Genomic DNA, 239,628 nt, shown 5'->3' on the forward strand with positions numbered 1-239,628 from the left:
CAGCAGCTAACAGCATACCTCAGGCTTATGAGGGGCAGTTAAAGATATCTTAAAACCCCCAAAAAACAACAACAAGAAAAAAACACTCGTTGCCTTCAAGTCAATACCAACTCATAGTTCAATACCAACTCATAGCGACCCATAGGGTTTCCAAGGAGTGGCTGGTGGATTCGACCTGCCGACCTTTTGGTTAGCAGCCTGAGCTCTTAATTACTAGGCCACCAGGGCTGCAAAGATATCTTAGGTTACTAAAAATAAAGAAACCATTACCTAATAGATGAAAATCAAGCCCCTTTAAGGATAAGAGAAAATGATAAAAGGGACTTTTGAGGGTACTAAAAAAAAAAAAAATAAGGTTTGGAAGCACTGATTTTAAGCCAAAGAAAACTTTGTATCCAAGGACTCTTCCAAAAAAACGATCTCTGAGAAACCCCCTCCCCTCCCCCACCTCTCCCCTGGCCTTGGGCTAGGAACTCACAGGGCAGGGCAGGGAGGTTTTCCTGTAACCAGCAGCTTGTGATCGGTGGCGTTCCCGGAGTCGGAGTCTTCTCTCATCCTCCTCCGTCCAGCTGTGACCCCAGAAGCTGCTCATCCATTTGGCAAAAGATTCATCATCATCATCATCATCATCTTTGTGCTCCATGTCAAGGTGATTCAAAATGCTGAAGGCCTGTCCCTAAACCTGGCAGGGAGAGATAGCATCCAACAGGGCTGACTTGATAAAACCCAGGATCTCCTCCAGAAGACAAAATAAAAGTGGTATTTTCAAACGGTCTCTGATAATGGGATCCCTAAAGGAGAAAGATTTACTAAACAATCACTTCTCCATCAGGCAGCCTCGGGCAATGTCTATTTATAAATTGTGCAGCCCACATTCCCCTCCCTCTTGTCTCTTTAAATTGAGAGGCTTTTTAATCTCTCCGTTGCCGGGGCTTGTGCCTCGCAGCCTAAGGGTGGGAAGCACAGTCCACTGCCTCGTTTTCTCAGTGCTTTGCTGCTGTGCCATCTCCAGCTGTCAATGTCAATGAGGATGGAGCATGACCCTCACAATCTGCCTGTCAGCTCGAGGCCAACTCTGAAGCGGGGTGGCATACCAGGGTCAGACTGACTGTGTGGCCTGTAAGGTGGACAGCTATTGGCACATTCTATGCACAGGAAAGGGTATACAAATTAGAAACCTCCCTAACATATAAAATTGACATTGTTGCTGCTGTGTGTCGAGTTGATTCCTATTCATAGTGACCCTATAGGACAGAGTAGAACCGCCTCATAGGGTTTCCTAGGCTATAAGCTTTACGGGAGCAGATCACCAGGTCTTTTCTCTCTCGGAGGTGCAACTGCTCACCATTTGGTTAGCAGCCAAGCACTTAACCATCCTGCCACCAGGCCTCCTAATTAAATTGATGGCTATGTAAAATCCAGCTCCTAAAGCAAAGAAAGCAGTTTTTCTTTTTTTATTGAAAGAAATTTTTTTTTTTTTATTAGTTACATAAAACTGTTGTAGGGTCGCAAACATCATAAAGTTTAGCAAAGCAAAAAGAAAGTTTTGTTCAGCATATATTCAAAAAGGTAAAAGTGGGAAGCGGACAAGCACGCTGCCACTGCCTTGTCTGCCTGAGTCCAAGGAACATTACAGAGTCATCAGTATATATTACCATTACGAATGTACAAAACCATTGAAAGCTTTACCTTTTCACAGATTGGCCAGAAACTGTAATCCTGCATTTTGAATTACCTTTCTTAAAAATCATTGGTACAGGTTTCAGTAACATAGACAGGAGGTCTTCACTGGCCCAACAAATTTTTTATTTTTATTCACTAAATGTTAATAGAAAAAGATAAAAGTGGGAAGTCTTTTGTGTTCTCTTTGATAATCTGCTTATGTGAAAGCTTCCCTGAAAGATATTTTCCAGGATTGTCTTAGCTACTGTCTTTACACCTCAGGGCCCAGTTGATGTGTCCTTGTGAGTCCTTGTGAGCCCAGCTCCAGCTGGGTCACGTCCACTATCTTCACGGACACAGGATAATGATTCCAATATTATTTCCCAAATCCAAGCAAAACGTATACGTTGATGAATTTTTATCTGTGTATATCCCTGGGTGGGAAACTGTGGTGGCATGGTGGTTAAAAGTTGTGGCTGCTAACCAAAAGGTCAGCAGTTTGAATCCACCAAGCACTCCTCGGAAACTCTATGGGGCAGTTGTATTCTGTCTTATAGGGTCATTATGAGTTGGAATAGAGTCAACGGCAAAGGGTATATTCCTGTGTAACCACCACCCAGATGAAGGTATAGAACATTTCAGCATCCCAGGAGAAACCCTCTTTCCCCTTCCAGTCCACATTCCCTCCAAAAGATAGCCCTTTCTGACTTCCATCACCACAGATTAGTTTTCCCTGTTTTAAAGTTTCCTATTAATAGAACTCTATAATACATATTATTTTCTGTTACTCAACATTATGCCGTTGAGATTTATCCTTGTCTTTGTAGCTGCAGTTGTTCATGCTATGTGAACATACCATGATTTCTTTTTTAATTCAGTCTACTACTGATGGTCATTTTGGCCTGTCTTTTGTTGCTTCCAGTAGGGGCTATTGTAAATAAAGCTTCCATAACTATTACAGTCCCTGTCTTTTAGTGAGCATGTTTCTCAAGGTAAAGGAGAATATTACCTTTATTCAGTGCCTACTTTGTGAATTTTATACATGACTTTTTTCATTTAATCCTTATAGCAACCCTGTAACTGACAGATTTATATCAGTAATTGTTGTTGTTGGATGATGTCAAGTTGATTTTGACCCATGGTGAACCCATGTGACAGAGTAGATCTTCCCTATAGGGTTTTCTTGGAAATGCTGGTGGCATACTGGTTAAGTGCTATAGCTGCTAACCAAAAGGTCAGCAGTTCAAATCCACCAGGCACTCCTTGGAAACCCTATGGGCCAGTTCTACTCTGTCCTATAGGGTCACTATGAGTAGGAATGGACTCAATGATAATGGGTTTTTGTTGTTGGGTTTTTGGGGGGTTTTTTTTGGTTATAGGGTTTTCTTAGCTGTAATCTTTACAGAAGCAGATTGTCAGGTCTTTCTCCTGCAGAGCTGCTGGGTGGCTTCAGTTTGCCAATGTTTTGATTTGCTGCTGAGCGCTTAACAATTTGTGCCACCAGGGATTCTACCAACATTTTAGACATGAGAAAATTCGGATTCAAATAGACTGTCCCCTGCCCAAGGTGAAATGACTACTAAACAGCACAACCGAGTTTGAAGCAAAGAGCAGAATAACAAAGTCCAGTCTCTTTCCATCTTTCTACCAGTAGTCCAAAAGGCTTTTGACAAATTCTGCATTTTTAAACAGAGGGATTCCTGGCCATTTGCCATATGAAAATTCTTCCTTCAGCTGCAAAAAGATGGGCTTGGTGCCTGTGACCATTGTTCCTCAAGCATGATACCATAACTCACATGTTACTAAAAAAAATGTAACCAAAGCATAAACTAACTTGCAACATTTTTATTTCTTGCTTTACATCATGAAAAAATGCATGCTTGCTACTTTGTAATATTTCTGTTGAGAGAACGGAGGAAGCTTGCTTGTCAATGACCCAGATGAGAAAGGAGAAGTTATAACTGGATGTCATCACTGTCAGTTTCCTCTGTTATTAAAGAAAGAAATCAGATAACTTCTCTTGATGGAGAAGGACCAGGTCCTGCCCATGAAACTTGATTATGGATGAATTTCTTTTCTATTCCCCCAAACAGGAGCATCCTTTCTTCCAACATCTGAAACAAAACAAAACAGACAACCAAACAGAAAAAAAAAGAAAGCAATTTTATGGGCAGGGTGGAGAAAATAGCAGATAATATCTAATATTACTGCTAAAAAATTTGAGGAAAATAAAAGAAACTTTATAAACTATTCGAGTGATATCTGTCTTCTAGAATTCTGAACTCTTCCCTTAATGCCTAATAGACAGACCAATTAATCAATTTAAGTACTGGCAAATGTACAAAAACGAGGTAACATAGAAGGCCTGAGGTTGCCTATCCTTAGAAAGTCCAACCACCTCACCTCTCCCCTACAACAAAAAATTGCTATTGTCATGCTCACCTCCAACATACTCCAGGGTTTCTTAGGAGTTCTCTCCCCTCACCATTTCAACTTTTTTGGAATTCTCACTCCTGCATGAATACCCCTTACTCCTCCTTCCCCTGCCAGTTCCGTGGTGATAGTTACCAGCTTTCCCGAGTAGGCTCCTGGCCCCTTCCTTTACTCTCAGCCTCACCTCACCTCTGGTCTGCTTTTACGCCATTTTGCTCCTTTTTTGCTGAACAGTCACCGTCCTTGCAAAGTTTTTTAAATCAATAAAGTCGGTGCCCTTCAAAAAAAAAAAAAAAAGATTACAGCCAAGAAAACCCTAGGGAGCCATTCTACTTTGTAACACATAGAGTCACATGAAACTCAACAGCTACGGCTTGGTTTTGTTTGTTTGCTGTTTGGTTTTCTGTGGGGCCATAAACTATGAAAACATCATGAATGTTACCTGGATTCTATGGAACACTTGCAGATGCCCATGTGTAAGTCTTGTTCTCTCCATGCCTCACACCATACACAAAAACAAATTCGAAATGGAATAAAGACCTAAATGTGCAAACTAAAACAATAAAATTCTTAGAAGAAAATACTGGGGCAATGCTGTCAGGCCTAGCTTTGGATTACCTAATATAATAACAAAAGCACAAACAGCAAAAGACAAACTAAACAAGTGGGACTGCATAAAAATTAAAAACTTTTGTTCATCAAAAGACTTTACCAAAAAAGTGAAAGGACAAGCTACCAACTGGGAGAATATCTTCAGAAACCACATATCTGATAAAAATCTAATAACCAAAATATATATAAAACTTCGACAACTCAACGACAAAAAGACAACCCAAACATAGAATAGGCAAAGGACTTAAATGACATTTCACCAAAAAGAGCATTCAAAAGGCCATGAAATACATGAAAAGATGCTCAATGTCATTAGAGATGCAAATCAAAACCTTAATGAGCTACCATTTCACTCCCACAACAATAGCTAGGAAACACTGGTGGCATAGTGGTTAAGAGCTACAGGTGCTAACCAAAAGGTCGGCAGTTCGAATCCACCAGGCTCTCCCTGGAAACCCCATGAGGTAGTTCTACTCCGTCCTATAGGGTTGCTATGAGTCTGAATCAACTCGACAGCAACAGGTAGGTACAATGGCTAAGATTTAAAACAAACAAACAAACAAAACCCAGGAAATAACACATGTTGATAAGGATATTGGGGAACTGGAACCCTTATCCACTGCTGGTATGAAAGCAAAATGGTAAAGCCATTACAGAAAACAATGTGGCAGTTCTCAAAAACACTAAAAACCACAGAACAAAAACCAAGCCCATTGCTATTGAGTCAATTCCAACTCAAAGCAACCCCACACGACATAGTAGAACTGCCCCCATAGGGCTTCGAAGGAGCAACTGGTACATTTGAGCTGCTGACCTTTTGGTTAGCAGCCTAAACTCTTAACCACTGTGCCACCAGAGTTCCAGAACCACCATATGAGCCAGAAATTCCACTCCTAGGAATATATCCAAAAGACTTGGAAGCAGAGACTCAGACAGATACTTGTACAACAATGTTCACTACAGCACTAGTCACAATAGCCAAAAGGTGGAAACTGCCTAAATGCCCAGCAACAGATGAATGAATAAACAAAATGCGGCACATGCAATGGAATACTACCGAATGAAACACTGCCTGGTCCTGCGCCATCCTCACAACTGTTGCTATGCTTGAGCCCATTGTTACAGCCACTGCGTCAGTCCATCTCATTGAGGGTCTTCCTCTTTCTCACTGACCCTATACTTCACCAAGCATGATGTCCTTCTCCAGGAACTGATCCCTCCTGACAACATGTCCAAAATATGTGAAACGCAATCTCACCATCCTTGCTTCCAAGGAGCATCCTGGTTGTACTTCTTCCAAGACAGATTTGTTCATTCTTTTGGCAGTCCGTGGCATATTCAATATTCTTCACCAACACCACAATTCCAAGATGTCTATTCTTCTTTGGTCTTCCTTATTCATTGTCCACCTTTCACATGCATAGGAGGCGATTGAAAACACCGTGGCTTGGGTCAGGTGCACTGTAGTCTTCAAGGTGACATCTTTGCTTTTCAACACTTTAAAGAGGTCTTTTGCAGCAGATTTGTACAGTGCAATGTGTCTTTTGATTTCTTGACTGCTGCTTCCATGAGTGCTGATTGTGGATTCAAGTAAAATGAAATCCTTGACAACTTCAATCTTTTCTCTGTTTATCATGACACTGCTTATTGGTCCAGTTGTGAGGATTTTTGTTTTCTTTATGTTGAGGTGTAACCCATAATGAAGGCTGTGTCTTTTAATCTTCCTCAGTAAATGCTTCATCAGCAAGTCCTCTTGAAGGTTTAGTGTCATGGTTTCACGGGACATTCCAGTTAATTGGCCTAATAACCTGTTTAGTGATTCTGTCCTACATCCTAGTTTGTTGTGTAGTGCTTGGGGTCTTAAAAGCTTGCAAGTGGACTCCAAGGAGGGCACGTCACAGGGAGTGGGACCTTTCTACCCACTCAGGACAGATGGGTCTCTTGACCTCCTCTCAGGGACGTCTCATTGCTACTGATTTGTATTCGGCTTTCCAGATTAGTTGAAATTTTTAACAATGGACTGATACAGCCTGAGTCTACTTCCCTTGCCCTTCTCCTGGTACATACATGCCTTAGTAAGGCAATTTGATAATTAAATGAAGCTGTCATACAGGAATTTATCTTTTCTAGTCTGCTCACTGGAAAAAAAAATGATAAGAATGAAAGAACTGAGGAGTTATGTAAACTCGTTCTGAAATTTTTTTAAAACTTAAGATTTTATTCTAACAAATTACTGAACATAATGTGTGTTTCTGGTTAAGTTATATAAAGAACACTTATGTGTAAAAATGCTTCCATCAGGAGCTCCGTCTGGCTCCATGCAGTGGGAGAAAACCTTCAAGCAGCGAAGCACATTGAAACAAAGAGTGGAAGAGGTCTCACTTCTCCAAGAACTCCCTCTACCAAAATTACAGTGATAATAGAGAGATGCAAGGCTGAGAAACAGCTCCCTGTACTGGATAAAACCAAGTTCCATGTGCTAGATCATGCACTGGTCAAAATAATTGGAAGGCACTTACAAGTGAATGCTAACCAAGCCTCCTTCCTATTGGGGAACCAACGCAGCATAATGAGCATCTCCATGCCAATTTCTGACGTTCATGAAAGTGAGAAGGACGAACATGGATTCCCGTATATGGTCTATGCCTCTCAGGAGACGTTGGGAATGAAATCACCCATGTAACACTAGCAAAACGCATCTAATCTAGAATTTTTTTAACTCTTACCAAGGGGGAAAGAAAAGGGATGTTACCAACTAAGACTGACCACTTCATCTAATCACAGTTCATCACAACAGCAGTGTTCCCACCTAGGAGTTTTACGAAGTTATTTTTGTATTTCGAGCAGCAAACTTGAGCTCCAAATGAGTACATTCAGCTTTGGAAAACTATATTACTTAAGCTAGGCTATCTTGTTTTCAAGTTTAAAAATAAAATGCTTTGCATTTTAAGTTGCCGATAAAATAGACCTTGGAGTTAATTTTTTTTTTTTTAAGCCTCTTGCACCAAATTCTTCCAGGTGAAATGTTGATGACGTGAGAATAAAAAATGACTGGAGGAAACAACTGTAAATTCATGATTGCCGAATAAGACACACTGAAATTGTAACAACTGAGAAAAACCAAAACTCTAGCCCTGGGGAAATGCAGAAGGAGAAGGGCATTAACATCTTTGTTTTCAGAACTGCTCCTGAAAGCTCTCCCCTCCTCCCTAAGAAAAACCTCAGCGCTGCCTTTCCTAGGTGCTGTGAGCAATCTGAGTTCAGGCTGCTGAGTCCCTGCTCATACTGACAGCTTTGACAATGAGACAGCAGGAGGTGGCCCAGCTCCTGCACTTTCCACGCAGAACACCTCCGGATGTCGGTCCTTGTGACGCAAATGAACTGATGTCATAGACAAGCAAAACAGATTGAAACTGACTGACTGTGCTCGGCCTCTAAAACCAAGGACTAAACTGAGTTATTTGGACTGGACTGGGAACCTTAGGGCAGAAGGTCTCACGGTAGGAAGTCACTGGGGACCCTGGTAACCTGTACTCCCTGAGTAATGTAGGTTCTAATTGGGGTGACTTAGCAATTAGAAACTCTTTGTTTCCAGGGGTACCCTCTGGGATTGAACTTCCAGTGTGTGTATACACCCGATTATCGTGGACTGCCTCAGCCCTGGAAGACATTCAGCTCAGCTTCACATTACTGGACAGAGTTGTTACTGTCCCTGAATTGCTTGGGCTGGGTAAAAAAAGTTAATATAAAAACTTAAAGAGAAAGCCACTTGGGCTTTCTAAAAGTAAATTTTGTTGTGATTTGCTAACTCCAGGAACCCCAGAAGGCATAACTGAAGTCAATACTGCAGGTTGGTTTCAACCTGTCGCAAGGAGCACTCATGATAATAATTTTGCTATAAATATGTCTTGGCCAGGGGCTAAGGGGGTGGGCTGTGCAGAAAAGAGTCAACGTAGTAGGCCTGAGACTGCCTGTCCTTAGAAAGTCCTGCTTGCAAGGTTGGCTGTTGGCTGGCACTGGGCACTTGGCTGATAAACAGTTCCCTACACTAACATAAAACTTTCCTAAATGGTAAAAGTGGTCTAAACTGTTTGTACACATGATGTAGTTTATGCTGAGCAGCTGCTTTCCTTCTGAGAGTCTGGAATTTTGGTAAGTGCGAGGCAGGGTGTGCATACATGACCATCACCCAGCAAGAGCCTTGAGTACTGAGTGTCCAGTGAGCTTCCCTGGACATGACGCTTCACGTGTGTTGTGACAACTTGCTGCTGGGGGAATTCAGCATAGACTGTGCAATTCCACAGGGAGAGGAGCCTGGGAAGCACTCCATGTGCCTTTTCTCTTCACTAATTTTACTTTGTATCCTTTCACCATAATAAATCTTAACCTCAAGTACAACTACATGCTGAGCCTGATGAGTCCTTCTAGTGAATCACCCAACCTGGGGATGGATTTAGAGACTCCCAATAATACATCAGGAAAAGAGAACTCTTCAAACCTTTGGCCAAACATTCTTCCCAAGCAACAAGTTACAAATTTATTCCAAAAAGAAAAACAATTTGTTCTACATTTTAGAAAATTAAACTCTCAACTTTCTGCTTAAACTCATTTCTACTACCTCAAAAAATATGAGGAGAAGATGTGTTTTTGGAGATATCTGCCTACAGAAATGTTGGTTATGTAAGTATCCAGTTACCTTGGTACTAAGCATCTTTAAATTCTGCAGGATTTTGGCTAATGGTGGGCTTCATGATAGTCATAGTTGTTAGATGTTAAAATAGGTTATTGTGACAATGTATAATCTCATTCACAGGAGACCTTCAAATAGCATTGATTTTCATCTGCCAGAGATGGAATCTGTTCAACTTTGCCTCCGGGAATGTTATGAATTGGATGACCTCTCAAGGTCTCTTCCATCCTTATAGCCTCTGATTCTATAACAGATTGAAGTACTCTTTGTTAAAATCTACTACTATGCAAAAAAATGAAAACATTATCAGTCCAGTTCATTACTGTGTTATTATAGTTCAGGATTTCTCCCAGTTATTAACAATCAGCAAATTCACAGACTCTAGTTTTTAGAGGTAATGTCCTAGCACTTTCTTTTTCTTTGAGTCCATATGACTCTCTATAATTTTCTGTATACTCCAGAGAAAAACTGAAGGAATCAGGGTCCTGTGAGTCTTACCTAGTATTGGAGCAAAAGGTCGCAATTCACAATAAAGGAGTGGATCGCTAAGAATTTAAAGGAAACTATGACAAAAATATTTATGATATTTAGGAAAAGAATTAAAAAGATCAAAATTTGAGTCAATAAGCAATGGAAAGTCTTCGGACTATTTTTAAAATATTTAAATGAAGTTCCGGAATAATCTTTTTAAAGTATCAAATGTCATATACTATTAGTGGAAATATAGTTTTTCTGGAGAGATATGTGGCAATATTATGAAAATTAAAAAATATATATCTATAGTCTTTTTGACCCAGAAGCTCCTCTTCTGAATATTTTTCAAAGTAGATAATCAGAGGTACACACAAAGAATACTTGTTCATTATAGTATTATTTAAAATAGCAAAAATGTGAAGAAATCTTAAAAGTTCAAAAATTGGAGATCAAGCTAACATATTATGAGACATTCATTCAATGGAATTCTATGCAGTCATCAAAAAATCATGGAATTTAATGACACAGGGAACTTCTGAAAATAAAATACTAGGTGACAAAAATGAAACTATAAAATAGTTTATACAGTATGATTCCAAATGTCAATCACGAATGGTGGAATTTCAGACAATTTTATTTTCTTCTTTATATTTTTCCCTAAATTCTATAAATGATCATGTATCACATCTGTAATCATGAAAATGTTTTTTAAAAATGACTAGCATATGTCTCCCCCACGCATCTGTTAGTTAGTCGTATTGTGGGGGCTTGTGTGTTGCTGTGATGCTGGAAGCTATGTCACCAGTATGCAAATACCAGCAGGGCCACCCATGGTGGACAGGTTTCAGCTGAGCTTCCAGACTAAGACAGGCTAGAGAAAAGAACACAGCAGTCAAGTTCTGAAAAGAATAAGAAAGTGAAAACCTTATGAGTAGCAGAGGAATGTTGTCTGATATAGTGCCAGAAGATGAGTTGGAAGGTGCTCAAAATATGACTGGGGAAGAGCTGCCTTCTCAAAGTAGAGTTGGCCTCAATGACATGGTTGGAGTCAAGCTTTCAGGGCCTTTATTTGCTGATACAGCACGACTCAAAATGATGTGGCATGACTCAAAAGAAACAGCTGCAAACATCCATTAATAATTGGAACATGGAAGGTGCAAAGTGTGAATCTAGGAAAATTGGAAATCATCAAAAATGAAATGGAATGCGTAAGCATCAACATCCTAGGCATTAGTGAGCTGAAACAGACTGGTACTGGCCATTTTGAATCAGACAATCATATGGTCAACTATGCCGGAAATGACAACTTGAAGAGGAATGGTGTTGCATTCATCATCAAAAAGAACATTTCAAGACCTATCCTGAAGTACAATGCTGTCAGTGATAAGATAATATCCATACACCTATGAGGAAGATCAGTTAATACGACTATTATTCAAATTTATGCACCAACCACTAAGGCCAAAGGTGAAGAAATTGAAGATTTTTACCAACTTCTGCAGTCTGAAATTGATCAAACATGCAATCAGGATGCATTGATAATTACTGGTGATTGGAATTTGAAAGTTGCAAACAAAGGATAAGGATCAGTATTTGGAAAATACAGCCTTGGTGGTAGAAATGATGAGGGAGATCGAATGATAGAATTTTGCAAAACCAAAGATTTCTTCATTGCAAACACTTTTTTTCACCTACATAAATGGTGACTATACGTGTGGACCTCGCCAGATGGAATGCACAGGAATCAAATCGACTACATGTGTGGAAACAAGACGATGGAAAAGGTCAATATCATCAATCAGAACAAGGCTAGGGGCCAACTGTGGAACAGACCATCAATTGCTCCTATGCAAGTTCAAGTTGAAACAAAGAAAATTAGAGCAAGTCTATGAAAGCCAAAGTATGACCTTGGGTATATCCCACCTGAATTTAGAGACCATCTCAAGAATAGATTTGACACGTTGAACACTAGTGGCCGAAGACCAGACAAGTTGTGAAATGACATCAAGGACATCATACATGAAGAAAGCAAGAGGTCATTAAAAAGATAGGAAAGAAAGAAAAGACCAAAACGGATGTCAGAAGAGACTCTGAAACTTGCTCTTAAACGTTGAGTAGTAGCTAAGGTGAATGAAAGAAATGATAAAGTAAAAGAGCTGAACGAAGATTTCAAAGGGTGGCTCGAGAAGACAAACTAAAGTATTACAATGACATGTGCAAAGACCTGGAGATAGAAAACCAGAAGAGAAGAACACGCTCTGAATTTCTCAAGCTGAAAGAACTGAAGAAAAAAGTTCAAGCCTCGAGCTGTAATACTGAAAAATTTACAGACAAAATATTGAATGACGCAGGAAGCGTCAGAAGCAGATGGAGGGAATGCACAGAGTTATTATACCAAAAAGAATTGGTGGACGTTCAACCGCCTCAAAAGGCAGCATGTGATCAGGAGCCAACGGTACTGAAGAAAGAAGTACCAGCTGCACTGAAAGCACTGGTGAAAAACAAGGCTCCAGGAATTGACGGAATACCAATTTAGACGTTTCAACAATCGGATGCAGCACTGGGAGTGCTCACTCATCTACGGCAAGAAATTTGGAATACTGCTACCTGGCCAAATGACTGAAGGAGATCCGTATTTATAACTATTCCCAAGAAAGGTGATCCAACAGAATACACGAATTATCAAACAATAGCATTAATATCATACGCCAGTAGAATTTTGCTAAAGATCATACAAAAACAGCTGCAGCAGTACATCGACAGGGACTTGCCAGAAATTCAAGCCAGACTGAGAAGAGGACGTGGAACCAGGGATATCATTGCTGGTGTCAGATGGATCCTGGCCAAAAGTGGAGAATACCAGAAAGATGTTTACCTGTGTTTTATTGACAATCTAAAGTCATTCAATTGTGCGGATCATAATAAATTATGGATAACATTGTGAAGAATGGAAATTCTAGAACTCTTAATTGTGTTCATGAGGAACCTGTACATAGATCAAGAGGCAGTCCTTCCAACAGAACAAGGGGATATTGCATGGTTTAAAGTCAGGAAAGGTGTGCATCAGGGCTGTATCCTTTCACCATACCTATTCAATCTGTATGCTAATCCGAGAAGCTGGACTATATGAAGAAGAAAGAGGCATCTGGGTTGAAGGAAGACTCATTAACAACCTGCAACATGCAGATGACACAACCTTGCTTGCTGAAAGTGAAGAGGACTTGAAGCACTTACTGATGAAGATCAAAGACCACAGCCTTCAGTATGGATTATACCTCAACATAAAGAAAACAAAAATCCTCACAACTGGACCAATGAGCAACATTGTGATAAATGAAAAAAAGATTGATGTTGTCAAGGATTTCATTTTACTTGGATCCATGATCAACACCCATGCAAGCAGCAGCCAAGAAATCAAAAGACGCATGCATTGGACAAATCCCATGCAAAAGACCACCTTAAAGTGTTAAAAAGCAAAGATGTCACCTTGAAGACTAAGGTGGGCCTGGCCCAAGCAAAGGTGTTTTCAGTTGTCTCATACACATGCAAAAGCTGGACAATGAATAAGGAAGACTGAAGAAGAATTGATGCCTTCGAATTGTGTGTTGGTGAAGAATACTGGACTGCCAAAAGAATGAACAAATCTGTCTTTGAAGAAGTACAACCAGAATGTTCCTTAGAAGCAATAATGGTGAGGCTACATCTCACATACTTTGGACATGTTACCAGGAGGGATCAGTTTCCGGAGAAGAACATCATGCTTGGTAAAGTGGAGGGTACACAAAGAAGAGCAAGACTCTCAATGAGACAGATTGACATAGTGGCTGCAACAATGGGCTCAAGCATAACAATGATTGTGAAGATGGTGGAGGACCATGAGGTATTTTTTTTTCTGTTGTACAAAGGGTCACTATGAGTTGGAACTGACCCAGTGGCACATAACAACAACAGTGTATGCCTTACTTAATGGTGAAAGACTGAAAGCTTTGCCTCTAAGATCAGAAACAAGACAAGGATGTCTGTTCTCAGCACTCTTATTCAATGTACTCCTCAAAGTTCTATCCTGTGCAATCAGGGAAGAAAGAAAGAAAGAAAAAACATACAGATTGGAAATAAATAAAACTGTCTCTATTTGCAGATGGCATGATAATCTATGTATAAAACCCCAAGGGAACCCCAGACAAACACACCTAGAACCTGTCAGAGAGTTCAGCAAGATTACAGGATACAAGATCGAGACAAAAAAAATATTAATTGCATTTCTGTATACTAACAGTGAACACCTAGAAAATAGAATTAAAAGCACAATACCATTTGCAATTCCTCCAAAGAAAATAAATACTTAGGTATGAAACCAGTAGAACGTATGCAGGATTTGAATGCTGAAAATGACAAAGTGCTGATGAAAGAAATTTGTTTAGAGAACACTCAATATGGAAAGGCTTATCATGTTCGTGAATCAGAAGACCCAGCAGAATAAAGATGTCAGTTCTCCCCGTATTGATCTATAGGCTTAGGACAATTAATGTAATAGCTCAGCAAGGTTTTTTGTAGACATAAACAAATTTATTCCAAAATTTATGGATGGAATGTGTGTCTAATTGCCTCCATGAACAATTGCTTTTTTTGCCATGAGACCAGAAGAACTGGATGGTGCCTGGCTACCATTACTAAACATTTTGATCAAAGATTCCATAGAAGAATCCTGATCAAAAGGGGAAAAATGCACAACAGAATTTAAAATTCTTATGGATCCTAGACTTTTCGGAGCCATGGAGGGTGCATGTAGGCTATTAGCTTTGTAGACTAACTTCATTTGATTTTAATTATAAGTCTTTGATAAGAAAAAGAAACACCTCCCATATGTCTGTTTACCAACTAGACTATATTATTATTTTGTATATATAGCAAAGGTATATTTTTAGACTCTATTATAAGCTGCTTAAAAACTTTCTTTCCTAATTGATCAAGGTCTTCAAAGCTATCTATACTTTGTAACAAACTATGTCTTTATTTACTATCCTATTTTTTTTTACTGTCTTAGTTACCTAGTGCTGCTGTAACAGAAATACTACAAGTGGATGGCTTTAACAAAAAAAATTTGTTTTTCCACAGTCTATTTTTTTTTATTAGACTAAAAGTCCAAATTCAGGGTATTACCTCCAGAGGAAGGCTTTCTCTGTTGACTCTGGAGAAAGTCCTCGTCATCAGTCTTCTCTTGGACTAGGAACTTCTCCACACAGCAACCCCAGATCCAAAGGATGTGCTCTACTCCCAGAGCTGTTTTCTTAGTGGTATGAGGTCCCCCTGTCTCTCTGCTTGCTTCTCTCTTTTCTATCTCAAAAGAGATTGCTTCAAGACACAATCTAATCTTGTAGATCTCATCAACATAGTAACTGCCACTAATCCATCTCATTAACATCATAGCCATAGGATTTACAACACAGGAAAATCACACTGAATGACAAAATGGTAGACAATGACACAACACTGAGAATCGTGGCATAGCCAAATTGATGCACGTATTTTTAGGGGACACAATTCAATCCATGACATCTATTCTTTTTAACTGAATTAAAACAATTTATAACAAAGCATTTGCTATGTCAACATTTTTTACATGTACAATTAGTTACATTTATGTTCATCGTGTTGTGCAACCATCACCAATATCTGTTTCCAAATTTTTCCATCCCTATTAACAGAAAGTCAGTGCCCCTTAGGTAATAACTCACCCTTTTCCCTTTCCTCCTGCCCCTGGTAACCACTAGTAAACTTTGGTCTCTATACATTTCCTTATTCTAGATACTACATGTAAATGGGGTCATAAAATATTTGTCTTTTTGGGACTGACTTATCTCACTTGGAGTGCTGGCGGCACAGTGATTAAGAGCTAGGACTGCTAACCAAAAGGTCAGCAGTTCAAATCCACCAGCCCCTCCCTGGAAGCCCTATAGGGCAGTTCTACTCTGTCCTGTAGGGGCACTATGAATCCGAATTGGCTCAATGGCAATGGGTTTGGTTTGGTTTGGTTTTTATTTCTCTCAGCATATTTTCAAGGCTCATCCATGTTGTACCATGTATCTGAACTTCATTTCTCTTATGGCTGAGTAATAGTCCATTGTATGTATATACTGCATTTTGTATCCATTCTCTGTTGATGGACATTTAACTTGTTTTCACATTTTGGCTGTTGTGAAAAGTGCTACAATGAACATTGGTGTACAAGTATTTGTTTGGAGTATATACCTAGGAGTGCTGTCACTATTTTTTCTTCCATGATCTTTATCATTTTAGATTTTATATTTGGGTCCATTTTGAGTTAGTTTTTCGTATGATGTGAGATATGGGTCCTGTTTCATTTTTTTACAGATGGATATCCTGTTATGCCAGCACCATTTGTTAAAGAGATGGTCTTTTCCCCATTTAATGGACTTTGGGCCTTTGTCAAATATCAGCTGCTCATAGGTGGCCAAGGCTGTAAATCATCACAGAAGCAAACTGCCACATCTTCCTCCCATGGAGAGGCTGGTGGGGTCGAACCACCAATCTTTTGGTTAGTAGCTGAGCACATTGACCACTATACCACCAGGGCTCCTTCATTAGCCATTAAAAAAAAATTTTTTTTAATGCAAATTAAAACCACAAATGAGGGCGGAGCCAAGATGGCGGACTAGGCAGACGTTACCTCGGATCCCTCTTACAACAAAGACACGGAAAAACAAGTGAATCGATCACATACATAACAATCTACGAACCCTGAACAACAAACACGGATTTAGAGACGGAGAACGAACTAATACGGGGAAGCAGCGATAGTTTCCAGAGCCTGGAGCCAGCGTACCAGTCAGGTACGGCACAAGCACAGAGACCTGCTCCACCCCCCTGAACTAACCCCGGGAGGGGGACCAGCCGGTTCCACGGGCGGCGTGGGACTCAGCCGGTAGGAGAAGTCCCCGGGAGGCAGTGACTGATCTTGGAGCAGAAAGAGCAGCATCCGAGCCGGGGAACCGTCCCGCAGGGATTTGGACTGCTCGCAGGTACGCCATAAACACGGAGAGTTGCTCCACCCCCTGAACTAACCCCGGGAAGGGGACCAGCCGGGTCGCGCGGGCGACGTGGGACGCAGCTGGTAGGAGAAGTCCCCGGGAGGCAGCGACTGGTATTGGAGTGGGGAGAACAGCGTTCCAGCCGGGACACTTGGTCGCGGCACAAGCACGGGGAGCTACTCCACCCATCTGAACTAACCCCGGGAGGGGGCCTACCTGGTTCACGGGGGCGGCACGGCCACGCGGCTGGAGGGACGAGAAGTCCCCGGGAGGCAGCGACTGATTTTGGAGTTGAGAGTGCACCGTCCCAGTAGGGGAGCCTTGACGCTGGGCGTGGGGCTGGAAGCGGAGGATCTGACCGTGACTCCAGCGGGCCAGACCCCCTGGGGGCAATCTCCACACAGCCAGCACACATAGGCGACGCGCCCGCGGGAATCTCAGATATAACAGTCATTCCAAGCAAGACAAGCAACTCTGGCTATATTCTGAGGTGCTACTCTCCTATCTCTCTGTTCCCTCCCCCACCCTCCCCAGGCGGCTTCATTAACATCTGAATAGCCTGAGCCAGAGGGAGAACTCTGATAGGGATCTGACTGCAGTTTTTTTTTAGCGGATTTTCTGGAAAAACTAGTTTCCCAGTGATGGCTCGGAGACAACAATCCATATCAAACCACTTAAAGAAGCAGACCGTGACAGCTTCTCCAACCCCCCAAACAAAAGAATCAAAATCTTTCCCAAATGAAGATACAATTTTGGAATTATCAGATACAGAATATAAAAAACTAATTTACAGAATGCTTAATGATATCACAAATGAAATTAGGATATCTGCAGAAAAAGCCAAGGAACACACTGATAAAACTGTTGAAGAACTCAAAAAGATTATTCAAGAACATACTGGAAAAATTAATAAGTTGCAAGAATCCATAGAGAGACAACATGTAGAAATCCAAAAGATTAACAATAAAATAACAGAATTAGACAACACACTAGGAAGTCAGAGGAGCAGACTCGAGCAATTAGAATGCAGACTGGGACATCTGGAGGACCAGGGAATCAACACCAACAGAGCTGAAAAAAAATCAGATAAAAGAATTTAAAAAAATGAAGAAACCCTAAGAATTATGTGGGACTCTATCAAGAAGGATAACCTGCGGGTGATTGGAGTCCCAGAACAGGGAGGGGGGACAGAAAACACAGAGAAAATAGTTGAAGAACTTCTGACAGAAAACTTCCCTGACATCATGAAAGACGAAAGGATATCTATCCAAGATGCTCATCGAACCCCATTTAAGATTGATACAAAAAGAAAAACACCAAGACATATTATCATCAAACTCACCAAAACCAAAGATAAACAGAAAATTTTAAAAGCAGCCAGGGAGAAAAGAAAGGTTTCCTTCAAGGGAGAATCAATAAGAATATGTTCTGACTACTCAGCAGAAACCATGCAGGCAAGAAGGGAATGGGACGACATATACAGAACACTGAAGGAGAAAAACTGCCAACCAAGGATCATATATCCAGCAAAACTCTCTCTGAAATATGAAGGCGAAATTAAGATATTTACAGACAAACACAAGTTTAGAGAATTTGCAAAAACCAAACCAAAGCTACAAGAAATACTAAAGGATATTGTTGGGTCACAGAACCAATAATATCAGATATCAGCACAACACAAGGTCACAAAACAGAACGTCCTGATATCAACTCAAATAGGGAAATCACAAAAACAAACAAATTAAGATTAATTAAAAAAAAAAAATACACATAACAGGGAATTATGGAAGTCAATAGGTAAAAGATCACAATAATCAAAAAGAGGGACTAAATACAGGAGGCATTGAACTGCCATATGGAGAGTGATACAAGGCGATATAGAACAATACAAGTTAGGTTCTTACTTAGAAAAATAGGGGTATATAATGAGGTAACCACAAAAAGGCATAACAACTCTATAACTCAAGACAAAAACCAAGAAAAACGTAACGACTCAACTAACATAAAGTCAAACACTATGAAAATGAGGATCTCACAATTTACTAAGAAAAACGCCTCAGCACAAAAAAGTGTGTGGAAAAATGAAATTGTCAACAACACACATAAAAAGGCATCAAAATGACAGCACTAAAAACTTATTTATCTATAATTACCCTGAATGTAAATGGACTAAATGCACCAATAAAGAGACAGAGAGTCACAGACTGGATAAAGAAACACGATCCATCTATATGCTGCCTACAAGAGACACACCTTAGACTTAGAGACACAAACAAACTAAAACTCAAAGGATGGAAAAAAGTATATCAAGCAAACAATAAGCAAAAAAGAAGAGGAGTAGCAATATTAATTTCTGACAAAATAGACTTTAGACTTAAATCCACCACAAAAGATAAAGAAGGACACTATATAATGATAAAAGGGACAATTGATCAGGAAGACATAACCATATTAAATATTTACGCACCCAATGACAGGGCTGCAAGATACATAAATCAAATTTTAACAGAACTGAAAAGCGAGATAGATACCTCCACAATTATAGTAGGAGACTTCAACACACCACTTTCGGAGAAGGACAGGACATCCAGTAAGAAGCTAAACAGAGACACGGAAGATCTAATTACAACAATCAACCAACTTGACCTCATTGACTTATACAGAACTCTCCACCCAACTGCTGCAAAATATACTTTTTTTTCCAGTGCACATGGGACATTCTCTAGAATAGACCACATATTAGGTCATAAAACAAACCTTTGCAGAGTCCAAAACATCGAAATATTACAAAGCATCTTCTCAGACCACAAGGCAATAAAACTAGAGATCAATAACAGAAAAACGAGGGAAAAGAAATCAAATACTTGGAAAATGAACAATACCCTCCTGAAAAAAGACTGGGTTATAGAAGACATCAAGGAGGGAATAAGGAAATTCATAGAAAGCAACGAGAATGAAAATACTTCCTATCAAAACCTCTGGGACACAGCAAAAGCAGTGCTCAGAGGCCAATTTATATCAATAAATGCACACATACAAAAAGAAGAAAGAGCCAAAATCAGAGAACTGTCCCTACAACTTGAACAAATAGAAAGTGAGCAACAAAAGAATCCATCAGGCTCCAGAAGAAAACAAATAATAAAAATTAGAGCTGAACTAAATGAATTAGAGAACAGAAAAACAATCGAAAGAATTAACAAAGCCAAAAGCTGGTTCTTTGAAAAAATTAACAAAATTGATAAACCATTGGCTAGACTGACTAAAGAAATACAGGAAAGGAAACAAATAACCCGAATAAGAAATGAGAAGGACCACATCACAACAGAACCAAATGAAATTAAAAGAATCATTTCAGATTATTATGAAAAATTGTACTCTAACAAATTTGAAAACCTAGAAGAAATGGATGAATTCCTGGAAAAACACTACCTACCTAAACTAACACATTCAGAAGTAGAACAACTAAATAGACCCATAACAAAAAAAGAGATTGAAACGGTAATCAAAAAACTCCCAACAAAAAAAAAGTCCTGGCCCGGACGGCTTCACTGCAGAGTTCTACCAAATTTTTAGAGAAGAGTTAACACCACTACTACTAAAGGTATTCCAAAGCATAGAAAATGACGGAATACTACCCAACTCATTCTATGAAGCCACCATCTCCCTGATACCAAAACCAGGTAAAGACATTACAAAAAAAGAAAATTATAGACCTATATCCCTCATGAACATTGATGCAAAAATCCTCAACAAAATTCTAGCCAATAGAATCCAACAACACATCAAAAAAATAATTCACCCTGATCAAGTGGGATTTATACCAGGTATGCAAGGCTGGTTTAATATCAGAAAAACCATTAATGTAATCCATCACATAAATAAAACAAAAGACAAAAACCACATGATCTTATCAATTGATGCAGAAAAGGCATTTGACAAAGTCCAACACCCATTCATGATAAAAACTCTTACCAAAATAGGAATTGAAGGAAAATTCCTCAACATAATAAAGGGCATCTATGCAAAGCCAACAGCCAATATCACTCTAAATGGAGAGAACCTGAAAGCATTTCCCTTGAGAACGGGAACCAGACAAGGATGCCCTTTATCACCACTCTTATTCAACATCGTGTTGGAAGTCTTAGCCAGGGCAATCAGGCTAGACAAAGAAATAAAAGGTATCCGGATTGGCAAGGAAGAAGTAAAGTTATCACTATTTGCAGATGACATGATTATATACACAGAAAACCCTAAGGAATCCTCCAGAAAACTACTGAAACTAATAGAAGAGTTTGGCAGAGTCTCAGGTTATAAAATAAACATACAAAAATCACTTGGATTCCTCTACATCAACCAAAAGAACACCGAAGAGGAAATAACCAAATCAATACCATTCACAGTAGCCCCCAAGAAGATAAGATACTTAGGAATAAATCTTACCAAGGATGTAAAAGACCTATACAAAGAAAACTACAAAGCTCTACTACAAGAAATTCAAAAGGACATACTTAAGTGGAAAAACATACCTTGCTCATGGATAGGAAGACTTAACATAGTAAAAATGTCTATTCTACCAAAAGCCATCTATACATTTAACGCACTTCCGATCCAAATTCCAATGTCATATTTTAAGGGGATAGAGAAACAAATCACCAATTTCATATGGAAGGGAAAGAAGCCCCGGATAAGCAAAGCACTACTGAAAAAGAAGAAGAAAGTGGGAGGCCTCACCTTACCTGACTTCAGAACCTATTATACAGCCACAGTAGTCAAAACAGCCTGGTATTGGTACAACAACAGACACATAGACCAATGGAACAGAATTGAGAACCCAGACATAGATCCATCCACGTATGAGCAGCTGATATTTGACAAAGGACCAGTGTCAATTAACTGGGGAAAAGACAGCCTTTTTAACAAATGGTGCTGGCATAATTGGATATCCATTTGCAAAAAAATGAAACAGGACCCATACCTCACACCATGCACAAAAACTAACTCCAAGTGGATCAAAGACCTAAACATAAAGACTAAAACGATAAAGATCATGGAAGAAAAAATTGGGACAACCCTAGGAGCCCTAATGCAAGGTATAAACAGAATACAAAACATTACCAAAAATGATGAAGAGAAACCCGATAACTGGGAGCTCCTAAAAATCAAACACCTATGCTCATCTAAAGACTTCACCAAAAGAGTAAAAAGACCACCTACAGATTGGGAAAGAATTTTCAGCTATGACATCTCCGACCAGCGCCTGATCTCTAAAATCTACATGATTCTGTCAAAACTCAACCACAAAAAGACAAACAACCCAATCAAGAAGTGGGCAAAGGATATGAACACACATTTCTCTAAAGAAGATATTCAGGCAGCCAACAGATACATGAGAAAATGCTCTCGATCATTAGCCATTAGAGAAATGCAAATTAAAACTACGATGAGATTCCATCTCACACCAGCAAGGCTGGCATTAATCCAAAAAACACAAAATAATAAATGTTGGAGAGGCTGCGGAGAGATTGGAACTCTCGTACACTGCTGGTGGGAATGTAAAATGGTACAACCACTTTGGAAATCTATCTGGCGTTATCTTAAACAGTTAGAAATAGAACTACCATACAACCCAGAAATCCCACTCCTAGGAATATACCCTAGAGATACAAGAGCCTTCATACAAACAGATATATGCACACCCATGTTTATTGCAGCTCTGTTTACAATAGCAAAAAGTTGGAAGCAACCAAGGTGTCCATCAACGGATGAATGGTTAAATAAATTGTGGTATATTCACACAATGGAATACTACGCATCGATAAAGAACAGTGACGAATCTCTGAAACATTTCATAACATGGAGGAACCTGGAAGGCATTATGCTGAGCGAAATTAGTCAGAGGCAAAAGGACAAATATTGTATACGACCACTATTATAAGATCTTGAGAAACAGTAAACCTGAGAAGAACACATACTTTTGTGGTTACGAGGGGGGGAGGGAGGGAGGGTGGGAGAGAGTTTTTTTATTGATTAATCAGTAGATAAGAACTGCTTTAGGTGAAGGGAAAGACAACACTCAATACATGGAAGGTCAGCTCAATTGGACTGGACCAAAAGCAAAGAAGTTTCCGGGATAAAATGAATGCTTCAAAGGTCAGCGGAGCAAGCGCGGGGGTCTGGGGAGCATGGTTTGCGGGGACTTCTAAGTCAATTGGCAAAATAATTCTATTATGAAATCATTCTGCATCCCACTTTGAAATGTGGCGTCTGGGGTCTTAAATGCTAATAAGCAGCCATCTAAGATGCAGCAATTGGTCTCAACCCACCTGGAGCAAAGAAAAATGAAGAACACCAAGCCCACATGACAACTAAGAGCCCAAGAGACAGAAAGGGCCGCATGAACCAGAGACCTACATCATCCTGAGACCAGAAGAACTAGTTGGTGCCCGGCCACAATTGATGACTGCCCTGACAGGGAGCTCAGCAGAGGACCCCTGAGGGAGCAGGAGATCAGTGGGATGCAGACCCCAAATTCTCATAAGAAGACCAAACTTAATGGTCTGACTGAGACTGGAGGAATCCCGGCGGCCATGCTCCCCAGACCTTCAGTTGACACAGCACAGGAACCATCCCCGAAGACAACTCATCAGAAATGAAAGGGACTGGTCAGCGGGTGGGAGAGAGATGCTGATGAAGAGTGAGCTAATTATATCAGGTGGACACTTGAGATTGTGTTGGCAACTCTTGTCTGGAGGGGGGATGGGAGGATAGAGAGAGAGGGAAGCCGGCAAAATTGTCAAGAAAGGAGAGACTGAAAGGGCTGACTCAAGACGGGGAGAGTAAGTGGGAGTAGGGAGTGTGATGTATGTAAACTTATATGTGACAGACTGATTGGATTTGTAAACGTTCACTTGAAGCTTAATAAAAGTTATTATAAAAAAAAAAAAAAAAACCACAATGAGATATCACTATACACCTGTCAGAATGGCTCAATTAAAAAAAAAATAATGCTACCACCAAATGCCGGAGAGGAAGCAGACAAGCTGGATCACTCATACATTGATGGTGGGAATGAAAAATGGGAGAATCACTTTGGGAATTAGTTTGGTGATTTCTAAAACTAAAAATGTAACTACTATATGACCCAGCAATTGCACTCCTGGGCATTTATTCCAGAGAAATGAAAACCTACGTTCATGCAGAAAGCTGTACAGGAATATACGGGTTTGAAACACACAACCGTTTGGATGGACCTCAAGAGAATTATGCTGAGTGAAAAAAATCCAGTCTCAAAAGGCCACATACCGCATGATTTCATTTATATAACATTCTTAAAATAGCACAGTCATAGAACTGAAGAACAGATTAGTGCTCGGCAGGGGTTATAGACTGCGAAGGTGTGTGTGTGTGATTATAAAATGTTAGCATAACAGAGTTTTGCAATGATGGAATAGCTTTGTATTTTGATTTGGTGGTAGTTAAAGCTACACATATGATAAAAGTGCACAAAAGTATATACCATACACAAATGAGTAAATGTATAACTGATGAAATCTGATTAAGTTCTGTGGATTGCACTAACATCAATTTCTTAATTTTGATACTGTACTATAGTTATGTAAGTTGTCAACATTGGGAGAGGTGGGGTGAAGGGTGCATGGGATCTCCCTATACATTTATTTGCAACTTTCTGTGCATCTATAAAGATTCTGTAAAAAGAAACATGACTGGTGCCAAGAAAACGAAAATTCCCTAAATAGGCAACTGCAGGATCAAAATAGTATTGTGCTACATAGAGGTAGTCTGGGAAGATAGCAATGACAACATATAGGGTTTCAATCTCTCTGAATCCCCACATAAAAACCAACAGAGCAATTGTAGAGAAAAATAAAAACATATGGTTATTAGTGGTAGGAGAGAGAAGGAGGAGTCATTCCTTGGAGGGCACTAAGTTTCTTTTAAGGGCATGGAAAAATTTGGAAACGAATAGTGGTAATGGTTGCACAACATAATGAAGGTAATTAACGCCACTCAACTGTATATATAAAAAATGCTGAACTGGCAAATGTTTTTTATATATACATATTTTATCACAATAAAAAATGGGAGGAAAAATTATGGACAACTCTTACAATAAAACTAAGTGACAAGCTGTCTCCATAAAACCCAGCATGTAAGTGGAGAGTATGAGGCTCAGCCAACAACGGCTGAAGACCTGGTATAGTCCACGCAGGAGAAAGAAGGAAGCAACACGGCATCTCACAGACCTGAGAGCAGGGCAACCACAGGACAGCTAATAGGCTGGGAAGCACAGGGAAACGGGGAAGGGTTAATTCTCCCTAACACTGGGCCTGTGGTAAGGACTAAAAGGCTGCAACTGCCCAGCACAAACTCTCAGAACTGACCTGCAGGAGTTCCTCTAGGAGAAGACCCCACACGGAAGAGGAACTGCTGGGAGTGAGATCAAAACTGAAGTGAACAGGCACGACAGAGGTAAGACAAGGGGAGGTCTAGACAGCAGCACAGCAGAGGAACAGGGCCAACAAGTCTTAAAATGCAAGCTGCCATATTTTTAAACAATACACCGGTAACAAAAGAGGGAGCTTTGTGAAATTAAAAAAAAAAAAAAAAATTCCTGAACTTAGCCTCATTCTATAAGTTCAAATTTTTTGCATGAAAATGTTAAGGTAAAATTTTGCACAATGTTTGCTTTAGTTACCTACCGCTGCTGGAAGAGAAATACCACAAGTGGACGGCTTTAACGAACAGAAATGTATTTCCTCACAGTTTAGGAGGCTAGAAGTTTGAATTCAGGGCGCTGGCTCTAGGGGAAGGCTTTCTCTCTCAGGTCTGGGGGCAAGGTCCTTGGCTCTTCAACTTCAGTTTCCTGGTTCCTTGGATATCTCCATGTGTCTTGCCATCTATAATCCCCCATCGTGTTTCTCTCCCTTGCTTATTCAATCTCTTTTATGTCTCAAAAGAGATTGACTTAAGACACCCCTACCCTGATCCTGTCTCATTAATATAGTGAATAAAATCCATTCCGAAATGAAATTGTCTTTGTTGCGTGCTATTGAGTCGATTCTGACTCACAGTGACACTATAGGACAGAGTAGCACTACCCCATAGGGTTTCCGAGGAGCACCTGATGGATTCGAACTGCTGACCTTTTTGGTTAGCAGCCTGAGCTCTTAACCGCTTTGCTACCAGGGCTCTCAAATGGGGTTATAACCACAGATACAGGGGTTAGGATTTACAACACATAATTTTGAGGAAACACAATTCAATCCAAAACAAAGCTTTTATAAGAAAAATGAGAATATGGAATTAATAAGATTCCTTCAGACAATGAAAGCGTGCCAGAATGATGTGCCCACACAACAGACCAGTGTTGTTACCTACAGTTTTAAAACTAAACAATCTTAACAGTGATACAAGATATGAAAGAACATAAAAAAATTATTTAAAAAAACTCAGAAATGATGTGACAAAACTGAGGAATAAAGAAAAAAGATTCTCTTCAGGAATGAAGATTAAACTTAAAGGAGCACAACAGTAAGTAAGCCCAACTGAAAACGCCTTAAGGAAAATAAAAAACAGGTAACAAAAAAGAAGAATTTTGTTTTTATAAAAAAGAAATGAGGAAAGAGATAAAAAGAACTCAACACAAACTGACAAACACTGAAGGTAGGCAAAGAGGATTCAGATCACTGACTCCCTGATTGAAAAATAAATAAATAAAATAAAAGCAAGGGAACAGACCAAATACTTAAAACTATAAGAAAACTTTCCTAAAAAAAATATTTAAAACTAGTATCAAAAAAGCATACCATGTACTTGAGAATTCAACCCAAAACAATCAAAACCAGAATGTATTTCTAGTATATTTACTGGATTTTAAAGAAAAAGAAAACTTCCTTCGAAGAATCTGGCTGGGGCGGGGGGGAGGGGAGGGATCATAAATCACAAAAGAAAGAGAATTAGATTATCATCAGACTTTTCAGCAGCAATGCTTTATGTCAGAAGAAAATGGACTAACTTATTTCAGATAGGAAAGGAAAGAAAGTGTGAGAAAAGAATTTTCTATTCAGCAAATCCGACTGTGGCAGACATGGAGACACGTGACTCAGATATCCCCTTCAAGAAAGGACTTGGTTTTTTTTCCTAATAATAATAGTTGTTTTTCTAATAATAGTCATCCTAGTGGGGGTGAAGTAGTACCTTATTGTGGTCTTGATTTGCATTTCCCTGATGATTAATGATGTCGAGCGCATCTTTTCACGTGCTTATTGGACATTTGTATATCTTCTTTGATAGAATGTCCATTCAGGCCTTTTGTCCATTTTTTTTTTTTTAAATTAGGTTGTTTGGTTTTTGGTTGTTGAGTTGTAGGAGTTCCTTATATATTCTGAGTATTAAACCTTTTTCAGATATATGGCCCCCAAATATTTGTCCCATTCTGTAGTCTCTTTACTTTGTTGATAAAATCTTTGGATACACAAGTTTTAAATTTTGGTGAAGTCTAATTTATCGATTTTGTCTTTTGTTGCTTGTGCTTTTAGTTCCGTATCTAAGAATCCATTGTCAAAACCTAGGTCCCAAAGCATTCCCCCGTTTTGTTCTTTGGTCCTTCACTTTTAAAGATGAAATTTAGGATTAACCCAGTGAACCCAGTGCTGTCGAGTCGATTCTGACTCACAGCGACCCTATAGCTTGTCAAATTTTTTGGAAAACCATGTTGGGGTTTGACTGAAATTCTATTGAATTTATAGATTAATTTAAGGAATTGATGTATTTAGAATATTGAACCCATCCATGAATACAATGAGTTGTTCTTTCATATCCTTCATTTTCTCAATATAAGTCTTTAACTTTTACTAAGTATAGCTCTTTGTGAATGAAAACTCATTACGGTTTTACTTTAGTGTTTGATGGTATATAGGAACACTACTTATTTTATGTTAATCTATTATCCAGATACATGGCTGAACTATTTTAGAGGTTCTAATAGATTATATATATATAAAAAAATATATATAATATAAAATAGATTGTGGATTTTCTGTAGAGCAACCATATTTTCCATAAATAATGAAAAGCTATTTTTCTCTCCAGTCTTCTTTAACTTTGTTTTTGTCTCATCATTTTTGCTAATATATTCAACACTATATAAATAGAAGTGGTGTTATCTGGCATCCATGACTTATTTCTGACTTGAAAGAGAAAATTATTAACATTTCACCACTAGGTGGTGTTGTCTTAGTCATCTAGTGCTGCTATAACAGAAATACCCCAAGTGGATGGCTTTAACGAACAGAAGTTTGTTATCTCATAGCCTGTTGTCGTTGTATGCCGTCGAGTTGATTACAACTCCTAGCGACCGAGTTGAACTGCTCCATAGGGTTTCCATGGAGCAGCTGGTAGATTTGAACTGCCGACCTTTTGGTTAGCAGTCTGAGCTCTTTACCACTCCACCACCAGGGCTCCTCAACTGCAGTCTAGTTTCATTGACATAACTGCCGCTCATCCCACCCGTTTATGTTTCTGTTTGTCTTAGCCACCGTGTGCTGCTATACTAGAAATACCACAAGTGGATGGCTTTAACAAAGAGAAGTTTATTCTCTCATAGTCCAGTAGGCTAGAAGTCTGAATTCAGAGTGCTGGCTCCAGGGGAAGGCTCTCTCTCTCTGTTGGCTCTGAAGGAAGGTCCTTGTCATCAGTGTTCCCTTGGTCCGGGAGCAACTCAGCGCAGGAACCTCAGGTCCGAAGGATACGCTCTGCTTCTGGCACTACTTTCTTGGTGGTATGAGGTCCCCATGTCTTTTATATCTCAAAAGAGATTGGCTAAATTACCTACAGATTACCTAATCCTATAGTTGTTTTTTTTTTATTAACCCATCTTATGACATCATAGTGATAGGATTTACAACACATAGGGAAATCACATCAGAAGATAAAATGGTAGACAATCATACAATCATGCAAGGGAATCATGACCTAGCCAAGTTGACAGGTATTTTGGGGGGACACAGTTGAATCCATGACACTGTTATAGCACCACTAGATGACTAAGACAGTTGGTAAATATTTTCTCCAATTTTTTAGGTTGTCTCTTCATTTTATTGATAAAGTCCTTTGATGCACAAAAGTTTTTAATGCTGATGAACACAAGTTTGCCCATGGAAAGCAACGTGTATTACTTAAAATAAGAAGTAGACAGTATACAACAGGCAAGCAGCCCCCTCGCCCACTCAAGGGCTGTCCAAGCAGAGATGACGACTCTTCTATAGCCCCCATTTTGTGTTGTGGGTGAGTAACTCAAATGGGACAGTCACAGGACTCACCAATTCCCCTTGGCTTCTACAGACTGTCCCAGCTGATATAGATTCGTCCACCACTGTCCTCTACCTGGCATCACGGCTGACACAATGGGAGTCTACCTTCTGCTGGTCTTCCGCTGGCCAGGTAGGTGCACTTAGGTGGGCTATAAGCATAATGCTATGAGTGCTGCCCATTAGCACCATAGCTGAGGAGACCAGGAGGTCCCCCAGTTGGCCATTTTTGTACTCCAAAGTCCACGGTGCTGCATGGCCAAGACTCAGGCCTCAGACGATGGGGCAGTGGAGGCTTTCATCATGCCCCTCCCCTTCTGAGGCTTGTTGCCAAGATGACTGGGTGACTCCCAACTTATTTATATATTTAAATTTCACATGGTTAAACACTTAGCTGCTAACCAAAAGGTTGGTGGTTGGAATCCACCAGCCGCTGTTCTGGAGAAAGATGTGCCAATCCACTTCCGTAAAGATTACAGCCTTGGACACTCTATAGGACCGTTCTACTCTGTCATATGGGGTCACTTTGAATCAAAAATGACTGGAGGGCATCTAATAACAACAAGAAGTGTGGCCTGGCTATTTCAGAAAGACAAAAATTTACCTTAATTGTTCAGGCTATTTTCAAGAACCAGTTACAAAAAGCCAGACTTAAATCTTTGCCCCACAATTTGCAAATGACACAGCCTCCTGTGGGTGGCAATGCACTAAGTTGATGAGGATGGAAAGATCTTATAAACCTGTATGAGTGGGCAGAAAAATGGTAAGTGCATAAAGTATACCTATGAGCTATCAGTCACAGCTAAGAGGGAGCTAGGATTGCTGTAGATTGTTCCCTGAAGACAAATGCAGAGGCCCCTCTGACAGAAAAAGCAGCGAATTGATTGAATCAAAGAAGTAAACAAGTACCACCCACTCAATTGATGCTTTGATGGCAGTTGAATATGGAAAAAAAAAAAAATCAGGAGAAAGGTTGGAGAAGTTAACAGCATGAAGGCTCAGAGGAAACCGGCTTCTGTATATTATAAGTGAGGTACAAAGCACAAACCAAGTAGCGCCCACTGGAAGCAGCCACAGTGGTGGAGGTGGTAGCAGTGACCACAGCTTGCTTGAGACTGGGAACCAGCAGCTATGATGGTGGTGGTTACCGAAGCAGACTGTTTCTGGTGGCAGCGGCAGCACCAATAACATTTGGATTGGTTTTCCAGCTGATACTGGTGGTGTTGGACAGTCATACCCATACCTTACCTGTTGCCATTGAGTCGATTCTGACCCATAGTGACCCCACAGGGCAAAGCAGAACTGTCCCATAGAGTTTCCAAGGAGCACCTGGAGGATTCGAACTGCTGACCCTTTGGTTAGCAGCCATATAGCACTTAGCCACTATGCCATCAGGGACAGCCATAGTGGCACACGGTACCAAACTATGAATGTTGGCAACAGTAATGGAAATGAAGCAGCAGTCAGGAACTTATTCAACAAACACTTCATCAACTCTTTATTGAGCACTGTTTCAGGTATTACGTTGGGTGAATAAATAAGACTTTTAACAAGAACCATCCTATGCCCAGCACCATAATAGATGCAGGAATACAAAGATGACTAGTCCCACTCTTTGGGACATGAGAACAAATAATTATGAGACATGGTAACTGCGAGGAGGAAGTATAAACTGCTGTATGGTGCAATGCAAAAAGAGCAAACATTACTTTTCTCTGACATACAGGGTTAGAGGAGACATTGTATGTTAGGTACTGTAACAATACACAGTAAAACCTGTGAAAGCCAGAACCTGTGTAAGATGGAAATCTCTTAGAAACTGAAAGCTCGAATATTTTCCACTAAAACAAATAATAGAAAAGTGGTAAGACTGTCCCCTGTCAGAGGCCAAAAACTTGGAAGACTCGGAAAAACAAGGCAGCCTTGTAGAGCTCCGGCTTTCACAGGTTTCACTGTAAAGATAAATCAGAGATAGCTCCTGATCCTGAGGAGCTTACATTCTACTACATGAGTTAGAAAAAGTGTAATTCTATAAAACCAGATAGGAAAGTGATATATTTTTAGGAAGTTACAGAAAAGGTATTTTGGGAGTTCACAAGAAGGCCAGTATACACTAGGCATTAAATAAATATTTTTTGTCAATATTGTACCCAGTCCATCTTGAATGCTATTTTTCCTATATAGTGGGCACTCAATAAATATTTTTAAGTAAACGAATTTTGTACCTAACCCATCTTGAATGGCATTTTTTTTCCTATATGGAGAGCACACAATAAATATTTTTATGTAAATCAATATTCTACCTATGCCATCTTCAATGCCAGTTTTTCCTTTGATACCTTCAGTAGAATATTTAATTACTTAAAAATATATTTATTGAGTGCCTCCTGTATCCCAGCCATCTTCTGGGCTCTAGGGTACAAGATGAACAAAGTTTCTGTCTTCACAGACTTATGTCCTATTTAAGGGCCACATAAATCATTTAATCACTCTAAGCGCTAAGAATGTGGAGCAGGGAGATAGAGGAAAGGCGTGTGGGGAGGTGAGGGTGGGCAGTGACGCTTAATCTTATAAGAAGTGGAGAGAGGTCTACAGTCTCTGAGCTCAAGATTAAAATTGGAGTTACGCATTAGAAAGGGTAACCTGGTATCGAGGTACAGGATGACACACTGAAGAGAGCTGCTAGCGACAGAGCGTTATCTGAGGGGCTAATACAGGTTTCCAGAAAGATGAAGGAAAAGGAGAAAGAGAGAAAAGAAGGGAAGAAACGACTATTTATTGATCACTTTTTGAGTGTCAGACATACTTTTGGATGTTGTCACATGTCTAAACCAGGGAAGTTGGCAAGGACATGAAAAGGAAAAAAATATACAAAAGATATTATAAATAATAAGACTGAACACCTGATTTTGTGAGTGTTTATGTACGTATCTCTCAGGACAGTCATTGGTGCGTGGGTAGGCAGGAGTGGAAGAAAGGTCTGAAGGAACTAAGGTTTCAAATATTAGTAACCAGTAAGGTGACAGTGGTATTATGAGGCGGGGAAAAAAGGATTACATAAAGAGATGAAAATAGGGAAGATGATGAACTATATTTTTGACAAAATGAGGCATCGAAGCAAAGTTGCTCGGCAGGTAGATGGAAATATAGGGCTGGAGGCCAAGAGAGAGGTCATGCCAAGAGATACGTAAATAGAGATTATCTGCAGAGAACTGTACTTAAAGCAATGAGATTTACTTTGGTTGCTAATGGAGAGAATGTAGACAAAGAAGACAGGTTCCTATGAATTCTTGTACTTGAGAAAGATCTAGAGCTGTACTGTCCAATATGGTAGCCTAAGCCACATGATTTAGTTATCAACTGCTCTAGTTACATTTCAAGTGCCCAGGAGCCACATGTGGCTACTGGCTACCATATTAGGTAGCGCAGATATAGAACATATCCAACATCACAGAAAGTTCTATTGAACAGCACTGATTGTTCAGAGCGTAGAGGAATCAGAAAATCTAGTCTCCTGAAAGTCAGGGAAAACAACATTTCAAAGAGGGAATGACCAACGGTATCAAGAACTTTCATAAAAGAGTATTACAGTCAAAACAAACCATGAATTTAATGACTTCTGAAGCAGTTTCAGACTAACAAAAAATAGAAAGTAGACTACAAGAGATTTTGGATGAAATAGGTGATAAACAGAAGCAACTGGAGTAGACTCTTTCTTTCCAGTAATTTCTCAATGAAGAAAAGCAAAGAGGATGGAAACCTAAGGGGCAATTTAAAGAGAATGGAGTTTAAAGAGTGTGTTTGTGTTTAATAGAAGCATGTGTGTGGACTCATGGAAGCTTTGGACACCACTTTTCAGGAACTCAGAATTGAGCATGGTAGCACACAGGAGAACAAATAATTGTGGCAACATGGTAACTGTGAGGAGGAAGTATAAATTGCTTATGGTGCAATGCAAAAACAGCAAACATTACTCTTCTCTGACATACAGGGTTAGATGAGACATTGTATGTTAGGTACTGTACATTACATAGTAAAATCTGCAAAAGCCAGAACCTGTGAAAGGTGGAAATGTGTCAGAGAATGCCAGCTATCTGCCAACCCTAACTTTCGTCTGAGAGCCCCAAAATTGAGTCACTTGACTCTATCAAGGGACTGGCCTGAGTCTGAGCCCCACTTCTTCTTAAGACTGTGCCTGCTTCCTCAGCAACCATTGAACTTTTGTGCAGACTTAATCCTGTAACTAAGAAGAATGTCCCTGAGGGGGAGGGTCTCAAAGTGAGCCCCTTATCAGAAACCTCCTTTGTAAATAATTCTCAGGGAATGTTTGCTAAAGATGTTATCTTAACAGGATGGTCTTGGAAAGAATGTCTTGTGATTCCGTTGTGACCACTCTGTAAACCCTCTTTCCTCACAACTTCTGTAATTTAGAAGATTAACTAATCTAAAAAGCCCACATATACACTTTAAACCAATCATTTTAAAGTTCCACCCACTTCAACTTGTCACACCTCCTGCTTCCCTGACATCGTAACTTCCAATCAAAATACTGTACCTTTAGTTCCTGCTTTTGCCCTATAAATACGCCTCCAAAACCTCCCCACCACTGGGCATTTGGTTTCACTTTATGAGATCACAGGTACCCTGGTTCAAATTGTTTTGAACCTTCACTTTTACTTTAAAAGAGCATGCTTTCTTACTTTTTGACAAAGCCTTCCATGTAGCAATGACAATTGAGGGAATAAAATCATACAATTTTAAAGCTAAAAGGAGCCTTAGAAATCATCTAATCCACCCCTCACATCATATAGAAAGCACAAATGCCCACAGTCACACACACAGCTCAGTGGTATTAAAATCTAGAATAAGAGCTTAGGTCTTCCACAGCTAAGTCCATTAGGCTTTCTATCTGATTCAACTACCTCCTAAAATATGAAGATGAGGTAGAGAAAGCTTCTTCTATTGAGTTCCATCCATCTACTAAGAAAAAAAAGTCTGTATTCACATAATAAAACTTTTTTTTGAAAGAAAAGTCTTTCTCTCCTTGAAAATTTAGAAAAAAACAGGAAACAAAGCATTGTCTATTTTGTAACAAACATCACGATAAAAGGACTTTAAATAAAGAAGTATTAATTTAAAAAAATGTTTCACAAAATTCTAAGAATGATTGCCTTTAGAGTGGGGGCCTGGGTAGCTTGGGACAGGGGTTGGAGGGAGACTCTCCAAAGTAAACCTTGTGTAGCCTTTGGATTTTAACCATAACAATCTATTACCTATTCCAACAATTTCATAAAAGTTAAAAGACTTTAAAAATACATGGAAGCTTCATAGACACATCCAAACTTCCTGAGGTACCAAATTACTGGGCTGAGGGCCGGGGATGAGGGTTTCAGGGGGCGATCAAGCTCAGTTGGCATAACATAGTTTATAAATAAAATGTTCTAGATCTTACTTTGGTGAGTAGCATCTGGGGTCTTAAAAGCTTGTGAGCAGCCATCTAAGATACTCCACTGGTCCCACCCCATCTGGAGCAAGCGAGAACAAAGAAAACCAAAAACACAAGGGAAAGATTAGTCCAAAGGACTAATGGACTACAACTACCACAGCCTCCACCACACTAAGACCAGCACAACTAGATGGTACCCAGCTACCACCGCTGACTGCTACCACAGGGATTACAACAGAGGGTCCAGGACAGAGCTGGAGATAAATGGAGAACAAAATTCTAACTCACAAAAACAGACCAGGTTCACCAGTTTGACAGCGACTGGAGAAACCTGGAGAGTAGGGCCTCAGGATACCGTTTTAACTCAGTAATGAAGTCTCTCCTGAGGTTCATTCTTCAGGCAAAGATTAGACAGGCCCATAAAATGGGTCTAAACGGGCACAGCAGCCTAGGGGCAAGGACTAGAAGGCAGGAAGGGGCAGGAAAGCTGGTGATGGGGAACCCAAGGTCGAGAAGGGGAGAGTGTTGAAATGTTGTGGGATTGGAAGTCAATGTCACAAAACAATATGTGTAGTAATTGTTTAATGAGAAACTAATTTGCTCTGTGAAATTTCAACTGAAGTACAATTTAAAAAAATATAAAAACTTGAAAAATATGTATATTGTAGCTCCTAACAATAGTTTGGAATTACTAACATATTACCATCCTTCAAGAGTCTCAAGAAAAACTGTAATTTCAGGAAAGGAAAATTCTTTTTCTCCTGAAAAGATTAGGCAGACACGTTAGGGGGCATAAGATGTGGCTTTTGGGATTGGGGTATCAGGCCCATTGCCTGCAAAATCAATATTTGATGAACTCAATTCCATTGCTATTATTTTTAGCGTGGTTGCTAAAGGATCCTATCTCCTGAAAGCAATGTATTAAAAGAAACCTACAGCCCTGGTGGCACAGTGGTTAAGCTTTGGCTGCTAACCAAAAAGGCTGGCAGTTCGAATTCACCAGTTGCTCCTTGGAAACTCTATGGGGCAGTTCTATTCTATCCTATAGTCACTATGAGTCGGAAATCAACCCTACAGCAACGGGTTTACATGCAATGATGCTGAAACTCTTTCAAATTGGGCCATTCTAACTTAATCAATTTTGATGCCTTAGTTAAGTATTTCCTCTCAATCTTTATGAAGTGCTACTGTGATACTGAAAATCGTGTTGTACACAAAAGTAGCCCGATAAAACATTTTAACGTAATGGTATGCAATCCAAGATACCTGAAATGAACCATAAGTTCTGCATTCTGACTCCCTTATTAATACTGGTTTTCTTGAAAATACTGTGAATTCTAAACAATGCCTTGTAAGGCAAACTTGTTAAATTAAGAAGTACAGAACAAGAGGGATGTTTCTACTTAGTTGCCTTTAAAACTATCTGTGTGGGGTTTTTTTTGGGGGGGTGGGGTGCATTTTTTTATTGTTGTAAATAGGTATGTAACAAAGCATTTGCCATTTCAACATTCTCTACCTGTACAATTCAGCGACATTCTGTTTTTCATGATCTCCAACTATCACCATTATCCACTTCCAAAATTTTCCATCACCCTTAACAGAATCCTACGTTCAACTTTAATTGGCAGTAACCATCTGAGACTCTTCCCCTGGCTTATCCTCAAACCCCTGGATTTAACATCACCACCTTTAATCCAAGTTTCCACTACCACCAATTGCTATGTAGTTAATATAACTCATGGCAACCCCATGTGGGTCAGAGAACTATGTTCCACAGGGTTTTCAATGGCTGACTTTTTTGGATATAGATCCCTAGGCCTTTCTTCTGAGGCCCCTCTGGGTGGACTGGCACCCCCAACCTTTCGGTAGGGGACTGGCACCCCCAACCTTTCGGTTAGCAGCCCAGCGCATTAACTATTTACATCATCCAGGAGACAAAAATTTAAGTTCACAGCTGTGAATTAGTAGTTAGGCATGAGAACAATGTAACCAAAGTGGCAATTTTAATTCTTAAATAAATCTAAAAGTGGGATTTAAAAGATGTGTAACCCTATACTTGACAAAGCGATTAGATATCTGAAAGCTATGAATTGAAATTACGATTAGAGAGCGAGAAGAGGTCAGAGAGGACTAACGCAAAACAAGCAAGCGGGAGAGCACTAGGGAGGGCGCGGTGCTCCGGGCTGGTGTGTCTGGCGGGACCCAGCTGAAGACAAAGGCGCACCCGAAGGCTACGAAGTGTCAGCGGGGACCTAAGGCAGCTAGGCGCTGCACAGCTCTGCATCTGCACCCACTCAGCTCCAGACCCTGACAGCACACACACGTCACTGCTTTCGTAACTGGCGCAGACAGTGAACGCAGACACCGTTGATTGAAGCCGTTTGGACTGGGGTCAACCTAGATTTGCCCGTCTCCACCCAGTCGGTTTTCTGGCCTCTCCTTTAACCTCAAATAACTTCGGAGTCATCCCACATAAACACTGACTATGGTGGAGATAGGATCGGCGATACAGCAGGCTGTCTTCCGCTCTGGGCTCCTGCCTCGCACGTTTCAACGTTCTTCCTTTCCGTTAGTTTCCCCGACGCGCGCACGAACAGAACCAACTGCCGCCGGGATCAAAGCGGCGCCAGCGTGTCGGGAACAGTAAGCGCAGCGTGGGAAACCCACCAATAAGCTGCGCGGCTCGGCCTACGCCCCGCCCACGATGCCTGCCAGCCAATAAGCTCCAAAGTCTAACGGCGCTCCGGCCGTTCACCGGGCTGCTGCCAGGCTTCCTCTGCCCGAATCGCCTGCGCGCGTCAAGCATTCCGTATCTGCTCTCCTTCTCTGCTCGGGTAGGCAGGAGGGCTTTCTGCCCTCTCCTGAAGGCGGAGAAGTAGACGGCGGCTACCACTGGAGGTCTAAAACCCCAGAAGTAATTCTGATCCTCCCAAGCGGCAGCGAGGCGAAAGGAAAGAAGAAGGGGTCCTCACAACGACCTCCTCAAAGCCGGTGGTTTCCATTAACCCGGAAGTAATTCTCGCCTCCCCCTCCGCCTTTGCCGCTGGGCAGGGAGAAGGAGGGCCAGGTCCGGCCCGGCATGCCCTGGGCTTCCGGTGACCTCTGGCCCTTTTCTGTCGTCCGCTTTCGCAGCCTAGCGTGCTCGTTCGCACACTGTCTTCCACCCCGTCATCTTCGCACCCTGCCTGGTGACTCTGGCGCCCGCGAGTAGCAGGGAGGCGGTGGCGGAGGACACTCGTCATGGCCGCCTCTAAGCCTGTGGAGGCGGCGGTGGCCGCAGCAGCTGCGCCGGGGTCCGGGAGCGGGGTGGGCGGCGGCGGTGGAACCGCAGGCCCGGGCACCGGGGGCCTACCGCGATGGCAGCTGGCGCTGGCGGTCGGGGCGCCCCTGTTGCTGGGTGCCGGTGCCATGTACCTGTGGAGCCGGCAGCGGCGGCGCCGGGACACCGGGGGCCGGGGTGATGCCAGTGGCCTGAAGCGCAACAGTGAACGGAAGACCCCAGAGGGCAGGGCCAGTCCGGCCCCGGGCAGCGGACACCCGGAAGGCCCCGGTGCTCACCTGGAAATGGTGAGAAGCAGTCTTGGGCCGTGGAGGTGAAACCTGGCGGGTGCAGCCTTTCGGTGACGGCTTATGCTGGTGACGGGGCTTCGCACAGTCGGAAGCCGTCGGGCAGCAGCACATGGGTTTGGGGGTACTCACGTCTGGCTGCCTTTATGGAGAGTGGGATAGCCCGAGGACATAGGTTAGCGGCGTTCTTTGACAGCCTTGTTTTGGTTTCAGAAAAATCTTTGCTTCTCCGTGACACAGCATTTATCCCCAATGTTGTAGGTACGGGGACATTGACATGAGATAATTGTGTTAACTAGTGAAGGAAACCTTAACGATTGGTACGTTGTGATATGAATTACTTTGGTTATTTCCAAGGCTTAAAACTTAATCGGTAAGAACCTTGTAATAACGAAGCATTCCACATTTTAAAGAGTTTTTTTGTGTGTGTGGGGGGGGGGATATAGACAGATACAGTGACCGTTGGTTGACAGAAGCCAAAGTACTGATTGGATGGCTTTCTGTATACAAAAAAAAAGGTTCTAAAGGGGAAAACGACATTTATTTATCACTTATGGAAGTGAGTCCTTAAACCTTTTTTTAGCTGAAAGCATCTTAAATTTATTTTTATTTTACCTGGAAATATACATGACCAGGCCTGATATGCGTTATTTGGAATGTCTGATATTAGGCCAGCTACACGTGACTTTTTTGCAGGGTTTCTTGCAGTATGTGGTGAGTTGCTTTGTATGCTTTTGTTGAACTGCCTTTGAAATGATGCTATTAAACCCTTTTGGTATTTGACAGCTGTGTGGGGGAGTATCTGACAGCTGTGCCGGGGGGGTATCTGACAGCTGTGCAGGGGGGCATCTGACAGCTGTGGGGGGCATCTGTCAGCTGTGCGGGGGGCATCTGACAGCTGTGCGGGGGCCATCTGACAGCTGTGCGGGGGCCATCTGACAGCTGTGCGGGGGGCATCTGACAGCTGCGTGGGGGCATCTGACAGCTGCGTGGGGGCATCTGACAGCTGCGTGGGGGTATCTGACAGCTGTGGGGGTATCTGACAGCTGTGGGGGGTATCTGACAGCTGTGGGGGATATCTGACAGCTGTGGGGGATATCTGACAGCTGTGGGGGATATCTGACAGCTGTGGGGGATATCTGACAGCTGTGGGGGAGTATCTCGCAGCTGTGTGGGGGTATCCCGCAGCTGTGCGGGGTATGGCCTGGTTGCATTTAACAATCCTGGTGTTGGATGGGGGATTTTGTGCCTGGGATTGTGCAGAGTACAGTGTTCCAGAGTAAATCAAAGTTCAGAGGAACCTTCGATCAAATAAGTGCCAGTTTCAGAGTCACTCGTTTATATACATACACAAGTCATTTCCACTTTACACCATTCAGGTTGAAGACATGTCATTACTAAGTTATCACATTAGCTTTAAAGGAAGTTTTGATGTGGTAGGGAACTAACATAGTTTAGCACCTACAGTGTGTCAGGCATCATGCTGGCCGGTGAGATCCTGGTAACCTTTCGTATGGAAGAGTAAAACATTGCCATTTTTTTAAGTGCAGCAGAAAAGATGCGTTACAGTCTGGCACAAAGACCTATAGACTGTGCAGACTAGAAGATGTGTAATTTAGGTTGGACTCTCCAGCATCCTTACTTTGGGAAAGTCAGTTTATCTTCCTGATCTTAATATCATCCCTGTAGAATAAGAGGATTAAAATATTAGATCTCTCATATTTCTTCAGCCCTAAAAGGGCCGAAACCTGGCTTTGAATTACTAGGTGATTCTTCAGTAAAGCAAGAATAAGAATGCTTTTTTTTAAATGAAAATTTACATCTTAATTGTTGGTGGCCAATAATTACTTAAAGACTGTCTCTTTTTTAATAGTCTAGAGTTATTAAAAGACTAAATATGTAAATACAACTGATCACTAATTGTAATATGGTATCTGTGGTCGGAGAAACTCCTTTGTATTGAATAACCCTTTGCTGAGTCATCTCTGACTCATAGCAACAGTATAGGACAGAGTAGAACTGCCCCGTATGGTTTTTAAGGCTGTTTAATTTTACGGAAGCAGACTGCCACATTTTTCTCACAGAGCATCTGGTGGATTTGAACAGTGACCTTTCAGTGAGTAGCCGAGTGCATAACCACTGTACCACCAGGGCTCCTATAAATTGGCAATCCCAGTGGGTTTAGTAAGTAGGGAAGCATCTGTTTCAACTGATGGCAAAATTGGCAGAGAGTCCTGATGCTATAACTGTTCTTTCTTCATTTGAACAGTAGTTGTAAGTTTTAAGGCAATGAGGAATGGAGAGATGTTTTCTGTTCAGGGTTTAATATCAGAATACAATGAAAATTCGGTCGCTTTTTTCTGTTGGTTCATGTTTGCCTTAATGTCAAATAAATTAGTAGTACTGGACTTTTGTCTGGTTTGAGATTGTCATGTGCAGTGTAAATTATATCCAGATACCTTCTGGGATAGCAGAAACTCTTAAAGCAAAAGCAAGGATATTCAGTTTTGTTTTTAATTAATGGAGATTTTAGGATATTAGTAAAGAAAAGCATCTAATCACAGTTGATAGCTTCTGAGATTGAGGTGCTTAGAGTATTAAACCATATTCCATTTTGAGTCATTGTAAAGTCTACCATGATATGCCATTTTGCTTCAGTAATTTTTTTTTTAAACTTAAAGAATTATACGTTTTTAAAGTTGGAAGGATTCTTCGAAGATAATCTTATCCACAGGGCTTTTTCATCTCTGAGCCTGAGTTATCCCAAGGGACAGCTACACCCGTATACACACCAAGCCTGAACTGCAGGCTGTACAAACGTCTTAGATATTTCTGTTTTTTAGACCACCTGTGCTTTTTAAAGGAAATGCTGGTGGCACAATGGTTAAGAGCTATTGCTGTTAACCAAAAGGTCAGCAGTTTGAATCCCCCAGGCACTCCTTGGAAACTCTATGGGGCAGTTCTACTCTGTCTTATAGGGTCAGTATGAGTTGGAATTGACTCTGGCAGTGCGTTCCAGGTGCTTTTTGAAAAATATGTGTATTTATTTGAAAGTATTATTGACTTCATAGTAATTCTTTAATTTTTTAAAATCTGATGATAAAAAAAGTAGTTTTTCTAGTGTTAAAGTTTTCTAATGTTCCACAGGGTTCATCCTACATGAAATGGTTAGAAGCCACTAATCTAAGCTAGCCCTCTACAATGGGAAGGGGAAAATACCTCAAGATTTTACAGAGGGACCAAAGACTGAGTAACTTGCTGTTCTTAGTCATTTTATTTGAAGCGCAATCATTCTTTTCTCCAAGTGATCTGTATCTAATCATTTTAAAAATCAGTCAGGGTTACCAATGACATTTCTGTATAACAGGAACACGGCAAACACCTTTCAATCTTTATCTTACTTGATTCTTGCCAATATTTCACATTGTCCTCTCTTAATACAGTGGTTTCTGGGATACCACATTCTCGTTTTTTGTTTCTTTTTTTTTTTAACTTCCTGATTACCTCTCTCTCTGATTCTTCTCGGTCTCATTTCTAGGCTTTTCCTCTGCCTCTTCCATAAATTTTGGTAACCCTCACTTCTCTGTCATAGGCACTGTTCTCTTATGCCACATATACTCCCTGGGTGCTTGCCTGCCGTCCAGCAGTAATTTCTTGTCTCCAACCCAGACCTCAGATGTGTCCCAAACTTAAGGGGAATCTTCATTACCTCATAAGTATTTCACACTCAGGCTCTGTTTTTTCCTGAGAATACCCCTCGTTGGTTAATGTTGATCAACATTAACTAGTGGGAAACAGAACTATTTTCCCTTGCCAGAAGCTTCTTACTCTTCTCATATTTTCCACACGTAATCTATAAACACATCCAGAAAATTCTACATTGTAAATATATTTTAAATACACGACTGTTACTGCATTCCTGGGGGCAGAGAATTCTTCGCTTCCATGCAGGAGACCTGGATTCAGTTCTTCACCAGTGAGCAGCCACCACCCATCTGTCACGGGGGGCTTGTGTGTCGTTATGATGCTGATCAGGTTTCAGCAGAGCTTCCAGACCAAGGTGGGCTAGGAAGAAAGGCCTGGCAATCTACTTCCAAAAAATCAGCCAGTGAAAACCCTGTGGATCACAACCAGTCGATCAGCAGTTGATCCTGGGCATGGTTCAGTGGATCACAACCAGTCGATCAGCAGTTGATCCTGGGCATGGTTCAGTGGATCACAACCAGTCGATCAGCAGTTGATCCTGGGCATGGTTCAGTGGATCACAACCAGTTGATCAGCAGTTGATCCTGGGGATGGTTCAGGACTGGGCAGCATTTAGTTCCATTGTGCATGGGGTTGCTGTGAGCTGGGGGCTGACCCCACAGCAGCTACCAAGAACAACTCCATTCCCACTGCCACTACCCCAGTGCCGAAACCAAAACCAAAGCCGTTGCCGTCTAGTCGATCCGACTCGTAGTGACCCTATAGGACGGAGTAGAACTGCTTCATAGAGTTTCCAAGGAGCACCTGGTGAGTTCGAACCGCTGACCTTTTGGTTAGCAGCCGTAGCACATAACCGCTGCACCACCAGGGTTTCCCAGTGCAGGATACTGTTATTTCTTGACTGAATAACTGCTGCTGTCTTCTAAGTATTGCCTGCCTCCAATCCACTTTGTGCGCTGCCAGAGAAAATCTCATCGGTATCATGTTTAAAACCGTTAAGTGGTTTTCCATTTCATTGCCTCCAAGGAAAAGTTCAAACTTCTTATCAAGATTTAAGACCCTTCATGATCTTGATCCTGCCTACCTCTTCATCTCTTGCCACTTGCTCTTGATTCTGGCCTTTGGATGTTCTGTGAACACTGCCGTTCCTCCTACCGTCTCATCTTTGCTGAAACTCCTCTTCACGTAAGCACACCACTCTGTGATTCCATAACACCTTGGATTTTCCTTTCCATAACATGTATCACATGGTACTGGAGTTGCTTACTTAGATGTCTTTCCTACTATATGTGTTATCTGGGAAGGCTCTATCTTACAGTTGTATTCTCAGAACTTAATACAGTGCCTGGCACATAGCAGGTGTTGAATGAATGCATGAATGAAGCATTGTTCTTTGAGTAATAATTAATGGCTCCTTTGACATCTGTAAGTTTATATACGTATATTAAAAAAAAAAAAACCCAAACCTGTTGCCATCAAGTCGATACCAACTCATAATGACTCTATAGGACAGAGTAGGACTGTCCCACAGGGTTTCCCAGGAGCAGCTGGTGGATTCAGACTGCCACTTTTGGTTAGCAGCCTGAGCTCTTAACCACTGCACCACCAGGGCTCCACATGTGTATATATTTAATTTCACAAATTGCATATTTTTCAAATTTTCCAGCTCCTCATTATTATTCTACCAATCAATCCTGGAAATTTAAAAGTATTAAACAGCATTTAGGCATTCTTACAAATCACTTGACTTTGTTTAACCTACAACCATGATCCCACAGAAGCAGCGTTCTTAAAAACTGGTTCTTCTTAGGTAAAGGATGTTCTCTATTCTGGTTTAGGAAGTGGAGTTCGTTGTAGATTTTTAAAATTTCAGGACAAAGATGGAAAGGGACTTTCTTATTGGGTATTTTCTTATTAGGTTTGATTCTTATAAAAGTAACAATTCATCAATAAGTTATTGAAAGATTGTTTTTCATACAGTAAATGTTCCAGAGTTGATTGCTACTTTACTGCTACTTCTGTAAAGCCAGATTCATATTTAATAAATATGCTCTTGGAATTTGGTAAATTAAGGGAATAAAACCATTTAAGAGAAAAATTGCAGAACCACCTCTTATATTTTAACTGTATGTAAATGTGTAATTATGGTGACAAGTTAATACCCATTTTATTTTCTCACACTTAGATTAATGTCTCCAAATTCTAGCTTATTTTCTTTTACAGCGATTGTATGTGATAATCAGTATAACATTTTATAATCACTTGCTAAGAATTTATAGTGGTTCCTTATTACCAAATGTGTAACACTGCAAGCTTTTTGTAATGGAATCTTGTTACCATTGCATGGCTTGTTTTTAGAGGCTGGTCCCTTTCTTGACTGCTGAATTTTTATGTGTGTCCTAATATTTTTAGAGTTATTTTTCCTCCCTGGAGCACCTTCCTTACTGTCCTTTTTCAGTCATTTTCTTTTCAGTGCAAATTCTTGTAACCCGTGTCTTAAGCAAACCCTGATTGTTTTCTTTTGTTTGACTAAGTTTATCTGGGTTACTGGTATATCTTAATATCTGTAGCTTTGATTTTTAATGTTCAGAATAGATTTGCCTCTTCAAGAGATGGAGTCAGGTTCTTTGGTTTTGCCTCGTGTTTGACAAATTTTAGTACACTTCGTGTTTGTTGAAGAGGGATGTGAAGTATCTAATGTGTTTCTCATTTTCTTTTTAGATTTATTACCTGAGTTATTTGCTTTTAATCCTTGTATTTTAGCCATATAGCTTTGGATATGTGTGTGTGTGTATGTAGTTGCTACTCCTCAGACTTATAATTTTATGATTGCTGACTGTACAGTTTACTAATCATCTAATATGTATTTTCTTCATATGGATTAGAGTTTCAGTGTTTTGATCAGTGGTAATTCTTTTGAGAGGCTGCCAGTGTACTTGTTTGTTTCCTGCATTGGCCTCTAGTATGTTCCTTCAGGGTAAATACTGTCACATTGGTTGTTGTACATGGAGCCACATCAAATGTGCTTTTAACTAAAATGAATTAAATTATACATGCTTGAAGCCCTGTGGTGCAGTGGTTAAGAGCTCAGGCTGCTAACGAAAAGATTGGCAGTTTGAATCTACCAGCCGCTCCTTGGAAACCCTATAGGGCAGTTCTGCTCTGTCCTATAGAGTCGCTCTGAGTTAGAATTGACTCGATGGCAGTGGGTTTGGTTTTGGCAAAAAGAAAGACAAATATCTAATTATGCTGATGATTCTGTCTTTTCACTTAAGGATTTTATGCCCTGGAGTCAGTAATTTCCAAAATACAATGCGAACCCTGACTCTTTTTCCTTTGTTTCAGTCCTAGAGTGTGAATCTCTGTGTGAGTCTAGTGATAAAGATTCACATTCTTCATAAAACATGGTTCTTAAATATAAGCCAACTATGTCATCCATGCAGGATAGAAGTAAAGCCTTAGGCAGTTTATAATCAGAATACTTGGGTTTGAATCCTGCCTTGGGGAAGTTTCTCAATCTCTCTGGGCTTCAGTTACTTTATGGAGATAATAGCACCTCCCTCATATTGTCAGTATGGTGTTTTTCTAAACAATTTTCAGAAGTAATTTGGACTGGTAATGATTTCTGCCTTATGCATTAATTTCAGGACCCGTAAGATTTGACTTCAAATATTTGTTGAATTCATTTAGCGGAATCACACTTAACAGAGCCATGGAGTTGACTTTGCTAGACAATCATTCTTTATGAAGAGATGGAACCTATTCAGATCTTGAATGGAAAAAGCTGAGTTTTGTAGAAGATTATTTTAAATAACTCTTTGTGTGGTATCATAGACATCTTTTTCATAATTCATCTATATCCTTACCAGTGTTAACAAAGTTTAAATTTATGCCCATGTATTACCTTGCTCACGGAAATTGAATGCATTGTACCTAATCTTTTTAAACTGTTTTCTTTCTTTTTTTGAGATCAAACTTTATTAGTGGTTACCAGGAGTGGGTGGAAGGGAGGGGGAAAGGAAGAAACAGTGCTTAGGGGACACTGAGCTTCTGTTAAGGGTGATGGAAAAATTGAGGAACAGTTAACGGTGATGGTTGAATAAAATGATGAACATAATTACTGAACTGTACATGTGATGATTATAGAAATGGTCAAAGTGCTTTTAGGAAGATAATATTTTTTAAACTTGCTAAAGTTGTATCTGGGAGGTGGAATTGGAGTATCGGGAGTATAGTCTTATATCTAAGCTATCATAATGAAAAGTTACTGGAGCTGTGGGACGTCTTAGTCAAAGCTCTACATCCTAGTTTGATGAGTACTGTCTGGGGTCTTAAAAGCTTACAAGTGGCCGTCAAAGATACAGCTATTGGTCTGTATTCGTCAGGAGCAAAAGAGAAAGATGGAAACCAAAGGTTCAAAGAAGAAGCTAGTCTGTAGGACAAATAGTCTCCATGAACCACGGCCTCATCTACCTGAGACCAGAATAATTAAATGGTGCCCGGCTACCACTTCCAGCCGTTCTAATCTGAGCCACAATAGATGCATTCTGATAGAATGGGAGAAAAATATGAAACAGAACCTCACATTCCTTAAAAAAAAAAAAAAACCAGATCTACTGGACTGGTCGAGGCTGTAAGACTCCCTAAGACTATTGCCCTTGATATAGACTCTTGAAACCTTGGAGCAGTACTAACCTCTGAGGTCTTCTTAAAGCTAAATAACAAATTGGCTCAAAAATAATGAATATCACCCATAAGTTCTGTGCTGTTTTACACATCACCTATATGAGACTGAACGGTCAACAGCTACCTTAAAACAAAGTTGAGAATGTAAGGGGCAGACTAATGGGAACAGAAGAACCTGAATGGAAATAGTGAGAATGGCTAGGCGTTGTGAAGAATGTAACCAATGTCACTGAACAACTTGGGTAGAAATTGCTGGATGGGAACCTAAACTGCTGTGTGAACTGTAAACAAAAACAATAAAATTTAGAAAATTTTTATTGGAGGATTTTGAGCAGGGGAATGACATTGTACACAGCCTTTTAAAAAGATCTGCCATACCAATTAGAAACTAATTTATTGGTAAGAGATGCAGGGGAAAATCCATTTTCACTATTAGAATTTTAGTGTGAAGTGTTAAAAAATGTTTGGAATGTTGGAAAGACTACCAAAACCAAAAGTGATCTGTAGTCTTCTAAATCTTCTTAGTAGCTTTTGGAGGTGCAGAACGATCACATGAAAAGATACCAGTATTTCAGGTTGTTTGTGTTACGTTTTAGATCTATACGTCTTCGTTTCTCATTTATAAAAATACATTTTCAAAATTGTCACTGAGTTTATTTTCCACCCTCACCCTTTAATTCTGAAAATTTGTAGAATAGCTTGACAAGGTAAACTGAGGGGGGAAGGCGACTTGAAGGTAGTATGAAGGATTTCTGTAGGATGCAATGAAAATCTCTTCTGTTATAAAGAATTGGTAGTTGTGTGTTATCTAATTCAGACCTTTGCCTCCAGTACGTTTACTTCTGCAGGTTTGGGCCCCAGTACTTGTAAAAACAGTGTCTAGTTCCTGAACAGCAGAAGACTGATGTTGATTGATAAACTGGCATTGTACTAACCAGCTTTTTGTCCTAAGTTCCATCTATGGGCTGAATTAATTACGTTTTTGTGTTGTTGTTTCTGTCGCTGTTGTGTTGCTGTTCTTTCTCTGCATTTTTATTAATGAAGGGGAATAGCTGGACAGAAAGTAATGGGGAGAAGTGTGAGCAGAAAGTGATAGGTAATCTTAGTTCCCTGTCCCAGGTTGTGCTACCTGCCAAATGTAGTTTGCTTACTTTCTGTAGTGGCAGTGAGGAGGAAGAAAACTTGCAATTTGGTGCTTTGTCTACGTAATTTGACCTTTTTCTGACTCAGGATCCTTTAGAGCACCATTTTTCTACAGTATAAGGGAAGGAAATTAAGCAAGCTCTGCATTTGGCTTTAAGGTTAATGAATTTGTGATAAAGGCACATTTCTTGAAAGGAAGCTGTTATCATAAAACCTACCAAATGGAGAGGAATAGCTAATTGAGTGATCCAGTTGGTCGACTTTAGGTTGATTTAGACTTTGCTGAATACAAATAGGGAATATCTGTCTTTCTAAGGAGAGCCTTGGTGTACCTGTCTTTCTGGATTTCTTTTTTTTTTTTAACTTGGCAATCGATATAAGTTGACTGCCTCTCCTTGTGTTCTGTACTGCCTGTTTGTGCTAATTAAGCAAGGTTATTTATTCTGCCCAGAGAATGCTGTTTTTATTTAATTTGTTAATCTTTAGTAAATATACTAAATCTTCAGTATATTTATAGGCAGACACTTCTCACAGACATTTCATATGCTACCTTATTGTCTACATAAAAAAATAGTTTCTAATGTTTTATAAATCTTTCAGGTGGTTCTTAATGGTTTAATAACATCATAAATTTATTGGAAAAAACTGAAACCATATTTTCATTTTCTTTAATGTCACAGTTGAGTTTTTTTTAAACTTTGTTTTATACATAAAGGTTTGTCTTGGTTATCTAGTGCTGCTATAACAGAACTACCACAAGTGGATGGCTTTGAAAAGGAAAATATATTCTTTAACAGTCTAGGAGGCTAAAAGCCTGAATTCAGGGTGCCAGCTCTGGGGGAAGTCTCCTACCACCAAGGATGAAGAACCAGGAGAAGAGTGCGTCTTTTGGACCTGGGGTCCCTGCACTGAGAAGCTCCTAGACCAGGGGAAGATTGATGCCAAGGACCTTCCCTGAGAGCCTTCCCCTGTAGCTGGCACCCTGAATTTGAACTTTTAGTCCCCTAGGCTGTGAGAGAATAAATTTCTCTTTGTTAAAGCCATCTACTTGTGGTACTTCTGTTATAGCAGCACTAGATGCCTAAGACAGGTATGATTTGTATGTCATCTTGGCAGATTGTACTTTTTATCAAAGAATAAGCTATCCTTCTTTGCTCCATCTAATGCTTTTGAACAAAATTTTGTTTGATACTGCCTTTGTTGTTGTTGTATTTGCCTTCTGTAACTTTTTAAAAATTTTTTATTGTGCTTTAAATGAAAGTTTACAAATCAAGTCAGTCTCTCACACAAAAACTTATGTACACCTTGCTACATACTCCCAATTGCTCTCCCCCTAATGAGACAGCCCGCTCCCTCCCTCCATTCTCTCTTTTCGTGTCCATTTTTCCAGCTTCTAACCCCCTCTATCCTCTTATCTCCCCTCTAGACAGGAGCCACCCACATAGTCTCATGTGTCTACTTGATCCAAGAAGCTCACTCTTCACCAGTATCATTTTCTATCCCATAGTCCAGTCCAATCCCTATCTGAAGAGTTGGCTTTGGGAATGGTTCCTGTCTTGGGCTAACAGAAGGTCTGCAGACCATGACCTCTGGGGTCCTTCTAGTCTCAGTCAGACCATTAAGTCTGGTCTTTTTACGAGAATTTGAGGTCTGCATCCCACTGCTCTCCTCCTCCCGCAGGGGTTCTCTGTTGTGTTCCCTGTCAGGGCAGTCATTGATAGTAGCCGGGCACCATCTAGTTCTTCTGGTTTCAGGCTGATGCAGTCTCTGGTTTTTGTGGTCCCTTCTGTCTCTTGGGCTCATAATTACCTTGTCTTTGGTGTTCTTCATTCGCCTTTGCTCCAGGTGGGTTGAGACCAATTGATGGATCTTAGATGGCTGCTTGGAAATGCTGGTGGCATAGTGGTTAAGTGCTACAGCTGCTAACCAAAGGGTCGGCAGTTCAGATCCGCCAGGCGCTCCTTGGAAACTCTATGGGGCAGTTCTACTCTGTCCTATAGGGTTGCTGTGAGTCAGAATCGACTCGATGGCACAGGGTTTGGTTTTTTTGGTTTTAGATGGCTGCTTGCTAGCGTTTAAGACCCCAGACGCCACTCTCCAAAATGGGATGCAGAATGTTTTCTTAATAGATTTTATTACGCCAGTTGACTTAGATGTCCCCTGAAACTATGGTCCCCAAACCCCTGCCCCTGCTACACCAGCCTTCGAAGCCTTCAGTTTATTATTTTGTTCAGCTTTAAATGCTGGTTTGGGTAGGTATAAATTTTTAAGATGATTTTTCTTCAGAACTTTCAAGTTGTTACTCTGTTTGGTTCCTTTTTTCCTTTGTAATTAATCTGTTTTTTTACTTCAAAACCTCCAGGATTTTTTTGTGAAATTTTATCATAATGTACATAAAAAAGTGTGTTACTTTTCTTCAACTTCAGGAATAGTTCCTTATGGCATCTTTTCTATGCTTTTCCTTCTAGAACTCCAGTTAGATAGTGTTGGAACTTCTGAATTTGTGCTCCATACCATTTAACTTTTTCCTCAAACTTCCCACCTCTCTTTCCTCCATTTTCATTGCATTCTGGGAGAATTCCTTGGCTCCACTTTATACTTGTTAATTTGCTCCTCACCTGAGCCCATTCTAATATACATCCATTGGTTAATTTTAATAATCTTTTTTTCAAGATCTCTAATTGATGCTCTTTAAGCATAGCCTATTCTCTTTTTCATGACTGTGATAACCTCTTATCCCTCTGATATTAAATCTTGGTTGCTTTGTTTACCCTGCTTTCTTAGATATTAATTTTCTGTTTATTTTGGGTGCCTCTCTTACGGTATTGATTTTCGTTTAGTGTTAACAGTTCTTAATGTTTGCACTCTTGGAAGATAGAGGCAAGGTACGTCTGTCACTGTTCTCTTGGGTGTAGAGGAACCTCACTTCTGGATGACACTGCCTGTTTGAAATCACAGGAGTTTGAGAGCAGACATGCCTGCAGACTCTGGCTTCTCTCTCTCTAGTGGAATGGGAAGACCATTGTTTCAAATGCAGTTTTCTAGTAGTTACGTGTTGCTCCCCAGAGCCCACAGCTGTATAAGGGCTTCCAGTTGTCTTATAGGGGTTTTCTTCCAAGGTTTTTGTCAATTTAGTCCTGACTGACTTTATCCTTAAAATATGTTTCAAAGTTGCAATTTAGTTTATATTTCAGAATTTTGGAGGAAGATTAAAGCTGTTGACAAGTGGAAGATTTTACATTCCTCCAGGACTTATTCTTTTCTCGATTCCTTTCATCCTCCCACATCCCAGTTTTAAAATGTACATGTCCCTTGTTGACACTGGCCATCCCAGGCTAACTGTAATGTTCTGAACTTGATCATAGAGAGTGTCCTACAAATCTCTCTTTTGTACACTATACATTTAAAAATTAACTGTAGCTGTAGTTAGATTAGAAGAGGAAGTAAGCAAAAAGTAAATGGAGAAAAAAAAGCAGGAAAGAAAAATGAAGCAGGAGTAGGGAAGAAAAGAGCAGATGCAAGAAAGGGTTGGTATCTTTCTCTTTGTGCCTAAGAGATACCCTGTGCCCTGAGCCACTTGGGCTTAGCACACAGCCCCTTTGAATTATTTGTAGGGGCAGCTACTTCTTTTGCCTTGTTAATACTTACCTGCTGGAGATATGTAAATTCTTCCTTATTCATATGTTTGTTAAAGTTGGATGATGTTGACAAGCAATAATCAAGTTTGGGCAGACATGCCACAGAACTTTTGGACCTAGTGGCTAGAGCCTGAGTAACTGGATTTTTCTGCAAAAATGCTTCCCAAATGTTGATTGAAGCATTCATTACTGTCTTTAATGGGATTCACATCTAGTGTGTAAGCTGGGTCTTCAGGAACCAGACCCTGAGAGGGAGGTAGGAGTATAAGAGGCTAAGAGGCTTGTTTGGAAAGTAACAGCCGTGGCCCTAAGAGGGATGGCTACAGGATTGGGGAGGAAGGCCTTTACTCTGGTGCCCTCCCCAGTAGGCTCTCCCCAACGAGGCAGCTCTAGAGCAAAGATTACCCGTTAGAGGAGCCTTGGGGGCTGCCTGGGAGAAATACGGCCTCAGCCTGAAAGCTGAGGTAGAACCTAAGGGTGCCAATAGCTGATGGTTGTCAGTTATTGCGCTCCATACAGCTGAATGGAGGATTTTTTCTTGAAGGGGAATTGAGGGATTAAGTCACTAAATTCGGTGTTTTGGGTCCGGTTCTTGAGACTTGACATAGTCTTTTTCACCTGTTCCTTTGGGAATTTGTCACTAAGAATTTAAAATAGAACTTTATTGTACCGTTTGTACATTTTGCCAAGTCTTAGAATTTATCCATATGTTACATTATAATAAATTTTATCTGCATATCTTGGCTTCTTGGCAGCGAAATTTTTCGCTTCGATAAAACTTTATCTGAATGCAGCATTTATTGAACATACTCTCTTGGCCAATGATGTTGGATAATATACCATATTGCACTCCTCGATTATAAGAAACAGTAGTTTATGTACCTGTAAGAAAGAAAAATGCCATTGGTTACAATTTTAAGACCATCAATTATAAGGCCCATCACAATTTTAAAGATATTAAAATGTGAAAAACATGTCTTATTAAAAGGGAGTAGTTCTTGTCCTCAAGGGATTGGCTGACTGATTGATGGGAGGTTGCCATCCTCACATCTTCAGTTTTTACTACTAGTTCTTTTAAGTAGTGTTTAAAGTATTAACTTTTTTTTTTTCCCCCTCTCATGGTCATTACTTGACCTAATTCTAGATGCTTGTGTATATAAGAGAATAATTTCGTGTTCTTAATGAATATCAACATTAAGGCATAACTAATTGAAACTTATCTGTAAAACAGTAATTTATAGGCTGATTTGTGAAATGTGCTGAAAGCTGTGAAGTGTATGGTTCCTTAAACTTTTTTTCCCCAATGCACATGGCTTGCATGTTTTTAAAAATGTTTTGTTTTTGGTGAAAATATATACAGCAAAACCTGTTTTGATTCAATAGCTTCTAGACGTAATGATCTGTGAAAGTGATATTGGTTTACATTCTTCACGTTGTATTAACATTCTCATTATTTTTGTTCTAGTTTCACTCCCATTGACTTTAACTCCCTGTCCCCTAACCTTCTCGTCCATGCTTTTAGAATAGCTATTTTTCACTTGGTCTTATATAGATAATTGTTTAAAAGAGTGCACTAAACTACTTCATTTAAAAGCGACATTACGGGATAGTTTCAGTTCAGGGATTAAAGAGCAACTCAGGGCAATAGTCTCAGGGACTCTTCCACCTTCAAGAATCTGAAGCTCTGTTCCACATTTTTCTCCCTTTCTATTTGTTGTTGTTTGGTGCAATTGGGTTGGTTCCAATTCACAGTGACCCTGTGTACAATAGAATTAAACATCGCCTGGTTCTTTGCCATCCCCACAATTGTTGCTATGCTTGAGCCCATTGTTGCAGCCGCTGTCAGTCCGTCTTGTTGAGAGTTTTCCTCTTTTGCTGACCTACTTTACCAAGCGTAATGTCTTTCTCTAAGGACTAGTCCTTCCTGATAGCATGTCCAGAGTACATGAGACAAAGTCTTGCCATCCTTGATTTAAGGAGCATTCTGTCTGTACTTCTTCTAAGACAGATTTGTTGTTCTTGCAGTCTATGATATATTCAATATTTTTCACCAACACCATAATTGACAGGCATCAATTCTTCAGTCTTCCTTATTCATTTTCAGCTTTCACATGCACATGAGGCAATTGAAGATACCATGGCTTAGGTCAGGTGTACCTAAGTCCTCAAAGTGACATCTTTGCTTTTAGATTCTTTAAAGAGGTCTTTTGCAGCAGATTTGCCCAGTGAATGTGCCTTTTGATTTCTTGACTCTTTTCCATGGGCATTGATCGTGGATCCAAGTAAAATGAAATCCCTGACAACTTCAATATTTTTACCATTTATGATGATGTTGTTTATTGGTCTAGTTGTGAAGATTTTTGTTTTCTTTATTTTGAGGGGTAATCCATACTGAATGGTATAGTCTTTGACCTTCATCAGTAAGTGCTTCAAAGATCCATGTATTGTGTCCCTGATCACAATGTTTGCTGTGGTAGCCGGGCACCATCTAGTTCTTCCAGTCTCAGGGTAGAGGAGGCAGTGGCTCATGGAGACAGTTAGTCCGGTCATCTGGTTCCTTCTCTGATTATTATATTTTCTTCTTTCTCTTTTGTTCCAGATGAATAGAGAGCAATAGTTGTATCTTAGATGACCAACTACAGGTGTTTAAAGATCCCAGATGCTATTCACCATACTGGGAGGTAGAACATACACTGTGAAAGAACTATATGGCTTGCGTATTGAGTCAGTTCACCAATTTAACCTCTTAATTGGAATCCTTAAGTATCTTATTGGAATAATTTTCACATCAATAGTTGGCAGCAAACATGGGATCACGTGGTAAGTTATTTTATATAGGAAAAGGAGAAAAAGAAATGATGCTGCTTTCCTTCAAATATTTTCACAACTTTTAAAGCCAAGTAATGAGCATCACCAGCACTCTTGCTGGTCGCCATTTTTCAGCAAAATTCATGCTTAAGAATGCCTAATGAGTGCTGAGCAACATTTTTATAAGTCTAACCACATAGTTATGTAAATCCTGAACTCTGAGGACAAAGAAAGAACCCTAAAAGCACCTGGAGAGTAATCATGCTCAGTTCACCTACAAAGGGATAAAAAATCAGCCTTCTAATCAGCAACATGGCTTTCTCCATTTTGTGATTCAGACTTTAAGAATTTTTAAAAATTTTATCTTGGCAGTTATTTTTAATCTTTAAGAACTTTTCCTTGTTTGCTTCTCTTCTGTCATTCCCTGTTCTTTTATTATGGATATAATATCCTTTTGTCTCTCTTGTAGGATACTAGTAATATTTTATTTTTGTATTTTTTACTGTGTTTTAAGTGAAGGCTTATCGCTCAATTTCTCATACAAAAGTTTATACACATATTGTTTTGTGACATTAGTTGCAGTCCCTACAGTGTGACAGCATATTCCCCCTTCCTAGCCCAGGTTCCCTGTGTCCATTCAACCAGTTCCTGTCCCTTCCTGCCTTCTCATCCTGCCTCAGGGCAGGAGCCACCCATTTGGTCCCATGTATCTGACTGAACTAAGAAGCGTCCTCCTCACATGTACTGTTTTTTGTTTTATAGGCCTGTTTAATCTTTGTCTGAGGAGTTGCCTTCAGAATGGTTTTAGTTCTAGGATAACAGTGTTCGGGGGCCATAGTTTCAGGGGTTCTTCCAGTCTCTGTCAGACCATTAAGTCTGGTCTTTTTAGTAGTAATTTTTAAAATAATCCCGTCTTTTTCTTTTATTGCTGGTATTGCTGATGAATATATTTCTGAATATTCCAGATTCCATGTAGTCCCTGACTTACAGCAGGGTTCTGTTGTGACCACTCCATTGTAGGTTGGTTCTGGCATAAGTCGAATGCCTCTTTTTTTTTTTTTTTAAGTTTTCATTATTACTGCCTTCTTTTATCAGTATCTTTATAAATCCAACCTTTATTTGTCTTTAGGGGCTGGAAACATTACATGTAAACTTACAGATATGATGACATCAGCAAATTACACACTGAAGCGTTATATGTAGTGTATATTACTAACGATAAGATTGTTTTTAAAAAAAGATAGTCGTTAAGTGCGGTTGGTCGTAACTAGAAGATGTTGTCATTTGAGGACTACCTGTAGATGTATATTCATCTTGATCCTTGAAGACAGAATGGTTTGTGAAAGGTGATACCTAATTGATGCCTTAGAATGAGAAGAAGGTGCCAAACAAGAGAAGTTAACTAAGCTCCAACAGGAGTAAGAGATCAAGAATATTTTCTAATGGTCTTTTCCTCTGGCAGAGATGAGCTGCTCTGTTCTGAGCAGCTTGAGGTGGCACACTTACATAACGATCTTTTTGTAATAGGTACTATTCTGGGGCATTGTTATAAAAGACCTCAAACATAATGAAAGGTATTTCACAGTAATTTCCTTTTTTCATGGACTACTGATTTAATGTTCAGGAAAGCATATCCATTTCTATTTTCCCCAAGTTTTCATTAGTTTTGAGAGTTTAGTTTTATACTGGCTTCTATAACTACAAAACTTCTGGTTTTGTGTTCTATGGAAATCCTAGAAGTTTTCTAGAAGTTATTTAAAGAGTCATAAAACAAGATAATTTTATATATAAAATGGATATTGCCTATTCTTGATTGACTTAGTATGAAAATATTAGTTCTCCTTATAATGAGTACATACATTTAGTTCATTTCCTGTTAGACTCCCAAACAGATTTTATTTTGCATTTTGGTTGAATAAACTGAACTTGAAGTTTATGTGGAAGCACAGAAAACAACATCGGGGAGCTTGCTTTTTCAGATCCTAAGGCATATTATGTCACTACTAATCAGATTTATAGCTTCTTGTTGTAGAAACAGATAAATAAGACAATGGATCTTTCAGGAATATATACCAGCATATATGTTGTGTGCTGTCAAATCAATTCCAACTCATAGTGACCCTGTATGACAGAGTAGAACTGCTCCACAGGGCTTCCAAGGCTGTAATCTTTACAGGAGCAGATCACCAGGTGTTTTCTCCCATACAGCTACTGGTGGGTTCAAACCACTTACCTTTCAGTTAGCATCTAGGCATTTAACCACTGTGCCACCAGGGATCCTTACCAGCATATCCAGGGCTTGTAATACATGACAAAAAGTAGGCAGAGAATAGATTTTTAAAGGAATTGCAACTGACTGTAAGGAAAAAAATATACTTCTGCCTTATCTCATATACTGAATTAGTTTTTTTTTTTTTTAAATTACAACATTTCAGAAAATCTAGGAAGTCACGTGTATAATTTAGGGATAAGGATAACTTAAGACTAGTTTCTAAAAAATTAAAACTTACATGGCGAATAATATCATAAATGAAGTTAATGGGCAACGGTAGATTTGGGATAAAAATTGTAGTGAAGATGGCAAGGTGTTTCTGTATCTATTCCAGGGTTTCTCAACCTTGGCTTTTGATATTTTGGATCTAGTAATTCTTTATCATGCTGGGCCACCCTACGCTTTGTAGGATGTTTAGCAGCATCCCTGGCCTCTACCCAGTAGATGACAGTAGCACCTCCCTTCCAGTGTGACCATCAAAAATGTCTCCAGACATTGTTGAATGTGCCCTGGGGGGTAAAATCACCCCTTGTTGAGAATCACTGCTTTATACCCATTGTTGTTAGGTGCCCTCCAGTTGATTTTAACTCAGCAGCCCCTTGTTAACGGGGTTTTCTAGGTGGTAATCTTTTATGGGAGCAGATCACCAGGTCTTTATACTGTGGGGCCACTGGGTGGGTTGGAAATGCCAATCTTTAACAGCAAAGCACAACTCCTAATGTTGGCAGGAATGGGGAAAATGGTACTTTTAAGCATTCCAGCCTTTTGGAAAAGTCTGAGTATTGTTAGAAATACATGAACCTTTTGACTGAGCAATCCTGCTCTTGAGAATCTATCTTATGAAGATACTTACATGAAACAGCTTGTACTGTAAACAGCCATTGTACAGAACCTCCCTTTTCTTTCTAGCAGCTGACCATTTAATTGCTGATTTGAGCCTGTTCCTGAGTATCGGTAACTATTTAATAACTGTTTCATCTCTTTTTAGAACTCCCTTGATAGAGCACAAGCAGCCAAGAACAAAGGCAACAAGTATTTTAAAGCGGGAAAATATGAACAAGCTATTCAGTGCTATACTGAGGCGATCAGTTTGTGTCCTACAGAGAAGAATGTCGACCTTTCCACGTTTTATCAGAACAGAGCTGCGGCCTTTGAACAGCTGGTATGCAGCCTAGATTGTTTTATTCTGTTCCTTTTGTTTCTGTTTTTTGAAGTTGTTTGGAAATTACAGGATTTTTGTTTTTGTTTCCTTACATAACTTTTTTAAGAACAAATTTTCATTTTGCTGGTTACAAATTTAATTCAAAGTTATATAGTTTTCAGATTCTACAGAATTAAAAATACACAGAAAATGAAAATTTCTGGTGACTACATCCTCTCAACAGTTTGAGGCTGTTTCTTACTTTTTGTTTCCCTATATGATAGTTGCATATGCCGGGAAAAAAAAAACAGCAACGATGAAATCTTACTATACATATTATTTGTGGTGTATTTTCCATTTGCTAGTATGTCTTATAAAATTTCCCTATCAGCACATGGAGATCTGTTTAATTCTTTTTATAAGCTGTATGTAGTAACCATTTTATGGTTGTGTAGTAGAAAACACCACCCTATTGATAGACATTTGAATTGCTTCCAGTTTTCTCTGTTGCATTCAGTGTTGCAGTAAATATTTTTGTAGGGTTTTTTTTTGGAGTATAGGGGTAAGGGAGGGAGCATACTTTTGGGATTATAACTATAGGGTAAAATTCTAGAAATAGAAATATAAAGAGAGCACACCAACACCTACGTCCAACAGTAATATATGAGCACGCCTCTTTTCCTATATTCTTACTGACTTTGTGATCAGTCTTAATAATTTTTGCCACTCTCGTAGGAGAAAAATACTATCTCATCATTTTAATTTTTACTTTTTGCAGTGTTGAAGTTGAGCATTCTTTTCTATGTTTATTGGGCTTTTGTATTTGCTGCATTTACTTGTTCAATCAAATTTTATTGACAGTCTCTGTTGCCTGTCTCATATACAGGAGGTTACCATGATAGGAGCTGAGTGTATAAAACTGGTCACTATGAGCATAAAACTCAAGGTTAGCTAAGCAATGAACTATTAAATGACAAATTTTGATAAATGCTTTGAAGAAACACAGGTTCTGCAGTGCTGGGGGGTGGGACTGATACACCAGGGAGAGCAGAGAAGAGAGTGTTACAAATAGAGGGGACAGCGTGTGTAATTCCACCAAGACATTACAGAGTTTGGTATATTTAAAGAAGTGTAAAAGTTCCTGGAGTGTAGACAGGTGAAATTGGAGGTAGCTGGGGGCCAGATCTGGCAAGGCCTTGTAAGCAGTGCTAAGGAGTTTGGACTTGATTCTGAATATGATGGGAAATACTTAAAGATTTTAAGTGGGGCAGGAGCATCATCTAAGGTTGCTCTCACTGCTCTGTTAAGAACATATTGGAAGGGTGCACGAGGGCAAACAGGGGGACCCAAGTAATGATGTTGCAGTAGCCTGGTGAGGCGTGCAGGAAAGCTGAAGACCAATAACTTCGGATGTGAAGAGTGAAAGAGAAGAAGTAATTTTAATAACAGTGGGAGTCAAGGTGACAAGCGGTAAAGGAGATAGCTAAGTACAGCTGTCTGGTAGGCAATTGAACTGATGAACATCTATATTTTAAGGGAATGGCCTGGTCTAAAGAGATAAATTTGGGAGTTGGTGCCTGATTAGGTTCTGTGCCCCAGAGCAGTCAAGCCAATGAAGCGTACTCCAACTCAGAAAGTTTACTAGGAGGTGACACCAACAGGCAGTCCGGCAGCAACGCAGGCTGTCTTTATGGAGTCCTGAAAAGTAATTTCTGCATCAGAGCTTATATATCATTTTTGCAAGGTATAGTGTCTTCAAGCACATAGCCCACAGGTGGTCGGATGAGTAAACATCACACAACAACTAGAAGAAACTTTATTATGCTAAAAGTATGCATGCTGGATTTCTGGACACAGCTAGCGGGACTGGCCTGCCAAGTTTATTCTAACAGAGATAAGGAGCAAGAAGAAAGTTACAGATCAAAAGCACCAGGCAGCCTTCCTAGCTGCTGCCTTGCAGGTTGAAGGCCATCTCCCAAGAGAACAAAGAGGAGGGAGACCAAGGCCGCAAGAGCCGAGAAGGCCCCGCACCCCTTTGGAAAGAGACCAGTGCAGTTGGTGTAATAGAAAAAGGACATTGAAAGTGAGAGTGTACAAAATGCCAAGAAAAAAAAAACTCATAGGTTACTTAGAGTATCACTATCCCGTTAGTGATGTCAAGCTCTCTGTCACCCTTTTTGAAAGGGAGAAAACGGTGCAAGGTATTAGGGTCACAGAGTTGTCTAATTTTAGATGTTTATAAAACCAAGACAGTAGATGTGATCACCTAGGGAGAGAGATGAAGCCTTGAGGAATCCAGCATGTAGAGATCAGGTAGAAGGGAGAATTTAGCAAAGGAAATTGAGGAGTAGGCATTGAGGTAGATGGAAAACAAGTAGAGTGGCAACTCTTTGAAGTTTGGCAATAAAGAGGAGCTGAGAAATGGGACAATAACTGTAGGGAATAGAATCAAGGGAGGGTTTTTAAAAGATGAAAACTACTAAAGCAAGTGTTTTTATGCTCCTGGGAATGATTCAGTAGAGAAGCCTATTAGTGCAGAGAAGGGATACAGGAAAGCACGAAGCCCTTGAAGAGAGTCCACATCACAGTGGAGGGCTGGCCTTTGATGAAGAGGGCACTTCCTCAGTCATAGCAGGAGGGAAGAAAGTGGTGACGTGAGCACATAGATCCATGTAGGTTCATGGTGGGCAGGTGGCCTGTGTACGTCCTTTGCCTGATCGTAAAACTCAGGTTGATTGTCTTGTTATGGATATTTATATGAGCTTTCATAATTTTAGATATTAGATATTGACTCTGTATGTGTTGCGAATATTTTTTTTCTACTGCAGGACTCAATTCTCAGCCTGTCAAGCTTGGAAACATGGTTTCTGTCAAACAGCTCTTCCTTTAGTATGACTTTTTTTTTTTTTTTTAAATACTTTCAATTACAGCAAAAATGGAAAGAAGTGGCACAAGATTGTACAAAAGCTGTTGAACTTAATCCCAAATATGTGAAGGCACTCTTCAGACGTGCAAAAGCCCACGAGAAGCTAGACAATAAGAAGGAATGTTTAGAAGGTGAGGGTATTTTTATGTTTACATATAAAAATTACCAAAGGCTTTGTAGTGATTGGTAAATTTATATGAATCTCTGCCTTGTGAGTAATCGATTATATTTAAGTGTTAGACTCTTCTCCAATGGAGACTTTGTTTTCCGGTTTAAATTGAGATTGCTGATATTTAAGTATTGTCTTTGTTCCTTCTGTGGAATTAATATTCCAATTAATATTTGGAATTTATATACCACACATTTTAAACTTGGAATTTAATGAGCATTAGTGTAATTCCATGAATAAGAAAATCCAAAAAGAACTTTTAGCCAGTGATGTTTCTTAGATTCTACATTATTATCAGTTAATATCCTGTATAAATACAAAGTAACTTTAAGATGTATCATTAAGGAAAACATGTGTTTTTTCACCCTGGGTATTCTCAAACATAGTTTTATATGGTACAAGCATCAAAGTGAATTTGTCATTCTCGGTAAGTGCTATAAACATTCTGCAGCTTCTGATTGGCCATATCTGCTGCGAAAACTGTAGTTAGTATATAAGCCACTGACTTTTAAGTACCTTACTGTAGGTTAATGTACTTAACGATGTGAAGCTAAACCAGAATGTAATTTCTACAGTCTAAAAGTGCTTCCACTACAAATTTAAATTTGAGCATCAATAAACGTAAGATGTAACCATAATTACTGCTTTCAAAAATAACATTTTTTTAAAGGAAAAAGCTCCTTTAAAAAAAGATCTGTGTTGCAAAATGAGTATGACTTAAAGACCACTTCAGAAAAATTGAGGTTTTGTGGTGTCACCTACTTGGTAGTGGGTAGAAGGGGTGATTTGGAAAAGGAAATCCTGAATTTTGAGCCAGGTTTCGAAGTTACTGACAGATAATAATTTGTAGAAAGGAAGTTGAATGGAATTTTTGATAGGAGAAATGGGATGGGAAAAGACATTGATGTTGTTTGAGTACTTTGAATGAAAGGTGGAGAGGTTAAGGGACCGCTAATCTTTGAAATTTCAAACCACTATATTTTGAGCTGTGGCGTAACCAGATGAAAATGGCATTTTAAGGCAGATTTATTTGAGAGGGCTGTAGGACGATGGTTTAGATGGCTTTGGAGGCAAGGAATAGCTCTGGGGCCTGTAGAAAAGACCAGACATGAGAGAGCCACACTGTGTTCATCAGCCTGCACTCACTGCATATTCCTGGATTCCTTATTTGTTTGCCATTTGGAGACTATTAGAGCAGTGAGGAGCATCAGAAGTCATCAAGTATAGCCCTTCATTGCACAGACGAGGAAAGTGAATTCCAGAGAAGTGGAGTAACTGTCTAAGCTTTGAGCTTGGTTGCAGAGTATATGAAATCAAGGTACTAAGGAATCAGTTTATTGGCAGTGAAGTTGTTTGCCACATTAGGCCATGAATTTAATACCAGGGGCTTTCTGTGGTCACATTGTGCCCATTTGATGCTACGAATAATCTTTACAATAATTTCCTATTACTCCTGTTTTTTTCCATCATTTCTAGATGTGACTGCTGTCTGTATATTAGAAGGGTTCCAAAACCAACAAAGCATGCTGTTAGCTGATAAAGTTCTTAAACTTCTCGGCAAAGAGAAAGCCAAAGAGAAATACAAGGTAAATTAATCTGAGTTGGATAATGGAATGTACATTTTAAAGGGTCATTTCATTTCTAAATTATACCGCATAAACCTGGCCATAGTGGTGACAGTAAGAACTGAAATTAGAACTGGATTATATTTCTTTGTCCTCTAATAATGGGCTTTTGTGACTTGCCTTTTTTCCATAAGAGTGTAGGCTGTGTCCAGTGCTGTATCTGGAGAATATTGGAAGAATTTATTGACATTAGGTGTCACCAAAGTATGGTCCATGGGCCAAATGCACCTGCTACCTGTTTTTATGAATAAAGTTTTAGGGGAAGTCAGCCACACGGTCTTCATATGGTCCTCAAAGCCTGAAATATTTACCACCTGGCCCTTAAGAGAAAAAATTTGTTGGCCCCTGTTCTATATCATAAGGTTTTTAAAGATACACTATATAAATAGGAATTGGTTCTGTTGTTAGGTGCTGTCGAGTCAATTCCGACTCACAGCGACCCTGTGTACAACAGAACAAAACACTTGCTTCTAAGGAGCACTCTGGCTGTACTTCTTCCAAGACAGATGTGCACTTTCTCCTGGCAGCCTATGGTATGTTCAGCATTCTTCGCCAGCACCCTAATTCAGAGGCGTCAATTCTTCTCTGGTCTTCCGTTTTCATTGTCCAGCTTTCACATGCATTTGAGATGACTGAAAACACCTTGACTTGTGTCAGGCACACCTAGTGACATCTTGCTTTTGAGCACTTTTAAAGAGTTCTTTTGCAGCAGATTTGCCCAATGCAATGCGTCATTTGATTTCTTGACTGCTCTTTCCTTGGGCGTTGATTGTGGATCCAAGTAAAATGAAATCCTTGGCAACTTTTGTCTTTTCTTCGTTTATCACAATGTTGCTTATTGGTCCAGTTGTGAAGATTTTTGTTTTTTTTTATATTGAGGTTTAAGGAGTTAGTTCCAATAGATGGTTTAATTCAACATTTATTGAACAAGGTTCCGTGGTATGCATTTTAGGGGAGCAGGTACACAGACATGGTCCTTGCCCTTAGAGAGTTAGAATTTAGTGAGAGAGATAGTTAATAACTACAAATAACTTACAGTTAATAACTGTAAAAAGTGTGATACAATTAAGTGTCCAAGGAGAGATATAAGTAGCATGTTACGGGAGTAGGCTAGGCATCACTGGAAGGAACCCTGATGGTATAACAGTTAAGTTCTCAGCTGCTAACCGAAAGTTTGGAGGTTCAAACCCCCCCAGTGGCTCCACAGGAGAAAGGCCTGGCAATCTGCTTCTATAAAGATAACAGCCTAGAAAACCCTATGGAGCAAGTCTGCTCTGTCACATGGGATCGCCGTGAGTCAGGATGGACTCAGTGGCACACAACAACAACAGATGTCGCTGGAGATTCTCTGCTAAGTTTCAGTAATATCAAGGCAATTGTTTTTTTCTTTAACTTTTAAATTCATTTTAATGAGTGGGCTGTAGTTTTTATTTTACATCTGTGAGTATTAGCTGAGTTAAACAGGTTTCTTTACTGCAGGACTTCAATGGACTAAGATGTGTTGTTGACCAAACCTCCAGGAGGTATACAGCTATAGCGGTTCCTTTTTTGGAGCCCTTTTTTTTAAATTCCCATGAGCATCTCATATGATTGGTGATCCCTAAAAACACTTTGTTAAACATAGTGCTAGACTCAAAAATTGAACTTCAGAAGGGCCTAGTTTTCTTGTGTATTTATGTAATGTTATGGGTGGTGCAGACAGTTAACATACCAGCTGCTAGTTGAAAGACTGGAGATTCACATCCACACAGAGGCACCTTAGAAGAAAGGTCTAGTGGTCTACTTTCAGAAAATCGGCTATGGAGCACAGTTCTCTTTTGACACACACCGGGTTGCCCTGAGTTAGAATGAACTTGATGGTAGCTGATTTATTGTTGAGTCATTAGACTGACGAGTTTGCAAAGTGGTAAGAAAATATAAGACCATATATGTTTACGAAGGTCCCAAATCATAGTCACCATGTATTTTATAATTTTTTCTACATGCCTTTGTATATCACAGAATACTTTTCACGTTATCATTTTGTTATTTACATCAACCCTGTAAGGTAAGTATGGTTAACATTTTTACTACCATTTAGAAATGGGGAAACTGAGAGTAGAGGGGTAATGATGTTATGCATAAAGTTACATAGCTAATGAGTGGCAGAGCTAGAATTTGTATCCGACTGCTCCGGTAGTTAAGTCTGCTACTTGTAACATTTTGTTTTCATTTTAAATTTGTATCCCTGTGTGGAAGGCAGGGAGGCGATGGCTTCATTTCTAAGCTGAAATGGGAAACGAAAAGACATTAATGATTTACCCAGCTTCAAGTGAGTGCTGTTTAAATTTCTAGTTTATGCTTTTTCCTAAAGTGGTAAATAATCACCAACATACATTCCTATTTATTATCTTTAGTGAAATACTAAAGTTGAGCATATTTGTCACTTATGGGTGGCCTTTTTTTTTTTTTTGGAAACAGAAAATGATTTTTAATACAATGCCAGTCATGAAAATTAAAAACACAGAAAATCATACTTTATGTTTTACGAGGTTTCCCACATATTTACTAACATACATCAAATACATTAGAGAAGGAACCTGTGGAGAGGGAAGGCAGTGAGAGGGGAAGAAGGGGAAAAATATAAAACAGAATAAAATGAGAGGAACCTTGCACAGTCTAAGGATTCAGTGGTCAGTGTGCCAGGAAGTGAGGAATAGGATTAACTTAGTGCCCTGCACCCCAGATGTAACTTTTTAAACAAAACAAAGGTTACGAAGGGATTAAATTGTATATGGAGGTGGGGAAAATTTATTGTGATACTCCTTACAGATATCAGAAAACTAGCAAAGTGAGAAAAAGAAATACTTGATTTGGTTTGATAAATACAGATTCTGACTGCTTGCTTTTTACGCCTAATTACCACATAGCATAACAATACTCATGCGGTGCTAAAATGTATGACTGATTTATTTGATTATGGAAGCTTAGACTTCATGTAGTTGTCTGCTCATGAAGCTTGGTGCTTAACTCTCAGCTGTCAGTTCTTGTCCTGCCCTGTCTGGTTCTGCTCTTTGGAGTAAGCACCCAATTGTGTGTAGGCTGTCCCATCTCTTTCCAGGAGCCAGAGAGAGAGCAGAAGCATGGTGTATCAGAAGCCCTCACACTGTATACGAGTTGCATTAGAAACTGTCCAGATGATACCTGAGAACAGCCATCCATACTGTCGAAAGTACCCCAAAGAGGAAGCCAGGCCCTTGCCCACGTAGCTTGTATAGGGGGTGGCCATTTGATTTAAAATATTTATTTGTATAATCTTAAAATTAGGAGTAACTAAGTCTCTCTCCAGAGAGAGCACTAAGATAAGTATGGGGTTTTCCCTTAGATTTCTTCTTCAGTTTTCTGTCCCACTCTTAGATTAAATCATTTACTCAGAGAAGGAACCAAAATGTAGGCTTCACTGTCTCCATGAACCAGCCTCATCTACCTTGAGACCAGAAGAACTGGATGGTACCCTGCTACCAGTACCAAACGTTCTGATCACAGTCACAATAGGTGGGTCCTGATAGAAAGGGATAAAAACGTGGAACAGAACCTCAAATTCTTAAAAATTTACACTTACTGAACCCATTGACACTGGAGGAATCTCCAAGACAACTGCCCTGAGATAGTCTTTAAACTGGGAACCGAATCTATCCCCTGAAGCCACCTTTTAACTGAAAAGCAAGTTAGCTTATAAAATAATAAATATCACGTTTGTGTACTGCTCACCTTTAAGAAATCATCTATATGAGACCAAATGGTTAACAATTACTGTAAAGCATAAACGAGAATGTCAGGGGCAGCGGGAATGGAACAACTAGAATGAAAATAATGAGAATGTTGACACAATGTGAAGAATGCTGTCAATGTCACTGAACAATATGTCTAGAAAGTATTGAATGGGAACTTGTTTTGCTCTCTACACTTTCACCAAAAATACAATAAAACATTAAATCATTTACTTACCAAGCTAGATTCCTTTTTTTCCTCCGTCAAATATGGAAACATTAAATCTACCAAAGTCACGGTAAGGACATTTGTTATATATACAATTTTATTTTTTCAGTTTTATTGTGTTTAGGTGAAAGGTCACAGCACAAATCAGTTTCTTATTCAAAAATTTACACACAAATTATTTTGTGATGTTGGTTGCAATACCTGCAATGTGTCAGCAATCTCCCCTAGTCCCTTTACACCCTGGGTTCTTCCTGTCCATTCATCCAATTTTCCTCTCCCTTCTTGACCTCTTGTCTTTGCTTTTGGGTAGGTGTTGCTCATTTAGTCTCATATACTTGATTGAACTAAGAAGCACATTCCTCACATATGTTACTCATTTATAGGCCTGTCTAATCTTTGGCTGCAAGGTGGACTTAGGGAGTGGCTTCAGTTCTGAGTTAGCAGGGTGTTGGGGGCCATAGTTTCAAGGGCTCCTCAAGTTTGTGTCAGAGCAGTAAGTCTGGTCTTTTTCTGTGTGAATTTGAATTTTGTTCTACATTTTCCTCCTGCTATGGCAGAAACCCTGTGTTGTGATCCCTGTTGAGTGGTTGGTGGTGGTAGCTGGGTGCCATCTAGTTCTTCCAGGCTCAGGCTGGTGGAGGCTGTGGCTCATGTGCTCCATTAGTCCTTTGGACTAATATTTTCTTGGAGTCTTTGGTTTTCTTCCTTCTCCTTTGCTCCTAGCATAATGGGACCAATAAATGTATCTTAGATGGCCACTCGTAGGCTTTTAAGACCCCAGACACTACTCACCCAAGTAGGAGGCAGAATGTTTTCTTTATAAACTAGGAACTAGGCCAGTTGACCCAGATGTCCCCTGAGACCATGATCCCTAGCCCTCAGCCCCAGTAACTCAGTTCTTCAAGGTGTTTGGATGTGTCTAGGAAGCTTCTATGACTGCCTTGGTCAAGTTGTACAGACTTCCCCTGTATTGTGTGTGGTCTTTCCCTTCACCAAAGTTAACGCTTGTCTATTATCTAGTTAGTAATTTCCCCTTCCCACCCCTTCTCTCCCTCTTAACCATCAAAGAGTGTTTTTTTCCTGCGTGTAAACCTTTACTTGATTTTTTTTAATAGTGATCTCATACAATATTTATCCTTTTGTGATTGACTTATTTCTGTCAGTATGATGCCCTCTAGATCCATCCTTGTGGTGAGGTATTTTGCAGGTTCATCACTGTTCTTTATCCTTGCGTAGTATTCCATATTTGTTTATCTGTTGATGGGCACTTAGGTTGTTTCCATCTTTTTTGCTATTGTGAATAATGCTGCAGTGAACATGGGTGTGCATATGTCTATTTATGTGACAGCTGTTATTTGTCTAGAATATATTCCTAGGAGTGGGATTTCTGGATCGTGTAGTATTTCTATTTCTACTTTTTAAAGGAAGCGCCATATCATTTTCCATAGTGGTTTTACCATTTTACATTCCCATCAACAGTGCATAAGAGTTGCAGTCTCCCCATAACCTCTCCAGCATTTTTTATTTTCTGCTTTTTTGATTAGTGCCAGTAATGTTGGGGTGAGATGATATTATTTATCTTTTGTTATTGAGGTGTTGAAGTATTCTGTAAATTATAGAGATTGGACTCTTGTTGGATATGTCATAGCAAAAAAATTTTTTCCAGTCTGTAGGTTCTCTTTTTATTCTTTTGGTGAAGTCTTTTGATGAGCCCAGGTGTTTAAATTTTAGGAGCTCCCAGTTATCTAGTTTATCTTCTGGTGTTTGTGCATTGTTAGTTATGGTTTGTATTCCCTTTATGCCATGTATTAGAGCCTCTAGTGTTGTCTCTACCTTTTCTTCCATGATTTTTATAGTTTTAGGTTTTATGTTTAGGTCTTTGATGCATTTTGAGTTAGTTTTTGTGTATGGTGTGAAGTATGGGTCCTGGTTCATTTTTTAATAGATGGACATTCAGTTTTTCCAGCACCATTTGTTAAAAAGTCTGTCCTTTCCCCATTTAATGGACTTCGGTACTTTGTCAAAAATCAGCTCATCATAGGTAAATGGATTTACATCTCGGTTCTCGACTCTGTTCCATTGGTCAATGTGTCTGTCGTTGTACCAATACTAGGCTGTTTTGACTACTGTGGCTGTACAGTAAGTTCTGAGATCAAATAGTGTGAAGCCTCCTACTTGTTCCTTTTCTTCAATAATGTTTTGCTTAATTGGGGCCTCTTTCCTTTCCATTTAAAGCTGGTAAGTACTTTTTCCATCTCATTGAAGAATGCTGTTGGTATTTGGATCAGGATTGCATTACATCTGTAGTTTGCTTTGGGTAGAACTGACATTTTCACAACGTTGGATCTTCCTATCCATAAGCATGGTATGTTTTTCCATTTATGTAGGTCACCTTTGGTTTCTTGCAATAATGTTTTGTAGTTTTCATTGTATAAGTCTTTTACGCCCCTGGTTATATTTATTCCTAATTATTTTATCTTTTTAAGGCTACTGGGTTATAAATGGTATTATCTTCCTGATTTTCTTTTCGAAGTTCTCTTTGTTGGTGTATAGGACTCCAGCTGATTTTTGTATGTTGATCTTGCATCCTGCTACTCTGCTGAATCTGTTAGTTCCAGCAGTTTTGTTGTGGAATCTTTGGGGCCCTCTAGGTATGGGATCATACCATCTGTGAGTACAGGTAGTTTTACTTCTTCCTTTCCAATTTAGATGTCCTATGTTTATGTTTCTCAAAATGAGAAGAAACACCTACAAACATCCATTAGTAATCAGAACCTGGAATGTATGAAGCATGAATCTAGGGAAATTGGAAATCAACAAAAATGAAATGGAACGCATAAACATCGATATCCTAGGCATTAGTGAGCTGAAATGGGCTGGTATTGGTCATTTTGAATTGGACAGTCGTATGGCCTACTGTGCTGGGAACGACAGCTTGAGAAGAATGGCCTTGCGTTCATCATCAAAAAGACTATTTCAAGATCTGTCCTGAAGTACAGCACTGTCAGTGATAGGATAATATCCATATGCCCATAAGGAATACCGGTTAATACGACTTAATCAAACTTACGTACCAACCACTAAGGCTAAAGATTTCTACCAGTTTCTCCCCTCTGAAATTGATCATACATGCAATCAGGATGCACTGATAATTACTGGTAATTGGCATGCAAAAGTTGGAAATAAAGAAGGATTACTAGTTGGAAAATACGGCCTTGGTAACAGAAACAATGTCAGAGATCGCATGATTGAATTTTTCAAGACCAGTGACTTCTTCATTGCATATACCTTTTTTCACCAACATAAATGGCAACTATACACATGGACCTTGCCAGAAGGAATACACAGGAATCAAATCGACTACCCTGTGGAAAGAGATGTTGCAAAAGCTCAATATTATCAGTTAGAACAAGACCAGGGGCTGACTGCAGATCAGACCATCAATTACTCATATGCAAGTTCAAGTTGAAACTGAAGAAAATTAGAACAAGTCCACAAGAGTCAAAGTATGGCCTTGAGTATATCCCACCTGAATTTTGAGACCATCTATAGAATAGATTTGAGGTGGGGCCAAGATGGCAGAAAAGACAGATGCTTCTGGCGATCCCTCTTACAACAAAGACCCGAAAAATCAAATGAAATGATTATATTTATGACAAGCTAGGAGCCCTGAACATCAAAGGCAAAGTTAGAAAATGGACTGAGTGGCCGGGGGAGAGAGAGACCGTTCAGAAGTGGAGAGGAGTTGCTGGGCCTGAATCGCTGGGATCCCTCAGGCACCATTCCCAGAAGCGGCTGTGACGGGCTGGTGGTAGCATTTAGCCATAGTTTTCTCAGGGAGAAGCAGCCAGCCACACAGCCTACTCATACCTCCAGAGCCAGAGAAGAATGGCGCTCTCGGCAAAAGCTAAGTACTTGGCATATGTTTTACCACGCTGCCCGCCTCCAAGTCGGCTTCAGTGGCTGTTCATTTCCCTGGGCCTGAGATAGGCCCTGTTGAGGACCTGGAGCCATCCTCCCAGCCTTGGAGAAGGAATAAATTCACAACAGGGGGAAGAGATAATTTGTCAGCTCCACTAACCTGGGGAGATCAGAACAGAAGTGGCCCCTGTCCAGGCATAAATGGTGTGTGGACTTTGAATACCTTTCTCCCCTGCATGGACCTGTGTAGGTCTATTTCAGGAGAATAGGCCCTTGCTGGCAGACTGCGACCGTTTAAGCTGTGCTGTGGAGAGGTGGGTGTTTGATATTTGACATGGCTTGGCCTATTAATTAGGGTCCTCACCTGCCCACATCAGGGGCCTAAGGACTGGTGGTTCCACTCAGGTCACGCAGCCATCCGCGACAGGGGTCCAAGGGTAACTGGTACCTCCCAGTCCTTACAACCAAAAGCATCGGATGCCCATAGTCCATCTGCAGAACCCACCCGCCTGTACACTCTAGGGAACAGGGACGCGCTTTCCTCAGAGATAACTTGGGGGATGATTCTTAGCCCCTTGCCCTTGCTCATAGCTTGACCCCCTGCTGCAACCAGATACCGGTACCTACACCAAACACCCCTGTCCATCTAAGACTGTAGGACAGAGCCTGTACCACACACTTGATGACCAGCTACCTAGACACCTGAGCTGAATCCACACAAGAAAAGTGAATGGACTCATAAGCTCACATACCTGATAACAGCTCTAGCCATCTGGTGACAGGGCGTCAGAACCCCAAAGGTGAAAATAATCAAGCTAGATCACTCAAGCAATCCATTTGGGCATATCAAAACAAAACAAAGCAAGAAACTAGGATACGGTAAGCAAAGATAAAATAAACTTATACAATAACTTACAGATGGGTCGGAGACAACAGTCAATATCAAATAACGTAAAGACACAGACCATGATCACTTCAACAAGCTCTCAAAACAGAGAATCAAAGGATCTTCTGGATGAAGGTGCCACCTTGGAATTACTGGATGCAGAATTCAAAAAATTAATATACAGAACTCTTCAAGACGTAAGGAAGGAGATCAGGCAATACGTAGAACAAGCCAAGGAACACACAGATAAAACAGTTGAAGTTAAAAATGTTCTTCAAGAACATAATGAAAAATTTAATAAGCTGCAAGAATCCATAGAGAGACAGCAATCAGAAATTCAGGAGATTAACAATAAAGAATAGATTTGACGTGTTGAACACAATGACCGAAGACCAGATGAATTGTAGAATGGCATCAAGGACATCATACATGAAGAAAACAAGAGGCCATTAAAAAGACAAGAGAGAAAGAAAAGACCTAAATGAATGTCTGAAACTTGCTCTTAAACGTTGAGTAGCTAAAGCAAAAGGTAAAAATGATGAAGTAAAAGAGCTGAACAGAAGATTTCAAAGGGTGGCTTGAGAAGACAAAGTATTATGATGATATATGCAAAACCAAAAGGGAAGAACATGCTCAGTATTTCTCAGGCTGAAAGAACTGAAAAAAATTTCGAACCTCTAGTTCAAATACTGAAGGATTCTACAGGAAAAAATATTAAACAACCCAGGAAGCATCCAAAGAAGATGGAAGGCATACATAGTCACTGTACCAAAAAGAATTGGTCAATGTACAACCATTTCAGGAGGTCACATATGATCAGGAATTGATGGTGCTGAAGGAAGAAATCCAAGCTACACTGAAGGTATTGGTGAAAAACAAGGCTCTGGAAATTGACGGAATACCAACTGAGATGTTTCAACAAACAGATGCAGTGCTGGAAGTGCTCGCTGACCTTTGCCAAGAAATTTGGAAGACAGCTATCTGTCCAACCGACTGAAAGAGATCCATATTTATGCCTATTCCCAAGAAAGACGATCCAACCGAATGTGGAAATTATCAAACAATATCAATATCACATGCAAGCAAAATTTTGCTGAAGATCATTCAAAAGCCGACGCAGCAGTGTATCAATAGGGAACTGCCAAAAATTCAAGCTGGATTTAGGCAGAGGGTACAGAACCAGGGAGATCTATCATTGCTGATGTCAGATGGATACTGGCTGAAAGAACATACCAGAACGATGTTTCCCTGTGTTTTATTGACTCTGCTAATACATTTGACTGTGTGGATCATAACAAATTATGGACAACATTGTGGAGAATGGGAATTCTGGAACACTTAATTGTGTTCATGAGGAATCTGTACTTGGATCAAGAGGCAGTTTTTCGGACAGAACAAGGGGATACTGTATGGCTTAAAGTCAGGAAAGGTGTATGTCAGAGTTGTATCCTTTCACCATATGTATTCACTGTGTATGCTGAGCAAATAATCTGAGAAGCTGGACCGTATGAAGAGGAACGGGGCATTAGGACTGGAGGAAGAGTTATTAACAACCCACGTTATGCAGATGACACAACCTTGCTTGCTGCAAGTAAAGACTTGAAGCACTTACTGATGAAGATCAAAGACTACAGCCTTTTGAATGGATTACACCTCAACATAAAGACAACAAAAATCCTTACAACTGGACCAATAAGCAACATCATGATGAAGGGAGAAAAAATTGAAGTTGTCAAGGATTTCATTTTACTTGGATCCACAATCAACACCCATGGAGGCAGCAACCAAAAAATCAAAAGATGCATTGCATTGGGCAAATCTGCTGCAAAAGACCTCTTTAAAGTGTTGAAAAGCAAGGATGTCGCCTTGAAGACTAAGGTGCACCTGACCCAAGCCATGGTGTTTTCTTTCGCTTCATATGCATGTGAAAGCTGGACAATGAATAAAGAAGACTGAAGAACAGTTGACGCCTTTGAGTTGTGTTGGTGAAGAATATACCATGGACTGCCAAAAGAACGAACAAATCTGTCTTGGAAGAAGTACAACCAGAATGCTCCCTAAAAGCAAGGATTGTGGGACTGCGTCTTACATACTTTGGACATGTTGTCAGGAGGGATCAGTCTCTGGAGAAGGACATCATACTTGGTAAAGTACAGGATCAGCAGAAAAGAGGAAGACCTTCAACGAGGTGGACTGATGCAGTGGCTGCAACAGTGGCTCAAGCATAGCAAGCGTAAGGGTGGTGCAGGAGCGGGCAGTGTTTCGTTCTGTGGTACATAGGGTCACTGTGAGGTGGAAGCCACTCGATGGCTAAGGGTGGTGCAGGAGCGGGCAGTGTTTCGTTCTGTGGTACATAGGGTCACTGTGAGGTGGAAGAGGTGGAAGCCAGTCGATGGCTAAGGGTGGTGCAGGAGCGGGCAGTGTTTCGTTCTGTGGTACGTAGGGTCACTGCGAGGTGGAAGCCACTCGATGACTAAGGGTGGTGCAGGAGCGGGCAGTGTTTCTTTCTGTGGTACGTAGGGTCACTGCGAGGTGGAAGCCACTCGATGGCTAAGGGTGGTGCAGGAGTGGGCAGTGTTTCGTTCTGTGGTACATAGGGTCACTGTGAGGTGGAAGCCAGTCGATGGCTAAGGGTGGTGCAGGAGCGGGCAGTGTTTCGTTCTGTGGTACGTAGGGTCACTGTGAGGTGGAAGCCAGTCGATGGCTAAGGGTGGTGCAGGAGCGGGCAGTGTTTCGTTCTGTGGTACGTAGGGCCACTACGAGTTGGAAGCCACTCAATGGCACCTAACAACAATAACCTTTCTCTTTCTTGGGTTATTGCTGTAGCTGGGTCTTCCAGCACAATGTTAAATAGGAGTGGTGATGAGGGGCATCCTTTCTTATTCCATTCTCATTGTTGTTATGTCAGTTCCAACTCTTAGCGATCCTAGAGGACAGAGTAGAACTGCCCCACAGTGTTTCCAAGAAGTAGCTGTGGTGGATTCGAACTGCCGACTTTTTGGTTAGCAGCTGAGCTCTTAACCAGTGTACCAGCAGGGCTCCTTGCTTTTATAGAGATGTTCTTTATTGTGTTGAGGAATTTCCCTTCTATTCCTGTTTCATGGAGATTTTTTTTTATCAGGAATGGATGTTGGAGTTTTTATCGAATGCCTTTTCTGTGTCAATTGAGATGACCATGTGATTATTTTGTGGATTGCATTGATATTCTCATGTTGAACCGTCCTTGCATATCTGGTGTGAATTTCACTTGATTCTGGTGGTGGTTTTTTTTTTTGTGATCCTGAATTCTGTTGCCTAGAATTTTGTTGAGAATTTTTGCATCTGTATTCATGAGAAATAATGGCCTGTAGTTTTCTTTTTTTGTGGTGTCTTTGCCTGGCTTTGGTATCAGGGTTATGCTGTATACATACAATTTTATATGCCATATTTTTATTAACTCTTTGGGTTGAACTTTGTAGTAAAGGATCCAAAATGTATCATGAGAGCCCTATGGCTGTTATTCCCTCTTCCTTTAAAACTCTTATCATCCTAATTGTGCTACTTAAGGAGAAACAAAATACTACGAGTCAGGTCACCATGCCAAAAAGAAATAATTAAAACAGGAAATGTAATTTCAGTCTGATATTCAATGGTGCTTACCTGTAATGGGTATCTTCAAATGCAGTCTTCTCAGTAAGACTGGAGGACAGATTTAAGTCTGTGGTAATGGCCTTAGCACTTTCAGCATCTCTTTAAGACGTGATCTTGAGTGGTAAATTGAGATGCTAATCCTCTAGGATAGACCAGGAGAAGGAGATAGTTCAATGATGTAGTTATTTGCCTCCTGCATTGCAGATTTTGCCTTATTTTACTTTTGATAGTGATTCTAAGAGTTCTTGGTATTTTATATCTTCGGAGAGAAGAAAGGTTCTCATTTAAAACCTGCTTGGAACAGCTAAGACTGGCAGCTTCACCATTTCCACTATCTCTTGTCCTATGGCTTGGAGTTTAATAGTCTTCACTTACTTCAAAATGAGATTTCAGGTTTTATAGCAATAGTTATTTTAAGTGTTGTACAAATGTACCTGTTGCTTTGGTTAGTGTTTTCTCGTTTTCACATTGTTACGTGGGATTAAATTTCAGAATCGTGAACCTCTGATGCCATCTCCACAGTTTATCAAATCTTACTTCAGTTCTTTCACGGATGACATCATTTCTCAGCCCACACTTAAAGGAGAGAAGTCTGATGAAGATAAAGACAAAGAAGGGGAGGCTCTGGAAGTGAAAGAAAAGTAAGTATGTCAAGCATGATGTCAGCTTAATGTTCTGTTTTTTTGCTACCATGAAATTCCCCTAGAGCCCAAGTGGCCTCTGAATCATCTCTAAAAAAAAAAAAAGAAAAAGAAAGGTTGCGCACTGGGCTGCTAACGGAAAGGCTGCCGGTTTGAACCCATCCAGTGGCTCCACAGGAGAAAGACCAGGCGATCTGCTGCTCTAAAGAAAGAAAACCTTGTGATGGGGCAGCTCTGCTCTGTCACGTGGGCTTGCTGAGTCCGAGGCGATGGTACCTAGCAACAGCAAACCCGGAGTATACGAAAAAAACAAAAACCAAACCCATTGCCACTGAGTCGATTCGGACTCACAACAACCCTATATGTATGATATTAATAAAAATACTTTCTAGCATGTGTCTGTTAGAACTTCAGAGTTACTTCTTTGCTGGCTTTAAGCTTTACAGCCAAGCCTGCCCTGCTTTAATAGTCCTACATTGCTGTTTTCAAGAGGACTCCTTCCTAGCGAGTCAAGTTGTTAACTGCATTTGAATAAGTGGCATTGAGTTGAAAATTATTGTGTAGCTTAACGTCCCAGTGTTTTAGTGGAGGGAAGTTTTAATTTATAAACTGTCAGATGTGCTTAGGCATGCTCAAAAGAGTGAATTTCTTCAAGGTTTTTTCCGTTTGCCTTGAAAAATGATAGTCTTTGGGCTTCTTGTGTTTGGTCCTGTAGAGAGCTGAAACCAAAGTACAGATGCTGTGTTTATAGCTGCAGTGATCAAGTGATGTAATGTAATATAAACCATCCAGCCCGCTTACCCATTTATATGTAGCCATACTTGTGCTTGGCTGTTAAAGTTAGCTCTGTTTAAAAGATGGTACAATATTATTACCAACATGACTATTTTTCATGAATTTGGAAGATAGGACAATATTGTTCCTATAGCAAAGCGTAACTGGTTTTGCATCCGTAGCTTATTGGAGGATTTGGGGAAATGAATTGCTTTTGATTGCTCTATCTCCCAACTTTCTTCCATCATTGGCCATCTTTTAGTTAAGGATGCTATGTGTAATTGTGCCAAGATGCTAAAATATACTCAGTTGATACATAATCTTTCAGAACATTGTAGTTGGGAAGTAAATATTTAAGATGTCATAGCTTTTGTGACAGTAATGTCAGTAATTTCCTCTTCTGGTTAGGAAATAAATAGTCCTCATCCCAGAAAAACTGTAACATAGTTAATACCATTATTCTAAAAGGGATCACCATGAGTCTAAAAATCTATTTGAAGGCAACGAACAACAACAACATACTGAGAAGTGGCACGACATAGCTACCTCTCACCAGAATACTAACTGGATTGGACCAAAGTTTTTTAATTCCATTTTTGTCTGAGCCTTAGTGTCATCATCTTTAAAATAGGGGTAACAATACTTACCTTACAGGGTATTGTGAGGTTAGAGAATATGTATGCAAATACCCAGCACTTATGCTCTCGATTCGACTCAACGGCACTGGCTTTTCTTTTTTATGCTCTCGATAGCTAGGAACTATGATTACCTCCAGTCTGATTTAATAACTGCTTTTATTTTCTCATCCTGCGACCTCAGGAACAAAACTAGGGTGCAGGGAACGTCAGAATGTAATTATAGGAAAGGCTGGTGCAGGGTATAAGATTTTGACCAACATAACTTTTCCCTTAAGTTACTTGCCAGTTTTTTCCACTCAGGGTATAACAACTGAAGTGAGACAGTGTGCTTTAAATTATAATGCCTTATATTTAGAAGACCACTTAAAGGTCATCTAGTCTAAATTTCTATCCATCATAAACATATCCCTTCTACAAGTATCCCAATAAAAGTCATCATCCTGGAAGAATAAGATGTGATAATGTGCTCATAATTATGTAAAAAATAGAGAAGAGTGTTTTTTAAAGTCCTATTTGATGGAAGAGACTTCCTTTAAATTTGCTTGTTTGGTGCATCCTAGGTCTGTTCTTTTAGGTGAGACAAGAACTGATAAACCTTCCTTATGAGAGCCGTGGAGACACTTCCCCCTTCCATTCGTGGTCCCTTATAGGCCATGCTCCACAACAGAGCCCGAGGGATCTTTACAAGGCGCGGCTGGGTCGCACCTCCTCCCTTGTTTCTGTGACCCTACCGCCTGATTGTTTCCTGCTTCTTTGTTCTGCTGTTAGTCGTTGAACAATCCTACAATTGTTGAGGGCCGCTGGTGTGCCACAGACGCGAAGGTGGATCAGGCAGGGTTCTTACTCCTGGAGCAGATCAGTCTGTTGGTTTGAGGGGCTCCTCTTCTCACGCAGCTGAACACCTGAGCCTAGATGTGAACCCCAGTTTCCATCACTGACTCTGCTGTTCCCTTGTTAAAACTTTCTCCCCAAGGCATCGAGGAAACCTCGGTCTGCAGCAGAGGTCTTCACCTGCCCCAGACTCCGCTCCACCCAGGCCGGTAACCGGGGAGGGAGAGTGGGCAGCTACGTATATCAGGCGCACTCCGGTTTTAGAGTTTAAAACTGGAGAATTTAGAGTTCAGTCCTCTTAGAAGTAGCTCCCTGTGTTTGTTTTTATTTCCAGTTCTGGGTATTTAAAGGCCAAACAGTACATGGAGGAAGAAAACTATGATAAAATCATAAGTGAATGTTCAAAAGAAATAGATGCCGAAGGCGGCAGACACAGGGCGGAAGCGTTGCTGCTGCGGGCCACCTTCTACCTGCTCGTCGGCAACGCCAGCGCGGCCAAGCCGGACCTGGACCAGGTCATCAGCCTGAAGGGGGCGGACGTCAAGGTACCTTTCAAGATGGCGTCAACGAGTATGAGTGAGTGTGGGTGTGTGCGTGAACGTGTATGAGTGAGTGTGGGTGTGTGCGTGAACGTGTATGAGTGAGTGTGGGTGTGTGCGTGAACGTGTATGAGTGAGTGTGGGTGTGTGCGTGAACGTGTATGAGTGAGTGTGGGTGTGTGCGTGAACGTGTATGAGTGAGTGTGGGTGTGTGCGTGAACGTGTATGAGTGAGTGTGGGTGTGTGCGTGAACGTGTATGAGTGAGTGTGGGTGTGTGCGTGAACGTGTATGAGTGTGGGTGTGTGCGTGAACGTGTACGAGTGAGTGTGGCTGTGAAAATGAGTACATAAAAACGTTTTTGGATGTGGTTTGCAAAAATGTTCAGCATTCAGTTGTCATTCTCCAAAAGGCTGTGGGTGCAGTGAAACTGAAACATAAATATCACTGATATTTGTGTTTTGCTAGGAAATGAAAACAGATTTTTTTTTCTATGGCACCTGATAGCACCAGCTTCTTTTCCTAGCCACTGCCTGCTGTATTTGGTATTGGGCTATATTTGGGTAATGGTAAATGTGATACAGCAGTGCTACAAGTAATGCAAAGAGATGGAAGTTGTCAAGGCGTTGATTTTATTTGGGACAACACCCATGGAAGCAGTAGTCAAGAAATCAAACGACACATTGCATCGGGCAAATCTGCTGCAAAAGACCTCTTTCAGTTGTTAAAAAGCAAAGATGTCATCTTGAAGACTAAGGTGCACCTGACCCAAGCCATGGTATTTTCAATCACGTCACACGCATGCGAGAGCTGGACCATGAATAAGGAAGACTAAAGAAGAATTGAAGCCTTTGAATTGTGGTGTCGGCGAAGAATATTGAATATACCACGGACTGCCAAAGGAACGAACAAATCTGTCTTGGAAGAAATACAACCAAATGCTCCATAGAAGCAAGGATGGCAAGACCACATCTCACATACTTCGGACATGTTATCAGGAGGGATCAGTCCCTGGAGAAGGACATCATGCGTGGTAAAGTAGAGGGTCAGCAAAAAAGAGGAAGACCTTCAAGGAGATGGATTGACACAGTGGCTGCAACAGTGGGTTCAGGCATAACAGCGATCGTGAGGGTGGCACAGGACCAGGCACTGTTTCGTTCTTTGGGCACAGGGTCGCCCTAAGTTGGAACCAACTGGATGGCACCTAACAACAACATAGGTAAGGCTGTAAGTAGCCTGCAATATGTAGTACCAGCTTATAAAAACTTTAATAAGAATAGAAATGTTTATAATATATTCTGAAAGATTTTATATTACACGAAGGAAAAAAGCCCAGGTTCTAGAGATATCTGAAATGTATATACGAAAAGGTTTTGCAGTTGTCGTGGTTAGAACAGCTTTCTGTTTTCCAAGTGTTCTTAATGTATATGTAGTTATTTTTCTAATGAAGATTTAGGCAGTCTGTTGAATTATGTGAGCTTAACCACTCAGTTATATTCCTTACTAGTTTGTTAGCATTTCTGTGGCCTGTTTCCTCATTGAATTAAGTGAACTCTGTAGCCTCTTCCATCTCCAAATGAATCATTCAGATATTTTGGTGAATGTACAGGTTGTCTTCAAAGCCTAAGTATTTGTTAACAAATTATTTTAGCATCTTGTAAACAAATGTAATTTGAACCTGGGTATTTGTTAAAAGTTCCTTTCAAAATAATATTGTCAGATTGAAGATACTCTAGTAATATATTTAATGTTTTATGCTGATTTTCCAGATGACTACAAACACCATACTCTGTTCTTGTGTGTTTTTGTTCTAACTGTGGGGAGCATTCTTGTTTGTTTTATTAAGGAAGACATTTATATGTAGTATTGCTATGAACAAAATTTTGGAGACGAAGCACATTTTTTGTTGTGTGATCATGAGTTTTATTTTACTTTTTTCATGTTTCAACAAATGTACTTTATTATATAGTATAATGTGAGGTACCACTTTACTCAAGTGACATTCAAACACATGAAAAATGGTTGCATGTACCACGCCCATTAATGAAATCATTCCATACAAATGGTTACACTTTACCAAGTGGTTCATAAAAAGTAAATTAATGAGGGAAACAGTATTAAAATATTTCACAATCATTACTAGGTCCAGCCTAACCAATTTTTATAAATATTCATCTACAAAAAAATGTGCCTCAAGAAGGAGTTTTATTTTTAACGGGAAGTTAGTAATGTGCCTATCATACACCATGTACAAAAATTAACTCAAAATGTATCAGAGACCTAAATGTAAAAGCTGAAACTTAAAAACTCTGAGAAGAAAACATAGGAGGAAATCTTTATGGCCTTGCTTGCGTTGGGTTCCTTAGGTATGACACCAAAAGTTGAAACAACAACAAAAAACAATAGATAAATTGGACTTCAAAATTAAAAATGTGCTTCAAAGGACACCAGCAAGAAAGTGAAAAAACAACCCACAGAAGTGGAGAGACTGTTTGCAAACCACATATACACCCAGAATATATAAAGAGCTCTTACGGCTCAATAATAAAAAGACAAATGACCCAAGTAAAAAATGAACAAAGAACCTGAATAGACATTTCTCCAAAGAAGGTATACAAATGGTTGGCGAGAACATGGAAAGATGTTCAATGTTAGGTGTTGGTGAGGATGTGGGGAAACTGGAACACTCATACGTTGCTGATGAGAACGTAAAATGGTGAAGCCCTTTTGGAAAACAATTTGGCAGCTCCTTGAAGAGTTATACATAGAGTTAACATATGACCCAAGAATTGCACCTAGGTATATACTCAAGAGAATTCAGTATATACGTGTCAGCACAGAAATGTATAATGAATGTTCACAGCAGCATTACTCATAATAGCCAAAAAGTGGAAGCATCCTAAATGTCAACATCAAATGATAGATAAATGGATAAATAAAATGTGATATATCTATACAGTGGGATATTATTTGGCCAGAAAGAATGAAGCTCTGATATATGTAACATCATGAATGAACGTAGAAAATATTAAGTTAAAGAAAGCAGACACAAAAGGTCATATACGATTCTGCTTGCATAAAAGGTCCAAAATAGACAAATTCATAGACTGAAAGTAGGATGTGGTTTCCAGGGCCAGGAGTCGGCGAGAGAGGGCATGCAAGGTAATTGCTAATGTCTATGGGGTTTCTTTTTGGAATGGGGAGAATGTTCTGGAATTAGTGGTGATCAGTGCACAATTTTGTGAGTATACTAAAAACCACTTGTTTATTTTAAAAGTTTGAGCTTTATGGTATGTAAATTGTATCTCAATAAAGCTGTTATTCAAAAAAAACTAAATTGGAAAAAAGAAGTAATGAGGGGTCTTTTCTCATTCTGGGTGTGTAGCTTCGAGCAAATGCTCTCATCAAAAGAGGCAGCATGTACATGCAGCAGCAGGAGCCTTTGCTGTCCACTCAGGATTTTAACATGGCTGCCGACATTGATCCTCAGAACGCTGATGTTTACCATCACCGAGGACAGGTGAGCCCGCTCTCTTAGCTGGAGCTCTGGCCTCTGGGTCCAGGAATTTGATACCACTTTAGGGCAGGTGAGCCCCTTCTCTTAGCTGCAGCTCTGGCCTCTGGGTCCAGGAATTTGATACCACTTTAGGACAGGTGAACCCATTCTCTTAGCTGGAGCTCTGGCCTCTGGGTCCGGGAATTTGATGCCATTTTAGGACAGGTGAGCTCGTTCTCTTAGCTGGAGCTCTGGCCTCTGGGTTTGGGAATTTGGTACCATTATAGGACAGGTGAACCCATTCTCTTAGCTGGAGCTCTGGCCTCTGGGTCTGGGAATTTGGTACCATTATAGGACAGTGAACCCGTTCTCTTAGCTGGAGCTCTGGCCTCTGGGTCCGGGAATTTGATACCATTTTAGGACAGGTGAACCCCTTCTCTTAGCTGAAGCTGTGAGCTCTGGGTCTGGGAATTTGATACCGCTTTTAGGGCAGGTGAACCCCTTCTCTTAGCTGGAGCTCTGGCCTCTGGGTCCAGGAATTTGATACCATTTTTGAGAATTTCTTGCAGTTGCCTTGTATCACTTCTGGTATCTGTACATGAAGTGTCACAGTGGTTTACAGTCTGGGTTGGCCTTTATTTAGTCCCATCTTGAACATTTTACCTTACAATTTTGGTATTTACTTATAAAGAAAGAGAAAAGAAGGCTAAAAATGTTGGCTTTCCATTCAAGTTTTTTTTCAGGTGTTTTTAACTCAGGTTTTTAATGAGTAAAACATAAGTAACATCTACTGAGCATTTTATGTGAATGCTAGAATCAATAGCAGGATATGTATGAGCGTCTTGCTAAAGAAATATTACCCTGGACTGTCCAAACAGAACTCCCAAAAAATCTTCTCAGTCCTAGGAATGGAGTTTTGTAACAAACATACTCGTTTTTTTTTAGTAAAAATATATCATGAAGAACAGTTCCCAATTACAGCCTTACCTGGGGAAGCCTGACTTTATAACCTGCCTGATTATCATGGCTTCTTGGAATGCATTATGGTGGGATACATGGGCGGTCTGTCTACTCAGAAAAGCTGAGGTTCTTTTTAATGGGAAATTTTACTGAATATATTTGTCTGAAGGATAATTAAGAAGTATCGGTATAATATCTTAAAATTCTTGACATTTGGATCCTTAGTGGTAATGTCTTAAGTAAGATAACTATCTCATGTCTAATAGGCTTTGAAACTAGAAAAGTACAGAAATGTTTAGTTTTCTAGAAGGAGTTTCTTGCTTATAGAAAAAATAAAATGAAACCTACTGCCACTGAGTTGATTCCAACTCATAACGACCCTAAGGATGGAGTAGAGCTGCCCCATAGTGATCAGAATTGCAGTGCAAAGATGGTGGGTTTATTGTACTTTTTAAAAAATTGGATACCAGTTTTAAGTTTTAGAATCTTTCCTTTCAAATTACAGGATATTCAAGCTCACTGTTTCTAGAAAGTAACTCTATACTGAATAATTACTACATGCCTAGCATTGTGCTAAGCTATGGGAATAGAGAAGAGCACAATGAGTGCTTACTTGGTGCACGTATTATTTGGAATTACATTAATTTATATATATTTTTTTATTCTTAGCTGAAAATACTTCTTGATCAAGTTGAAGAAGCAGTGGCAGATTTTGATGAATGTATCAGGTTAAGACCTGAGTCTGCTCTGGCACAAGCTCAGAAGTGTTTCGCATTGGTAGGTAATACTTTCTTCTCTGTTTTCTAAATATCATTTTTATGTCTCCGTGTTAACAAAAATGAGAATTCATTGTCTACGAAATCATTCCCTTTTTTCCCTAAAGGATGACTACAGCGGGAGGTACATGTTAGTTTAGGGGAAAAGTGTGTATGTTGATTGAGATACAGCTCCTTTAGTTCTCTGGATGTTTTCTGTGAGTTAATCTGAATGGGTGTTTGTCCCTGATTTTACACCCCCTACCCAGCACCAGCACAGCTCTCCTGCTTCTCACCATAAACCAGTACAAAGACAAAAGCTTGTTGAGGAAACACTCTGCAGTCCTGACACCACATGCCTGCCCTCCCATCTCTCCTTTAGAATGCCACTTCTTAACAATATTCAGAAACACAAAGCTGAAAAGGAAAAGACAAGTCCATTTCTAATGAAATGAGATACTTCCAGTTAGCCCCATAGCCTTGAGTACTGTAAGAATTTTGCTTTTAAAGAAAGAAATTGGGTCACAAACAGTTAAGAATTATATTAGAAATGAAAAAAAGTTATTAGATAAGTGTGGTTTGTAGCACTATTCGTAAAGTGATAGTAAATTATATCAGATTTAAATCCCCCTATTTGCTGTTTTCACTCAAAGTTGAGGGTTTAACTTCTTACAAGTTAATAGGCCCTCTAGAGCATCTTGAATCTGTACAGTGGAAGTGAAGTCCTAATTGTATATAACCTTTTGCCCCCTGCTCTTGAGATATTTCTTCATAACCCTTTGAGATGCAGCAAATTATATTAGCAAATCACCTGATTTTCTGGAAATATTTATGTAATATTGTGTGATTAAAATAAAATGAAACCTACTGCCACTGAGTTGATTCCAACTCATAACGACCCTAAGGATGGAGTAGAGCTGCCCCACAGTGATCAGAATTGCAGTGCAAAGATGGTGGGTTTATTGTATATTGATCTGCGATTCTGATCATTATTCCCGTAACGTGTTAACGTTCCACGAGTTTTGAGTTCTTGATTTGACAGGCCTGTTTCGATTTTTTGAATAGTATCGCCAGGCATATACAGGAAACAATTCTTCACAAATCCAAGCGGCTATGAAAGGTTTTGAAGAAGTCATAAAGAAATTTCCAAGGTGTGCCGAAGGCTACGCACTGTATGCCCAGGTAATTGTGATTTTTCAAAATTTTTTCAGTTGCAGGTCCTTTTTTAAAGAAACGCGTTCACACGCCAGATCCTGATGTGAGGACACTGCTTCCCTGCTTGCAGCTACAGTGGAAGCAGGTGGCTTTGTTCCTGCGTTGATTCTCCTGGCTCTAGGGTGGTCCTCAGTTACCCCATGAGGTCTTATGTTACACAGTTTGAAAACTATGACCTAAATTCATAATTTGAGAAAGCTTAAACAAAGCATTTCCATCATGACTGCTTTTGGATTGGTTTGCAAAAAAAAAAAAAAAACCATTACTTTAAGAAAACTTCCTGTATGTAATTGGCAGTGGAAATGTCCACGGAAAGGGTTTTTGTCCCCTGCTTTATCACTGTTCTTTTAAGTGGTGAATAGGCTGTGTAACAGCCTGTTTTATTTTTTCTTTGGTCTTTTAAAATAGTTAAAATTATTCTGGAAGTATTCCTTGGTTTAGAATTGAAGCTGTGGGAAATAGGATTTAAGTTTGAATTATTTTAACTTTTTAATTGTAGTCTGAAGTCCTTGAAAAGTTATTAATTTTAAATCATCCATTTAAATGAAACTGATTAGCTTCTTAGAGCCACAGTTACATTTTTTTCCCTTAAAATAAATTATGTCTGAATGATTCTGTTTTCTCCCTTAGCTTTTAAAGTTGAAAGTTGCTTTTGGTGTCTACATAAATCAGCCACGTCAGTACTTTATAGTATATCTTATATCTCATTTTTTTATTACAAAAGAAATGGGTTTTTTTCCCCTCACAAACCTCTCCCTAAACCACTGTTAAGCTTGTTTGGATTTTAATTTCCTTTATGCTGTCTTTAGACATCAGAAAACTTTTGCAAAGACTTTGAAGGTTTACTATGAGAAGACTGATTTGTGTTCAATCTGTTATTTTTAGGTTTACACATCAGTGCATTAGGGTTTGAAATCTGGGGTATGAAATAACCTAGAAGGTCTTTAACCTTAGTTTGAAATAATCTTATCTATTCAGTCTTTGTTCTTACAATTCCTAGACAAGGTGGTGATAATAAAAAACTACGTGTTGGTTGGTGACTACATGCTCTATTGAATTATTTATTAAAAGCATGTACTGTATAGTAATTTTATAGAATGTATGGAAGTTAGGACACATGCACATTATAGTCATGACATTTGTATTAAATAGGGGATACTCTTGGCTTTGTGCCTTGCACTAATTAGTAACAAACCAGAAGGTGACGGCACAGCCCTTATCATTGTCATGGAATTCAGAAAGACGTTTTTGGTGCAGATTTTTATGAGGAACCAAGAGTGAACGTCACCTAATAGCTTTTGAAGAAGCCAAGCAGGAACAGCTGTTCTGTGGAACTTTCCTGATTGCACCTGTCCCTGTCACTGTGCTTCCTTAAACCTGGTCTGGGCTGGCTTGAGCTGTCTTCCAGTCAGCACTAGCCTTAGTATAGTCTCTTTGCACTACAATTTCTCTCCTTTGATCCCGCTTCTAATTTTTTCTACATTGTATATATATTGTTACATATAATGTAACTTTATACATATATACACATATATAGAGATTTATAACGATGCCACCTTAAAACCCCAATAAAATAACTAAGATGTAGCATTTTATACCAGTTTGTATCTCCCAAACATAGTAATTTGGTAATGAATGGATAAACGAAGTAAATTTTAATAAGCAGTATACTGTAACTGCTTAGGTTGACAATTACCTTAATATAACTGAAGTATCTCCTCACATAGGCATTAACAGATCAACAGCAGTTTGGTAAAGCTGATGAAATGTATGATAAATGTATTGATTTGGAGCCAGATAATGCCACAACATATGTTCATAAAGGGTATGTATTTTTGTGACTGTTTGATCCAATAAGAAATTAAATAGTAATAAAATGGATTGTCTTTGGCCATTGAGGAAGCGAACTGTGGCAGAGAAGCTATCACTGAAATTAATTGATAGATTCCTTAATGCTTGTGGAAGTTTCACTGTTCTTTTACTTGTGTTTCATTCTTATACAGATATTGGTAAATGTACTATTTTCCCTTTAGGTAAAGGGTTTTAATTTCAACTTTGAACATCCTGTCAGATGTTACTTGTATCAAAAATAGGAAACGTGTATAATTTTTCCCTGTCCAATGGACTGGAATTATGAGAAAATTCACTGAAATTTATACAAAGTAAAGTATTCAGTGATTGCTAGGTGAGTTAGTAATAATGTCTAGACTGCTGGACGTTTTTTTTTTTTTTTCCTATTAAGGATCTAATACTGCAGAGCCACTATAAATTGAGAAGAAAACACCATTTTATGCTAATTATATATACACTCAGGCGCTGCATGACATCCATCCAGGCGATTTCTGACCACTTACACATCGAGGGCCCCATGAGGTTATATATTGTACCTTTCTATGCACGAAAAACACTTCCAGATACACTAAAACATTTTGGACATCACAGTACAGTAGTAATGTTTTGATGCGCATTGCAAAGTAGCGCCCGTTTGCTACCATGAGCCACTGTATGTACTACAAATTTTTCATATAATAGGCTTTACTGGTGTTGATTCATAACTAGAGTTGTACAACAGTTGGATTTGCGTAGCCTAGGGACTGCTTGTATACGATATGGTGTTCACGCAGCATCCAAATCATAGAACGTCCTGTTTTACAAAGTGTAGTGTGGACAGTCAGCAACAAATGAGTGTGCTGTTTTTTTCCCCCTTGTAAGTTAGATTATAAATTGATTAGGGGCAGAAATTGAATCACACACTTGTATTCCTACTGATACGGGGCCATGAAAAGTCACATCTAACTGCCTTTTTGCATTTGCAGTTTACTTCAGCTTCAGTGGAAGCAAGATCTGGATAAAGGTTTGGAGCTTATCAGCAAGGCGATTGAAATTGACAACAAATGTGACTTTGCATATGAGACCATGGGAACTATTGAAGTGCAAAGGTAACTTCTAGAGTCTGTCCCTGGGAAATTTTTGACAGCTCCGTAGACTTTTCTTTCTTCTCATTACAGACATGTTCGTGTCAATAGCCATTAAAATTTTAAGATCTTGATACAGTGTGCCTTTTGAGGCAAGCTTCGAGAAGCTATATTACATTGATTTTTCTAGTTTTATTTTCCAGTGGAGAAGTCACACTCATAAAAGTTGTTGCAGCCAAGCAGATGAATTAGAGTAGAAGGCTAGCCAGGCTGATGGAAGATCTGTCTCCTGGTCCAAAGAAGCATCCAGCCAGGTTACTTTGGGCAAGTTGCAACATCTTCTCTGACACCTGTTCATTTTCCTTAACATCGGGGTTCAATAAGATGATTGTTTTGTAACTCTGAGTTCTATAATTTCTTGTTTAGTATAAATATGATTCAGAGTTGCACTTGAGATCACCATTAAACAGGTGAAAACTGTTTACACCATGGAATTTATTATCATATACCAACTTAATATTATTGTTGCCATTCATTTGTGTACCTGCTCTAGGCCAGGTACTAAACCTTTTAGGCGCTTTCCAAATATTTCAATTAGGCTTTACCCCTCATCTTCATAAAGATAGAGGTTATATGGTTCCCAGTTTAATCGAAGAGTGCAGACCCTGATACCCAGATTGGCTAAGCTAACAAGGTTACACAGCAGGCCAGCAGTGGAAATAGGATTTGAGCCCCTGTCTCACTGATGTCAAATTACTGTTCTTGCCACTGTCACTTCTCAGGAACTGGCATGAGTTAATTCTCTCTTTCAGTCTTTCCTGTGTCCTATCCCTGGTATGGAGTAGGCAGGATATATGTAGGGTTATGAAAATTACTGTGGTTCTTTACTGACATTTCCATGTAAATTATTTCTTAGTTGCTGATTTGTTAATTTGAAAAAAATATTTTCATACTAGACTAAGATAGGGTAGTTCTTAATCTTTTTTAAGCAAAGCTGTGGACTTTTCTTAGAATAATGCACATAAAAACACTACATTTAATTCAAGGTGTTCAAATATCCTTGGTTATGGACCCAGATTTAGGGAATTGGATGGAATTTTATGTGTTAATTGTACTTTAAAGAATTCATTCTAAACCATACCAGATAGATAAGGACCCCTGGTGGTGCAGTGGTTAAGTGCTCGGCTGCCAACTGAAATGTCCTAAGTTTGAACCCACCAGCTGCCTCATGGGAGAAAGATAAAAGATGTGGCGTGGTAGTCTGCTTGCATAAAGATTACAGCCTTGAAACCTATGGGGCAGTTTTGCTCTGTCCTATAGGTTCGCTAAGAGTGGGAATGGACTCGCTGGCAGAGGGTTGGTGTGGTTTGGATAGATGGTTGGATGAATAGATGGATGTTTGTTCACGTGTTAATTGTACTTTAAGGAATCCATTCCAAATCTCACTTTACAAGTGGGTGGGTGGATGAATGGATGGAAAGACAGAACTCCTGATTGTCCTAGGATTTAGCAGATCCGCTACCTGTCTGCCCATATATTCTTTAAAAAGTTACAGTTTTTTAAATGTCTAGCATGTAGCCATACATTACAGTAGGAGATCAAAGAAAGTCACTCCAGAGGCACCTCTTATGTCTTAGAATCTAACTGGAATATAAGGTAGACACTTAAATATTTGTTGTATGGTCACATAAATACATGTATATATGGTTACTTTAAAAAGCTTTTGGTTCTTGGCAGAGGTATAAAGCCTAACCAGATATAGACCATAAGAGATAGATTGTATCTTACTGACCAAACATATATATAAATAAATAAATAGAAAAATAAAACAGATGCTTATCACCAGGCATTGCGCCAGGTTCTGGGAATTGAGAGGTGTTCACCACGGAGCTAGTAAGACTGTGCTGGAGACAAATGTGTATCTCTCTGACCATGCATAGAATGACAGTAGAACTATGGGAACACTGGACAGGGAGCAGCTAATTCTGCCCAGTATAGCAAAGGGGAAAGTATAATTTCATGAGATTACATTTGAACTGAGCTTTAGAATGGTGAAGATTTGACCAGGCCATGCAGAAGGGTACTAAGTATGTGCAGGTGTGGGCGTACAGCACAGTCAAGGAACTACAGATAGACAGACATGGGGTGAGGAGACGGTGGTAAGAGATGAGACTGAAAAGAAGGTGAACTGGCACAGATCTGTGCGTAAGGTCCTTGAGTGCTCCTTGGTTCTCTGATGTTACGTCATTGTTCGCTAAGAAGCCTCTTGATACAGCAGAAAGAAGCAAAACTTTGGAACCAAATAGAATTATGATGTTAAATAAATCATTTCTCTAAACTTGTTGGTATCTATAAACAAAGAATATAAAAGGAGATATAAGTACGCACATAGTAGTAGTAATAGTAGCTAGCATTCAGTGAGTGCTTTGTGTGTGCTAGGCCCTATTTTGTTGATTATAAAGGAGCATTAGAATCATAGGGGAAACTTAGTGGTCAGACTCCTTGTAGCATCACTGACAGCATCACTGGATACTGTGAAGTGTTTGTTGAATCTGAGACTGGAATGTTGTTCTTTTAGAGGAAACATGGAGAAAGCCATTGACATGTTCAACAAAGCTATCAACCTGGCCAAATCGGAAATGGAGATGGCTCATCTGTATTCCCTTTGTGATGCCGCCCATGCCCAGACAGAAGTTGCAAAGAAATATGGATTAAAGCCACCAACATTATAAAACGGTGGGGAGGAAAATGACCCTCTTTTTAGAAGACATTTACCCCCTCTTCAACTGAACCCTACAGACACTGTCCTGAACTGTGTTGAATGGTGGAACTTAGTAACTCCAATTGTGGTGTTGTCATTTGTTACATCCGTTTCATGTGTAGGTGTTGTGGGAGTGGCTGTCGAAGGGAGTTTGCAGTGCTGCAGCTTTGAGTCCCTGTGCAGTTAAAGCTTAAAGCCTGGGAAAGGGTATTAAAGTTGCAGAGCACCAGCGATAACTGGCCATGCAAATAAAAACTTTGATTTGTCGATCTGGGTTTTTTTTTCCCCTCCCCCAAGGGAAGGGGTGGGGGGTGATTATGTTCTAGATGATTTTGTCTGTGTGTACATGTATGTGTGAATAATATGTGAGAATTTTACAGTATGTTCGTGTTTAAATTAACATAGTAAGTGCTGGAAAATAGATTTCTTATGTTCAATTAATCCCTTTTAGTAGATTTTGTTTTTTGAAGGAAACAAAGTTTAAATGGGGATTTTGTTTCAAAGACAGCAAAATTGAGAGGTCTTTTCAAACACTGTCAGCATGCACACTTCCTCTGACTCTGCAGGACTTTAGACTCAGTGACAACTGTTAACCCTTTGATCCCCCTTCAGCCCTAATGGATAATGTACATTGTTCTTAAAAGTCCACAGTAGCCAGTTTTTATACAGTAAATTATGCAGAAGCAAAGTACTCCGATTGACGTGTGTGGCGGAAACCTGAGGATCAACGGGAGAGCGGGCCAGGCGAGAGTGAATGGGGGTGTGTTTATAACTGTCTGTCGCTGTGTCTACTGCATGTGATAATAGTGTACTTTGTAAAGAAAATGCAGGTCGGTTGTGCGTATAACCTAAATAAAGATGGTGTGTGACAGATGGAAGTATTTAATTAGCCTAAAATTTCTAATGAAGAAAATTTGGTTAAAGGTTCACATCTAAAAAGGATGTAAGTAAATCTTAGGGCCAAAAGCATAGTATTTCCTGAAATTACAAGCTTAGTGCTTCAGCTGTGGCTGCATGTGCTTAAGGAACTTGAGCCAGTACTTCCAAAGCTGTTGAGGATGTGTGGAGTGCTTTTCAGTCTGGAGGTAAGCTTGATCTCTAAGGCCTAATTGCCATCTCCAGGTCTTCACTAGGGATACAGGCAGCAGGTTTTTTGGGTTTTTTTGTTTGTTTGTTTTTTGCTTTCATTTTATCTTTACCCCACCCCCTTACTTAGAAATCACTTTCTGATTTATTTCCAGTTGTCACTTTTATAGGCCATCCTTTTGCTTGTATGCTGGTTTTTTTTTGACGGGTGCAATTGTGTTCTGGGAGGGGGGGCGGTGTTTTAGGATATTCCAGATTAGGGTGGGAGTATTTGAGTGTGAGTATAATTTTTTAAAAAAGCAAACTTTCAGTTACATTTTTCTGGAAATGAAATCTAATTATAGGTTACAGTGCTGGGTGTAAAGGAGCATTTTACTTCTCTTTAAAAGAGTGCTTTATCCTATCGAAACCAAAAAGATTTTATCTACAAATAGACTATCTTTTTAGAAACTATTAGAAATGACTCCCTTCCAAAGTCAGAGTCTTTGGGAAGGGAGCCTCTGACTAGTTGGTGGGGGACGTTAACATAATTTAAGATGATCTGAGTAATGGAAAGTTGGAGAGCTTTGCATTTTAGTTCGTAAATTACATACCGACTGTGGTAAGCCCTGAATACAGAAATGTTCTACATCTCCAAATGACCTCTGACTTAAAAAAAAAAGTTTTTATTTGCATGGCTGTATTTACATTAACACTGACATTTTCTTCTACTCTTCTCCCTTCTGACTTCTTGGAGTTGGGTAGAAAAAAAACACCCAAAGGAAACTGAAGCATGTGCCATTCAATGCTATCATTCCAAATCCTCATGGACTTTACTGCTTATTCTGAAAAATTTTGAAACTGCACTGAAAGCCGCATCTGTCTGTATCTTTTCTTTTGTAAATGACATCATATGTAAATTCATCAAATAAATATTACATTCAAGGTTTTCTATTTTTTTTTTTTTAATGGAGGTAGGTAGTGTTGGGTAAAGGTAGAATTGGATAAATTTACAATTATTCTCTTGGCTCAAACTAACATTGAAAATATTTTATGTATCGACTCCACAGCAACAGGTATATATGAAGCAAAGAGAATGTGCTGGTGTGAATGGTCGGGTTTGCCTGGAACTACTGCTCTTGAGTAGGAGTCCCTGGGTGGTGCACACAGTTAACGTGCTTGGCTGCTAGCTGAAAGACAGGAGGTTCAAGTCTGCCCAGAGATGCCTCAGAAGAAAGGGTTGGTGATCTACTTCTAAAGATCAGCCATTAAAAATCCTACAGAGCACAGTTCTGCTGAAACACATGAGTTGGAATCAACTGGACAACTGGTCTTGGTTTTTACCCTTGAGTAACTGTGGTATGATAGGGTTAGGTCCCAAAACAATGGTAAGAAGTTTTGGTTTTAAAACACAATTCAGAGGGAACTTTCTGGCCTCTGGGGACTCAAATTGTTGCTTAAAAGGCACTTTGTCCCTGTGGAACTCAACCAAGTATTGTATTTTTTAAGGGTTTTTATAAACAGGAGATCCATATACTTTAACTTTTGAATATAAAATTAAAAAAAAAAAGCTTTTGCATATAAAAGTAATACCGTAATTACCCAAGGCAGTGCTGGGTAAACTGCATTGTACGGCCTTTGTATTCATAAGGAAATAGGTTAAGGGTGGTGGTGGAGGGGTAATAATATATTTAAGTCCTATCATCAGTCCTCTGTTAAATTGATTTGGGAACAAAGTGATAACTTGAATTATTTTTGCCAGGCCTTAACACTGTGATAGGACAAATAATGCCCCCCCCCCCCCCGCCAAGATACTCCCATCCTGGTCTGGGGACCATGGTTTCAGGGGACATCTAGGTCAATTGGTGGTCAATTGGCATAACAAAATTCGTTAAGAAAATGTTCTCCATTTTGGTGAGTGGTGTCTGGGGTCTTACAAGCTAGTAACAGCCATCTAACATACATCAATTGGTCCCAAACCACCTGAAGCAAAGGAGAAGAACACAAAAGACAAAAGGAAAATATCAGCCCAGGCGACAGAAAGGGCGACATAAACCAGAGACTCCAATCAGCCTGAGACCAGAACTAGATAGTACCCGACTACCACCAATGACTGCCCTGACAGGGAAAACAGAGAGTCCCTGATGGAGCAGGAGAAAAGTAGGGTGCAGAACTCAAATTCTAGTAAAAAGACCAGACTTAATGGTCTGAGACTGGAGGAACCCTGGGAGACATGGCTGCCGGTCTGTTAGCCCAAAATCGAAACCATTCCCGAAGCCAACTCTTCAGGCAAAGACTGGACTATAAGACATAAAATGATACTCGTGAACAGAATGATGCTTAGCTCAGGTAGATATATGAGACTGGGCAGCTCCTGTCCGGAAGTGAGATGAGAAGGCAAAAAGGGACAGGAGCTGGCTGAATGGACACGGGAAATCTAGAGTGGAAAGGAGGAGTGTTCTGTCACATAGGGAGAGCAACTAGGGTAACGACAATTGTGTGTGTAAATTTTTGTATGGAAAATTAACTTGAACTGTAAACTTTCTCTTAAAGCACAATAAAAATAAATATATCCCCATCTGATCTCTGGAATCTGAGTGTTAACCTTACATGGCATAAACAGACTGTACAGGTGTGATTATATCTTGAGATGGGGAGATCATCCTGGATTATCTGGGTAGGCCCTAAATACAATCACAAGCGTCCTTCCTTAAAAGGGAGGCAGAGGAGCATTTCAGAAGAGACAGTGTGACTGAAGGCAGAAATTGGAGTAATGTAGCTGCAAGCTAAGAAATGCTGGGAGTCTCCAGAAGCTGGAAGAGGCAAGGGATGTATTCTGTGCTTGAGCCTCAAGAAGGGAGCGTGTCCCTGCTGATACCCTGAATTTGGCCTGGTTAAGTGGATTTTGGGCTTCTGGCTTCACAACTGTGATAGAATACATTTGTTATTTTAAGCCACTGTCAAGGATTAAATTGTGTCTCCCAAAATATGTGTCGACTCGGTTAGGCCATAATTCCCAGTATTATGTGGTGGTTCTCCATTTGATGATTGTAATTTTATGTTAAAGGAGATTAGGGTGGGATTTTAACACCCTCACTCAGGTCACATTCCTGATCCAATACAAAGGCACCTTCCCTGGGGTGTGGCCTGCACCACCTTTTATCTTACAAGAGATGAAAGGGAAGCCAACAGAGAGTAGATGGACCTCATACCACCAAGAAAGCAGTGCTGGGAGCAGAGCCTGTCCTTTGGACCTGGGGTCCCTGCATGAAGAGGTTCTAGTCTGGGGAAAGACTGCTGACTAGGACCTTCCACCAGAGCCGACAGAAGAGAAAGTCTTCCCCTGGAGCTGACACCCTGAATTTGTACTTCCAGCCAACTTGACTGTGAGAAAATAAATTTCTCTCTGTTAAAGCCATGCACTTAATGGTATTTCTCTTACAGCTGCACTAGATAATCAAGACAGCCACTGAGCTTGTAATTTGTTACACCAGCCATAGCAAAGTAATATATACTCCACTCGCTATTGTGTACAAGCAGGCTTACGGTTTAAAGGAATTGTTTTGAGTGTCTCAAATGTTCACTGAAATTTTGGTGAAAGGTAGTTTAGATAGTGAATGGAGATTTAACCAATAGCTCTGCAGTATTTGATATAAAATACATGTGATCATGGTGTAATCACCAGACTGAAAGGCTACCCTTCAGCTTTGAGATCAAGTTGAGATCCCTTCTGCCAGTACCCTAGAAGAGGCATCAAAAGAACAGGTTATTTTCAAATGTTTTCAAACACTTAAAATTAGGCAGCATGAAAGTAACTACAGCCTGACTTAAGATAGTAAAACCCATATTGGGGTTTATGACTTGTACTCTTAGACTCTTCTAGATAGTCTTCATGCTAAGGGGACTCAACACCCTGCTGATCACTGGAATAGTGGCAGCTGTGATACCTGGCCCCAACTAAAGAAGGGAGGGGAGTTGATGGTGGGGATAGACTAAGGGCTGACATGACTGCTGCCTTTCCAAGCTCTGGGACACATGGCCCACTGTCTCCAGTTTATTTGTTAGCATTTGAAGATACCTAACTGCAGGTATACTAGAGGCTATGGGAGGGTTTAGCAGCTAGATAGAACTTATAGAGCAAAGATAGGAAGACCATGACTAAAACTGACTTCTGGTCATCATTTTGCAGGGTGGAGTTTAAAGCAAGGGGGACTAGAGTGGAGCCTGGTGGGATTCTCAGCAGAGATGACCCATGGCCTAAGTATCTGTGAATTGCTGCTTTTACCCAATTTCATATCTCAGAATATCTGATCTGTGTCAAGAACTGTGAAAGGTCTGAGATTTTACCTTTCTTGCAACTTAACATGCTGGTAAAGACATGAGACTCTTGGGTCAGAGACAGTGGACGTAATTAGAGCACAGCATGCCACATGAAGTCATGTTCACCTTAGTTCCCCTTGCCCCGCAGGTCTCACAGGGGTGACATGGAGCTTAGGAAACAAATCTTAATGAGCAGTGTCTTAGTTATCTAGTGCTGCTGTAACAGAAATGCCACAAATGGGTGGCTTTAACAAAGAGAAATTTATTTTCTCTCAGCCTAGTAGGTTACAAGTCCAAATTCAGGGTGTCAGCTCCGGGGAAGGCTTTCTCTCTGTCAGCTCTGGAGGAAGGTCCTTGTCTTCAATCTTCCCCTGGCTGAGGAGCTTCTCAGGCGCAGAGACCCTGTGTCCAAAGGATGCACTCTGCTCCTGGTGCTGCCTTCTTGGTGGTATGAGGTCCCCAACTTTCCGCTTGCTTCCATTTTATCTCTTACGAGATAAAGGGTGGTGCAGGCCACACCCCAGGGGAACTCCCTTTACATTGGATCAGGGAGGTGACCTGAGTATGGGTGGTGTTACAATCCCACCCTCATCCTCAGCATAAATTACAATCACAAAATGGAGGACAACGACAGAATACTGGGAATCATGGCCTAATGAAGTTGATACGCACATTTTTGGGGGGACATAATTCAACATAATTCAATCCATGACAGGCAGCAAGCAAACCTACCTGACATTTGCATCAGAGGGAGACATTTTTATTATACTGGACGATAAAGCTGTCTTTTGCCCCAGTGGGAGACACTAGCTCTGTCTTCGAAAGCTGTTCACTATACAGAGATCATTTCCTCAGAGACATGCAGAAATGCAAGAGACCATTGGAGAATTGACTCCCCATGCTCTACCTGGTCTTGCCTTTTAAAAATTCACCTCGAGCTTAATCTTTCACCAGTTTAGAGGATTATAGCAACTATTTTTGGACAACACCGTAGTTCAGGGAAAAGTATTACTGGCCTGAGCATCAGGTGACCATAGTTCTAACTACACACTGATTTCCACTGGGTGTGTGATCTTAGGTACATGAAGGGCCCATCCAGCTCTAAAGCCACACCATGTCCTGAGATCTTAGATGGGTAAGAAAATTATTCCAGAATGTGTAGAAGTTATTTAGGTTAGAAAACTCAAAATGTAAAATAAAAAGGAACTAAATAAAACTCTGGGCAACAACAATAAAGATGGCAATGAAAAAGTGGTCAGGGTGTTAATGACTGAGAAAGGTCAAAGGGAGATATTTGCAAATACATAATTAGTAATCTGCCAGAGCAAGGTCACTGGAGTGGTGAGGGTAGAATCTGGCTGCAAGGGCCTGAAAAGTAACCCAAAGACAAGCATTAACTAGTGAGCAGAATGACTTCTTTAAATAATTTGCTTATAAAAAGAGAGAAAGCAGTTAAAGTAGTTTACAAGATGACGTGCCTTTTTTTTTAGGGAGAAACTTTGAGAATCAATCTATCAACACAAAGTTAAAAAGACATGCATTTGGTGAACTGAAATATTTCAAGAATGGCTAGGACCACACCACTTAGAATATTACTGCACTTTGCCCACCATGGAACTCTGGTGGTGCAGTGGTTAAGAGCTTTGCTGCTAACCAAAAAGTCAGCAGTTTGAATCCACCAGCTGCTCCTTGGAAACTTGTTGGGGCAGTTCTGCTGTGTCCTATAGGGTCACTAGGAGTTGCAGTCGACTCAACGGCAATGGGTTTGTTTTTTTGCCCACCATGCTGTATTCTTGCAGACTCTTGTTCACTTGGCAAACCAACTACAAAGTAATCATTGAATAAGAAGTGGTGTCCTTGTATGTGTTTTAGTTATTTGACTGCAGATTTAGGGCATAACTTGTTAATTCCTGATTTTAATAAGATCGTTTATTCTGAAATGCATTCTATTTGGACAATTTTTACTTATCCTCCAACCTTCACTCAAGAAGAACTAGAGATGAATGAAGATGTTAATTTGATAAGAAATATAAAATTACAACACATAGCAACTCCCTTACAAGACATAAGGCAGAAGCCCTTATTAACCCTGCTGCACCGACAATATGTTTGGTGAGTGTAGACATCACAGAACACATCTGTTTCCATCGCCTGGCTTCAGTGTACCCATTCACTACCAAAACCTACCCAGCAATGCTTAAAAAGTAGTGTAAAAGAAAATCTTAAAACTAGTGTCAATAGAGCAGAACATTCCTCTTGAAAAACAAACTCTTGTCTGAATATTTTTTCAGGTGGTGTACTATGCACAGACCAAACTTTTGGTAACAACAAGCCCTTCCCCCTAAACCCACTTGATGTCATAATCTAATTAGTATCTAGCTATTTAAAACCCTGTAAGGAGGGCGGGGCCAAGACGGTGGTCCCTCGTGCAACAAAAACCCCCCCAAAACAAGAGAATTATATATGACAAGCTGTGAACCCTGAGCATCAAAGGCAAAGTTAAGAAATTGGACTGAGTGACGGGGAGGGAGAGACGGTGCAGAAGCAGCAAGGAGCTGCTGAGTCAGCAGCAGCACCTCAACCCCTATCCCCCTGCGGGGAGGCTGGCAGTAGTGTTCCAGGATGCCACTGCTTCAGCAAAAGAAGGAAAGCGAAGTGGCGCAACCCGACTCCCTGGTGTGACTGCTGTGGGGCTGGCGGTGGCATTTAGGATGCGCCTACTTCAGCGAAAGAAGGCAAGTGAGTTGCCACAGCCCCACCCCCTGGTGCAACCGCAGAGGCAACACACACCTCCGGAATCTGAGATAAAACAACGCTCTCGGCACAAGATAAGTGATTTTGTCTAATTTACCATGTGGCTGTAATAGCTCATCCTTTTGAAAGAACTCTCTCCTATCTGATCCCTCCTCCCTCTGCCCACAGTTGATTTCCCTGGGCCTCAGGTAGGTCCCACTGCGTTCCCTGAGCCATTCCCCTGGCCTTGGAGAAGGAACAAATTAACAAACGGGGAAAAATACTCTGCTGACTCCCCTAATCTGGAAACTCAGAGCAGAAGCAGCTCCAGTCCAGGCACAAGCTGTCCACAGACTTTGTCTTCACCCCTACATAGATCCAGGTAGCCCCGTTACAGCAGATAGGATCTGGCAGTTATATTGCAAGGGCAAATCTGTTTGAAGTCTGACTGTAACTGTTTCACCTGTGTGGTGGAGAGGCAGGTTTCTGACATTTGATACTGCTCTGCCTATTAAACAGGGCCCTCACCTACCCACAGCTGGGGCCTGAGGACTGGAGGCTCCACCCATACCACCTAGCCACCTGCAACAGGGCTCTAAGTAGTGCCTACCAGTCCTTATAGTTAAAAGCATTGGATGCCTATGGTACGGCTGCAGAGCCCACCCACCAGAGCGCTCTAGAGAACAGGGACATGCCTTCCTCAGACATTCGGGGGAAGGTCATCAGCCTCCTACCTTCCTCAGAGTGTGACCCCCTGCTGCTACAAGAAACCTGTGCATACACCAATCACCACTGCTCCTCTAGGACTGTAGGTGAGAGCCTATGCCACACACTAGGTTACTGACTACTGGGATGCCTGAGCTGAATCTATACAAGAATAGTGAATGGACGCCTAGGCTCATATACCTGGTAACTTCCCTAGCCATCTGGTAAGAGGACATCAGTGCTTCAACAGCTCCAACAATCGTTAGCTCGCTCTAGTAGCCTGTTTGGATATATCAGAACAAAGCAAGAAGCTAGAACATAGTGAGCAAACATAAAATAAATTAATACAATAACTTATAGGTGGCTCAGAGACAACAGTCCATATCAAATCACATAAAGCAGACCATGATTGCTTCAACAAACTCTAAAAACAATGAATCAAGGACTCTTCTGGATGAAGAAGTATTCCTGGAATTGCAAGATACAGAATACAAAAGATTAATATACAGAACTCTTCAAGACATCAGGAAGGAGATCAGGCAAAACGCAGAACAAGCCAAGGAGCACACAGATAAAGCAGTTGAGGAAATTAAGACGATCATTCAAGAACATAATGAAAAATTTAATAGGTTGCAAGAATCCAAAGAGAGACAGCAATCAAAAATTCAGAAGATTAACAATAAAATTTCAGAATTAGACAACACACTAGAAAGTCAGAGGAACAGAACTGAGGATCTGGAAGTCAGAATTAGTGAGATGGAAGATAAAATACTTGGCAACAATATATTTGAAGAAAAATCAGATAAAAGAATTAAAAAAAAAATGAATCATGTGGGACTCTATCAAGAAGAATAACCTATGATTGATTGGAGTACCAGAACAGGGAGGGATAACAGAAAATACAGAGAGAATTGTTGAAGATTTGTTGGCAGAAAATCTCCCTGACATCATGAAAAATGAAAGGATATCTATCCAAGATGCTTATTGAACCCCATACAAGGTAGATCCCAAAAGAAAGTCACCAAGACATATTATAATCAAACGTGCCAAAACCAAAGATAAAGAGAAAATTTTAGGAGTGGCCAGGGATAAGCAAAAAGTTACCTAAAAAGAAGAATCAATAAGAATAAGCTTGGACTACTTAGCAGAAACCATGCAGGCAAGAAGACAATGGAATGACAGACATAAAGCACTGAAGGAGAAAAATTGCTAGCCAAGAATCACATATCCAGCAAAACTGTCTCTCAAATATGAAGGCGAAATTAGGACATTTCCAGATAAACAGAAGCTTAGGGAATTTGCAAAAACCAAAACAAAACTACAAGAAATACTAAAGGGAACTTCCTGGTTAGAAAATCAGTAGTATCAGATATCAACCCAACACTAGAACTCAGGACAGAGCAACCACATATCAACCTAGATACAGAAATCACAAAAATAAATCAGGATATAAAAACTCTCAAAACAGGCAATTAGCGATGTCATTATATAAAAGATGATGGCATTAAATCAATAAAGAGGGACGAAATAAAGTAGTCATTGATCGTCCATATGGAGAGGAAATCCAGGCGATATACAGAGATACAAGTTAGGTTTAAATTTAGAAATACAGGGGTAAATATTAAGGTAACCATAAAGAAGACTAACAATCCTGCACATCAAAATAAAATACAAGAAAAATATAAAGATTCAGCAACAACAAAATCAACAATGAAGAAGCAGAAACACACAATTTACAAAGAAAAACTACTCAGCACAAAGAAGTGGAAAAAATGAAACCATCAAAAACACACAAAAAAAGACATCAAAATGACAGCACTGAACATGCCTATCTATAATCACACTTAATTTAAATGGACTAAATGCATCAATAAAGAGACAGAGTTGCAGAATGGATTAAAAAAACATGGTCCATCTACATGCTGCCTACAAGAGACATGCCTTAAAGACACAGACAAACTCACAGGATGGAAAAAAAATATATCAAGCAAACAACAATCAAAAAACAGCAGGAATGGCTACACTAATTTCTGACAAAACAGACTTGAAACTTAAATCCACCACAAAGGATAAAGAAAGACACTATATAAATGATTAAAGGGACAATATACCAGGAGGATATTACCATATTAAATATTTATGCACCCAATGACAGTGCTTCAAGATACGTAAAACAAACTCTAACAGCATTGAAAAGTGAGATAGACAGCTCCACAGTAACAGTAGGAGACTTCAACACACCACTTTCGGTGAAAAACAGAACATCCAGAAAGTTCAATAAAGACATAAAGACATGGAAGAGCTAAATTCCACAGTCAACCAACTCGACCTCATAGACATATACAGAACACTCCACCTGACAGCATCCAAGTATACTTTCTCTTCCAAGGCACATGGAACAGGCTCTAGAATAGACCACATACTAGGCCATAAAGCAAGCCTTAACAGAATCCAAAACACTGAAATATTACCAAGCATCTTCTCAGACCATAAAGCCATAAAACTAGAAGTCAATAACAGAAAAATCAGGGAAAAGAAAAGCATGAACAGTTTGCTCAAAAACAACTGGGTTACAGAACAAATTATGGATGGGATAAAGAAATTCATAGAATACAATGAGAATGAAAACACTTCCAATCAGAACCTTTGGGACACAGCTAAAGTAGTGCCCAGAGGTCAATTTATATCAATAAACGCACACATTCAAAAAGAAGAAAGGGCCCAAATCAAAGAATTATCACTACAACTTGAACAAATAGAAAGCAACAAAAGAAACCCTCAGGCACCAGAAGAAAGCAAATAATAAAAATTAGGGCAGAATTAAATGAAATGGAGAACAAAACAATTGAAAGACTTAACAAGACCAAAAGCTGGTTCTTTGAAAAGATCAACAAAATCAATAAACCACTGGCCAAAGTGACAAAAGAGAAACAGGAGACGAAGCAAATAACCCGAATAAGAAATGACATGGGTGGTATCACAACAGACCCAACTGAAATTAAAAGAGTCATAACAGAATACTATGAAAAATTGTACTCTAACACATTTGAAAACCTAGAGGAGGAAATGGACAAATTTCTAGAAACATATTACCTACCTAAACTAACACAGAGAAAGAACAGCTAAATAAATGTATAACAAAAAAAGAGATTGAAAAAATTAAAACTCCCAATAAAGAAAAATCCCTGGCCCTGACGGCTTCACTGGAGAATTCTATCAAACTTTCAGAGAAGAGTTAACACCACTACTACTAAACATATTTCAGAGCATAGAAACGCTAAAGGAAATTCTTCAAACACAAAGAAAATGGATCTACACAAAATGAAGAGCACTGGAAATGGAAAATATACTAGTAAATATAAAAGACTTTTTTTTTTTTTAAAGATTACTGGCTGTTTAAAACAAAAATAATTTAAATCTTGTTGTTGTTGGCTGCCTTTGCATTGCCCCCCAACTCATGGCAACCCTATGCACCATGCGATCAAACCATTGTGATCAATAGAGTTTTCAGTGATTGATTTTTGGGACGTAGATTGCCAGGCCTTTCTTCCTCGTCTTAGTCTGGAAGCGCCACTGAAACCTGTCTAACATCATAGCAACATGGAATCCTCCAATTACAGATGGGTGGTGGCTGTGCTTGAGGTGCAATGGCCAGGTATCAAACCCGGAACTCCCACCAGAAAGCAAGAATTCCACCACTGAGCCACCACTGTATCATGGAGTTTATAAAAAAGGTTTTTACATATGTTAAAATGTATGAAAGTAATAGCACGAAGGCAGGGATATAAGATTGTTATTTGTGAAGTGGTACATTACTTGAAGGTATACTGTGATATGTTAAGGTTGATACTATAAACCCTAAAGCAATGATTAAAATAACACAACAAAAAATTACAGTTTACAACCCAACAAACAGATAAAGTGAAATCATAAGACAATATTCAATCCAAAAGAAGGGAGAAGAGGAGGAAAAGGGGAACAAGGAACTGATGTGAAAATAGACAGCAGACTGAAACCCAACCATTTCAATCACATTAAATGTGAACAGTCTAAACACTCTAATTTAAAAAACAGACAGTGTCAGATTGGATCAAAATGCATGACCCAAATGTATGTACCCTAGAAGAAACTAAATAGAAAGATACAAATATGTGAAAATTAAAAGGATGGAAACTGATATACCATGAGAATACTAATCAAAAGAAAGCTGGATTAGGATTATTATCATAGCAGAGATAAAGAGGGCTATTTCATAAGGAAAAAGGTATCAATTCATCAAGATGACATAACAATCCTAAGTGCTTATGCGCCTAATAACTGAGCTTCAAAATACACGAAGCAAATCCTGATAGAACTACAATGAGAAATAGACAAATCCAGAGTCAGGTTTCAATACTCCTCTGTTAATAATAGAAAAATAAACAGAAAATCAATACAGATACAGAAGCCTTAAGAACACCATCAACCAGCATGACTTAATTGCTATTTATAGAACATTCCAGTTAATAACAGACTACACATTAGCAAAAACTGCACACAGAACATTTACTAAGATAGACTACATTCTGAACCTTAAGTCTCAATAAATGTAAAAGTATTCAGATAATAGAAGGTAAATTATCTGACTAAAATGGAATCAAATAAGAAAATCAATAACAGAAAAATATGGGAAATCCTCAAATATTTATTCAGAAACTAACAGATTTATTTTAAAAACTCTTAGAACAAAGAAAAAAAAGATGCATTTTAAACTGAACAAAAATGAAAACAAGGTATCAAAGCTGGGGCTGCAACTAAACCAAGTAGCTAGAGGGAAACGTATAGCACTAAACACCTGTATTTTAAAAGAAAGGTCTCCAATCAATGACCTCAGTGTTCACTTTATGAACTAGAAAAAGAAGAGCAAATGAAGCCCCAAAATAAGCAGAAAAAAAAAAAATAAAAGCAGAAATCAATTAAATAAAAATCTGCAAAACAATACAGAAAATCTATGGAACCAAAGGCAATAAAAAGATTAATAAAACTGATCTCTAGCCAGAAAGGACAAGATTAAAAAAGAGACAACCTGCCAAGCTCCCACACAATTCTTTCGGGCCACTGAAGAGGGAATACTTCTCAAGCCATTTTATGAGGCCAGCAGACCTGGATGCCTAAACCGGATAGGCATTACAAGAAATGAATACTACACACCAATATCCTTAAAATGTCAGCAAATCAAGTCCAATAGCATATATAAGAGGGCCTTGCTACATTCTGGTCAAGTGAGGTTTATCCCAGGAGTGCAAGCTTGCTTTACCACTCAAAGATCAATCAATGTAAAATCAATCAAACTAAAGAAGAAAAAATACATGATCATCTTAATAATTACAGAAAAGCCATTTGACAAAATCCAGCATTTGCTCCTGATAAAAACTCTCATAACACTAGGAATAGAAGGTAATTTACTAAACCTGATAAGGGCATTTATGAAAAGCCTACCTAAGACCATACTAAATGGTGGAAGACTGCTTTCTCGAAAATCAGGACCAAGGCAAATATGTCCAACACTACCTCTATTCAAGCATTATACTGGAGGTTCTATCCAATGGGACTGGCCAGAAAAAAATAAAAGGGAACCAGGCTGGAAAGGAAGAAACTTTATTTTATAAATTGTCTTTATTTTCATACATAATCATATCAGAAAAACCATGTAAAATAGACAAAAAAGAAATTGTTAGACTGAGTTTGGCAAGGTTTCAGGATGCAAGAACATTATACAAAAATAAATTGTATTCTATATACTAAAAAAAAAGAACAATCGGAAATTGACATTTAGAAACAATATCATAGCATCAAAAAAAAAAAACTGTATTCCTTAGGATAAAACTGAAAAATAAGATTAGCAATACCTTTATACTAAAACTACCAAACATTGCTCAGAGAAATTAAAGGCCTAAATAACTTAAGAGAGAGCTCATGCTCATGAATCAGAAGGTTTGATATCGTTAAGATGTCCGTTTTCTGCCAAACTGCTCTATAGATTCAACGCAATCCCAATGAAAATTTCAACAGACTTTTTTGGGTAGAAATTTATTTTACAGCTGATTCTGAAATTCACATGGAAATACAAAGGACTTAGAATAGTCAAACAATTTTGGAAAAAAGGTTGGAGGACTAACACTACCTGATTTCAAGACTTATTATAAAGCTACAGTAATAAACATAGTAAGTTACTGATGTAAAGGCAGACAAACAGATCAATGAAAAGAGGGTACAGAAGCAGACCCACATATATACAGGTAGACCCTCACAACGTATTCAAGTTATGACGAACTGCTTACAATCGTCCATCTTTTGTTTTTGTTTTCTTTGTACACCTTGTCATTAGTGATATGTGCCACACAGTGTTGTCCTGCATAATTTGTTGATGTTATCACTCTCAGACTTCACTCGCAAACGTTCGATTTTATGATTTACTGTTTAAAACTGCTGTAGAGCAGAGGAAAGAAATGCTGAAGAAGAAATAATAAGGAACAGGAAGAAGTTGTCAAAATTTTTTATGGTGAAAGGACTGGCTGAATTTTTTTCTAAACTAAGTCAGTGGCTTCAGTTGCTTGAAAACATGGATCCAAACCCTGATTGTTTTGCTAAAGGCAATAGGTCGATTCAAGAAGCAGTGACATGTTACTGTGAAATACATGAAGAAAAAAAGAAAAGGCAATTCTCAGTAATTTTCTGCCTAGAAACGCCATCCCCATTCCCAGGGATAACCCAGATGATCCAGAACTTTCCACAAGTGGAATTATTACCACAACTGACAAAATGCCAATCTTGTCCAACCCTTCATCGTTGGAGTAAATTTTTATGGTTGTGTATTTTTTATGTATGTACTAAAATATATCTAAGTTTATTTGTCACGTTTCCAACCCTTAAAGACAAAGCTCAGATCTGTAAAGATACTGATAATAAAAGAGAATAATAACGAAAATTAGCTATTCAACTTACGTCAGAACTGACAAGAGCTGCTGGAACAGAACGCCTCTGTAAGTCGCGGACTATTTACATGGCCAACTCATTTCTTATAAAAGCATCAGGGCAATTCAATGGGGATACCAAAACAAAAAACTAAGCTCGTTGCTGTCAATTCTGACTCATGGAACCCCTACAAGTTACGGAGTAGGACCTCTCCATAGGGTTTTCTTGGCTGCAAGTTTCTCTGAAGCAGACAGCCAGTCCTTTCTTCCAAGACATCCCTGGTGGGTTCGAGCTGCCAACCTTTAGGTTGGTAGTTGAGCACAAACTGTTTGTGCCACTTAGGGTCAATGGGGACAGGATCATCTTTCCAACAACTGGTGCTGGAACAATTGGATGGCCAAATGCCAGAAAAAAGGGCGGCGGGGGGGGGGGGAATCTTGACTCTTACGGCATATACAAAAAATTAACAACTCAAAATGGATCACAGGCCTAAACGTAAGAGCTAAAACTATAAAACTTCTAAAAGAAAATACAGAATAAAGTCTTATTTATTGTATGTTTAAACATAGGTTTGAAGTTTTGTAAACCTTCGGTTTAGAAATGATTACAGGTAGTTCCAGGTTTATGATGGCGTTCTGTTCCAATGACTCTGTCATAAGTCAGTTCTGAAGTAAGTCAACACCTTTGCTTTTTAGTTTGCATTATTACTACTTTTTTATCAGTATCTTTAAAAATTCAATTTTTGAACATCTGTGAGTGAACATCTGAGAATAACATCAGCAAATTACATACTGTAACACTGTATGTAGTACATATTACGAATGATAACATGTACCAAAAAATAAAAAACAGATGATCCTAAGTACAGTTTGCCGTAACATAAATACATCTTAAGTTGGGACTACCTATACTTGAATGTAACATAAAAGTGCAAAATTCAGAAGAAAAAAAATAAATATGTCTTCACCAAAATTAAAACTTTTGCTCTTCCAACAATACCTTTAAGAAAATGAAATGGCAATATTTCTCAGGCTAGAATATTTGCAAAACATATACCTGACAGAGATTTATATAACTAAAATATATAAAGAACTCTTACTACTCATAAGAGGATAAATACCCCAATAAAAATGTGGGCAAAAGGTATGAACAGGCACTTTACCAAAGATGCACATGAAAAGATGTTCAACATCATTAGTCATTAGGGAAATACAAATTAAAGCCACAATGAAATAACATTACATTCCCATTAAAATGGCTAACATTAAAAAGACTATACCAAATGTTGCTGAGCAACTTGGACTCTGGTAGACAGCTGGTAGCCATGGAAAATAGCACAACAGCCTCGGGAAACAGTTTGGCAGTTAAACCTGCACATACCATATGACCCCATCATTTCGCCTAGATATTTACTCAAGAGAAATGAAAGACTTGTACACAATTGTTTCTAGTAGCTTTATTTGTAATAGCCAAAAAGCCAAAAAGTGGAAACAACTCAAATGTGAACTGCTAAACAGACCGTGGTATGTTCATATGATGGAATACTACTTAGTAATAAAAAAGGCATGAATTACCAATGCACACCCAAAAAAAAACCCCAAAACAAACCCACTGCTGTCACGTAGATTCCGACTCATAGTGATCCTATAGCATAGAGTAGAACTGCCCCATAGGGTTTCCAAAGTGTGCCTGGATTCAAACTGCCAACCTTTTGGTTAGCAGCCGAATGCTTAACCATTATGCCACCAGGGCTCCAATGCACACAACATGGATGAATTTCCAAGTTATTATGCTAAAAGACGACAAAAAAGTATACATACTGTACGATTCCATGTACATATAATTCTAGAAAATGCGGACTAATCTATAGTGACAAAACAGATCAGTGGTTGCCTGGGATGAAGGAGTGGCTCCAGGGATTACAAAAAAACACAACCACCTTTCGGGGGTAGTGGATATGTTCATTATCTTGACTGTACTGGATTCATGGGTATATACGTATGTCAAGCTTTACCAAACTGTACATTTAACTAAAAGAAAGGAAAAATTCATTTGCCTTTTTTTACTCATTCTCTTAGAGCACACAGTGCTGTTCTCCAGAGATTAATGACATACAGTGTTATCGTCAGTCTTAAAGCTAATAGGATGCATGCTCATACATTCTTTTCTTTTAAAATTCTGTTTTATTTTCCAATATGGCAAATATCTATAAAGATAACCAGTGGTGTTCTAGCAGAGCAGGACTGCACCAGCACAAAAGGGCTGCCTGTGTGCATCTGTTCCTATCTCCGTGTTTGGAGATGCATGTTGATAACTTGAACTTGGCCATACTGCGCATTAATTAAACCATGGAAATTGGCAAATGTTACTATAAATCAGGATATTTTCTTGGATAGCTGGCTGTAAAACATTTACCAGTCCACCGCTAGCTATAACCTGCATAAACAAAAGCTCACTGAAGTCCCTACCTGGCTGTGAAACATTTACCAGTTCACCGCTAGCTATAACCTGCGTAAACAAAAGCTCACTGAAGTCCTTACCTGGCTGTGAAACATTTACCAGTTCACCGCTAGCTATAACCTGCGTAAACAAAAGCTCACTGAAGTCCTTACCTGGCTGTGAAACATTTACCAGTTCACCGCTAGCTATAACCTGCGTAAACAAAAGCTCACTGAAGTCCTTACCTGGCTGTGAAACATTTACCAGTTCACCGCTAGCTATAACCTGCGTAAACAAAAGCTCACTGAAGTCCTTACCTGGCTGTGAAACATTTACCAGTTCACCGCTAGCTATAACCTGCGTAAACAAAAGCTCACTGAAGTCCTTACCTGGCTGTGAAACATTTACCAGTTCACCGCTAGCTATAACCTGCGTAAACAAAAGCTCACTGAAGTCCTTACTTTTTAACAGCACAAAAGCATCCTCAAACTAAAAAGTTTCTAAGAACTGCTGAAGTATGGAATTGATAATAAGGCAGAAAAGGTGCCTTTATCTATGCAGCTAGAAAATGTTACCAGGGAGAAAAGCAGAAAGAAAAAGATTGTCAGACCCTCAGCGCTATCCAGAAAACCTTTTGCAGGGATTCATACTTTAGTTGCCATCCCCAAATGCCACTACTGCCATTCTCCCACGGGCTCATCGTTGACAGTCTCTCCCTCAAGACCAGGAGGGCCTGGGACTGAATCATCAGCTCCTTCTTCAATCTGCGATCGCCAGGGGCTGCTAGGAAGAGTGGGGCTGCCACTTCCTCTGGCCAGCACCAAGGACCTGCCATCTTGGTTCCCATAGTTAACTCACAGACAGAAATGCAACTTTGAAGGTGCCACTTGGAGAAGGGTAGCATCAGACCAAGTTTTCCAGAAAATGGGTTCCAACTCCAGCAAGTGAGGGGAGAGATTCATGACACAAAGATATCTGTATTAGGTGAATCGAACACCAGGATACCACGATCTGATACTTTTACCAAATGCTTTGAGGCAACTTAAGTCTGCAAACTTTAGAGGCAGGCCCCCTCCTTTGGCTCTTCAGTGCCAGCCTGACTCTTCGTAAGTGACCCACATAATTTTAACTATTTAATGTGTTGATACTCTAACAACGGAGCCCTGGTGACACAGTGGTTAAGCGCTCAGCTGCTAACCGAAAGGTCATTGGTTCAAACCCACTGGCCATTCTGCGGGGGAAAGATGCGGCAGTATGCTCCCTGAAAGATTACAGCCTTGGAAACCCTACGGGGCGGTTCTACTCCGTCCTGTAGGGTGGTAATGAGTCGGAGCTGACTTGACGGCAATGGGTTTTGGGTTTGATACTCTATCAGCTCAACAGAAAGTTCCCAGCGAGGAAAGGGTGAAAACTAAAAATAAAAAAGCAGTGGCGGGGGGTCTCCATTAAAAAATTCAGTAGGGAGTTATGTTGCAGAATCGTATCTTCTTGTGCCGTGACATGTTGGAAACTAAACTTTAGAGCTTTTTCGCCTCCACTGCATAGAGGTCTGATCGTTTCTGGCTAAAAATGGGGATTTGCTGGCGTATCTCAGCCCACTTCTTCAGATCTGCAAAAGCAGGCAAATGCACTGTTAGTAAGACGCGACTCTGCACTAACTAGGGAGGCTTCCTCCTACACACCGCACTAACGACCAGGGTCTGGCCGAGTGACTCAGGGACACAGGCCTTGTCTGTAAGCACAGAGAGCCTAGCACTGGCTCTGGAGTCATTTCAACTCAAAGCAAGAAAACTCAAGCTGAGCTACAGCCCCCAGGGCTTGGCCAGAGGACCAGGGTCTCCAGTGCCCTGGAGGATGAATGAGGAGGGACCTGAGGGAGCCCCACTACATGACAGGAGCTTTGTAGCCACAGATACTGGCCTCAGCGCAATGGGACACCAAAGGCCTGAATTGTGCTGGGGCGCACCTTACCTATGTCTGAATACACAATTGTTTCTTCGGTGCCGGCTTTGGCTAGGACCTCCCCCCTAAAAAAAAATCAGGGAAGAATGAGGGACTCACTGGTGTTTGTTGATATTCACAATCTCGCTGTTTTTCCTCCCCATCTCACAGGGCAAAGGGGAAAAAATCTGAGATTTAAAACTATAAGGTAGAGGTATAAATCCCTGTTCTACCACTTAACTAGCCGGTGACCTTGTTGCAAGTCGTTTGGAGTCTCCATTTCCTAATCCATAAACTGGACAGAAGAGCTCTGTGAGAATTAGTGAAAAAATTAAGGAGTTCATTTCGCAAGCTGTAAACTGCTAGGAGTCACACTGTATGATTATAAGTATCTGGGAAGAGAGCTACCCTATGACCGAAAGGAACTCCATCCTGTTCCCACTGGAGTGCATCTCAGGGAAATCCTTTTAACAGGGCAGTCTGGACCTCCTTCTTGCCTCCAGGGCTGCTCCCCGCCCTGGGAATGGTGAGGCTGGGCCTGGACAGGGCTCAGATCTGCTGGGATCTCTGGCTTTGTGCCTGTAATCCCAGGATTCCTGTGTCAACTGGTTTCTGTTTAAGATTTGAGGGAATGCATCTAATGTCACAAAACATCAGGTATATAAATTTGTGTAGGAGAAATTAACCTGAGCTATAAACTTTCACCTAAAGCACAGTTAAAGAAAAAGATTTGAGGGGAAGATTTCAACCTGGGGGTCTGGGTCGAAGTGGTGAGGAACCGGACCCCGGCAGGAGCCCCACATCAGGAAACTCTCCTTCGTAAGCCCAAGGAAAGGCTGGTCTGCAAAGCCACTGAGCGGGTTTCACTGTCAGTCAGACTTGGATCACACAGGGGAAACAGCGACAGACCAACAAGGCCCAGAGCAGGGGTCCAAATACAGATATGGTAAAACGAAATTTCTCCAAAGCACAAAACAAAGTAATCTGACGTAACAAACCATCTGACATAATAACTGGTTCAGTTTACCAGACAGCCACGAGCAGGTATTTGGCACATATGAGCTACAAACACTATCATTAACGCCATTTAACACACTCCTTTCTGATTATTTTCTATTTCTTTCCTGGCATTCAAAGACCAATTTATCAACCCCAGGCACCCACTCCAACATCAATATAGGCCATGGGGCCTCAAAATCCTAAAGATGGAGTTCTGAAAAGGAATAAATGAAGGTGAATCTGATACAGCTACCGCGTGTGAGAAGCAGCCAGTGTGGTCACTAACAGAATTCGTTGGGGAAATGAGCATGGCGGCCCCAGAGGCAGAGGCCTGGAAGCCTAACACTGACGTCTGGACAGAGAGACTTGGATCAAGTTTAAGAAAATTTTCAAGCCAACTTGATCCTCCCACTCCTCCAAAACCCCTAATGCCTGATGTGCAGGGGGTCACCAAGACTCCTCCCCAGTCATACCCTCCAAGGTCTTCCCGTCACACACATAAAGCCAGACAAGAGGGCCTTCAGGGACCCCACCGTGAGATCCTGAAACTGTAAAAATACGTATCAATCTGTGTGTGTTCACGCAGACGTATGAGAAGTTAAAATATGCCAGTTGCCGTCAAGATGATCCCGACTCGTGGCAACCCTATGGGTGTCAGAGTAAAACTGTGCTCCTTAGGGTTTTCAATGGCTGGTTTTTCAGACACAGATGTCCAGGCCTTTCTTCCAAGGCACCTCTGAGTGGATCTGAACCTTCAACCTTTTGGTCAGCAGCCAAGCATGTGAACCGACTGCACCCTGAGGGACTCTTCTTTGTCGGGTATACAAGGGCAGACCGTAATGTATGTCTGTAACTGTACACCAATCTCAGCAGACTTACGTGCTGGTCTCACTGAGTAGTAAGATGCTTTACCTTTCACAGGGGACAGGTTCATGGTTTCATGGTTTCCCTGAATTGAACTCCCTTTTCCAATCATCATGCTGGGAGCAAAGTCCTCACCCTGAACTCATTCCTGCCCTAGAACCAGTCACCCAGCTTAAATGTTAACCAAAAAAAAGCCCAGGGCCAGGGAGCCTCTCTGACTAAAACCAACCGTCTGTCATGCCATATGATCCAAATCTGACCGACAGTGGAAGCCACTCAAGACGTTCAGGAGAGGGCAGAGACTGAGCACTCGGCTGGAGAACAGGACAATTTCATTCTCACATATTTTTAAGCAGAAGGGTTAACAGGCTGTCACAGAGAGAGGCAGAAAACTGGCCGGGGATGTGGGGAAATGGGAGTAGGGGGTAGAGGCAGGGCTGGTCAGGAATCGGACAGCCCACCTGCTCACCTGCCGTCTCTCCCAAGCACCCAGAAAGCCTGTCCTCAGGCAGCCACTCACCAGGGATTCACAACGGTGCTGTGTCCCCACGCAACATAGGAGGCTCCGTCGTCCCGGGCAGGAGATGCGGTGGCCACATACACCTGGTTATCAACAGCGCTGTGGCCGACAGACAGAAGAAAGGTAAACATACATTACACGGGTCTCAATTCTAAGTGTACAGGTCCTTCTTTTAGAAACAAACAGGGCAGGCCAGGCTGGCCCCGACGTGGAGGGAAACCGCAAAGCCACGGACCCCCTCTTCAAACAGCATCTTATGCAAAAGCAAGTGGTTCTCAGTCGGGGACAATTTTGTCCAGCAGGGAGATCTGACAATGTCTGGAGACCATTCTGATTGTCACAACTAGGGGGTTGCTACTGGTACCTAGTGGGTACAGGCCAGGATGCTGCTAAACATCCCACAATGTGCAGGACAGCTCCCACGACAAAGAACTGTCCAGCTTGAAATGTCAACAGGCCACTGTTGAGAAACCCTGGTATAAGCCAACCTGTCACAGGCAAATGAGCAGAGGTTCTCTGGTTAAAGCAAGTCAGGTGGAAAGAGAAAACAGGCTGGCCATGTTGCGGCAATACACCTTGCAGGGCCACAAGATACCTCCACACCACTGGGGCTGTCCCACCAACTCAAATCAGACAAGAATTGCAGGGAGCAGCCCGGGTACACCAACCCACCTCACCCCCAGGAGCCCTCTAGGCCCAGTTAATAACCCCTGTCAGGTCATCCCACAACCTCTGAAGCTTTTCTTGCTTTTGACAAGGCCGCATTTATTAATACTCATGGAATCCCATTCCCCTGCCCCATCTTCCACCCTGCAGCTGGCCAGCCACCTCTGCTCTCCCTCCAATAAAAATTGCTGTCATTTCTAGAAGTGAGAATGGTGACTACCTCTGGGAAGAAAGAAGATGGCATTGGCTCGGAAGGGGTAAATTGGAGCATTCTGGGGAGAATGGAAACATTCTATATGTTATCACCATGGCAGGTGAATACATACTTAAAAATTCACTGAGCTGTATACTTAAAATTAGTACACTTTTCTGTTAGTATATGACACTTCTATTTTTTTAAACAGGTTTTTATTTATTTTAACTAATTTTTATTGTGCTTTAAGTGAAAGTTTATAAATCAAGTCAGTTTCTCATACAAAAATTTATTTAAAAAAAAACCACAACAAACCTTGCTATATACTCCTAATTGCTCTCCCCCAATGAGACAGTACATGCCTTCCCTCCACTCTCCATTTTTGAGTCTATTTGGTCAGCTTCTGGCCCCCTCTGCCCTCTCATCTCCTCTCCAGACAGGAGATGCCAACATAGTCTTATGTGTCTACTTGATCCAAAAAGCTCACTCTTCACCAGTATTATTTTCTATCCCATTGTCCAGTCCAATCCCTGTCTGAAGAGTTGGCTTTGGGAATGGTTCCTGTCTTGGGCTAACAGAAAGTCTGGGGACCATGACCTCCAGGGTCCTTATAGTCTCAGTCAGACCAATAAGTCTGGTCCTTTTACAAGAATTTGGGATCTGCATGCCACTGCTCTCCTGCTGCCTCAGGGGTTCTCTGTTGTGTTCCCTGTCAGGGTAGTCACTGGTTGTACCCAGACACCACCCAGTTCTTCTGGTCTCAGGCTTTTGCAGTCTCTGGTTTATGTGGTCTTTTCTGTCTCTTGGGCTCATAATTACCTTATGTCTTTGGTGTTCTTCTTTCTCCTTTGCTCCAGGTGGGTTAAACAGGTATTTTAAATGAAGAAAACCATCATTTCTTACCAGCATATCATGGTTTATGGAGCATTTCATGCACAGTCACACTTCTTTTCTTCCACGTTACATCCCCCTCCGCTATCTGCTCTTCACCACCCCTCTGTCTACAGGGACTTAGGAAACCACTGTGGTGATAAGGCCAAAGTTACCTGTGCAATGTCCTGGATTTATAGGTTAGAACAACAAAAGCTTACAATGAGTTCATTGGCAGAATAACTCCAAGACTAGCAGAATGGTGTGAAGAATGGGGCAAGATAAACACTCTAATCTGAACAGCACAGAGTCTTGGGTAGAGACCACAAATCTTTCCCTAGGGCTGTCAGGCTAAAACAACCCCTGCCTTTTCCTTGGCTTCTAGGCTCTGAGCAAGTAAGCTCCATGGATTTCAATTTCTCTGTAAAAGTTGCTGGCAACTGTCCCAGACATACCAGGCCCTTTCTAATTACAGAAGATGAAACCACTGTCCACTTGATGCACTGAATGATCTTGGAACTGCAGCCCAAAATCCATGAGGTTAGTGTTGTGGCATCTGAGGAGAAGGTGCCCAAAAGTAGAAGCCCTCTCAGGAGATTCATCCTTCCTAATTGCATTCGGGTGCAGTGGCATCCTGAGTCAGGGGCAGCATTCGGTACTGGGGAGGCTGGTACTTCTACCAAAGTGGAGATTTTTCCTCAAAGAGGAGACACTGAGATGCTTGAAGATATGATTCCTTTCTTACCGGCCTCTCTGAAGCAACTCCCAGTGGGCTGGCCCAGTGGTCAAATTAAAAGCAGCAGGATATACTAACAGCTGGCAGCCTTGGAGAGAAAGAGGCCAAAGAACAGTGGATGCAGGTGAATACTCAACCACACTTGTCCTTCCCTTTGTTCCTTACCCAATTGGGAATAAACTCAAAGCTTTCTCAGGCATAAAAATGTTAGCCAAGTCAGACAATGGTAGCAGCATTAAGATATGGCACTGAATTCCTTTATAGATACACACATAAAACACAGACACCCAAGAAAAGTGGTATCGATGACAGAAGTCGCAACACACGAATTTGCCTAAAAAACGTAGAGCAGAACTGTCATCCGAATTTCTCTCGGCACCATATGATCAGCTCCACATAGACAAGGACCATGTTCTGTATTTCTTTTCAACTGAAATTACGGGCAGAGTAGGTGCTGTAATGCATGTTGATGAGACTCAACAGAGACCCTCAGCCCTGGATCCTGTGCACCTCCAACTCTGTTGCCCAGGCAGTCACACCATCTGCCACCGCTTCTCTTTTTTAAGTGAGAACTGAATTGGAAGTAGCCTCGCTGGTCTAGCAGGGACGCTAATATTTGCTGAACACCACAGGAGGAGCTTTTTAAGTTCTTTCTCCTTAGTCCTCAGACTATTCCTATGAGGCAACTTGAGAGCCACCGCTTTAGACATTAAATCATTTTACCCAAAGTTATTGTGCCAATTAAGGGGAAGAGTTGGAACCAGAACCCAGATCTTCTGACTTGGCCCAGTGCTCTGCCAAGACAACAGGTCACCTCTATTTGTCTGGACCACATTTCTACTGCTACTCAAGGTCTGGAGCTACTAAGTGGTGAAATCCATGAGCGTGCAGACCAGTTATTTATTTCTACTGGGGTCCAAGTCACTCTTTCCAAACACAGTTGCAGGAAGGGCTCAAAAGGTACAGCAGACATGGCTCCTGCCTTAGCATATGGTGTGTTAAATCACAACCCCCCAAAACGCTATCATCCGTTTGCAGGGAAAGTGTGAGAAGCAATGTGGGGGTGGGGGGGTTGGGGGGTAAAGAGATTAAGAACCCCCCTCCCGCCTTTCTGACTAAGGGCTCTCTCCAGCCCACAGAGACCAGCCCACCACGCACCGACGTATCACAGCTATGGCGCGGCCTCACCTTTCTGTGCATAGATTTGTGCAAGCTCTGCAAAGCGGATGTCATAGCAGATGCCCAGGCCCACTCTGCAGTAAGCTGTTTTTCAGACAGAGGAGACACAAGGAAAAAGTTAAACTCCTATGAAATGGTTTGGCAACGCCTCCTTGAGCTAATGATCACAAAACACTGACAGGCGTAAATTAACACAGGACCCACAGTTGTTGGACAATATGTATATGTTGGACTTCACCCCATAAAGACATCATTTATGTTAGCAGAGTAGAGATGAGAAGTTCATTCTAACTGAATGCTTATCTAAGTGGGAGGTGTTCAATCTAGCCTAACATACACTGGGGAAGCTGTCCTACTAATAGGAGGCTGTGGCCAAATGGAAGAGCAAAATCATGTCAAGCCCTTATTCTCCATTCAGCCTGACCTTTCCAGATAAGTAACCATTCCCTGCTCTTCTCACTTCTGGCCTTTCAGTCAGGTTATGTGAAGAAATTGGGGAGAAACTTAAGAGAAAAAGAAAGGAATATCTGATTCTCTCCTACTGGGACTGCTAAAAGCGGCGAACTTATCTGGTACATACGTGTATCAAATGTGGAGAAACTATCGCCAGGACTCAGTGTTATAGATTCTTGAAATGTAATTTTCCCAGGAACATCAATGTCAAACAGATGGATCTGCATCACAAATAAGTAACTTGGTTACTACCTCTTCTCAAGTGGGGTACACAGCAGTAACGACAGACATGTTCCCATGGGCAGACATGTGGGGTGCTTAGGACCACCTGTACAAACAGCACCCCCAACCTCCCCATGATCCACCCCACCAGCTGGCTGACATAAAAATGAAATCTATTACAGGAAACTGGAAGAAGGATGCTGTTGGTTTTACAATGCCTCTTTTCTAGGCGGTGTGCAAATCAATGTCCGTGCTTCTGGGAAGAAACTAATGTGCTCTTTTTTTTACTGCTAGATGAAGACTTCTCATAGTCTAAGAAGTGTCCTGAATTAATCTCTCAAACTGCTAAGTGGGCAGGAAGGTGAACAGTGGGCAAGGATTAAAAATAGGTAAAAATCTGCAAACTACATTCAGCAATGTATAGAAAGAATAATGCACTGCTTCCAAATTGGGTTTATTCAAGGAAAGCAAACATTGTTTAACATTAGAAAAATCAATGTGATTCACACGAACAAAATAAGAGAGAAAAACCATATGATCATCTTAGAGATGCATACTCAGCATTTGGTAAACTTCTACATCCATTCATGATTTTAAAAACACAAGATCAAAAAACTCTTCTAGGAAGGAAACTTCCTTAATCTGACAAAGAGTATCTGCAAAAAAACCCTACAACAAACATCATAATTAACGGTCAAACATTGAAAGCCTTCCCTCTGAGATTGGGAACAAGACAAGGATATCTGCTATTCAACATTTATACTCCTAAACAGAGCAATGAGGCAAAAGAAAGGAATAAAAACTGTAAGGACTGGAAATAAAATGAAAACTGTTATTATTCTCAGGTGACATAATTGTATAACTAGAAGCTCCAAAAAATTCTACTAATTATTAGAATCAATAAGTGAGTTTAGGAAGGTCATTATATACAAGGTTAATATTTAAAAAATTAGTTGTTCTATATATGAGCAAGAAACAGAAAATGAAAGAGCACCAAAATACACTACTTAGGAATAAATCTAAGAAAAGATATACAAGAGTATATTTAAAAAGTTGAGAGAAAATAAAGAAAGCCTACATAAATGGGGGGATAAATACCACACTCATGGACAGGAAAACTTAATACTGAAAAAACGTGCTTCAAACAGTTGAGTTAAATAGCCCAATGTGGGTACTTTATTCAGTAAAGGCACAGTAGCTCCTGTCAGACCAACTCTCTCACACATGATTATGAACTCTAGACAAAATAAAAAGCACATCTACTTAAAAGCACTGCAGAGTGACCACAAGCAGGCAAAAACTGAAGTGAAGTCAACATCTGGAAAAAAGGAATAGGACTGGGTGAGTTTCCCTTTTGTTTATGGTTTTAGCCTGAAAGCAGGCTCCAGTTGGTGCTACCAGCAGTGGGAAAAGTACATACACTCTTACTGGCTTGTAGAACCAGAAGACAAAGTACATAGGAACTGAGAAATGAGGGGGTATATCCTAAAAAGGAGAAAGCTAAAGACGGAGAGCCCTTAATTCTGGATATAAAATCTGTCCAAATCTCTGGCTGATCACTGAATTAAATGAGCAGGGAAGACTTCAAGCAGCCAGCTAAGGCTAAGCAACTTAACAGAGCAGCTAAAGCTGCTGCCCAGCTCGCGAAGGAGGCAGAATTTGGTGTTTGAGTACAGCCAAGGGAACTTACTTTACTGCTAAAACAAAAAATGTCAACACTTTTTGGAGAAATGTAATAAAATCAAGAATACCACATATAGTCCAATATACAATCCAAAATTACTAGACACGCAAAGAAACAGCAAAATGTGACCCCACCCTACTCCAAAGAAAAGGTAATTAATGGAGACAGACTCCAACATGACCCCAGTGTGATAGCTACCAGACAAAAAATTTAAAGCTGCTACTGAAACTGAGCTCAAGGGTGTGTTAAAAAAGAAAGAAAACAAGATCCTGATGAATAAACAAAATAGAAAATCTCAGTAGGAAATGAAAACTATAAAAATAAACAGAAATTTTAAAACTGAAAAATATATGAGATTTTAAAAAAATTTCAGTGAATTGGCTTACAGGAAATTGGAGATAATGAAAGAATTAGTGAACTTGAAGACAGATAACAGAAGTTGTCCAATCTGAAGAACAGAGAGAAAAATTGAAAAAAAAAAAAAAAAAACCAACAGCGCCTTAGTGACCTGTGGAACAATATCAAAAAACATTAACATACAAGTATTGGAGTCCCAAAGGAGGAGAGAATCGGACAGAAAAATATTTAACAAAATAACACCCCAAATTTCCCAAATGTGGTTGAAACACTTAAATTTACAGATATAAGACATAAAGATAAATGAAAAGAAAACCACACCTAGGCACATCAGAGTCAAAATACTGAGAACCAAAGATAACTGACAATCTTGAAAGCAGGCATAGAAAAACAGAAAAACAACAAATTACATAAAAAAAGGAAACAACAATACAAATTACCACTGACTCTTGGAAAAAAAAAGATGGAGGTTAGAAAGCAACTAAGTATCTTTTAAACTACTGGAGAGAAAAAAAGAAAACTGTCAACCAACCCAGAATTCTGTATCTAGAAAAAACTATCTTCTAAGAATGAAGGCAAAATAAAGATACATTCATGAACAAAAACCAAGAGAATCCACAGACTGCTGATTCTCACTATAAGAAATGCAAGAGAGATCTTTCTGTCTGAAGGGAAGGACTGCATAGAAACTAGGATCTTTGGGAAGAAAAGAAAAACCAGAAATGTTAAATATTTGGAGAAATGATAGAAATTAAGAGTGAAATAGTCTTTTAGGGTTAATATAAAAGACTGTACTTTACTCTTAATTTCTTTAAAAATACAAATGGCTACTTAAATAGTTTTGTGGAATTTATAATATGTGTAAATGCAGTATGTATGACAACTATAGCATACAGAACAGGGGAGGGGAGATAGAAAACGAACCTATACGATTGCAAGGTTCTTACATTTTAGTACAATATTAGTTATAAATAGACTTTAACAAGTATGCATATTATAATCCCTAGGGCAACAACTGAAAGAATAATGCAAAGATCTACAACTAAAAAGCCAACAGATAAATTAAAACGGAATTATAAAAAATTTCCACTAACCCAAAGGAAAGGAGAAAAAAAAAAATGGTACAATATCTATAGACCTAAGTTCAACAATATTAATAATTACATTAAATATAAATGGACTAACTTCCAATTAAAAGGCAGAGATTGTGAAAATTAATAAAAAAGCAAGACCCAACTATATGCTGCCTACAAGAGAACCATTTTAAATATAAAGACACAAAGAGACTGAAAATAAAAGATTACACAAAAATGTACCATGCAAACAGTAAGCATAAGAAACCTGGAGTGGCTATAGGAATATCAGATATAAAACACACTCCAAGACAAAAAGTATTATAAGAAATAAAAGGGACATTTCCTACAGATATAAGAATTCATTAGGAGGACTTGACAATCTTAAATGTATATGCATTTAATCCTGCAAAGATGGCAACTCTGGCCAAATTGATCTATAAACATTCAAGGCAAACCCAATCAAAATTCCTGTTGGTTTTTCCTTTGCAGAAGGAAAAGTCTAAAATGTATATAAAAATTCCAACGACCAAGAATAGTCTCCTCTGCCAATAAACCATATGCCTGCTGCGTGTACAATATGATGAGAGGAACTAGGGACTTCATAACAAATTCTCTAGAGGCAACAAGACTTGCCAAATTTCCCACTTACCTTTCTGTGTTTTACCAGTAAATTTCCATCAGGTCCAAACACGGCACATGTGTTATATAATTTCCCAGCATCTTCTTCAGGAATGGAACCTTTCATTGAGGGGAGAAACACATAGGCACACAAAACATTCTGAATAAAGCAATTCTTCTGTGATAACTTGATAAAGATTTGATAAATTGTCACTTGGGTCTAAAAATAAAGTTTACTATCTTTTAAGGGTTATTTAATCATGAGCTTTTTTTTTTTCCTTGAATATAATCTTTTAGAGATAAGCTCCAGAGTGCAGACAAAATATAATTGGATCTGATGCCAAAATGGATTTAAAAAATACCCAAATCATTCCTGAAATTCAGCCTTTCTCTTGACCAACACTTGATCTGTAACATTAGACCAAAATGTGGGAATTCCCTGTTGCTCAAATTAAAATTCACCAGGTCCTGCAACAGAACAGCATCCCAAAAAGCCTCAAGATAGGGATGTTAAGCCATAAGTCTCCCCATCACTGAACATGGTTCCTACAGTTCTATCTCTGTGCTTCATGCTTTGCCTTCATTTCTGAACTTCTGGGTAGTACAAATGGTTAACGTGTTTGGCTGCTAACTGAAAGGTTGGAAGTTCAAGTCCACCCAGAAGTACCTCGAAAGAAAAGCCTGGTGATTTACTTCTAAAAAATCAGCCACTGAAAACCCCATGGAGCAAAGCTCTCCTCTGATACAAAATCGGTCACCAAGAGTCAAAACTGACTTGACAGCAACTAGTATGGGATTTTTCTTAATTCATTTCTAATCCTTAATATAATATAGAAATAATTTTGTTTCCTGTATTTATTGAGCAGAGTTTTAGTTTGCTTATTCTTTATTTAACCAAAGAGAACATTTTAAAATTTATTTCTAAACCACATAAATAAAAGTTACCTTTATGTATGTAGGAGCCCTGGTTGCACAGTGGTTAAAGCACTCGGCTGCTAACCAAAAGGTCGATGGTTTGAACCTACCAGCTGCTCCTCAAGCCAAAAATGTGGCAGTCTGCTTCCAAGTAGATTACAGTCTTGGAAACCCAACAGGGCAGTTCTACTCTGTCCTATACGGTCACTGTGAGTTGGAACTGACTGGACGGCAGTGGGTCTGGTTTAGCTGGTTTACGTATATGGTCTCTTTATGGAAAAAAAAATCCCAATATTTTATTAGTATAACGAAAGACACTCAGATGTGATTTCTGTTTCCACTACTACTACAGCAAAAGTTCTGTTGACACCTGTCTCTGTAATCCCAGTCCTTTTGTAGAGAAAATCATCATTATCAGTTTGGCGTGTGTCCTTCTACAGCATTTACTATGCCTTTACATACATTAAAAAAACAAAACAAAAACCCATTGCCGTCAAGTCTATTCTGACACATACTGACCCTACAGAACAGAATAGAACTGCCCTATAGGGTTTCTCTTGCCACATCTTTCTCCTGAAGAGCAGCTGGTGAGTTCGAACCACTGACCTTTTGGTTAGCAGCTGAGAGCTTAACCACTGTACTACCAGGCCTCCACTCTACATACATAAAAAAAAAATTATACCTACGTATAAAATTTATATAGCCTTCTTCTGTGTGTGGCATTAATCTGAAAGGGAATAACTTGTTCATATCAAGCAAAACTCACTTTTTTTCACTTAACAATGGGCCTTGCATATCTCCACCTTACGTATAGCTCTATCTCATTCTTTTCAATGGCTGAATTGTATTCCCCAGTTTAAATGTAACAAGAAAGGTCATTCTGATGTTTTGAACGTTTAGGCCTTTATACCTTACAGGTGGGAAGTTACCTCCAATGAGATATATGCTGCACTCCTTTGCTACTTCAGAAAGCTTCTGTGTGGATTCACCAGGAATTTTTTCTGCATACTCAGGAAAATATTTCGTGCCATATGGAGAATTAAAACATTCCTAGAATAATGTTGGCAGAAAAAAAGAGGGGCAAAGAACCACCAAAATACTCAACCCATTTTAATATTCTGTTATAAGAAGACAGATGCTTCTTTTAGCTCCGCTAAGGACAACCCTGATACCTCAGGGCTACAGAGCCTGTAGCCACAGGCAGGACTCAACAACTGGCTTAAGTGGAGCTAGAGGAGATAAGTCATGTGTGCACTGCCTGATCATGGTCAGCTTAGCAGAGGCCAGAGTTGTCTTTGCCAGAACAACTGGTCCCTAACCTTGGGTATCTAGGATGTTATGGAATGAATTGCATGCCTCCAAAATATGTAAATCCTAACCCCTATACCCATGGATGTAACTGCATTTGAGAATAGGGTTTTCTTTGTTCTGTTAATGAGGCCATATAAGTGTACACTGTGTCTTAAGCCACTTTTGGGATGTAAAAAGAGCAAATCAGGCTCAGAAACAAGCAAGCACGAATAGGGGAAAGACAGATGTCGCAGGGACATTTCCAAGGAAGACCAAGAAGGAAGTCAGAGAAGCTGAGACCAGGTCCCCCAGAGCAGACAGACAGAGCCTTCCCCTAGAGGTGGTACCCTGAATTCAGACTTCTAGTTCCCTAAGCTGAAAAAATAAATCCTTGGTAAAGCCTCCACTTGTGGTATTTCTGTTACAGCAGCACTAACAAACTAGGACACAGGACCTACTGTAACTGTGCTTACTCATATGACTTTGGGTGTTAGGATGAACTCATAGGTTCAAAATTATAATTATTAACTATGTAAAGCAGTAAGTCTGTTTCTGAAGAAAATACATGAACCTTTGAAAGCCAGAGAGGCTCTGATACTTCCTCGTCCGTAAAATGAGCTGTTTCTAAATTCCCTTCCGGCACTATCATTTGGATCCTACACAGTCTCTCATTCCACCCAGGGTATGACTGTCGTCAACAGTTCTGGGGTATTTCAGAAAACAGAAGGCAAAAATTACTAGACTTAAGACTCTCACTCACTGATTTTGTATTTACTGAGATCTCCTATGTACCTGGAACCTCAAGCCCAGAGGCTGCTGCTTGTACAAGACTCATGCTGGATAGACAGTGAGGTGGGCAAGGGCAGAATTCAAGTGCTTTGACTTCTGGGCTTCTTCTCCTGACCTTGGCAACATAAACCAACAAGAGACCATGATCAGGACACAAGTACAGGAGAGTGCTAAGACTGGAGCCATAAGGAAGACTGGCTTAGCAGTAAGACCTCTGGCTCCCTTGTTGAAGATCTCAGCTCAATGGCCACATTTGTGATGAACTGGGGTCTAAATAAAATACAAAGTGGCCCTGAAAATTCTCCAGTCAATCTAGACAGGGTGTGCAAAGGGTTGCCTCCTCCCCATAGTGGGGATTCAGTATCAAGGGGCCATCTGGAATAATTCCACCCACTAATCATCGTCAGGTCTTTGGAGAAGATGCGAGTAGATGCATAGGCTGACATCTGTGGCAGGCCTCTTGAGGGCTTGCCCTGGACTTGCTGACAAACAAATGTGGCCAACCTTCAGCTGGTTCTGTTCTCAAAGAAACTACCTCAGAAAGAGAGAGAGAGTCCTACTGGCTTTACGGTGCCACAGACTTCATAAACGTTTCTAATCATTTTCATTATTTTTAATGTTGGAACCTGAGTGTTAAAACCCATATGTCCTGGTCCTGTAAAGACTTAATTACATAAGAAACAAAGATAAGTATCTAAGGTACTGAGTATTTTAGCTTTAAGTAAGTTCTTCAACTTACTAGGATTTTGGTTTCCTCTCCTGAACAGAGTAGATGATCCTAAAGTTAGAGACCTACAACCATGTTGGCACATCCTGTCACAAAGGCCCTTGCTAGGGTCATCATCCATATACGTGGAAAACTCCCAGGGCCCGACGTGGCCTTGCTGGACCTTGGGACACAAAAGGTCACCCAGGGATGGCAAACACTATTCTGTTGGATCTACAGTTCCCAGAAAGGGAAGGCTTCCTCTACACTTACCGGCAGAGACACGATTTTGGCTCCTTGCGTTGCTGCCTCCCGGACAAGGCTACAAGCTCGAGTGACGTTATCTGATTTGATGGAAGAAACTTGAAGCTGGATGAGGGCCAAGCGGAAAGCTGAGGGCAAAGATAAAAAATAGTTGTCAGCAGACCTGACTGCTAAATTCCAATGAATCATGGTTCTCAAACAGAGGGCAAATTTGCCCCCAGGGGACATATGGCAATGTCTGGAAATGTTTTTGATTGTCATGACTGGCAGGGGGCTACTAGTATCTGTGGATCAAGGCTGGGATTCTGCTAAACATCCTGCAAGTGCACAGGACAGCCTCCTGGCAACAAAGAATCAGCCAGTGCCAAACACTGACAGTGCTGTGGTTGAGAAACCCTGAGATAGAGCAAGATCCCTAGACAAAGCCCCAGGCCAGGCCAAGAATAGGAAGTAAAGGAGGCAGAGCCGGCTTCTCACCACATAGTATGGGGAATGAAGTGAGAACACGGCTTGAAGTAAGCAGGCTGGGTTTGAATCCTCTCCCCGGCTACTTGATCTTGGGTCTCCCGTCCACTCCCACCCAGGTACAGAGCTCGTCCCAGCAAAGAAGCTGCAAACCCTTCAAGCTGCCCACCTGCTGTGAATTGGGGCAGTGGGCCCATGGGAAGTGGAGATGCCTGCCTCTATTTCCCCGCCAGTGGCTGGGACACAGTGAGTTGGTCCAGCGGCTGACAGGAGGGGGAGCCTGGCAGTGGGCAGGCTGCTCATGTCCTGAGTCACAGGGTAGGCCCCAGGCACCTGGGAGGGTCTGCGCTAACCCCGCAGATAACCCTGTAGCCAAAGGAGTACAATGTTAAGCAGCAGACAAAAAACACCATGGCAAGTTAACAGTATTTTTTTCTTGCTTTCTAAACAAGAGGTTCCAGTTTCATCTTGGAACAGGTCCTGCAGATTATGCAGCCAGCCTGCTTATAAGGTCTAAATCTCAGCCTTGGGCTGAGCAGATTGGGGGCTCTGTGAAATTTATTCCTTCCTTGACAGAAGGACCCTACACTTGCTCTCCCCATACTCTTTAGTGTGGTCTTCTAGCTCTCATAGTATTATAGATTGAATTGTGTCCTTCCAAAATGTATATCAACTTGGCTAGGCCATGATTTCCAGTATTGTGTGGTTGTCCACCATTTTGTGATCTGATGTGATTATCCTATGTGTTATAAATCCTAACCTCTATGACATTAATGAGGCAGGATTAGATGCAGTTATGCTAATGAGGCAGGACTCAATCTACAGGGTTAGGTTGTATCATGAGTCATTCTCTTTTGAGACATAAAAGAGAGAACAGAGCAGAGAGGAGAGGGACCTCACTACCACCAACCAAGAAGAGCAAGAGTGGAGCATGTTCTTTGGACCCGGGATCCCTGCACTGAGAGGCTCCTAGATCAGGGGGAGATTGATGACAAGGGCCTTCTCCCAGAGCTAACCAAGAGAGAAAGCCTTCCCCTGGTGCTGGTGCCCTGAATTTGGACTTCTGGCCTCCTAGGCTGTAAGAGAAAATTTTGCTTGTTAAAGCCATCCACTTATGGTATTTCTGTTATAGTAGCACTAGGTAACTAAGACATATAGTAATCACCTTTAAAAAAAAAAAACCCCGTTGCCATTGAGTTGATTCTGACTCACAGTGACCCTACAGGACAGAGTAGAACTGCCCAGGAGAGTTTCCAAGGAGCACCTGGTGGATTCAAACTGCCGACCTTTTAGTTAGCAGCTGTAGCACTTAACCACTACGCCACCAGGGTTTCCATAATTCTTCCTATTAACTTTCCCCCATTCAAATTACTGGTGCAGTTCCGTGTCCTTCCTGGCCCTGACTGATACAGTCCTTGTGCATGGTCGGATAGGAGGCTGCAGGAAAGGAGCCAAAGCACACGGTAACCTATAAAGGTCTGCAAAACTTTGGGAGGTTTTAGCAGTGGCCTGCCCTAACTTGGGGTCCCCGGCTGGTACAAACGGTTAATGCACTTGGCTGCTAATCAAAAGGCTGGAGATTTGAGTTCCCCTGAGGCACCTCAGAAGAAGGGCCTGATGATCTCCTTCCAAAACATCAGCCGTCGAAAACCCTATGGAACACAGTGCTGATCAGGCACACATGGGTGGCCATGAGTTGGTGTCGATTTGAAGGCAACAGGTTTTTGCCCTATATTACCTACACCATCCCCGCTCCAGAGTCTGAAAACCCCACCGTTAGAGAACCACCTCTCTGGTGTCTCCTGTAACAGGGCAAACATCCCCAGAAGAGGCAACACTCACAGACCCTAAACGTAAGAAAACTCAGATGTCCCATTCCTCGGTCTTTCCTAAGCATAGTGAGAAGAGCTCACTATACTCCAGAATGGAGCTCGTTAAATTGTTCCAGAACCTGGATGAAAACAAGGGAACCTAAAACAGGAAACAAGAGCTGCGATTCCTTTTGGGTAAACAGGCACCTCGAGCTATCTCAACATCACACAGACCCACTAAAGGTCTCCGCTGTAACTCAGAAGCTGGGCTTTGTCCCTGTTTCTGAAGGGCTGGAAGATGAAGCCCACCATGGCTGTGTTGATGGTTCTCCTCTTCCCCTCCCACCCAGAAGGGCAGGAGTCCCGAACTAGGCTTGGGCCTGCCTGTTGCTCCGCAAATCACCACACTCCACAGAGGTGCCACGGTAGGGAAATTCCGCCACGGGGGAGGTAGTTCATACTGAGGATGCGACAGGAGTCACTTCATCTTCTCATCCGTAAAATGGACATAAAATGACTTTTAAGATCCCTGGTTGCCCTATGAGTCGTTGCAATCTAACAATGAAGACTTACCAAGTGGAAAAGAAAGAAGAAAGTAACTTAAGTGAAGGGAACAACACAGTAACTGCACTTAAGGCCGGGCCAGGGTCTTTACACACATAAACATCTGTGAGCTGTTATTAAAGCCAAAATCTGGAACTGTGCAGTGGGATGGGGAGGCAGAGCCACCCAGCACCTTTTTTGGAGGGATCGGGGGTCACCTAAGTTGAAAACAGTCCGCAGGGAGCCATATCTACCCCCATCCTCAACCCCCACCATGGAGAACCACAGCTCTCCAGCTCATCTGCCTCTGTCATGCCCTACCAGTCACCTCCCGCCCAGGGAGGTGTGTTGAAGGACTTCCACATTCCAATCCTGAACACTCAGCCACCAACATGCACTGCGCCAGCGGTTTGAAATGGATAACAACACATCCACACTCAGTATTTCATGGCAGCTTCAAAAGTCCTCACTCAGTGAAGGCAGTTTATGTCCATTTTACAGGTCAGGAAACTGAGGTCCAGAAAAAAATGACTTTGTTGACATCCTAAGGAAAGCTGTTGGCTGAGCCAGGACTGAGTCTCCAGGCTCTGAGTCAAGAGCGCTCCACTGGCTCCAGCAACAGAATTTTGCAAAGGCGCTGGGTCAAACACAGCTAGAAACTCATCCCAGGGGCCTTCGGAGTGAACCGGTCTGGCCCAGGATGGGAACGCGCACAAATCAAGCAATAGTCCACCCGGAAGCTCAGTGTCCAGACGCAGAAACAAACTTCCCAGTCTTCTGCCCAGGAGACCTGGGCATTCCGCCGTCCGTCGGGGTGAGGGCGGTGCAAGGCAGGGCAAATTACCCAATCCTCTCACCACATGGGGTCGCTTTCTGTCAGAATGGACCCCAGGGCAAGTGGTTCTTACCATCCAGCCCAAATCAAACAAAACAGGAGCCTTGTTTTCACGTGACAGGGCTCAAAACACAAATAACTAGGGCAGACACTCTGGCCAAGTCCTAGCTCAAACACCCATCTGTGGGGAAGAGGGTGAAAGAAACCTCGCTGGACAGGCTGGCTTCTAACGCAAAAACACTGGAATTCTCCAAGGACCCACACGGCAGAGGTCCTCACGCTTGAAGAAGCACCAGAATTACCTGGTTTTACTGGAAGCGCAGTCTAGGGCCTGCTCCCAGGGACTCGGCTCTCTGGGTGGGTCGGGGGTGCAGGGCGGCGCTCGCATTTCCAGCCAGCACACAGCCCCGCCGCACAGCTGATCTTGCAGCAGGCGGCCCGGGGCGCGCCGGGAAAGCCCGCGCGACGGGACGCAGGGGGCGTGCGAGCGCCGCCGGGCAGCAGGCCGGGGCTCCCGGAAGTCCGCAGCCGCCGGGAGGGCTCCGCGCCGCCGTGCAGCAGGCCGGGGCTCCCGGAAGTCCGCAGCCGCCGGGAGGGCTCCGCGCCGCCGTGCAGCAGGCCGGGGCTCCCGGAAGTCCGCAGCCGCCGGGAGGGCTCCGCGCCGCCGTGCAGCAGGCCGGGGCTCCCGGAAGTCCGCAGCCGCCGGGAGGGCTCCGTGCCGCCGGGCAGCAGGCCGGGGCTCCCGGAAGCCCGCAGCCGCAGCCGGGCAGCAGGCCGGGGCCCCCGGAAGTCCGCAGCCGGGCAGCAGGCCGGGGCTCCCGGAAGTCCGCAGCCGCAGCCGGGCAGCAGGCCGGGGCCCCCGGAAGTCCGTAGTCGCCGGGAGGGCTCCGCGCTGCCCGCCCGGCCTCCTCCGCTCCCCGCCCGCCGCGCCGGGCCGCCCCTGCCGCCGGGCCCGGAGCCCCGTGGGCGCCCGGCTCCGGCAAGGCCACGGGCGAGGCAGGGCCACGGGCAGAGCCGACGGGCTGAGCCGGCGCCGCACCCGCCCCTCCCGCCGGCGCTCGGGCCGCCCGCCGAGCGGCGCCACTTACTGGCCATGGCTCTGCCGGGAAGCACCATGGGCCGCGAGGGCTCTGCGCGCCTCTCCACCGACAGGCGGCGGCGGCTGAGGGGCGGGGCGAGCAGCCTGCGCGTCGGGGGGCGGAGCCTCGGCGGCCTACGCCCCGCCCCGCCCGCCTCCGGGCCAGTTGGCTGCGAGGAGAGGTTCTTCGTTCACGCATCAAACACCTGCTACCCGTTTGTAGTAGGACCTACCAACAGGAATCTTAATTGAAACACGGCCAGGAAAATAGAAGCCCCTGAAAAGCAAAGGGACAAAGAGAGGGTGGCCTAAGTTGGGGTAGTGTTCAAGTACATGTTCAACAACCCAGGTCGGGGTGGGGGCGCTGAAAACCAGTGGCTAGGGGTGGTGTCACCCCGCACCCCATGGACCTCTTACCGTACCAGGCCATATAGAATCCTTAATATTTTCTGTACTAATGTTACTCGTAAATGGTAATTCTCTTGTGTAGTTTGGTCCCTGGAGTCGGTTCCCACTCATGTATAACAAAACTAAACACTCCCGGGCCTGCACCATTCTCACAATCGCTGTTATGCTTGAGTCCGTGTGGCAGCCACTGTGTCAATCCATCTCCTCTTTTTCGCTGACCCTTTCTTTACCAAGCATGATGTCCTTCTCCAGGGACTGGTGCCTCTTGATAGAGATGAAGTCTCACCACCCTTTCTTGTAAGGAGCACTCTGGCCATACTGCCAAGACAGATTTGTTTGTTCTGACAGCCCATGGTATATTCAATATTCTTCGCCAACACAATTCTTCTTCTGTCTTCCTTATTCATTGTCCAGCTTTTGCATGCGTATGAGGCAATTGAAAACACCATGGCTTGAGTCAGGCGCACCTTAGTCCTCAAAGTGAAATCTTTGCTTTTCAACACTTTAAAGAGATTTCATGCAGCCGATTTGCCCAATGCAACGTGCCTCTTGATTTCTTGACTTCTGTGTCCATGGGTGATTGTGGGTCCAAGTAAAACGAAATCCTTGACAACTTCAACCTTTTCTCCGTTTATCATGATGTTGCTTATTGGTCTAGTTGTGAGGATTGTTGTTTTATGTTGAGGTGTAATCCATACTGAAGGCTGTGGTCTTTGATCTTCATTAGTAAATGCTTCAAGTCCTCTTCTTAAACCACGTATCCCCTGTGTTCTGCGCGAACAACCGCCTCTTGATCTATGTACAGGTTCCTCAGGAGCACGATTGTTTTGGCATTCCCATTCTTCACAATGTTATCTATAATTTGTTATAATCCACAGTTGAATGCCTTTGCAAAGTTATCGCTAAAACGTAAGTAAACATATTCTGGTATTCTCTGCTTTAAGCCAAGATCCACCTGACATCGACAATGACATCCCTTGTCCCACAGCCCCCTCTGAATCTGGCTTGAATTTCTGGCAGTATCCTGTCGACATACTGCTGCAGCGGCTTTTGAATGATCTTCAGCAACATTTTACTTACTATTCTAGGCACTGACCATTTTGAATTGGACAATCATATGGCCTACTATGCCGGCAACGACAAAAGAGGAATGGCATCGCATTCATCATCAAAAAGAACATTTCAACTGAAGTACAATGCTGTCACTGATTGGATAATATTCATATCCCTACACAGACAACCAGTTAATGTGACTGTTACTCCAATGTGTCCACCAATTCCCATCTATCACTTTTTTTTCCCTTTAATTACTATTTCATTCTCAAAAAAGCTATTGATATAGGTTCACAAATACTAATTATAGCTAAATCAGATAATTTGGCAAAATCGGTGATTATAAAAAGATCAGCAGCAACGAAAACAGCACGTGCTTGTAACGTGTGCAACAAAACTAAGTGGTTCTGAGCATAATTTTAACTGGGTAATGACAGCTGCCAGGAGCACATTAGGAGGTTCGAAAAGTGTTAGCACAGAGTTCTAGCCTTGTAGGTATACTGATACGTGTCAGCTGGGCTTACAAAAACTGTTTTGTTATAACTAACTATAGGGATATTTTTAGACAGTCATTTTGGTGTCGCCCCCTTTTAACAGTATCACCCGGTGGAGGCAGATCGCCCCAGCCCCCCCTAGTGACACCACTGCTGAAAAATCCCTTGTTTTGTAGAATCTGCTGATTTCTCTGCAGAAGAACCCCGCTGGGCTGGGTAATACCGTAGGCTGGTTGGCTATGCTCTCTGAACAAGCCACTGTAACAAAGGGGATGGAATTATCCTGGTTGTTTTAGGCATGCAAAGTGCCAGTGGGACGTGAGTGACTCCATAATGGGGGAAAGGAAAATGGATACTGCGGATTCCAACCCTCGACCACAAATCAGTCCTCTAATATGCTGAAATCTGGTTTCTGAATAGTCCACTTTAGGATTTTTGCTTTTGGGTTTGGTATCAAAAATAATAAAATGAACTTAAAAGCCTGCTATCTTCCCTAATGCTCTGGAATAGCTTATACTGAAATGGATCCTGGTTTAAAACATAATACTATAAGAACATTTGGGGAATAACTAGGGACATTTAAGCCTCTGGGTTGTGGAAATGGTTTGTCCTTGGCTACAAATTGAAAGGTTGGTGGTTCAAATCCATCCAGAGGCACCATGAAAAAAAGGCCTGGTGATCTGCTCCGTAAAGATTACAGCCAACCTCTCTGAGTCTGTCTTCTCATTCTGAAAACAGAAAATAATGCCAGCCTCATAATACTGGCCCCTCTGTAACCCTTGAGAGTCCATGTGACGTGGGCATTTCAGAGCGAACGGAGCTCTGTGTTCAGCAGGCCAGTGCAGGAGTGCGTAATACATCCAGTGAAACACATTCTCACTAAATATTGACGTGTTATTTCAGAGGAGGAAACTAAAGTTCAGAGAGTTTAAGTAGTTGAAGGTAGTAATTAACTTACATTTGGAATTTAATGTCATTAATTTTAAACTACTCCTTCCTCCTCCTTCTAGATGGACAGAAACAGGAATCTAATGCTTACAAACCTGGAACAGGAACATTTAAAATTCTACTAAAATGATAACCTTCAATTTTCTGATGTTTGTGGCATCCACAAATGGGGAGGGGGTAAAGGGACAGAGAGACGTTTTCATTAAGAACAAAGTTTTGAGCAAACTGTACTTGCTTATTTACAATTTTAATTTACAAACAGTAACACAAACATCTTTACATTAATATTTTGAAAAAAGTTCTATGGCTGAAGTGGGTGAAAAACCAGACCTCAGGATATTTCTAAAGGGGGTGCTAAGAAAGGAAAAGATGCGATACAACAGTTGTAGGGGAGAGCTGTAAATAACAAGAATCCCACCAGGTGCAATTTCATGCAAATGTCTTCAACCACTCAAATTGTTTTTACTTAGGTGTTAGAATAAAATTTCTTGAATCATGTTGCTTTTTATTTGCTTGATTTGCGTTAAGTAAATTAAAATAACTGTTAGCAGGATGCATCTAAATCTTTCTCCTGTCAACCCTCAGAGATAACCCATCACATTCAGGGTGTGACAGGCTGTGTGGATCTGCTATTTCCCAAATAGATTTTACAAAAAGTCATTACATGGCCCCAGATGCATTCCCGGATTTCTCACCAAATGTGTCTAATACGCACCCCAATAAATTAAATTGAGAAAGCTGCAAAATAAAGCAGGTCACTTTTCAGTTCAGTCACATTAAAAGAAGAAAAATATTTTCAACCACTCAGACTTTAATGAGAGATGACAAAAGCAAAAGAAGATAAATTTCTTTAAGTGATAAAAACAACTATAGTGTATAAAGCTGTCTGATTATTTGGCTTTATTGAAGTGAAAGTCAGTGTGGCCACAACCCATGATCTCAGTGAGGATAAATGTGTGCTCAACACTTGTTCTCAAACATCCTAAACCAAATATTCCACTTGTAATAAAGACCAATGATATTTTACAGATATAATTCTGTCCCTAAAGTGTTAATTTTAGTTTTAAAATGCCTACCTATTATAAAGCTTTTTACCTGCTCCTTAGAAACCATTAAGGTCAGGTTTAGTATTTCTGAAGCACTGTGTTCAAATTATTAGCTAACGGTGCAAGAGTGATTTAGAAACTCATGTTTCAACATTTCACTAGCTGAACTGCATTTCGGAGTTAGCTGGAATTTTCATCTATTTCATTAAAAAGATTTCACTCTTTCTAAGAAAAGAAACAGTGAGAGTAATTATTAACCTATGTAGTACTTTTTCATTTCTGATATTGCTCAGTGGGTAAAACTAAACAATAAGGGGGTCTCTTCATCTAATTCTATCTCGAATTTTCAGTGAAGACACTGCAAGTACCTCCGTATGGTTGTTTTTAAGCCTGAAAGTGATGCATGTCCCAGTAAAACAGCTCTTCAGAACAGAACCGCCTTCTGAGCCCCTGATCCACGAGGGCATGGGTCAGTTACTGCAGACTCACTTAGTAACTGACCTCTACAGTAAATCATTTTACAAAACCAAAAATGCAAAAGAAAATTTCAAAAAAATGTTTAGCTGTCCAGAGATTGATTACAGTAATTTACACTTTCTTAAACCTGTTAGTCAAGCACCCCCAAGAGCACGTGAAAGGCCTCCGGTTAGTATTCAGTCAGGAAAAGATGTCCATGTTTCTCTTGGCTGCCTTCATTTCTTTTTAAATGATCTTCTTTTATATTAACTTTCCAAAGCATCCAAAACTTTCATGATCTGTTGTTTTATGGCTTTGGTAGCATCCCCTGCATTTGGGATCAAATACCTGTGGAGGGGGGAGGGAATATATACACACACATACATACACACATATTAATAGTGTACTTTTAAAGTAATATAAAGTCCTTATAAAACTCCTATGATTAAAAATTCAGATTAAATCTTTTTTCTTTTAAAGCAAAACTGGGACCAGAGAAAATTCCTGCTCAGGTCACTGAAAGATTGATCTCTCATTTTCGTTCAAAATGTTTATTATTGGTATCAAGCCTGATGTTCAGGAGACAAATAAAATGACCCAAATAGGACATACTCTTCTGACCCCACCAGAGGATTTTGGTTTTAATAACCTACTCTAAGGTTCCCAGTGAGCTTTTAAATATTTTATCTAAAATACTAAATTTACTTTATAATATACAATAATTTCATATTGTTCACATTTCCTATTTCTATTTATAATATCACTATCTTCTCACCATACCGCTATTAAAGCCCCTGTGATGATGAAATACACCAGAAACAGTACCTGAACAAGCAGCTGTTCAGCTCTTTTCTGTGTATCTGATGATGACAACGAGCTGCCATCAAGTCGATTCCAACTCTTGGCAACCTCACGTGTGCCAGAGTAGAACTGTGCTCCACAGGGTTTTCAATGACTAATTCCAACCCTTGGCAACCTCACGTGTGCCAGAGTAGAACTGTGCTCCACAGGGTTTTCAGTGACTAATTCCAACCCTTGGCAACCTCACGTGTGCCAGAGTAGAACTGTGCTCCTCAGGGTTTTCAATGACTAATTTTTCAGAAGTGGATCACCAGACATTTCTCCTGAAGTGCCCCTGGATGGACTCGAACCTCCAACCTTTTGTTTAGCAGCCTGGCATATGAACTGTTTGCACCACCCAAGGACTCCTCCCAACTGCTGCTATTGTGTGCTGTCGAGTCCAACTCACAATGACCCCATGTGACAGAGTTAGATCTACCCCATAGGATTTTCTAGGCTGTAATCTTTATAAGAGCAGATTTCCAGGTCTTTCTCCCACAGAGGTGCTGGGTGGGTTTGAACCACCAATCTTTCAATTAATAGCCAAGTGCTTAACCGCTGTGTCACTAGGGCTCCTTTCCCTACTGCTACAGCCCACTAAAGGGTTGGTTGTCTTGCTCCTCTCCAATCCATCTTTCAGTGCAGCTGGGTTGATTGTTCTCAAACGTACTCTGATCAGATCACTTTCTGTTAAGCCCCTTACTACCTTCAGGACGAAGTACACACTGGTAATTTGGGTATATGAGGGCATTTATTTTTCTATCTTGTCCTTTCCCCAACCTAAGCTGCCTTATCTCCAGGAACACAGAATTACTTGCAATCCAGGCCAAGTTTAACTTTCCCTTTAGGACTCAAGCTGAGATGGGAATCTTTCCTTGACTTACAATAGCCACAAAGCCTATATTCCCCCTACTACCTTATATCTCAAAATATACTCAGAAATATATTTTGAACGAGACAACCTAGATTTTAAGACTATGTGATTTTTCATGTATGTGATTTTTAGCAGAGCTAAAATTCTGTGAACCATTAAACATGTACACACATGGCTAGATACTAAACCACAAGATAAACATAACTTTAACAGTTAAAATGTCATGTTTGATGATATTTAATCCTAAAGACAATGACAACTCCCGACACTTACTAGTTTGATCTTGAGCAAGTAATTTAATTTTGATAAGTCACAGATTCCTATGTATAAAACAGGTATAGTTATCCCAAGTTTACAGAGGGGTTATGTGCATTAAATAAAATAATACAGGGTCTGAAAGATGAAAAAGAACTAAATATGTGGTGGAGGTGGCGGTTTGCCGTTGAATCGATTCCGACTCATAGCGACCCTACAGGACAAAGCAGAACTGCCCCATAAGGTTTCCAGGGAGTGGCTGGTGGATTTGAACTACTAAGCTTTCGGTTAGCTCTTAACCACTTCACCACCACGGTAATCATTTCAAATTATCAACCTCACAGACTAATACCCATTTTCTTTTCCAGAAACATAAAAGTATGAATGTATATACACCTACTGCTCCTTTATTATCTCCTTACCTGACATTGTGGATTGTAGACAATAGTAAAAACTCTACCACCTGACTATTCTGTACATTAACCACACATGTCTGGCAGCAATACATGCTGAGAGGCCAGGCGAAGTACGCTGGCTGTGACAGTTAAGGCTATATGTCAACTCGGCTGGGCCATGATTCTCCATGGTTTGGCAGTTGGGTAATGTGATACAGCGGTTACGTAATGTGATACGGCAGTTACATAATGAGGTAATATGGCAGTTACTTAATGATGTAATATGGTAGTTATGTAATGATGTAATCTGGCAGTTACATGCAGTCATCTTCCATTTTGTGATCTAATTTGGTCATCCTCTATTTTCACGCGATGCCGATTTTCGCATAATGACCTGGTCTCTGGAACTTAACCACGTTGGTAAGCGAAGAATGGGTGTGTGTAACATTTTCTACGAAACGTAACAAAAATTTCCACTGTATAAATCACCTGTGTTACAAATGTTAAGTGGATACAGAGAGCTGTATCTAAGAATAAGAGGGGCAAGTCTAGCTAATTTATCTACAATGATTATGACTACCTTCCAAAAGTTTGGATTAAAATAAAGTGCTGATATATGCAAATATACGTGTGTGTGTGTAATAATCCTTGATTTCTTCAGCTAAAATTCATGGAAAAAGCTTTAAAACATAATTTTCATTTACTACCATTCATGGGAGAGTCCTAAGTCCAATATGCTTTGATCAGGAATAATTTACAAGCAGATGTTAAAATGTGTGTACCTTCTGGCCTACCGCATCTACTTCTGCAAATTTATCCTGGAAAGATAAATTGGGCAAGTGTGTATATATGTGCTAAAAGCAGGTCCATTAAAAAAATGTTAATAAAAGTGAAAAACGGAAAATAACCTAAATGCTTATCAACAGCAGACTGGTTAAGCCAGAGACTAGCCAAACAACAGAAGAATATCTACTACAGAAGTTGTAAGTTTATATTTATTAAAATAGTAATACTGTCACACTACAGTAATCTCTTTTTAAAAATACCAGAACACAAAAAAAGCATCTATCACATTATCTAGTTCTTAATGTATGTACACATATGCATGAAAAGCTATTCATCAAAGTGTCAACAGGCTGGGATTTCAGTGATTTCTTTATATTTTCCTTTACTATTGAAATGCTTTTGCAATGTGAATATATCGTTTTTACTGTTAATAAATAAAGCAGTTTTTATATTTTTAAAAGATATTGTCTTTTAATGAGAAATGAGGTACACGTAACAGTGTAGATTTATGACTTCTGCTGCCTAGTTGTCAGTATAAGGTAAAAAGTTGAATTAATTTTTCATTTCAATTATTTTAAATCTTAAAAGTGCTCAGAGATTATCTTAAGCTTATTATTTATGCAGACATTCCTGTAGATAAATAAAAGTTCTAGGGTTAAGAAGAACTGTAATCACAAGTCTCAACGAGGAGAACAACCTGAAATAAAGCAAGGTGGAACGAACCACGGATCAGGAGTCAGAGGGGCTATCTCTAGTCTGGGTTCTGTCACCAGCTAGATGTGATTGTCTGCAAAGTCACTCAACCTCTCTGGGCTTCACATTTTTATCTATAAGATGGTCCACGTCCCCCGTGCCAGTCTGTGAGCTGTTTGTTACTGGTCCACAATGAGGTAAGGAGGACTCTACACATCACTCAGCACCCTGTTTAGTTCACTGATAGTTTTCAAAGCAAGAATTTTTTTGATGAGGGATTAAAAAAACAACAAAAAACATTAACTTACATTCTGAGACAAGCATTTTATCTCGGCAACCAGTACTCAGTACAGCATTGGGATAAATTATTCCTAAGGACACTTTTGACAAAAAGTTTTATGGAATGAGCTATGGTACCCACTAAGAACATATACTAATGGCTAAATGACATATGAATAAGGATTTGGGAGAAAAAGACAGCAAAGAATATTAATAAAAATGGTTCAAGAGTCCTATTCCACCATCCATTTCCCCAAAGAAATAAACTATGTTTAATAATAAATTGCCGTAACTCAGATGATATCATCCTAAAAAATATCTTACCTTTCAATTGCCAAGATTTCTATCCCTGAAGCACTGCTGTTTCCGTACTTGAAGGTAATTAGCTCAGGATGTTTTTTTTTGGACGTAATTTTAACTACAGAATTTAATGCTTGTCGAGACTGTATATAAGCCAATCCTTTCCGTGAAAGAATCTCCCTTAAACAGTACATATGTGTTGCAGTAACTAAGAGATGACTTGAGAGGAAAAAAAAAAGCATTAAAAACAAAAAACTTTAAAGACATGAAATCCAAAAGAGCTGCTGTTTTCAACAACCTCAATTATAAAAAAAGTTCAACTCTAGATGATTTTTTCAATTAAAAAAAAGCTCCATAATAAAAGCTTGTAATTGCCCTTTAACTGTATACAAAATTAGTGTTTTATTAACAAAGACAAATGCTGCAATTGTTTAAAAGCAAAGATGTAACATTCCATAATAAAAAATTCAATATATTATAAAAATCATGAATAGATTTTTAAAGTTATCTTTCAGATTTTTAACAGTATTATCTATATTTATAGACAAAAATAATACATGCCTTCTCCATGTCTTTTTCCCTCTTACATTATAAAAAAGGCTAAATTTATCATCTAAAATAAATATGCAGTATTTACTTAATAATACTTCAGGTCAAAGAATATATGTTTGATAGGCTGTATAAAAATGCTACTAGAAGCCATGCTAAATAAAAATGATGTAAATTGTGTAAAATCATATAAATGCTAGGATGCTACAGTCACGCATTTACTAGGATGCAACACACCATGCATATACCTAATATCAAAGATCACTAGGTAATAGTTGGGCTTCCTTACATATTTTAAAATAGCCTATAACTGGATTCTGAAGGCAAAATAGGCATAGGGTTATTATCATCCTCTTGTGTCTTAGCTTACTTTTAATATAGTGATAGATCTCAGAATGTGGGACTTTCTACAGTACAACTGGCCTGGACTGAGGATTCATTCATTGTGAAGAAAAAAGGGAGGGCAGTACTGTCTCAGACTGGGTGAGACTAAAGAGATACAGCAGACAAATGCAATGTTTGACCCTTGACTGGGTCCTGAAATCAGGAAGAAAAAATGAAGGCCACAAAAGAGACTTTGAGGACACTCTGGGATATTTGAGTATGATCTGCATGTTCAATGGTAACTAAAAAATTAATTTGGAAATGTGTGGTAATGATAGTGGGGTTGTGCAGGGGAATGCTCTTATTCTTGGGTGCTTTATGCTGAAGAATTTAGGGGTGAAGTGTCATACTATAACCTTCTTTTGAACAGCTGGACAAATGGGAAGGCTATGTGTATGTGTGTGTATGTATAAAAAAAAAAAAAAACTAGTGTATGTATACACATGCATAAATAGAGAAATGGGGTGAGAATGAAAAGATGCTAATAGCTGGTGAAAATAGGAGAGGCTCGTAAAGGTGTTCAAAGCATGTTTCTTCAAATTTTGGGTGGTAAAAAAAAATTTCAAAATAAAAAATACACAAGAAATATTTTTAAAAAAATAAGACATATGATACACGTTGATAGAAGGAAATTACTACTTTAAAATTTCTTCTGCAGTCAGTTCAGTTTTATACTATTAACTAACCCATGTTTAGCTTCATTTCTGAAGAAAATATTTTTTAAAAGTACCTAGGAAACATATGTCCATTTTCTTTCACTTCTTTACAAGGAAAATGATGCTTGATGTCTGGTTTGTTTATCCAAGTCTGAATGTTCACAACCTCTTTTCTATCATCATCTGACATTGAAGAACTGTCAATTTCATCTATAAAGAATTTAGAGTTTTAAAAGTGAATAGTTTCTCATATAACCAACTTTTAAAATGATACTTTCTTAACATCCTGAAAAACATACCAGTAGTATTCTGAATGTACTGGCTGGAAAAAAACAATGGATTCTAATTCTGCTACCATATCCTTTTGCCACAGATACTAATACTACAATGAAACATCATTATGTATAAGAAGAAAGGTGAAAATACTGAGAATAAATTTTTTAAAAATTAAACTATTTTGGGGGAATTTTAGCTTTTACAACACATATAGCATAAATATGATCTGTGGTTAGTCTACAGAGAAATGGATAAATTGTCCAATAATAAGCACCTATAGACGGTAGAGCTCTTTTTCTATCACTAGTTTCTGAATGAAAGGGAAAAAAACAAATCAATCCTGAGATAAATAAATAAAACTCAATTTAGCTGTTTAATTTTTTTCCTTGACAGAAATACAAAACATTCTAATTTTTTGTTCCTAATTTAAGAAAGAACAATTACAGTTCCTAGAATTAATGATTATAAATGTTCTTTGCTTTTTAATAAATACTTCAAAATATAGAGATAAAAAGGAAATCCCATGCAGCTACCCCCCAGCTTAAGAAATAAAAATGAAGCTCTCATATAAGTCTCCCAGTCACGTGCCCCTCCCTCTCCCACCAAGGAGCAGTGACTACCTGTCTGGTGCTACCAGTTCCATATACTTTAAACATATATGAATACATCTAATAATATAGTTTTGTTTTGCATTTAAAAAATTACGTAAATAGTAGATTACTCATTTGTATTCTTCTGCTAAGGCTCAACATTATGTTTGTGAGATTTATCCATTTTGCTACACATAACTATATACAGTTCTCTCATTTTCACTACCGTGCATTTTTCCATTTTATTCATCCATTCTCCTCTTCCCTTTGTTAACAGTTTGAAATGTATACATAAAAAGATAAGGGAAATGGGTAACACAACATAAGGAGTCGAGGAGATATTCAAGAAGAGACAAACTGATAGCTAACAGGAAGATGCCAACAGAGAGGAAAAGAAAGAAAAAGAATTGGAAATAGCACAATGACATCAACACAAGTTTTCTGGAAGGTGATTTTATAATGTATTAAAACACCAAATGTGATACCCTCTCATCTAGCAATCTGACTGCTAAGAATTTATTGCATGGACATACTTGGAAAGTTTCTCAAGATACATGTATAGAAATACCCATTGCCATTTGCAACAGAAAAAAGCTGGAAAGCCACCAGTGTCGGTTGGAAGGAGACTGGCTAAATACATTACGGTATAGTCATATGATAGAGAATGGGCTGAAATAGAAAATATGCAACATTTGTTACTGAGTGGAAAAAGCAAGGTGAGATGTGGGAGATTTTTTTCTCATTTTGTACATTTATGTACTGCTTGACTTTCTTCTAAAATATATATATTAAACCAATATTACTATGATTAATTAATCATTCAGAGAAACTTGGGCAGTAGGATTATGAACCAAAGTAATACATTATTTAAAAAAAAAAAAAAAGAGAACTACACAGAGGAGAATAAACTGTCCTGGCACAGCATCTCCGTTTCATGGCCCTTTAGGATACTGCCTCCAGCTTCAAAAGGCTTTTTTCAGTGGTCTCAGTTTTGTAAGTCCCAGGACTTCAGACCCACAAATCTTATGCCCCTCTATGGGTAATCGAGATTTAAATCCAATCCCATGGTTTTAAATACTATTTCTGCACTGATAACTTCCAAATTACCACCTCTCTCCTCAACTGAAGATCCCCAAAGCCACCGCCTGCTCAATATATCTGCTTTGCTTTCTAATAAACCAGAAAACCAAACCCACTGATGTCAAGTTGATTCCAACTCATAGTGACCCCATGTGTTACAGAGTAGAACTGAGCTCCATAGGGTTTTCTTGAGTGTAACCTTATGGAAGCAGATTGCCAGGTCTTTCTTCCATGGAACCATGAGGTGGGTTCAAGCACCAACGTTTTGGTTAAGAGTCGAGTGCAGACTGTTTTCGCCACCCAGGGACCTATGGATTTCTAATAAAAACCAAAAAACCCATTGCTGTCGAGTTGATTTCGACTCATAGTGACCCTACAGGACAGAGTAGAACTGTCCCACTGCCCCACAGGGTTTCCAAGGAGCAGCTGGTAGATTCGAATTGCTGACCTTTTTGGTTAGCAGCAGAGCTCTTAACCACTGTGCTACCAGGGCATCACAAACTTAGTATATCTAAAACCAAACTTCTAGTAGGAAGCCACAGACTCTCTCATTCTCCTCTACATAATCTTGCTGTAATCTTTTTTAATGCAGTTTTGAGGCTAGTTTCAGAAGGATCTCTGTTATCACTCATGGTGAATAAGGAGAGCAGTCTGTAGGTAAGTGCATTACTCTACCTGTGTCATACTCTTCTTCATCCCCAATGCTGAAAACAGGCTTCACACCACGGTAAGGCTTGCCCACTCTGTCACTGCTGCTCACATGACTATATTCAAAGAATTTTAGGAGGGAAAATCATCACGTAAGTTATCGAAGATTTTTAATCAAGCATATTTGAATATTCGAACAAAGGTAAATGATCTTTACCCCCCACCCCCACGCACCACCCATAGTTTTAGAATAACTATGTCAAGGAAATTGAAAGATGAGGAAATCATGTGAGCAAAAGGGGCATAAGGAGTTGATAAACTGGATGATCTCAAATCTGTAAAAATTAAATTTTAAACAATTCCAATGCTCATATTAAAGTCAATGAATGCTTAGATCTGTGTGGCCTTAGGAAAGTTATTTAACTTCTCTGTGCCTCTTTCTCCTCATCTGTAAAACAGGGACAACGAGAGTTATCTATCCCTCAGGGCTACTGTGAGGATTAGTTAATATTTGTAAAGCTCTTAGGACAAGTGCTACATAAATGTTTGTTAGACAAAATAGACTATGGAAGCAAATATTCAAATTCTATGAGTGTTTAAAACTTCTAATATAGGTGCAAATGTCTTAAGGCTTTTCCTCGCATTTTTTTATTACTGTTACTTTTGTTTTAATTGAAACTAAGGCTCTCTTTTGCATAAACAGAAATAAACAATGTATCTGCCTTTCCTCTTCAAGTGGCAAAAGCATAAAGAACATATAAATAAAACTTGATTTAAAAAAAAAACAAAACAAAACACGGCTGTCAAGTTGATTTCAACTCACAGAGACCCTACAGGACAAAGAAGAGCTGACCCATGGGTTTCCAAGGAGCGGTTGGTGGATTTGAACTGCCGACCTTTTGGTTAGCAGCCTGAGCTCTTAACCATTGTGCCACCAGGGCTGCAAAACTCAATTAGTTCTACAGTAAGTATGATCTCTCTGTTCAATATAACAATTTATGCCTGATTACTTTTCAGGTAATCCCAGATAAACCAAGAAGTACAAATAAATATTTCAGTGAAATACCACATTTCTAAGGAAGAAGCATTGCATTATTTGTAGGATAAGGTTTGGTTAAGGTTCTCTGCTATGAAGGAAGACATGTCACATATGAAGATACTCAGAATCTTCTATTTTCAAGAGATAATCCAATGTGGAAAAAAATCAAGTAGCATGTCTTTGCTTAGTATTAGAATTCAAGTTTTTCAAAAGACAGAGATCAAATCTATATTTTAAATAACTGTTTTATATGTACCATTGACAAAAATATTAGTGACATAATTTTCTCAGAGTATACCTAATGTTACTTCTCCCAAAATGCCATCCCTCAATAGAAACCAATGAGAGTTCTGTATCTAATGGATACTGTTTGGGAAATACAAGTTAGGCTAATCAATACATAGCTTAAGGTATAACTTAAAAAGCATAAGATCATTTGATTTTAAAATGATACATAAAACATATCTTAATGTAAAATTATGTAATTTATCAAACTATGCCCAACTTTCTTATAAAATGCAAAGACCAAGGTAATAAATTTATCTAAAAAATGCTTTATAAGACCAAATTATTGGTTCTCTCCTAATATTAAAACAATTAAAGTGCTATAATGTAGAAGTAACAGAGACTGTTTACATTAAATGCTTGAACGAGAAAGTACAAATAAAGAGACAATCCAAAAAAATAAGTTACTCATTACTGATCTGCATTTACTATATACTGCAAAGTTTTCATAAACAAGAATGCTAAAGATTGCTGAGATAGTGTTGAAAAGACTGGCTAAAAATTAATGAAATCTAATGGCTGGACTTTTAAAAAAAGGTAGCATTATTTAGTACTTTTAAGCCAAAGCAGTAACAGAAACATCGACAAAATACGTTCAGCAGGTTTTAAATTAACTTATTTAGCTCAGAAAGAAACCAACTCATTTTAACTTTTCACTAAATTCTATTTTCAAAATAAATGTATCTGCCTATAAAAAATTAAGAATTTGGGAGAAAACTTGGGAATTAAATAAAATTAGACTAATTTAATGGTCCTATAACAAGGAAAAAGAATAGAAAGATGATTCACAATAGGTTATAATTTTAAAAGAAGCTATTTCCTTTAAAAGAGTTTTAATTATAATAAAAGTCATGTAACTGGCATTGTGCAGGAACAGTCATAGTAAATAAAAACCCTTAGTAGGTAGGTATTAAAGAGTAAACTGTTATTTTTAAAGTACTACGCCTAATACTAAAAATAATGAAATGACCTGAGAAAAAGTTGATCCTATTATTTCAAAGCTTAACTTACATTCAAAGTATAACTAGAATTTCTTTTTAGATGTTCATAGATGTTGGTTTAATTGATATTCTAGTTTAAATTTAGAAAAATTTTATGAGTGTGAAAAATGTAAAGCCATATAGAAATAAGTTAGTAATGTTCTTTTGCTCATCTTAATTGTAGATCCAGTAGGTTTTTAAACTTTAAATGTGTGGAATCTTTTTGTCTTTCAGTGACAAGTACTCCAAGCCTTAATGTGAGTTAGGGGTAGAAAAGAGATGGATTATACATCATGGATCCCATGGCCTAATTTCTTTCTAGGAAAACCAAAGGTAACCCAACACCCCACTGCCATCAAGTTGATTCTGACTCATAGGGACCCTATAGGATATATATAGAACTGTGCTTCTTTGGAATCAATTTTACATGTGTTAACTCTTCAACCTAAATATATATATCTTATTAGGAAAAAATCTAAAAATATTATAAAATTACACAAGGTGCATAAATTAAAAATTTGAGCCATGAACTGTGCCTATTTTTAGGTGCTGTAATTTTCTTTACTCTCAGGGATAGCAGATGGAAGTAAATGATCTCCAAAGGCAGGACCCTGCCATTTCTAAGACTAGATATTTTCTCTGTTTCACCTTCCCTTGTCTCAGAATAAAAACTCAAGTTTTATAAAGTTCTTCAGTTTCAATGAACTTGATTTTCATCTGTGGAATGGGGGATAATAAAGAATTGTGCAAGAAAAAAAAAAAAAAAAAACTATTAAAATGACCAAGCAAAAAACACCAAAAGGAAACAGATCAAACATCAGCATCAGACACTTCTAAAAGCAGAAGGAGAAAATGTTGGCATTTGAGGCAGCTGCAAGGAATTTCAGCCAAGCCAGCGTCAGGCTCGCAGACAGTAGGAGGCATGCTATGGGAACAGGTGGTTCGACAGAGCTGCTCTACTCGGTGGCTTACCGCTCTGTACATGTTCTGTCTGGCCAAGGAAGACTGAAAGACATTCTACAGCAAATCAAGGCAGAGGACAGAACAAAATGATTATAAAAAATAAAACAGCCTCAGCACAAAAATATACTATAACCAGTTTTTCTAACCTAGAACGTACAACATCATAAAGAAAATGTTTCAATTATCCCAAGTACAAAGAAAAACGAAGAAAAGCTGGAGTCAAGTGATTATTTAACCACGACAACAGTTTTTTGAACTCAGTTATCACCAGAATCTTTTTAAAATACGACAAATTTATTTTAAAATAAAAATTTAAATGTACATGCTACAAAATAGTAGCAATAAATACTACCGTAATTCAGAATGCACCAACCAGTTAGGCTTTTCAGAGCAGGCATAACTTTAACGTGCAAACAAATCTTTCAGCCTTGATAAAACGCAAACGCTATTTATCAGTTGATCATTTTAGGTGAGGCAAATTTTTCTGGGTTAGTGAAAATGGCCTATCATCAAACTTTGCTATTTGCTAAGTGAAAAAAAATGTGCATTTATATGCATAAGTAATACACTTAACAAAGTGACAAAGAGCAAATTCCTGACATTCATTCAGCTCTTGAAGTCAAACATTTCAACTTTTCAGGATACTGCAAGTAAGACACGAGAGAGATTAAATATTATTAACACATTTCCAAGATCGGCTTGCTTAAAAACAAATGTTTCTGCTTTGGAACGGTAAGGTTAGCTTTGAACTCAATGAACAAGAAAGGTCAATTAAGCTAACACACAGAGGAAAAAAAATACACTATACACTCACAGTTCCAGTTAAAAAAAAATAGAGAAGATATTCTTAATCTTTCTTACCATTATTACTGTGTCCTTCATTTGTAATTCACAGGAAAATGGGGTTTGCTTACATTCTGTGAACAAAATTCTAAAAAGACCTGAACTCTTCATCTTGAGAAAGTGGGTTTCTGCTTTATTTAACATGACCCAATTCTCTAGGCTTTACATTCCCAGTGCAGAGGAAGAAGTCCTGCTGTGAGATTACTGCATTCAGCAGATGATGAGTCCCCATGCATCTGACAACTGGGAAGCAGCTACTTTACGACATGTAATACGTATCGTTGACACGTGGATTTTTTTTAATGAACAGCATGAAGGGGCAGAGCCATTATTTATGTGTTATTCACAAAGAAGAGAGGATTCTGCATGCCAAATTCTCCAGCAATAAAGTATATCCTTGCAATATTAACGATACTGATGAAATCATTTAATAAAAACATGCTTTATGATCCTCTTCTAGGACACATTCAACTGTTCACTGCAAGATGCTTTTCTTTAGTTTTAATTATTCATCATAAACTCGTGCTGTATAAGCAACTCACCGGTCCACAGGAGTTGAAGTATTTTCAATAAAACTGATAACTTTTTCCCTGACATTAACGGATTTTGTCTTCAAAGCAACAGTCATTTTATTTACTAGTGATTTCATTCCTCTATCATTTGCACCATTAGAAGATTCACCCTGAAAGAAAAGAACTTAATGATGGATTAACTCCTCTTCAAATCATTAGCAAGCATACCAGTGCAAAAGTTACTTAAAAAAAAAGTTACTTAGGTGAAAAAAAAAAATTTTTTTAACTGTGCTTTAGATGAAGGTTTACAGAACAAACTAGTTTCTCATCAAACAGTACACACATTGTTGTATGACACTGGTTATCAACCCCATGACATGTCAACACTCTCCCTTCTCAACCCTGGGTTCCCTATTACCAGCTTTCCTGTTCCCTCCTGCCTTCCAGGCCCTGCCCCAGGGATGGTGCGCCCCTTTAGTCTTGTTTTTTTCCATGGGCCTGTTCAGTCTTTCACTGAAGGGTGAACCTCAGGAGTGACCTCATTACTGAGCTGAAAGGGTGTTGGGGGCCATATTCTCAGGGTTTCTCCGGTCTCTGTCAGGCCAGCAAGTCTGGTCTTTCTTTCTGAGTCAGAATTTTGTTCTACATTTTTCTCCAGCTCTGTTGAGGACCCTCTATTGTGATCCCCGTCAAAGCACTCAGTGGCGGTAGCTGGGCACCATCTAGTTTTATTGGACTCAGTCTGGTGGAGGCCAAGATAGAATGTAGTCCATTAGTCCTTTGGTCTGATCTTTCCCTTGTACCTTTAGTCTTCTTCATTCTTCCTTGCTCCCAAAGGGGTGAGACCAGTGAGTATCCCAGGTGGCTGCTCACAGGCTTTTAAGACCCCAGATGCTACTCACCAAAGTAAAACGTAGAACATATTTTTTACGAACTATGTTACACCAGTTGAGCTAGATGTTCCCAGAGATCACGGTTCCCGCAGCCCTCAGCCCAGCAATTTGGTCTCTCAGGGAGTTTGAATGTGTCTATGGAGCTACCATGACCTTGCCTTGTACAAGCTGTGCTGGCTTAGGTGAAACTATTTTAAGAATGGATTGTAGAAAATAAAAATTAAGATATACATTTAACATATATACATATATGAAGTCTGAAATTAACTTCCTCATTCAGTAAAAAAAAAAAAAAAAAGTTACTGACTGCTCTTAACTCAGGCTAGTCCACAAAAATAAGCAAATGTATCATCAAAATATCACTCATATAGTTAAAATTTCAAACTTTTCTTCCTTACATATTTTTGCTTCTTAAAACATTCTCACCCGGGCCTTTAATTTCTGAAGAAAAGTTTCCCTGATGTTCCTAACATCTGTGAATATGATTCTTAAATTGTTTGTGGGGTTTCTCACGTGTACTTTGATGGCAATTTCTTGATAGATGTCAAAGGTTTACAAGTATTTCTATCTTTTGCCCATCAACTGCTCCTCAAAATTCATTAACTCCATTCAGAATTCAAAATACGAATAGCAGTTACCTGTTTAGTAGGATTATGGGTGATTCTGTTTTCTTTTTTATATTTTACTTACACATTGTGCTGCAATGAATACGTATCACTTTAATTTTTAGGAGAATTAAGTCACTAACACAAAAAATCACATTACTATTTCTATAACCAACTTAAACTGATTGTGGGATGTCTCTGGTCTTTTTAAATATAACACATCTTTACAATAGTTTCTACAATGGCCTCCATTTGTTTTCTACATCTGAAGATAAAAGCTTCAATAGAAAGACTACCTACCCAATGCTACAGGTGGGACTATAAATTAAAACATTTTTGGAGAGCAATTTGATAATAATGTAGAGTTCTAAGAATTTTGATAAGTATTCTTTTGACCAAGTTATTCCACTTCTAGGACTAATCATGGCACATGAAAACATAATTCTATGAAAATTAATTGTGGTAGTGTTGGTAACAGAAGAAGACTGGAAGCAACATAAATATTCAATAACAGGAGACTAACTGAATAAATTATATACATCCATACAATGGAATACTAGTTATTAAAAAGGAAAACAAAATGTTTAATAAATAAATGATAATTTCCCATGAAGAGAGCTTAGAAACCAAGAGGATCAGGATGAAAACAAAATTCTCAGAGGAGAAGCCTACCTGCTGATAAACTCACTACATTTTGCTTTGATTTATCTGGCTAAAGATGAGTTTCAATTAACACATCTAGTGAATTACAATTTTATAACCACTGTTTTGTTTTTTTGATTATATATCTAGGTGACAGATACTATGCTTTCCACGTACTTGTACATTTAATCCTCACATCATCCTTCCGAGGAAGGTTCTGTCATTAGGACCTCTACTGCACAGATCTTCCTGGCTATCGTGAAGAAAGTAAGCTGTAGAGATAATACTTGAACCCAGGTCGGCCAGACTCCTACGCCTCTGTCCATAACCATGACCCTGTCCTGCAATGTCCCTTCTATTTTGGTTGTAAAGAATAGCCATTAAGAGAAGCCTAGCATAAGTTAGGAATTTGATTTAATGATATTTAATTCAACTGACATCGAATTCAACTGAAATACTGAAAAGCACAGAACACTCGTGACAGAAATATTTCCAAAGGAGAACAAAAAAAATGAATGGGCAAAACCCTGCAGTATCTCAGTAACTCAAAATCAGATATAATCGGATATAAATGTGGGTGGACTAAAGTTCTAATTATGTAAGTTTGTGGTGGAGAAGGACACAGGCGTGGCAAGTGGGGGATGAGACCATGAGTCCCAGGATTCTCCTGGCTCCAACTAAACGGGATTCCTGGCATAGGCTCACTCGAGAATTCCAGCTAGTTCTAGGACCCAGAATAATCCACACTGATATTTAAGCTGGAGCAGAAAACCATCACTGCACATCACATTGCAGATGGGCAGGGAGAAATATGAATTGAGCAGCTGGACCTCCAGGACTCCTGGCCAGTTAGCTGTGCAAGCTTGGCCCATCATTTCATTAACCTCACAATAATATGACTTCTTATTGTGTGCTTTTGAAATATTTTTACTCCATTTCTGTTATGGTGGGGGTTTCGTGGTGAATCACCTTTTCTGGGTATTAATCCAAATCTGGTGACCCATTCTACACGCACACTTACATCAACAGAACTGATACTGCTCCTTGAGCCTGAGGTACTTGCAATCCAATGGCCATATCCATTTTCTGGTCCTTCCACATTAATGTCTGCCAGATGCTGCTGCAGTGCTTAAGACAAACAAGAAAAAAAATCTGAAATACCAACCCCTTTGAAAACATTCATTACCAGAGAAGTATAATAAACACGTAATAAACAAAAAACCCATTGCTGTCGAGTCGATTCCAACTCCTAGTGACCCTACAGGGCAGAGCAGAACTGCCCCATAGGGTTTCCAAGGAGTGGCTGGTGGATTCGAACTGCCGACCTTTTGGTCAGCAGCTGAAAGCTTAGCCACTGCATCATCAGGTCTCCAAACATGTCACAGCTGAGTGATAAAGGATCCAAGGACATCATCACAGGTGTTTCTTTCTGTCCCTTTGTAAAAGAATAAAGGACCCAGGCTACAGAAGGCCTTCCTCTTTTGTTTCTCCTTCCTCCCTTCCTTCTAAAGCTCTCTGTACACAGATACCTTGTTGTTGCTGTTAGTTGTCATGGAGTTGATTCTGACTCATGGCAACCCCATGTGTGCAGAGCAGAACTGCTCCATAGGATTCTAAAGGCTGTGACCTTTCAGAAGCAGGCCGCCAGACCCATCTTTCAGGGTACCTCGGTAATGGGTTCAAACCATCAACCTTTCGGCTAGTAGTCAAGCACTTAACCATCTGTACCAACCAGGGACCTACACAGATACTTTAACTTACCTTAAGTGACCCTAAGAGTCAGTATGTTCCCATCATAAGTGTATAGGCTTGGTATCTTCCCCCTTGTAATCTTTCAAGTTTTAACAGATAATTTCAGCAACATTTTTATGACACAAAGGATTAACAGAAAACCTAGGGCAACCTTTGCTATACCATCAGGAGATATCAATCAGTCTTTCTCAGAGTAAAGAAGGAGGCTTAGGTATTAACTACTATGGTTAGAGGTTACTCTGTAAAAAAAAAAAAAAAAAAGATTCAGAGTAAAAAAAAAAGTTTCTAAAACCTAGACTATACTATAAAAGAATGCTTTTCAGACACTTTTGAGCACAACGAGCTTAATAACCAGGCTTGGTATCACTTTACCGGGATTACTAACAAATAACACTGGGCCAACATCTGGCCCAACACTACTTACAAGACTCCCATGATTAAAACCTAAGATTCTGCTATTTTCAAGATGCTTTGATTTATCATTAATGTTTCCCAGCATTTACAGTTCAGTATTTTCACAATGGCTCTTTTCTAATCTTATTAAACTGATCCAATCTTTCATAAATTCTCAAATAGGTACCTGCAGAGATCTTGTCAATTATTTTAATACCCTGTATTACCAGGTATTAGTCTTCAGATTTCAAAACATCAGCTTATTTACTTTATTCCATTGAATCAACTTTTTTTTTTTTTTGCAGAAATACCTTCAAGTAGCTCAAAATAAAATGGAAAATAAAACAAGAAACTGAAACAGTACAAAGGGTATACCGTGAATAGTATTGTTCCCACTCTTGTTTCCCAGCACCATGTAATCCTCCTTCTCCATAAAGGGAAATAATATGGGCAGTTTTTCATGTATCCTTAGAGAAATATTTTTCACAAACATAAGCGAACTGAATGTTGTAGTTGTTAGGTGTGATCCCCGTCAGAGCAGTTGGTGGTGGTAGCTGGGCACCATCTAGCTGTGCTAGACTCAGTCTGGTGGTAGTGGTGGTCCACTAGTCCTTTGGACTAATCTTTCCCTTGTGTCTTTGGTTTTCTTCATTCTCCCTTGCTCCAGATGGTGTGGGACCAATGAAGTATCTTAGATGGCTGCTCATAAGCTTTTAAGACCCCAGATGCTACTCACCAAAGTAGGATGTAGAACATTTTCTTTACAAACTCTGTTATGCCAATTGAACCAGATGTCTCCTGAGACCATGGTCCTCAGCCCTTAGCCCAGTAATTCAGTCCCTCAGGGTGTTTGGATATGTCTATGAAGCTTTTATGACTTTGCCTTGGTTAAGCTGTGCCAACTTCCCCAGTTTTGTGTACTGTCTTACCCTTCACCAAAGTTACCACTTATCTATTGACAATTTAGCATTTTTCTCTCCACCCCCTTCTCTTCCTCATAACCATCCAAGATTGTCTCTTTTTGTGTTTTTATAAAAACTCTTTCATGCGTTTTTATAACAGTGGTCTCACACAGTATTTGCCCTTTTGTGATTGACTTGTTTCACTCAGTGTAATGCCCTCTAGGTTCATCCATGTTGTGAGATGTCTCACAGATTCATCATTGCTCTTTATTGCTGTGTAGTACTCCATTGTGTGTATGTACCACCGTCCGTTTATCCACTCATCTGTGTAGTACTCCATTGTGTGTATGTACCACCGTCCGTTTATCCACTCATCTGTGTAGTACTCCATTGTGTGTATGTACCACCGTCCGTTTATCCACTCATCTGTGTAGTACTCCATTGTGTGTATGTACCACCGTCCGTTTATCCACTCATCTGTGTAGTACTCCATTGTGTGTATGTACCACCGTCCGTTTATCCACTCATCTGTGTAGTACTCCATTGTGTGTATGTGCCACCGTCCGTTTATCCACTCATCTGTGTAGTACTCCATTGTGTGTATGTGCCACCGTCCGTTTATCCACTCATCTGTGTAGTACTCCATTGTGTGTATGTGCCACCGTCCGTTTATCCACTCATCTGTGTAGTACTCCATTGTGTGTATGTGCCACCGTCCGTTTATCCACTCATCTGTGTAGTACTCCATTGTGTGTATGTACCACCGTCCGTTTATCCACTCATCTGTGTAGTACTCCATTGTGTGTATGTGCCACCGTCCGTTTATCCACTCATCTGTGTAGTACTCCATTGTGTGTATGTGCCACCGTCCGTTTATCCACTCATCTGTGTAGTACTCCATTGTGTGTATGTACCACCGTCCGTTTATCCACTCATCTGTGTAGTACTCCATTGTGTGTATGTACCACCGTCCGTTTATCCACTCATCTGTGTAGTACTCCATTGTGTGTATGTACCACCGTCCGTTTATCCACTCATCTGTGTAGTACTCCATTGTGTGTATGTGCCACCGTCCGTTTATCCACTCATCTGTGTAGTACTCCATTGTGTGTATGTACCACCGTCCGTTTATCCACTCATCTGTGTAGTACTCCATTGTGTGTATGTGCCACCGTCCGTTTATCCACTCATCTGTTGATGGGCTGGCCGTCTTTTTTCTATAGATACTAAATAACCAAAAATAGCAGTCTACCCATTAACTAATTTGGCCAAATCAGCTCTGCTGATAATCAACATAATTTCCTCTAAAAAGGGGAGGCAAAGGAATTACTAAGTTATAACCTTACCCATAAATCCTCCACTGGCAATGCTCACATATTCTTTGTTTTTCTGTAACGGAAAATAAAATTAATCCAAAATGCAATTTAATTAAAACTTCTGACAGCACTATAAACATTTACAATTGCAATATATAGTTATATTGAATGTCTGAACTTTCTTCTTTCCTTGACATTTTGGAATTTGGAACAGAAAGGTATGTATATGTACCTTGTGTACGGTAGTTCTAGCGTTGTGGTGGGAGGAAGGGGACATGGCTATTAACAAGACTGATTATGTTTTCACCATAGTCTCAACTAGTGCAACAAAGAGTCAAACATAATCAGTTAAATGGAGTTTTTTGGATGTAATTAGAGTGATTTCTCAAAGCTTTCAAAATACTTTGTGCACTTTTACAGAAATAGCCCAGCTTATAAATGAGGAAATGACAGAATGTTACCATGGTGTAAATCAGGGAAACCTGAACACTAGTTATATTTTTTACAATAAAGTATGATAAGGATGATGTAGTTCAATTCTCCCTACTTTTGAATTTGTTTAAAATTTTCCATGTTAAAAACTGGACAAAATATTTCTAAAACCACACCAAGAACTTCAATCATAAAAAAATTCACAATATTTCAAAGTCTTACCATATGATAATCTGTACAGTATGATTCATGCCAGAGCATTTTTAGAACAGACCAGTTAAATTTATGAGTAAAATAAAGTTGGGACCCTACTTTTGTTATTCTTTAAGTTTCTAAGATCTTGCCTTTAGTAAGGTTTAAAATTATCTTAAAATCCCACACCAAAAATACATCGCTCCTTCTCTGACTTTGTTCTTTCAGGAATACTAATCTTTAGACTAATTTTCTCGAATAAGATTCCCAGTAAAATACAGCATAAAAAGAAAAGGATCCAAGTTGAGTGATTTGTGCAACACCATTCCCAGTGTCTTCCTGATTCCGTACTTTAAGATCACACAAAGTTAGAGGCTTCATATATAAACTATCAAAGAATGCCTAATTAAACAATTATTTACATAAAGACAAAGCCATCACTGAGTGTGGCTTTGTACAGACAGCAGAGGAACAGGCTGCATAAAATTACTACAGATCAGGTGTGCTGAAGTCAACATTCGAACAGAAAAAGGAAAGGTGGCAAAATGTCATGAATAAATAAATGCACATATATTCAATTTCACAGTAAAGATAATAAAATGCGTATGTGTTGTTGTTAGGTGCTGCTTAGTTGGTTCCGACTCATAGCAACCCTATACACAACGAAACACTGCCTGATCCTGCAACATCCTCACAACTGTTGCTATGTTTGAGCCCACTGTTGTAGCCACTGTGTCAGTCTATCTCATTGTAGGTCTTCCTCTTTATTGCTGACCCTTTATTTTAGAAAGCGTGATGTCCTTCTCCGGGGGCTGGTCCCTCCTGATCACATGTCCAAATGTATATATAGCTACTATAAAAAGTACCAGGGCATGAATACACATAAATATCAATGCCATAGAATAATCTAGAAATAGATTTTGATGCATAGAAGAATTCAGTATATGTACTCTTCACTTACCATCTTGTTATCCAATGTTCTGCATTTACAACAACAGTAAAAAATCCACTGTCTTTTCCATGTTAACAACGTACCTCTAGCAGTAATGAATGCCAAGGTGCAAGGTGAGAGTAAAACTGGCTATGATTGTTAAGGTCATGTGCCAACTTGGCTGGGCCATGATTCTCAGTAATTTGTCAGCTATGTAATGATGTAATTTGGCAGTTAAGTAATGATGTAGTCATCCTCCATTTTGTGATATGACCATCCTCCATTTTTGTGTAACACTGAGTTTTGCATCACAGCCTGGTCTTTGGAACCTAACCATGTCAATAAGTAAGGAGTGAGATTGGGTATATAGTAAAAAGGTGGCATCAGAAATTGATGGTACAACTGGTTGGCTATCTGGAAAAATATTTTTGACTTTAATCTCACTTCTAACACCAAAATAAATTCTAGATAGTTCAAGACTTAAATCTAAAAATCAAACCAAACCGTCTGCCGTCAAGTTGTTTCCAACTCATGGAGATCCTATAGGACAGGGCAGAACTGCCTTACAGGGTTTCCAAGGTTGTATATCTTTAAGGAAACAGACTGCCACATTCTTTCTCCCTCAGAGTGGCTGGTAGGTTTGAACTGCCGAGCTTTCAGTTAGCAGCTGAGTGCTTAACCACTGCGCCACTAAAAAACGCCACTAGGCCTTCTTAAATCTAAAAAATAAACCAGGTTAAGTACCCAAAGAAAGTATCTGATAAAAATCTAGGGAAGGGGAAGGCCTTTCTTGGCAAGACACAAAACCCAGAAGCTGTAAAGGAAAATATGGATAAATAGGACAATGTACATAAAACCATAAAACCACCTATGAGAGTTTCTTAGAGGTGATATCAGTAACAAAGCAAAATTAAAATAATTTACATAAGCATACCTGTAAAAAGTGCGCCAGAACCATGTTCATGTACATGTCTTCTTCCTCCCGGCCACTGCCCAGGAAACAGAGGTGCTCCCCACCAGCTATGGAGCCGGACTCGATGGACTGCTTCTGTGCTTCGAGCAAGGATTTGACTGACTGTGCAAATTCAGATGGGTTCTGGAGCATCTAGACAATTTTTAAAAAATAAAAATCTTAGCAAGCCTGTGTTTCACATGTACCTTGCAAAATTTGAAGTATTTTTTCAGGAAGAAACACTAACATTTAAATAGACACCACGAAAAGGATAATAAAATCCCTAGGGTAGAAGAAAGGACGTGTGTATGAATGTATCTATAAAGACTAGAAGAACAGCTGAAAATTCACTGGAAGATTAATTCATGCAAATAAAATAATTTTCCACAAAAAAAGGGTTTTTTGGCTGTATTTTGTTTTCTAACAACTAGCTATGGCTTCCTAAAGTATTATAACAGAGGAAGAGTTTAACACAGAGTGGAATGGTTCACAACTAAAAACAATACATCGAAACAAGCTATATTTTTAGGTTTCCACTTATATGACAAACCATGTATTTCTTAGAGGATGGCCAGAAATAGTAGAAGCCATTCATTTATCCATTTATTTAACAGCACTATTCTAGGTATTGGAGATAAATGAAAAAATTCATTTCTTACCCTAAGTGAAACAAATACACAAATAACTACAAAAAAAATTAAAAATGGTTATAATGGGGCTACCCAAAAAGTACAGTGAAAATCCAATAGAAAAAGGGACAAACTACATAGAAAAGCAATTTGTAAAATCAAAAGAAACAACATACTCGCAAAGAGATACTCAACCTCACAGGTAATTACCACTGTTTTTCATCTATCATTCTAGTAAAAAGAAAAAAAGATTAATAATGTCCAATAATGCTGATTGTATGAAATAATCACTCTCATTTCCAGCTGTAAAGCATAATCCAGTTCAGTCTTTTTAAAGACAATATGGCGGTCTGCAACACTGTTTATTATAGGAAAACTGAAAACAATCTTAATGTACATCAATAGGGCAACACATTATGGACCACTCTACAGCCATTAAAAAGAATGCAATTAAATGGAAAGATCTCTAAGAAACTGTTCAGTGGAAAAGCAAATGACAGAACGATAAAGATCTGGAATATTAAACAAGTTGATAATAGTGGTTGATTCTGTGGATATTCCTTCAATTTTTTAAAAAAGGACACATTCTTGACTCACTTGAGTAAATTTTTAAAATAAGCATAAGAGAAGGAACATTTAAGTCTTCCTAGAGGAGCCAATAAAGAAAAAGGCACAAAGAGTTCAGCTACAGTGTGTGAACATGCTAAGATGGCCTTTCTGACCTACTGTGCCCAGAAATTCTGGGTTCTTCTACCTCCATTTTCCATGAGTTTCCTCTTAGCATAAGCTAGGCTCTTCTACACCCGTTCAGCCTCAGCATCAACTTTTTCAGACAAGTTGGGGAGGAGAAGGATGGAATACTTATGGGTTACATACTCAGCAAAAAGGGTTACTGCACCACCCCTCTGTTCTCCCCATCCCTGAGGCTCCAACTGACACCAGAACCGCTTAACTAAATGTCAGCCTCGGTTCTGCTCAGGGCTCAGTTCTAAGTTCTTTGATAACTTTTAATTATTTACTTTATCTACTCCTTCAATCAAAATAGCCCTAGGACAATAATGATAATTACCATTTTCTGAGCACCAACATGCCAGATATTACCCTTATTAAATATACATACTCATGATGAAAAAAAAAAAAGTAGCTTATAGTAGCTTAAAGTCCTCATCCAATGAATAATAAGCACTAACGTTTATAGACTACTTACTAGGTGCAAGGCACTATGCTAAATGCTGCATCCGGTAGCTCACAGTAAGAGAGTCAGAACTCACTGACATATGGTAAGCAATAGTGAACCACTGTTAACAGGATTTTCATCTATCCTTTACGATGTGAAAAGGAGGTCCTAGGTCAAAAAGAAACCTGAGACCAATACTTTTCTTATAACAGAGACAAGTCTGTTTGTTTATGGGCTTAATTAAAAAAAATTTTTTTTTCCTTTTTTATTAGCATCTGTACTAACCAGATCTGAATCTAAGTGGAAAGCAGTTGACAAATGCCCAGCATTATACTGTTCTGCAGGACGGCAATCCACCACGAAGAACCGGACTCCTTCCTAAGAGAGAAGCAATATTTGACATACTGGGATTTGCCATGAGGCTCACATCATACAATAAAATATTAACAAATAACCAAAGGAGGGGGAACGTTATTGTTAAAAAAAAAAAAAAAAGATCTCAGAATTATGGGGACCCAGTCAAAATATATCCCCAAGGGTCTAAATAGTTTTATCATGTTAAACAGTTAAAACATTTTGCATGTGTTCTTGACTGGAAAGTCTTAAAATACGTAGCAGGAAAAACTATTCAAATGAGAATTTCACAATATTTATATGTGTAAGACATACTGCGGAAACCCTGGTGGCGTAGTGGTTAAGTGCTATAGCTGCTAACCAAGAGGTCGGGAGTTTGAATCCTGCCAGGCATTCCTTGAAAACTCTGTGGGGCAGTTCTACCCTGTCCTGTAGGGTCGCTATGAGTCGGTATCGACTTGAAGGCAGTGGCTTTGGTTTGGTTGGTAAGACATAGTGCTATTTCTGCAAATACACCCACAACATTATCAAAAATTCAATTCACATAAGAACACTTTTTGTGGGGCGAGAAAGGTTTTCTGCAATGCCAGTTTGAAATGAAGAAGTTTATACGAGTCTCTGTAAACTGCATTACATGTCTTCATTTGTTTTTTGCTACTAGTTCTAATAAGAAAAAAATGTTAGATGCTTGTTTTTTGAAAATTCTCAACAATCAGTTCAGATATTAAGAAGTCCAACCGAGAAGTATCTATTGTAAAAGGTCTGTCTTCCCACATCCATTCCTCTCCACCCCCAAACCTTCCAAATACACACATCCATGGTTAACTGTTACAATAATTACAATAAAGATTATACATGTGAAAAATAGCATTGATCAAACTGGCTCATTAGATTTACCTGAAGAGAGTCAAAGTACAGCATATTTTCTGTGTTCACCTTTGTTATGCACTTTACAGCATTAAACTACACAATTCAGTTAGCTATGTAACTACCCAATATTTAACTGTTAAGTGATAAATACACCCTTTGAAGTACTTTACGCAATGCCACATTTAATTGCTTTGTGAAACATGAAAAAAAATTTTTTTTGGCAGTTTACAAAAATTGGTGTCAACCGACAAAAATAATTAGTTGTTGACAACTAAAATCACACACAAGCTGGAAGTTTAGAAATGACCATGTGAAGAGAAGATTTAACACATTAATCATTCAAAAAAGCAAAATGGCCACATTGTTGTAGTAAATTAATTTTGTGGTAATCAATGAACAGTAAGTTAATGATATTTCCTCACATAAATTTGACAGCGACAACTGTGGGTTTCTTTCACTTACCCCTTGCAGCTGGTTTGCTTGAAGGATCTCTGACACCGAGACGGCCAGACAAAGAGCCTGACTCAGGTCTGCGTCATCATCCTTAATTCCCAACAAAGTGCTGCCGAAGAGATGGTGGTTGTCCTGTTTGAAGATTTTTAAAACATGATGGAGAAAAAATCAAATCAAATCTTTTTTCCTAAAAATATTCTTATTAAACCATGATCAAAGGTAAAATAATTACACAGCATCCTTGACTCCTGCGATTTTTTAAACTTAATATTATATAATCTCAAGTTAGAAGACTAAAAGCTACAGAAAGGCCACATAAAAAGTCCCTGTCAGAGTTTACACAAAATGGAAAACTAAGGAAAATAACACATTCTACATAGCTATTTTTTATACTAGCATATATAGTTAACTACTACATTTTAAAAAGAGTTGCTCACCTTTCAGTTTAATGTAGTAAGTGGCAGCAATGAATTGCATAAATTACATAATACACTGAACTATATAGCCTGTTTTAACTACCAAATATTAGTGTAAATTTTCTATCTCTGAAAAATAAAAGTTCCTCCTTTAAAGACTGAAAAGAGCAGAGTTAAGACTTCTTTTCAGAGTAACTGGACACACCACTCTTCCATCTGACTTTGCGCCACCTTGTTGGAAAGTCAGGGGCTCCACATAAGGCAATTATTAAAATAGCTGGAATTAGTCCCCAGAAACAAATCTCAGTTTTTAATTAATTCTTTTTGAGGGAAATATTCTTCAAAGTTTTTCCTTACTTGCCTGGAACACGGAAACCCTGGTGGCATAGTGGTTAAGAGCTATGGCTGCCAACCAAAAGGTGGGCAGTTCGAATCCACCAGTCGCTCCTTGGAAACCCTGTGGGATGGTTCTACTCTGTCCTATAGGGTCGCTATGAGTTAGAATCAGCTCGACAGCAATGGGTTTGGCTTTTGGTTTTGCATGGAACATACTATACCAGACATAACCTTATCTTGATGTTTCAGTAACATGACTACCAACTAGCAATTATCATGGCAGAATGCTAAAAAAAAAAAAAGGGCAGTGAAGCTCCCCTGGGGACCTTAAGTCACAGACCGACCTGTTTGCTTTATGAATGGTGCTTCCATGCCTGCTCCACTATCACCGTTTGCTTCTTAAGAGTTTTATTTCACAGATGCTCACACCACTGTGCTTCTAATCTGGTGTCCTTTCTTAAAAACGCCTGTCGGTCTAAGGAAGATTCTAGGTCTCTATGGGGCTAAGGAGGAGCCTTGGTGGCACAGCAGTTAAAGCATTCAGCTGCTAACAAGAAAACTGGCAGTTTGAACCCACCGCTCTGTGGAAGATGTGGCAGTTTGCTTCCGTAAAGATTACAGCCTTGGAAACCCTATGGGGCCTTTCTATTCTGTCCTACAGGGTCGCTATGAGTTGGAATCGACTGGACAGCAATGGGTTTAGTTTTTTTGGATGGGGTAAGTGACTCTTTTATTGATATGACAGCTCTGAATCATTAAAGCTGCGCAAGGCTGACCTCTAGGTAATCCGTTGCCATTGAGTCGATTCCAACTCATAGTGACCCTATAGGACAGAGTAGAACCATCCCACAGGGTTTCCAAGGAGCGACTGGTGGATTCAAACTGCTAACCTTTTGGTTAGCAGCCAAATGCTTAACCACTGTACCATCAGGGCCCCCACCTCCAGATAAAGGATGCATAACTATACACCTTCCACTGGTTTTTTGTAATACAATTTTTAAAGTCAAGAAAACACTAATTTGGGAACTATCTCACAATTTTCTCATGATCAGAAATAACTAGTCTTCAGAGAAAGGGTACCATGGTTCCTAGCAAATTTATATTCTATCTTTTTCATTTATCCTTTCATCCACTAGGGAGGATATTTACACTGAAAAAAAAAAAAAATCACACAAAACTGCAACACATAAAAAGACAGAAAAGAATGACAACTTAAGAGTATTTCAAATGAAGTGGATACAAAGTAAACAATAAAAGAATGTACAAAATGTGAAGCACTGAATACTTGTTCATTTGTCTTATACCTTCCTAAATGAAGCAGGTGTTTTACTGCAATAATACTGAGCCAGAGAGAAAAGGTCTTCTGTATCTTCTAGATTCAAGCTGGATGGAGTATTTTCCAAGAACTCTGAAATATAATTATAAGATATGACAACATTTAAAAAATTGTTCAGTGAAGAATATATTAATGAGCATCAGTTATGATCAAAGCTGAAATATCTTCAGCATAACACACACTATATAAATGGAATTTCAAGAGTGATGCCTCTAAAGCTGCTTGGGGGAGAAGTGGATTTCCCTATCAGAACTAAAATTGTTAATGCAATTCTGCTGTCAGGGACTAATAACGGCAGGTAATCAAATCAAATTCATTAGCCTTGATCAGAGTACTCTGCTTTATTTATGCAGGAAACATATGTTAAGTGCTAGGACCCCTGGAAATCAAAAATAGCTGTGAAAGAGTTCCTGACACCAGGAACTTTGTCTTGTGTAAGAGACGTAAAAATAATGACGACGCAGTGAGATAAGCACTGCATTACGGATAGATCAAGGTGCCAGGCAACACAGACAGTAACTATCCCTGCGTAGCAGCCAGGGTGGGGAGAACCCAAAGGAGGACCAAGGTTTCACAACGGAACTATCATATAAGCTGAGTATTGAGAGGTAAATTCGGGAGGGTTTTATTTGAACACTGAAACCAAAGAAAAAACATGGAAAGAAATGGAGGAGTGGAAAAAACATAAAGGAATGAACTAGGACGGCGAATTCAGGGGAAACAGGTTCTGTACCGGTAGAGTGTTTTCATAAAATTTTAGAGCTGAGTGGACCCTCAGAGCTCTTCTAGGCTAATCTGTTAAATTTATGGATGAGGAAGCTGAGTTTTAGGACCAAGTGACTTGAAATGTTCTCTGCATTAAATGATACTTACGGATAATTTCTTCTTTGCTGTCTGACTCCTGTGCTAAAATAACTTCTCTGTAAAAGTAAATGAAATGAATTGGAGTTAGATATTAAGAAAGCACCCTGAGAAAAGTGAGGAGAAAAATCTAGCCAATTTGATACTCACTTTGCATTAACAAGGATTATTAACATTAAGAAATAAATAAAAAATGGGTCTGCTTGTTGTAGATATCCATCCCATATTGCCTGAGTGACTTCAATGGAACAGTAACATGCAAAAAGGCTTCCAAGCTGAAATCAGGAAATGAAATGAGAGCTATAAACCATTTGGTACTTTTAAAATGTTAAAACAAATGCATAAGTAACATTATATCAAATTATCTGCACCTCATATTTAGTGTGTACCTTTAGTGTACGTATAATCCCAAGGTAGAACATGGGGATTCAAGGCAAAACGCAGCCACTTACTAGCTATGTAACTTGGGACCTGTCGCTTAACCTCTTTAAGCTTCCATTTCTACTTCTGTAAAAAAAAATACAATAAAAAAGGAATACTACTACCCATCTTTCTACCATTGTTGTGAAAAGAGAGATAATTCACCTAAAATATCTAATGTAACTAGCAAACATTTGCCATAGCATAATTAGCATAATTACCCATAGAGCTTTTTAAAGGGTAAATAGTGTAATTATTATTAATAACGGCAGAGTAAGGATCAAACGTGATAAATCAAGAGGGCCATATAAACTTTAATGACTGTATAAATGCGAACCGCTCCCAAGGCTTACTTGCACATCCTTTGAGAAAGGTGAGACGGCACTCATATCCCTCCACAAGTCTCAGGAGCGCTACGATTTCCCACTTCAGGTGAGAGTTGTTCATTTCTAAGTTTCCTTAGAGTCCAGTTGTGCTTCAATTGCATGAACTCAGTGATATTTTAGATCGTTCACCTTTCCTTAGACAGAGACAGCTCCGTCTAGAGGTTTAAACCTGAACAATTCTGATGGCTCAAGAGGACTAATGGGCACACACACACGTAGCGAGTATTTTGTGTTAGGTACTAAACCACTTTCATATATCCTTAACTAACTCTTACTTTAATTCTCACAACAGGCCTACAAAGTACACGTTTACCTCCCCATTTTACAGGTGAGGAAACAGATTTGGGTTAAATAACTTTCCCAAGCTCACAGAGCTGGTGAGTAGCAGTGTTGTGACTCCACAGCCCGTATAACCACCACTACACTTGACCTTAAGGTTTTTAAAGTACATGATGCTACTAATGTTTTTTGCTGTTTTAAAACTAGCCACTGCAAATACAGAATAGTATTATATGGCCATTCTTAAACTCACTTAACTAAATTAAACTGCATTGCTCACAGTTATGGGTTCTTGAGGTTTAGGAAGTAATTTCAGCTATTTATTCCATGATTTAAAAAAGAAAAACAAACAAAAGACCCATCTGACAGATAAAATACTGGTAGCAAGAATAAACTTTTTGGAACATAAGCTGAAGACAAACCAGTTGTTTACATACTCAGTCAGAACCTCCTGCTACCAGCTTGGAGTACCACTTCAAAGTTCTGGCAATAGAAACGGTATTCCTAGGCAGAGCAAGCGATGTGACCAGGGAGACCCCCGTTAAGTGTCAGAATGAGTAAGAAAAATCATTTTTTAACATAAATAAGTAGATTTAATGGAAATATACAAATCTCAGAGAAGCTACAAGGTATTTTATTATTTTAACTCAAAGTGACAAGACTATAACTAAGAGAGAACTAAAGAATAGGCTACTTAGGTTTGAAATTTAATGTGCCCAAAATTGAAGCCAGTTAGGATTCTCTAATTGCATCTGTGGGGTCCCTGGGTGCTACAAATAGTTAACATACTTGGCTGCTGACCAAGAGGTTGGTGGAAGGAGTCCACCCAGAGCCACCTAGAAAGAAAGACCTGGCAACTTCTGAAAAATCAGCCACTGAAAACCCTATGGAGAACATAACACACCTGGAGTTGCCATGAGTCAGAAGTGACTCGACTACAACGTTTTTTTTTTTTTCCAATTACCATTTACTGATTGCTAACTTATTCCATTAACCTCTGAGAGAGGTACTAACATTATTTCCATTTTACAGAGGAGAAAACTGAAGCTAAGAGGCTAAGTCACTTGTCTTAAATTAAACAGTTAATAAGTGGCAGAAATCAGATTCTTCCTAAAGAAAAGTTAGGTGAGATATAAGCAAAGAATATAATTTTTGAATATATTTTCTTCCAGCATCCAATCCTTGTTTTAGAACCATCTTCAAATTAAGCTAGAAGAGTAGTTCTCAAATTATGGTCTGAGGAAACCTGAACGTCCCCAAGAATTTTTACTGGTGGGGAGGAGCCAATGATGCCAAAAACTATTTTCATAATAATATTTAAGATTTTATTTGTCTTTTTCATTCTCATTCTCTTACAAGTGAACAAAAGAATTTTCCAAAGGCTACCTGACATACAATATCACAGACTGAATAAAGCAGATATGAGAATCCATCTGTCTTTGACTTAGCCAAATGCTAAAGAGATTTACAAAATATAAAACAATGCCACCAGTTTTGCTAATTTTTTGAGAAAATAGTTATTTTCCAGAAAAATTGGGCTATTTATGTTAACATGTAATAAGTTTATTATTTTTAAATGAATATTTTAAATTTCTTAGTTTTAATTTCTAATACAGTAAATATCAATATAATCCATATAAATAATGGGTTCTCAATAATTTTTAAGAATATATAGAGTCCTGAGACCAAAATGTTTGAGAACCACTGTCCTAAAATAATAAAGCTTCCCAGTGAACATCCAAGTATAAATGGCAGAGCAATGAGATATGCTTTGTACTTTTACGTTAGTCATTTCTATATTCTTAGGTAATTTCCCACATGACTATATGCCTATTTGTAGTCACATCAACTTAATCACAAAAAGTTTTAAATTGAACTGATTTATATATACACATACACACACACATAGTATATATACATACACGCACACATATATGTAGTATATATACATACACACACGTATATATGTAAAGCAGCAACAGGCTAACCTTCATATTAACCTGATCTGAACTAACATTAAATGAACAGCAAAAAAAGGTATTTTGAAATGTTAGTAATTTCACTCCCTTGGTTTAAGTAGTAATGATTTATAATTTAGTACTTTTTTGGGGCGGGGGGGACACCTAACTACAGTGTTATAGAAATCTATTTTTCATTAAATGTTCCTACTTTCATTTAATTACCCAGTTGAGTGCATAGGAGTCTGGAGTAATTTTCTTTGTATCAAGGAAAGAACAAAGCTCAGGCTCATGGTACTGGATGAGTAAACGGAAGAGATGAAATGGTCTCCCCTTCAGGGAACAATCCCTAGAAGACAAGAGAAGCAAGGTTTTTTTGCATTAATAGGTCAGAAATTTATCACCTCAGTAGCCAACCCCGGCAATACCCACCTCCTCTCCCCACCCCCTGAATATCTGAACACCACAGCATTCTCAGCAAGCCTGCCTGATAGAACCAGGCAGGGCACTCCTGCTAACACCTGTAATACACCTGACTTGAAAGTTCGTGCACACAGCAGATCTACTGCCTCTAGGGGATTCTCTCCAGGTGAACTGAGGCAGCATGCAAGTGAGAGGACTACACGAATCACTGAAAACTGCGGGACCGCTCAGGCACTGTGTTAAGTTTGGAATCTCAAAGAGGAATCTAGAGAGTCTTAAAACTCTAGATTTCTCCTTCCCTGCCAAATCAAGGCAACTCCTAGGAAGGCTTCAGGTTAGCTCCACAGTTAAGGTACTCAATTAGGGATGTACTTCAACAAAGGTACAAGTGTGAAATGGCCACAGATGAACATTTCAGAATAGCAGATCCGGAGCCTTAGAACCTGCCTATGGGGCCTCGTACCAGGTGCTCAGAGTAAATTCCAGGAGATGCCAAACACTGTGCTCAACCACTGATGGCAAACTTTGCAATCGCTCATCTTACTGAACAACTGTCTTACTTCAAAGGGTTACTGCGGGAGTAAAATGAGAAAGCGGCATGTGAACAGTGCTTTAAAGTAATACACACCAAATATATACTCTACCATTTTTATTATCACAATGCCTTTTTCTTTTTTTAAACAAAGATCACATTTCACTGCAGAGACTTTATTTTTTCAAAAGTAGAAATAATTACAAAAGGCCTAGAAATGCATTCTGGGACACAGAGTCTCTGCAGTTTCTAGTCACCATCATATCTTAGGGAGTATCTCTGCCTGCTTGGCTTTAAGAAGGCTCCTCTTCCCTGGGTCATGGAAGGCACACTCAGCCATGGTCTGAATGGTACCTTTCACACACCCAGGTACCCAAGCACCTGAGACCAAAGAGGACAATCCCTTGCAGCAGGTTCAGGCCTGGTCCACATACTAGGCACACCCCTTGGGAAGCATAGCTGCATACCCCTCAGTTCCTGACCTTGAACTCAGAAGGCTTATCTTTTCACTCCCACATTAGCAGCACTCTTAGAAAATGTTTTGTGCCTACAAGAGTTGTTAGGTACTATCATATTCACAGGAATTCATTTTATTGTGTCCATATTTGTAATACCTCAAATCTTAACTGAGATACTTTACGAAAAAAGAATCTCTCAAAAGATATTAGATTTTTGGTACTATGATCTCACTGGATACAGGGAAATAACAGTTGACTTTTTAATCACTACATTAAAAAAAAAAATCAATATTATAAGCAAAGTTATTTCCAGACAGTTTGGTTGATAAAAGTACAGTGTTAAACTGTGGACAAAGTGACAACTAACTCAATCTTCATTTGGACCAACAGGACTCACCAGTTCATCTGCCTCTAGTTGTAAACTTTATCAGTCAGCTTTTGTACTGAGATACATTCTAGTAGTCACAAGGCAATGAAGCAAGAACGTGTCTAATGAATCAGCAAAAAATTACAACAGGTCACCATAATGAAAGTATCTATTGAGGGAATACCATGTGCCGGGCACTTAATAAGCACTTTACAAAGTTATCTTTATAAAGAACCCTATGAAATAGATACAATTTTTTATCTCCATTTTATAATGAAAAAACTGAGGCTTAGTTGAAGGCAAATAGCTCAGCCAAGGTCACATAGTTAGGAAGTGGTAGAGCTAAGACTTTTACAGAGAAACTGGGCATAAATTATTATTCCATATCGCCCTACCATATATACAATCTGATATTTCAGTAAGTGATATTTTGGCAGGCGTACATACTCTAAAAAAGCAAACTGTAAAAAAAATGAACTAAGGTAAAAGTTTTCATGTAAAAAATTAAGTGCACGTCAAGGTTTTAACATGGGAGTATTGATAAGGAATGTTTTTAAATGCTATTCAGGTGGGAATAAAAAAAAAATTCTACGAACCTGAGATCTGAGGTCACCACCAGGGTCTGGTATGATAACCCTCAAGAGGACACTTTTTGATATTGCAGATGGCAGAGGAGTTTCGTAGAAAAGGACCCAGGTTGGCAACCCAGGTGCCCAGGGACAGAACTGGTTTTATTTTGGGAAGAATACCTCCTCTTTAGTCTGAATACTTTCACCGTTGTATAAATGCAAATGCAATAGAATGGTAAGGCAGAACACAGAAACGGGTAGTAGGTAGGTGCAGTTATCTAGTTTATTTTTGGAAAAAGGGGATCATCTCTGGGAGTTGGTTATTGTAACAGCATCTATTTACTTAATAGTTATGGACTGCAAAGTTACTCTCTATTGGAAAGTATTGTGCTTGACAGAGCCCTCCCCACGTTGTGCCTGAATCTGTGCCATGAGAAGATATGCCACAATGGAGTTCTTGTAGTAGCATGTTGTAGGGCTGCATTCTCTATCAGGGAGCATTGATGCTGATTGTGGCTGGAGTGCTGTGTTACATGTGGAACTCAGGGCAGTAGTAACTGGAGGACCCAGAGAAGACAGTGTGTTACACAGCTCACCGTAAACTGCCCCCTCTCCATACTCCCAGCCACCACTATCAACATTCTCTGGAGAAAGGGATGCAATGTCCCTCGCTACTGCTGGCTCTGTTGCAGTAAGGAAGTCATGAGAAGAGCTAAAACATAGACAGTTGAGAGACCCAGTATAACAGAATGACTCTAAATATGGATTCTGGTCTCGGTTGTGCCATGACCTTCACCTTTTCTTCTGGAATCTCTGGATCAGGTTTTCCTTACATGAAGCAGTATGGCTTCCAGGCAGCAGAAAGGCTCTCATCCCTGGTGCACACTAGAATCACCTCAGTGGCTTTTAAAACTACTTATGCCTACCTAGGTTCTATTTATTCATATCTGAAACTTCAGGGACCAGTATGCTTTAAAAGTTCTTTAGATGCAGAGACATCTCTCCAAGGATGACATACAAACTGCCAATAAACACCTAAAAAGATGTTCCACATCGTTAGCCATCAGGGAAATGCAAATCAAACCCACAATGAGATACCACCTCACACCCTCTAGGATGGCTACAATCAAAAAGATAAATGGTGAATGAGGACGTGCAGAAACTAGGACCCTCATACATTGTTAGTGGGAATGTAAAATGGGGCAGTCACTGTGGAACAGTCTGGCAATTCCTCAAAAGGTTAAACAGAACTACCATATGACCCAGCAATGCCACAAGTATATAGCCAAGAGAAATGAAAATATACATCCCCACAAAAACTTGTACACAAATGTTCTTAACAGCATTGTTTATAATAGTCAAAAAGTGAAAGCAATCCATATATCCATCAACTGAAGAATGGATAAATAAAATACGGTCACAGAATATTATTCAGCAATAAAAAGGAATGAAACACTGATACATGCTGCAACATGCATGAACCTTGAAAACATGCTAAGTGAAAGAAGGCCGTCACAAAAGATCACTTATTGTATGATTCTATTTACATGAAATGTCCAGAATAGACAAATCCATAGAGACGGATGAGTAGATGAGGTTGCCTAGGGCTGGGAGTGTTGGGGAGAAATGGAGAGTGGCCACTACTGGGTAGGAGGTTTCTTTTTGTGATGATACAATGTTCTAAAGTTGGTAAATACACTAAAAACCATTGAACTGTACACAACAAAAGGGTAAATCCCATGACAAGTAAATTATATCTCAACAAAGCTATTATAAAAAAGAAAAAGAAAGAATATTATTAAAAATCCTTCAGTTGATTCTAATGAGCAACCAGAGTGGAGAACCACATTAGTAAAGCACAAGTGTTCACCCCAACTTAGGTTCAAATCGTGACTCAGCCACATAGCAGAAGCATATCAGCCATTTAATAGTCTTTCTTTTTTGCCTCAGTTTCCCTAGTTGTAAATCTACCTCATCAAACATAACTATCTAAATGAGAAAATATACAAAGCACCTACACCTTGCATAGCGTGTTGTCACATAGAAAGTACGTAGTCAAAAACAGTCCTGTAACTATCAAGGTCCAGAATGCAGTCTTCATCTTGGCTGTACTCTGGAATCAATTGGGAAGCTCCAAATAAACGAATCCTGGGCCCCATCCCCAAGAGACTTTAATTTAATTAGTTAGGTGTGGAAATAGGCATCAGAATTTTTAAAAGCTCTCCCAATGATTTCTATGTGCACCCAAGCCACTGGTCTAGATTATGCCTAAAGTTCCTTTTACAGCTCTAAAATTCTGATTATCTGATCCATAGCACTGGGAGCTACAAGAATTCTTTCCAGTCTCATGACTGCCCCCCTTCCCACCACCACCACAAGCACCTACCAACTGTCTGGTCTCAACTTAAGCATGATCTACCAAGGGAAGCCATCTCTGACCTCCAGGGTAGATTAGGTGACCCGTTATATGTTCCCAACCAAAAAACCAAACCTGTTGCTGTCGAGTCGATTCTAACTCATACCTTCCTAACATTCAGGACTCTTAGAGTCACTTGTTCAATGCTTGCAATTCTAGGAGTATGTTCTAAACTGTAACCCCAGCACCCTGCATAAAGTAGCATTACAAAAATTTCATTCTTCACTCAGACACTGTGATGTTGTTTTTATTTTATAGGTAAAGAAATTAAAATAAGGGTACCAACTGAATAAACATGAAGAGTTATTATGCATATATAAATCCTACAAGCATAAATTCCTAACTAAAGAATCCTTTAAAAAATGTTTATAACCACAAAAATAAGGTCCAATAACTATTAGGGTCCAAACAACCTTATTTGGAATTCTTTACCACCAAAGTAAACCCAACTGTAGTCAAAGCAAACTGGACTTTATTCTCCTTTAAAAACTATAATAACTAAATCATATTTTACCTGGGAATGTACTTATTCATGATAGCATAAAAGCAGTTGTATAAATCGCTGCGCGGCAGTTGAAGATGCACCAACGGTTTGAGTAGATGTATCCAGCTAAGGGACGTGCTATATTTAATGTTACGCGATTTACAATAAAAGGTAATTACAGATTCAATATCCAAAAGTAATGCTGCTGACTTCTCCTCTGGCACTGAAAGCTGGTCTAGAAAATAAGTGTCAAAATAAAGTTACCAAGGGCCTTTTAGAGGTTTAGTTATTGGGCATAACACTTGTTTACAAATACACAATATCATGTGAATGCATTTAGAGCATGACAAAGGGAAATGAAAGGTACGTGAAAGCACAGTTTCCTTATACTTATTTCAATAATCATTGGTTCACAGATCCAAAAACCAAGGAAAAAACCCTCAAAGTTCTTTAGAATATTCTTGTTTTTAATTTTAAGCAAGACAGTTGCTTAAAGAAAAAATTAAGAATAATAATTAGTTTCACTTAAGTCTGCCTTTTCTTATTTAGTCCCTTGAGAGAGAGAAGGGAAAGGGACAGAAGATTCCTACATATTCAGTATTTACTACTAGTACTTCATTTAACAATACTTGAACTATATATTTTTTTTTACATATTAAACGTAAGAATGGCCAGTCTGAAGTAGAGAAGTGGGCAAAGATAGGCATGACCTATATTCCTGGAAAGCAAAAAGTGTTTTCTAAACAAGATTATCGTCTACGCCATGATGGGCAGCTGCCACCACAGCTTCGGCAAGGGGAGGGAAAGAGATTCATTCTCCTTTACCAAATTCCCCTTCCTTTGCCCACACCCTGGTGGTGTAGTAGTTAAGTGCTATGGCTACTAACCAAAGGGTCGACAGTTCGAATCTGCCAGGTGCTCCCTGGAAACTCCATGGGGCAGTTCTACTCTGTCCTATAGGGTCACTATGAGTCGGAATTGACTCGACAGCACTGGGTTTGGTTTTTTTTTTTTTTTTTTTGGTTTTGCCCACACTGGGAATAATGTTTTCTGTTGTGGTTAATACAAAAAAGCCTATTTATCTAATAATTTAAAGTATGATGGAAAAAGAAACAAAAAATTACCATTTGGGCAGTAGATGAACTAAAAAGAGAAATATAAATAATTTAATTGATGTTGTGAAGAGATGCAGCCCTTGTGAGCTTGCTAGAAACTTTTCACCTATGACTTACAAGTTTTTCTACAGCAAATCATGATCTATGATTTACAGATAAACTTCTGGAACACCACCCCTTTGGAAGACAGTATTCCAACTCATAGCAACCCTACAGAACAGAGTAGAACTGCCCTGTAGGGTTCCCAAAGAATGGCTGGTGGATCTGAACTGCCAACCTTTTGGTCAGCAGCTGAATGCTTAACCACCATACCACCAGGGCTTGTATACAATCATATAGCTCTTTAATTACAGAAAAACCAAGTTTAACACTACCACAAATCTGTAGATGTATGTGAAGAACTGAACATACTATGCAAAAGAAATAATAAAGAACTGGGCTCTCTTTCTTAGAGCTATTAGACGTTATGTCCTAAGAATTTTTAAGAGCGAAGTCCTAAAACTATTTACAAGCCCTTTACAAATTCAACATATCGCAAATTACAACCAGATAATTGTGACTTCCCAATCCAAAAATTAATATTTTCAAAATTTCCCAGAGTTTGAAATAATTACTAAACTTACCAATAAGTTCTTGGCAGTTGTTATGAACAGTGTTCTGTTCTGGCAGGTCTAAAATACCATCCCATGATGCCAAACTATCACCTTTTCCTGCAACATTGAGAGCAATCTGGAAGAGAGATTAAAAAAGCAACTACCTTCATATGTTACTTCTCACTCTTGGAAAATATGCTGGAATAATGGAAATGCCTGAATTTAATAAATGCATACCTCAAAGACTAGAAAGTAATATATCTATACTCTACCACATGCTGAGCTCAGTCACACCAACGAACCAACAGTTATTTAAAATATTTCTATATTATTTTTACTACTTCTGATCCAGTAATATGTATTTGTATTTCAAATATGTAAATGTGTCTCAAACAGACATGATCTTTCCTATTGTTTTTTAAAAAAATATAAAAACAATATGTGGTATTGACAACAATAAAGTACATCTATATCGACAGCACTGGGTTTTGGATATACCATGTACAATTAAAATTTATACAGAAGAATACTTAATGAACTGGGAAAATATTCACACTATGTTGACATTTTTTTAAACATATAAAAAACATTACCATGATTAAAAGAATGTGAAGTGATAGATATATCAATTAAATGCAAGGTGTGGGCCTTCAAGGGTTCTCATTTAAATAAATAATGCGTAAAAATATATTTATGAGACAATCAAGGAAATCATTTGATGATTGCAAGGAATTACCATTAATTTCTTATGTAAAACTACATCTATGAGACAATTGAGGAAATCATTTGATGATTTTAAGGAATTACTGTTAATTTCTTATAAATGTTTAATATATTATGGTTATTTTAAGAGTTTTTTTTTTTTTCTTCTTCTCTCTTTTAAACCTTCATGCTACAGTATTCAGATGAACATGCTACCAGGGATGTGCTTCAAAATCACCCAGTGAGTGGGGTGGGGAAGGACATTGGCCAAAATGTTGGTAACAGTTAAAGCTGGGTGGTGGGTACATGGGGCTCATTAAGCCATTCTGTTTTTGTGTGTTTTAAATTTCTTAATAGAAAGTTCAGAAAATGCCGTCATTTGGTTATAATTCCACATCTGTTAAATACATGTTTGCATCGGGGAAAAAGTAAAAGGATATATGCTGAGGTGTTACTCTGTGTTTTACGTGTAGGTGGAAGACGACAGATCATTTTTATTTTACCCTTTGTGCTTATACATGTCTTCATAAAGATATTTCTTTTGCAATCATAAAAAGAAATCTTAATTTTAAAATTCAAGAAATAACACATATGCACTGGAAAATGTTTGAAAAGAAAAAAATAAAGAAGGGAGAATCTTCCTTAATCCCAACACTCAAAGGCATCCCTTTTTTTTCTTTTTAATGTAGCTGAGATCATTCCTGTGTATATCCTATTTTACTCATTGGTTGTATTCTCCCATATTATTAAGCGACCTTCATAAAAACCATCTTTAATGGCCATGAAAGAAAACGTTACTTTCCAAAAATTAGACCACTATTATCAAATATACCAAACACTACAAAAACACATATTTTTGTAAATTGCTTTGTTTTACGAATTTTGTAGATGTGGTATACTTGTAAGATAATAAAGCTTTCTGCAACTAAGTTCACCTGAAATAAAACTTTCTTTCGCATTATTCTTAAGTCATTATATTTTGTTCATTTTAGGTTCTAGTTACCTTCCAAACTTTGGCTCTCAGGTCAGCAGGCAGTGGTCTCCCTTGAATTATATTTCTCAAAGTTTCAAGATCACAACCTCCAGCTTCCAAAGCTTCTTCAAGGTCTTTTTCCCTAAAAAACAAGTCCTGTTCATTGAGATAAAATTTATATTTTTTTCTTATTCAAGATTCATTTATATACATACCCTGTTAAAGGTTGTGCCTAAAAAAAAAAAGTTCCAGCAGCCAGAATGTATTGCCAGGCATACACATTATTGGAACATTTTGTTTTCTTGGAGGGGAATCTTGGGTTTCATATAATCGATTTTTTCTTATTTTAGATTTAGTTATAACAAGCTTGGCTATCTGTTTTCCAAGATTAGAGAACTTTAAAAAGAGAAGACAGAGACAAGCAGGCTATAGCACTGTGAAGTCACAATAATATTAGTATCTGTGGTAGGAGTAATGACCAATACTTTATATATAACACTGTGTGCCAGGCACTACTGAAAACATCTTATATGTGTTCTTAACATGAAGCCAGATTGTAGCAAGAAGGAGAAACCATAAAACTCAGCGAAGAATTCAAAGTACTGCAGTCTGGGACTATTTAGTATATAACGTACTCAGAGTAAACTAATGTAGATTATAATGCCTATACCTGGCTTAAAGTATTCAATAACTGTTAGAGGAACAAAAAAAGCTCTAAAGGCATCAATGTGTTATATATTAAAGCAAAATGATACCACATTATCAAGTAAGTCATCAAGTATTATGCTGATTACTATGTCTAAGAAGTAAAGGAAATATGAAATGAATTACTTAAGGCTAAAAAATAATACTTAAAAAAAAAAAACCTTTCACAAGGTATGAATTGTTGCTTAACTGGAAAATAACCACTTAAAATAACTAATTTCTTTAAGAATTCTAAAAAGCTGAGGTTTCCAAAGGACTAATGGACCACAACTACCACAGCCTCTACCAGACTGAGGCCATCCAGCACAACTAGGTGGTGCCAAGCTACCATCACCGCCTGCTCTGACAGGGATCACAACAGAAGGTCCTGGACAGAGCTGGAGGAAAATGTAGAGCAAATTCTAACTCACAAAAAAACACCAGACTCACTGGTCTGAGAGACTGAAGAAACCCAAAGAGTATGGCCCTCAGATACCCCTTTAACTCAGTACTGAAATCACTCCTGAGGTTTACCCTTCAGCCAAAGATCAGGCAGGCCCATAAAACAAAACAAGACTAAAGGGACACACCAGCCCACAGTCAAGGATGGAGAAGGCAGGAGGGGACAGGAAAGCTGGTAATGGAGAACCCAAGGTTGAAAAGGTGAGAGCTTTGACATGTCATGGGGTTGACAACTGGTGTCACAAAACAACGTGTATTAACTGTTCAATGAGAAACTAATTTGCTCTGTAAACCTTCATCTAAAGCACAAAAAATAAAAACATGTTCACGAATCCCCCTCCCCAAAAGCTGAGGTTTCATTCATTGCTTATAATTTTAGTATACTAAAAATAGACATTCTATACAAATAAAAAATCCGTAACTCAGACAATTTAAAAAATTCTTTGAAAAAATTTGAAAGACAGAGCATCCCACTAGGAATCAGTAAACCAGGATTTTGTCACATTTTTGTGGTTTTGAAGAAAGTTATTCCCATTCCTAATTTTCTCAGTAAGATAATATTAAGTTCTCCTACTTACAGGATTCTAAGACTATTAGTTTAAATGTATTAACTTCATGAAGTGTTGCCCTCTTAAGGAAATGTAATCACTTGGATCATATCAAACAGAAAAGCATTAATCAAACCCAAAAGGTTTCTTAAGAAAGTTAGTACAAAGTCACATGAATTAGAAGATAACTAGTAACTACAAAAGAAACATTTTGTTTGTTTGCCATATGATCACCAAAGCGTCAAAAGGGAAAGGACGAAAGAGACTTCCAGTCTACTGCTGAGATACAGTTCAGGCCTACAGTTGATAAAGCAGGTTTCTCTCTTCCACTCTGTTCTGGCCAAAACGTGCAAGACGGCATATTAGGATTTGAAGGGCTGTTTGTGACCATGAAACAACAACAAAATTAACTCAATGTTTGGTGAATAAATACCATATCTTTTTTATGATTAAATGTGTGAATGAAATGAGGCACTGAAAACACTATTTAAGAGAAAAAATTCTTTTACCAAATAAATTAAGAACTAGAATTTTTCCATTTTTCAGAGCAAAATGCTTGGTTTCTCCTTAATGTAACTTTGCCAAATCCTTACTAACCCAGACAACGAAGCCAATATTTGGGGCATAAAGCCCAATCCTCAAAGTACTTTTTAAAGCACAATAACATACGAGCACGTCTCTGTTGATGCAGCCGCCCCAGTGAACTGCGAACACAGTCTGCGGCAGCACAACCGTGAGCAGGTGCGCCTCTGGAAACGGGAAAAGGCTACTACGCCTTAAGTGGTAAAAGGCGCTCCTGACAAGCATAAATCATTAAAAATGTTATCTTCTGAACAAGGCGTTCAAATAGTTCAGTTATCAGGCCCACAGCTACTACTAAAACTATTAAAAAGCTGGAAAAATCGAAGTTAAATAATTCACAGAAAGATCAAGCAGAGAAAGGAATTAGAGAACTCTATGGTGTTTTTACGGTGTTAGCTCTCAAAAAGAATTTTTCTTCCCCTTACTCAAGTTTCTTGCTACTTTTGAAGAAGCAATACAATTTTAACAAACAAAAGCAAAAGGCATGTCTAGAGGGGGATGAGTGGGTGGGTTGTAGTTTAAGAGTCTTCTTTGATTACTGGCAGTGTCCTACTGACCTTACAAGATAAAGGTTGTTAAAAATACACTAGACATTCAGACGTGGTCTTAAAAAGAAAAGCATGGGCCTCATCCATTCATTCTAGTGTGTATTAAAAATAAGTAATTATCTCATTTGCTCAGAAGGCTCAGGACAGAGGAAATTCAAAGCTTTGAGAGCTGAAGGAAGCAGAAATTCACCTCTTCCTGGCCATATGACTCTGAAACCATACATATGTTTGTGTATTATTATTATTGTCAATCATCTATCAATGACATTTTCTAAACCTAAATGAAATATAACCATCCCCACATGCTGTGTAGTAAAATCACCTAATTTACGCATTGTAATATAAGTTGCTTTAGGATTCCGGCTAGGACAATATTGTGACTAAATTTATATGGAGTTAATGTTTATATTTAAGCTAGTGACTGCATTGGATTTTTTCTCCTTCAGCCAAATGGTGACTAGCTTCTAGCATATGGAAGAATTTTCACAGTGCAAGTTATATTTAAGTGGGAAATGCAGGAAATTTCAAGCATAGTCTAATTAAATAAATATGCATTTCCAGATGCTTCTTGGATGATAAATGCAATTAGAAATTTTGTAAATCTTTTCTGAATAAACCATACTTTGAATCAGATAAAAAATTAGGATTTTAAAAGCAACTGAATCATATATGCTGTGTTCCTAAAACTAAAGAAGTTACAGAAAATCTTCCACCAGGAAAAAATGACTTTACATTACACTTTTTCCTAAATTTTGGTCTCCTCTTCCAACCCTATGTTCTTAAAAATTATTTTCCTCATAATTTCAAAATTTATTTAAAAAAAATGCTTAACCGTATGTACTCTATCCCCAAACAGGAGGTGAAAACAAGACTTAGTTTGTCTCCTAATATTTTTCCATATATTTTTGTCTATATACATATCCATGTATGTGTGTGTATTATCTCTACTGAGATGTAATTCACATACCATAAAATTCTCCCATTTAAAGTGTACATTTCAATGGCTTTAGTATATTCAGAGTTGTGTAATTATCACTATGATCCAAGTTTAGAATATTTGCATCACCCTAAAAAGAAAGCCCATGCCCATAAGTAGTCATACTCCATTTCCCCTTCCCCCAGCCCACTGGCAAACACTGGCCTACTTTCTGTCTCCACAGACTGCCTATTCTGGAAATTTCATATAAATGGAATACATGGCCTTTGTGTCTGGCTTCTTTAACTCAGCATAATGTTTTCAAGTTTGATTCATGTTGCAGTATGTATCAGTACATCATTCCTTTTTACTGCCAAATAATATTCCATTGTAAGGACATGCCGCATTTTATTTATTCATTCATCGGCTGATGGACATTTGAGCTGTTTCCACTTTTTCGCTATTACGACCCTCTTAATTTTCAACATAAATATCAGTAGTTCAGCTGGTTCAGTGTGTGATACCTGAATATGTATTATTAGTTATTTATTCTTCCTAAGAAGGTACACAAAAATTTTAAAATCAACTCTAAGCCAACATATCATAAAAGTTTATGAATTGGGGATTTAAAGTCAGGCAGATCTGAGAACTGGCCCACTCAACAGTCATTACAAGCCACTTAGTCAAGTGACAATACAGAAACACAGTACCTGCCTGATAGGACCAGCTGGTATTTAAGTTACTGAACACAAAGCACTCAATGCAATACTTGGCACACGATAATCCTTCAATAAAGTGAAGCCATGAATACTACTAACATTATTGTTTTTATTACTGTGCTGACAATAGCTGAGTTTTTAAAATGACTTTTTCTTAGCATAACATGATCATTTTAGAGAATCTGGCCAACATATAAAGAAAAAAAAAAACCAACCACAATTTTACTATCATGAGATAATGACTATTAACATCCTGTGAACTGCTTTTCAGACACACACACACACAAAACTGGGATGACACTGAATAATTTTTACCCTGCAGGTTTCAATGTTGTTGCTGCATGTCATTTCCAACTCACAGCAATCCTACAGGACACTCAGGTTGTAATCTTTATGAGAGCAGATCACCAGGTCTTTTCTCCCACAGAGCCGCTGAGGGGTTTGAACTGCTGACCTTTCAGTTGGCAGGGAAGCACTTAACCATCGCACCACCAGGACTCCTCAGGTTTCACTAGTGTTTATATATTTATTTTAAAAATCATGTATCTTTTTCTGAATCATTTAATAGTCTTAACAAAATATGATTTTTAAGGGCTGAATAACTGATTGGGTCATGTCTTAGTTATCTAGTGCTGCTATAACAAAAATGTCACAAGTGGATAGCTTTAACAAAGAAAAATTTATTTCTTCATAGTAAAGTAGGCTAAAAGTCCACAATGAGGGTATCAGCTCCAGGGGAATTCTTTCTGTTGGCCTTCTCATCAATCTTCCCCCAGACTAGGAGCTTCTCAGCACAGGGACCCTGGGTTCAAAGGATGTACTCTGCTCCTGGCACTGCTTTCTTGGTGGTATGAGGTCCCCCGTCTCTCTGCTTGCTTCTCTCTTTTATATCTCAAAAGAAATTGGCTTAAGATACTATCTAATCCTGTAGATCTCATCAATATAACTGCCAATAATCCATTTTATTATATCATAGTGATAGGATTTACAACACATATGGAAATCATATCAGATTACAAAATGGTAGGCAATCATACAATACTGGGAATCATGACCTAACCAAGTTGACAGATTTTTTTTTTTAACTGTACTTTAGATGAATGTTTACAGAACTAGTTTCTCATTAAACAGTTAGTACACATATTGTTTTATAACATTGGTTAACAACCCCATGACGTGTCAACACTCTCCCTTCTCAGCCTTGGGTTCCATAGTACCAGCTTTCTTGTCCTCTCCTGCCTTATAATACTTGCCCCCGGGCTGGTGTGCCCCTTTAGTCTCATTTTGTTTTAAGGGCCTGTCCAATCTTTGGCTGAAGGGTGACCCTCAGGAGTGACATCATTACTGAGCTGAAAGGGTATCCAGGGGTCATACTCTCAGGGTTTCTCCAGTCTCTTTGACAGATATTTTTGGGGGATACAATTTAACCCATGACAGATCGTTTCTCTATTGTATGGTTATTTGGGTATTTCCTAAACTTTCTTTATATAACTCTTTTCCCCTTTCTCCTTAAAAGAAATTCCTTTAAGAGTTATTCAATAATCAATAAAATTCTCTACTATTAATAAGTAATGGAGGCATCAAATATTAGTTAGAGTTATGGCAGTATCCATCAGAATAAAAACCAAAATCGTTAAAGGTGGTTACATCAGGGAAATCAGAGAGGAAGAAGACTTCCACCTCTCACGTAGCATCAGTCAATAAGCTTGGGAATATTTATAATAAGTTACATTTGAATGTATTTTTTGAATAATTTAAACAATATTTAAATAATATTTACAGATTCCTTTTAAACATTTATATCCTTTCACCCAGCAATAACTGAGAATAGTAAAAAGATTCAGCTACAGGGATGTTCAAGGCAGTGATCCTTTAGACTATGAAAAACTACAAACCATGTAACTGCCCTAAAATAAGAAAGTGATTTAAATCAGCAGATGGAATACCCGGTAACCATTAAACATGCTGAAGAACAATTAATGACACAGAAAGGTATTTATGATATTAAGGGCATATATTAAATGAAAAATGGTTTAAAAAATATTGTACATACCAAACAAAAAACCCTATCCCTACCCATTCTTTCCCACGCACAATGGAAAGAGTATTAAAAAAAAAGTTCACTTCTAGCGGTATGCTTATAGAGAAGTTTTAATTTCTTGCCTTTTTTTTAGTATCTGTATTTTCTGAAATGAGCAAATATAGTAAACTTGCAGGAAGAAATCAAGAATGATAAGAATTTTCATCTCAAACATCCCTTTGATTAAAACTATTAACTACTACTTAAGAAAGTATACTTTCCATAATTAGCAAGAAGAAAACAATACAGCATACGTGCTACTTTATATATTTGAGTTCTCACACTGAGTACTTAAGGTACGAACAGGATAAACAAGTTCAACCCACAGCTGACAACAAGTTGTCTTTTTTATAAAGGTTTACGTATATTATACACTTGTAAGGAAGTTAAGATATGTAAAAATATTTGATTCTATTTCCGAGTACGGAAGAACATTACTCTTGGGGAGGTGATGTCCTCCCCGTGCTCCCTGTGGACGGGTTCACGGTGAAGCGGGAATGACGGCACAGGTTGGTCAGAAGGACTCTCACGTGGCTTTAGTTTAGGCCCTCCGTCTCAATGGCTGATTTTTCCGAAGCACATCACCAGGTCTGTCTTCTAAGGAACTTCTGGGTAGATGTGAACCTGCAACCTTCTGGTGAGTCACCAAGTGTGTTAACCATCTGCGCCAGCCAGAGGCTTCCAACTTCTTTACTCCCTTGTATTTCTGCCACATTTGGAAAGCTGCAAATTCCCAACACTGGTTAGTCTAACTAAACCCTGCCTTCTTGGTTCCTTGACTCTCTTCAGTGAAGACTTTTTGGGAAAATAAAACAACTTACAGAAAAAATCTTTATATAAGTGCTCAATAATTTTTTTCAAAAAAAAAAAAAGGCTTTTATATGAAATAACAAAGTAGCCACAGAAGTAAGCAATAATTAGCAACTATTCCCAGCAACTTACTAGCCAGCTTGTTGTACGATTTTCCATAGTCCATTCAATTTTAAATAGCACTCTGTCCCCGAGTATACTGAGACAGATTTTTTTTAATGACTTTTTTTTTTTTTTATTGCACTTTAGATGAAGGTTTACAGACCAAACTAGTTTCTCATCAAACAGTACACACATTGTTCTATGACACTGGTTAACAACCCCACGACATGTCACCACTCTCCCTTCTCAACTCTGGGTTCCCTAATACCAGCTGTCCTGTTCCCTCCTACCTTCCAGTCCCTGCTCCAGGCTGGTTAGTCTTGTTTTGTTCCATAAAAAAAAACCAGTGCCCTCGATTCGACAGGACTGTTCAATCTTTGGCTGAAGAGTAAACCTCAGGAGTGGCCTCATTACTGAGCTGAAAGGGTGTCCGGGGGCCATACTCTTGGGGTTTCTCCAGCTGAGACAGATTTCTAACACACTTGATACAGTACAATGCTTTCTGGATTTGAAAAAATTTTGTAAAGCTTATGAAGCCTCTCAGACTAGCAATTAACTTCACTTATTTTCAAATTTCTTAAAATCTAATCATTTTGGAATTATTTTTTAAAAAATGAAAGATTGAAATAGTTCAAAAGGAAAGTTTAGGACCTAGAATATATGTAATCACCCTGAACCTACACACAGAGTACACAGAAACTACAGAAAAAATACCAAAAAAATTCTGTGTTTTGAAGTATAGTCAGAGTCTAAAATATAAAGTATATTATTGCATTGCTTTGTAAAAACACAAAAACTGCATTGCTGGGAAATAAATAAAAGCCCAAAGCTTGTTATGTAAACATCATAAATAAGGTATTTCTACTGCACGGGATACTGTTCAAATCTCTGAGTCTGCTAGCAGTATTACACAGAGCCAAGGGATAAAACAGAGTCAAAAATCTTCACTAAAACCTTTACTAGGGTTCGAAAATATGAAAAACGAGATAGCCTGTGGTTATTAGTCTCCTTTCCCCAAATATTTCCACATTTCCTTATTCAAAAGGTCCTAGATGTAACCCACTCCCCTCAGAAAAGTCATCTTTCCATTTCAACTCCCTGAAAACAGCAGTCTCCACTCATCTCCACTTACTCTCTCCAGTTCACTCCAAAACCTCCATCACTCTATCAACTGCTCCCAGAAGTCATCAGTCATCTTCTCAGTTCTCATCCTCTTTACGTGCTTTGCAAAGTCTGACTCCCTTCTTAAAACATTCTCCTTTGGCTTCTGGTGATTCTCTTCTACCTCTCTAAGCAGTGCTCTGAATTCTTTCCTTCTTTTATTCAAACCCTCAGTAAGTATGTATTTTGACTGAAGGTCTGAATAATGTGAGCCATTGTTTGAGGCACTGGGGATCCATCAGTGACCAAAAAGCTACTTAAGGTGTAGCTTACATCCCAGCTGGGTATTCCAGGATAGTAGCCCAATAAACCCCATTCACCAGAGGCGGGAGCAGCTCTTTCTGGGGTGCAGTTCATCCAGGTGTATTTAGTAAATCACAATGCGCGCTGATTAAACTCCTAATCCATGTATACATCACAACCAGGCACAAGTCTCTAACTACTTGAAAGTATAAAGTGACTAGCCAGCTAGTTGTAAGCACCAGCAAAGTACGCAATGGTGAGTAAGCAGTGGCAAGTTTCATGTGTCAAGTTGTGGCTTACTTTGTGATGCTGTATTTCTGAGTATTTCTTAATGCCCATGTCATGAGATGTCAGCACCAAAGCTTTGTATGAGGTTATGTGGCTGCTGTTATTAGCACACTGGTTACAAATTACTACCACACCTAAACTCCTTAATTAGTTTCTGAATATTTTTGTGACCTTTGGTAGAACTGGAAATGAGACAATTTGTTAGAGCAACTTGTATAAGCAATATATACGGATGGAGCTTAACAACCACCATATGTACTACAAAACTTGTTATTTTTTTAACTTTTATTGTGCTTTAAGTGAAAGTTTACAAATCAAGTCAGTCTCTCACACAAAAACTTATATACACCTTGCTACATACTCCCAATTGCTCTCCCCCTAATGAGACAGCCCACTCTCTCCCTCCACTCTCTTTTTGTGTCCATTTCTTCAGCTTCTAACCCCCTCTACCCTCTCATCTCCCCTCCAGGCAGGAGATGCCAACATAGTCTCAAGTGTCCACCTGATCCAAGAAGCTCACTCCTCACCAGCATCCCTCTCCAACCCACTGTCCAGTCCAATCCCTGTCTTAAGAATTGGCTTTGGGAATGGTTACTGTTCTGGGCCAACAGAATGTATGGGGGCCAGGACCACCAGGATCCTTCTAGTCTCAGACCATTAAGTCTGGTCTTTTTATGTGAATTTGGGGTTTACACCCCACTGCTCTCCTGCTCCTTCAGGCATTCTCTGTCTGGGCAGTCATCAGTTGTAGCCGGGCACCACCTAGCTCTTCTGGTCTCAGGCTGATGTAGTCTCTGATTTATGTGACCCTTTCTGTCTCTTGGGCTTGTAATCACCTTGTGTCCTTGGTGTTCTTCATTTTCCTTTGATCCAGGTGGGCTGACACCAATCGATGCATCTTAGATGGCCGCTTGCTAGTGTTTAAGACTCCAGATGCCTCTCTCCAAGGTGGGATGCAGAATGTTTTCTTAATAGATTTTATTATGCCAATTGACTTAGATGTCCCCTGAAACCATGGTCCCCAAACCCCCGTCCCTGCTATGCTGGCCTTAGAAGCATTCAGTTTATTTCGGGAACTTCTTTGCTTTTGGTTTAGTCCAGTTGTACTGACCTCGCCTGTACTGTGTGCTGTCTTTCCCGTCAGCTAAAGTAGTTCTTATCTACTATCTAATTAGTGAATATCCCCTCCTACCCTCCCTCCTTCCCCCCTCTGGAAACCATCAAAGAATATTTTCTTCTCTGTTTAAACTATTTCTTGAGTTCTTGTAACAGTGGTCTTATACAGTATTTGTCCTTTTCCAACTAATTATACTACAACTTGTTATTTTTAAAAACCAGTCTCAAACCATCAAAACTTTCTGATTATTTCAACAGATGCCAATGCCACTGCTGTCGAGTTGATTCCAAGTCATAGCGACCCCATGGTTTTTTATTTCAACAGATAGATATGCTTATTATAAGCATTTGACAAGTTATGTATTTGTAGGCCAAGGGTGAAAAAAGCCCCGTTCACTAGCTTAAAAAATGAATGAAACTTTGTATTAGGATCAGATCTACAGAAGCGGCTTTGGGAGATTCCCTTATGAAGTAACACAGTTCTCTCCAGAATTTGTGTTCTAACCAGGATCTTGTGTCAAGTAAAGAAGGTGCTAAATCTAGTTCTCTTAACTTGACAGGCAAGTTGACAGACAAGATGAACTTCATAGCTACAGTATCTCAGCACTGAGCCCTTAGGCAAAGGAAATAGAGACCACAGAAGTGTTGCTCTGTAAACTACTAAAACTAACTATGAATGGAACAGACGCTTTAAATCTTCCCATAGACTTATTTTTGATACATAATCCATGTAGATCAAATTGCACCATACTCTGTTAAGGAAAAACTCAGGACTTGTTGCCTAAGTAAAAACATAAGCTAAAGAGGGAAAAAAAGTTTCTCATAACTACATATGTACAGGTAGTTCCTGACTTACAATGTATGTGAGTTATGACAAACTGCACTTGCAACTGTCTGTTTCCACAAAGAGGTGAAGTCAATGCCTGGTTTCACAGGATCTGAAGACAGAATAAAGCTGCTGTATGGAGGAAATGCTGCTGGATTTAAATTAAAACCTTTTCTTTCTTTTTTTTTAATTTTGATTACTGTGAAGGTTTACAGAGCAAATTAGTTTCTCATTAAATAGTTCATACACAAATTGTTTTGTGAGAACAACTGGTTGCCAACCCTGTAATGTGCCAACATGCTCCCCTTCTCCACCCCAGGTTCCCTGTTTCCATTTATGCAGTTTTCCTGTCCCTTCCTGCCTTCTTGTCTTTGCTTTTGGGCTGCTGTGCCCATTACACTCATGTATGTGATTGAACTATGAAGCATGTCACTCACATGTGTTATTATTGGCCCTACAGACCTGTGTAACCTTTGGCTGAAGGGTGAACCTCAGGGGTGACTTCACTACTGACTTAAAATGGTGTCCAGGAGCCATGCTCCAGGGCTTCTCCAGTCTCTGTCAACCTTTTCTTGTTTACTGTTCTAAAAATCCCCGCTCATTCGAAAACAGTGACAAAAATAAACTGCCATCTACAAAAGCAACTCCAAAGCCTAGATGACGACTGTGTTATTCAATCGCTGGTTTTTAAACTGTTTGATCTCGGAAGCGCATGCCTACTGCCTTGAAAAGAGCATTCCTTCTCACATAGATGATCTAAATCAAGATGTGAAAGTGGTGCCTACCTCCCAGAACGACAGCTGTGGCTTAGCCTATGCAACTGTCATCTTCATGGCATACTATCTGTGGACTACGTTGTCTATAGCTGCAACAGATGGAGGTATGATAACATCATGTGATCTCTGGAAGAATTACAACATTATTCAGTATATCCAAAACACTGCATCTTCCTGGGAGGAAGTTACAGAAAAATGTATGCAGGGGATATGGTAAAATTGCTGAGTGATGTGAACACACTCCAAACATATGATCAGGATAATGCAATGAAAGAGATCAGTGGGAAAATCGTCCACACGGCAAAAACGCCGAAGTCAGCACTTGATATCATCAATGTGGAACAGCTCATAGATGACAAGGAAGGGTAACTGACAGATCAGGACTTAATGGGTTTTGAAGAAGAAAGAAATACCAAAGAAGAAAAGAATGAGGAAAAAGATTTTACAGCAAAAGGATTAACTGAAGTTTTTCTAAACTAAATCAGGATCTTCGGTTGCTTGGAAACACGGACCCAAATGCTGATTGCTTTGCTAAAGTTGATAGGCAAATTCGGGAAGCTGTGAGATGTTACCACAAAATATATGAAGAAAAAAAGAAAAGGACCATACAGACAACTCTCACTAATTTTCCGACGAGAAACATCATTCTCACTCGCAGGGACAATCCAGATGATCCAAAACCTTCCACAAGTGGAGCTGTTACCGCAACTGACAAAACGCCAACACCGTCCAACTCTTCATCATCACTGAAAATTTTTATGATTTGTGTATTTTTTGTTTGTACGTATTAAAACATATCTGTAAGTTTATATGCAATGTTTCCAACCCCCAAAGCCACATTAAGATCAGATTTATAAAGATACTGATAACAAAAGGCAATAATGAAAACTAAAAAAAAAAATTAGGAAATTGACTTACATCAGAATTGCTTTATGACGGAGTCATGGGAAGAGAGCCCCATCATAAGCTGGGGACTAGCTAAAATGTTAGACTGCTGCAAGAACATTTTCTCAACTAATGAGTAATTAACTTCAGACACAGTGCTCTAAATCCTTTCCTTTTTCCATGCTTTCTCAAAATTAAAAGTCCCTGAACTACTGATCTTTTCCATACATGAGGTAATATTCCAGCACTTTTAATGCACAAAGAAATATGCATTAATACTTTCCACCAAAGTAGTAGTTTATGCGGAAACTGAAAACAGGGTGTATCCTTCACCTAAGAAAATGAACAGGATGAAAACAGTGAAAGTCAGAGAGAGACACTATTTTTATCACAAATTTTCACTTATATCCAAAGCGTAGGGAGAAAAGAAAATCACCAATATTCCTTTTCTTGAAACCATGATTTTGAAAAATTAAGGAACAACTATTGCAAAAGAGGTTGATAGTACTATGCAACATTTGGGCAATTTTTGCAAGGGGGGATCTTAGTTTGGCAAAAAGTAAATATTGGTTTTATTTTTTAACCTGGATTCCAACCATCAATGATGATTTATTTGATAAAAGAGGATCTCATTTACTTACAAGTCCATGGTTAAACCTAAATGGAATTGCCAAAATAAAGCTCTAGAATTTCTGGTATTCAACTACACACATATATAAAATGAATACACCCTTCTATGTGACACTTTTATACCTGAAAACAAAGGCCAGGAACACTTCAAAAGGGAAAATAACCACATGGGAATTATTTCAAAAGTAAGCTTCTTATTTCACCAACATCGCTGAATAGAAACAACAGGAAAATTACTGAGCTGATAAACTTAATAAAATTGTGTAACTGCTAATACGTTCTTAATTACTGCACATTAAATAAACTGTAATTTTAATGTATACTATGTACAGTACATACATATGTATATTACCCGATATAGTACACACTTACATATGCTCATATACAATATGTAATAATTTATTATATAAATACATCTAGTTCAATGTACAATTTATACTAAAAAAAAATCATCTAACCATACGACATCTGAAGGTTAAAAAACTAACTAAATGATTCTTGGCAAGGCATATGAGACCATTTTATGAAAACAAGGTACCTCTGAATCATATGCCACCATACCAAAAACCCAGTGCCGTCGAGTCGATTCTGACTCATGGTGACCCTATAGGACAGAGCAGAACTGCCCCATAGTTTCCAAGGAGCGCCTGGTGGATTCAAACTGCCGACCGTTAGGTTAGCAGCCTCTTTCTGTAAGCACAAGAGAGACACTGTGGCATGATATGCCAAGCACATTTTATTAATTAGGTTTAGAAGACACCTACTCATAAATTAGCTGGTATTGGAATTACATATCCTTATGCCCTTGTATGTGCCAGACAACAAATACACATATGTTCAACAACACACAGCTCTAAATATTGTGTCTTTCAAAGTGTATGTCCAGAATAGATTAGCATATTTCTATATGGGCTCTCTAAAGGTGTCCATGAAAGTATATATGAAATATGACATACGTGCAATCAACTTTGGAAAGAGCACAGGACTTAGAGTAAGGAGACCTGAGTTTAAGTTCCAGATCATTCACTAATGGGTTTGTCACCTGACCACTGTAAGCTTGTCCTCTCATCTCTAATGAAGCAATAACGATAATTCATAACCTCCCTTTCTCATCACTCTGGTGTAAGATACAAAAGAGACAGAAAAAATAAACATTATATAGAATAAAGCGCTCCACAAATAAACAGTATTTTTTTATATCTCCATGCTAAAATAACTAAATACCTCCATAACAGTGAGTTTTATAACACAACTGCTTTAAAATAATGGAAGCAGATGCTACAGCATTCTCACCCAGCTATGAAATGCTATATCAGCTTAAGGTTAAAAAACTTTAACCTTCAAGAAAGAGAATGAAGATTTGAAATAAATGATTTAATTAGTAATTTTCTTAGTTTGGGTCAAAAAAATCAGGCAAACCTTAAAAGCAAGTACACATTAAATTTCAGGAACTAGCTTTTTCTTTAATTGGCTTTGAATTTGCTGCTCTTTCATATTCACAAGAAACAACGTGATCTTGTGAGATGAACAGAAGGAACCGATGTGCTTTCATTTGTAATTCTCAACAACTAAATAAGTCATTTCCAGCACTCTTTTCAGGCTGTACAATCCTACTTTCCTGTGTGAGAGCAGGTAATTTCCAAAAACACTAATATTTTTATTTTCAGAAGAAATCTTCACAACTTATTCCTAGAGATAAACTGATGAAAAAATTTAAGTGCCCAAGCAAAGCACAATAACACACAGCTCCTGTTTTAAATCTATTTCAAAAATTTTCCTCTCTAAAACAAAAAAAACAAACCTGTTGCCATTGAGTTGATTCCTACTCATAGCGACCCTATAGGACAGAGTGGAACTGCCCCACAGGGTTTCCAAGGAGCGCCTGGGAGATTGAGCCGCCAACCTTTTGGTCAGATCTCTTGGTCAGCAGCCGTAGTTCTTAAACACTAAGCCACCAGGGTTTCCAAAACACTAAATAGCAGCTTGAATACAATCAGTATATAGCCAATGTTTGCAAAATGAACTAGGGATGCTTTGCTAAACTCTGTTTTGCCTTTTTTTAACCTCTTAATATTTACTATTATAGGCTTTATTTTTTTGAGCAGCTTCAGGTTTACAGAAACACTGTACAGAAAGTAGAGTTCCCATGTACTCCGTCCTCGCTGCAGTTTCCCTCTTAACGTCCTGCATTCCTGTGGACATTTGTTACAGCTGATAAACCAAGACTGACACGTTAACTAAAGTCCAGAGCTGACACTGTTACTGCTGTGTGCCATCCAGTCACTTTCCACGCAGGACAGCAGAACCGGCCCTGTACGGTTTCCTAGGCTGTAAACCTTTATGGGAGCAGATTGCCTGCTCTCTTCTCTGGCAGATCTGCTGGTGGGTTCGAACCATCAACTTTTCGGCTAGCAACCAAGAGCTTAACCATTGCGTCACCAGGGCTCCTTAACATTTACACTAGGGTTCACAATTTGTATTGTACAGTCCCATGAAGTTTGTGTGTTTTGCATATATAGTAACAATATTTGCCATTTCAACAATCTTCACATGTACGTTTCAGTGACATACAGGAGAGGGGGCGCTGTCTTTGCTTTATACCAAGCAGAATCCACATTTCCGCATTATCCAGTAGAAATGATTTGCCAAGCATATTTTATCAATTGCGTTCAGAAGACCCCTACTCATAAATTGGCTGTGTATTGCAATATGCTTAACTGGGTGCTCCAGAATGACCTGGGATTGCCTCAATACTCTTAGACAGAAAATGCACTTGTCCGCTCTCTGCAGTGAGTACAGGCAGTCCCCAAGATATGAACGAGATCTCTTCCCGAGTCTGTCTTTAAATCGAATTTGTAGGTAAGTCAGAACAGGTCCACATGGTTCTTATTTAGCCTCAATTAGTCAGATGTTTGTCTTAGTATATAGTATATATTTTACCTTTTTATGCACATAAAATACTTAAGAAGCACTGCCAAACCACACAATGTTTTTATGAGCATCACAAAGTAGTGCCTGCGAGCAAACCACTGTATTTAACTCAAATTTTTAATATAATAGGCTTTATGGCAGTCCGTTCTATGTACGAGTTGTCCGTAATTTGGACACTTGTAACCCAGGGACTACCTGTACAAATAGTTGGAAATAAATTCACTGAAATATATTTCTTCAGAGAATCAAAAAAATTACTAATTTAGCTTATGACTGTTAAAACATCTAGAAGAAATAAAATCCTTGAAGTGAATTATTATTATTTAGGAATTACCTCTAGAAGGTATAAAATCTGAATTATAATAAAGACATTGATGTATACTAGAAACAAAATAAGTCTTCATTTCTGATCTTTGCCTGCCTTCTAACTTCAGTTTACAAAATCAAACACCTGTCATTTACTCCCTAGTTCAACAGAATAAAGTTCATTTTCTCTAAAGTAATATAGATATTACTTCTCAGTCCCACAGGCTGTCCATAGTCTTCTTCAACGATGGGTTTCTATCTCTTTCATATTACTACCTGTATTTCTTCACTGATTAATTATGTCTGAAATGGCAATCATCTACTCCTCCTGAAGTGACATTTTAAATCTTGCCTCCTATTTTAACTTTGAGATTGTGAAACAGTAGTCCTATTCACAAAGTGCACAAAATTTTGAAAAAGAACCTATTATTCTCCAAACAATTCCTATTCACATCTCGAATTAACAGCAATAGAAGTTTCTTTATGGAACCGATACTTTTCATAATTCTAAGAAAAGCTTAGTAATCATTTTAGAAGTTTAACAATAAATTAGAATCACAAATTAAAAGTCAATAGTGTGTAAAAGTTTTAAACTAGGCAAGCTCAGAATACCAACAATTGTATAGTTAATGTCTACACGCACAAAAAAAAACTCTTGAAATTATGCCTTCAGAATTTTAGGAATTATTTTAGATCAGAAAGCTCCAGAAAATGAGAATTTATGTTCAAATCCAAGACAGGCTTCTTCAATATAAAGAACCGTGATTACCAATCTTTGAAATGTAACAATGTAACATTGCTTGATTTTACAAGCCTGGATTCTCATAATTTAAATTAAATTTAAATCATTTCAAACTAACTGAACACTTTCATAAGGATTTCACTACATTCACTGAGCTTACATGGCTGAAATCCCAGAAAGCTTAAAAGCTGAGGCGGTTTCTGACCGCCTTGACTTTCACTAGAGTGAGCATTACTGTACAGGCAAACAATTACATGGCTCACAAAAACACTGGAGTCAGGAAATTTATATGAAATGACAGTTTGGTATGCTATTGCACATGATTTTACAAGTCTGTATTCATGCAGGCATGCATAAATTTATTCAACAAATATTTACTGAGCCACCTGTTATCACCCACTGCCCCTGAGAGCCTCATCATCTAAAAAGGGCAATGACAAGTCACACAGTTAAATTACAGTATAGTGTTTTAGGTGATACAATATATGATATGATAACATACAATGTAACTCCTATGACCAACTCTTTCTGAAATATGATATGATAACGTACAATGTAACTCCTATGACCAACTGCTTCTGAGAGAACACATCATCTAGAATCTTGCTAACCAAAATGTGGTTCATGAGCCAGCAGCACTGGGTCACCCAGAAGCTAGTCGGATATACAGAATCTCAGCTCCTACCCCAGAGCTACGGAATCAGAAACTGCATTTTAAAAAGATCCCTGGGTAATTCCAGCGCACACAGATTCCGAGAAGCACTGATCTACATTACAGAAATCTGGTTAAGTAAGTGAGAGAAACACAATCTCAAAAAAGGATGGCTGGGTGAGGCTATTTAACACAACAACAATCACCCTACAGTAGCATAATGGTAATTTTCTTACATCTGCCTCTCCTAACAAGACCGTAAGTTCCTTGAGGACAATGACCTAGTTTTATTTTAGTACGCAACCGGGAACGACCCTAAGTCACCTGGAGTTTAGGTTAGGCAGTGAGATGTATCACACATTTTGAAAATTTTCCATGTGAAAAAAGTTAAAATAAAAACGTACTAGTTTTTTTTTTTAAGAGTAAATCCTCCCCATTCCATAACAACCCGTTCACCAAGCACTCTAAAAGCAGAGGCTTTACTTATCTAAGGCTCCCAATCCCAAGATCTCTCCTGGCTTTACTCCAATTCACTTCTGGGAGATGGGCACCGGGGTTGAGGGAAGAAAAAAGGAGAGATTTTAGAAGAGGATGAAACCAAAAAAAAAGAGAGAAAGAAGAAATCATAGCAGAATACCTCAGGTTTCCTCCATTCATGAAAATTAAAAAAAGTAAAAATAGAAAGCCATACCAAAGACACAGCAAACCTGAAAGAGAACAAATGCTACCTCTAACAACCATTCACACCATGTCCCTTGCCCCTGGAAACTACACAGATGCTCACAATGCTCCCAACCTAAGAACTTCCCAAAGACACTTAACTCTAGAAAAAAATCTCCCCTCGTGGTGCTCAGTAGGTCAGCTCATTGCAGTGACTTTATGATACGACAATTTGCTCCTCTGAAACATCAAACTTCATAGTATAACCAATTAGGTCACTTTCTGAAAAGTTTTGCAATGTCTTGATCACTGATTTCAAAAGGGTCCTTTTAATGGGTTGAAAAAATTTATACTGTTTTCCCAGAGTTATTTGTCTGCAACTTCTCTTCAGTCATCCAGTTTTAGTCATTACTCTCCAAATAAAGCAATGGTTTTCTTGCCTAGGTCCTTGCTTGTGCCGTTTCTGTGTTCAGAGGACTTCCCATCTCTTAACCTGATTCTGCACTATCCAATATGTTAGCCACTAGCCATGTGTCTATTTAGCATCTGAAATATGGTCAGATCAGACTGTGATGTAGAGTAAACGAAAAATACACACCAGATTTTGAAGACTTGGTACAAAAAAACCAAAATGTAAAATTATCTCATCTAATTAACAGTTTTTTAAAACACATTATATGTTGAAATGATATTCTGGAAGAGTAAATAAAACAGATTATTAAAATTAGTTCCACCTGTTTCTTTTTAGTTTTTATAGTGGCTACCAGCAAATTTTAAACGTCATATGTGGCTTATGTTATATTTCTATTGGCCAGGGCTGGTCTAAATCTTACTCATTCTTCGAGACCTACTTTAAATATCACTGCTTCCATGATACTTTCCAATTGATCTAATGACTCCCATAACACTTTAATTCACACCTCAAAGAACTGGATCAATTTTACCTTGTTAATGTGTGTATTTATCACAGCTCCCCAATTCCAATATATGCAAATTGAGGAAAGAAACCATATCTAGAATCCTCTCTGGGTGTACCTCTCAACCTCTGAACCCTCAGGCAAAGGTCACCTTGTTTTCCTCCTGCACCTTGGAGAGAACATGCACTAAGGCGATGTTTAATGTCTGCTAATTTAGAGTGGAACTTCTCAATTACTATATCCCTTTCAACGATTTCCAGTGTCTCCTCAGGGATTAAAGTCGGTATCTATGAATGTCCTGTATTATTTTTAGGTAAACAGAGTGCCAGTGATATGATATGATGAACAAGCAAATCGAAAACCAATACGTTTAGATTCACAAGCCTGCAAAGATTCCATTTTTTTTAATGGTGTAGCCACTAAAAGTGTATTGTGAAAACCAATTATTTCAAAAGTTGGAGGCTTTCCCAAAGATTAACGACCCTGGAACACTAAAGTCTACGAAACAAAAACAAACTGTTTTAAGTCCTTCCCCATAGCCCCGAGTATAAATCAGCTAAGCATGCAAAGGCTTGGGAGCAGCAAGGGCACTATACACATCGCATCCAAAGCTGTGAAAACCCAGATATGAGAACAGTAGGAAGGAAAAGACTTGTGTCAAAGAGACGAATGATGCAACTGTTGGAACGCGAAACAAGAGATTAAAATCCAGGATGGGAAATATCTCAACTATGTGGGAGGGGTCCTCCTGGGTGTACGGTGTTTCCTCCAAATTGTATCCCAGCGCCACTGATTCTATTTTAAAAACTTCCTCGGCAGCCTCCTCCAACTCCCGGGGCCAGGGACTCCGCCCCAACCTAGCCCCGGAGCCACCCTCTCCCGCACACTTCGGAGAAGAGCGGACGAGGCGGGAAGGAGGAACGTCGCCCGGCAGCTGGACCACAACCTTCTCCCTTCCCTTCCCTTCCGGCCGCGGCCCCTCGGCAGCCCCGGAGAGGCGGAGGCGCGGAGCAGGGCGCCGGAGCTTCGCCGAGGACGGGGCTGCCCGTTCCATGTCGGCGTCTGCCGGAAAGAAGCACAGAAGGGCGGTGGGAATCAGCCCCGGGCTCACTCACCAGCTGTCGCCGCTCGACTTCAGCAGTGGCGGGACCTCTTCTCCTGCCGCCATTGCTGTTGACGTCCACGTCACTTTGCCGAAAAGCGGACCAACTCTGAGACCTGGGTGTCGTAAAAGGACCTCGGAAGTCCGGGACTCGGCTTCCCAAGAAAGGAAGAATTAGGGAGGAGGCAAGGGACCGGGGAGTGTACGTCACGACGGCCCGAGGGCGAAAGACAGCGTCGGCCGCTTGGGGGAGGAGACTCGATGGATGCGCTGCGCGTCCGAAGACTATATGTCCCAGCATGCCGTGGGGCCGGGCGAGTGGGCGGAGCTTGGTGGGGCAGTACCTGTTCGCTCCAGACTTGTTTTAACTCGGGCGACCCCCGGTGTCCCGAGCGTGGCATTTTGGTGTCTCGTTGGCGTCATCGTTCCAACGCGGTGTGGAATTTAGCAAACTCAGAATTGAAAGTACTAACTAGGGGAGAGAGGAAGGGAGGTAGCAGCTCACAGAGAAGGTGGACGTGGGAGAAGAACCCAAATTTCAGCATTTTCTTACGGTAACCGAGTTTGAGGCAAGAATGGGCTATTAGGAAAGGGCAGGCCCACCCCAACTTGTGGGGCCGGGTCACATTTATAATTGGAGGCCCACATACTTTGTCTAAATATTCAAAAGTTATAAATCAAATTCAGGTCACTTTGTGGTGCAAAGAGTTTGCACTCATCTAACCTGAAGGTTGAAGATTACAGCCAAGGAAACCCTATGGAGCAGTGTTCTGTAATCCTTGGGGTTGCCATGAGTTGAAAACTACTTGATGGCAACAGGTAGGTGGTTTTGGGTTTTGTAAATCAAGTTAAATATTAAAGGAAATTTGTTCTAGCCTCCCACCTTAATAAATATATCTTCCTAACATCCTGGAAGTTTGGGTCCGAATTAAGAATTCTAAAACTCCTGGAATTCCAGGCAGGGAGAGCCTCCAGGTTCCTTTTTTTCCCATCCCCACCCTCCCCTCATCTCACATTGATGGACATCTCAGCCTTTATATCCAAGCTAGAAACACACCACCAACAACAAAACACCTGCACCTCGGCCAGGGCCTACGAGTGGGCACACCCCTAGGAGGATAGACCAGGGCAAAAACTTTGACAAATCCTGGAAACATCAGTGAGGAGGTAGAGTTACATAACAGTATGCATAAATTTGAAACGTATGATGTTAAATGAACAAAACAGATTGTAGACAGACAGTGAAGTATGGTGCCTATTGTATTTGGTGTTAAAAACAGGACAGATAATGTATCATTTATGAATAGATGCATATAGAAAAATCAGGCTAGCAGGTACATTTGGAGGAGGAAAGGAAAATAAATTGCTTCCATTATATATTTTCTTGTATAATTTATTTTGTTGTTGAGAATAGACACAGCAGAACATATACTTCAACAATTTCTGTATCTACAGTTCAGTAATATTGATTACATTCAAGTTGTGCAACCATTCTCACCATCCTTTTCCAGACTGTTTCTCCCCTGTTAACATAAACTCACTGCCCACTAAGTTTCCTGTCTAAGCTTTTGCTGTCATCAGTTTGGTCCCATATAGATAGTTCTTAGAGGAGCAAATTGCTCAAGGCAAACATTCTATTTCTTTTTTAAATTGTGCTTTAAGTGAAAGTTTCCAATTCAAGTCAGTTTCTCATACAAAAACTTACATACACTTTGTTATGTGACCCTAGTTGCTCTCCATGCAATGTGACAACACACTCCTTTTCTCCACCTTATGTTTCTCATGTCCATTCAACCAGCTCCTGTCCCTCTCTGTCAAGGCAAACATTCTTTATTAGTTAAGCTAAACTATTGTATGGTTTTGAGCAGACTTCAGGGGATATTTTTGGTTTAAGGTTTAGATTATCTCGGGTCTGTAGTTTCAGGGCTTCAGCCAGCCTCTCATGGATTCCATGAGAATTTGAAATTTCACTCTACATTTTCCCCCTGTTGATCAGGATTCTTCAATAGAATCTTTGATCAAAGTGTTCAGTAGTTCTTCCAGCCTCATGGACAAAGGAAGTATTTGTTCATGGAGACAATTAGCTGGGAATTCCATTTCCTCCTCTTATTCTTGATTCTCCTTTTTTCTCTATTGTTCCAGGTGAATAGACACCAATTGTACCATGAATGGCCACTCGCAAGCTTTTAAGACCCCAGGCACTATGCAGTGATCTGGAAGGTAGAACAAAAGCACTGAACACATTATTAGGCCAATTAACTGGGATGTCCCATAAAACCATGACCCTAAACTTCCAAAGCAAGGACCCAAGTCACGTGAGGTGTTTGGTTGTACATAAGCAGCATCAGCAGCTACTGTTTTTGTTATTGTTGTAAATATGTCTATCATACAACTTTTGCCAATTCAACTTTTTACAGGTGTACAGCTTATTAACAGCAATTGTGTAAATTGGCTGTGCAACCCTACCCTTAGTTGATGCAATCTTTCTGTCACGGTAAACCAAAACTCAGTACTCCGTAAGCAATAATTTCCCCCTTTCTACCTCCCTCCTGCCCCTGGTAACCACTGAGAAACTTTGGTCTATACATTTGCCTCTTCTTGTCGTTGTATATAAGTGAGGTGGTACAATATTTGTCCTTTAGTGATTGACTTATTTCACTCAGCAAAGTGTCTTCAAGCTCCATCCATATTGTAGCATGTATCAAGACTTCGTTTTTCTTACCGGCTGAGTAGTATTCCATCGTATGTACGTACCTCATTTTGCTTATTCATTCATGTTTCCATTATATTTTTAATATTTTGTAAGAGCTGAGATGTGGCTACATAGGTATTCAGTATCCTTTATGGAGTCTATAGTTGATGACTAAAATGTTTCGTAACTTAAAAATCTATTTGAATAAAACAAACACAAAACATACTACAGCTATCTCATTTACAACCAAAAATATGTTAACTTTTTTTCAAAAAGCCTTATGCTGTTGTACCCTCTTCCAAGCCCAGGATCTCTGAGTGATGTTCAGTACTTCTCTGGGGGAAAATTTCTTTAAATATGGTAAGAGGGCTGTGGCAGTTAAGATTGTGTGTCAACTTGGCTGGGCAATGACTCTCAATGTTTTAGCAGTTGTATAATGTTGTAATCACTTTCCTGTTGAAATTTGATATGTGATCACCCCCATGGTGGAATCTGCTAAGTGATACCATCGGGTTTGGGGCCTGTGGAATTTCACTGCCCCCTCAGCCTTCATCTCTCCACCGTCCACCACCTACTTCCTTCCTGCTTGCCTTGCCAAGGTTTTTGGCTTGTTCTGGATCCTGCAGCTGCCTCTTGTTCATCTGATCTCCTGTTCTTAGGACTCCAGCTATCAGCTAACCTGTAGATCTTGGGAATCATTGATCTTCACAGCCTGTGAGCAAGAGTCTTGCTCTCCAACCTGCCAATTTTGGGTGTGCCAGCCCCAGCAGCTCTGTGAGTCAGGAGAAACCTCTATCCTGATCCACGGACTTGGGACGTTCTAGACTCTACAATTGTGTGAGCTGTATCCGTGATATAAATCTCTCTATATATGTATATATTTATACAGTTTACTGGTTTTGTTTCTCTAGAGAACCCAGCCTGAGACAAAGGCCTAGACAGATGCTGGGTGTCAAAAAAAAATAGCAGCCATGAATCCAGGTCAAATTACCAGTCTTATATTCAGGACCTCAGCTGGCTCTCTTCAGTTGTTGCCACTGGATATTTGGGAGCTTTCCTAAGATGGCTTTATAAAATTATAAAACACATCAGTGACATGGCAAGCAGTTGTTCACTGGTTAAGGCGATTCTCCCATACAAGTTTATTCCAACTCAGCAACTCTATAGGACAGAGTAGATCTGCCTCATAGGGGTTCCCGATGCTGAAATCTTTATGAAAGCAGATTGCCACATCTTTCTCCCGCAGAGTGGCTGGTGGGTTCAAACTTCTAACCTTTCGATTAGCAGCAAGCACTTAACAACAGTGCCACCTGGGCTCCTTCAAAGTCATTCTAATCCTCGATTGTGATCTTTAAGGTTGTGTGTCAACTTGGCTGGACCATGATTCTCAGTGGTTTGGAAGTTATGACGTAGTTTGGCAGTCATGTAATGACGTGATCACCTCCATGATGAGATTTGATATAATGTGATCACCTCCATGGTGGGATCTGCTGTGAGTAACCAATCAGTTGAAAGGGAGCAGGGGGTGTGGCCTGCATCAAATATAAGTGGACTCTCTGCAAAGGCTCATGGGCTTTTGCCCACTTTGCAGCTGACTACTGTTCATCTGACCTCCAGTTCTTGGGACTTGAGCTAGCAGCTTACTTGCCAACTTGCCTGCTGATCTTGGGACTTATCAGTCTTTGTGGCCTGTGAGCAAGAGCCCTGCACTCTGACCTGCCGATCTTGGGTTTTCCAGCCCTGTGCCCATGTGAATCAGGAGGAACCTCCAGCCTGACCCACGGATTTGGAACTTTCCAGCCTGTGCAACTGCGTGAGCCGTTTCCTTGATATAAATCTCTCTATGGGTGTTTACATGCATTACTGGTTTTGCTTCTCTAGATAGCTTACCCTTAGACTCTGATTAACTGGTCTTAGTTGTAGGCATATGGATATTAACCTGTTGCTGACAGCATTGTATTTCAGGATAGATCTCAAAATGCTCTTCTTAATGATGAATGCAATTCTGTTCATCTTCAAATTATCGTTCCTGGCATAGTAGACCATATGGTTGTCAGTCTCAAAATAGCAAAATTTTGCTAAAGACCCCCCCCCCAAAAAAACTCATTGCCATCAAGTTGATTCTGACTCATAGCAACCTATAGGATAGAGTAGAACTGCCTCATAGGGTTTCCAATGCTGTAAATCTTTACTGAGTCATACCGCCACGTCTTTCTCCCATGGAGCTGCTGTTGGGTTTGAACCACTCACCTTTCAGTTAGGAGCCGAGGGCTTAACCACTGAGCCACTGGGAAAATTTAAAAAAACGACTGCAGGTGTACATGGACAAGGAAATGTCAAAAGTTTTAAGTGGATTCAGAAGAGGATGTGGAACAAGGGATATCTGTGATGTCAGGATAGATCTTTGCCAAAAGCAGAGAATAATTGAAAGATATTTACCTGTTCTTTATCAACTATGTGAAGACCTTCAACTGTGTAGATTATAATAAGTTGTGGGTAACATTACAAAGAATGAGAGTTCCAGAATACTTAATTGTGTTCATGAGGAATTTGTACATGGATCAAAAGACAGTCATCTGGACAGAGCAAGGGGAACTGCATGTTTCAAAATTGGGAAAAGTGTGTGGCAGGGTTATATCCTTTCACTTTACTTATTCAATTTGTGTGCCAAACAAAATAATCAGAGAAGCTGTACTATATGAAGAATACAGCATCAGGATTGGAGGGAGACTCAATAACAACCTGTGATATGCAGATGACACAACCTTGCTTGCTGAAAATGAAGATGACTTGAAGCACTTACTGATGAAAATAAAAGACCTCAGCCTTCAGTATGGGTTAGACCTGAATGCAAAGAAGAGGAAAATCCTCACAACTGGGCTGATAAACAACATCATGATAAATGGAGAAAAAAATTGAAGTTGTGGATAATTTCATTCTACTTGGATCAACAATCAGAGGCCATAAAAACAGCAGTCAGGAAATCAACTGATGCATTGTATTGGGCAAATCTGCTACAGAAGACCTCTTCAAAGTTCTAAAGAGCAAAGATGTTAGTTTGATGACTAAGGTGTACCTGACCCAAGCCATGGTCTTTTCAATCACCTCATATGCATGCAAAAACTGGACAATGAAAAAAGAAGATGGAAGAATTGATATATTTCAATTGTTTTGTTGGCAAAGAATTTTGAATAAGCTGCCAAAAGAACAAACAAGTCAGTCATAGAAGAAATACAATCAGAATGCTCCTTAGAGAAGAGGATGGTGAAGCTTCATCTTGCTTACTTTGGACACATCATCAGGAAAGTCCAATCGCTAGAAAAGGACAATCACTAGAAGAGGGTCAGCAAAAATGAAGGAGACTCTCAATGAGATGAATTGACACAATAACCACAACAACGGACTCAAACCAATAATCATGAAGATGGTGCAGGACCAGGCAACATTTCGGTTTGTTATGCATAAGGTCACCATGAGTTGGAGCTGACTCCGCAGTGACTAACAACGCAACAATCCTCAATTGTAATTCATTCTGCGTATAACTAAATCAGTGACTTTTATAGTCTGTGTTAAAAATAATGGTCCATTAAAAATACATCACTTGACATTTTCCAATCAGTTTGTCATGCTGTAAAAGTAAAGTCGAACCCGTAACAGGGTCGTGGGCACACAATATGTGCAATGGCACAAGACTCCATTTCTCAGAAGGGACCTGTACTTGGTTTAATGCTTTTTGTTGGCCATCTTGAAATTCTTCTTTTTTTTTAAGTTTATTTTTTATTAATGTGCTTTAAGTGAAAGTTTACAAATCAAGTCAGTCTCTCGTACAGAAATTTATATACACCTTGTTGTATACTCCTAATTGCTCTCCCTCTAGTGAGACAGCCCGCTCTTTCCCTCCACTCTCTCTTTTCGTGTCCATTCCACCAGCTTCTGACCCCCTCTACCCTCTCATTTCCCCTCCAGATAAGAGATGCCAACATAGTCTCAAGTGTCTACTTGATCCAAAAAGTGCATTCTTCACCAGCATCTTTTTCTATCTCATTGTCCAGTCCAATCCCTGTCTGAAGAGTTGGCTTTGGGAATGGTTCCTGTCTTGAGCTAACAGGTCTGGGGGCCATGACCACCGGGGTCCTTCTAGTCTCAATCAGACCATTAAGTCTGGTCTTTTTATGAGAATCTTGGACCTCTATCCCACTGCTGTCCTGCTCCCTCAGGGATTCTCTATTGTATTCCCTGTCAGGGCAGTCATCGGTTGTGGCCAGGCACCATCTAGTTCTTCTGGCCTCAGGCTGATGTAGTCTCAGGTTTATGTGCCCCTTTCTGTCTCTTGGGCTCATAATTACCGTGTCTCTTTGGTATTCTTCATTCTCCTTTGCTCCTGGTGGGTTGAGACCAACTGATACATCTTAGATGGCTGCTTGCTAGCGCTTAAGACCTCAGATGCCACTCTCCAAAGTTGGGTGCAGAATGTTTTCTTAATAGATTTTATTATGCCAGTTGACTTAGATGTGCCCTGAAACCATGTTCCCCAAACTCTCGCCCCTGCTACGCTGGCCTTTGAAGCATTCAGTTTATTCAGAAAAATTCTTTGCTTTTGGTTTAGTCCAGTGGTGCTGACCTCTCCTATATTGTGTGTTGTCTTTCCCTTCACCTGAAGTAGTTCTTATCTACTATCTAATTACTGAATACTTCTCTCTCTCCCTCTATTCCTCCCCGCCTCATAACCATCAAAGAATATTTTCTTCTCTGTTTAAACTATTTCTCAAGTTCTTGTAATAGTGGTCTTATAAAATATTTGTCCTGCAACTGACTAATTTCACTCAGCATAATGCCTTCCAGATTCCTCCATGTTATGAAATGTTTCACAGATTCGTCACTGTTCTTTATTGATGCATAGTATTCCATTGTGTGAATATACCATAATTTATTTATCCATTTCTCTGTTGATGGGCATCTTGGTTGCTTCCATCTTTTTGCTATTGTAAACAGTACTGCAATGAACATGGGTGTGCATATATCTGTGTGTGTAAAGGCTCTTATTTCTCTAGGATATATTCCAAGGAATGGAATTGCTGGATTGTATGGTAGTTCTATTTCTAGTTTTTTAAGGAAGCACCAAATCGTTTTCCAAGGTGGTCGTACCGTTTTACATTCCCATCAGCAGTGTATAAGTGTTCCAGTCTCTCTAGAACCTCTCCAGCATTTCTTATTTTGTGTTTTTTGGATTAATGCCAGCCTTAATGGAGTGAGATGGAATATCATTGTGGTTTTGATTTGCATTTCTTTAATGGCTAATGATCGTGAGCATTTCCTCATGTATCTGTTAGCCACCTGAATGTCTTCTTTGGTGAAGTGCCTGTTTATATCCTTTGCCCATTTTTAAATTGGATTTTTTGTCTTTTTGTAGTTGAGTTTTTGCAGTATCATGTTGATTTTAGAGATTAGGCGCTGATCGGAAATGTCATAGCTCAAAACTTTTTCCCAATCTGTAGGTGGTCTTTTTACTCTTTTGGTGAAGTCTTTGGATGAGCATAGGTGTTTGATTTTTAGGAGCTCCCAGTTATCTAGTTTTTCTTCTGCATTGTTAGTAATGTTTTGTATACTGTTTATGCCATGTATTAGGGTTCCTAATGTTGTCCATGATCTTTATCATTTTAGAGTTTATATTTAGGTCTTTGATCCATTTTGGGTTTGTTTTTGTGCATGGTGTGAGGTATGGGCCTTGTTTCATTTTTTTGCAGATGGTTATCCAATTATGCCAGCACTAATGTTAAAAAGACTGTCTTTTCCCCTTTTAACTGATTTGGGGCCTTTGTCAAATATCAACTGCTTATATGCGAATGGATTTATGTGTGGATTCTCAATTCTGTTCCTTTGGTCTATGTATCTGTTGTTGTACCAGTAGCAGACTGTTTTAACTACTGTGGCAGTTTAGTAGGTTCTAAAATCAGGTAGAGTGAGACCTCCCACTTTGTTCTTCTTTTTCAGTAATGCTTTACTTATCCAGGGCCTCTTTCCCTTCCTATGAAGTGGGTGATTTGTTTCTCCATCTCATTAAAAAATATCGTTGGAATTTGGATCGGAATTCCATTAAATGTATAGATGGCTTTTCATAGAATAGACATTTTTACAATATTAGGTCTTCCTATCCATGACCAAGATATGTTTTTCCACTTATGTAGGTGTCTTTTGGTTTCTTGCAGAAGTGTTTTGTAGTTTTCTTTGTATAAGTCGTTTACATCTCTGGTAAGATTTATTCCTAAGTATTTTATCTTCTTGGGGGCTAATGTAAATGGTATTGATTTGGTGTTTTCCTTCTTGATGTTCTTTTTGTTGATGTAGAGGAATCCAACTGATTTTTGTATGTTTGTCTTTTATCCTGTTACTCTGCTGAATTCTTCTATTAGTTTCAGTAGTTTTCTTGAGGAGTCCTCAGGGTCTTCTGTGTATAAGATGATGTCATCTGCAAGTAGAGATAATTTTACTTCTTCCTTGCCAACCTGGGTGCCCTTTATCTCTTCATCTAGCCTAATTGCTCTGGCTAGGACCTTAAGCACAATGTTGAGTAAGAGTGGTGATAAAGGGCATCCTTGTCTGATTCCTGATCTCAAGGGGAATGCTTTCAGACTCTCTCCATTTAGGGTAAAGTTGGCTATTGGCTTTGTATCCAAACCAAAAACCAAGCCCAGTGCCATTGAGTCGATTCTGACTCACAGCAACCATATAGAACAGAGTAGAACTGCCCCATAGAGTTTCCAAGGAGTGTCTGGTGGATTCGAATTGCCAACTCTTTGGTTAGCAGCCGTAGCACTTAACCACTACGCCCCCAGGGTTTCCTTGGCTTTGCATAAATGCCCTTTATTATGTTGTGGAATTATCCTTCTATTCCTATTTTGCTGAGAGTTTTTATCACGAATGGGTGTTGAACTTTGTCAAATGTCTTTTCTGCATGAGTTAATGAAATCATGTGATTCTTGTCTTTTGTTTTGTTTATATGGTGGATTACATTAATTATTTTTCTAATGTTGAACCATCGCTGCATACCTGGTATAAATCCCACTTGGTCATGGTGAATTATTTTTTTGATATGTCGTTGAATTCTATTGGCTAGAATTTTGTTGAGGATTTTTGCATCTAAGTTCATGAGGGATATAGGTCTGTAATTTTCTTTTTTTGTGGTGTCTTTACCTGGTTTTGGTATCAGGGATATGGTGGCTTCATAGAATGAGTTAGGTAGTATTCCATCCTTTTCTATGCTCTGAAATACCTTTAGTAGTAGTGGTGTTAACCCTTCTCTGAAAGTTTGGTAGAATTCTGCAGTGAAGCCGTCCAGGCCAGGGTTTTTTTGTTGTTGTTGGGAGTTTTTTGATTACCTTTTCAATCTTTTCTTTTGTTATTGGTCTATTTAGTTGTTCTACCTCTGATTGTGTTAGTTTAGGTAGGTAGTGTGTTTCTAGGAATTCATCCATTTCTTCCAGGTTTTCAAATTTGTTAGAGTACAGTTTTTTGTAGTAATCTGATATGATTCTTTTAATTTCGTTTGGGTCTCTAGTAATATCACCCATCTCATTTCTTATTCAGGTTATTTGCGCCCTCTCCTGTTTTTCTTTTGTCATTTTGGCCAGTGGTTAGATTTATTCCTAAGTATTTTATATTTTTAGGGGCTATTATAAATGGTATTGTTTTCCTGATTTCCTTTTCATCCAACCCAGCACCCAGTGCCATTGAGTCGATTCCTTTTCATAGTTCTTTTTATTGGTGTATAGGAATCCAACTGATTTTTTATGTTTATCTTCTGTCCTGCTACTCTGCTGAATTGTTCTATTAGTTCCAGTAGTTTTTTCATGGAGTCTTTTGTGCTTTCTATGTATAATATCATATCATCTGCAAATAGGGACAGACTAAGGTCTTCATTACCAATTTGGATGCCCTTTATTTCTGTTTCTTGCCTCATTACTCTAGCTAGGACTTCCAACACAGTGTTAAATAGGAGTGGTGATAAAGGGCATCCTTGGCTTGTTCCTGTTCTCAGCGGGAATGTTTTCAGCCTCTCTCCACTAAGAATGATGTTGGAACAGATACACGAACCATTGGAATAGAATTGAGAATCCAGACATAAATCCATCCACATATGAGCAGCTGATATTTGACAAAGGCCCAAAGTCAGTTAAGTGGGGAAAAGAAAGTCTTTTTAACAAATGGTATTGGCATGACTGGGTATCCATCTGCAAAAAAATAAAACAAGACCCATACCTCATACCATGCACAAAAACAAACTCAAAATGGATCAAAGAAAGACCTGAATATAAACTCTAAAATGATTAAGATCATGGAAGAAAAAATAGGGACAACGTTAGGAGCCCTAATACATGGCATAAACAGTATACAAAACATTACTAACAAAACCAGGTAACTGAGAGCTCCTAAAAATCAAACACCTATGCTCATCCAAAGAGTTCACCAAAAGAGTAAAAAGACTACCTACAGACTGGGAAAAAGTTTTGAGCTATGAGATTTCCAATCAGCGCCTGATCTCTAAAGTTAACATGATACTGTAAAAACTACAAAAAGACAAATAACCCAGTGAAAAAATGGGCAAAGGATATGAACAGGCACTTCACTAAAGAAGATATTCAGGTGGCTAACAGATACATGAGGAAATGCTCACAATCATTAGCCATTAGAGAAATGCAAATCAAAATTATGATGAGATTCCATCTCACTCCAACAAGGCTGGCATTAATCCAAAAAACACAAAATAATAAATGTTGGAGAGGTTGTGGAGAGACTGGAACACTTATACACTGTTGGTGGGAATGTAAAATGGTACAACCACTTTGGAAATCTATTTGGTGCTTCCTTAAAAAACTAGAAATAGAACTACCATAAAATCCAGCAATTCCACTCCTTGGAATATATCCTAGAGAAATGAGAGCCTTTACACACACAGATATATGCATGCCCATGTTCATTGCAGCACTGTTTACAATAGCAAAAAGATGGAAGCAACCAAGGTACCCATCAATGGATGAATGGATAAATTATGGTATATTCACACAGTGGAATACTACGCGTTGATAAAGGACAATGACGAATCCATGAAACATTTCATAACATGGAGAAATCTGGAAGACATTATGCTGAGTGAAATTAGTCAGTCGCAAAAGGACAAATATTGTTTAAGACCACTATTATAAGAACTTGAGAAATAGTTTAAACAGAGAAGAAGATATTCTTTGATGGTTATGGGGGGGAGGGGTGGAGGGAGATGGAGGAGTGTTCACTAATTAGATAGTAGATAAGAGCTACTTCAGGTGAAGGGAAAGACAACACACAATACAGGAGAGGTCAGCACAGCTGGACTAAACCTAAAGGAAAGAAGTTTCCTGAGTAACCTGAATGCATTGAAGGCCAGCATAGCAGGGACTGGGGTTTGGGGAACATGGTTTCAGGATATATCTAAGTCAATTGGCATAATAAAATCTATTAAGAAAACATTCTGCATCCCACTTTGGAGAGCGGTGTCTGGGGTCTTAAACATCAGCAAGCAGCCATCTAAGATGCATCAGTTGGCCTCAAACTACCTGGAGCAAGGAAGAATGAAGACCACCAAAGACACAAGGTAATTATGAGCCTAAGAAACAGAAAGGACTACATCAGCCTGAGACCGGAAGAACTAGATGGTGCCTGCCCACAACCGATGACTGCCCTGACAGGGAACACAACAGAGAACCCCTGAGGGAGCAGGAGAGCTGTGGGGTTCAGACCCCAAATTCCCATAAAAAGACCAGACTTAATGGTCAGACTGGGACTAGAAGGACTCTGGTGGTCATGGCCACCAGACCTCCTGTTAGCCCAAGACAGGAACCATTCCCAAAGCCAACTCTTCAGACAGGGTTTGGACTGGAATATGGGATGGAAAATGATACTGGTGAAGAATGAGCTTCTTGGATCAAGTAGACACACGAGCCTATGTTCGCATCTCCTGTTTGGAGGGGAGATGAGAGGGCAGAGGGGGCTAGAAGTTGCCCGAATGGACAGGAGGAGAGAGAGTGGAGGGAAGGAGTGTGCTGTCTCATTGGGGGAGAGCAATTAGGAGAGTGTATAGTAAAGTGTGTATAAATTTTTATATGAGAGACTTGATTTGTAAACTTTCACTTGAAGCACAATAAAAATTAATTAAAAAAAAGAATAAAGTTGGCCATTGGTTTTGCATAGATGCCCTTAATTACGTTGAAAAATTTCCCTTCTATACCTATCTTATTGAGAGTTTTTATCAGAAATAGGTGTTGGACTTTGTTGAATGCCTTTTCTGGGTTGATCGAGATAGTTGTGATTCTTTTCTTTCATTTTTGTGGTGGATTACACTGATTGAGTTTCTAATGTTGGACCATCCTTGCATACCTAATGCTACTTGGTCGTGGTGTATTATTTTTTCGAGATGATGCTGAATTCTATTGGCTAGAATATTGTTGAGAATTTTTGCATCTTTTTTTTTTTTTTATTCGTGAGAGGTATTGGTCTGTAATTTCTTTTTTTTCTGATGTATTTGCCTGGGTTTGGTATCAGGGTTAGGCTAGCTTCATAGAATGAATTTGGTAGTATAGCTTACTTTTCTATGTTCTGAAATAGTTTGAGTAGTACTGGTGTAAGCTCTTCACTGAATGTTTGGTAGAATTCTCCAGTGAAGCCATCTGGGCCAGGGCTTTTTTTTGGTTGGGACTTTTTTTTTTTTTTTAACTTTTCAGTCTGTTTGTTATGGGTCTGTTCAGATTTTCAACATCATTTTGTGTTAGTTTGGGTAGGTAGTGTGTTTCTAGAAATTTGTCCATTTCCTCTAGGTTTTCAAATTTGTTGGAGTTTAGTTTTTCATAGTACTCTGTTATGATCGTGTTTATTTCAGTTGGGTCTCTTGTAACGTCCCCCATTTCATTTCTTATTTGAGTTATTTGCATCCTCTCCTGTTTTTCTTTTGTCAGTTTGGCCAGTGGTTTATCGATTTTGTTGATCCTTTCAAAGAACCAACTTTTGGTTTTGTTAATTTTTTCTATTGTTTATCTATTCTCTATTTCATTTATGTCTGCTCTGGTCTTTATTATTTTCTTTCTTCTGGTGGCTGAGGGCTTCTTTTGCTGTTCTTCTATTTGTTCAAGTTGTGTAGCAAATGTTTTCATTTTATCCTTTTCTTCTTTTTTACGTGTGCATCTATCGTTACAAATTGACCTCTGAGGAATGCATTTAATCATATAGTGCCCTTCTTTGTCTTTTATGGTGGATTTTGTTTTAAAGTCTGTCTTGTCTGAGATTAGTATTGCCACTCCTGCTATTTTTTGGGTAGTTATTTGCTTGATACATATTTTTTCTATCCTTTGATTTTTAATAAATTTATGTCTTTGTTTCTAAGGTTTGTCTCTTGTAGACAGGAAATTGATAGATCCTGTTTTTTTATCCATCCTGTCACTCTGTGTCACTTTATGGATGCATTTAGGCCATTTACATTCAGTGTAGTTATTGATAGTGTAAGTTTATTGCCATCATTTTGTAGTGCTTTTCTTTTATGGGGCTGACATTTTCTTTGTTCCTCTAACTCTCCTGAATTCCTTTTGTTTGCGGATTTCTCATTCATTTCTTTTGGTTTTATTGAGACTTTATGTTTTTCTTCTTTATTTTGATGAGTAGACATGTTAACTTTCTTTGTGGTTACCTTGAAATTTGCCCTTATCTTCCTAGGTTTGAACCAGTCTATTATTACTTGGTACTCCCTTGTCTTCCTCTCCATTAGAAAGTTCTATATCTACATTGCTTATTCCCTCTTTTATTTTTCTGACATTGTTGCCATTTACAGATTCACTTCTCTGGCTCCCTGTTGCAGTTGTTTTGGTTTTGCATAGTCCTTGAGAGTTCATTTCCTACATTGGTATGTGGCTGGTATGATCTTGTGTCCTAGATTCAGGCTGTGGACTGATGTTGTGTGTTCTCAAACTGAAGGACTCCCTTTAATAATTTTTGGAAGTTTGGTTTGGTTTTTACATATTCCCTTAATTTCTGTTTATCTGGAAATGTCCTAATTTCACCATCATCTTTGAACGAGAGTTTTGTGGGATATACTATTCTTGGTTGTCAGTTTTTTTTCTTTCAAGGTTTATACATGTCATCCCATTGCCTTCTTGCCTGCATGGTTTCTGCAGAGTAATCAGAGAATAGTCTTGCTGTTTCATCTCTGTATGTGAAGAGGAGGGACTGGGGTAAGTTGTTTGTGGTACATACCAGGGCCAACAGGGTGGGCCAGGAGTCAGTGCAGGGCAGGTCCTGGTAGGCCTTTCCTGTGCTGCTCAGGGGTGTGATGCTCAGTGCATGGCAAAGGTAGGCAGGAAGGAGGGGGAGGTTGTGATGTGTGGTACTAAGATGGGTATGGGAAAGAACAGAGAGAAGAGAAACAGGAGGCAAAAAAAGACTGCTAAGGGAGCTTGCCATTGGAGTGGAGAGACAAGAAATGGAGAAAAACAAAAAGGAAAAAAGCAAAGGACAAAATAAATAACTAAATTTTAATAAGGAAGAGAAGCCCCCAGGGATCCTACCAGTACAGCTGCACAGACTGGGGAAGTGGCTCCGAGGCCATGAAGTACAGCCTTTCTAGAAGGCGCAGAGATGTCACGTAGCACCAGGAAAAGGAGACAGGAAAAGAAGGTAAGTATAGAGAGATGAGAAACTGAGAAATGAAGAAAGGAAAAAAGGAAAAAAATGCCCCCAGGGATCCCACCAGCACAGCTGCACAGACTAGGGAAATGGCTCCCAAGACTCTCAGTACAACCTGGTTAGAAGGGGCTCCCAAACCACAAAAAAAAAAAAAAAAAAAAAATTGCCAAACAGAACAAAACAAAAGAAGGCCCTGGGGATCCCCCGGCGTGGCAGTGCAGACCAGGGCATCAGTTCCCTAGCTGAGTGGTGCTTCATAGCCTTTTAAGAAGTAGCAAAGGTGGCACACGGAGCCATGTATTCCAAAGAAAAGAGGGGGAAGAGGTGAGATGCAGGGAGAAACCAAAAGAAGCGGAAAAAAGCAAGACCAGCAACAAAGAAACGGCACTGAAGTAGCCAGTTGGTGTGGGCGTGGTGAATCGAAGTGTCACAGAGCCGAAGCCCATGTCTCCTGGCCAAGAGACTGCAGCTAGCAGGAAACCGTGGTGGCCCAGCAGGGGGAAGAAGGGTGGGGGGTGAGAAAGTGTATATCACTGGCTACCATGTGCTCTGTCTCCTGCTGGGAGCTCCAAGAAGCTGCCCTCCTGTACTCTGTCTGCCACTCTTCAGTGTGGGAGGGGTGAATCCAGGCAGCATGGAGCCCACACCTTTTGGCCGGCTGAGTGACCTCAGCCAGCTAGGTAGCAGCGGAGGCCAAGCAGCGGGGAGAAGGATAGGGGGTGGGAGAGTGTTACCAGGTGCTCTGTTTGCTGCTAGGAACTCCATGAAGCTGCTTTCCCATACTCACTGTCTGCTGATCTCCAACAGGAGTCCAAGATGGTGAATCCGTGCTGCATTAGCTGATAGGGGACCTTCGCCCATCTCCTCGCTCTCTGTTCTCTGTCTGTTTCTTATTCCATTCAATGCTTGACTGAGTCTTTATCTCTTTATTTCATGCTTAGGGTTTCAGGATTGACGTTTGTCTCTGTTTTACTTAGTTTTTTGGGTCTTTGCTGTGGAGGGATGGCGTGGTGCTTCTGTAATGCCATGTTGGCTCCCACATAGTAGATTCTTAATAAACATCTGTTAAGTGATCTATGGAATTTTTTAAAAAGTATTTTGGAATGGCTGAAGCCATTCATGGCTGGTTGGGATTAGGAGACAGGGAGGCATCTTTATGATCTCAACTGTATGATCAGAGTTGTTATGTTAGCGTAGTAGAGTTTGCTTCATTTTTCACTGTAATATTATTATAGCATTTGAAAAAAAGAGAAATAGTCATAGCTCTTGATCTTTCATTCCATATTCAACCAGGCTTTTCTTGACTTTGGAGCATTTTTTCTCAGATAAAGATGAAGACTTGATAAGATGTATTAATTATCTCATGCTGCATAACAAATTGTCCCAAAGCTCAGCGTCTTAAAACAATTAACATTTATTATCTCCAATTTCTGTAGGTCAGGAATTCAGAAGTCAGAGAGCTGGATGGTCCTGGCTCAGGGTTTCATGAAGTTATAGTCCAGATATTGGGCAGGGTTGCAGTCATGCAACCTGAAGGCTTCACTGGGGCTGGAGGATTCACTTCCACAGTGACTCACTCTCATGCCTGACAATTTGGTGCTGTTTGTTGGTGGAAGGCCTCAGTTCCTCTCCAGATGAGCCTCTCCATGGGCTGTTTACATGTCGTCTTGACGTGGCAACTGGCTTCTTCCAGAATGAACATCCAAGAGAAACCAAGGTAGAAGCCATAATGTTTTCTATGACCTGACCTTAGAGGTCACACTTGTATCATTTCTGCGATATCCTATTGGTTACACAGGTCCGCCTTATTCAGTGTGGGAGGGAGCCACACAAATGTATGAATAAACTAAAGTGAGAATCACAGGGGGCCATTTGGATGCTGGCTGTCACGTGAGGTACACATGTGACAAAATCTGCACGTTCTTCAATGTCTAATCGACTCACCCCTGAGATCCTACCCATATTATCTCAGCCTTCCTCGAGCTCTGCCTCCTCTGAACTTGTAACGCCTTTATCGTCAGGTCCTCTCATCTGGCCACTGAGCCACAGAACATCTTGTATTAACTCTGAGAATGGCAACTGCGAGGACAAAAAATAGAGATGGTGCCCAAAAGTTCTCATTGAATTGAATAGCAAATACTTACTTTTGTTTTTTCAGATATCTTGTGGGAGTTTCAGAATTCTAAACTTTCCCAGAAATTTTCCTTGTTATCATTCAAGGACAAACGTATTCACAATTACTGAAATTACTTCAATATTTTGTAACTTTAATACCCCACCAGGACCTGCACTATAAGACTCTTTAAACTACTGAAGCCTAACATTTAATTTAATGACGAACAAACTAAGCTAATTTCCATTCACAGATGACAAGTGAACAGTTGGCAGCAATTTTAACATCTGCTTTTAATTCATTTAATAGTGTTGAGCAAACAGTGATTTTAAAAAAGAGCTGGAAACTATATTTCCCCATTATCCTCTAGTAGTTGTCTTTACTAATTGAAGTCAACTCTTAATAGGTTATGGAGATGGACCCAAAGTAAATGTTGGCATAGGGATTGACCCATTCTTGGGTTTGGGATGGTGATGCTTTAATATGGGAGCCTGTTCTACACCTTCCTCTTCTCAGATTTGTTCCTCAGTGATCTAGGCAAAAGCCTCTTATTGGGGCTGAGTCACTCCTGGTTGGAAACAGAATGTTAGCTGGAACTAAGCTTAATTTTTTTCAAACATAACTTACTTTTGTGAATTAACACCATTGAGGGGACACACACAGATGCAATCTGAACACAGTATCCTTAGACAATGGTAATGCTATTCTTTATGTATAGTTGCTTCCGTTGGTCCCATATACCCTTCCTTTTAGGCATATGTCTTGCCAAACAAAAAGCAAATAATCATCTAAGGTAATTGGTTACAAAGGAATTACATGATATATGCTTTAACAATACGGTAGAAAATATAGGTGTACAATTTCCATGAATATATCATTTACAGGCTGATTTCTCTAATGTTGTTGCATGTCATCAAGTCAATTTCAAATCATAGTGATCCCATACGACAGAGTAGAACTGCCCCATAGGGTTTTCTAGGCTGTACTCATTATGAGATCAGATTGCCTGGTCTTTTCTCCTGCGGAGCCTCTGGTGGGTTAGAACTGTCACTCTTTCACTTAGCAGATGGGCACTTAACTATCATGCCACCAGGGCTCCTTGATTTCTGTAATGCCTATGCTAAATTTTATGGCTTATCACTGTCATTTCTACATTTCAAAATTACATCAAAGCAATGCAAAATTAAGTAAAAGAAATTCTTAGGATACTGTTGTTAGGTGCCATTGAGTCGGTTCCGATGCATAGCGACCCAGTTCTGTACCATTCTCACAATCGTTGTTATGCTTGAGCCTATTGTTTGCAGCCACTGTGTCAGTCCATCTCATTGAAGGTCTTCCTCTTTTTCACTGACCCTCTACTTTTCCAAGCATGATGTTCTTCTCCAGGGACTGGGTCTTTCTGATAACTTGTCCAAAGTATGTGAGATGAAGTCTCACCTTCCTCACTTCTAAGGAATATTCTGGTTGAACTTCTTCCAAGACAGATTTGTTCGTTCTTCTGGCAGTCCGTGGTATATTCAATATTTTTTACCAAGACCTTAATTCAAAGGCATCTATTCTTCAGTGTGCCTTATTTATTGTCCAGCTTTCGCATGCATGTGAGGTGATTAAAAACACCATAGCTTGCGTCAGGCACACGTCAGTCTTTAAAGTGACATCTTTGGTTTTTAACACTTTAAAGAGGTCTTTTGCAGCAGATTTGCTCAACGCAATGCTTCATTTGATTTCTTGACTGCTGCTTCCATGGACTTTGATTGTTAATCCAAGAAAAATGAAATCCTTGACAACTTCAGTCTTTTTTCCATTTATCATGATGTTGCTTATTGGTGCAGCTATGAGGATTTCTTAGGAAATTATGAATATAAAAATAAAGATAGATGCAAAAGCATCAAAAGTTTAGATAAAAAATTTCTCCTCTGCATTTTGCTTGTATATTTTTTTCTGGACAATATTGACTACTTCTCTTCTCCGGTTTTAATTCCCACCTATATCCTGAAGACTCCCATATCTGTATTCTAACCGTCACTTTTCTTTTTTGCCCTGGATCTACAAATTCAGCTACTGACTGGAACTTGCTCTTGGATGACCCACAAACACTCAACTCAACATTTTCCAAACTGAACTCACTATCCCTACCTGCACTCCAGCCTCTACCTGCTGTTTCTGTAGAGGTGAATGGTTTCATCATATACGCAGTCACCTAAGCCAGAAATGTGGGAATTATTCTAGCTTCTTTCTGTATGATTGGTCATCAGAGCATATCACTTTTTTCCTCCCTAAATATTTTCAAGGAAGTTCTTTCTTTTCTACCCTTACAGCTTTTCTCATGTTTCTGTTCCTCATTATCTTTTATAGAAGGGATTTGTTTATTAATCTCCACCTCCTTCCACTCTTTTCCCCATGTAGTCAACACAGTCTCTACACCAGAGTTTCACACTGGCAGCCCTCAGGCTGAATACACCAAGCAGTTTTCTATTTTGTTGTTGTTTTCAATCGTTTTAATGTCTTTACACTCTAGTTTGTCACCTCCAACACTCTCTGCCACATTGGAGGAGACCCAGTTTACACAGTTATTACTTGCTTGGTCATTGGAGGCATTTGAATTTGTGCTTCTTGCTCTACATTTTCTAAAATGGAAATTTTACTTAAAATCCTTCAATGTTTCTTCATGCTCTGTAAAGAATGTCCAAATTCCTTACCACTGACACAATACTTCATGCTCCAGCTCATCTTAAAGCATTTACCTTCTTCCTTAATAATACATACTTTAGCCATTCTGAGGCCCCAGATATGCCCTGATGCTCCATGACTTTATGTCTTAGCTAAAATTATTTATTCTGCTTTGTTATGTTTTACTAATCTTCCTTAACTGGTTGCTCCTAGCCATATGGCTTGAGCATCATTTTCTCTGTAACCCTCTCTCCTAAGCATAATTATTCACTTCTGTTTCTTGCTATTACTGCCCTTTAAATATACCTTGATTATTGGATTTATCACACTGTATTTTAATTATGTGATTATATATATTTGTTTTCTCCACTAGACTATAAGATCTTTGGAAACAGCTTAATATGTCTTTAAATTCCCAGTGCTTGTCATGGTCCATGAAAAATTTATTGTATAAATAAATAAATGAATGGCTAATATACATTTAATATAACATTACTAGTATAAATACCTATATAGCACTATGTGCCATACATTGTTCTAAACACATTAACTCATTTAATCTTCCAACAACCCTATAAATTAGCAATGAATGAATATGAAATCCACATACATGAATCCGTAAAGTGAACCAAATATGCAAGTAGTTTTCTGTTTTTGTGACTTAAGAACCACCTGTTTAATGGTAGAAATGATTGTCATGTTTGTATTACTGATAAAAATAAGTCAAAGAAGACATATCAGATTATTAGTTAATTATATGTAACCATGAGAGTTATATATAGAACTCTTTCTCTCTCTCTCTCTCTATATGTATAAATACATATATTGTTGTTAGGCGCCGTCTAGTCAGTTCTGACTCATAGCTATCCTATGTACAACAGAACAATCATTGTTATGTTTGAGCCCACTGTTACAGCCACTGTATCAGTCCATCTCCCTGAGAATCTTCTTTTTTGCTGACTGTGTACTTTACCAAGCATGATGTTCTTCTCCAGGGACTGGTCCCTCCTGATAACATGTCCAAAGTACGTAAGAAGTAGTCTCGGCCATCCTCACTTCCAAGGAGCACTCTGGCTGTATTTCTTCTAAGACAGTCTGTGGTATATTCAATATTCTTTGCCAACACCATAATTCAAAGGCATCAGTTCTTCTTCGGTCTTCCTTCTTAACTGGCCAACTTCCAAATGCATATGAGGTGATCGAAAATATCATGGCTTGGGTCAAGTGCACCTTAGTCCTCAAAGTGACATATTTGCTTATTTAACACTTTAAAGAGATCTTTTGCGGCAGATTTGCCCGGTGCAATGTATCTTTTGATTTTCTGACTGCTGCTTCCATGGGCATTGATTGTGGATCCAGGTAAAATGCAATTGTTAACAACGTCCAGCTTTTCTCCATTTATCATGATGTTTTTTATTGGTCCAGTTGTGGGGATTTTTGTTTTCTTTATGTTGAGGTATAATCCATACTGAAGGCTGTAGTCTTTGATCTTCATCAGCAAGTGCTTCAATCCTCTTTGCTTTCAGCAAGCAAGGTTGTGTCATCTGCATATTGCAGGTTATTAATGAGTCTTCTGCCAATCCTGATGCCACATTCTTTTTCATATAATCTTTTTCATATAAATATATATCTATATGGTTCTATGGAAACTCTGGTAGCATAGTGGTTAAGAGCTACAGCTGCTAACCAAAAGGTCAGCAGTTTGAATCCACCAGGCACTCCTTGGAAACCCTGTGGGACAGTTCTACTCTGTCCTTTAGGGTCACTATGAGTCAGAATTGACTCGACAGTGACAGCTTTGGTTTTGTTTTTTTGTATAGTTTATAAATAATTTTCATAGTTATATATAGTTATATTCATATATACATGTGTATATATATGTGGGGGGGGCCCTGGTGGCAAAGTGGTTAAGTGTTTGGCTGCTAACCAGAAGGTCGGCAGTTCAAAGCCACCAGCTACTCCTTGGAAACCCTATGGGGCAGTGCTGCTCTGTCCTGTAAGGTCACTATGAGTCAGAATCCACTCAACGGCAATGGGTTGTTTTTTTGTTTTTTTGTATATATGTGTACACACATACACACACATATATAAACATACGGAGCCCTGGTGGCACAGTGGTTAAGAGCTTAGTGGTTAAGGTCTGCAGTTTGAATCCACCAGCCACTCCTTGGAAACCCTGTGGGACACTCCTGCTCTGTCCTGTAGGATTGCTATGAGTCAGAATTGACTTGATGGCAATGGGCTTTTATATATACATATATATATAGGTCTATGTAACTCTCATGGTTATGTATAGTTATATTGGTATGTTAAATATACTATGGATTGTCAGAAGAATGAATTAATCTGTCTTGGAAGAAGTACAGCAAGAATGCTCCTTAGAAGCAAGGGTGGTGTGACTTTGTCTCGTGTACTTTGGACATGTTATCAGGAGGAACCAATCCCTGCAGAAGGACATCACACTTGGTAAAGTAGAGGGTCAGTGAAAAAATAGGAGGACCCTTAACAAGATGGATTTACACAGTGGCTGCAACAATGGGCTCAAACATAGCAATGGTTGTGAGGGTGGCACAGAACCAGGCCGTGTTTTGTTCTGTTATACATAGGGTTTCTATGAGTCTGAATCAACTTAATGACACCTAACAACAACATATAAGGACTATGAGGAAAAGGCAGAGCATTACTTCAGGTTCTTATTTAATTACCGTAAGTGCAATTTCTCAAGAATCCAAATTGTGCTTCTGCTTAATGAAATCCTTACTTGAAGACGCAAAATCTTATGCCATCGTTTTTAGCCTGAAGCAAAGTTATCTCTTCCTGCCGTAAAAATATTATTTTAAAAAACCATTGGTTTGTACAAAGTATTTGGTGATAATCTGTCAGCAGAGACAAAGCCTATTTTCCTATATAGTGATAGTGCTTCATTTTTGCGCAGTCACAGTCATTACAATGTTCTACAAGGCCCTACATAATCTACACTTCTACCATTCCCTCCATCTGGAAAGCTCTTTCCCCAGGTATCTTCACGACTTACTTCGATATAAGTCTTCACATAGGGACTATGGGAAAGAACTTTCAGGATGCCATGACATAGTCAAATGCAGAAAACCACAAGACATGTTGGTGATTGGGAGAGTAGACTAGTCTGGCTGAAGAGGAGAATTCTTTTACAGGGGTGTTGGGAGAAATGACTCAGAATTTGGCAGGGAATGGAAAGCCATTGCAGGTTCTTGAATAGGAGAAAGCTATGACCCAAGGAGTGTTTTACAAAGATGAATGGGGATGTAGGTTCAGGGTGGATTAAAGGTGGAAAAGACTAGAGGCAGGGAGATCAGGTAAGAGTCAGTAAGATCCTAAACTGGGATATTAGCCATAAAGCTGGAAGAAAAGTAATGAAAGTGAGAAAGACTGTGGAAGGATAAACATTGACAAACACAGTTCCTGATTAGATATGAGAGTCTAGAGAAGGTGGTTCAGATAAAAGTGGCCAGGGCCCTGAAGAGGAGGATAAGTTGGGAATAGAGGCTTGATGCAAATAGGGAAATAGGGCTGTAGCCTAGAAGAAGGCTTAGGTCTAAGGATATGAATCCTGTTAAGTTCTGATTCTGGTTATTTCTGTAAGATGAGAGATGGCCAGTCAGGAGTTGGGGAATGGCAGTGGGTACCCTCATATGCTGCTTACAGGAAGTGAATTGGTACAACATTTCTGAAGGGGAATTTGGAAGTAGTTATCAACATTTAAAATATGCATAGCTTTTGAATGCATGATGTCCTCGATGTCAAGGTCTTTGGTCATTAATGTTTCATGCGTCAAATCTTTTCTCGAGATGGTCTGTAGTAGTTGGGAGCTTGGCTGCTAACCCAAAAGTTGGCAGCTTGAATCTCCCAGCCGCTCCTTGGAAACCCTATGGGGCAGTTCCATTCTGTCCTATATGGTCACCATGAGTCAGAATCAACTCTACAGCAATGGGTATACTCAAGGTCGTGCTTTGGCTCTTGTGGACTTGTTTTAATTTTCTTCAGCTTCAGCTTGAGCTTGTGTATGAGCAATTAATGGTTTCTTCTGCAGCTGGCCCCGGCCTTATTCTGACTGATGCTATTGAACTTCTCCATCGTCCCTTTCCACAGATGTAGTTGATTTGATTCCTGTGTATTCCATCTGGCAAGGTCCACATGTATAGTCGCCATGGAGACTATATGTTGTTGAGAAAAAGTGTTTGCGATGAATAAGTCATTGGTCTTGCAAAATTCTATTATGTGATCTCCTGCATCATTTCTATCACCAAGGCCATGTTTTCCAACTATGATCCTTCTTTGTTTCTAACTTTCAAATTGTAATCACCAGTAATTATCAATACATCTTGATAGCATGTTTGATCAATTTCAGACTGCAGAAGTTGGTAAAAACTTCAATTTCTTCATCTTTGGTGTAAGTGGTTGGTACATAAATTTGAATAATAGTCATTAACTTATCTTCCTTGTAACTGTATGGATATTATCCTATCACTGACAGCATTGTACTTCAGGATAGATCTTGAAATGTTTTTTGTGACAATGAATGTGATACCATTCCTCTTCAATTTATCATTCCCGGCATAGTAGACCATATGATTGTCTGATTCAGAATGGCCAATACCAGTCCATTTCACTCACTAATGCCTAGGATATTCAACTATTCCATTTCATTTTTGATGACTTCCCATTTTCCTAGATTCATACATCATACATTCCACATTCTGATTATTAATGGATGTTTTCAGATGTTTCTTCTCATTTTGAGCTGTGCCACCTCAGCAAATGTTGGTCCCAAAAGCTTTACTCCATCCACCTCATTAAAATCAACTCTACTTTGAGGAGGCAGCTATTCAACAGTTGTATTTTGAGTGCCTTCTGACCTGAGGGGCCCATATTCCAGCACTATATCCAATGTTCTGCTGTTATTCGGGACAGGAAAGAAAGAAAAGTCCAAAATGGATGTCAGAAGAGACTCTGAAACCTACTCTTGATTGTAGAGCATCTAAACCAAATTGAAGAAACGAAGAAGTAAAAAAGCTGAACAGAAGATTTCAAAGAGCAGCTCGAGAAGACAGAGTAAAGTATTATAGTGAAATATGTGAAGACCTGGAGTTAGAAAATAAAAAAGGAAAAATGCATTCAGCATTTCTCAACCTAAAAGAACTGAAGAAAAAATTCAAACCTTGAGTTGCAATTTTGCAAGATTCTGTGGAAACCCTGGTGGTGTAGTGGTTAAGATTTATGGCTGCTAACCAAAAGGTTGACAGTTTGAGTTCAGCAAGTGCTCCTTGATAACCGTATGGGGCAGTTCTACTGTGTTCTATAGGATCACTATGAGTTGGAGTCGACTCAACAGCAATGGGTTTGGGTTTTTTTTTTGGGGGGGGAGATATTGAATGAGGCAGGAAGCATCAAAGCAGGTGGAAGAAATACACAGAGTCACTATACCAAAAACAATTGGTCGATGTTCAACCATTTCAGGAGATAGCATATGATCAAGAACTGATGGTACTGAAGGAAAAAGTCCAGGCTACACTGAAAGCATTGGTGGAAAACGGCTCTAAGAATTGACAGAATACCAATTGAGATGTTTCAACAAATGAATGCAATGCTGGAAGTGCTCACTGGCCTATGCCAAGAAATTTGGAAGACGGCTTGCCTGGCCAACTAACTGGAAGAAATCCATATTTGTGCCCACTCTAAAGAAAGGTGATCCAACAGAATGCAGAACTTATCAAACAATATCATCAATATCACATACAAGTAAAGTTTTGCTGAGGATCATTCAAAGATGGTTGTAGCAGTTCATCAGCAGGGAACTGCCAGAAATTTAAGCTGGATTTAGAAGAGGATGTGAAACAAGGGATATCATTGCTGATGTCAAATGGATCTTGGCTGAAAACAGAGACTACCAGAAAGACGGTTACCTGTGTTTTATTGACTATGCAAAAGCATCCGGCTGTGTGGATTATAACAAATTATGGATAATATTGTGAAGAACGGTGATTCCAGAACACTTAATTGTGCTCATGCAGAACCTGTACGTAGACCAAGAGGCAGCCATTCGAACAGAACAAGGCAGCTCTGCATAGTTTAAAGCCACAAAAGGTGTGCATCAGGGTTGTATCCTTTCACCATACTTATTCAATCTGTATGCTGAGCAAATTATCTGATAAACTGGAATATATGAAGAATGGCATCAGGATTAGAGGAAGACTCATTAATAACCTGCAATATGCAGATGACACAATCTTGCTTGCTGAAAGTAAAGAGGACTTGAGGCGCTTACTGATGAAGATCAGAGATGTAGCCTTCGGTATGGATTACATCTCAGCATAAAGATAACAGAAATCCTCACACCTGGACCAATAAGAAACATCATGATAAATGGAGCAAATATTAGTTGTCAACGATTTCATTTTACTTTGATCCGCAATTAACGCCCATGAAAGCTGCAGTCAAGAAGTCAAATGACATATTGCACTGGGAAATCTGCTGCAAAATACCTCTTTAAAATGTTAAAAAGAAAAGACGTCACTCTAAGGACTAAGGTGCACCTGATCCGAGCCATGGTATTTTCAGTCCCTTCGTATGCTTACAAAAGCTGGACAGTGAATAAGGTAGACCAAAGAAGAGCTGATGCCTTTGAATTATGGTGTTCGCAAAGAATATTGACTGCCGTAAGATTGAACGAATCTGTCTTGGAAGAAGTACAGCCAGAGTACTCCTTACAAGCAAGGATGGCAAGACTTCGTCTCGTGTACTTTGGACATGTTATCAGGAGGGAACAATTCCTGGAGAAAACGAAACCCATTGCCACAGAGTCAGTTCCGACTCATAGTGACCCTATAAGACAGGGTACAACTGCTGCATAGAGTTTCCAAGGAGCACCTGGTGGATTCAAACTTCCAACCTTTTTGGCTAGCAGCCTCAGCTCTTAACCACCGCACCACTAGGGCACCAGTCAGCTTCCTCAGGTGAGGTAAATGAACTAGATGGTCTATCCAGACCCCTTCAACTTTAACAAATGACACTAGGTGGCACTCATGTAACTCCAATGGGGAGCAGTTGGAACAAGTTGGCTGTCAGGCTCCTCCTGTCCCTTAAAAAACCCAGGGACTGGCCAGGTCCCCTTCCCAGGGGCAACTTGGGAAATAATGCACTTTTAGGAAGGCTGCTTGGGACACCTTTTATCAACATGAGCTTTTGAACCCATGGATGCTCTGTTGTATTTCACCAGCTGCTTTCACTAATTACATACATTTGATTTCATATTCTTTTTATTATATCAAATTTTAAAATATTGTAAAGAAAGAACTTTTTTATGACTTAACTACCTTTGGAATGTCCAGACACACATCTTTGTGTGACATAAAAGCACATGGTGTATTACATTATGGGACAAAGCTTTTCCAGTCACATGCCATTGTGTGAGTAACATACAGGAAGAGAGACATCTACTGCTGAATTTCAAGCAAATGGGACTTTACCCTTCAATGAATCATCACTGGACAGGGTCAGCCAGGCATGGTTCTTGTTCAAAGCTTGGCTCCCCACAGCTGGTTTGTTCTGGAGCCTGAAGTTCCCAGGGGGATTCATTCTGGTCCAGGTTCATTTTAGGGATCCAGTCTGGCTCAACCTGGGCTTCAGAACAAGACCTCAGAGATAGGGGAGTGGGGTCCTCCATGATCAGGATCTATTCCCAGGAGTGCCCCTTTCTTCGTTAGGCCAAAGTTGCACCTGTCAGCTGCCGGATGCTTTTCCTTCAATCAAGGACCACAGGAGCAGCATCTAAGAATTTGGCAACAAAAGCAAACATGAAAGAATTGAGTTTAAAGTCTAACTCTGAGATCTGAGAAGAGATTTAAAAGGTTTTATATTGCTAAACACTTGGGGAGTAAAAGGTGGATTTCACTGACTTCACCACCGGTCTATTTCAAGGGCCTTTGAGTTGCATGATCTTCCTGGGTTGAAGTACATTCACAGCTTCCATACCTAGGGGTGGGATGTGGTGTAAGGGCTAGTGGATGACTGTACGTATGAGCACACACAGGTAAAAGACTAGAATGATCCGAAACCAGAATACTCATAGCAATAGCATTATGAATGACTTATTGCCGTCTGTATGCTTTTCCGTATTTTTCAAATTTTATTTAAAACATGAATTTGTTTTGTGTTTTATTAGTTCAAAAGTTATTTCAGAAAATAAAGAAGGGAAAGAAAAAATGATTAGCAGACTTTCAGCAAAGAAACAATTACCATAAAGAAATAATTTCTGTAAGATAGCAAGGGTGATTTCAAAAGAGGGTTATGCGTTTCCATTAGATGTGGAAATTACTTGATTCTGCTCTGATCTGATGATAGCAAAGGAACACCTGAAATTCTCTGACTGGCATTAAGATTGTCCTAAACATACACACAAGGAAGTCTTACAATGAGAGTGGGTACAAATAAAAAAATTTTACACTTTATAATTCTCTTCTTTAATCAAGGTGGAATAATTTAAGTATGAGATTGCTTTTCTCTATTGTAACATTACTACTTTTCAGCTTTGTGCCAATTCCTCAAAGCTTGGCAGATATACACTTAGGGCTTGTTTTAGCACTTTTTGTTGTCAGTCGTTCCTCTTAATATCAATAAGGTAAAGAGCACCGCACTGGGCTCAGAAGATATTTGGAGGAAGGGGAAATAGCTCTAGCACAAAACAGCTATAAGCACAGTGTTCTGGATTTCGGTTTTTCTGTTTGCAAAATGAAGCACATAGGTGGTGTCTCTATCCCTACCAACTGGATTACTATGAGGATAAAATGAGATAATGTATGTGACAAAATTAAAAAAAAAGAGAAGATAAACGCTCTATAGGTGAGTTCTCCAGGAAGCAGATACTGAAATGGAGTTGGGAATGCAAAAATTTTTTGGAGGGAGTGACACCTGTAAAGAAAAAAAGGGAGTGGGGTTATTAAGCAGGATTGAGCAACGGAAGTCATCTGACTGCAGTGCTTTCTCTGCTAGCCCAGCAGGGAGCACCAGAGCGAGGTAGCCAGTTTGAGAGTCTTCGTTGGGTGGGAATGGTAAGTACCATGTACCATCACCTTGCTCAGTCATTGGTCGGGGACTGCCCTGTGAAGAGCATGGCCTTGGCTCCAGTGCTGAGCAGATCTGGAAGGAGCTAACAGTTGGAGGCTGTCAGGTAACCACACTCCTCAAAGCTGGGTGTCTCGTCCTTTCTTGAAGGAAGATCTGAGTGACACATCTCTTGTCTGCCACAACTGGGCAGACACTTGAGGTTACCACTTGAGACAGTTACAGGTTATATTTCAAGATTCTGAGTTTCCTCTCTGTGACCACAAACTTCTATTCTTTGATCTTGCCCACTCCTTCTCTCCTACTGAACATACTCCTCCCTTCCTCCCTCCCTCCATGACCCCTATTCTCCCACCCTTCCCTATCTTCATAGTCCATAATCTTCTGATTTCTCTTGTCTCCCTAGCAGGGCTCACCAGTTGACCCCTCTTGCTCCTCTTGAGCCTTTGACTGTCTCTCATGTTTGTTGGACTGATTGCTAATTCTAGGTCATCCCATGGTCTGCTTTCTTTCCTCTGACACTTGAGTGAGTGAGCCTTACTGGAGAAATTCATGTACATCTGTTGAAGGGTAAGCTCACTGGCATAGCAGCTGATTTCATCATGGCCATTACTGTTGCAATCCATTTATCTAGTTCTTATTGACTCCCTACTCCAGTTACATGGCATTTAGTTTGTAGGATGTAACTGGCATTTATCCCATACTACTTTGTGCTGGAGATATCTGTGTACTTGAAACACTAGTTTCTGCTCTTCCCTCTCCGACTTTTTATATTGTAACTCTTGAAAGCTGGACTATGGTTTGCACTACTCTGACTTCTGTTCAACACCCAATATAGTGCCATGAACTTATTGTTGTGTTGTTAGGTGCTGTTGACTGGGTTCCGACTCATAGCAACTCCATGCACAACAGAACGAAACACTGCCCAGTCCTGCACCATCCTCATGATCGTTTTTATACTTGAGCCCATTGTTGCAGCCACTGAGTCAACCCATGTCGTTGAGGGTCTTCCTCTTTTTCACTGATCCTATACTTTACCAAGCATGATGTCCTTTTCCAGGGACTGATCCCTCCTGATAACATGTCCAAAATGTGCATATATGTAAGAAGAATGAACTTATTAAAAAAAAAAAATTTTTTTTTTTTTTTTTTAGGCACTCAGAAATCCTTGAACAGGTAAATAATAAAGATTAAATTTGTTGAGTGCCTATTTCAGGCTAGGGATAGTGTCAATACTGTATACATGTTCTCACTTAATCCTTGACCTTCACAGCACTTCCATTTTGTAGGTTTAATTAACTCCCATTTTATAGGTTTACTTGTTGCTTGACTATCTCTTGCTACTAAATATAAGTTCCTTGAGGGCAAATATCACGTCTGATTTATTTCTGTAGGTTTCTATCTCTACTTCCCAGGCAATGTCTGACATAGATGGTGCTCAATAAATGTTCAATGAAGGATCAAATAAGTGACCAGAGTCAACAAATGAAGAGATGACATCAAGACTCAAACCCAGGTCAGTCCAGCTCCAAAGCCTCTGCGTTTTGTGCCGTGCCATGTGGCCCCCTCTAAATTAAGTGTAGTCAACCGCTCAAGGCCTCAGAACAATTTAGTGATCAAATTTGCATTAGAAGAAAATGTTCTTCCAAGCTGTATTTTAATCAAAATGGTGATAGAACTTAGAGTCACTTGTCACTTGCTTTATTCACTTCTGAAGAACGTATCTAATATCATAGGAAGAACAATTAGCTAAGTCATGAATTTTGTCTCCTCTTCAAATGTACGATTGTAATCGTTTCTTTACTTTGATTTGAGGTCATCAGTGACAAAAAATGGTACTGTGTTTGGGTACCGTTTCAATACCATTTGAATTTCCTAAGCCTTCTATTTCTTACCAGGAAAGCAACCTTAGCCAACATTTGCATATCTCAACACTGGTGTTGAAATCCTAAAGCATGAGTTAAACAAAATGCCATTTAGCAGAAGATGGTAATTAAGCTATTAATTAATCTTTTCTGCTAGAATTTGGCTCTTAGTCAACTGAAGCCATTTGAAAGTAGTGTAAATGATGTGGCAAGGACCAGAAAGAAGTTTCTAGACAGCTCACTGGTCCCAACAATCTGCAGAGATTTGAACCATATGTTGATAATTAATTGATCAATAGGATTGAGATCCCAGAATTTCCATTCCCACCACAACTTGTAATGCAACCAAATAACCGTGAATGCATTTTAGAGGTTAATGAGACCTTCATTCATAAAGCATTTCAGGAACCTTTCAGTGTCAATGCCAAGTATTTTACATCTTGTGATTATATGAGGAAAATATATTCCTGAACACTTGGGATTGCTCCATAATAGTTGTAATGGTTCCCCAACTTATGCATCTTTGAAAAACACAACATTTCCAAGGAGAATTAAACAAACATGTTCTTTTGCAGTAGATGCGTATTAACCAATTGGAAGCATATATTGAAAGTTTCTGCCTAAGCAGTGAAACTGAAATGGTCTGTAAAATGAGGCAGTTGAACTAAATGATCTGTTTTCAGTTATGGGGCATGGGATGGGGGACTATGATTCTAAGCCTGAAAATGTTTAGCCAGTGCTTTAAAACCTGAATATAATTCACATGCCCGGTTATTCATACCTCATATGGTAAATTATTGCCCATTAATGTAACTCAAATCTGAAGGGAAGTAAGCAACTCTGTGAATTCATCTCTTTTTTTTTTTTAATTAAATCATCATTCCATCTATATGTTAAATATAAGTGGTCATAACCTATCATGGATTGAATTGTGTCCTCCCAAGATATGTGTTAACTTGGTTAGGTCATGAGTCCCAGTATTGTGTTGTTGTCCTCCACTTTGTGATTTTCCCATGTGTTAGAAATTCATAATCTCTGCATGTGGTTAAATAGGATTAAGGTGGGATGTAATAACACCCTTGCTCAAGTCACATCCCTGATCAGTGTAAAGGGAGTTTCCCTGGGGTGTGGCCTGCACCACATTTTATCTTGCAAGAGATGAAAGGGAAGCAAGCAGAGAGTTGGAGACCTCATACCACCAAGAAAGCGGTGCCGGGAGCAGAGTGCATCCTTTGGACCCAGGGTTCCTGTGCAGAGAAGCTCCTAGTCCAGGGGAAGATTGATGACAAGGACCTTCCTCCAGAGCCGACCGAGAGAGAAAGCCTTCCCCTGGAGCTGATGCCCTGAATTTGGACTTCTGGCCTACTAGACGGTGAGAAAATAAATTGTTCTTTGTTAAAGCCATCCCTTGTGGTATTTCTGTTATAGCAGCACTAGATGACTAAGACAATCTAACAAGCGCTTCTAATTAAAGGAATAGGTATTTCAGAAATTTTTTCCTTATGTTTTCATAAAGGTGGTGACAGAATTTCAAAACCCAGCTGTATTTTCCACAGTTATAATTTTGTACCATATTTATATGGAAAAAAAAAAGAGCTGGCTATTGTAACACTACAGGTCATGTTAATACCTTGCATTCATATCGTGACTTACAGTTTAAAATTTGTCAGCGTTTTGACACCCTATCATGTTCAGCACACTGGCTCTTCTGAAGCTTCTATCACTTTTTAAGCACCTAAGTCCCCTTGTCCCCTTGGTGACCACATTCGATCCCCTCAGTGGCCCTGAGGCATGAGTTTGGCAGGTGTTCTCATCCCAAGATGAGAAAGCTCAGAAAAATGAAGAAACTACCTGGTGGGTGGTGATGCCTCAAATTACTACTTAGATTGTATCTGTATGGCTAATTTGAAGAATGTTTTTTAATAAAAAGGAATCATTTGGGTGTCCGAAAATAACTGAAATCATTTTAGAAAAGATTCACTTCAAAGACTGTTTGCTCACCCACAAAGATCCACATGATTTCCAAATAGACTTAATGTCTTTTGACATGTACTCTTCCTGCTGGGATTGATGTAGCTAAATCACTCAGGTGGGTTTGGATTTGGACACTGCTGACTTCTTGGCTGTGAGATACGTGTGGATGGATATAGTGCTTGGCATACTGTAAAACCTGAATACATACTTAATGAAAAAATGGACTTGCAAATTTTAATATGGTCACTTCTTTAATAAGCTATTTCTTTGGCACAGTCTTCTTGGAAAGGAATAAGGCAACACGTAGCAAGAACCATTGGGATGTCTGTGTGATATACTTTGATCCAGGAATTTTACTCTAATGAATTTTTCATAAGAAACTAATCCTATAGGAGTAAATGGTGCACCCTTGGGATGTTCTCAGTATTATCTGTTGCAGTCAAAATACTGAAACAATCTCAAAGGGCAGGACTTAGTATCTGTGAAAAACACTATTTTTGGCTATCTAGTATGTTTCTCCCCTACCACTTCCTTCATCCCTTCTAAGTGTAGGGGTAGGCATATGACCCAGGGCGACCGATCAGATTGTCTCAACTCTGCTAGCCACAGTGATTGGTTTAGGGATGAGCCAATAAAAGTCCTTTCCTTGTACTTTGCGTTAGAATTAGTTGGAAAGACCTCCTCTTGCTTCTAGTACGAAGGACTAGAAAAATATAACCCTGGTGTTTTCAGCCAAGGAGTCCCTGGGTGGTGTAAACAGTTAATGCACTCGGCTGCTGACTGAAAGGTTGAAGGTTCTAGTCCACCCAGAGGCACCTCAGAAGAATGCCCTGGTGATCTCCTTCCACAGAATCAGCCATTGAATTCCCTAAGGAGCACAGTTCTGCTCTGACACACACGGGGTCAAGGTGAGTCAGAGTTGACTTGACAGCAACTGTTTTTTCTTTATACCTAGAAGTGGAATTGCTCAGCCATAGCTTGTACTTAGTTTAGCCTTGGCAAACCCTGCCCAAAATCCTGCCAAATAATTGCTCAAAATAGTTTAACACTCCTACCAGCAATGTATGAGACGTGTGGGTGCTCCTCATCCTTGCCAGCGCTTGGTGTTTTCTCTGATACTCAATATATATAAAATAATTTCATAAGCCATATATCACATCAGATGCACTTCCCAATTTTATCAGTCTGTTTTGTCCCAGAGTGATTTGAGGTGACTCGCAGGTAACACTGTGACTCGCATTTGAGGTGACTCGCAGGTAACACTGTGAATGCCACTCCACTGTTTGCAGCATCTCTGCAGACTGTTGCTGCCTCTGGGGCAGTCTTAATTAAGCTATGTCTTTGTTTATCCAAATAAAAGCCCAATAAACAAAATTAAGTAAATTTTCCTAATTTTACTTGAGTGTTTCTCAGAAGTGCTAATTGTGCCATTTGGTTCTACAGACAGCTGAAACAAATTCCTCCCAATTTGTAGAACCTGGAGAAGCTCAGCCTTTTACCATAGGCCCAGAATTTCCACCAGGAGCAAATACCCTCACTTGAAATTCAAATCTAATTTTCTATGCAAAGTTAGTAACCCAAAAACCAAGAACAGAATTGATCCTAATTCTTTTGTCTCTACTGCCTGACTTCTCTACATCTGACTTGGTGGCCTCTTTTGACTAGTTCTACTGGTTTCTTTTTGAGACTAAGAGAAATTTTGCCGAGGAGAGAGGAAAGGAAACGCCTATACTAACAATGGTTGTGGTTATTAGTAGATCGAACACAAATGTGGGTGTATTCTGTGATCTGACAAAAGTGCTCAAGGGCTGGGAACTCTAATGATTGACTGTCATCTTCCTCCTCACTCTCTGCAGTACTTACCCTAAAAAAAAAAAATTTTTTTTTTTTTTTACCCTAATCTTCCTTTATTGCCTCAGTCTCCACCTCCATTTGCTTTAAATCAATGGTGTTGTGATATGTTACCCTCATTTATACAAACCCACTTGCATAGGCAGTATGACGGTCCTGAGATCCCATTTAATTAATTAACAAAATGTATGTTTATAAAATTGACTGCTTGACTCCTGCTTCCATGGCTGTTGATTGTGGATCCAAGTAAAATGAAATCCTTGACAACTTCAATCTTTTCTCTGTTTATCATGATGTTGTTCATTGGTCCAGTTGTGAGGATTTTTGTTTTCTTTATGTTGAGGTCTAATCCATATCGAAGGCTGTGGTCTTTGATCTTCATTAGCAAGTGCTTCAGGTCCTCTTCACTTTCAGCAAGCAAGGTTGTGTCATCCGCATAACGCAGGTTGTTAATGAGTCTTCCTCGAATCCTGATGCCCCATTCTTCTTCATATAGTCCAGTTTCTTGGATTATTTGTTAAGCATACAGATTAAATAGGTATGCTGAAAGAATACAACCCTGATGCACACCTTTCCTGACTTTAAACGAATCAATCAGTATCCCCTTGTTCTGTCCAAACAGCTGCCTCTTGATCGATGTAAAGGTTCTTCATGAGAACAATTAAGTGTTTTGGAATTCCCATTCTTCACAGTGTTATCCATAGTTTGTTATGATCCACATAGTCGAATGCCTTTGCATAGTCAATAAAACACAGGTAAACATCCTTCTGGTATTCTCTGCTTTCAGCCAGGATCCATCTAACATCAGCAATGATATCCCTGGTTCCACATCCTCTTCTGAACCCAGCCTGAGTTTCTGGCAGTTCCCTGTTGATATACTGCTGCAGCCATTTTTGAATGATCTTCAGCAAAATTTTGCTTGCGTGTGATATTAATGATATTGTTCTATAATTTCCACATTCAGTTGGATCACCTTTCTTTGGAATAGGCATAAATATGGATCTCTTCCAGTCAGTTGGCCGGGAAGCTGCCTTCCATATTTCTTGGCATAGACGAGTGAGCACCTCCAGCCCTGCATCTGTTTCTTGAAACATCTCAATTGATATTCCATCAATTCCTGGAGCCTTGTTTTTTGCCAATGCCTTCAGAGCAGCTTGGACTTCTTCCTTCACTACCATCAGTTCCTGATCATATGCCACCTCTTGAAATGATTGAATATTGACTAATTCTTTTTGGTATAATGACTCTGTGTATTCCTTCCATCTTCTTTGATGCTTCCTGCGTCGTCTAATATTTTCCCCATGGAATCGTTCACTATTGCAACTCAAGGTTTGAATTTTTTCTTCAGTTCTTTCAGCTTGAGAAACGCCGAGTGTGTTCTTCCCTTTTGGTTTTCCATCTCTAGCTGTTTGCACATGTCATTATAATACTTTACTTTGTCTTCTTGAGAGGCTCTTTGAAATCTTCTGTTCAGTTCTTTTACTTCATCAATTCCTCCTTTTGCTTTAGCTGCTTGATGCTCAAGAGCAAGTTTCAGAGTCTCCTCTGACATCCATCTTGGTCTTTTCTTTCTTTCTTGTCTTTTCGGTGACCTCTTGCTTTCTTCATGAATGATGTCCTTGATGTCATTCTACAAGTCGGCTTGTCTTCGGTCACTAGTGTTCAATGCGTCCAATCTATTCTTGAGATGGTCTCTAAATTCAGGTGGGATGTACTCAAGGTCATATTTTGGCTCTTGTGGACTTGCTCTGATTTTCTTCCATTTCAGCTTGAACTTGCATGTGAGCAATTGATGGTCTGTTCCACAGTCGGCCCCTGGTCTTGTTCTGACTGATGATATTGAGCTTTTCCATCGTCTCTTTCCACAGATGTAGTCAATTTGATTTCAGTGTGTTCCATCTGGTGAGGTCCATGTGTATAGTCGCCGTTTATGTTGGTGAAAGAAGGTATTTGCAATGAAGAAGTTGTTGGTCTTGCAAAATTCTATCGTTCTATCTCCAGCATTGTTTCTATCACCAAGGCCATGTTTTCCAACTACTGATCCTTCTTCTTTGTTTCCAACTTTCTCATTCCAATCACCATGGAAGCAGTAGTCAAGAAATCAAAAGACACATTGGGTAAATCTACTGCAAAGGACTTCTTCAAAGTGTTGAAGAGCAAATATGTCACCCTGGAGACTAAGGTGCGCCTGACCCAAGCCATGGTATTTTCAGTCACATCATATGCATGTGAAAGCTGGACAATGAATAAGGAAGACCGAAGAAGAGTTGATGCCTTTGAATTGTGGTGTCGGCAGAGAATATTGAATATGCCATGGACTGCCAAAAGAATGAACAAATCTGTCTTGGAAGAAGTGAGGCCAGAATGCTCCTTAGAGGCAAGGATGGCGAGACTGCGTCTTACATACTTTGGACATGTTGTCAGGAGGGATCAGTCCCTGAGAAGGACATCATGCTTGGCAGAGTACAGGGTCAGCGGAAAAGAGGAAGACCCTCAGTGAGGTGGATTGACACAGTGGCTGCAACAATGAGCTCAAGCATAACAACGATTGTAAGGATGGAGCAGGACCGGGCAGTGTTCCGTTCTGTTGTGCATAGGGTCGCTATGAGTCGGAACCGACTTGACGGCACCTAACAACAACAACATGTTTATAAAATCCCGTCTGGATGCCACACCTTGAGAAACCAGGGGCAAATAAGAGCCAGGCTCTGCAGCTCACACATACAGACATATCTGGCTATAAGTGCTAAACAATGCTTAGGGAACACTGAGCTTCCGTTAAGGGTGATGGAAAATTTGGGAATGGTTAATGGTGATGGTTGAACAACATGATGGACATAATTATGTCTCTGTACTGTACATGTAAAGATTGTTGAAATGACAAATGTTTTGCTACCTATATGTAAGGGTAAGTCAAAAAGCATTGCTGCTATGGTTCCAGTTCGTACATGCACGGGTTTATTCCAAGCAAAACGTGTGTAAACATGTCTCTGCCGTCAGTGGGGGGCTGCAGACAAGGTCTCTCAGTAATACACTTGTCTTAGTACTGTTAGGGTGCCTTCAAAAAAAAGAAAAGGATACTTTTTGTACCATGGAAAAAAACGATTTTGAGGTCAGGGCTAATACCAAATTTTTAACAAAACTCAAGTAGACATCTTCCCAAATCGTTGAAGCTTTGCAACAAATTTATGGGACTGCTGCCCCACATCAAACAACAGTTTTTAGATGGATTGAGCATTTTAAGGGAGGTCAGGAACACCTCAAAGTTGAGCCAAAGTGGGGAAGACCACTGAGAAGTTCCTGGCGATTGTTTTTTGGGATTCCAAATGGGTAATCTTGATAGATTTTCTCAAAGGACACAGGCCAGTCAGCAGGGCTAATCATGAAGAAGCTTTAAGAAAACTGACAACTGCAGTGGTGAGAAAAGGCCAGGAAAGTTGTGCTGAGGAGTTTTTTCCCATCACGACAATGCACCTGTTATTCTTTGAGGGTAGCAACGGCTGACCTGCAAAAATTTTGTTGGGAAACCATACCCCATTTACCCTACAGCCCTGATCTTGCCCCTTCAGCCTTCTTTTTGTTCCCCAAACCCAAAAAACATTTAAAAGGAACACAATTTGAGCCCCTCAAGGATGCCAAAACTGCCGTTTTGAGGTGGTGGAAATTGAAGACATCAGAATTCTTTCAGGAAAGGTTAGAGAGATGGAAAGACCACCTTCAGAAGCATGTAGACCTAGGTGGAGGATATGCCGAGAAACGTTAGCTTCGGATATTTTTGTTTAATAAGGGTTTCTATGATTTTGTAGAAAACTTTTTGACTTATCTCCATACATTCACCACAATAATAATAATAATGAAAGATAAGTGCTAAAATAACAATACTAAACAGAGCATTATGTAAATATAAAAGGGTTTTACTTTGTTACACAAATGGATGCAGGACAAATAAAAAGAAAGATCCTATATTCTCCCTCCTACTGCAGCTTCATTTTACTTTACCTCATTACATTCTATAATAACTTATTAAAGTGGAAAGGGAACCAGATCCAGGTAAATGTTTGAATGTAGCATCTAGCATCTATGAAGGAAAATGTTCATCTTTTATATTCTTTATTTTATTTTGTTTTACAGTTCTTCCTGGAAATCGCTTATGACTTTATGACACCCTGACTCACCTCTGATTGACACATGTTTCCATCAGGCTCAGATTTTGTCATTTTCTCCCCTTGTTTTCTTCTAATCTTTTTGTTTCTTCTTTTTTGTCTGATCGTCTTGTTTTGTTTCAACATAGCATCCTCCCCAAACGTCTGTTGAAATGATCTTCGTTGCCACTTTTTCTGTCTTCAGTCTAGCTGCCTTCTAAGACCTTGCACTCATTTTCTGGAGGACTTCCATAGGTATACATTTTTTCCACCTTAGCTAATGTTGTCTGATCCTCCTTATTGCTTAACTCCTGTTTAAAATGAGCCTGGCCCTCACATGGCATGGAGGGGAGCTGCTCACCCTTGCTTCTGGTCCCCTTTCTCCACCAGACTCAGAGGTTTATCCAAACAGGCTGTCCATCAGCCTTGCCTTGCACGTGTCCATCCCACTCTTTCCACCTCTGCTCTGTAGGTTTATTGCATACATTTGATAAGAATTTAGTGGACATTTTCTCCTTATCCCTCCCTATGTGCAAAAGTAACAGACTGTCAGTGTGACAGACTGGTACAGTCCCAAACATTAAAGTGTGTAGGTAATAACTAGAGTCTTTTAAATCCAGATTTCCAGGCCCCACTCCTGGAGATTTTAATAGCTCTGGCCCAGGAATCTGCATTTAACAGTCAACCCACTTGATTCTGAACAGAGGTAGTTCTTGGACTTCATTTGAGAAACCTCATTTTTTTCTTTTTTTTATTGTGTTTTAAGTGAAAGTTTACAATTCAAGTCAGTCTCGCATATAAAAACTTACACCTTGCTATGTGACCCTAGCTGCTCTCCCCTTAATGTGATGGCGCACTCCTCCTCTCCACCTTGTATTTCCCGTGTCCATTCAACCAGCTCCTGTCCCTCTCTGCCTTCTCATCTCGCCTCCAGGCAGGAGCTGCCCATATAGTTTCATGTGTCTAATTGAGCCAAGAAGCTCACTCCTCACCAGTATCATTTCTGTCCTATAGTCTAGACCAATCCCTGTCTGAAGAGTTAGCTTTGGGAGTGGTTCCAGTCCTGGGCTAACAGAAGGTCGGGGGGGGGGCATGACCTCTGGGGTCTCCCCAGTCTCAGACCATTAAGTCTGGTCTTTTTATGAGAATTTGAGATCTGCATCCTACTGCTCTCCTGCTCCATCAGGGATTCCCTGTTGTGTTCCCTGTTATGGCAGTCGTCAGTGGTAGCTGGGCACCATGTAGTTCTTCTGGTCTCAGGCTGATGGAGTCTCTGGTTTATGTGACCCTTTCTGTCTCTTGGGCTCATGTTTACCTTGTGTCTTTGTTGTTCTTCATTCTCCTTCGCTCCAGGTAGGTTGAGACAAATTGATGCATCTTAGATGGCCGCTTGCTAGTGTTTAAGACCCCAGATGCCACTCACCAAAGTGGGATGCAGAATGGAGAAACCTCATCTTGATATAAAGCCTTTAATGTATTCTCATTTAAAACTTACACAAATAATCTATACAATTGAGAGGATGGAAATCTCTACCTGCCTCTTCTCTTCGTGCAGACTGGTGTTACCAGTCTTCTGTCCAGCTGCTCTTTTTAAGTGAAGCCCCGGCTGACTCTAGCATTTCTGGGCCTGGCTTCGTCTCCTCCTTCTACTCCTTTTTCCTTTCTACTTTTTATTTTGAAAAATTTCAAACACACACAAAGAAAAAGTAGTATAATGAACCTCCAGGTAATAAAATCCGGCCTTCACGAGTAGCAATATTTTGCTAATTTTGTTTCATCTATCACCCCACCACCTTTTCATTGTTAATTCATTAATTTTTTTTTCCTGCTGGAGTATGTAAAAGTAATTGCTAAATCATTTCACCCATAAATAACTTGAGAATTTAGTCTGATTTGAATAAAAAATCATAACCACAATGCTCTTGTCATCACACCAAATCAACAATAACTCCTAATATTGACAAACTCCCAGTTTATATAAATATCCCTGTTGGTCTGATGTCTCTTAATCCTTTCTAAATGCAGGGTGCTGTTGCCTTTTGGCTGTCCCCGGTAGACTTCCTGTTCCCTTTGTTCTCTTTATTCCTACGCCTCATTGGGACTGAGGGCCCTGGATTTTTCAAACAATATTCTAGTTTCTTTAGAGGCTTTGACTTGGGCCACTAACAAAGAAATATTTATTAAATCCTTGAAAACTATGTTTTTCCAGAGACACGCAGGGGAGATGAGTGGTGAGAAGAGGAGGTACGATTATGAAAGTGTCCCCAGTGCATTAGGTTTATCACAGAATCCTTTCCATGAGTCAGTTAATTGCCTCCGTTTTACTTTCAGAGGGGATATTTGACCCCATGGAATTAGAATTTCTTTCCTACTTTTGCCAAACTGCTAAAACCAATGCCTATTCAAGTGAAACCTTATACAAATTTGGGGCTCCGCTGACCACAGAGGACCTTCTCTGCCTGAGTCATCGCTCCTGAAGCCTTCACACAGCTGTCTCTGGAGAGGGCAGAATGGGGGCCAAGCTTCTTGGATGAGCTGCAGCCAGCCTTCCAAGGATGTGGTTGATCCCAGAAAATGCAGCGCTAATTTCCAAGAGCCTATGAAGAAGGCAGCTGCCTTGAGGGTAACATATTGCGGATTCCAGAGGTCAAGCACTCTCACCAGATGGGAAACTCTCCCTGCTGTGAACTGAAGAAGGCTGGGTGAAACTAAAGGCCATTGAAAACCCCCGTCGATGCTATTTTATGTTTTAGACAGAAACCGTTCAAAGACAAAAACCTTGAAATGGAGAGGCTCTGTCTCTCCATCGGCTGGAAGACTGATGGCACCTGAGTCGGCTGGAAGAAGGCTGGGGAGTCAGAAATGTCTTTTTTCCTCCAGCTGGTTATAGTCCTGATCCTAGGATCTAACCATTATTTTCAGTTTGAGAGAGTCCAATAGGTATATATATTTTAATATATTCTTACAGTAGAGAATCGTTTCCGTGGTCTGTGAGTCTTTAGGAGCCAATAAATCACTTTAAGCAGAGCCCCAGATTATCTGTCTTCCTGCTTAATGCCTCCCCAAGATTCTGCATTATCTCACAGGATTGGAATGTAACAGATTCTATTTTGGGTCTCCCGACGATTCTTCGTTTAGTCTTCCTGAGTACCAGAGTTCAGAAGGATTTGTGAACGTGGGAGTCGCCCCAGGTCACTGAACCTTGCAGCCCTAGTTTCAAAGAGGTCAGTGTCTTAAGGGCCATGTGGAGGCTGCAGTGTGCTCTCAGGAGAATGCATTCCTTGTGCTAAGAAGCCATCCACAGAGCATCCGAGACAGAGCTCTGTTCGGTGATGTAGTGACCTAAGATGTCTGTGGCCGCAGAACTTTTTGAGTGGTCAACTAATAGAGCTGTTTTCGTGAACCCAATAAACCCTAGTTAATAAAACTTCCCATTGATGTGGAGACTGTTCACTTCCAATGAAACTATCAAGACAGGAGCCTCATGCAAACAAGCATGCTGTCCTAACTTGTTAGATGATGCTGCAGTTGAGAGCTCAGGCTTCGTCACTCCATCTCGGCTTGTTCTAATTCAAAGCACTCAAAAAGCACTCAAAAAGGCTTTTCGGTATTTGCTGTTCCAGATACCAAGCATGGCACATTGGCCCGGAGATGTTGTAACCAGATAAATTGTTCTGATTCTCAGTCCAAAAAAATACTGGGGAGGAAGCCTCAGCAATTAAGAAATAACAGTTTTGTTCCATGAAACCCTGTTCTTTTCCGTATCTACCGGTGAAGCCAACAACTGCTGTCAGTTGCAGCAATCAGACCTAGATAATCTCTTTCCCCAACCTGACAACTGTTTTGGTAAGGCTAGCTAATTAGTTTCTCATTAAACAGTTAATATACAAATTGTTTTGTGATGTTGGCTGACAACCCCACGAAGTGTCAACACTCTCCCCTTCTCTACCCCAGGTTCCCTGTTTCCATTCATCCAGTTTTCCTGTCCCTTCCTGCCTTTTCGTCCTTCCTTTTGGGCTAGTATGCCCATTAGTCTCGTATACATGAATGAACTATGAAGCACGTCCCTCATGCGTGTATTGTTGGCCCTGTAGACCTGTCTGATCTTAGCTGAAAGGTGAACTTCAGGAGTGACCTCAGTACTGAGTTAAAAGGGTGTCTGGGGGCGGTACTCTCGGGGCTTCTTCAATGTCCGTCAGACCAGCAAACCTGGTCTTTCTTCCTTTTCGAATTTGAATTCTGTTCTACATCTTTCCCTCTCTATGTCCGGGACCCTCTATTGTGATCCTTGCCAGGGCAGTCGTTGCTGGTAACCGGGAACCATCTAGTTGTTCCAGGCTTAGTCTGGTGGTGATTGTGGTAGTTGTGGTCCACTAGTACTTTGGACAAATCTTTCCCTTGTGTTTTTTGTCTTCTTCATTCTCCTTTGCTCCAGCCAGGATGGGACCAGTAGATATATCTTAGATGGCCACTCGCAGGCTTTTAAGACTCCAGTGGCTACTCACCACAGTCAGTTGTAGAACATTATAGACTATGTTATGCCAATTGAGCTAGATGTCCCCTGAGACCAGGGTTAGGGACCATTTTCTAATAGGATAAACTTAATTTTAAAATTATCATACAGTAAAATGACCTTTTTTTTTTGGTGTATAGTTCTATGAATAAGCACATATATAGATTCATGTAACCACCACAAGTTATATTATTGCTGATGTCAGGTGGATCTTGGCTGAAAACAGAGAATACCAGAAAGGTGTTTACCTGTGTTTTATTGACTATAAAAAGACATTCAACTGTGTGGATGATAACAAATTATGGATAACATTGTGAAGAATGGGAATTCCAGAAGACTTAACTGTGCTCATGTGGAGCTTGTACCTAGACCAAGAGGCAGTCATTCAAACAGAACAAGGGGATACTGTGGTTTAAAATCAGGTGTGCAGCAGGGTTCTATTCTTTCATCATCCTTACTCAATCTTTATGCTGAGCAAATAATCTGAGAAGCTGGACTATATCAAGAAGAATGTGGCATCAGGATTGGAGGAAGACCCATTAAGAACCTGAGATATGCAGATGACACAACCTTGCTTGCTGAAAGCGTAGAGGACTTGAAGCACTTATTGATGAAGATCAAAGACTACAGTCTTCAGTATGGATTACACCCCAACATAAAACAAAAATCCTCACAACTGGACCAATGAGCAACACCATGATAAACAGAGAAAAGGTTGAAGTTGTCAAGGATTTCATTTTACTTGGATCCACAATCAACACCCATGGAAGCAGCAGTCAAGAAACCAAAACATGCGTTGCATTGGGCAAATCTGCTGCAAAAGACCTCTTTAAAGTGTTGAAAAGCAAAGATGTCACCTTGAAGACTAAGGTGTGCCTGATCCACGCCATGGTATTTTCAATTGCATCATGTGCATGCGGAAGCTGGACAATGAGTAAGGAAGACTGAAGGATTAATGCCTTTGAATTATGA

General features: G+C 39.7%; 4 protein-coding genes and 1 pseudogene across 8 annotated transcripts in view; 2 read left to right on the forward strand and 3 right to left on the reverse strand.

Annotated features, from left to right (window-relative positions):
* The window catches only part of LNP1 (leukemia NUP98 fusion partner 1), an 11,707-nt gene extending 10,957 nt beyond the window's left edge, over window positions 1-750 (reverse strand). Inside the window, exon 1 of the mRNA XM_010598605.3 lies at window positions 479-750. Coding sequence (XP_010596907.2) covers window positions 479-643 — 165 coding nt within the window. The 5' untranslated portion in view covers window positions 644-750. The remainder of the gene's footprint in view (window positions 1-478) is intronic.
* Window positions 751-7,025: 6,275 nt separating this feature from the next.
* Window positions 7,026-7,963, forward strand: LOC100666492 (microtubule-associated proteins 1A/1B light chain 3B-like; annotated as a pseudogene).
* Window positions 7,964-37,464: 29,501 nt separating this feature from the next.
* TOMM70 (translocase of outer mitochondrial membrane 70) lies at window positions 37,465-91,186 on the forward strand. Its single transcript, XM_003418962.4, has 12 exons — window positions 37,465-38,262; window positions 57,503-57,676; window positions 60,586-60,712; window positions 62,227-62,336; window positions 75,283-75,431; window positions 78,009-78,219; window positions 81,597-81,731; window positions 83,337-83,444; window positions 84,488-84,604; window positions 86,365-86,462; window positions 87,454-87,576; window positions 90,131-91,186. The coding sequence occupies exons 1-12, from the start codon at window positions 37,936-37,938 to the stop codon at window positions 90,282-90,284; spliced, it is 1,833 nt and encodes a 610-aa protein (XP_003419010.1). The 5' UTR covers window positions 37,465-37,935; the 3' UTR covers window positions 90,285-91,186.
* Window positions 91,187-91,560: 374 nt separating this feature from the next.
* Window positions 91,561-129,693, reverse strand: NIT2 (nitrilase family member 2). 2 transcript variants are annotated; one of them, XM_064273050.1, is made up of 10 exons: window positions 129,614-129,693; window positions 124,881-124,999; window positions 122,752-122,872; window positions 120,939-121,027; window positions 117,078-117,171; window positions 116,507-116,581; window positions 115,328-115,406; window positions 112,854-112,952; window positions 110,501-110,556; window positions 91,561-110,138 (listed from the first exon to the last, which is right to left on the reverse strand). In XM_064273050.1, the coding sequence occupies exons 1-10, from the start codon at window positions 129,639-129,641 to the stop codon at window positions 110,047-110,049; spliced, it is 852 nt and encodes a 283-aa protein (XP_064129120.1). In that variant the 5' UTR covers window positions 129,642-129,693; the 3' UTR covers window positions 91,561-110,046. The 2 variants fall into 2 exon arrangements, with proteins under 2 accessions (XP_064129120.1, XP_064129121.1); XM_064273051.1 differs by lacking the exon at window positions 110,501-110,556.
* A 3,041-nt stretch (window positions 129,694-132,734) lies between these two features.
* TBC1D23 (TBC1 domain family member 23) lies at window positions 132,735-195,354 on the reverse strand. 4 transcript variants are annotated; one of them, XM_023559046.2, is made up of 19 exons: window positions 195,052-195,354; window positions 174,383-174,508; window positions 172,708-172,813; window positions 171,000-171,204; window positions 165,946-166,069; window positions 162,828-162,952; window positions 162,690-162,736; window positions 161,785-161,888; window positions 159,738-159,860; window positions 158,337-158,429; window positions 156,228-156,398; window positions 153,769-153,811; window positions 150,397-150,503; window positions 147,266-147,405; window positions 145,890-145,934; window positions 142,641-142,729; window positions 140,094-140,229; window positions 138,455-138,649; window positions 132,735-134,356 (listed from the first exon to the last, which is right to left on the reverse strand). In XM_023559046.2, exons 1-19 carry the CDS (start codon window positions 195,337-195,339, stop codon window positions 134,275-134,277), a joined length of 2,349 nt encoding a protein of 782 aa, XP_023414814.1. In that variant the 5' UTR covers window positions 195,340-195,354; the 3' UTR covers window positions 132,735-134,274. The 4 variants fall into 4 exon arrangements, with proteins under 4 accessions (XP_023414814.1, XP_010596905.1, XP_023414816.1 ...); XM_010598603.2 differs by having other exon boundaries at window positions 174,383-174,494; window positions 195,052-195,170; XM_023559048.2 differs by lacking the exon at window positions 158,337-158,429.
* Between the last annotated feature and the right edge of the window lie 44,274 nt (window positions 195,355-239,628).

Source organism: Loxodonta africana, chromosome 20, assembly GCF_030014295.1.
Source record: "Loxodonta africana isolate mLoxAfr1 chromosome 20, mLoxAfr1.hap2, whole genome shotgun sequence".
In the NCBI taxonomy this organism is placed as follows: Eukaryota; Metazoa; Chordata; class Mammalia; order Proboscidea; family Elephantidae; genus Loxodonta; species Loxodonta africana.

Bases quoted from the DNA above. Each gene is read 5' to 3' on its own strand.
- TOMM70 (XM_003418962.4), top strand. From the start codon at position 37,936: ATGGCCGCCTCTAAGCCTGTGGAGGCGGCGGTGGCCGCAGCAGCTGCG. The intron at 83,445-84,487 runs GTAGGTAATACT...TTTTTTGAATAG, and splicing joins CTCAGAAGTGTTTCGCATTG to TATCGCCAGGCATATACAGG. The intron at 84,605-86,364 runs GTAATTGTGATT...CTCCTCACATAG, and splicing joins GCTACGCACTGTATGCCCAG to GCATTAACAGATCAACAGCA.
- NIT2 (XM_064273050.1), bottom strand. From the start codon at position 129,641: ATGGTGCTTCCCGGCAGAGCCATGGCCA. The intron at 117,172-120,938 runs GTAAGTGGGAAA...TTTGTGATGCAG, and splicing joins TACTGGTAAAACACAGAAAG to ATCCATCTGTTTGACATTGA. The intron at 115,407-116,506 runs GTGAGGCCGCGC...TTTCTCTCCAAG, and splicing joins ACAAATCTATGCACAGAAAG to GCTGCCAGCTGTTAGTATAT.
- TBC1D23 (XM_023559046.2), bottom strand. From the start codon at position 195,339: ATGCTGGGACATATAGTCTTCGGACGCGCAGCGCATCCATCGAGTCTC. The intron at 140,230-142,640 runs GTAGAGTAATGC...AATTCTTTATAG, and splicing joins TGAAGAAGAGTATGACACAG to ATGAAATTGACAGTTCTTCA. The intron at 138,650-140,093 runs GTACTTTTAAAA...TTTCCTCTCAAG, and splicing joins AATGGACATATGTTTCCTAG to TCATCTCTTAGTTACTGCAA.